Source organism: Tribolium castaneum, chromosome 3, assembly GCF_031307605.1.
Source record: "Tribolium castaneum strain GA2 chromosome 3, icTriCast1.1, whole genome shotgun sequence".
Classification (NCBI taxonomy): Eukaryota; Metazoa; Arthropoda; class Insecta; order Coleoptera; family Tenebrionidae; genus Tribolium; species Tribolium castaneum.
In genome coordinates, this window is record NC_087396.1 from 11,581,482 (window position 1) to 11,807,912 (window position 226,431).

At 38.3% G+C, this 226,431-nt stretch overlaps 16 protein-coding genes, 2 long non-coding RNA genes and 10 other non-coding genes across 75 annotated transcripts; 17 read left to right on the forward strand and 11 right to left on the reverse strand.

Moving 5' to 3' along the window:
* The first annotated feature begins 1,643 nt into the window (after positions 1 to 1,643).
* Positions 1,644 to 3,501, forward strand: mRpL9 (mitochondrial ribosomal protein L9). 2 transcript variants are annotated; one of them, XR_001575222.2, is made up of 5 exons: positions 1,644 to 1,823; positions 1,868 to 2,191; positions 2,244 to 2,508; positions 2,555 to 2,953; positions 3,050 to 3,254. XR_001575222.2 is itself a non-coding variant. In XM_969835.4 (4 exons), exons 1-4 carry the CDS (start codon positions 1,734 to 1,736, stop codon positions 3,209 to 3,211), a joined length of 777 nt encoding a protein of 258 aa, XP_974928.2. In that variant the 5' UTR covers positions 1,645 to 1,733; the 3' UTR covers positions 3,212 to 3,501. The 2 variants fall into 2 exon arrangements, 1 of the variants encoding a protein (XP_974928.2); XM_969835.4 differs by lacking the exon at positions 2,555 to 2,953 and having other exon boundaries at positions 1,645 to 1,823; positions 2,244 to 2,444; positions 3,050 to 3,501.
* Positions 3,196 to 4,581, reverse strand: LOC663812 (uncharacterized protein). Its single transcript, XM_969847.3, has 4 exons — positions 4,239 to 4,581; positions 4,029 to 4,193; positions 3,506 to 3,967; positions 3,196 to 3,453 (listed from the first exon to the last, which is right to left on the reverse strand). The coding sequence occupies exons 1-4, from the start codon at positions 4,416 to 4,418 to the stop codon at positions 3,229 to 3,231; spliced, it is 1,032 nt and encodes a 343-aa protein (XP_974940.1). The 5' UTR covers positions 4,419 to 4,581; the 3' UTR covers positions 3,196 to 3,228.
* A 1,744-nt stretch (positions 4,582 to 6,325) lies between these two features.
* Positions 6,326 to 36,158, forward strand: Ppn (Papilin). 2 transcript variants are annotated; one of them, XM_008198194.3, is made up of 30 exons: positions 6,326 to 6,465; positions 22,592 to 22,649; positions 25,231 to 25,467; positions 26,533 to 26,612; positions 26,663 to 26,813; positions 26,862 to 27,239; positions 27,294 to 27,429; positions 27,479 to 27,816; positions 27,866 to 28,051; positions 28,098 to 28,274; positions 28,336 to 28,666; positions 28,713 to 28,951; positions 29,006 to 31,109; positions 31,157 to 31,513; positions 31,564 to 31,740; positions 31,791 to 31,970; positions 32,052 to 32,222; positions 32,294 to 32,683; positions 32,731 to 32,937; positions 32,981 to 33,178; positions 33,223 to 33,420; positions 33,481 to 33,669; positions 33,802 to 34,029; positions 34,077 to 34,283; positions 34,332 to 34,465; positions 34,512 to 34,662; positions 34,758 to 35,234; positions 35,338 to 35,493; positions 35,540 to 35,653; positions 35,701 to 36,158. In XM_008198194.3, exons 1-30 carry the CDS (start codon positions 6,437 to 6,439, stop codon positions 35,895 to 35,897), a joined length of 8,175 nt encoding a protein of 2,724 aa, XP_008196416.2. In that variant the 5' UTR covers positions 6,326 to 6,436; the 3' UTR covers positions 35,898 to 36,158. The 2 variants fall into 2 exon arrangements, with proteins under 2 accessions (XP_008196416.2, XP_064211622.1); XM_064355552.1 differs by lacking the exon at positions 32,052 to 32,222.
* A 223-nt stretch (positions 36,159 to 36,381) lies between these two features.
* Positions 36,382 to 61,178, reverse strand: Atpalpha (Na pump alpha subunit). 11 transcript variants are annotated; one of them, XM_008198197.3, is made up of 10 exons: positions 61,040 to 61,178; positions 47,204 to 47,284; positions 46,254 to 46,382; positions 45,957 to 46,203; positions 43,215 to 44,930; positions 41,802 to 42,103; positions 39,705 to 39,799; positions 37,840 to 38,014; positions 37,553 to 37,785; positions 36,382 to 37,503 (listed from the first exon to the last, which is right to left on the reverse strand). In XM_008198197.3, exons 1-10 carry the CDS (start codon positions 61,067 to 61,069, stop codon positions 37,383 to 37,385), a joined length of 3,129 nt encoding a protein of 1,042 aa, XP_008196419.1. In that variant the 5' UTR covers positions 61,070 to 61,178; the 3' UTR covers positions 36,382 to 37,382. The 11 variants fall into 11 exon arrangements, with proteins under 11 accessions (XP_008196419.1, XP_008196418.1, XP_008196417.1 ...); XM_008198196.3 differs by lacking the exon at positions 39,705 to 39,799 and adding an exon at positions 40,252 to 40,346; XM_008198195.3 differs by lacking the exon at positions 39,705 to 39,799 and adding an exon at positions 41,057 to 41,151.
* Positions 60,398 to 61,989, forward strand: LOC107398247 (uncharacterized). The gene is made up of 4 exons (XR_001575147.2): positions 60,398 to 60,552; positions 60,644 to 60,924; positions 60,987 to 61,167; positions 61,222 to 61,989. It is a non-coding gene; the product is annotated as an uncharacterized LOC107398247 (long non-coding RNA).
* chb (chromosome bows) lies at positions 61,387 to 72,871 on the reverse strand. Of its 7 annotated transcripts, none has more exons than XM_015981672.2 (21): positions 72,705 to 72,871; positions 71,977 to 72,178; positions 70,038 to 70,315; positions 69,730 to 69,983; positions 69,553 to 69,672; positions 69,384 to 69,425; positions 68,100 to 68,260; positions 67,813 to 68,049; positions 67,503 to 67,759; positions 67,261 to 67,451; positions 66,232 to 66,336; positions 66,019 to 66,144; positions 65,807 to 65,827; positions 65,641 to 65,727; positions 65,311 to 65,591; positions 65,132 to 65,263; positions 64,960 to 65,022; positions 63,251 to 64,470; positions 63,024 to 63,201; positions 62,707 to 62,910; positions 61,387 to 62,656 (listed from the first exon to the last, which is right to left on the reverse strand). In XM_015981672.2, the coding sequence occupies exons 2-21, from the start codon at positions 72,166 to 72,168 to the stop codon at positions 62,450 to 62,452; spliced, it is 4,356 nt and encodes a 1,451-aa protein (XP_015837158.1). In that variant the 5' UTR covers positions 72,169 to 72,178; positions 72,705 to 72,871; the 3' UTR covers positions 61,387 to 62,449. The 7 variants fall into 7 exon arrangements, with proteins under 7 accessions (XP_015837158.1, XP_064211623.1, XP_015837160.1 ...); XM_064355553.1 differs by lacking the exon at positions 72,705 to 72,871 and adding an exon at positions 72,270 to 72,286; XM_015981674.2 differs by lacking the exon at positions 69,384 to 69,425.
* Positions 72,872 to 72,924: 53 nt separating this feature from the next.
* Positions 72,925 to 73,924, reverse strand: Prosbeta7 (Proteasome beta7 subunit). The gene is made up of 3 exons (XM_969898.5): positions 73,718 to 73,924; positions 73,460 to 73,666; positions 72,925 to 73,411 (listed from the first exon to the last, which is right to left on the reverse strand). Exons 1-3 carry the CDS (start codon positions 73,831 to 73,833, stop codon positions 72,970 to 72,972), a joined length of 765 nt encoding a protein of 254 aa, XP_974991.1. The 5' UTR covers positions 73,834 to 73,924; the 3' UTR covers positions 72,925 to 72,969.
* A 234-nt stretch (positions 73,925 to 74,158) lies between these two features.
* Positions 74,159 to 75,184, forward strand: LOC103313861 (uncharacterized). The gene is made up of 3 exons (XR_010333389.1): positions 74,159 to 74,427; positions 74,631 to 74,804; positions 74,854 to 75,184. It is a non-coding gene; the product is annotated as an uncharacterized LOC103313861 (transcript).
* TRNAK-CUU (transfer RNA lysine (anticodon CUU)) lies at positions 74,471 to 74,543 on the reverse strand. The gene has a single exon. It is a non-coding gene; the product is annotated as a tRNA-Lys (tRNA).
* A 663-nt stretch (positions 75,185 to 75,847) lies between the features above and the next one.
* On the forward strand, positions 75,848 to 80,158 carry cyr (cypher). The gene is made up of 5 exons (XM_008198209.3): positions 75,848 to 76,024; positions 76,991 to 77,228; positions 77,276 to 77,958; positions 78,007 to 78,133; positions 79,605 to 80,158. Exons 2-5 carry the CDS (start codon positions 77,000 to 77,002, stop codon positions 79,898 to 79,900), a joined length of 1,335 nt encoding a protein of 444 aa, XP_008196431.2. The 5' UTR covers positions 75,848 to 76,024; positions 76,991 to 76,999; the 3' UTR covers positions 79,901 to 80,158.
* Positions 80,159 to 81,489: 1,331 nt separating this feature from the next.
* Positions 81,490 to 81,562, forward strand: TRNAR-CCU (transfer RNA arginine (anticodon CCU)). Its single transcript has one exon. It is a non-coding gene; the product is annotated as a tRNA-Arg (tRNA).
* A 1,828-nt stretch (positions 81,563 to 83,390) lies between these two features.
* Positions 83,391 to 83,462, forward strand: TRNAD-GUC (transfer RNA aspartic acid (anticodon GUC)). The gene has a single exon. It is a non-coding gene; the product is annotated as a tRNA-Asp (tRNA).
* Positions 83,463 to 89,370: 5,908 nt separating this feature from the next.
* TRNAD-GUC (transfer RNA aspartic acid (anticodon GUC)) lies at positions 89,371 to 89,442 on the reverse strand. The gene has a single exon. It is a non-coding gene; the product is annotated as a tRNA-Asp (tRNA).
* A 1,087-nt stretch (positions 89,443 to 90,529) lies between these two features.
* LOC663901 (uncharacterized protein) lies at positions 90,530 to 99,005 on the forward strand. The gene is made up of 12 exons (XM_008198210.3): positions 90,530 to 90,885; positions 94,223 to 94,271; positions 94,321 to 94,488; positions 94,827 to 94,983; positions 95,130 to 95,213; positions 97,128 to 97,261; positions 97,396 to 97,532; positions 97,663 to 97,817; positions 97,864 to 97,942; positions 97,997 to 98,159; positions 98,209 to 98,395; positions 98,444 to 99,005. Exons 1-12 carry the CDS (start codon positions 90,869 to 90,871, stop codon positions 98,635 to 98,637), a joined length of 1,524 nt encoding a protein of 507 aa, XP_008196432.2. The 5' UTR covers positions 90,530 to 90,868; the 3' UTR covers positions 98,638 to 99,005.
* On the reverse strand, positions 92,799 to 93,009 carry LOC135265783 (small nucleolar RNA U3). Its single transcript, XR_010333643.1, has one exon. It is a non-coding gene; the product is annotated as a small nucleolar RNA U3 (small nucleolar RNA).
* On the forward strand, positions 93,549 to 93,620 carry TRNAT-UGU (transfer RNA threonine (anticodon UGU)). Its single transcript has one exon. It is a non-coding gene; the product is annotated as a tRNA-Thr (tRNA).
* TRNAK-UUU (transfer RNA lysine (anticodon UUU)) lies at positions 97,286 to 97,358 on the forward strand. Its single transcript has one exon. It is a non-coding gene; the product is annotated as a tRNA-Lys (tRNA).
* Positions 99,006 to 99,034: 29 nt separating the features above from the next.
* Vps28 (Vacuolar protein sorting 28) lies at positions 99,035 to 99,984 on the forward strand. Its single transcript, XM_969938.4, has 4 exons — positions 99,035 to 99,148; positions 99,200 to 99,456; positions 99,506 to 99,607; positions 99,656 to 99,984. Exons 1-4 carry the CDS (start codon positions 99,133 to 99,135, stop codon positions 99,923 to 99,925), a joined length of 645 nt encoding a protein of 214 aa, XP_975031.1. The 5' UTR covers positions 99,035 to 99,132; the 3' UTR covers positions 99,926 to 99,984.
* Nse1 (Non-SMC element 1) lies at positions 99,916 to 100,861 on the reverse strand. The gene is made up of 3 exons (XM_969949.4): positions 100,727 to 100,861; positions 100,225 to 100,679; positions 99,916 to 100,167 (listed from the first exon to the last, which is right to left on the reverse strand). Exons 1-3 carry the CDS (start codon positions 100,833 to 100,835, stop codon positions 100,012 to 100,014), a joined length of 720 nt encoding a protein of 239 aa, XP_975042.1. The 5' UTR covers positions 100,836 to 100,861; the 3' UTR covers positions 99,916 to 100,011.
* A 442-nt stretch (positions 100,862 to 101,303) lies between these two features.
* On the forward strand, positions 101,304 to 112,587 carry l(1)G0196 (lethal (1) G0196). Of its 18 annotated transcripts, none has more exons than XM_015981909.2 (22): positions 101,311 to 101,443; positions 101,954 to 102,103; positions 102,174 to 102,371; positions 102,419 to 102,650; positions 102,699 to 102,853; positions 102,996 to 103,115; positions 104,916 to 105,106; positions 105,157 to 105,438; positions 105,486 to 105,760; positions 105,870 to 106,010; positions 106,539 to 106,773; positions 106,827 to 107,035; positions 107,082 to 107,560; positions 107,611 to 107,856; positions 107,906 to 108,108; positions 108,166 to 108,332; positions 108,523 to 108,564; positions 109,382 to 110,401; positions 110,462 to 110,698; positions 110,895 to 111,012; positions 111,250 to 111,404; positions 111,451 to 112,587. In XM_015981909.2, the coding sequence occupies exons 2-22, from the start codon at positions 101,978 to 101,980 to the stop codon at positions 112,521 to 112,523; spliced, it is 5,904 nt and encodes a 1,967-aa protein (XP_015837395.2). In that variant the 5' UTR covers positions 101,311 to 101,443; positions 101,954 to 101,977; the 3' UTR covers positions 112,524 to 112,587. The 18 variants fall into 18 exon arrangements, with proteins under 18 accessions (XP_064211954.1, XP_064211955.1, XP_015837395.2 ...); XM_064355875.1 differs by lacking the exon at positions 101,311 to 101,443 and adding an exon at positions 101,745 to 101,894; XM_064355884.1 differs by lacking the exon at positions 101,954 to 102,103 and having other exon boundaries at positions 101,304 to 101,443.
* A 1,808-nt stretch (positions 112,588 to 114,395) lies between these two features.
* spdo (sanpodo) lies at positions 114,396 to 116,229 on the forward strand. The gene is made up of 2 exons (XM_969976.4): positions 114,396 to 115,826; positions 115,874 to 116,229. The coding sequence occupies exons 1-2, from the start codon at positions 114,851 to 114,853 to the stop codon at positions 116,104 to 116,106; spliced, it is 1,209 nt and encodes a 402-aa protein (XP_975069.2). The 5' UTR covers positions 114,396 to 114,850; the 3' UTR covers positions 116,107 to 116,229.
* A 1,972-nt stretch (positions 116,230 to 118,201) lies between these two features.
* LOC663962 (uncharacterized) lies at positions 118,202 to 121,998 on the forward strand. 3 transcript variants are annotated; one of them, XM_008198224.3, is made up of 2 exons: positions 118,202 to 118,328; positions 120,816 to 121,998. In XM_008198224.3, exon 2 carries the CDS (start codon positions 120,870 to 120,872, stop codon positions 121,752 to 121,754), a length of 885 nt encoding a protein of 294 aa, XP_008196446.2. In that variant the 5' UTR covers positions 118,202 to 118,328; positions 120,816 to 120,869; the 3' UTR covers positions 121,755 to 121,998. The 3 variants fall into 3 exon arrangements, with proteins under 3 accessions (XP_008196446.2, XP_976468.2, XP_008196447.2); XM_971375.4 differs by having other exon boundaries at positions 118,259 to 118,414; XM_008198225.3 differs by lacking the exon at positions 118,202 to 118,328 and adding an exon at positions 118,530 to 118,606.
* A 1,563-nt stretch (positions 121,999 to 123,561) lies between these two features.
* On the reverse strand, positions 123,562 to 125,366 carry Cdk4 (Cyclin-dependent kinase 4). Of its 5 annotated transcripts, none has more exons than XM_008198228.3 (6): positions 125,207 to 125,332; positions 124,906 to 124,957; positions 124,737 to 124,801; positions 124,053 to 124,686; positions 123,866 to 124,004; positions 123,562 to 123,802 (listed from the first exon to the last, which is right to left on the reverse strand). In XM_008198228.3, the coding sequence occupies exons 3-6, from the start codon at positions 124,783 to 124,785 to the stop codon at positions 123,719 to 123,721; spliced, it is 906 nt and encodes a 301-aa protein (XP_008196450.1). In that variant the 5' UTR covers positions 124,786 to 124,801; positions 124,906 to 124,957; positions 125,207 to 125,332; the 3' UTR covers positions 123,562 to 123,718. The 5 variants fall into 5 exon arrangements, with proteins under 5 accessions (XP_008196450.1, XP_008196449.1, XP_008196448.1 ...); XM_008198227.3 differs by having other exon boundaries at positions 124,906 to 124,960; positions 125,207 to 125,325; XM_008198226.3 differs by lacking the exon at positions 125,207 to 125,332 and adding an exon at positions 125,039 to 125,198.
* A 3,171-nt stretch (positions 125,367 to 128,537) lies between these two features.
* pwn (pawn) lies at positions 128,538 to 135,873 on the forward strand. 4 transcript variants are annotated; one of them, XM_008197493.3, is made up of 9 exons: positions 128,542 to 129,013; positions 130,305 to 131,831; positions 133,336 to 133,560; positions 133,634 to 134,172; positions 134,225 to 134,712; positions 134,757 to 134,882; positions 134,935 to 135,115; positions 135,167 to 135,445; positions 135,497 to 135,873. In XM_008197493.3, the coding sequence occupies exons 1-9, from the start codon at positions 128,947 to 128,949 to the stop codon at positions 135,611 to 135,613; spliced, it is 3,549 nt and encodes a 1,182-aa protein (XP_008195715.1). In that variant the 5' UTR covers positions 128,542 to 128,946; the 3' UTR covers positions 135,614 to 135,873. The 4 variants fall into 4 exon arrangements, with proteins under 4 accessions (XP_064211512.1, XP_064211511.1, XP_008195715.1 ...); XM_964105.4 differs by having other exon boundaries at positions 128,543 to 129,013; positions 133,607 to 134,172; XM_064355442.1 differs by having other exon boundaries at positions 128,538 to 129,013; positions 134,935 to 135,445.
* A 469-nt stretch (positions 135,874 to 136,342) lies between these two features.
* LOC103313654 (uncharacterized) lies at positions 136,343 to 137,948 on the forward strand. The gene is made up of 8 exons (XM_008197495.3): positions 136,343 to 136,460; positions 136,507 to 136,659; positions 136,711 to 136,831; positions 136,878 to 137,047; positions 137,094 to 137,288; positions 137,335 to 137,479; positions 137,528 to 137,703; positions 137,751 to 137,948. Exons 1-8 carry the CDS (start codon positions 136,352 to 136,354, stop codon positions 137,867 to 137,869), a joined length of 1,188 nt encoding a protein of 395 aa, XP_008195717.1. The 5' UTR covers positions 136,343 to 136,351; the 3' UTR covers positions 137,870 to 137,948.
* A 1,027-nt stretch (positions 137,949 to 138,975) lies between these two features.
* Positions 138,976 to 193,891, reverse strand: LOC107398327 (uncharacterized). Of its 4 annotated transcripts, none has more exons than XR_010333633.1 (5): positions 179,371 to 179,507; positions 178,620 to 179,319; positions 174,330 to 174,370; positions 161,435 to 161,684; positions 138,976 to 139,564 (listed from the first exon to the last, which is right to left on the reverse strand). It is a non-coding gene; the product is annotated as an uncharacterized LOC107398327 (long non-coding RNA). The 4 variants fall into 4 exon arrangements; XR_010333634.1 differs by having other exon boundaries at positions 178,620 to 179,306; positions 179,371 to 179,385; XR_001575216.2 differs by having other exon boundaries at positions 179,365 to 179,379.
* Positions 168,157 to 168,235, reverse strand: Mir184 (microRNA mir-184). Its single transcript, NR_036296.1, has one exon. It is a non-coding gene; the product is annotated as a microRNA mir-184 (primary transcript).
* On the forward strand, positions 180,657 to 180,729 carry TRNAK-CUU (transfer RNA lysine (anticodon CUU)). The gene has a single exon. It is a non-coding gene; the product is annotated as a tRNA-Lys (tRNA).
* Positions 193,892 to 226,431: the final 32,540 nt, after the last annotated feature.

The window sequence follows — 226,431 nt, forward strand, 5'->3', positions numbered from 1 at the left end:
TAAAGATTGTAAATAGATTTTATTGAAAGATTCTTTCATGCCGAAAATAAATAATTTCAAAGATTATTATAAAAATTTGCTAAAATTAATATATTTTTTTTAATTACAAAAGTGACTACATATTCATTCTTTATTTCTTTCTTTTTTGTCATAAAGCAGACCCATCATTAATTAGACATTAGCTTAACGGAAATTGGCTTAGTTTGAAAAAATTTACTTTGCAAAAACAGCATTTGGAGCATGTTATTAAAATACTCTAGTTCAAATCTGAATTTGGACAAAAAAATAATCGTGAAATAATAGGACCACTGATCTAAAAATTCGTAATAATCACTTTGAGATTCCATAGTTGGAAGCCTCATTTGCTGGTGTCGCGAGTCTGATTTGAGTGTGTATATTTAACAGTTACTCAAACGCATTTGCATTTTACAATAGATTTCTTGTTGTCCGGTAATGACAGCTTAGAAAATGTTATCTATTGAACATCTGGTAGTCGAGGACCAAAAACTTCCAAGAATTAGTTAGAGCCAACCGAGGGCTTTCATATCGAAGCTCTGGGAACGGATGGTGAAGAATGGCATGTCCGTGATTCACCCCGAGCCGAAATAAATGGCATATTTGAAGTCCGGCCGGCATTGCTAGAAATAGCAGCCGCCGCCAAGGCATACACTAGCACTCGAACAAATTTCCATGTTAATGAGTGTCGGACGGTGTTGGAGCACCGGGCACACTAATTACTGCATAAATATGCGTCGCATCGATTGTATAAAGTTTAAATTTTAATTTAGTCGGCTCGCTTTGTGTTCGACTGAAATATGCCTCTCTACTGAGAGCTAGTTATACTGAATATTGTTGAGCAGCGCATTAAGGCCCGTATGTCTCGGTCTGTATCTTAGTGCATCCGACCAAATAGAGCCGCCAAATGAGCAGCACCAGACCCATCGACGTGCCCCATCTGGCCGCCTCTTCCCATTACTGCGTTATTGTATTCTCTGCCAATAAATAATATTCTTTATATGACGCGGGATGTGGAGTTCTGAGGAATGCTCGGGCTATATACCTCCGTTTTAAATCTACATTTTCGGCTTTCAATTATTCGAGGGATTTGGGATTTCTAATTAAGTCCATCTGTTTCTTAATTGCGACGTGCTTGTCGGTTTTATTTTTTCCCTTCTTCGCTCGAAATAATTCATCTTTGGCTCTAATGGACCTGCGGTCGTAAATGAGATCGCGGTTTAGCACAGGGCTTGAGGTCATTCCAGGCATTTTTTCAGCCATCGCTGAGAATTCCAAATGTGGTCGACTCCTGCTGGGCACATTCTCAAACGACGCCTCCAATTTTTATTATTGGTGCTTACAAATTCCGAACCGTCTTTGAATATTTTCACCTTGAATCATAAGCCGTCGCGCGGCCATAACTTACCAAATGCCGAACTCCACCAACCACTTTGCAGCAAATAAGTTTAATATTTTAGGCAATTTATGTGCAGTAAACTAGTAAGTGAGCATTTATGGCCTCAAAACGCACATTTTTTAAAAACTACCGCCAAATATTGTTGTTCGTCGTAATGACGCAAGCGGCAGCACGGTCCAGTAACCTTTTTAGGTTACCACAGTTACAGAAATCTGTAACCGTGATTGCTCCACTGGCTTCAGTTTCGCCAATATAACAAAATAAAAGCTCCAGTTTTTATAGGTTATCCTTAATTATAAAATTTGATTATTGTAAAGACATGTGGAAGGCTTTAATGAAACTTGGACCGCCTTTGGCAAAAAGTGATGTTTTGTTGTCGAGCGAACACCTCTTGCACCAACAATTGAGGGTGATTTTAGTTTAGTTTTTGCCCAATTTAACCTCAATTTCTAGACAACTTTTGTGGTAAAACGCCGCATAAAGCCCTTTCTGGCTAAACAAGGAGAGCCGCCAAAAAAACTAAAAACCAGACATTACCTCTATGATCTTGTCAAGAATACTAATGTTGAAAAAAAGTCAGATATAGAAGTCATTTTAACTTCTTTTGTGGAGGATTTGGGAAATATGGGTGATAAAGTAACGGTTCGGCCAAATTATGCTTACTATCACCTTCTATTGCCTGGTCTGGCTGTTTACGCAACGCCCGAAAATGAGGCTAAATATAAAAACACAGAAACTACGAACGTGAGACATTTCAGTTCTCCACGAGCTTTGCATGTAAGCTTTCACTGTGTAGCTTTTCGGCAAAATATCAAGGCTGTTATTTTAGGTCATCAAAGCATTATCCAGAATATCTTTGTCCATCATTATGAATAAAGATTCACCTTGGACTCTTCAGCCTTGGCATGTTAAAACTTCATTTAGAAAATGCGGTTTTATTGTACCAGAGTATGCAATAACAATGCCGAAGCGGGAAATCAAAGGACCTAATTTGGATCTTGAAGGGAAAGAATTTTATATAATCGTCACTGTAAGGGAGTTTTAATAGTAGTTTTTTCGAAATCGTTCAAAAAGTCTACATAGCGTGCACGCTTGTAATGTTGGTTGCATAGAACTTCAAATTTTAATGCGTTTTTTCAGAAAAATTGATATCGGACGTAATAACCTGACCACTAAATCTTTTTTTTCATTGGTGCAGTTATTCCAAAAATTCATATAAAATTATTTGTGAAGAAGGCACAAGCTGTGCCTGTAAAATGCTGTCAACAAGCGGTAACGAGTTGCGTTAGAAATAGAAAATACAACACAACAATCCAATTTTATCGCTTGGCGGTAAAGAGGAAAAAATAAAAATAAAACTTATCTTTATGGCAGTTTGTATCAAGATAATAAAAAATAAAACAAAATCAATACAATATGTCAATATTACAAAGTATTTAACATATTGTAGATGAAAACAAGCACTTACCTTTATGGCTACCTTCTGCTACAGTTGAAAAATTAAAAATAAAATAAATTAATTAATAAAACAAAAACCAAGTATGTTACAAATAATTTGATACAAAACACTTTAGCGAAATTTTTACTTCGTTATAAAATCTTCGACTTATGTTGTAATACACTGATCTGTTACAGGTAAATAAGATGGAAACGGTCAAAGTCAGATGCCAAATCCGCCACTGGAGTACCGACATAACTAACAGATTACCATACAATGAGGAATTTTGGAAGAAGCCTACCGAATTATTATTTGCTGACGATGAATTAGCAAAAGTAGAAACTACAAAAATCGATTAACTTTATTTAGAATAAAATTACAATTTCTTGTTTTTATCAGAAACTGTGTATTTGTCATATGTCTTTGTTGGATCATAAGGTTCCCACCTACTAGCAGGAAAGATATGTTTGTTTCTCTCATACCAACTTCTCAGCAGAACCTTCCCAGCGTGTGACTCTTCCTTTTCAATTGAAGCGTCACTTACCAATCTGACGTCATCGTGGACATCAAACTGGAAAAGTGGCCCACTTTTGCCACGTGCCTACAATAGTCTTTGTAAATTTTTTCTTAATAAATCGTTTAAAATGAATTACTTTTGTTACAATAAAATCGTAGAAGGTGTAATGATGAGGTAGGATTAAGTCTTCTTTCACATACATGAGCTGATCGGCCATTACCGTTTTCAGCTCAGAAAATTCGCGCCGCAATAATTCTAAAACCTTTTGCAAGAACTGGTAAATTGAGTTACCCTTCTTCACTCTGACCGTTCTTCTGTGCCCTGAGCCGTCCCAGTAACTAAACGTGATATCAATTTCCTCCTCTTTGAGTTTTTGTTGCTGTTCCGCCCATTTTTGTCTTAACTCTTCTCTCAATCTGTTTTCTTCCTCTTCACGTTCCCGGTCTGGCAGAAAGCTGGTGTCAACGTTTGGATCCTTTTTGATCTTTTTTGTAATTTTCGGAGCATCCTCAGCTTCTCTCTTCCAGGGCTTGTTATCAACTTCCTCACTTTCGTCATCACATTCTTCCTCGTCCAAGTTGAATGAAAGTGCTTGAATCTACAACAGTAACTGCCTCACTTTATTTTTCGTCTGTTCGAATAATCAAATCCAGACGTACCTGTTTCTTCTGCTTGTTTTTCTCAGCAAGTTTCGCTTCAAGTTGTCTTTGCTTCTCGCGTTCTTTTTCGGCTTGTTTTTGGGCCAGTTTTTTTTCGCGCTCTTTTACTATGTTCTCCTGCTTGGCTTTCATCTCATCCAGAGTGACCAAGCCGATTGTTGAGCTCTAAAAATTGGTTTCAAAAATCTCGTTTTTTGAAAACTTGAGTACCTTTAATTGTTGTTCCACTGCATCGTAATGAGTGGCGAATTTATTTTCAATGTTATTTAATTTCAAATCTTCTTCTATTCGTTTCTTGCGAAGCTCTAAGTCTTGCATTTCCTTCTCGCGTTTCTTCATTAGTTGCATGGCTCTACCAGCTTCGCTGGCAGCCCCCTTGTAGTGTGCCATTTGGAAAAGTGCCAAAAAAACTGCTTATACAAGAAATAAACGATGTGCCAAACTATTATTCCTCAATTTGTACGATTTTTCCACAAAAACAGCAATTGAAAGCTTCTAGAAAAACAGCAAAACCACTAACCATCTTACACAACTGTCAAACAAAGCAATAGACCTACTGTGCATGAATTATTTTTCCTAAACGGTTAAATATACAGTGGACCAAGCTTAATAACTGACGTACAACTTACAACAGAACAGTTGAACAACTTTAATAAAAACTATGTAACCATCAATACAGTTCCATATTATGTGTAACATAAATAACTTATCAAAGCTGCGTTCATATAAAGTTTTTAAAAAAATTCTTTCACTTAAAATGTTAAAATATACACGTTAAAATGGCAAAACTAGCAGTTTTACTAGTTATTGAGTTATTGCTTCTTTTTTAAAAGCCCGTTTATAAAAATCTCTGTTAAAATTTAACTCTCGTTAAAAGTTAACAACGTTAATGGATCAATTAATTTGCTTCAATTTGGTGACGTGATTAATTAATCACGTATTTAACTGCAAATTATATTAATGACGCTTACATAAACCGACCCTAAATGATCTGATTTTAAAAACTGTTTAGAATAGTATTTTAAATTACATAAGAATCTACTTGTTTCAATGTATTATGCAAGTTAATGCAAATTAAAAACATAAAGAGTCGGATAATTTAATCCACAATTAAGTGTCTGATTAACTGATTACATGACCAATTGAACCAAGCAGTATCAGATGCCTTCAACGACGAAATCAACTTTAAACAGCGCAGTAAATTTTAATTGAACTTTCTATAAACCGCCCTTAAATCTTTATAAATAATTTCAAGTAAAAATAATAAATGCTAGAAACAAATCTTAAACGCTACGAATAGCAAACGGCCAATAAAAATAATAAATGTTACATATTCTAAGTTCTAAAAAATTCTTAGTTATTTAACTAAGAAATCATGTGTTTCCTGCAAAAACTATATAAAAACCCATCTCGTTAAAGACCTAAAATGACATAGTGATGTATCATTTTCCTATAGAAAAATTAAAAAACTATTCTATGCTAAGAGGCGGTTCTTTATTTCAAAGCAATTATTTCTTATATTTAATAAATCAAAGAAGGTACTGTATATCGGGTTGCCAACAGCGTCCACATTTCTATTTTCCTCCATCATTGAATTCAATCAAAGAATATTTTTTAAGAATCATGAATGAAACTTGAACCGATTCTGAAAGCGAAGCTTTCCTAAAACCGGATAGCATAATTAATGATAAAACTATTTTTAATTGTTACTGTTGGCGCATCTGACAAAGATAAAACCTACCACTACATATCCGGTGTAGTACGTTTCGAATTAGTCCGTGTTCTAAATAAAAGAATGTAAAGTATTCATGAAATAGGGAAATCAAAAGCAGATTAATTTTACACGAGGTAACGTAGGAGTGGGAAGCTACAATGATAGGAGCTTCCTCTAAACCACTTCCGCTTATCCTCTGTCCCAACTCTTTCTATGAAAAAAATTTCGCAATATTTTTTCTTCGTAAAAATAAATTATTGTAAAAGCTCGTCGGAATTTTACTTTCTTTCCACAAACTATGGAAAAAAATCTTCCTTTAAGCCGCTTGGGCCGTGTTTGTTTACCCCCATAATCTCCTTTTGTTATAAAAACACCTCTCAGCAGCAAGGTGCTAATAGCCGAAGCTTGTCAAAAGTCCTCGAGCTTTGAGCTTGATGATGTTTGCTGATAAGAGCCGATGTTTTGGCCGGCGTGAGAGTGAGGAAGAAATTTGAAGATGCCGACTCTGAAGGGCTCCTTCGTAGTTGCTTTGAACAGAGGGTATAAATAGAGGTTCCAGTACTAGACGGTCCATTCCATCGTGTTGTACTGCGAAAGCGGTACCTCCAAGACGCGTCGCGATCATCTCGCGCCACTTGTGTGTGTTTCAAGTGCAAGATCAAGCTTTCGGAACATTGCCACCAAAAAATAAAGGATGCGTTTGCTCCACAGGCGGCACATTATGTGAGTACTTGCAAAAACAAATTAATCAGTTGTCAGGCTCCCAATGTCTTCATTTAAATATTCATTGCCTTTTCAATTAATTTTGCGAAATGAAATGGGAATTTTTTTATTGGATTTTTAAACATTGAATTACACAAAAAACATGGAGCTAAAACTGATGATTCATTTTACTTTAATTAATTAATTATATACCCACTGAAACAAAAAATCCAGTGGTGAAGCCTCTAATTATAATTTCGGTCATAATTAATTACTGGCATTCGATAATGCGATAATTACATGCCAATGGTTGTTTGGATTAACGAAAATAAAACGTTAGACATTGTAAACAAACAACTTTTAAACGCCTATTCGGCAGAAAACGCAAAAAATTATTTAGAACGAAAGTAGGAATTCCAAAAATAAGTGGGCCCTTATTACCACTTTTTATTATTTTTGAGACACGCTTCATAAAAACTCTTCCTCCGAAGACTTAAGGCATTTCATTTCTTTGAACATGGTAATAAAACGAAGATAAAAATGTTAATGAAGAAAACAATTCATGTGACTAAATAACCTTTATGAAAAATAAAAATCAATAGAAACGCCTGGAAAGCTCTTTATGTGGCCAAAGTCTTGTTCCCAAAATATTTCAATCCAATCTAATGTGAATTATGAACTAAGTGTTTATAACAGGATGACGTGAAGGTCTAACTGTGTTTAATATTATTTGACCATTTATTTTACTTTGATCTACAGTACTGGGAAATCGCTAATAGTTATCTGTTTCATATCAAGTCCATTTATTTAAAATTTCGCATTATAATTACACAGGATCGAAAATGAAAGAAGGATACGGACTGACCTCACTATCCCAATTCCTCAAAATTGACTAATTAACAGTACCGCAGTAAATGTCACTAAGAGTAAATATTGACCAAAATGCAAGATGAAGCAATTTTGAGATCTTTGAGCTTACAGGGAAAGGAAAGACGTAAAAATTGCTCTATTGTCTTGACGTTATCCTTGTAGAAAAAGGACAAAAATCCCCCGAAACTTTCTTTGAAAAAAAGACACGGCGTTAGTTGTAATTACATAAAACAACACTGATGCAACGCTTCTTAGACTTACCACTTTTTGTTTATTTATTCCATTATTGATAATTAGATCATTCCAAATAATTTGCTGCTCTAGTTTATTTACAGGATTAGTCAATCTGAGTATAAATAAACAAAAAGTTTTAAATATTATTTAATAGGAAAATAACGCATCGCTACTTATTAGAGACAGGATATATTTAAGTCATCAAGCGTTTCGGTGGTATTTTATTTCGTGTTTTTGCATGACACTGGCTAGAAATTATTGACTATTATCGTAATTATAATAATTTGAATAAATTCAGCCGTTAGACGTATTCCATCCGAAATTCGTACCGACATTTCCAAATTTCAACATCTTGTTATTCGAAAATTTGAACACGCAAACGATTGACTTTCAGTCGACGAAACCGATTTTTAATATTTATCTCGGATGTAATTACACGACACGACATAATGGCTTTGTGTGTGCGTTATAATATTAATAATAATAATAATAATAATTGCATAATGGTAGCTAGGTGTTAATGTTAAGTGAGATTAACTTTATAAACGACTCGATCATTCGATTTGCAGCAAGTTTTGCATTGTAAATGCTTCCTCGGGACAGGTCCGACGAATAATTGCATAAGATAAATGTGTAATTACAAATTTGATATTCAGAGCCATTAGCTCGGCCTGATTAAAGCAGGGTTGTTAAAACTTATTGGCAAATATTGGCCTAGCCAAGGCCAGTTCCTGCGGTCCGAAACGGTGCGTTTGCGAATTGTATATGCACCAAGCCGGATGATTGATGGTGGTCGTGGTTAGCATTTTTGTTGGCCAAATATTCATTTGCATGCCGTGCAGTGGTTCAACAAACTTCTAATGCAGGCGGTTTACGACCATTTGAGTCGATTCGCTAAGAATAGAGGAACGTGTCTTTCCTGCAACTGAACTGTGTCCGAATTTATCCAGCCAGGCCCTACCGTGGCCTTGGATGTCTGCACCACCATGCAAAAAATCGAGTAACACGACACCATCCGGTGGGGTTCCCCGAACTAGGCGATTCAATGGGGTTAAGACTCTTTGTGCGAGCTTAATTAATCTCCCATGCGGAATTTTTCGGTTTTTGCCAACAATAAAATTATTGCAATTACCAGTGCTGGGCTTGCCCGGGATGGCGGCGTTTAATTGGTTTGCTTTATGGCTAATAAAAGTTTTAGTGCATTTCTTGTCTAGATTTTTGGGACGAGACGCATGTTGATTTTGTTCCATGTATGGTTACCTTGAAGTTGTCGATTCAGTTGGCTTAAAATATTGACACACCTTCGATTTGCGCGAACAAATAGCGTAATAAATAGCGCTTATCAAGATCAAGGTCTAGATAGCCCACAGTGTTTGGTCCAAGTGGAGCAATGCACCTGTACGCTACGGTAGCGACCTTTAATGTTTACGCAAAGCAAACAATTAGATAATGCAATGGCAACGGTAAACCGGCCTTAAGGAGGCTCGTGCCTCCGCGGTGCTAAATAATTCCTGTGTGCCTGGGGATTAGACCCTTCAAGGGACGGCAGAGTGACAGGAGGGATGGGTAGAGGGTTCAAAGGTGTGGCGTTGAGATGTAAAAGAGTCATTAAGGATCTCCGAGCCGCGCTGTAAAATTCACTTAAACATGCCATTGTCTACGCATTACTATCGGGTAATAAGAGGTGATTTGATATGACAGGATAATAATTTATTGTGGTGGATGCGAGGAAAATTGCTCGGCTGGAGAGGTAGACAGCGCGGCTCTGAGCCGTCCTACGAGTCGATAAAATGCACGACGATGACACTTGCAGTGTTTACAAGCCGAATGCTAATAACCTCGACATTATTACGTTCCTAGTCGGACACCAAACCTAACAGTAAAACCTAGCACCAAATGGATATTTCGTAATAGAGACACATTTCTCGCCACGAGGAAAAGCGAAAGCAATGAAAAGTTAGTCAATTTCGAGGTGGCTTATCAAAATTTAAGCAAAATTAAAAATTGAGGGAATTAATTTCCTGTGAGAATTCCTCGACAACGAGTCTGGCTTTTGTAAAATGTTCGAGGAATTTTCAATTTAGCGATTTTTGCAAAACGAGACGTTAACTTGCGAAATTGCTCAGTTGCTTCCGGGTTTGTAACAATTTTTGAAGTGTTTTTTTTGTAAGTAAATTACGAAAGTGGAGTCGAATAAAGTTATGTTAAGTTGAATAGTTTATGATTTACGAGTGGATTTATATACGGATGCAGCGCATTTAAATTGAATTACTACCCAAATGTAAAACAGTGACCGGTCTCTCTGGTCAGCCCATTTTGGGCAATAAATCAGTATCATAATTCTAAACGATATCCTTAAGTTCAGTCTTAACTTCTTAACAAAAAATATTGTATTGTCGAAAAAAAACACATGAATATGAAAACGTTTCATTTTTTTTCTTTATGTGCGAGAGGGATTACTAGGTAAGGTAATTAATCGCCATAACACTTCAGCATACAGGATGACCCAGGGGTGCGTAATCGGTCTATAACTTTTTTATTATTTGAAATATTGCCAAAGCCGCTTTCATTATACGATAGATCGACTTAAAGACAACAAACTAATTTTTTTTATTGTACACAAGATGTTGACTCACAGGGTGGTGAACAAAAGATATATTTTTTATATGGAACACTCTAGATATTTTTGCATAATTAGATTAGACAAAAAAATAATGTTACTTTATATAAACTATTATATAACTCTTTTCGTATCGGAATTATTAAACTTTTCGATATCAAAAAAAATTTTTTTAAATCACTGCGAAGTCGTCTATGAATATTTTCCGACAAATTTGCAACAGAAAATACCCTGTAGTTTTACCACTATTTGACTTTTACTTGAAACACGCAGATAATGTACAGGCTGTGTCAAAACACAAAAAGTTCATTAACTCATTTTTTCAAATATAACACCATGTATTTCTTTACATACATCGATAGCATTTTTTGTATAGCAAATTTGAAAAATTTCTTAAAGTTTTTTTATTCTTTAACACTGTCAAAATTTTCTGTTTTTCTCCTGTGTAAGAAAGTCTTGACAACTGTTTGGCATTTCAATACGAAACGTCAGACTATTTTTAACAAATTTAAAGCAATTTTAAACCTTGTTGAGTCTAATTCGAAGAATAAATATGATAATAATAATAATAATAATAATAATAGGCCTTTATTTAAAGATAAAAGATAAAAAAAATAAAATATAAATATAAATAAATAAATATACAAACTCTGCGGGGGCGAAGTTTAGTCGCAGACTATTAAACTCAACCCCCCAAAAAAAGAAATATAAGAAATATAAAAAACATTATACAATAAGAAAAATAAAACAAGTAATATAAATAACTTCAGAAAGGTACAAATAAAGGTAAAATGTTGTATTGAACTCGTTTTCGTGTAAATCGGTTCATTTATTTCACCTCGTGGATGATAAACCACTCATTATCACTCGACGTTTAAAAATTCACTTTTTTTGTTTTATTATTAATTCTTGATGATAAAATAAGTTATTAAACTTTAAAACTTTTTTGGTTTGGAAATCACAAACCTGAACTGTCAACAATTTTTTATTAAAAAGGCTTGACTTTATTTTTCCGTGGCGAATTTAATATCTTTACTAAATGAGCCATGAGCGCAATTTGGGCAATTTTTCCGCTGATAATTAAATGGAAATACAAATTGCTTATTTATGAGGTCCTCAGCGAGTTAAATTATGCAACATTGAATTAAGTCCTTTTTGTTCCTTTTCCCGTGTATGCACCAGCTTTCTGCATATGCTGCAATAAAAGCACCGAAACCTGTCTCGGGCGTCTATCCTGCAAGCTCGTTTATTACGTTGATTAGACCCTGTGCTATCCGTTGACAGGGCAAACGATTGTCGAGATCGCAACTTAATTTAATCTTCCGGAACCTATTTGTCCGATGCCTACAATTTGGCATTCTTGCCTCGTTAATAAGCGCAGTTGCAGGAATTATGTGCAGTTTCTGGTACATAATTTTCGGATTATTATGTTCGTTTAAAGATTACCATCTTACACGACGGCATCGTAAAGAAATTGCAGCATACTTGTTTAAGTCGCTAACAAGACGAGTAAAGTACTTGAAAGCTTTGGTTGTACACAAAAATAAACGTTAGTGGTTTCTTGACTGATGGGGAACATGGAGCGTTTTTTCGGTAAGAAAAAATAAACAGTTGTATTTTTGAAACGGTGACCGACAAAGAAAGGGCCAGAGGCTGCTTGTTAGTGGCTACCACGGGAGGGAGCAACAATAGAGAAGACCGATACAGACGAGATATGTGCTGAACGCTTCTTCAGATTTGTCTAAGGCGGTAAAAAATGGGAGAGACTACAACTTGCAGATGGCCAGGAATTTTAATGGTTTTCAGAACCCAGAAAGGGTTGTTGACTGCGGACGGCCGAGATTCCGACCAAATTCAGAGCATTGTAATTAATATATCGTTTTCGCTCGCCCTAGGCCCCAAAATGACAATGACTCGAAAAAGCCCAGATTCGAACGCTATTGTCCAAAATAAAATAAATTTTGAAAACTCTCAAGGTCCCCTGCTTATTGGCAAGCGAGTAATTGGAGGTGTAAGTAACCTGTCTATAACGTATGCACGATGACTGCCCTGTAATTTGTACTCTCCGCTTATTGTTCTGTCAGTTTATTTATCATTTCTTTTACTCTCTTTAAGCATCTTCATCATTTTCACGGACATTAATGAACTAAAAATTAATAAGACAATAACTAACGGACTTTGAGCAACAGGTGCACCCCGCGGCTATTTCGTGAAAGTAATTAAAATTATTGTTTAACTCTCGGAAAATATATTCCAGGTGAATGACTCGCACTAGCGAAAAAATCTGCTCCAAGCAGAATCGCAATCTCGAGTCATCTCACTTTCCGAAGAGGTCCTCCAGCTAGACCTTTATTTGGCCACTTGCCGACACATTAAACTGCACTTTTTGGCGTGATTTTTCGCTTTGATGCGCGAGATGATGACATACATCCCGATAATAGGCGGAATGGGGCCCCGGGCCGTAAATATTTAGACAGGGGTGTAATTTCCATGCGTTTTTACGTAAATCATTTATGGCCCCAAGACTGTTTATCGCAAATAAACACCACGGAATTTATTTTAAATTATTTGCGATAAATTTTTATGTTCGAAATGATGCATTTGAAACATATTTAAAAAGAAACCGAAGTGTCAACGTGACCTAGTGATGCATTCTTACGCAAAACGTTTAAATAAACAGCAATTACTAAACTGTTTTAATTTTCGGTGATGGCATGGCAGTAAATTTTTATAAGTAGGTAATAATGTGTGAAAAAATACAACAAATAGATAAAAAATAGTAAATAATCATTTGGGTAACAAACAAGCATCAGAAGGTTTAAAATTTTCTCCCACAAATAGTGGAAAAAGCTGTATTTTATTATTAATGTATCTATTGTTACTTCACTCTAATAAACTAAAGCTTGAAGCTACATAAATACAGTTAAACTTAACTAAACGGGTCTTTGGAATATAGTCAGTTTTGAGAAAAATTCAAAATTCTATTTCAGTTTGACAATTTTTTTTTTAATTATTTTTACGAACAAAATAAAAGCAACAAATTTCGACAAATGACGAATTCAAAGAGTCCATAGATGAAGAACTCGAGTAAGTGATTCCTTAGAACAAAAAAGGGACAAACATTAAACATTTGTCCAGAAATATTTGTCCTAGAGCTAATACAACCTTGTTTAAAAGAACTTACTTCAAGGGTTCCTTTACCAAGCTTTTCAAGATTTAAAAAATTAATAAAAACTTGTTCCAAATCAAAATATGTGCAAGTGTCTCCTCTAATATATTCTTGAAGGGCATAATTTTTGAGATTGAAACTGAATTTTTGAAATCTTAACGATTTTGAAAAGTAGATAAAAAATACATTCGAAGATTATTTTGAGTTAAAGGAAACGTTTTTTCGGAGTTGTTCTTATTTTTTGAGGAAGGCTCATCATTATTCAGTCGCTGCGATCGACATGTTTGTTCTAGTGATTACCTCCATTCGGGCTAATGCCGGTAATTAATAAATTTCGTCGTGTCAGCACGTTTGGACTTGGAAAACCGTGTCTGGGCTCGGTTCAAATTTGTCATGTCATTTTAACGGCAGGATTCAATTAAGACTGTTAGCATTTCCCGTGCGGTGCATCTCGAAAAGATGACCCAGATCGCAGCTTTAGCATTGACCTTAGAAAACGTGCATAATCTCGTACCGCATTTACCATATAAACGCGGAATGAATGAGCTTGGCTACTTTCACATATGTACGATACACCCGACACGAATACGTAATATCATCTTCTGGTGCGATTACTGAATGAAGTGTGACCGTGACCCCCAACCCAGAAAAAACCATCACTCCCTAATTGCAGCTCTCCGTCTTATCGATGGGTTTAATTAGTAATAAAACCAGGCATTCCCTTCGACCATCAAACCAAAAATATCGTAATTAATCCCTGCGTTTTGGTACAATGTAATTACATGGGAGACAGCCGCGTCTCGGGGTACGCAGGCAGTAATTAACAGTAATGGATTGAATTGCCCATAAAAAATCGTTTTGATAAAGCGCGTTCCTAGGCAAATAACCCAAGACAAAGAGCGCTCAAGTTGGCATCCCTGCCTTATAAGGAAGCCAGAACTCCCAGCAAATAACAACAATGTGTTAACCTTCACTTTCGACTGAAGAATCTCTCCAGACACCTGACGCGAGATTAAAATTCCTCCAACCCCGTCCCAGGATAACAATGACAATAGGATTAGCTCTGATAAATGCGTGCCTAGATTAATCGATTTACGTAATTGTGTGGAAGAGCTAGTCATCCAGGACCCTAAATAACGTTATTATGGGCCCTTCATCGAGAGGCCCACGTCACGATAATTGCATCAAAATTGATACTTTCGGTCGTGGACTCTCGATGGGTGGCAAAAACGCGGTTAGATAGCCATCTTGAGACATCTTGAAACTAGCACGATGCAGAAAAGCCGCCAGCTGGGTGCACACATGGTTTCCGGATTTTTACAACTTTGTCCCACGAAGTTTTATTTGTGGAGACTCCCATGTGTTTTACCGGGTTTCTGTGTCTGTGTGTCTTCGGACCCTTGGGAATGACGCGCCGACAGAAAAGGGGTCTAGCATAAACAACCTCCGCAAATCCTAAACCAATTAATTCCACAAGGAGGGTCTACGTGATTGAGTTTAAACTCGGGGCCGATGGTTTAACTCTCTTATCAAGTTTAACACTTATTTACAAATCCCTTCCTAGCTGATATTTTTAAATCATTCAATACGCCATGTGATTGGAGTGAATTAAGCTCTCGAAATGCTCTAAATAAAATGCTATCACTGTATACTTCCTTTTTTATTTTCTAAACCGAAGTGAAAATTATTCAAAACTAAGAATTAGTGTGTGCCGCTGACAATATCAGAATTAAATAGAATTTTTTCCGATTTTTTTACATACTTTTTTGTCACTATAATTTTTACAAAACAAGATCCCAAGAAAGCTGCATACGATTTTACAATTTTTTCTTCAAAAAAATTCCTGTATCCGCTATTGTGCGGGAAAATATTTGTTCATGGATTAATTAATAGTTATTAATAATACGAGAGCGAAAACACAAGCTTAATGCTCAAGGGCTGTCGTTATGCAACGAGCTTATGCGAGTTGCATACCTAGACACCAAATAACTTTAAGCGTTCTCGTGTGAGTGTTTTTCAAAAAAAAATTTCTTTCTATGAGAAGCGTGTTTTAAAATAGTGTTTATAATCTAGGATTCAGATATTAAAAAGAAGGCTTAAATGTTACCAACAGAAGACAAGTTAAAAGTACCTGTAGAAAGTGTATTACGACTTTGTCCCCAAAAAAAAGCGCAGAAAACAAACATGTAACAGCACTTGTTTTTAAATAAATACATAAGCACATAATTAAATAATACAATGCGTTTTTGTATGCGTTTAAGCGTTCGCCTGATGAAGATACAATAAAGGTATCGAAACGTCGCGACGAAATAATAGGTTTTTTCCCGTGTTCTATCTTTGACGAAACAAACGAAATATATTTTCAAGGACAAACAATACAAAATGGAGAATTTGAAAAAAAAAACTTTTCTTTATTGGACAAAACTTTTTATACTATATTTGACGCACATTTGGAAACCGCAAATGGCGCAAAACGCTACATAGTGGAATTTTATTATTGGAAGCGGTCGTAAATTTGCCGTAAATATTGTTGGTAATAAAGCTCTAAATGATAGTTACGCCACATCCCGGAGGAAGTTGCAGAACTTCGACCGGAATTTTTCCAGTCCCCATCACATGCAAAGCCCTGGATCTTCTTTCACCGCAAAAACTCTGACAAATCGTGAGAGCTCCCCGTTGCATAACATGCAACTCGCTGAAGAAAAGTGAAATTTTTCCCGTCCTGAAGTGTTGCTATTTGAAGAGCCGGGAGCGTCTCTGCTTGAATATTTCATGACACTCAAATATTTCATTTTATCTCGTTACGTGATAAATTGCATCGGGCGATTCTACGTGACTCCTTCCTCACTTTGGAGGAATTCAACATTGCCGGGCTATTTCGGTTGAAGGAGGTGTTGATAACGAAAACCAACACCCAAACAACTTAATAGTTGGGCTCTTAACTGCGATTATGTTATTTATACAAGCGTCCATTAGCCCCTAGGTTCGAAATTCGATAGTTGCGGTAATTAATCGGTGGAGAGGTCTAGGGCGAGGTGTAGACGAGACCAAGGATCGGTGGGCTTGATGTGTGGTCCGGCCATCAAGGCTGACTCCACCTAGACATCGTTGGGCCACCACAAGCCACGGATGACTGCTTCGCGGTAATAATCAGCCGAAGTTGCACCGTGACTGACCGTTTTCACAATGTCTAAATTAGAAGAGACTGCCAGAAAAAAACCGACTCAGACCGGCCACAGGCGATTGTTATTAACACCTTTTTCTGCGACGAGGTGGACGAGCTTTTAATAAGCTCGACGAGGAAAAAATCTAATTTTGTTTTATACACCGGCAAAAATTAGATAAGAAAATAAATATCCGTCTGGGTTTACGTCTTAGATTAATTTTGGATTTTTATAAACAAATTTTATTTCGGAGCGATGTGGCGTCTAAACAACCTGTTGGAGGCAGGTTTATTTTATTGTTAACTTTCATTTTTTCGTTTATTGCGGCCGTATAGCCGGCTTAAATAAACAAGCAACTTAAACTTCAAATAAAATGGTTTATAGCCGACGTCATTTTTTGAAACTCAAGAAGATGATCATAGATTTTTATCAATGTTTTCAAACAAAGCACTTAATTTTTGACAAAACCTTAATCTTGAAAGAAAAACACTCAGTACATTAGACTAGGATGTTCTTCCAGGAACCAAAAACACTAACTTCTCACAAAATTAAAATTGAGACTTAAAATTATTTTGTAATTTATGTTTATTGCTTATCGATTTGTTATTAACTAGGAAATTGCGTTTCTAATAATAAATGAAATCCATTTAACTCAAAAATTACACTCACGAACAGACTAATATTTCTATTTTTAATTTCTTCTAATTACCGAGCGAAGGCTGAAATGATTTTCTCAAAAAAAACTGGTTACTCAAAAAATGCATGCTACTCGTAGTTGCTCATTACTAGTACTACTGTACTAGGGGTACATTTTATTAAAAAATAAAATTATTTCTACCTTTAATAGAACAATTTTCAAATCAGTCTCTTTTTGAGATCAGGCAAGCCTCTGCTGATGACTGAAGATTTGAGCTAAGAAATTAGAAATGAGATCTACGTATTTATCAGTAAATTTTAACTTTTTATAACGAAACCAGGTTTACAATTAAGAAAGTCAGCCTCACGAAGTAACAATAAACAGAGGATAAAAATGCGTATTCTAGAAGGAAAATGCATGATTAAATACACTTATCTCTATGACAAATGCCAGCTTTTTCTTGTCAGATTCCCAAGATAAAAGCTGGATCATCACTGTCAATTACAGCGTCCATTCCGAGTTTCCCAAGTAAATTTAATTTTATTGCACCCGATTTAAGTTTTCATTTCTGTCGGCACTTAAAGCTGCTGGAATTCAGTGCATCCTAAATGTGTAGCTCTCGTTGAAGTCGTAATCTCACACGACGTAAGTGATAATTTGCAATTTAAATGCTTTACTGGCAATTAAACCGATCGCGAACTCAATCAATAACGACTACAAACCAGAATTCTTGCTTGAAATGCGCAGACAAAGAGTCCCTTTTTGGAGAATAATGCCCACGACCTGTTCCAACAATAGTTCCTGACACTAATTAATAATTTGACGAGGCAATGAATTCGGTACAAATTTTTGCTCGTTAATGAGTGAATGAAGGATGGAACGAGCGGCAGAACAATAAAGTTTATTTACGATATGGAGGCCAGTCGATGTAATAAATCAAATGGCACAGTATTGAAGACAAATGTATTATCTGGGCTGTAAAACTGCACCACGCCAGGCCATCAAAAGCGTTTTCTCATCGTTGTACTACTAATTAATCGCGTGCTAACACGGAACAGATCCATAAAATAGTCCCATTTTATCACCACTGGACCCATTAAACCCCGAATTAAAAAGATCTTAGGCCGAGTACGGTCTAAACTTTCTCCAAGCCGTAAATCACGGCACTTTTATGACAATTGACGGCCGTGGAAAATCCTCCAAAGGCCGAGGACTGTTTGTTTTGTATAATCGATGGGAACACCCATCGCTCAAGCATTTGGACACCATGTTGGCACTGGAGGTGCTTTTCTCTAAGCCCAAGTGAGAAAATTATTCATCTTCCCAGACACTAGGCAGACTTATGGCCAGCGGCTAGAGGCCGCATTGCGTAACTCCATGACCATAAATCAAGGAGGAGCCCATTTGGTTAATCTCGTGGTTTCAGAGTACCCGTTTTTCGTCTCGTTAACCAAAGTACTTTCTTCCAATTAAGTGAAAATTTATAATGTCGTTTCGATTCTTATCAAGCTTGGTGTAATACGGTTTAACTGCTTTTTAAGAGGTGTCATAATTCTCTTCGCTCTTGCGGGACAAGTGAGCATCAATGGCGTTTCCAGTAACCCAGTCCGTGAGAATCGCTCCAAATAGGGCCAAGTCACTTTCCCGATCTGTCTTATAACACTGAACTGGTTTCTCAGCGCGTAGGAGGACTCTTGTAATTTCTGACACGGAAGAGTCTCTTACCCTTCCCGAAACGATTTTATGATGTAAACAACCAGAAATGAACTCATTCGGAACCATAGCGGCTTTGTAATGCCCCTTTGTCGACAAATGGTCCATTCAAGTGTTTACATTATAAAATCTTTCAGTTTCAGATGCCAATAAACGTCGAAAACGGGAATAAAAATCCATCACGTTAACTTTCTTTACGATTATCGCCCAGTGTGAAAATGGCAGTTATGCCGTGTAGGAAACAAAGGGCGTGAGACGCAATACCGCCTAATGGTTGCATTTGTCAAAAGAACTTGTTGAAAGACTGATAAAGACCAGACTTTTCTCGAACGCCAGACAAAGACTAAGATAAATTGGGAGGCGATTGAGATAATTATCTTGCGGCTTTAGGAAGATGCGGAACTAAAAACGTAATCACTCTTCGGAGGGAAACTCCCAAGGAATTTTAAACAAAATTCCACTTTGGGGGCCCATGTGCTTCTACGTCCAATGTCAATCAAGCACTATTGTTATTCTGATTGAGTGATTAGCATAAATATCCGGGACGCGTAAAAACATTTGCAAAAAATGAAAGAACTTAATAATTAGCTCATTATTGCCGATAGGATCGCGTGGTTTTTGGCCGCCACTTTAATTACAGCCACCCAAACCAGTTCGATTTTTCGGATGGAAAACAGATGGTTAATCACTGATATTGCAAATTTTTTGCCTTCAGCTGTTTCTAACTACCGATCATCTTGTAGTTTTATTAATCAAGTCTTTGGAAATTTATTCCCCCTGTATTTGCATTGTTGATTATGTTACAAAGACTTGCAGCCTTCCATCCGTCACTTTCATAGTTAATTGAACACCAGACATTATTATGACTGTAAAAAGATTATGCCACGCCCAATTCCATATAAATTAATAAAGCATTTAAAAATTAAAGCAAGTGCATCGCGTGATAAAATAACATGTTTTAGGAAGTTAACGAAGAAGCAAGCGACGTTCTGGTGAAAAAAATCAAAGATATGCTTTTAACTTATGGGGAATGTGACAGTACACTAGTTAAAAAAAGTAGTCGGGAGCGGTTACTATGATATTGATAAATGTCTTCACACTTAATTAGGGGAAAAAGTGTTCATTATTTTCCTGAAGCAATTTGAAATTGTCAACCGCTTGGGGTCGAGGATTCAAGGAGACCGAGAATTTCGCAGCTGAGATGCTTATACAAACCCAATATTGATTGTAGTCTCTAAGATAAACACAGTGTAACATTAACGGAAACGATTAGGAAAACAGAAAGTAGTAAAGGTCGAACAATAAAAAGCACAAGTGACAGTGCATGGTAAAGAAATGCCTGCGTCAAGACACGCTTGAACAATTACGTTTCGGACGTATAATTAGATGGCAACGTGCGTTCCCAGAAGCAGGACAATCTAATTTTTCCATCGAGTCTCGTTGAGCTCTAGCACGTAGCCTCGGCCGTAATCGATTTGACCAAGTGTTAAGCCCTATTCTCTCGATAAACCCGAGTAATTTAAACCTGTCATATTTCAACAAAACATACAAAACAAAGCCCCCATAAACAAGTCGGCAATATCAGATTATATGCCTTGCTCATCCATCACAATGGATAATAAATGTTTCACAGTCAGAGCCCTAGCCGGAATATTGAGGAGCGCAATCACGCAGATTATCAATGGAGCGATCCCATTGATTTTTCATTTTCCCACAGGCATTCCGAGATGCACCTGATTTGCATATTTGTCCGACTCTTTACGCGCTGTTAAAGTTAGAGCCTCGTAAACGCGGAGTCACTGCCCCCTCAAAACCCAAACTCTGGGTGAGTTCGCGAATATAGGTTAATCAGAGGCCATGGACATGCGGTTATCGATACCAACAGCCGCTGGGATATCTGCTCAAACTTCCTAGCCCCACGCAAACCCACGCTTTCCGCACCGATTCGGAACGGAGCTATACTTCTTACAATTACCAGCAAAATCCGGGCATGCGATCACCGCACCCGGATTTTGGCACAACTGTCCGAGCTTGAGACGCTAAGAGCGTACCTGCTCCACGGTAAAAAAAATATAAACAAAACTTACCTGTGGCATTTCGCTATCCGACTACCAGGACAGCAGAGGAACGAGGAGAAAGGCAAGGTGCGCTTTGCATACCTGGTGCGCGCGGATCGAGTTTCAGAAAGTGGTTTGCACCAACGTTTTTTCCTGGTGCTTTTAAAGCTTTGTTAGCAGTTGGGCTTTTTAGCCCCTGCTTGTTGTTATTGCTTTAGCCGACGATTGATCTCTCAAACTTCACAAATTGAGTGGTTCTTGCCGGTGATAAAATTTGTTTATTTACGAAGGAGCGCTCTTGTGGTGCAAACGGTGGCGTCCAGGTGAAAGCAAATGCGGTGTATCGCGTATTTGGTCGGTTTAGCACGAGGTTTTACCTCTTGCTATTCCTGGTCTCCTCAGCCGCGGACCCCAACGTTAAAAGCGAATTCTAACAGGTGTTAATTGACTTTTTGGCTCTTACGTAATTATTACAGAACCGTATTCACGTAACGCTGCGCGAGCGTTGACTCTCGAGCGTGAAAGTCTCGAGCTAAAAATTCGGAGAATACAAGACTGAATAGATATCATTGAGATTTCTTAAATTAATTTCCCATTAATCACCACTTGTGGCTTCTCAGAAGGGGGTACGAGATAAATCGAGCCTCACAAAGCCCATTTCACACATCTTTGAGCGTCTTTACGCAATCTATGAGTGGTAATTACGGCTAATTGCGTTGCTTGCACGATCTATTAGGGCTATAACGGGCGTTAGATTGCATTTAGCCGATGCGTGCACGTAATTTCGACACGCATTGACAACGGATACCCGGCTGTGTTATCAATATTTCGCACCGAAGCCGGATTCCCACACCTCGACTTGACCTATGCTAACGTAATAAAACGCGGTAGGTAAAATCCTGCGATCCCTCAATAGCAGGAGAACATCCTCGCAGGAAGGACGCAAATCCTGACGCATGCCGGCTATTATCGATCGGCGACTTTCCCTTTTTTCGTGAATTGCCACCAAATCGATCCTTAATCCGTGATTAAATCGCAAATGCTCCATTTTCCAGTCTTGGAAAAATAAGCAAAGCGGGGGGAATTAATTGAGAAGGGGGCAAAATAGGGCGTTGTCCTGGCTAAGGGAGTCCAGGATAACGGCGAAGTTCCCGAATTTGCGGTCACAAACCTCTGCTCTTCTCAACTCTCCTGTTCATCAGGAAGTAATAATAACCCGTGTGTCGACCCCGCACAAGGTTATCCGCAATTTTGGCCACTAACTTGGCTCCAGTTCGGTTATTAGCGCGATTTTTAATTCGGTAACTTGGTGGTCGGCTATGTTGACAATAATAAAGTTCCAGTATTGCTTTGAGATGAGAGGGGAGTGAAAAATGGACCGTTTTGTTCAACAAACTGAAAATATGTTTGTCTGTCAAAACTAATTACACCTGCCATTGTCCCCAATTAAAATTGTTGGTCTGAGGTGCCGACACGATCCCACTAAAATTTAAATTTCCGAGTGCGTGAGGTGCCTTAACTATTAATTATTCCCTCGGAGATAGAGACCATCGTTTATTTCAGTTTCCAACTTGTTAAGTTAACAGTCTCGATAATTAAATGTCTCATTAAATCACTGCATTATTGCCTTCAAAAGAGGATATCTAATGTTTTGTATGTGTAATCCCTTGGTTTTTGTTGCAGGTCGCCGCTGATCCTCTTCATATTTATCACATCCTTTAGCAACGCACTCAGCAGACATGTAAGCATGAATCAGCTTATCCTACCTGCCATCCAGACAAATCAGTTCCTTGAATCAACGGCTGGAAAAATTTAGGTCACTGTCCCGCGAATTTTATAAATAGACCTCTTTTAAACAAATGTTATTAAGTACAGAACCAGAAGCTGTTAAATAACTAAACAGAACCGAATTAAACAACCCATCAAACTTGTTTCAAATCGAACTTTTAAAATAGCTCCATTTAATCAAATCGCGGGAATATTTAATGGACTGGCACACATCATTACTACGGGACCATAATTGATGCTCCAGATGAGATAAATATTTACGTTACGGCACACGATTTCCCGAAAACGAGGCGTTATTGTTATTAATATCTGGCCGCTCATTTTACGACCCATCAGCTTTATTCGATAATTTGGGTGAATCGGTGACCCGCGACGATTTTGATTTATTGCGTGTAAGGACGTATAATTATCAGGGAAAACCAATCTTGATGCTCCCGTGTGGTCGTCTCGAAATTACGCCGATAAATAGATAATTGTACGGAAAATCTTCGAACGGCCAATAAATCGCGATGTGATTTATGCCTCGTGGTTTTCGCGCATTTTTCAAGTTATGGCATTAAAAGATAATAGTTTTCAATCGTAAATATGTAAGCAACGGCGTGAAATACGACTGTTTTATTATGTCCATTGAATACCTCGCGCCCATTACATTAGATAGGCTGGGTTCTCGAGGGATCATGTGGGTTTTAAGGTGTTCACTTGAACTCACCTCTATTACATTCTTCGACAGGGAAATGCGCCATTTCGCACCCAGGAGGTAACGAATAGGGAAATAATCGCACGCTCAATGAAACGCAGGATGAGCATTGTGACAAATTGCAAACGATAATTGCAAAAACTGGATAAAATAACACTTTCAATAGACCACATTTTTAAAGTGATGCACTAATAGTTGTGGCATTTGAATTCAGGAGAAAAATTCCCGTAATGTAAACTGACTATTGACGGGACTTTCTAGAGATTATGTAAGAGGAAGTTGTCTCCAATTAGTGAGCAAATTAATTGTCATGTTGGGCTTTCCTCGAAACGTCCGACAGATCTAGAATCAAGCTTATGTAAATTATCCCAAGTTGCGTATCATTGTACTCAGTTCCATAAGTAAATAAAAACAAGTCGTTTTTAATCTGAATACCAACTGGAATACTCCCTTGTCCCTTATCTTCCCTGCATCAAAATTCTTGTTTGCAATATTAAAGCAGAGTATTGTCAGTTTTAAATGCATAAAGAGCATAGCCTTCGGTGAAGTTGTGACTTATCAAGTTCAAACAAAACGAATAAAAGGATACAACGAAGCATCAACTTCGGTATCCACGGTCTCTGCGCCTAAAGCTCTTCTTGTCAAAGCTGTTGCAAGTTGTAATAAGTTTAAATTTAAACCAAATCACACGGAAAGGATCATATTTTTGTTTTCGCTTGTGAATGGTTAAGTATTTCAATTGTTAGTCTAGTCTAAAAATACATTCGCCGGTTGCTTGACGTTCTAAAACACAAAAAGAAATAGATCACCGGAGACGATATTTACTTTTCTCTGCTTGAATAACAAGGAATACAAGAGAAATATTTGTTCAATTCGGCTAAAATAAGACGCCCTTAATCGATGACAAATTACGTTTGCTCCACCTACGCGAGACGATAAAATATTTCAATAAGGAACTGACCCGAATCCTTGAACATTTTCTGTAACGAGATGCCTCACGAATGCTTGTAGGGTTCGGTTAACCGTTAGTAATAATTCTTTTTTCGAGTTACAAGATGATATTCAAATCATCTGACATGGCCCAAACCATTTTTAAATTAAAAAAACATTTACCGATAATGGAAGTAATTTTTTCATTTTTATATGCAACGAAGTGGTACACCTAGCACTGTCTGGAAAACGGGGAAGAAGCAATTTACATAAATAAGCAGTAGAGTGGAACACCAGCAAACAGACTCTTAATGTTTAAAATAAAATTCTTTCCCTAATATAATCAAGTCAAATAAAGAAAACACTATGAACACGTATTCTAAATACTTGAACACGAAAAGAAACAAATTTCCTATTTAAATGCCTGGAATTCTTTTCAATTTTTGGCCACGGGATCAATTAATACTTTGAAAATATTGAGCAGTTAAAGAAAAAAATCCACTTTTAATCAATTGATCGTATCTCAAGTGTCGCTCGTTCCCGAAATTGGGCTACCATTCCGATGATTGGCTCATTTGAATAGACCACAAGAAAGTGATCAATCAGGCAATTACAAGCCTGGTGCCCTTTTACAGTTACCAGCTCAAGTGCCGAGATATCGCGTCGAAAAAACGGTCTCTAATTATATCTGAGGGAAAATGGAATGCGGCTCCTCGCTTATAAGGACAATCGTCTAGTCCGCGTCTACTCCCGACTTTTGCCATTGATTATTTATAGCTTGTTTGACATTCCGATCAGTTCGAGTTATGGTCTGCTGAATTCCCATTGTTGCCGCAATAAAGCCATTATCCGCGATAATAGCAAGGCCCACCGCAATCAAGAAATTTCCAAGATTGCTTCTTTGCAGCGCATTCGGCACCACCGAGACAGGTTCAAACGGCAGCAAGGGGCCCACTTGTACTTAGCTGGTAGTTACGTCTTTGAAGGGGGCGAGAGGCCCGACATCGGTCCTTGGACCGACTGGTCCTCCCCGAGCCCGTGCTCCAGGTCGTGTGGCGGAGGCGTTTCCACCCAGACCAGGCAGTGCACACCGGGATACTCCTGCCAGGGGCCCTCTTCCAGACATTTCTCCTGCAACACGCAGGTAAGACATTGGCACAATTAAACTATTTTTAGGTGTTACATGGGCAGCCAACGACCGCGCTTAACAAACCGATTGAGAATTCGCAATGTTTCCAGACTGAATCACTTACACGTTAAACAAACTTGCGGGGAATTAATGATAGGCGGAAACGAATTCGGTTTTGAGTCATTTAAAAAATCATTTATTTTAAGATGTTATTCATGGATATTGTCGACGCTAACAAGAGGCTGTTAAGTCTTCCGTTCTGAAGCGGCGCATCAAAGAAAATATTTTAAGACATTTGCAGGGTGCCAGGAAGGTGGTATTTATCCGGTCGGATTGGACTGTGTCCCTACAATTAGTGTCGCTTTTTTAAATACAGGTTTCCTCAGATTTATTAAATTCCTTTGGAAATCCTACTTTTACTTTTATTTGTGCCTTTGGAATTGAAGCTCCCATTTTTTCCTTTTTAATTATGCAATAGGAACATCCTGCTCCGATCTTCCTTTATTCCATGCCCCGAGGAATTCGCGATAATTGTAACTAATGGCAGAAGAATTATTGCTGATTGTGTCTTCTCGCTTTCAATATGTTTTATTGCAGAGCGAGTCAATTGATTTTGCATTCAGCGATCAATAGATCAAAGATATCCAGCGTAAATCAATTACTCCGACAATTAGCAATGGTTCCAACGGCTATTACACGGTCAATAACTCACTTGACGTAGTGGACAGTTAGACAATGGACCCAATCATATGTCTAGTTATTCCAACCACGTGTCGGTGTCTCAAAAAAGAAATTCCTCGTCATGAGCACACCTAAGACCCTTTCATTAAAGCTGTCCAAGTTCAAGGCCGGTTGCATTATCTTGACGAATTATCATAATCAGTTGAGAATTTCAAAAAAGCTGAAAAATCTCCTCAATTTGCCCGCCCTCGACTTCCACGTGCTTTTCGATAAGGAGAGTCGTTACTCAGCGACTCCTGACGCAACAATTAATAACAGGACTACCTCCTTTTTGAAGATAAAATCACACCGCCCGGCTTTTAATCTTCTTATTAAGTTAAAACCGGCGATTATTTTCAGGATTGTCCGGATATTGGAGATTTCAGGGCGCAGCAATGCTCGGAATTCGATAGTGTCCCTTTTAATAGGGTACTTTACCAGTAGGTAAAATGATTAGAAGCGCAGGCAGGAAGCTAAAGCAGTTTTTTAGATGGATTCCGTACACGAAAGCGCCCAATCCGTGTGAACTCAACTGCATGCCCAGAGGTGAGAGGTTCTACTACAGACACAGGAACCAAGTCATCGATGGTACCAGATGCAACGACGAAACGCCCGATGTTTGCATCAACGGGAAATGCCAAGTAATTACAAAACTATTAGCAAAGTTTCAAACTAAAATAAATCTGTAGCCAGTGGGGTGCGACATGATGCTGGGCTCGGACGTTCGAGAGGACAAGTGTAGAGTCTGTGGGGGCGATGGGAACACTTGTAGAACAGTGAGCGATCGATTTGAAAATCAAGACCTTCAAGTGGGATACAACGACATTCTTTTAATACCAGCGGGAGCTACCAATATCTTGGTAGAAGAGGTCGCACCCTCGAATAATTATCTAGCAGTACGGAACACTTCAGGCCACTATTACTTGAACGGTAACTGGAGGATCGATTTTCCGAGGACCATGGAGTTTGCAGGGTGCAAATTCCACTACAATCGGGACCCGCAAGGGTTCTCGGCCCCCGATAAAATCACCTGCTTGGGGCCCATAGACGAAGCTCTCTTCATTGTCGTAAGTTCCAACTCACATCGTACCATAAGGTACCACCAAAGAAACATTTTGTAGATGTTGTTCCAAGACCACAACGTCGGGGTATTTTACGAATACAGCCTCCCAACTAACATTCAGCCAGGCTACGAGACCGAAACTTACGCTTGGACTTTCGACCAATTTACTCCCTGCACCCAAACGTGTGGCGGAGGTACTATTTCTCAAATAAAATTTCTCCCGATTTCTAATTTTTGTAACAGGCGTACAATACAGAAATGTGACTTGTGCCGGCCGCCGAACTTTAGAACCGGCAGATCGTACTCTGTGTGATGCGAACAACGAACCACCATCATCACAGAAGTGTGCGGAAGTACCGTGTGAGGCTCAGTGGGTACCATACCCTTGGGGTAACTGTTCGGCACCCTGTGGCGAGGGTGGTGTCCAAACTAGAGAAATCGCTTGCCAACAAATTATTTCAAACGGTTATCCTTCTTTGGTTGATGAGTCTGAATGTGCCCGACTTCCCAAACCACCGCAACAGCAAGAATGTAACAAAGGACGGGTTTGTGCCAAGTGGCATTTGGGACCTTGGAAGCCGGTAAGTTAACACAGAAAAACAATAACTATGGCTAAAAATCCGTGACTAGTGTGACCACTTGTGTGGTGACGGCAAAGAAACCCGGCAAGTCAAGTGCTATCGGAAGGACGGTTCAAATATTGAAATTATGGACGATTCCGAGTGCATCCCAGTCGAACCTAAACCCGAAACAGAACGAAAGTGCAATTTGAGACCTTGTGAAGGCGTCGACTGGATAACGTCAATGTGGAGCGGGGTAAGTTACCACTTTAGGATTTTGGTGGGTCTAAGGAACATTGTAGTGTGAAAAATGTGGATTGACCAACGAAACGCGCAAAGTCCAGTGCGCTACTGCCGCCGGTGTTGTATACCCGGACAACCTTTGCGACGCTGACCAAAAGCCGGAAACTGTGCGGCAGTGCAATGCCACGAAACCACCCACCTGCGAGTACAACTGGTACGCTTCGCAATGGAGTGAGGTGATTACAGTTTTATTTAAATAAATCTGTTGAAAACTTTTAATGGTAATGGTATTAGTAGTGTTCTGCTCAATGTGGACAAGGCGTCCAAACTCGTAGCCTATTCTGCGGCCTTGTTGGAGAAGACGGGAGTGTGAAGAAAGTGGAAAATGAAAAATGTGATCAAAACAAGACGTACGAATTGATTAGAAATTGCACTGGAGAGGTTGAGAAATGTGAAGGGGAGTGGTATAGCGGGCCGTGGACGCAGTGCTCCAAGCCATGTGGTGGTGGCCAAAGAACCAAGAAAGTTGTTTGTTTGAAGGATCTTCAAGTGGTTGATGTGTCCGCATGTGGGTCTGAGACAATTATTTTCAGCGAAGAGGATTGTAACACGCAGCCTTGTTCTGAAGGTTGTTTTCTTTTTTTACTGTCAAATGTTACTTTTGGTTGTTCTAGATACGATTTTGCCTACTGATGTTACTAAATCTATCGACGAGTCGTCTGAGCCAACGGAGGAGACTCCCGTAACAGAAGAAACGTCAATCACTGACGAAACTTCTATCACTGAAGAAGATAAGCCGACGACTCAGGACGATGAGTATGAAATAGTTCCGGATGACGAGTGTGAGGATGGTGTTTGGGTGGATGAAGAAGGCCGTCCGGAAGATTTGAAAGAAGGAGTCACTGAACCAATGGTATAATTATTACTTTCTGTCAGTTGGAACTAAGGTTTTAATACTTTTGCATAGGGTGAAGATAAATTAGGTTCAAGTACCGATTCAAGTGTGACCGGATGGTCGAAAGAAACTGATTTATCGGCGGATGATTTAATGTTAAGCGATGCTCCATCGTCACCTATCGGGAGTGAAGGTACCACTGTTTCTGGTTCAGGAGACGAAGAACTTACGAGCGAACCAAGTAGTTCTGGTGGTTCCACTATATCAATGGAAACTACCATGGAAGGTTCCGGTGATACAGGCTCACCAACATCACTATTTGAAACTGATACTCCTATTGAAACTGACAGTGGATCCAGCGATGAAACTGAAGCTACTACAGTTGATAGCACTGACAGTAGCAAAAGTACTGACGAAAGTACGGACTCTTCGGGAGTTACGGATTCTTCCGATGCTAGTTCAGATGTTACAACAGCTTCATCAGATCAAACGGGTGGTTCTTCCGACGCGCCTAAATCATCCGACATGACGACGGAATCGTCAGATTCGGCAACAAAATCGTCAGATATGACTAGTGAAATTTTCAGTAGTGACTCTTCGTCAGAAAGTACTGAAACTACTAACCCTACTCAGAGTACTGATCCTACGGATAGTACCATGAGTACTGATTCTCCTGACACTACAGACAGTACGGATTCTGCTTCAACTCAAAGCTCCGATTCAAGCGAATCCTCCCCGATTGACAGCACCTCAAGCGTTGACCTTTCATCAGTGACTGAAAGTGGTGCCACTACTGAAGGCGGCAGTTCGGAAGCAACAACTATTGGCTCGTCATTGTCTCCAGAACCAAGCGAAACCTTCCTTGGTGAATCAGATATTGGAGCTGACAAACCCACGACGAAGTCCAGTGATGCTAGTACTACAGAAAGCGGTGCCACTGATGTTACCGAAAGCGGAATGACAGATACGACAGTAGAATCAACTGAATCGTCAACTGAATCAGCGGGAAGCACGGAACCTTCTGGCATGTCGTCGGAATCAGGTGCTACTGAAACCACAACTGAATTCACCGGAAGCACAGAATCACCTGGAAGTACCGAATCGACAGAATATACAGAAACCACACCAACCGATTACGACATTTGGACTTCAACAACAGAAAGTGGCCCCACGGAAGAAACCAGCACCGATGTTTGGAGCACTACCCCCATAACCGACATATTCGAAACGCTAAAACCACGAATGTGCAAGAGAAAGAAGCAGAAAGACTGCAAAAAGACAATGTTCGGCTGTTGCTGGGACAAAATTACTCCAGCCGAAGGACCATTCGATAAAGGCTGCCCGACCCCGAAAACATGCAAGGAGTCTAAATTCGGTTGTTGCGAAGACGGTGTTTCACCCGCTCTGGGCCGGAAATTCAAAGGATGTCCTTCAACACACTGCAACGAAACCCTGTTTGGTTGTTGCCCCGATAAGAAAACGCCAGCTGAAGGGAACAATAAAGAAGGTTGTCCACCACCGCCCCCAGCCTGTCTCAAATCGAGATACGGATGCTGCGAGGACAACGTCACTGTAGCCAAAGGCCCCAAACACAAAGGTTGCAAAGAGGAAAAAGTTTCAACGACGACGGCAGCGCCAGGAACGAATTGCAACACGACTAAGTGGGGTTGCTGCCCAGATGGGGTACAACCCGCCCAAGGGGAACAATTCAAAGGGTGCAACATCACAAACTGCACTGAATCATACTTCAAGTGTTGTCCCGATGGTGTTACTCCCGCCCAAGGCCCGAATTACAAAGGTTGTAAGACACCATGTGCCGAGAAAGACTTCGGGTGTTGTCCTGACGGTGTTACACCGGCGCACGGACCTAGCGGTGAAGGGTGTTGTCTGGCAAGTCCGTTCGGTTGTTGTCCTGATAATATTTTACCAGCAAGGGGACCAAATCTGGAAGGGTGTGGGTGCCAATATTCCCCCTACAGGTGTTGTCCTGATAACGTCACTGCAGCTAGAGGCCACAACAATGAGGGTTGTGGATGCCAGTACACCGAACATGGGTGTTGTCCTGATGAGTACACCCCAGCAGCTGGCCCTGAGTACCAAGGCTGTCTGTGTCACACCTTCCAATTCGGATGTTGTCCCGATGGTGTCACTGTGGCCAAAGGACCGCACCAGCAAGGTATTTAAAAATACAGTCGAAAACACACATTTTTGTATTTTTGTCAGGCTGTGGCTGCAGAAATACAGAATTTGGATGCTGTTCAGACGACAGTACCCCGGCCCAAGGCCCCAACTACGCAGGCTGTGGGTGCGCTTCAAGCAAATACGGCTGTTGTCTCGACGGCACAACTGAAGCACTTGGGGACAACTACGAAGGTTGTCCCGAAATTCCCCAAAATCTTCAAGAAAGTTGTACCCAACCGAAGGAGCGCGGAACTTGTCGCAACTACACCGTCAAATGGTTCTTCGACATGGACTACGGTGGTTGTTCCCGATTCTGGTACGGTGGATGTGATGGTAATAACAACCGTTTCAAATCGAAAGAAGAATGTGACAATACTTGTGTCAAACCGGAAGGCATCGGTAACAAATCCCCACCACCCCATTTAAACGTTAAATTAGTTTTTTCGCAGATAGATGCAAACTTCCCAAAATACCGGGCCCGTGTGAGGGGTACTACCCTCAATGGTTCTACGATACGGAGAGGAAACACTGCGCTCAGTTTATCTATGGAGGTTGTTTGGGCAATAATAACAGATTTGAGACACGAGAAGAGTGCATTTCGCTTTGCGTGAAAGACGATAGTGTCGGTAAGAAAAAAATATACAAGAGGTGACAGCAGAATAATGTTGGGTTTTAGACGCTTGTGAGCAAGAAAAGGATGAAGGACCGTGCAAAGGCAACTATTTAAGATGGTACTATGACAAGAGCAGTAAAACCTGTCAACAGTTTATTTACGGGGGTTGTAAATCAAATAATAATAATTTCCCAACGGAAGAGGCCTGCAAACAGCAATGTACGCAACCTGGTCGTAAAAAAGGTAAGTACCAAGTGCTAACACTGTAGTTTGCATGTTCCTTTAATCGGCATGCCATGTAAATAATTACTAACTCGGTGTTAGATCACTGCTCTTTACCTAGAGCTCAGGGTAGTTGCACGGAAAGAATCCCTCGCTGGTACTACGACATGCCTGAAAAGAAATGCTTACCCTTTTATTATTCTGGCTGTGATGGTAATAACAATAACTTCAACAGTAGAGAAGCATGCGAAACTGACTGTCCGAAAGAAATCGGTGAGTAATGCACGACAACTAACAGGAATTCCTATCAAATGGTACAACTCTAATACAATTTTTCCACACAGAGAAAGACTTGTGCCAGTTAGCAGCTGATATCGGTACTTGTGGTAACTACACCGACCGTTGGTATTACGACACAAGAGAAAAGACTTGTCGCCAATTCTACTATGGTGGCTGTGGCGGAAACGGAAACAACTTTGAAACACAGCAACAGTGCGAACAAAGGTGTACCAAGAGACGTGCCCCTGAACCACCGAAAGTACCAGAAGGGCAGTTTACCACAGATATGTGCTTCCTACCCAGCGAGCCAGGCAACTGCCGCGAAGCACAGTTGCGGTACTTCTACGACAGAACCGACGGTGTGTGTAAGGGCTTCACCTACACTGGCTGTAATGGCAACAGAAATAATTTCGAGTCGGTTGATCAATGTTTGCAAAATTGCGGAAACGCTCAAGGTACGTTTGGAACATTGTTTAATTTTTTTCTGAATTTTGAGTCATAGATTTGTGTAAACTTCCACCGGTTGTTGGTCCTTGCAATTCCGAATACGAACAATTCTACTATAACGAGCGCACAGATTCGTGCCACCCCTTCAATTATGGGGGCTGTGAAGGCAACTACAACCGATTCCCGGATAAGGCATCGTGTGAACAAAGGTGCAAGCGGAGTCCCCCGAGCCCGCAATTCCCACAGACGCAAGCACCTCCTGGTGAGTACTACAATTCGTGAAACTCAACTAAAGCAAAGTTTAGTGCAACCGCCACCAAGCAGTGCCATGTGTTACGAACAACCCGATGCCGGAAACTGCACCGATAATCTCTCGGTCTTTTTCTTCAATACATCGTCTCAAACGTGTACTCCCTTCACCTACACTGGCTGTGGTGGTAATGCTAATCGCTTTAACAGTGAAGAGCAATGCGAGAGGCAATGTGGCAGATTCAGAGGACAAGGTATTTATTGCGATATTGTGTCTTTTTGGTTTAATTTTGCGAAGACGTTTGCACCATGCCGATGGACCGAGGCCCCTGCCGAGCGTACACCCCCAAGTACTACTACGACAGGGGTGTGGGTAGATGTGCCAGCTTCATTTACGGCGGCTGTGGCGGCAACGGTAACAGGTTTAGTTCGAGCGAAGAGTGCGAAAAGATTTGTGTGACCCACGAAGAGGACCGAAGCAATGTTACCAGTACTGGTAAGAACCTGACAAATGTTGCGCCCTTTGGGAGATGGTACAGTACTTGTTGTTCTTTAGCCGTCTGTGAATTGCCCGTGGATACGGGCTCCTGTCAAGATGGCTACCACAAACGTTGGTACTTCGATAATGCACGTGGGGAATGCATTGCCTTCATATTTAGTGGTTGCGGCGGAAATTTAAATAACTTTAAAACCTTCCAATCGTGTGTTACGTTCTGTAAAGATTATTTGACTGTTACTCAACCTCGTAAGTTGATTTGTGTTATTGTCACACTCTCAACACCACGCACACGCTGCCACGGACAATGCTGAGCTTTTTCATTCACTCTCTCATTGCCGACTTTTAATTACGACTTAACTAATTCATTTTTGTGTTCAGCGGTGGGCCCTCAAGACCATCCGTGCCAAGCACATTTTGACGAATGCGCAACTCTGCGGTGTCCTTACGGTATTGAAGCGTACGTGGACGATAATCAATGCAATCGGTGCCAATGCCAAAACCCATGTAGCACAGTCGATTGCCCCCCGAATTCTCAATGTGCCATCGATATCAACAGAAATAAGACTAGTAGCGAAGATCCCGACTTTATTGCGATCTGTCGGGAAAGTAAGAATAAAACATAATGCAAACGTAGTTGTAAATTGCGGTTTCAGTCAACAAAAATGGCCAATGTCCGATTTTGGGACACTATGAACAGAATAACTGCGAACAGGAATGTAGGAACGATGCCGATTGTCCTTTCCACCTGAAATGTTGCTCCACTGGTTGTGGTACTTCGTGCATCGAACCAACAGTACCAGCTGAATTGGTTACGCAACAGTACCAACCAGCTTACACAGAAGCACCAATTCAAAGTGACTGTGAGTAGGAGCAATTTTCAAATGTTATCTCCAAAACTATTTTTTAAGACTCTCCACCTAAAATCGATGTCCAAACGTACGAACCCGAAGTCCAGGGTCTTATTGGCGATCACGTAACGTTAAGATGTGCCGTTACTGGAAACCCAACCCCTAAAATATCCTGGAAGAAGGACGACCTCTTGGTAACTCAATTTCAATTTTTGTTTGAAGGAACTAATTTTTTTGCAGATTGACGGTACTCAAGCCAAATACAGGATTAAGTTGGACCAGTCGTTGCAAATCATAACTTTGCATAAGACCGACTCTGGTGTGTACTTGTGTACGGCCGATAACAGCATTGGTGAACCCATAACTAATAAAATAGTGTTGAACGTCGTGGGTAAGTACTATTTTGCCTGGTTGTAGTTTTCTTGTAGTTAACAACTCTAATACCGTGTGGTAGCATTTGTCTAATCTTTAACTAACTAAACTTAGACGGTCCCCCGCGCCCTGCTACTGTGCTGGAGCCTGAGAGTCAACCCAACGTTGTTGTGTCACTTAACGCCCCAGCCACCCTCAATTGTCTAGCCTTGGGCTATCCCTTCCCTGCTGTCACCTGGTGGAAAGACGACAGTCTTATCCCCCTAAAAACCAGCCAGTTTGAAGTACGCAAAGACTACTCTCTTCTTATCCATTCCGTAAAACTGTCAAACCTTGGGGTTTATACCTGTCAAGCTTATAACGGTGTTGGGAAAGCGGCCAGCTGGTCGGTTGCGGTCAAAGCGAGAGGTCCCTACCACAGTACCAATCCCAAAGACCAGAAATACTTGAAATATATTGTTAACCCGCCTGAACTGCCCACCACCTCAGCTCCCCCTGTCTATAGACCCACCTCTCCGCCGTACTTACCGCCAGCAAATAACGAAATCTTCCCCAACCGAGAGCCCGGCCCTGGACCTGCCACCTACTTCGGTAAAGTAGTTTGTAATTAACACTTAACTGTAGCATTAGTTTTGAGTGTCAATAACATTTTTCGATAAATTTACTACCAGTTAGTGAAACGTTTTGAATTTAGTGCCCGTGAGAGCAAATATTACGACCGACAACCAGCGATTCCCCGTAAATTCGGATATTGTAATTCCTTGCGATGTGGAAGGATATCCAACTCCGCAAGTGCAGTGGTACAAGGACGGTATCTCGTTAAGTCCATCCGAGCGAGTCCACATTTCAGGTTTGTCGAATCGTTTAAATTCATTTTATGCAATTTTTCTTTGTAGATAATAACAAATTGACGATTTTACGAGCAACTAAAGCAGACTCCGGGGTTTATCAATGCGAAGCGGCGAATTCCTATTCGAAAGCCAGCAGCAGTCTCACAATTCTCGTAGACGGTAACTTGACGTTATTTAATTTATACGATATTATTGTTTCTTTTTAGAAATGTTCATACATCCGAACTGCAAAGACAACCGCTTCTTCGCCAACTGCAACCTTATTGTTAAAGCGAAGTTCTGTTCGCACAAATATTACGCCAAGTTCTGCTGTCGATCGTGCACAGAGGCCGGCTTACTACCAGTGGACGGCCCACACCTACACGACGACAAGCAGTCAGCACTCAGTTACAACTTAGTATAAATTTTAAATTTATTGTAATTGCTAGTCTCATTATTTTGTTACGGAAGTATTTCAGTTGACTAACAAATTCTGGTATTAGAGGACGTGTATGCTTCTTGATTTTTGTACTTAATGTGTTTCCCGAACGCGTAAGCAATTGTAGATATATTTTTACAGTGTGTGCAATTTATTGATGTAACTCTTGTATGTATATAAAATTTACGTTAATATTTTTATAATTTTTTTAATGTAAAAATGTGTTCATTACATCGTAAAATTCAAGGCATTCGATTTATTTTGCGCGCTCGCCCGGCGCATCCACCAAAATTCGCGGCAGCAAGCAGGGTCCAAGAGCATATCGTAATTGATATAAAATGGCAGTGTGTCTCCACTACCAAACGATTTTGTTGCTAAAGACGTGCTTTAACGCCACGATCATTCAAAATAAAATTTTATCGACTCAAACCGCGTTACAAGGAGCAGAAAAGGAAGAGAAAAAAATGCGTTTGTAATGTAATACTATCATCCATTTTATTAAAACCCAAATTTATACAGCTTCGTTACATACTAAAACATGAATGTGAAAAGAACACAAGCAAAAATAATTAAGTGATCACTTAAAAATATTTACAATAATAAGATAACAATACCGTGGTCGGCTGGTCTCAGACCAACGCAGCGCGCATCAGAGAGTATAAGAAAATAGGGCTCTACAGAAGCAGACCTCCAGAAGTGTGTCTCCAACGTTGAACAACTAACCGCACGTAACGTAACAATGTTAGAAACAATATTATGGACTCGTGCTGCCTACACAGTGTAACTGCTACCCGCCCGTTACGTAAACTATATACACAACAAACGAAACGAATGTCAAACGTTTACAATCGTGATAGTAGTTGGTAGTCATGTGTATTGAGCACGACTGGTATGACACTTAACACGATATAACAACACAGTTACAATCTAGCTAACCTAAGTGTTGAAAGCCTAAATAATACTACCTCGTTCAAGACGTTCAGTGGCGGAGCCCCGAAGGCCGCGCAACAACCAACCGCCGTCCGTCAAGGCTCCGCCCCCACCCACTCGCACACAGTCCGACATCGGCTCTAAGGCAACTGTTTTCAACTTGGAATGTATGAAAACACTATTGCGTCTCTACTGCTGCTCTTGCAGACCAACCAACCAACCAATCCAACTGGCCCCGCTTGCAATCATCCTCGCTCTCGGTCTATCACCCATTCACTCGCCCTCGCACACGACCAAACTCTCGAATTACAAATGTACGGACTGCAGCGTAAGCATGCAGCAAATTTTACTAGAAATAGCAACAGGATTTGTTTGTACAACACAACGACCGATAAGGAACAACGCCGTCACGGCGGGTGAAACGGAGTCCTTCCAATCGAGTGTGGTGATTTTTTGTTTTGTTTTGTTTGTTGTTATTTGTGACCTGCGGCAGCAGACGCAGTGCCACCTGGTGGCAGTACGCAAAACGGTGTGATGCGCTTAATAGTAGGTCTCCTGTTCCAGCCAACCTCCTGGATTGCGACGCAAATAAAACCGACGGGTTTCGTCGTAAATGAAGATGGACAACATAAACGGAATTGCAGGCAACCACCACACAAACCTTAAAACAACCATCAAACCCTAATCGCAAAACAAAATGCAACACGTACTTGAGCGGGAACATGCGCAGACCCTTGTCCATCCCGGGAGTGTACGACAGGAAGGCTGCGAGTGCAGTTTCGAAAACCAAACCAAAGTTGAGCGCCCAGTTACGCATTCCCTGGTGGAGGATCGAATTGCGACGGGTCTTACAAATGATCAAATCGGCCCATTGGACAACCACGATGGACACGAAGAATGCAGTGTGGCAAGTGTATTCCAATGTCTTCCTGTCCCGATAAGTCTACACAAAGATAGTGATTTAAAGCGCGCCTGAAACACCAACGGGACGACTAACCCATTCCTGACCGTACGAATCTGTGAGATCATTGACAGCTTTCGAGTCCCATTGCTTTCGAATACCGAACAAGTCAGTCGGGCGGAAGCCGTTCTCAGCCATGATGACAAAGTACACGAAGAAACCAGCAGCTGCTTGAATCATACCAATCTGGCCGTATGCCATCGAAATCAACCTGCATACCATTTAGAAAGTCAGCAGTTGTTTGAAAGACGCAACCGCTTAGCTTGGTTGACTTTTTGGAATAAGAAAAATTAGTAACATAGACGTTTCCAAGAAGTCACGCAAGTCCCACATATACTTACGAAAGCACATCCCACGAATCATGCTGTTACATTTATAGCACAAGTACATTAAACCACATGCATTTTGTACAATTAAAATATTACCATCGTGAGTTACAACGCTTTTATATCATGTGGGCAAAATTGAGTAGCAAAGTGATTATTACTGACATGATAATAAAACGATGCATTATCATACTGTAAGCGTTACTTCTGCTTCATACTGGGGAAAAAGTGGATTAGTGGGAGGATCTTGTATGGTTCTTTGAATATAAGTAAAAGTCTTACTTACTTGGCACGTTTGACCGGCAAGAAATAAGTTTTATAATTAGATAATAAACAGATCAGAGAGAAAAGGAGGCAAAAAGAATGTTTAAAAGATTCACTCTTGTATAAATTGATGTCCACATAAGTTTGGTGTCGCGTCCGTGAATCGTTTAAATTTCCAAGTAAATAATAAATAAAGCGAAACGCCTTGTTCAGTGTATGAAAAAATTTAAAGTTTGTGCTAAAAATATCTGAACTATAATAAAGAATCAAGACTAGTCAGAGAATCAATTTCATAATCCAATAAAAACCAAAATTCGTTTTTACATAGAACCAAAATTAAAGCAACTACTCTACTCAAATCTATGAAAAAATCCATAGATCTATTCCAAAGAAGCATACCGAGGAAGGTATAAAAGGTAAAATTTTAGACAGGTGTGTGTTGCATGCATAAACTCGTTTCTTTCATTTGAAAACTACAAACTATCTTACTAAACTATTCTATTGGAAAACAGAAAAAGAACTATCAAAAATGTTGAAGGCAGAGAGTATATTGTGTGTTCAACACACCTAGAGCAAGAAAAAAAATGCTAATTGTGCTCTTGTCTAAAAATGCTCTTCTACGGGCATCACAAACTATACCTCGGCAAAAAACTCTCAAAATAGCTCAACTACGAGAAAATTCCGACCGGAACAAGCAAAGGCAACCGGGAAGTGAAGCCCTAGGGTTACCACGACTTCGCGACTTGGAATTCAGTGGCGTAACAACTTGTGCTTCAAGAGGTCCACGAGAAGTATTTTTGAAAATTATTGATTAAAAAATGTTTAAAAAACCTTACAAATTAAAACAGTTAAAGTAAATTTTTTTTTAGAAAAAATGGCTATTCTTTGCCTTATGCTCCAAATGGGGTTTCTAAAAATATTTTTGCAGCTAACGAATAATAGAGTAGAAAAAATGTATCAATTGTCTTTTAATCACTGTTTAAATAAAGATTATAATAAAGCTGCGAATGAATACTCCGGTTACGCCACTGCCACTCAAACTGCGGGCGAACACACGAGTTTTCTTTGAAAAAATCATTTTGTTTTTCCAAAAAAAGAGAGGCGAATTGTTTTCTGCCTGCAACCCTTAACGGTGCTACATTCCAGTAACTGGGTGTTTTGAAACGAGACACAGAGTGCCAGAACAGCGACTTCGGGACGAACTGTGAGACAGGCAAGTAAGAGTAATTAGGGACACTTAAAACCGCGCATCATGTGCCGAGGTTGTAGTTGTGGTGCGATAACCCGCGACGACACCGCTCAGCGACCCACCTGCGATTAACCAGGTTGTCCCTATAGGGGTCGCGCGGCTGACGTTTCATTATGTCGGACTCCGGGGCTTCGTAAGCCAGAGAAATAGCAGGCACCTATACAGTGGCCGGCGCAACACACAAAGTTAGTAGTGAGAAATCGAACATGCAAAAGTTGAGTTAGACCTGTCTAGATAATTGGTGTGTCAAAGAAGTTGCGGGCTGGGAGGAGGGACGAGGGCCTCAGCTGATAAGCGGGGTGCAGAATGAATGATGTGCTTCTCGAAATTAAATAACGACTTACCCCTCGTACGAACACTATGCACAAAAGCATCTCAACCAAACAACCAATCGTTTTTTTGTGTCAATCAAACGATTGCTTGCTTCGTAACATTGCGGCGAAGCAAAAAAGCGAAATAAACTCGAGTGAAGGATAAAAACACAAAGGGGAGGATTATAAGGGGAAGCAGAAGTTATCGCGTACGCATGGCATACGATACATCTCGTTCTGATCCAATCGACTCGTATTATAGGTATGAAGAGGAGAGAACACGTGACATTCCTATTACCTTTCGTTGACGAGTTTATCACTGAAAGGGTTTCTAGGACGGCGCTTCATTATATCAGACTCTGCCTCCTCGTATGCCAGGGATATGGCGGGGACCTGAGCTCGGCCAAACAAATACACGTCAAAACAAAACTTGGGACATGGAAGGAGAACAATGAACCGGGAGGGCACACTTACATGCCAGCACTGCTCCTTGACTTGCCTAACTCTATACGATATGCAGATGTGCCTCAACTAGACTCAACGTGCCCAGAAACGCCCACTGCGCCCACAAAATACGACAAGGCGTAGCAAACGCTTCTACTAACTCCACCGCATTACACTTTCCCAAAAATGAAAAAAGCCGGGAAAATGCAATCGGATTACTATGACGCGCACATCTGTTCCTCTCTAAGAGACTAGGGGTCGAGCAAGCTGTGCCAAGCAAGGCGACTACGCATTATGCGTGATACATGGAGAAGGGAAATGTGTGTTTGTGTTTTTTGTCCTCATTATAGCTATTATACAATAAACCCACAAAAATCAAATGATACAACCCCATGGACAAGACAAAAAGCTCAACCAGGACAATACTGTTTATCTTGTCGAATGTTAATCGAACCAATGTTATAGATTACTCTATGATTGTTAATGATACAATACTCCAAAAAACATGCAGTTACTTTATATCCCCTCAGGCATCAGTGCAACCCGTTATTAGTGTTAAAAATCCCCAAATATACTGCAAATATATACAGTTAGTCCAAAAAATCAATACAAAATAAACGACCACATTGTTAGAATAAAAAAAATGTAGAAAACAGCACCTATCATTGACAAGTTTATCATTCTGTGGGTCTCGGGGTGGTCTCTTCATAATATCAGATTCTGCTTCCTCGTACGCCAAAGATATGGCTGGAACCTATGTTTAATTGGGAAACAAAAAACAAATAAAACACAAATAATGGTATTGTGATAATAATGTCTTGGTCATTTGGATAAATAAAGGTTCAAAAAAACGATAATAAACAGGAATTTTCGGTGTGAAATGAAAGAAAAGAGATGTGTAAATAACGAAAAGTTATTCCCACATCGAACTTAATTAAATTTTTCATGAAGCTCAGGTGTGAAGAAAGCCCTACAGGACGAAATCACAACTGAAAAGACGTACCTGTCGCTTAAAACCGTGACCTTCCGCATAAAATCTACTGAAAGAACGTAACGTAGACTATCTACTTAATCAAACGTAAAATAGTGTCTTAAACCGAGCCTACCAGTGCAAATTTGAAATAACTCGAAAAGTAACTCTACATGCTTATAAAATTAATCTGCACTGTATTTATTTGTACCTTTCGTTAACTAATTTATCAGAGTACGGGTCACGTGGCCGTCGTTTCATAATGTCGGATTCGGCTTTTTCATAAGCGAGAGAAATGGCCGGCACCTTTTGATGAAACAACATTTTTATAACCGTACAACTGATGCCTTATCAATTCATACAAAATTTCTTTGTGATATTTATGGGGTCAAAAAACAGTAATCGTATCGTATGAACAATGGAATCGAACTCACCATGTCAGTTCCAAGATCGATGCACAGAATTGTTACGGTACCGAGAGGCAAAGGAATGTCGCACAAAATGAAAGCAAGGAAAGGCGAGATTTCGGGAATGTTTGAGGTCAAGGTGTAGGCAATAGATTTCTTCAAGTTATCGAAGATCAAACGGCCTTCCTCCACTCCTGTCACGATCGACGCGAAGTTATCGTCCAGCAGGATCATGTCGGCGGCTTGCTTGGACACATCCGAACCCGCGATACCCATGGCCACACCGATGTCCGCCTTCTTCAAAGCCGGCGAGTCGTTCACGCCGTCGCCTGCACACACACACAAAAAATTTACAGGGTTCTATTCTGTTACATTCTTCTATTATAATGGCGAAAGCCATCAAATATTTAATTCAGAAAAAACTGAAACAAAATTGATACTCTTTACATATCATTTCACATAAGCATAAGCATGAAAGTTAAGGATAAAATAAAACAGGTACTTTTGGTACTGTAGTGGACTCTTGAAAATAAAGTGGCTTTTGTTGTAATGAATGAAAAATAAATTTATACAAATACTAAACCAAGCATTGTTTGGTAAAACTATTTGTTTGTAAAACCTCAATAATAAGAGATGAAGTAAAATACATTTTAAAGAGTTTTTTAATTCTTTTTCTTGATATTTTTTATTAAGTACACTAGACTCCCGATTATCCGGAACGTTGTATTATCAGGAACATATCAGCTTACGAATTTCACCATTTTTTTCCGAATTTGACTGATTCTCTCAAGAAAATTAATCATAAAAACTTAATTGACTAAATTCTCATTCCTCCAATAAAACTTAAGAGTCAACTATCGAAAAACCTTGGACAAAAATCATTGATTTTCGTACACCGTCTGAAGATAATTCAAGGTAATCTCGGAAGAAAAATACAATGCTCAATAAACATATTTACCTCATTCTTTTTTCGTAAAGTGATAAAATTACATCATTTTTGAGTTAAAATTGTTTTCATAAGGAACAGCCTTATCCCACGTTATTCTGAATAATCAAGACTTTCTTGTTTGAAAATTTGGTAAAAAAAATTAAATTCTGTGGTAGTCTTTAACAAAAATCTATTGTAATGGTATTTATTTTAAGATTTAAGAAAACTAAGAAAATATCTAAATAAATTTTGCGGAGCTCTAACACGGAAAAATTCTGAAAGTTGAAAAAAGATCACGTTTCCAAATACTTTAATAATTAAATATGCATTCGTTTTTTCCGAAAGAAAAATACATATTATGTAGTTTAAGCAATAAACTTTGACACTAAACGTGTCACAGAATCCAGTAGCATTCAAAATTCTTTTATAATATAGGAAGTCAAACTTTATGACTCATTTGAGCCGCTCAAATTAACCCTAATCGATTTCTCGTAAAACAGTAATCCACCCACCTGTCACGGCGACAATAGCGCCCATCCGTTGGCACCCCTCGACGATGATCAACTTCTGTTGCGGCGAGGTTCTAGCGAATACAATTTCAGTGTGGTATCTCAAAATTTCGTCTAATTGATCGGAAGATAGGTCTCTGAGATCAGATCCGTGAACAACGGCAGCTTTGGCTTCCCTCGGGTTGACTTCCGAGACAGGAATATTCAACCGTTGAGCAATATCTTCAACCGTTTCGTTACCCTCCGAAATAATCCCAACCGACTTTGCAATAGCCTTGGCCGTAATCGGGTGATCTCCCGTCACCATAATGACCTTAATACCGGCACTTCTGCATTTAGCAACGGCGTCAGGCACTGCAGCTCTGGGAGGATCAATCATGGACATCAAGCCAACAAATCTCAAACCATCCAACGGGAAGTTGGGGTCATCGCAATTGAATTTGTACCCAATTGGGTACTTATCAGTGGGCAACATAAAATCGCAGAAGCCGAGCACACGCTCGCCCAAACCACCCAACTCCAAGTAGGCGTTATTGAAAGCTTCCTTCATTTCCTCATCCAGGACTTTCTCCTTGCCGCAGATGAAGATCGTGCTGCAGCGTTCGAGGATTCGTTCAGGAGCGCCCTTCATCACAAGGATATGGCGAGGATCGCTCGCGTCCTCGTTCTCGTGGATGGAAACTTGGTATTTGTTGGTCGAGTTGAAGGGAATTTCGCAAACTTTCTTGTTCTTGCGTCTGATGGACATCACGTCGCCCAGAGCCAGTTCCATGCATTTGAGGAGAGCGGCTTCAGAGGCGTCTCCGTTGACTTCGCGTTTAAGGATCGGGACGTCGTTCTGCCCCCCTTTGAACTCAGCCCGGTTGCAAAGTGTGGCAATGCGCGACAAAGCTTTGAATCCTGGACTTGTGCGGTCGTATTGGACTCCCGACTGGTCTTCAGTGGTGTCGGCTTCAATGATCTGATTGTCGAACCACATGTGTGCTACCGTCATCCGGTTTTGGGTCAAAGTTCCGGTCTTGTCCGAGCAGATCGTGCTTGTGGAGCCGAGGGTCTCTACGGCCTCGAGATTCTTCACGAGGCAGTTCTTGGAAGCCATCCTCTTAGCAGTGAGGGTGAGACACACGGTGACGGTGGCGAGGAGCCCCTCGGGCACGTTCGCCACGATAATACCGATGAGGAAAATAACAGCGTCGAGCCAGTGGTAGCCGAGGATGAAGGCGATTACGAAGAAGGTAACTCCGAGGAAAACAGCCACGCCAGTAATGAGGTGAATGAAATGATGGATTTCTTTGGCGATGGGCGTCTCGCCGGTGTCCAGACCGGAGGCGAGACCGGCGATGCGACCCATCACGGTATTGTCACCACAACTAATCACAACACCTTTGGCAGTGCCTTCGACGGCGTTGGTCGAGAAGAACGCCAAGTTTTTCGTTTCGAGAGGGTTCTCGTGAGTGAACTCCGGACTGCGGGACTGCGGTTCGGATTCGCCTGTCAAGGATGAGTTGTCTACTTTGAAGCCGCGAGATTCGATGATTCGGATATCGGCTGGGATTCTGTCACCGAATTTCACCTCGACCACGTCGCCCAGTACCAGGTCCTCCGCGCGGAGGGTCAGCTTTTCACCCTCGCGGATCACTGTAGCGAATTGGGGGACCATGTTTTTGAACGACTCCATAATCTTCGAACTCTTGCTTTCTTGATAATAAGAAAATATACCTAAAATGAAACGCAACAGATAAGAAAAAGCCCAAAAAAGCAACGCGAGAGTAATTACTTCCGGACTCTCTTATCAGAAAATTGGAGCCAAATGAGATAAAACATTTTTTAACAAATCGTTACATCAAGGCTTAATTGAATCAAAACGACGTATTTTAAACGCCGTAAAGTTTTCACTGCCGCTTTTATAGGAAAACTAGTCTTTTTATAGTTAGTCATTCACTTTAGAAACACTAAAATATAAAACTTTTACGATTCATATTGTACAAAAAGACACAAATAACTGCATAAAACAATTTGGAGAAAAATAAATCACTTGTTTGAATAAAGATCAACATTCAAAATACAGTTTTTCCTCGTCCAATAAACGTTGTGTAATAAAATGTTGACATATTCGTAAACAGTTTGACGGCACTACTGACCTACGACAGCGACGTCAGAATTTTGTTTCAAGAGTAATTAATATTATTGTTAATTTATATGAATAAATTATGATGATCTGAAGATAAATAGTGATAAAAATATTTATTCTACTTCGGTATTGAAGTCTGGTAATGCGTGGGTAATCGGAATTTAGAACAATGTCGTGTACACAAAAGTAGGAGTAAAAAACAGAAATCTAAAGTGGTTTTTCATTTATTTCCACATTGAAGCAATTCACCTAACGTATGGATTAGAAAAATAAATGGGAACAATTCTAGACCCAGCATAAATTCATAGTGTGTTTCATTCATTTTATACTAAAAAATTTTAAGTAAAAAATTCGATTTTTTTAAAATACAGCTACATGTAATTTATTTCGACAATACTCAAACAAAAATAGTACAAATTTCAACAAAATCTAAAGTCATAGGTTCAAGACAAGACATTTACAAAGAGAATCAATTCGTCGTGTCTTATAACAAAAAACGTTATTCTGGTTATTCTGATCTCTCCTTTAACGACTGTTTATTGCACAGTTAAATTTATTTATAAATTCAAGATTTTTGCGTCGAATAATCTAAAAGAATTTTTACGCGGACTGACCTGTAACGATAACAACGGCAGCTAAGACGATGCCAAGATAAAGATTATCATCGGCTGGTTCCTCCACGGTGCTAGCCTGAATAGAATAGGCTATGAAGCAGAGGATGGCGCCGATCCACAATAAGAGAGCGAAACCCCCGAAGAGATTTTTACAAAATTTCACCCATTCGGGGGTAGTCTTTGGGGGTGTGAGTGCATTGGGTCCGTCCCGTTCCAAATTCTCTTTCGCTTTCGCATGACTGAGGCCCTGGAAAATATTCACGTAAAAACTGAAATCGTCCGATAGCTCGAACGTACATTTTCTGGATGTGTCTGGAATCTCTGATATAATTCTTCTGGGGTGATTTTATGATAATCGATGTCCAATTCTTGTTTCAAATCATCTAAATCGTCCGCTTTCCTGACCTTCTTATTTTTCCTCCGTGACTATAACACAAAACAAAATTAGCAAGTGATCGACTCAGATCGATTGCGATTTCACCGGTTTAAACCCAAACCAGTCAACAATTAGGCAAGTAAATAAACCCTTGAAAGCCAATCATGCAAGCTAGCGATAATTGAAGGTGGTAACAACAATTTTACGTACTATCTTTAATAACTGGGTTCCAGTTATTTCTAGAAAGTTTGAGTCGAATCTACAACTAGCCAGTTGTGAGTGTACTTAAGAAATCAGATCCAAACCTTGACAACCTGGAGAAATTTGCTATCTTCTGTTTGGTTACTATTAAATTAATGTTATCAATTTTCTAGGGAGATAACGAAACCGTTACATGGCAGGAAATGGTATATAAACCTGTGGGCGGGAAGTCAATTTTTAAAATAAGCGCATTTGATAAAAGATAACACAAAATTATCGCTCGAAATAAAATGATACCTAATGATAAAATTTTATTGGGGCTATTTCTTGTTACTATACATACCCAAGTGCAATATTTGCAAGGTGCTGTTAGTGGTGTGTTAGCTTACAGTTTACGCATGTGAGAAAGAAACCAAAGAAAGCCGTTTTACTTATTTTTCCAAGATTACTTGTTCTTAAGTATTTAGATAAGTATTGACGTCAGTTTGTTATTGTCTTGCATGGGTGATAAAAACATCTAAAATTGATCTCAATCGATTACAAGTAAAGCGGCGTTGGATAAATAAATAATTAGAGAGGAGAAAAATAAAGACAGGAAAGTCCTTGACCCAACAACCTACTCAAATATGTGTGAAGAGACAGAAGACAAGTGTGTAATTTTTGAAAATACCTTTGGTCTACCATCAGCCGTTTTGTTGTCATCATAACTGGACGGAATAGTTGCCACCCGATACGAGTCAGAACGGCCGTGCTGAAAAATAACCACTACGGTCTAACACTCATTCCTACATACCAATCGGCCTCAGGACCAGGGCCACATATTTCATCTCGAAATATGTCACAACAAACACCGAAAAATTAATTGCATTGCTGTATCATGCAGATGGTGCCAGGATAATCGATTTTGCCAACTTATTGAATTCAGGTGTAAAATTTTCCATCCCAATTCGCGCGTGTACAAGGACGCAACAAAGGCCTCATGAACGAAATTGATGTCTGGTCTAATTGAATAAACGTTTCCTATTGCTTGAAGGAAGTGCCGAATAGCAGACTTTTCAAAAACAACACCTCAAGTGAATCATCGCCTACATTTTTTGGTTAATGAACTTGGTTACGTAACTTGTTTAAAATTCCACTACTAGACATAGTATTTCTCAAGGACTAGGTTATTGTCTTCGATTATGCGAAAAATAATAACTGATTACGGCTGACCTAGCTTCAACCCGAGCGTCTGCACGCAAACATTTTTCCGATTGAGTGTCAATTTTGAGAGAAAAATCCAAAAATCGCGATTCTGGGTCTATTTTCGGAACGAGTCTGCGCTTTCCGCCCCTGATGCATAATTGGGAATTTTTGGTAAATTTAGGACAGGAGAATGTAACAGATTTGCGAGGAAGCAAAGCTCCAAGCGGTCTAATTTATTTGTTTGAGTCGTTTAATCTTGAACTATTTCTAGTAGTTCTCTATTCCTGTAAATTTTCCACTGAAGCAATCACAAAGTTCCAAATAGATTTCATTGTAAAATATAATCAATACTGATAGTGATCTTGAGTGAATGTTAATTTGAAAAGCCTCATTTAATTTTTACAAGAGTTTATTGACGTACGTAATTCTAATAAATATTTACTCCGACAATCATTAAACATATTATCAATATCATTTATTAGAGATTGCTGTTACATAACAAATCTCTAAAAAGGGAATCGTTCCAATGCAAGGATCAACCACGAAAAATCCCTTTCCCCGGTAGGTCAGTCCCGATTATTCCCTTCGCTTTAACCGTCCTCGCCGGCCGAAAATTCAATAAGCCCTTAGCAAAACCTGTTCGCAAGCTTTGCCGGAAGAATCGATACCTCCGGAGTCACCCTTTGGGCCAAAAAGCGCGTTTTTTCGCGGAATTTGCCTCTGGACCTACCTCCCCCATGCTGATTGTGTGATAATATCCCGGGGAGTGGTGTTAAATACTGTACTTCATGTGATGTCGACCACTGCACACAAATCGCACTAGAAGCAGCGACGACGGGCGCGGACCCACTAAAAGTTGCCTGGCTGCGCTGCCGCGGCACGTATTGAGCCTTGACGTCATACTGCGGACTCGGCGCCGCGACGGCCGAGGGGGGCGTCGAAGGACAGGCCTTCCAGCCTCAAACCTTCCCCAAGTTACGACGGTGGAGCTTTTGGCGGAGGAGCCGCCGATGGGGTCCTGGAGTGGATGGGTCTAGGGGCACAGAGTGCATCATATACGTCATAGTTGACGTAATTTCGATGGGAAAAGGGTGGGAAAGGGGCGCGACCGCTGCGACGCCTATTTTTGTGCATGCGGCGCTAAATCGGGGCTGTTTCGGGACGATTTATCGAACGATAATTAGGGGAAATGCGGCGCCGAGGGGGCACTGATACGCGATACGAGATTTACCACATTACGCTGCTTAGGGCTTCGCGGGTTTGGAATTAATTAGGCGTGACACTTTGCCATACTCTTCATTGATTTGTTTTATTCGACTTTTTCTCCTCCACTGGAGGTAAATCCTGTATTTTATTTGTATGAACTCAATTATAGCTTTAGCTAGTCTTAAGATAAAATCTAATTAATTTTCCATCCCGATAAACAAAACGAGATATTTAAAGAACAAAGGGGATTTGATTCGTGCTTTTCAAAATAATATTTCAAAGTCCTCATAGTGTTGCCATGGAAATAGAAATATGCTTTGCTACTTATTATTGTCTCTTATTAAACTTTCATTTTGGATAAAGTTACTGATGAACAAATGGGAGAAGTTCCTGAGTTATAGTTTGTAACAAAAGTATTGAAACGTAATTAAAACTTTAACAACTCTGCAACTCTCCTGAGAACTGCGCTAAATCAAAAAATTCTTTCATTTATAACATTTTTGATCTATTACATTAATTATTTTAGGAGTATGTGATTATACGAAAAAGGAAAACCGATTGAAACAAACATGTTTCAAATTTAGATCCTGAATAAAACAATGAATAGAAATCACTCACTTTCAGAACTCAAAGGGTCGATAATAAAAATGTGCAGCCAAGAAAAAACATTTTCTAAATTTTAAATCGAACTTACTCAAATTCTTTCTATTACAAGCATGAAATGAAATACTCTGTATAGAGCAAATCTGCACTTTTGCAGTGCCTTTTGACTTATTTCGAATCATTGACGGTGTGCCCATATCGTTGACTCACCCTGTATTCGCAATAAATTAAAATTATCGTTATTTATTCAATTCCAGTAGCACCAGATTAGGTCACCTCAAGTCGTGTTTTATCTTTTTCTGCTTAATTTACGTCTGAAGTCCAGTCGGGAATCCAGGAGAAAAAAAGTCCTGGTCATAATACAATAACGTTCGCTGAGACTGGCTCAAGATGAGAAAACACGCACAGTAATAACCGTCGCACTAAACTTATGTTTATGTACAGTAGTTTGTTAACAATGTAGATAAACATCGAAAATTTCGATTGTGTGGAAACACCCTTTCCCTTGCCGGTTTACTGTTATTCTATGGGTCTAAAACTTGCAGATGTTGATTTCATTGTTGCTCCTGTTTCTAAATGCAAACAGCCGGTAACCACAACGTTCTAGACCACGAGTTATCAATTATTTATCACGGTACACTCATCAACAAAAGATAAGGATCTAATCGGAGAAATGAGGCAAAGTTGTACAATGTTGTAAAAATATGAAGACTGAGTTGGTATTCATAGTCAAACTGTTCCTAGAAAATTACTAACTACTGTTTGTTAACTCAATAAAAAAATTCCGAAAACCTACTGCAATATTGTATTAGGTACTTTACCTAGTATACAGTCGATTCGACTGTATAAGTATAACACCGATTTTTATTAATTAATTTTAACACACCGACATAGATATTTCCGAAAGACAAAATCAATTTTGTTACAGTATCAAATATTACCTCCTCCTGGTAAAATATTAATCATGCAGTAAGAAACGATGACACATTTACAACTGTCAAGGAAATATCCATCTTACTACACTTACCAGGAATGATAAATTATTAAATTATGTGGCTCCATTTCTCTTCAGAACGAAAAAACAAATCTAAAGAAAAATTATGTTCTGATTTTTTTAAAGAATCTGTAACGCGAAAATGAAATGAAAATGACTATAGCAAACGTTTTATTTAGTAAATGGAAACTTAACATGCTGATTACTATTCGTTATAACTTGTATGGTACAATAAATATTAGGTATTATGAAACCAGACAACTGTGAAATCAAAAAGTAATTACTTTTGTATCAGTGACGTATCTGTACAATACAAAAAATTCAATTGTAAAACAATAATGATAACACATTAAGTAATTTAAAAAGACTAAAAACTAAACGACCACCATGTTGATGGTAACAATTAGTTTGTGGTTACCACACTAACAACAATGTAGTAACCATCAATATGAATAATTAAATGACCACTGCAACAATAATATGGCCATTAACGTTTAACGATGTATCTATATTTTTAATCCGTAATCATGATCCGTAATAATATTCTGCAGTGTCGTATTATGTTACAATTACAGTCCAATCTAAAAATGAACTCTCTTTTCTCAGTTTTCTGAAAACAACTATAACTCTTTTTACTGTGAAAATAAACGGAAATTCGCATTACGCACTCGTAGTTAGGTGATAATGTGTTATGTATATGTAATTATAAACTGAGCATAATTCTCTCAATGACCATCCATGGTTCGCTCTAAAGTTCCATTTGTATCACAACACAAAAGATAAAATTTGCTGCAATACCTCGTTGTAAACATAATACAACTACCGTCTATGATATTGTACACTCCAGTTACATTATGCAATGAACTAAATTCGTTAATGAAATGCGTAATCGATCAATCAGCGATGCCATCATTCATTTAAATTCAAACCGCGTTAAATGGACTGGTAAAAAATGTGATTCCCGATTTGAGAGAAAATATCCATTTCTTTTCGTTAAAAAAATGAAATCGCTAAGACTTTCAATGAAACAAAAATAAACCATTGTGAAGTTCGTAGGTTATTTACTATATCCTGCAGCTTTGTTACGCCTACGCTAGATACTGCTACTGCAAAAAAGCAAAATAAAGCTACGGTAGACAGACACAACATTATAAGCTGCTTTATTTTCTTTCAATTCGCAAAACTGAGATCTAAGACACAAAAATTTTAATAATGTAACCATTTATTCCAGCTAGAACCTAAAATAACTAGTCTGTAAACATTTCACATTTACAGGCAAAAATAAATACATTTTTATAACATTTCGTGATTAAAATAGAACTTGTGGATGTGAGTTACCCACATTTAAAAGTTTTATCTGCCAAGAAATATCTCTCGGGATACGACGACGTCGTCGAAAACATTGCCAAATTATTACTACATGTTGTAAGACTGATATAAGCACTAACATTCATATAAAGTTTGATATAAAATTTTAACAATGACTGGAAGCATAATATAGACCGCATTTATGAAACTTACGTCTTATGAAAGATCGTAAAGTTGTTTTGGATATTACGATATCGTAGGACAAAAAATTTAGGAGTGAAATTGACAGCGAAGGATAAAACGAAAAAGCGATAAAAGAAATATGTCCCATATAATGTCCAGCACGTCAGAAAAAAACATAAAAAAATTCATGTGTTACAATTTTTCTTCTCCGTCTCATGAAAGCTCCGAGTCAAAAATTTGATATTTTACGTTTCTGTTTATTTTATTCCAGCTAATTTACAATGTAAATGTTTGAATAAAAAGTCGGCAAGACTCCCTTATGCAATTATTGTCTCATCAAGATAAAAAAATTAATTAGAGCCAATATTCGAGAAGTTTGTTTTCTCAAACAAAGAAAGCTTTTTAATCGCCATTAGATTTTTATGCGAGAAAGCTCTCGCTTGGTTCTCACAAATAAAGCTATTCGTTAGTCAAAAATGGGAAAATAAAACCTTACGACCACTTCAGCCTGTTTTTGATGAATCTAGAATCCTGTTGTCAACACTGGTCCTAAAAACAACCTCATCTTTCACTCACTGTGAAAATAAAATATAGTGACCTCAAATATTTGATAATTAAAATTGACAAGTTCATCACTCAATATTTAGGTTAATTTAGCAAGTTTCAGTTTGGCAAAGTTTCCTGCAATTCCTGAAACTTTATTACACGAAAACGAATCAACCACACACAAATAGAGACTTTTTCTAGCAGATTAATTTTATTGCGAACGTGAGTGCACTAGAGTTGAGTAGTTCTACAAATGAGAAAAAGTGTTAAATGGGCTCAATAAGCGTGTTTCAAGTCCAACTTCGAAATTACACGTGTTTAGGCAAGTCCCGAATTTTTAAATAAATTTAATTAAATTCAAGGGTAAGTTAAAATAGCTTGCATCCTGCACGCTACAAAAATAAACCGCCTAATCAATAAATTCACAGGACTTTGATGCTATGGCAGCAAAACTTGTTTATCACTTAGAAAAATCATGAATGAAACTATAGAAAACCGGTTACAAACTGGTTTTCTTACGATCACTTACTACAATGGATTGAATAAAATTGTCATTTCTATTGTGATTTAAGTGATCTAATCAGATCCGAAAATTGAGCCTTTCAATATATCATGCCAAGACAAATCCAATCGACGTCATGTTCAGTGACGAAACTTTCATTTAATTTTAGCACAGACAGCGATCTATATTCGTGCCAAAACGAACGCAAATTTGACGAAAACGTGACGTTCAAAAGTCGCTATAAACCAGGGGTGTGTGGCTCGCGCGTCAAATTTTCACTTCCAATTTACGGAAAAATTGGAACAGGGCCGTACTCAATTAGGGAGTGTGTAAAAAAATAATGCCCTGTTGGAAGTGTTCAGGGTTACATGAATTATTAGTGGCCTACACGGAGGAAATGGCGAATTATAGCAACCTACTGTGTGTCTTGCTGACTCACTACGATGGCGAGTGTGCCAGACGATTTTTTTTTGGCAATTTTGGAACACATCAAAGAAAATTCTCCTGATTGAAGGAGTTAAAACTTCGCACAGAGAAAATTATTGCTGCAATTAGGAAATGCCTTATATGCTTTGAAGAACGAATTTGATTAATTTTGAACAAGACTGCAACAAATTGAGTTAATTAAAGTTATGCAGGAGAATATGATGATAATGAACGTTTCCCGAAGCAGCCACTTAAAAACCGAGATAATTAAATTTCATATTACGCACAAAATTGCACATCGGTGCTCGGTTTATTTTAAAACCTCATAATCAAAATTTCCACAATTTACTCTTTCAAAATACAGAAATATTTACACTAGTATCTACGATCATTGATCACCTAGACAAATTAGATGTTTATTTTCGGATCTACAAAAATTTATATTATAGTTTGCCTAACAAAAAACACAAAAATCAACGAAATGATTTATTCTATTAGTGATAATAAATAGTTATTACCCTTTCGACAAAAGCACTGTGATAATCATCAGTAACAATTTAAATAAATTATTTATCACATCGACCCACATGACATACACTAAAATATTAAATTGGGTCACGTACGCAATAATTTTATGAATGTGTTAGGTCAATTTTTATCGCAAAAAATAAACAAACTTATTTTGTGTAATATCGCTTATAAATCGGGCAATTTTAAAGTGAAATTTACCCGTTTTCATGTCGTGAATAAATCACTTTTGGATAAAGATGGTTAGAGCGCAATCCAATTAAAAAAATTTGATTACTCGCGAAATGAATTTTGCATTCGATTACGAGAGAAAGGATATAATAGACTATAAAAATAATTTCGAAATCTGAAGAATCTCAATCATTAGACAATTTGCTCAACAATCCATTAAGATTGATTATGAACGATATATTGCGCTTAATTGTCTCATAAAAGAAAAATGTGTCTGTTTTAATAGACTAAAGCTTGAATCTGCAGTTATATTCAGCATGATCTTTTCATTTCGCTTTTATTTTTCGATCTTGCAGAAATACACAAGTTTTTATTTCAGAAATGCAGTAATTAAACACGCAATAAAAATTATACGTGCAATTACCTAACTACACGCTAGTAAGTTAAAAATAAACAATAAAGTAGTAAATTTAACACAAGTACATTAAAAAAAAACATTTTTTCAATTATAAATTATGTAAAATAAAATGTAAATAAAATATGAAGTAAAAATGGAAGTGATTTTAATAATAAATGTAAGAATTTGTCCAGTGGTCAGACAATGTCCAACTCTGCAAAGTTCTAAATAATTTAGCAACAAAGGCTGGATGTCCCCAGATTCCATCCAAACCGTCAGAGCTGATCCAAATAAGAAGAAATTTATGGAAATAGTCATCTTGAAAGTTTATGCGGAAACATAAAGCAAAATAACAGCAAGCGGTAATAGTTAAATAGACATCACGAACGAAAAGGTAAAACAAGTCGGTTCTTTTGCGCCACCTGATGTGCGTCTATTTGTGATAAAAATGTAAATAGCATGAAGCAAAATCGATTCGACTGACATGCGAAACTTTATTTTTTCAGTCTGAACACATTCAAGACCTTCCACCTGAAGCGCAGCTTTTGCACGCTTTTAGTTGGCAAATGACTATTCCCGAGTGTGTGCGTAGGAGCAGTTATTATTTATGAATCTGATACAAAATTATGACGGTTATTTTGGTCACTTGGTGGATTTGATACACGCCCCACGGTTAATCCCTTCGAGGCAAAAAATAAATAACTTTACATAATGAGTAAAATTATGTGCGTTCCATGCAAATTTCCTAAATTTCCCACCCACGACATTAATATGATTAAAAAAGCGACGGATATCCTGGACCGTCTGTTGAGACTCTTATTAAGCCTGCAATAGACTAGTAACCCAATCTTTGTGTTTGTATGTCACGTTAGCGTTGCATGACTGGAATGACAATTGATCAAAATGCATACAATTTTCATCGGAAAAGTGGGTTTTTCCCGAATAATATTTTACAGAAAATGCCTCAACGAAGAGCGGAAAACTAATATTTAATATCACTTTCTTCCACCTGTCTGTCTGAAGGAGATACGACGAAATATTGACGCAAGGATCGATACATGAGGTGATAAGAAAGCAAGAAAAATTGATCGAATGGAATGATGAATTTTATTTTTCGGAAACTTCCAAGTCATTAAATATTCGGGCAAATTTGCATAGTAGGAACAATTTAGAGGATACTTCCTATTCATACGATAATAAATAGCTTAATTAAGTCGAGAGCCACTATAATGGAGCACATAATTTTCAATTAGTTTGTCGGTTTCCTCGCATGCCATTTATACTGGAGAGGTCAGTCAAAAGATCTAATTAACACTATAAAACTGCTCAATCAGAACTTGACCCGCCTTCGGCAATTCAATGTTTCAATAAGTTTTTATCGCAAACGAAACACAAGTTTCGCCGATTCCGAGCTTTTCAATTAAAAAAGTTATGAATTCAAAACGTTTCGTTGTCGCAAATAATAATCCGACCACCTGAACCTACAATTCCCGATAAAGGGATACTTTTAATTAAAACATGGAATACTGCGGTTGCTTTGTTAACGCATTAGGGCTGTAGGTAATGAAACTTCAACATAACTGTGACTTTGCGGGAACAAAGCCGAACTCATTTGGCACAATAGCAAGCAAGGAGAGGAATGCTCTGTTCCAGCACTGCTTTATCCGCCTCCCCGTTCCAGAAAAATCCCAATTAAACACTCCACCCTTGAACCGGCTCGGTAAACAACTCGATAATCAACCGCCACGACAACATCCCAATCCGAAAAATTCCCTTTTTTAATAATTCCTGCGCCGCTCGCATTCGTCCCAATATCAGGATTTCTCGGTTTAGCTTCGGAAATTTCTCTTCATCCTGCTGTTGCGAAGGAGAACAGAATCTGGTGACCTCGTTCTTGGTGCCGATCAATAGCAACGACCACCCCCAGGACATGCATAGACTCGCCTGCCACCGGATCCACCCGTCGGCTCCAGGCTCCGGGTCACCGTTCGCCCTCTCTCTCGCACCCGAAATCTGCCAAGCCCTTAGCGCACACGTCAGCCGTTTCGCCGAGGGTCGGAAGGGCTGAACGGCCTTGCCCCAGCGTCTTGTTATTTGATATAGCGGTTTTTATTAAAATTTTGCGATTTTTTGCGAAATCCGTGCGAAATTCCAGGCCCGGGTGCCCTCCAAACCTAAATTATTCGTTAGGAGGGTGTGGAGCGATCCTCCCGAAAGATGTTTCTGATTAAAGTCTTTTATTACCCCTGGCTTCAGTACGACATTTGAAATTTATGACGAGGGATAATCGCGAAAGTGCAAATGTCACAGTTCAATTTGCAAGATTTAATGTTTAATTCAATTTTTGTTTTGGCTTCTCGCCATGTTTGATTTACGAAAACCATCGGTGTAAATTAATTTTTTCCCTTTTAGTGTAGTGGAAATAATGATGAGGTCACAACATGGTAAATTTATACACAATTATAAAACTACACAAAGGACTCGTTTACGAAATTGTGGACAGAATTTCAAATGAGACAAAAGCACAAAATAAAAGTCGTAAACCAGTTTTAATTAGCCATATTTTATTCAAAACAATATAAAAGTGACCTACGGTGGAATAATTGTTTTTTCCCCATAAACTTCAGAAATAATTAAACAGAAAAGTTTCTCGGGTGCTAATGAAAGCTCTACTGGTCTTGAAAGAAAAATAAAAACGAGCAAATCTCTTGCAATCCGGCTGAAAGGACAAACTCCGAATGCATTTCTTTTTACATCGCCGACCGATAATCCTTTCCAATGGTATTTATCGTAACAAGCTTTCAATATTTCATTTTGGTGGAGTCTATAAGCGAATAGTGAAAGCAGCAAAAAATTGTATAACCCTTAAACCGCGTTATCTAAATGCCTGCACATAAGTCAGAGTCCAAGCGTGAAATGGCCTCGGGTTGGCCCTTATAATGCCTCGCACCTTCGCGTTTAAAAGAAAATTTATGAAGCGTGCTTTAGACTTGTATAAAATTCAAAAGCGCGGATGATTACTGCTTAAATTAATTTTTAAGTAAGGATCTGTTCATTCCGACATGACAATCGCATCAAGTAGAAAGCTCCCGGGAGCTTTTTGATGCCAACCGGAAAATTGGATGACACACAGTACGTAAAAAACTGTCACCAGTCCGTTCACAACTAGTCACAGAATGGCAGCGCAGCAGTGGTAAAATTCCTTCATCATGACCTTAAATGGTAGTCGCTAGATTATCTAATCTTAATCCCATAAAAATGCCCAGGATATAGTTCATAACTGGGAAGTCATAAATCATCCTTTTATAGTTCTTAAATTGTGCTTTCGCGAAATGAGATCTTTGGCGCTTTCTGCACATTGGGAGGAAAATTGATGAAAAATCGCTCCATGAACAAAAGCAGCATTCATAAATTATTCAGATATAGATATCTGGCAAGCTTTGGCAATCAGTGGAAACTGCGTGAATTTGTTACCTCATCTTCGTAGTCGAGGTTGTTCCTTGAAGCCATTGGCACTTATCACCCAATCTTTCTGATAAAAAGGACGATCCTCGTGTCGCGATTTGTTCACTGCCACTGCTAAATGCAAAATTGCAAAGCGGATCTGTCGCAGGCTTGGCCCACACGGGGCACAACTAGAGATAATTACCTCAATTATCTCGCGACATTACATGCTATTATGCCATCAGTGGCTAGCAAAGACACTCGGGCCTTTGACAATTATTTTCGAAAAATCGAAAAAAGCTGAAATAATGTTTTTTCATCTACTTGAATAGAGCTGTTTAGCCCAAGGCCTCGCATTGAACGCGAGGGTCATTTTTGGTCTATTATTCGGCGGTCCAGTGACGCAATTCGCAATAAGGGCATTTCCGGTGTCGCCCCCTTAGTTACGTCACAAGTCACAAGGCTACACTATTCAACCGCTATCATGCACTTAATTCATTGAGTATAATGTGACTCATTTATTCGTTAGATATGTGTTAGTAGCACAATGGATTGAGATGTAGTTCTTTCGGTTTCCTCCACTGGCCTCCTGAAATTTTTATAGCGATGGTTCCCGGTTGCAGGAAGAGGCTGATTGAGATAGGTCTTGCTCGGATTTTTGAAGATTGCTCCGGTTCTAACTTGTTAATATTAAATTAGAAAATAAGCGCAGACATAATTGAATTTGTCTGAAGAACGAACGGATTGTTCTCATGTGTGCTAATATAATTTATTTCGCTTTTAAATTTGCCGGTTTTCCGTCTCGAATGACTAAAACCCGCCTGCCACCGGCTGAAATTAATGGAAAAATAATTGCAAGGCTGGGGAGAAATGTCGATAAAGGCTTTCGTGATGTGTAAGCGACCTTGTTTGGATCGATGTTACTACTCGCGACCCTTTCGGCAGTCTGCAAGACGCCGTGCCAGTTTGGAGCATTCGAATTGATTATTTTCATCAAATGCTTTCTTTTGTTTCGTATAAAAACACATCTTAGGGGATTGCACGAGAGTGCTCCATAAAATTCAATGCTTATTTCCTGTTTTAAAGAAACTCGAGAGACGTTTACAATATAATCGCTTTAGTGCCAATGTCGTATGTTGCACATTTGCAACAATGTAATAAAAAGCAAATAAAATCGGAGAACAAACAATACTTGGATTTACACAACTAATAATGTTAGACAGATAAAACAATATTTTTGTTGTTCAGTTCATACCGGTTAAAGGAATAGTGTGAAGATGGAAATAACAGGTGACACAGTAGCATGTTATGCAATAATGTAATACCTCGAAAACTAATTAACATATCAAACAATTTTTAGATGCATATTTTACCATAAATGAATAAGTACGATTTAAACACATTAAGATAAAAATATCCTTTAATCCTAAGACAATAATTCTTTTATAATTTGTTTAAGTCCAGGATCAGTAAGGTTTAAACACTTAACAAAACAGTAAGTGTGAAAATAAGCTCCTAATCCGCTCTAGGTAATATAACTAAGATTTATGCAATTTTATCACATGTAAGTTAAAAAATTTCCCTGAGAGCAGTAGAATTTTTGACTTGCAAAAAGAAAGAAAAGATAGTATTAGTAGCAAATAAGCATAATTTAAAGTAGACAAACTGTAGAAATAATGTTTATATCTTTGTATAAATCACTGATTTCCCTGCCACATTCTCAAAACCAAAAAATTATAGATATCAAGTTTGTGTCTTTACACCAATAGCAAACGTAAATTTGTTCCAAACACCTTTCCTTTGATCTTATAGTTTGCGAAGAGTTCGAGAGTTTCGAATATGTTCTACGTCTTCATTCACCAAATTCAAAGCTCCTCAAGTTTTCGACTATGGTTCAGAACGCTTACGAACTGTTTCAATTACTTTTTATACATCTAGGAGTACTTTATTTTTTCCTAGTCTCTTCTATTTTTAATTATACTTATTTGCCGCTCCCACCTATTCTTTCTTTACGTAACAGAAGTGCAACACAATACAAAGCACCAGTCAGCACCAAAGCAAAGTCTTCTTTAGACATCATTAGGCCTCTATAATTCAAAAGTACCTATTATTACACATAGCAAGCTTGGAGCTTTCTACTAGTACTACAATCTGTAGGATGACAACGTTCTAAATAGTACACGGTGATGGAAAGTGTTAGCTGGATCATAATTATGTAATTTCTAAGTAGAGATAGAACCGGTCTGAGGCCCAACTGTCCTTTTTTCAAACTTCACGCTGCTTATTCAAGGTCTGCACTATCTTGAATATGAATTTAAAAAAGAGCAAGTGGGACTGTCTCAAAATCAGCTGAATTAGATTTATACTGGAAATGTATAATTTTCCCGCGCTATGAAATGTAGGTCTTTCTTTTACAGTAGCTCATTGTGAGAAACAAAAAGGTATTAGCTCAGACATTCGTAATTTTAGCATAATTCATTGGCAAAAACATGGGACACAACCGCAACATCTGTGCAACAAAAATAAGTGAAGATTTTTTCTTTATAAAAGTAGTCGTTAGAGGAGTTGCCGGCTGCTCAATAAATGGATTAAATTGATATTAACAGCTTAATTTCAGCAGGAATCTGAAACCCGAGAAGAGCATTAGTCACGGGTGATAATTAATTCAACCAACGACACACCTCTCCTTAATTATATAAAAGGAATCGATTTTAATGCAAAATTCACTTAATTATTCCCTTGTTTAATCAGACGTTATGGTTTAATTCAAAATTTATAAGTAATTAGGGCATTACACCTGTTGTCATGTTGGCATCTCATGCAAATTGACAACAAAAACATTGAATAGGCGTGGCCTTGGCAACCAAAATAACAGCCGTACAGCCGTTATCTTATCAGGTAAGTTGATTTACAGCGTGCTCGTACAACAATGCAATTAGTTACGATTTCAACAATTACAGTCAAATTTAATGATTCACGGATAAAACACAGTAAAAAATTAAAATTCACTCACCTCTTCCTTCATCTCGCTCTTCAAAGCCATTACATTACAACAACCTGGCCGCACAATGTGGCAAACATTGAGAACAAAAAAACAGGTGTGCGGTTTTTTAAATACACGGTGGTGTAATCTCCTATTACGTAATTAGACCCCCTACTCAGCGTTTTTACTGTGACTAATAATCATTTTTCTAGAGAACTCCTATATTTACTTTGATTTTATTCACAATTTCGTCATTTAATGCAACATGGTTGGCGACATTGTTTAAAGGCTTTGCCCGCCAATCTTTGAATAAAAGATTACTTTCAAAGATTTTTCGGCGATTTTGGAGGACAGGATAGCAATGAAACAATAATAGGTTGAAATTAATCTTTAATCATAATGAAATGTACATCTGGGGTGGTTATTCCTCAAATAAAGTGGAAATAATAGTAAAGCATTTTACTTCCAAGTGATATACAGCGCTAGTCCTAAAATACAGTATTTACAGGCTACAAAGGGTTTGGTTTAAAAAAAGTTATAGCACATACAGTTAATATATTATTTGGCATATAAAATATCATTTCTTTAAGCTAACACTTGAAATTTCTATGTAAAAAACCTGCAGTATAACACTACTGAAATATTTGCGTCACGTTAAACCATAGTCAGATTAATTTTGCAGAAACAATTAAACAGCCAAAACTCTCAATAAAGGTCATAAAGTTAATAAACATCATTAATAACGTCTTATTTATAGAAGAAACATCAAAATTTAAATATATCCAGTTTCCATACTATCAAAACTTAAGTGACAACAATAATATTCAGATGAACTATGACTAGGGAAATATCATAACTTAATGTGCAATGACGATGTAAACAATTTATTTAATGACTCTACAGATAATCACAACACGAAAATTAAATGCAGACACAGTTTACATTACCTCCTGAAATAAAAAAATGAAACATTAAATAAATATCAATGAAGAAAAGGTAACAAAAACAACAGTCGACATTTATTTACAAGTAACAGGACTTACAACTACAACCTCCTTCGAGAACAAACTCAACTGCCGCATTTCGAAAAAATTGTTGTTTTTGTTTCACATCTCCCGCGTTGATTATGTAAATGGCACTTAAAATAACTTTAGTGCGTCTAAATTAATAAAAAGAAAAAATCAACAGTAACATTAGTAAAAGGGTTAGATAAAATTAACACGTAAAAAGCAATGAATGACTATATTTACGCTATTTACAAATCCAAGTTTCTCGTTTTTAGATCCTTAAGACATCACATTGTTTCTTGTAAAAATTCAAATCAGAACAAGAACTAGCCTACTTTCTTCTTTACGTCGAAATAATTAAGCTTAAATAACATGTGCTAGTAATAATACGAAAAATGTCTCTTTTGGAAGATTACTTGCAACTTTCCTCGGACTAGCTAGTTGCTGTGTTTTTCGGGCTCGTTGGTACCGACGTTGTATTTTGCCGAGACCTGCTAATGTACAACCGCAACAATTTCAGTTTACTTCCTGACAAGCACGAGATGTAAGGGTTCAGTCGCTCTTCTCCCACAGCTTTATACAACGCCACCATGCAGAAAATCGAACTTTTACGCACGGGACTTTCCGCATGATCCGTACCCTATACCCACAAAAATTAGGCAAAAGTTTGGTACAAACCTACTCACAAACCTTTATTAACCCTGGCATTATTTGCCCCAAATGTTCGTCGGTGACGTCTTCGGCATTTGCCTCTATCAGTTTGGTAAGCATTTTAATGGCCCCCAGTATTGGGGGGTATTCACTGGTTTGGATCCAAGACGCCAAGGTCATCACAGTCGTGTTGAAGGGACAGACCACCATTGCGGCGGCTGTCTGCTCGGCCGCTTTCAGCACCTAACAATTTATTGGTCACAAAACTAACTCGATTTTTACCGATCATTTTTCGCTATTTCAAGTTGTATTGATCATAGGAATACACAAACATTTTTTTACAAATAAACGCATACCTCTTTCTTTTCATCGCAATGGGCGGCTAAAACTTTCAATGTGAGCAATTCAACGAAACCAGACCAAGAATTTTTCATTTCTTTGCTTTCGAAAATAGCACGCAGAATTTCCAGTACTGTTATCCTGATGTTCATGTCTTTCTCATTCAAATTATCTATCAACAAACGTAGTAATTTCCTGCAAAAATTTTTTTTTACAAAAATTAACAAAGATAACACAAAATTACTTAAAATTCTGGATAACTGCATCAGTCTGGCCTTGCTTAATCATGTTAATAAGTTGAGATAGCAACAGCCTTTTCTCTTGAATCGGTGTTGGATGGTCAACGACACACTTCTCCAAAATATTTTTAATAATATCAGTGTCTTTCCATTCCCCTAAGCTTTTGTAACCGTTGTAATCACTATCAGAAATTCCATTAACTGACGTAAAGGGTGGTAAAGACCGCGGTCCAGACCTCGAATTAAAATTCGCCCTAATATTCAACTCTTCCATCCTCTCTTCCAAAATCCCGATTTCATTTTTAACGTCATTCCCTACCGACATTTGCGAAATACCCGAATCTTGTGATGTAGTGTCCCTATCCCTATCTAACTTCGAACTCAACGTTTCGTAGCTATAATTTTGTATTTCCGCTGTTGTTTTCCTCAAACTCCTGTAAATCTCCTCCTGGTCCAGGCCCTCCCGCAACGGGGGAGTCCCCGGCGACAGAGTTTTAGGGCTTGCGTTCACAGACGGACTTCCCGGCTCGCTCCCGGTCGAATTTTTGCGCATATGATTGTGCACTATATTCCTCGCAACATCCTGCTGCTCCTTCGGCAGCTCCGACAACATCATCGTCATCAGCGGCGTGTTACAGTTCCACATCGCCACGATGCAAATCTTTGCCGCATTCCTCAACTCCACCGACTTTGTGTCTTGAGTGAAAGCGATAATTTTTTGTAAAGCTTGGTTAGCTGGCGGCGCCCCGGTCAACTGACTCCCATCGGCCGAGTTACAAAGCGCTGTTAAAAACGTTAAAACCACAGTTTTGACTTTTGGGCCAGGGGTCTGGGTTGCATCGGCTAGGAATCTGTAAACGTTGGAGATGAGCAAGGGGATGGGAAAGTTCGCTCGAATGATATCCAAGGTCGCCATGAGTTTCGATTGGACGGAGTTGAGAGTTTCTGTTCCAATTTTGACGAAAACTCGCTGGAGGAGAACGTAGACCCAGCTGTGGAGCTCGTTTTTGTGCATCTTGATCACTTCGTGTAAGGTGTCGAGGAATACGCTGAGACCTTTCGTGTGCGAATCCATGAACATTTTGGTGAAGATTTCGGTGAGATGTTTGAGTTCGCCGGGGGTTAGCGGGACTTCGGTGCTGAGGTAGTGCTGCAAGGACAGCAAGCCGTCTTTGCGCTCCTGCCAGACAGTGCTGGCGCACAAAACTATGATCTCGTTGATGTCCTGCAAACGCTCAAAGTCACACAAGAGGCAAGGGCGAGGCATATCACTATTAAGAGACTATCAATCTCTTTGAAGGTGAAGAAATGAAAGTCAAATGTATGTGAATTGTCAAACGCAGCAGTGACTTTCAAATACCACTTTGAATAAATTTAAAAACTGTAGTCAATTCTGGAGTAAAACACAAACAATTCTATTTAATCATAATTAAAGTCCGGACTTGAGACTGTTATTACACTACTTTAACTTCCAAACTTTAATCATAATATACGTACATGATGCAAATTTAAAGTGTGAAATAGATAATAAAGCCAAAATTATTTGCCAAATAAATTCGAAGTGATGCAATATTTGTTCTACACTACTGGTGAAAAGGCAATTAATGACCCAAACCCCCAGCAAAGAAGCCTATCAAATAATAAAGAACACTACATGCATATTAACAAGTGTGAGCATGAGGTTAAAACTAATTTGAGTTCGTAAATTACTTACACGGCAGGGTTCCCATAATTCCCTGCTTGATAGTCTTTGTTGCGAACCGCTCCATGAGTATGACTGATAAAAAAATGACACCATTTTATCATAAGCCCAACATAAAAAAACATAATTTCCACAAAAATAAGCACAACAGATCAGGCAATTAGAACACCCGAAAGAAACTTACATCACTCGGTCGTCTGAAAGAATCGAAAGAGCGTTCGGAGCACACGCTCGACGTCTCCGATTCATCAGAATGATTGTCAATCGATCTCATAGACTTCCGGGGGCTCCTGTAATGATCAGTCGAGTCGTTTTGCTAAAAATCGCAATTAATCAAACAAAAAACAAGGCAAATTAACATACTAAAACATCAGCTAGAGCATTTTCGGCTTCACGACTCTGTTGCAATATTTTCTGGGCTAACACCGGCCTAGAGGCCGGGCTCAGAGGCGGCCTGTCACTACCCCGTCTAAACCTGCCCAAAGTTGAACGATTCGGACTCGTTTCACGCGAAGTGTCGCGTGAGCCGGTTGTAGACCGGGGAATCCCCGACGACAGTCTTCGAGGTCGGGGAGAATCATGTTCCGTGCTACGATTGTACAAATAGGCCAAGCGTGAACTCGGTGAACCGGATCTACTAGTCGCTGAAAAGTTTTAAATAATTTTGAGTTGCGATTAAATTACGAAAATTACGTTGTGACTGCGAATTCCTGTTCCTAGTTCGTCCCAAACGCTCCGGTGATTGTGTGGCTGCAGTCTCTGGGGTTTTTCTTGGCCGTGCTGTTGTGTAAAAATAGCTAATAAGTTATGGCACATACATTGATCAAGTTATTGTGTTAATAAATAAAATGTTAAGTACCTTGTTGCGCAACCTCTCCCTCTACAGGCATGGAAAAAAGCAACAAATTAAGTTAGCAAATGGACTAAACATTCCTAAAACTAAATTACGTTAAGACCTACTACATGGACCGCTATTTAAATTAGACGACAATGTTGTTGAAATTTTTATTATTGGTTATTTCAGGCGATAACATGAGAAAGCAAACTAATACCCTTCCAATAAGAACTTACGCAAACTGGCCGTTCCGGACGCTATTTTATTGCGAGCCATTGCGGCATATTGAGACCGCACTTTTGCTCGTTGCGCTGCTTGCAAATCGATTGCCGAATTGCTTCGAAAACCTTTACGACCAGAATCTGAAAACATCGCGAACGTCAAACCAGTGCGAAATAAAAACTGACAAAAAAGTGCAGACAAAATGAAACAAAACACCAAGGACATACTTTCTTTGGATAACACGGGTATACCACTACGTTGCCTGTAGCTGCGGGGCAAAGAAGGAGCCCTATGAAGGCCACTACCAGTACCAGAAAGGTTTTCTGTACTGCCTTGAGTATCCAAAAAGCAGCGAAAAAATTCAAACAATTTAATTCATACAACAAACATTAAAGAAAATTATCTACACTAAATTGAATGAATTACAACTACATATTCATGTTTTCATTTCCTAAATGGCTACTCTACACAGTTTTACAAGCACTAAAATTCATAATTGTTTTAGAACAACCAAGTTTATTGAAACTGTAACGATTATGTCGTTTGTAAAACAGCAAATAATTTCACCAATAAATAAATTAAAGTTTAATTTTCTTGTTACCGATCTGGTTCCCAAATAAATTGCACCATAATCACACGTTATTCAATATTTAATTCACCAAAATTGCTAAATTAAATGTCAAAATTGATTTATATTCCTGCTCTTTTGGTATACATGAAAAGTAGTCTAAATGAGCATAGCCATTCGAGGCAAAACCACATTTTTAGTCTTAATTAGGCAAAAATTCACGCTTCAATATTTAAACGAACCAAAATTTTTAATTTCAATTGAATTATTGCACAGATGCGGTAAAACAGAGTAAAAACTATTTCTGATTATAAACATTTAATGTAATTATAGTTATTTATTTGACGTAATAAGAGCTGTCTGTGTAAGAATGTAATTTATTAAAACGGTATAATCAAGACAACCGTAATTGTGTTCTTGCTACTTAACTATTCGTTTAAATGAAAATAAATTTTTGTTTGTTGATTGAAATGGAAACAAAAAAACGGTCTTTTTCCTATTCGTCGGCACATTCGTAACACCTATTTTTAGATATCGATTTGGAGTAATTTCTCACCCTACCGAAATAATATAAATTTATGAGCAAAAAACCAACACAGCAATCCCATATCCACCTACACTTCAATCAACCTTTCCATTGTTTGTTCAGAGACAAAAATGTCTAATAATCTTTTTTCAAATAACCCACCTGTTGCACTATACGGCGTTGCAACGCTGCGTCCATAAACCCTCGGCGTCTTGAATCCACTAGCCAGATTATTATTAGAAGAGCTAGCTGACATTCCATCTCCTTGTAACGCTCTCCTATAACTGGGTTCTAGTGACTGTACAAGCGCTTCCGCTTGGTCCGGAAAATGCTCGCGAAATCCTCGAAAAGCCCTAAAATGTGCATAATAGTCCCAAAGCTGAGTTTGAGTCCACAAGACTCACTTTCGAGATGAGACCCTGGCTTCGGGATCAGCATCGGCGATTCCCTTCTTAACGGCCTCCTGCAGCGCAGCCACGTGCTTTTCCAGCGAATGCGTCGGCCAATTGTTCAAAATGTAGTCTAAAAACTCGCAGCAGTACCTGCGAATATCTTTGCTTTTCGACGTGGCTGCGTGCGTTGTAATTATGGGAATGAGTCGCGGACTGTGAATGTTCTGGATAATAAACCTCAAAGTAACAATTCCCGATGTAGACATAATCTACAAAAGCAACACGCTGCGGAACTGCTCCACACACAAACCGACCTATTTACCTTTGCCGAATTCTGGATTAAGTTAATTAAGGGTAACAAAAGCATTTCGGCGGTTCGATCGAATTTACTTCCTAAAATCTGCGCCAAATATGCGATCGTGATGCAACCTTCTCGCACGACTTGCGATCTTAGATCTTTAATTATTGCCTGAAGAGGAATATCGAGTTGCTTAAGGCCCTGATGGAATTCTTCGAAATTCATCGCATCGGCTAGTATCAACGATCGGATTTTTTTCAGCTGGAAAATGCTGCTTGTCTCTATGTTTTATCTAGCGGAAATGAACTTACAGCGTCGACTCGTTTGTTCCATTCCTTGCTTGGATCAGATATCGTGTCATAGATATTTTTCATGTGATCGGATACTTCGCGAGGTGAAAAAATTCGGACGGGTGGCACGTCCTCGAACGATTTCGTGAAAGTTTCCTCGTCCACGCTGCCGGCTGAGCCAGCTAAAAATTTCGGCGTGAACACTATACGACTTTCGTGACCGAACAAAAGCGTGAACAATTTTTTCCCAACTTTTGAAAGCCGTAGAATCCAGAACAAAAAGCCTTCATTTATTTAAAAAAAATCTCATAATTAGGAAACCCGCGTGGTGGTTTTATTTTATACATCGGTCGATAACTTCTAAATTATCCGGAATTTTCCGGTTTTCTAGGCGGATTAGAGCACCCCGGAGGAGGCGATTTAAAAGAAACTCCACAGAAATTATCGGTTTTTCAAACACGGTTCCAAAAACTATCAGTGCTGCTGTTTATGTTTATATAAACTATTTGTCTTCAAAAATAATCAATTTTAGAGTACTTTATCATTACATGAAACGTACAGATTCATAATTTATACAAGTATTTTGTTCGCATCAATAAAAGATTAATTCCAAATCCAATCTTTTCTCCGATAATACACAATTAATCAATAAATCAAAAACGACAAAACAATACGAGCTTGTCCGATTGTAAACTGTAGTTTCGTGTGAGTTAATAAATGGTTCCTCACTGAAACGCACTCCCACAAGAACGTAAAATTTTTAGAATGACATTTTATGCAGCATTGCGTGTCTGTACTATTGATCACAGAAAAAATTAAAATGATAAAAGCAAATCTGGAATGAACAAATAATTAAAATTTTTACGTTTTTATAAATAAATCTCGACGGAAATTCAAAACTTTTAACAGTTATTTGTCACGGCTAGCTGAACCGTTTCTATGATCACACGGTATCATTCGAAATACCAAAGTCTTGACATAAGCTTTGAAAAAATCATAGGAGAGGTCGTCTGAAGTTCGTCTGTTGTGTTGACAATAATGGAAAAATTCTAATTTGCATTTGCCCTTGTTTTCCAATTTTTTAATTGTTTATTAGTCGGGACAGGAGAACTTTGAAAAAGTCATCGAATACCCACGCACCAATCGATTTAATAATTAGCTCTAAATACGTTATCTTGTATCGGCGGTTTCTACGCACTTCCTATTTTTTACAAATTGCAATTCACGCTTTTGTTACAAATATTTGCATAGTGAAAACAATTAATTAGCGATGATGTCAATGGTGTAAAAATAAATAAGACTTACATGAAAAAGGCAGTTTTCTCAGGGAACCCACTCTGCTTAAAACTGTTCATGCAAGAGAAATTAATGATGAAATAAAAAGAAACAAAAGATTAAATAAAATTAAATCAGTTAAATGATAGAAAGATGACACAAAAATAAAAAATATTGATTATTTGGTGGGAAATCTCACCAGCGTTCGCGCTGCTGGCCGTCGTGAGCGTCCTGGGCTTGGCAGCACTTCCTAGATTCGCCTTCTTCACTGGAACCACCGGTTTCTGCATCGCTGCCCTGTCTATTTCATCTGTACAATCTGCGAAGTTACGAGAATTAATCCTCGACAATCCCTCCTAATTATAGAAATACTGACAATCATTCCTAGTCGCCGTCAGGAGCAATTCCCCACTATCTTTCACTTCGTCAAACCTTGCAGACAATGCCTGCCATTTAGCCGGAGGGACAATATTGCGTCTTTGCAAGTCCACCCTTAGTTTCTCGCCGACGTGTTTATACAAATCGACCAACGTATTAAACGCTGTATCCCTCACAGACGACGTTGGGTCCGACAAGAGTTTCACGATGTCGGGGATGAAGCGACTTATCGTCAACGATTGGGCACCGTGTCTGTTAAAATAAATAAATTACGCTCGAGGAAAAACCAATGGGGCGCGAAATTACTCGTTGAGCGTGTTGAGGAGACACCGTAGGACTTCTTCCCTGATTTTGGCGTTTTTGTGCGTGAATCCCGGAGTGAGTTTTTCGAGGAGCGTTTGCGGAGAAAGAACGTTACGTTCTAACAGTTTCAGGATTAATAGTTGGGCTTTTTCGCGAACTGTGTCTTTAGCGTCGCCCAGTCTATCTATCACGTTTGGTAATACTGTTTGTAGGTATGGTCTGAAATCAGTCCCCAGCCGATCTATCAGATATGTCATAACTTCGATGCCATTGCTGGAGACCTGCGAAAAGGATCAAGTTTTGCGTCACACGACGAACAATCGGCGAATTCGGTCTATATTTAGAAAATTGTCCAACACACCCAAATTGAAACAATAAGGTATTATCAATTAAACCTTCTTACATCAGTAGTTTACATAACGAGAGACTCAAACAATAATCATAGACAACTACTGCTTGGATCGCCTCTGACGGTTGCACCTTATGATCTATAAATACTTATTCTATTTACGTTGAAGAGACACTCTGAGATTTAAAAACTCAGTGCATTTATCCCTGGCCAGAGGTGGCAACAAGACCAACAAGTGATTCTGCACAGTGCACACGAAACCAAAATATAAGGCTATTAAATGCGAGAAAAGTGGATGGTATTAATAACATCACATTTTCTCAAACGGTTTAATTAAAGACCTCGACCTCGGCATCGGGTTAATTGATTTTTTTCTAATTAAAATTCAATCGTGGCAGCGCAAAATTTTAATCACACAAACTGTGTACAAAATGTCTCAAAATGTTTACAACAGAATGACGTAAACAATGTGGGCTTGCATAATATTATGATAGAGACATATTCAGGTTTTCTGTGAAAATAATGGTCCCATTCATAAAAAAAATACCAAGTTCTGTTAATTCAAGAGCAACGACCCCAAAGAGGATATGTTTTTTCAAAAAACACGTTACTTGATGCATAGAAGAGACCCAACTGGCATAATATTACCACTTTTTAGAGCAACTAACTTTTTCAAGAGTACGTGCGAAATAATTTGAGATCAGTAAAGTGTGTTACAACTTCCTCATCTTTTAAAAACCATTTTCATATAAGCATCTAGTAAGTACTTATTGAAACAAAAAATACAGGAACAGATTAAACATTTGCCTGCCCCCAAAAAAGAGTAACATTTTATAATCTCTTTATTCTCTTTATTTTTTAAAAATATCACAGGTCCGCGATGTTTGTATTTTCCTAACTTCATCAGACGGATCTAATGCACTTCTTTGGACGCTGGAGTCGGAAAAATATAAATAGTAACAATTCCACTCAATAGTTTTTCAGACACTATGTTTTATTATTTTCTTTATTTTTCCTGTTGGGAAATATAGGTAACTCATTAGTCATTACGTGATATAGAAAAACCCATTTGTCCCAAAAACAAATCCAAAATAAAATTCGTAAACCTGTGTAATAACAAAATAATACAAAACATTTTTTATCATAAAAAATCAAAACGAAGTCTATTAATTAGAAATTTCGATAGACTTCAACAGAATCGGCAATAGTTTACAATTACATGACGTCAAATAAAAACAAATGTCTTTTAATGGCCCTTCAACGAGAGAACCTAAATACATTACTTATTTAGCTATTTGTTATAAGATGAAGACAAATATGAAAACTAAAATTGCGTTTAAGATTTCATGACTTTCCCATTTCACTGTAACATAAAGACATAGAAATTTACCTTTCATTTGTGATAAAATAACGTTTAAAATGCGTGAATTAAAAATGCTAACGGTTCTCCTTTTGAAGCAGATCTGCAGTGATGAGAAGAATCTAGCTTTGAAAAAGCAAGCCTAGCTTTTTAGAAATTCAAATTAGTTGTGTGATTGGATTCACTTTTCGCTGGATATTTAGCAGCCCCTTGGACAAAGCACTGACACTAACCTTGTAATTGCTGCTTTGCATCCAAGGTATCAGGCCATCGATGAGCAAGCCAATGTCCTGGCAATAAACGGAGTTCGAGGGCTCCGCCAAGAAGGCCAAAAGATCGGTCCCAACCTGCAGACGAAACCTCGTGTCTGCTTTGGACAAATGCGGGATGAACCCGTCCAAGTCTTTTGGCAGCGAATATGCCATTGTGGCTGTCCTGGAAAAAAGGCCGGCATGTTTTCAAACAATTCGTTTGCGCAAATGAATTGATAAACAAATGTTGTTTTAAATTGTAAAAGTGATGTCACCTGATATGGTTATAAAAGTAATAACTTGTTTGACACACTACACGACATGATGCCGTAATAATTCTCGATTTACAGTTAAATCAAAGTGTTGATGTTAAAAATAGCAAAGGAAAAGTGTGACCCAATCGTCACATGGTTGTTAATTAAATAATAGGGCTATTTACAAAGAGGTAATTTAAAAAACTATACAAATAATGCAATGTCAAATTCAAGTCTTCATATAAGGATGGTGTCCTTCGCGAATAAATCAAAATGCGTTAAAATAGCAGCGAGCAAGTCAAGATGAAAAGTTCTTCGCGTGAGACACAATAACACACAGCATAAAGCGTCCAACAAGCGCTCATCTGCGAAGAAAACAGAAATAAGCTCCTTATTTGTGTGCAAACCGTTGAAAGAGGTTGTGCGTAGGTCGAGTCCGATCTTTCAGCCACTTACTTATCAAGTGTTGTATAATTTCATGGAAAAAACGCCTCTGATGATACACTACCACAATAAACAGTACTTTCGACACTAATCCACTAATAAACTAATTTTGGGGGCTTTCTCACGCCGCCATATTCATTTCCACAACATGACAGATTTGACAACAACCGTCAGACAGAATTTTACCGGCTTTTCGGCCGCCGCGCCATCTAGCAACAACGCTTCAAAAGACTCAAATTTCATTCCTTTATTTTCAATTACAAAATACAAAAAATAATTAATAAATCATATGCGCCAAGCTCCAATTTTGGTTCACGCTGACGAGGTCCTCGACAACGGCACCGTCGGCTTCATCGATCGTTGCAATTTGATATTTGGGATAACTCCTGGCGTCCCTGTAATACAAAACTTCCATGCACTTTTCCACAAGAGCCCTAGCCTCGGCTTTGCTAGGGGTGGGATTTTTTTCTAGCGCTTCTCTCAGAAGGGGCACAGCTATGTATGCTCCGTAACCAGAACAAACGATTTTATCTGTGTAAGCGGTTCCTAATTTATCGACAGTTCCAAGGAAGGGCTCCCCGTCTTGAAGGCCCCCAACAACAAAATTGTTCCAGAAAGGGTCGAATTTGCTCCTGCGGTTGTACATAATTCTGGTCAACCAGCAGTAAAGAGATTTTGGTTTCAGCTTGAAACCATCATCCAAACAATCTTCATCAATGCTGTAAACAATTGTTTAGTCATAAATAAAAAAACACTGCGTAAAGTACATTTTTTGCTCGATTATGTCCTTGACGTATTGAAAATCGGCATAATCGCCACCTGCCCCCAAAATAATATTATCGTTAACTTTCATGATTCTTGGACAATTTCTGTATCTTGCCAAAGACCCATAAGAGCCAAGAAGGTCGCCTGCAATTATAACACCCTTGTTGTATTGCATGGCCACTATTGAAGTCGCAGTGGTGACCGGAGCCCTAAACACATAAATGTTGATAGTCATGCCAAGAAAGACAGGTTGAACTTACTGTGAATGTTGTCTAAAGTCACTAGGGGCCGTCTTAGGGCCTGGAAAATTATACAGACCACCAGGAGTTGGGCCATTGTGCCAGAACGGGGGTGGATTTCCAGCCGCATCAAACATTTTTATTCTTATTGTTTGAAACTCTACAATAAACCGAATGACTTTTACAATTGAAAATTGACAGCAAAATGACAGAACGAGAACGCTTTTCTGAATAGTAATAAAACCAAAGTTCCTGAAGAGGATCAAGCGATCAAGGCAGAACCGTAATTAAAAAAATTGCCCCAATTATGAAAAACATTTTTTTTTAGAAAAAATCCAAGCCATGAATTTTCATATAATAGAAGAGCGGTTGTCTCAACTAATAACTGGTTCTCCGCTCAGTCACGTTGACTTATTTTCATTTAATTTGCCAAATCACCAATTACTCCTCTGTTGAGATAAGCATATAACCCTCCAGTGTTGCCACTCTGCGACATGCAACTTCATTTTGTAAATATTTTGCTGCTCCCGGCACTTCTCCACATTTGTGACAGTATTTGACGTTAAAAAGTGTGTCTGTGATAAAGAAAAAAATCAGAACTTATTTTTGTACAAAAATGTCTCTATTACGTTTCACATTTTCGTTTGTGTACTCGTTGGTCGGAGTGTCCGGGTTTGGGGCTTTTATCATCCTTAACAATTATGCAGCTGCCATATTAGCCATTATCACAGGTAAAATTTTTTCGTAATGAAGCATAAAAGAAAAAAAAAAGTACGCCCAACGTGGGGCTCGAACCCACGACCCTGAGATTAAGAGTCTCATGCTCTACCGACTGAGCTAGCCGGGCTGTTGATAACAAATTTTCGGTTATTTTACATAACTAACATACCAACATTGCTTACATTTTTTTACTATCTTTGTTGTTTTATTTCAGGTTTTATTAGTATTATTACAAGCCATATACATTTCCTGGACTTTAAAAACAAATTACCAGACTGGTACACGCCACAACAATTGCGTCAAATGAGTTCCTTTGGTATTTATTGTTTTGCAATCAGTACCTCGGCGTTGGTTTACTTTTCTGTTATTGAGATAATGCAAAAAAGGCGTAAGATACTTAAATTATAAAAAATGAATACTTTTATGGATTTTTTTAGCAATTATGCCAATCGAAGACAGTGCTGTAATTCCAATGATTTGGTGCTTAATTACATTAAAAAGTGGATTGATTTTGGCGTACTTTGGGAGGTATTACAGTCGTCAGAACGATCACATATCCATAACTGAAGAACCTGCCACACAACCAAATGAAGAGGCCGAAGAAATTACACCGTAACAAGATATTTTATTATAGATATGTCCTAATGCTCAAATATTTCAAATTCTGTTACAGTGCTGTGTTATTTTTATATTTAATTAGATATTAAGGATGTGTTTTTATAAAAATAATTAAAAAATAATAAAATAAACGACTTCGAATAGATCGAATATGTCTTTGATTGCCCCCCTCCCCCTAACTTAGGTTCTGCGAGAATTTACATTTACGCCGACTTTTGAAGCTTAATTTACTAATTTATTAATTTACAATAAGTGTTCTCTACTTTCTTATTTTTTTGCAAAGACACACTTATTGCGTCCTAACTGAGTAAAAAATTATGTCTTTTGGCCTTTTTCTATAGTGTTTAAACACAAAATAATCAAGACATCACTAAATTAGTGAAAAATATATTAGTTCTCTATAATTCAAGCGTTTTGGGATGTTTTCATGGACGTTGCTCAGCCAAAATTCGGAAACGCAATTATTTTCTCAACAACAAAAAAATACTCCGAATTGAGTCGAAAATGGTGTTCTTTTGACAAAAAATTACTAAACTACCTATGTTGAAATTACAATATTTTTTATTTTTTTTTACCGCTTTAGCACCAGAAACGCGGTTATTTTGTGGGAGTTCGTATTCAATTTTTATTCAAAATTCGCTGCTTTTTGTTCAAAATAAAAATAGTACTGTGGTTTTATAAAAAAAATGAACTTTTGAGTTTTGTGCATCCGCACTGTCCCCCTTTTGCTAATCGTTTGAAAACCACTTCCGGTGCTTCTGCAGCAGCTCTTGGGCGCACAGACCCATGCAGATTCAGGCTACAGTACCATTACGCCACTGCAAAGTCCCGTAAAAACTGTATTTGTCAGGTAACGCTACGTACGTTCGCTCACCTGGCTCACAGTTTAATCCCAACACGGTTTAAGAATCGCAACACTAAACGAAAATGCACGATATTCCTAAATACACAAGTGTCCAGTGAGAAAACTTCGAATTTTTGGACCCACAGGTAAATTGACATTTTTTATTTAATGATTTTGCAAACTTTACGCTTGGTAGATGCGCATCTTCAGAGATCGCGATTTTAGTCTTCGGTAGTTGCCTTGAGATACAACAAGAGTGATTTACTTTGAAAACATCGCATTGATATTATTATTATTAGTGGTAATTGTCATCGGGGCTTTGCCCATAACTCGAATGTTTGGATTCGAAGCGCTATTAGTAACGCATGAACGATGAGCAAATTATTATCGACTGCAGGAGACGGCAAATGCAATGATTTCTTCCTAATTAGGCTTTTAGTATTCGGTGGCTACTGAAAGGTGAAGCGATTTATCTGCGATGTGTACCTTAACGCTCGTTAATCAGAACAAATTCTTTAATTAAAATGAAAATAAAATCAACTTTCTTCATTGTTCGGCGGCAATTACGAGGCGCGCATCGCACACCATTTGTCACTTCTCGCGTAGCTCTTTTCACTTTTTGTTATCAATTCTAGAGATTCTTTTGTATGCAAATTTCTCAAAAATCTTGTTTCGGATGCTGCGTTTCTTACATAAACGCTTGGCGAACGTAACGTTAGAATATGCAGTGAGTGAAGATAGCGGTACTATTGAGAGGAACTATTTGGTTGTATCAGTACTGAGGTCATTATAGCAAGGTCAACCACTTCTAGGATGGACATAATTTGATTTTTAACCAATTTGTCTGGGTCACTATGTAAGCGCATCGTTGGATGAAACCCAGCACCATAACGGTTATTCCAATTCCATCTAAATTTTTGTAACAGTGGAGCCTTCGCATACGAAATAAACCAATTATCCCGTTCAGCTTTAACCGTTCACTGCACCGGAGAGAAAACGTTAATTTCTACTAAACATGAAATTAACGTGTGAATCTTAAACAATGATAAACGATAATTATCATAATACAGTTCAAAGAAATTCTGAAAGATGACTATCGCGTTTTCTTCCAGATCAGTTGAATGATGACACCGCTCCGGTTATGTGCTATCTACTGCCTCTTTTCGATTTCTTCCACCAGCTCAGCGTTTCCTCCAAGTCTGAGGTACCCAATACCCATTTCAGTTAACAAAATCACCGCCGCTAATTTAACCTGCGATGTGCGAAGTTTCAACGCCACTGTTACCCTCCAGCACCCGTTCAAAGGACTTGTTTTTGCCAAAGATTTTTCGCACGAATGCAATGCTCTCGGTAAGTAGCCAACAGATTCGGTCCAAACCTACCTCCAATTTTAACAGGAACTTTATCAAACTCTGTCACAATAAACCTCCCAACTGCCGGTTGTGGGATTAGACTGAGTTCCCGAGCGAACGAAAAAGGGGAGAAAGAACTGGTCTACAGTGTGGTCCTGGTGGCCCAACAAGACCGCCATTTGCGCCAAATAGCCGACCAGGAAAAGCACCTCGAGTGTGTGGTCAAAGACGACGCGTTCCTCATCGAAAGCCAACCCGTGGTTGACGTCCTCAAGAACGATTTGCTCGAACGAAGAGGCAAAAACCAGCGAAGTGGTCGCATGAAGAAAGACCAGGATCTAGAAGACGAGATTCGCGAAACTTTTAGCGTTGCCCGTGCTTGGATGGAAATCACTCCGGAAGGAGACGAAGCAAATGGTGGTACTTTGAAAGTCGGCGAAGCGGCAGTTTTGACCATCAAGTCGACGCTTCCTGAGGGAATCGGCTGGAAGGTGGTTGAGTGTTCCGCCCATGATGGTCTCGGTGACTCCTCGCAAAAACTGCTAGACGATTATGGGTGTCCCACGGATGAGCTCCTGTTCCCAGTTTTTCGAATGGGTCCAGTGCAAGTCATCTCAGTCATGAAACACCAAGAAGCGGTCTCGAGGTTCGCAGCGTTCAAGTTTCCGGACAGAGACCGACTCCATTTGTCGTGTTATCTGGAATTGTGCCGTGGGACTTGTCCGGAGGTTGCTTTGAGTCGGTTCTTGGCGTTTCATTGAACGAATTGGTTTCAGGTCGATTGCTCCGACAAGAATTCAACTGATGGCGAGGTTTTAGACCGGCTGAAAGTCTTCAATAGTGTGGAGGTGCTAGCACCGGCTATTGATGACTTGAGGAAGAGCGAGAGGTTGCAGCTCAGCGGTGAGTTTTTGGGAACTGTGATTGATGTACATATCTGTTTCTTTTGCTCTGTATATAAGGTTGTATATAAATATATTGTTATGCACGCTCGCTCTTTTCTTTTTCTCTCCTGGCACACTTCCTCTTCTTTGTAGCGACTATTGGTTTTTTGATTGATGATCGGAATTAAAATGAAATTAAAAAGCAATTTGTCGAAGCAAACAGAAATCGATTCTGGTAGCTGGCTAATTAAAAGGCGCCCCTTTGAGGTCCTGATTGCCGATTTGAATACCACGGCGAATTTAATCTGCCTTTTGCCGTCTCAGCCGCCGTGGGAAAGCAACAATTTTACGATTTATAAGTCCGTCTGGGCCTAGTATTATTTATGAAGAGCAATAGTATGATGCATCGTTTGTTTTAGTTTATTATCAGCGGGGTGCCAATTTGTTGATTAAATTTGCTTTTGTGGCAGTCCGATTTGTTCGATAGAGAGCTAAAGCCGCATTCACACCGACAGGGATCTGGTTTTGAGCAACAATAAATCAAACAGCGGAGACTAAACGTGTAATTTAACAATTTCACCGATAACGCAAATAAAACACACAAAGTGAGTTATTACTCCGGGATTCAATATTTACCATTCAGACTGTCATCAGTTATCTCCGTTTTTATTTATTTAAGAGTCGCATCGTTAAAAAATGCCTCATATACAATAAATACCGCGCAGAAATTTAAAAGCCGGTTATTAAACGCAAGCGAAAAATCGCACTTTTGATTTATCTCCCCGGTTTACTTGCAGTAATGGCCAATTTACAGGCCAATCTGTATTTTATGCCGAGTCCGTTTCATCACAAAAGTAATTAGTGGATACAGCAGATAATTGTAGCGTACGCCTACCGCGATTTATTATCAAATAGAGCCGATATAAAGTGTTGGGGCGTATGATGAAATATAACTCAAGGTTTTTTAATTTTTTCTTGATATCAAGCGACATTTCGCACAATAAGGCCCATCTATCCTTGTACTTTCTGACGCCTGTTACAAATGGCACCCCGTAAACATCTAATATACCGTCATTATTATGCACAGTATGTTTATTTTTCAAGTCGCGGTGGTCTGGCGGTGCGGGCACTGGAGCGCAAAATTTTCTGATGGCTCCGAGCGACGGCCGATGGAGCAAAAAGCACAAAGATTTTGATTAATGAAGATTCACAGCAATAGTGTGCGAACAAGAATAACTTCATAACTGCTGGGAATGAAGATGCGCCTCAAATTAAATTAAAATGGAGATTTTACACCCAATTCGATCCGCTGGCATAAGGCGGGATCTACTTATTCATGGATGTTGCGCAAATGAGCTTTACTTCACACAAACCACTTTCCATCAGAGGCTTGCACAACGTATTTTTCTTTCGGCATCCTTTGTAGTTTTTTTCTTATCTTCACTTTCCACCTCAACGTGCCTCCTGAACTAAGACATGTTATTTTTCAGAACCCACAACATCCCCTTTTTCTAGCCTTCCAGGCGATCGGACGTTCTGCGTCTCTCCAGACAAAGTCGCCATCACGTTTTGTATCTTAGGTGTCATATTCCTGTGTGCTGTTGTCGTCGCAGCTTGTGCTCTGCTCAGAAGTCGCAAAAACGGCGACGAAAGTCCGTTCTATCCGAGAAGTCTGTTTTCGAGCAGCACAAGCGGATCGGCCTACGGCAGTAAGCTACTTCTGCATGAGAGCCCATGTATGGGACAGTCTCCTTCGAGAAGGATGCCTTATGGGCGGATATTATAACACAACTTTGTAAATAAATGTTTTTGGGGCGGTTCATGGTGGGTTTGGGGCTTCGTTTTGTCTGGGCACTCAGCCGTTCTAAAACTGGAACGCGAATTCGGACGAAGTACTTCTATTTTTAAACAGTATTACATGAATAATTACTCGCTGGAAGGTTTAATGTCTTTATTGTCGAAAATTATTAATCCGCGAGTAGTCAAATTATGTTTAATTATAATTGTTGTGATACGTCGAAAATAAAATAAACTATGTTTTAATTCGGTATGTTTTATTTTAACAGTCTGCACTGCTTACGCGCAAGAAAAATATGGCGACTTCTAATTATTCTAATATTCTAATATTCTAATTCTGTCACTAGCTTTATTTATCTATAAAGTTTTTGTACTAACTGATCCTCTTCTTCCTTGCGTATCGAACCCGAATTATTATAGAAATTTTGACTTTTTTTGGTGGTTAGGCACCTGGACTGTCCAGGCAATTTGGACGCATGATTTATGACGAAATAGTATATGTATATGTAATGTAATATGTAAATATTGATTTACTCTTAAAATTCTTTTCGCTGTTTTCGTAAACTAAAATTTTGATTAAATAACTAAATGTGACTAATGACATGGTCCTTTTCTACAAGACATTGAAGCATCCATCTATCTACGTCGCAGTTTTGTTTAAAAGGCGTTAAGAATCTTCACTATTGTTCTTAATTATGTATCTACGAATTTATAAACAATGGTATTGATGATGCCTTGAAAACATTGATTTCCGAAATGTTTCTTGTTAAAAATGTAATAAAGGATGCATTCAAAGGTCGCTGTAAAACTAAGGGCAAATTAATTAAATCTGTCGTTTGAAAGACTAATTTTTAATGATTTCTAAACTTTTGATTCAAAATTTAATGCTCTTTCTTCCTAAGTTCAAAATTTGGATGAAAGAGTTAGTGAAAAAGGATGTTTATTTTTTGGAAAACGGTTTTCGGCGAAGGACACAAACAGGTAGGTATATTTCGTAATAGTACCTTCACTGGCTATAAATTTTTTGCAGTTTGTATGAAATGAGCTCATACTGAATTGTTTTTAACCCTTTGTGATTTCAAAATTGGCATTTTTTTTTCAATTCCTTCGTCACATGTGGTGCAATTAGACACCTTTATTTAATTGCTTTCTTTCTCATTCATGATTATTTTGCATTTTCGTCACTTTCTTGCTAAAACTCGAAAATGTTAAGCAAACCTGTACGTGTTACACATTGCGTTTAAATTTCGACAGTGGTCTTTTTATGCCTTCTGCTTTCACACGTTTCGTCTTCACATATAGAAAAATCATTACTGGTACGGAATTTGTTCCTGTGTCTGCCTTTTTGTCTCTAAATTTTTCTTTAGTGAAATTTTTTTCAAAATAAATGAAAAACCAGAACTGCATTTTTCTTTAATTAAAATTACTACGAGTGAATTTACTTGTGGTGTCAGAACATCCCGTTAAAAGTACCACTTTTTACACATGGTCAAACAGTTAAAAATTCGATTTTTTTTATTTTTGGGTTGTTAAAATCGTTATTGATTAAGTACAGTTTGAAGCTGTCGCTTTGTCGTAGCCCCTGTGGCCTAATGGATAAGGCATCGGCCTCCTAAGCCGGGGATTGTGGGTTCGAGTCCCACCAGGGGTACTTACTTTTTTTCGTTTTTCTTGTGTTCGGCATTAATCTGCGGTTACATAGTGATTACAGGCAATAAACGTCAAAAGTATTTGTCATAATTTTTGATAAAATCAATCATCTCGCACATAAATCTTGATGAAGGTATCATGTATGGTTGTTCACTAAAAATGTGTAAAATATTGTCTTATCCCTGGCGATTTAACATCATTATACTTAATTAAACGACTATAATCGAGCTTTAATGTTTAGAAATAAGCAAAGTGATTTAATAAAAAGCTGTAATCACTGTTGTTACGGTAACTCTGGTTGTGTTTACAAAGCTGTGAACAAATTGCCATCATTCTAAAGCGATTTGTCCTCAAGCTATACGGCTTTTATCATGCAATTTGCTTTATGGGATTTCATTATGTCGCTTTCACGGCGAAAAAATCGATGAAAGCATTATCGTTCGTGAGCTTCAAGCTTGAGACACAATACGCATTTGCATCGGTTGCATCTAAAACAGTTACTTATTGACGTAATAAATCGATTTTTTTGGATTTAAATAACTTTATAATGGCTAGTCAAACCATAGTGTGATACCGTTTTATAACCGCACACGTTTTCTGTTTTTTGGCATGAAAACGCTAAATAGGTCCAGTTCCCATAAAATACGGCAGTGATAGCCATTAGGGCGGCACGTGCAATTTTTTAAGATGAAAAATTGCCGTCGAGGGCTTGCCACCGATGGCAATTAGAGATACGCCTCATAAATGCCAGATATGTTACAAAAATTGCTCCATATTGTTAAACGGACTATTGCCGCGCTTGCCGAGGCGGAATGGGCCCAGGACCGTACTCGAATTTTATCCAAAAAACACTAATCCGAGATTTTAACTAAATATTCGTCAGTTACACGTAATGATAGTCCTTGTGTGTCGCCCAGTTCAACTTGAATAATGTCCGAGTTACTGTAACTAAAATCACCCAAGTCCGGCTCTGGCGGAGCCGCAGCTCCACTTTTTCAAAATTTTTACAAAGACAGTCTGCCATTAGAAACAACCCACGCGGTGCATTTTTCAAGTGCGAAACTAATCGGGGCACATCTACAGTGTGTGCAATTAAAGAAGCCGATGTAAGACTAGGCGTGTCATTCATGTTTATCTGACAAAGGAGAAATTGAAGGTCCAACTAGGTGCAACAATGGGGCGGAAAAAGCGTCACGAGTTTGCCTTGGGTCATCCACTCCACTTCTCATTGGATTAATTGACTCCTGACTACTGGAACTGAGTATTTCGCTCGGGAATTAATCGGTTTGTGGTGCTATAAAGTGACAAGCCGAGATATAACTGATGAGGACGCAACCAGTCTGCTACTTCCTGCATTAATGTGGACAGTAATACCGGACTCATAACCATAATTCTGCTCACGGTGCCATTAATCAGCCTAAACGACTAAGAGTTCTAACGATGCGGCTTCATTTTTTTAATTTAGCCAGGGTTACAGATTTGTATTTCCCGTCCAGCTGTTTAAATATTTGACTTCGATAGTTCGGTATAAAATTACATTCGGGCGACACTGCAATCGAGCGATGTTGACATAAGAATATATTAGAAGTGTGAAATGTAGAAGCAGACATGGTTGACTGCATTTTGGTCTTTGTCAGGCTGTTACGAATGGCTGGTCCTTTTGCGATTTCTCATCACTTTGGATCATGTTAGAAAAAGGAGGATTATAAAATCCAATAAAGAATTTAATCATTTCTGGAGAGAAATCGCTAACAAGCGTGACCGTCAATATTTGCACTGTCTGCATTTTTTAAGGACCGTCTTAAGGACAAAGCAGGACAATTTCCAAGTCCTCGGTAGTATAGTGGTCAGTATCCCCGCCTGTCACGCGGGAGACCGGGGTTCGATTCCCCGCCGGGGAGAATCTTTTTTTTCCACAATAGTTGAGAAAATAAATGAAATGAAGAGACCTGCAATAATTTCCAAGAATCGCGATAGAAGAAGCACTAATTTAAACGATACGGAACCACATTCACGACCTAACAGAATCTCACTCGAGTGAAGGATTTTCTAAAATATTTCACACGGATATTGTCAAAAAGATAAACGACTGGAAGAAATGGCTTTTGAGCAAAAAATCCAAATTTCTAATTATTAATAATTTATTGCGCTCGCAATATCAGATTTTTGTTCAGTCAACTGGAGAAATGGGAAAGTTCACGTGCGTGGAGGTCCATCACGTTTTATCCCCCAAGCACCGTTTAATTGAATGCTATCCTTCACCATCCAACGCCCTGATACCTTTACTTAGTCACTTTGCACTTGAATGATTGCTCATGCAGCATCGTAATGGCAGGATGTGGTCTCGAAATTAAAGATGCTCCGCTTCATTTATCAAGGAGAAAAATTCGGCAAGATATGACGAAGGCGACCTTCCCTCGAGGCAATCGAACCCTCACCTTTGTTTTACGAGGATGGAACCAATCGCTTTGTTGTGTTCCGCCCAGAAAAGCTTGCCTAATGAGCGAAAATCAAAACACTGCCAAAACCATCAGCCAGAAAAGTTTCGTATTTTTTTTATAGTGCTTCGAGTGGGCTGGTTGCGGGGCCCTTTGGTCGAGTAACGCTACGGTTTTGTGACCTATTTACGGTACTTGTGCACATTTGCTCTTCCGCCAACGTCTGGACACGAACAGTTCTAATCAGAATGACCGTTGAATTTTTACAGGATCGCCATCAGACTAATAACAGGCTCGTTCCGCATGCGATTCCGGGATACATCTCGCTCTAACGGTGAAATGAATTCAACCAGAACTGCAAACATCCACGAAATTGGCACTTTGTCCCATTAAAACATTGATTTTATGCTTTAAACTTCCTGAAGACGCCCGGTCTGATCCCTTATAATTGAAAGATTTTCATCGTCTGTTGAGAGCCTGTCATTTATCCGGCTCCGATTAAATTCCCCAACCCGAACTTGCAATTGGTAGCCAATTTTAATGGAGAAATTCCAACGGCAAACTCTTGACAGCGCGAAATGTTTTTAAGCAAATTGGAACCGTAAGATTTTTCGCGCCCGAACAAACGTTATTAATTCTGACAAGGGTTTTGTTGGTATCCACTGCACAGTTATCCTTATTTGTGTTAAATTTTCGTGATTGCCTGAGACCTCGGCCAAGACCGATTTTGTTCAAAGTTGAAGTGAACTATTTCTAACATTGCTTCCACAGGAATTCGCACAAAAAGCGAAACATTATTGTGCATTAAACATTATTTATTGCCGCATTCGCTCATTTTGAATGCTTTTAGGTTTCCCTTTTCATCGTTTGATCCGTACTGTTATAAACGAATCTGAATAGACAGGTTCAAAAGCGTCCATTATGCCCGATTTCAGTTTCGTTTAAAGAGAGTAACGAATTTTGCTTAAATGCCTGTTTAACTTGTTATTCACACGGAAAGAATGACGGAACTTTAACGTTATTTTTTATTCAGTGAAAACGTATTAGGCCCCCCTATACAACGTTAAATAACCTGTCAATAAAATTCGTTAACGAGCTTTTAAGATTGAAAAATCGCAAGTTTGTTATTTACGCCAACAATATCAAACAGTTATTTTTTATGAACACTCCAGTCCCAACGCCAAAAAACGCCAGTTTTTATTTTAGGCGCTCAAAAAAATACAGGTTTAACATTTTAAAAAATATGTTAACATTAACATTCATATTTTTGTTGATTAAGTGTTTTCGTTAATTTAGGTAAAACTGTAGTCCCCTTCAAAAAATATAATCTGTTTCACACACAAAAAAATAATAATGAGACTTGAATCTAAAATAAACACACATCTTACAATACCGTTAGTGAGTTGGTATTCTCGAATGAAAAAATAGAGTTTCTTGTAAGCTCACTAATTTTTAAATAATGAGGAAGTACTACGGTGTGTGACTGCCACAATAACAATCCAAACCACGTTTGGATTAGCCTTACGTTTGGATAATAATCTGATTTATTTCCAAGTGCGGTGAGCAAATTATGTCGTCATTTTAAACACATGTTCCGTCAACAACTGCGAAAGCACAATCAAATTCGTTTTTTGTACTTTCTAACAAGACTTGAGCATAAAAAGCAATAACGATGGAAGCTGTCAATCATGTTACAGTGCTGTTAATTTTCCTGAATCCAATCGAAGCCGTAAAATTTTTGGCCCTCGGTAACTCAAAAATCTCATTAAATGTGAAAGTGGCGTTATGTGATTACCGGGTTTACAGTTAAGCCGGCTTTTGTGGCTTAATTAAATAATTTCGTCCTTCTTCATAAAATGCGTCTTGTCACAATGATAATAAAAGTGAACTGTAGTCTCATTGTGGCAGGAAATTAAAAATCCGGTAAACTATTTGAACATGCAAATTACGTGTGGACAAGACAGTTAGTTATTCACCGCGAGGATTTTCTTGTTTCTGCACGTTTATGGTAACTGTATGGACGTATTGAATGGCCCACACTTTATTCCTCCAACACATGTTCTGGCTTTGTGATTATTCAATCATCCCTCGAGGTTTGATTTTGTCTTATTACGCGTCCAAAGACTCCAAACACGTTGCCATAACGGGTGTTCACATAGTATGAATGCCAAAATGCGACAAAATCTCGGAGCGTAAACCGTGAACTTCCCATCGATTGATCGATCGGTCTGCCGACTTCCGATTACGTAACAATGAAGATGTCATTTCCAGGTGGCATCACATTTCAAAAGTGCAAGTATTTGGCAAAAATGCGCAAAGTGGCGCAAAAACGAGACGAGCGGCTGCATCCGCATTGTCGGCGCTGAAAGGCGAGATTGGCCATTACTGAAAAGCGCCACAAAAGGCATTTATCCCTCAATAACGCGAAATTACGAAACGTTTATAAAGGACGCTTCGCACGTATAACGCAACAATAACAAACATCTGCCTCTTCGAGTTATTCGTGCAAATCACTTTAACGGTGGTCCGTGGCGAAGAATTATTATTTTTCAATAACCTCTTTCTCAATATGATAGATAACTGTAACAAAAGTCTTGCACAATGTGACGACTGCTTCCGCCAGGAATATCGCGTCGCCGAAAAAAATCGCTTAATTTATACGCGACGCGATGCGTAACATTGCGTTAACGCGAACGCATCGCGTTCGCTTATAAACTTTCAGCGAGGATCATTACGAAGATCTCAAGATTGCATCGGCTATGACATGAAGTGTGTTAAGGTCAGGTGTTGCAAAAAGGAAATGATGCTTGCTAGCCACAACCAAGACGAAAACCACTAATACACATTGTTTTTTATAGAAAACAAACGAGTTGACGAAATGCATACCACTAATTAGACAATTTATTAATTAGGCGCAGCTCTAGCTAATTTTACGGAATGGAAACACCGCGGTAATGAGTTTTTCAAAATACCTGAAAATATACAAAATATTTTTACCAAGAATTAAAAAAAATCCTGTCAACCAAATCAATCATTTGACTAAAGAGTTCACTTGAATTAAAATCAATCTCCACTGACTGTAATTGCCGGTAATTGGATTACCAATTCAGATTGAAATTTACTGGAATTGTATCAAGGTTAAGAGTAATTTCTCAAGTACTTGATTGTATAATCCCTTCAATGGAAGCACTCTTGCGCTACGAAGAAGAATAAAAATTTACAATTACAAAATTCGGCGTTATCGTTTATCCTAAAATTTACATTTTCCACTAAACGTAAAATTAATTCTGAATTAAACAGACTCTTATTCTTATTACGCATTATTGAATGATACTTTCTTAACAACTTCTTTAGGAAAAAAAAAGAAAAAGAGAATTATTGAAACATTTTTATCCAATTAGATATTTATATTTATACACTTATTTATTGCTCTACGATTATTTTTAAAAAACGTAATGTTAAAAGCTCGTTCGTAGTTTAACAACGTACATAAAATTCATAATTGCTTAAAAGAGATCTAAAGTACGAACGAGTGTTAAACCACAGACAGTGTATTTTCATCACTCATCAGTCATCAGGGAGGGTTTTAAGTTTTTTTTTGTTTTGTTCATTGGGTCCTGAAATTTATACAGGATTTAAATAAATTAAAAGACTTTAATTGTAATATAGTTATTATAATATGAGTGCGAAAACACATGTTTACTGTTCGAGGACTGTCGTTATGCAACGAACGTATGCGAGAACTTTAAGCGTTTTCGCATAGTTTTTTTTTGTTAAAACAGTTTAATTTAAAACACGTTGCTATGGGAATTCGGATTCAGATATCAAAAAAAGAAAACTTAAAATGTTACCAACAAATAATAATAATAATAATAATAATAATAATAATAATAATAATAGTAATAATAATAATGATGATGTCATAATTTTTTAAAATTATTTTCAAAGTAAAGCACAGTGAAATCTCCCTTAATAGACACGTCTGAATAACGGACATCTCTTTACAACTGACGTTAGAAAAGCATTAAAAAATAAAATGTAAAAAAACTTTCTACAACGGACTTTCTGAAGAGCGGACGCGGACAAAAAAATCCCAATTACGACAATATCAGAAAAAATTACTTCCAACAATGAACAGACCGAAAGAGTGGTTGTGCAAAGAAAAAACATTTGTACATATAGAAATGGATGAAAAATTCTATACCGAAAATTCAGAATCGATATCGATAAGTGTATGGAAAAATCTTTAGAAAAAATGATATTAAGACGATAGTGATAAAGGGGAAAAGTGCCTTAACACCAAAGAAATAAGCTTAGGATGTCTGAATATTTTAAACCTGTTCAAAAAAGTAGCTGAGTTATTGTTTAATTACATTCGGTGCTTATGTATTATTTCGTCAGATTTTTATTTTTATTTTTTTGAAACCAAGTATTCGTACTACTGTTTTTTTTTACAATTTAATTTGCAAATCGGCCTGCAGAAGTATTTTGTAGAGTAGAAATTCGTACATTTAAACGTTTCATCTCTAATTTGAAAATTTTTTGCTGACGCACGTCGACAGTAAAGAAAATTTTATTTGTTCAGACTTTCCTTAACTAAGGAGAAATATGTAATATTCCACTTGAGCAACAATTTCCAGCAAATTCCGTGACAAACGAGGTAAAATTATGGGCATGGTAGAAATAAAGAGTGTTTTCGTTACTTCAATACTCTGTAATTTTGGCAATAAAATCAGCGTCCGGCTCCGTCCACTCAGAATAATCTCATTTGTCAGCTTTTTTAAAACTTCATTCTCATGGTCATTAGTGCGGTCACAGTCAGTCCAACAAGAAAATGATTCACATTTCACACCTGATTATCCGGACGATCTCGTCCAATGACCGTCGTACCATAAAACAAAGGGCAAATTTAAATTGAAGCGGATTTGACGACAATGTGTCGTTTCACTGGTCCAGGTAACGAATGAAGCGTGCTTTGTATATTCTCACGCTGCGTGGGAATACAATTGTCATTACATCTTCTTTAGCACCCTCGCAATTTTTTTATTATTGTTTTAAATGAAATAAAGCGCAACGAAGAACAAAAAATACTCTAATAACCACTTACGGAACGACTGGCCATAAATAAATACAGCCACTGAATTAAAGTTACTGGTGGGTATAAAACCTTTTAGAGGGTAATATAGTTTATACGAGTATGCCGGTTTAAGGTATAATTACAGTGAAAAAATCTACACACAGCACCAGTTAAAAAACGGTAATGATGGTGAAATTGGAATGGAAATTTTTGGTTTCGCAGCGTATCCTACAATTTTGCTAGTTAAGCCCTTTGAAATAATACATTGCGAAGTCGTAAACGCGAAAAAAAGATCTCCCCGGCGGGGAATCGAACCCCGGTCTCCCGCGTGACAGGCGGGGATACTGACCACTATACTACCGAGGACTTGCTCAAGCTCCACGATTTTCGAAAATTGGCTCCAAAATCGCTTCAAAACTGTTCATTTAATCAATTATTATGTTAAATATTCCTCCAAAAAGTGTGTAAATACAAAACGGTACTTGTTGGTTGTAATTTCCGACTATCTAATTCAGCAGCTTGTATTTTTTCTGATCGAAATCAACTTCTGCAACTCATTCCCCAAAAACACAAAAGATTATTTAACCACTAAACTGATCGAATTTGAGATGCTGCCGTCCGAAAACAAAAACTTTGCCTCGACTTAAATTGATCAACACTGCAGTGTCATTTAATTCATTTTGACGCTTATCGAAACGTGAATAAAATGTGCAACATGTAATTACGTTTGAAAAAATGATGTTTCAACGATCCGTTTGCTCTGAATCTCGCGAAATTAGCCGGAATTGGCTTTTTGCCGCATTTGCCAGTGATTGCAAATTATTGTTTTTTGCTATTTACTTTAAGCGCTTGTTAGTGCTTTTGATTCTTTTTAATCGTTTTGTTCACAGGTAGCTGAAGAAAATTTGAATCAGTTTTCTGCTTGTCTATTATTCTTAAATGGTTCCGTGAAAACGGTGGGAAATAACGGTTTTTTAATTTAGCCGAAGAGGCAATTGGAAATTAAATAATACTCATTTTTCATTGAAGATAACAAATCGTATTCTTCAGAATTCTTTAGCAAAATGAAGCATGAAATAGTTTCTGAATTTTGCGTTGAAACAAACGTAGATCTCATTTCAGGGCAACAAAAACGCGTCGCGGAGCACAACAGAAGTTTTCTTTCGGTTAAATTTTTCTAATTATTTTTAAATCAAAGTTGTTAAGAGTAGCATTTTTGCAAGTTAAGGATCTAGACATTCCAATCTAATAGTTTGTATCGGTGGAGTACGGCATGGAGAATTGCAAAGATCGCAGGATAAATTCCTGCTAACGCTCAGATCTCATCACCAGGCACAATATATCGAAAAGTGCTGGCTCGTCCTAGCGAAGGTAGTGTCTAGGCCACGAAAGAAACCGAAAAAATAGCAAAAGCTGAAGACGTCTTGTGGAAGGGGTAGAATATGTATCTCAGTGCAATTTAGAAATTCACTACAACTGTTGAAGATTTCGCGCAAGAACTACTCTATAACAGTTTCTTTACGATAGTTGAGTACCCAACATCACGGCGCTTCCTCGTCATCTCCACCATCGGTGTCAGTTTCTTCAGCAAGTGTCGTGCGTAGAATAATTGCGCGAAAAAATGTGGAAGATCCGCGAAATTAAATTTTGAAAACTTATCGGAACTTGATCTCGGTTAAATTACATGTTGTGTATTAGTGGCGAAAGAGGATACTGCAAGAGGAAGCTTTAAAAACATTTTGTAATTCGCAACCAATGTCTTGCTGATTCAACTAATTCAAAATAAAACGCCATGGATTTTGTTACGAGGTGAGGGCTTAATTAGATTTACTTTCGTTTCATTACTTATTCAGATTTATGCGGACGAAATCAAAAAGTGTAGCACGAGGAAAGTGAAAATTTATAATTGTACTCATCACAATTTTGTAAATTAAATCATCAGAGATTTACAATCGGAAAAGTGGGTACACATTCACGGTGTATGTTTTGCTCCGGTCATTTTCAATTAGAATCACTGCAGGTAATTCCTCACAACTTGTCTTATTAGTAAACGGCTTTCACTGCGTGACTATAACGCCATTATTCAGATTATTTTCATTATTTTAAATTACGACAAAAACAAACTTGGTGTTCTTTGTTATATTACAACCTCAACTCAAAACTTCCCTAATTCTCAAATTTCTTTCTATCACAAATTCTTTTGTTGCAAATTTAAAGGGCCGTCTAATGTTATTTTTAATGTAATACAGTTTGCTAAAGATGTGGAAACCATTTGTGAGAAAAGTTTTAAATTAACAGACCGTTAAAATTTGTAAAGTTTTAATTTAAACAAAAGAAATAACATTCTTTAAACTAGATTAGTTTCCATGTTACTATTTCTAAAATGACTACAATAATATTAATTATCATAATTCGTAATTTATTTAAACTCAAGTGGTAATGAGTATTATTAAATTAGGACATATTTTTTATGAAAACACGTATTCAGATTTGGGTTCTACGATTAATATTAATTGAATTGTTAAAAGCATTAATTATTAGGTAATTGCAACAAGCTAAAACCTAGTAAAAATCTAAAATATTATAAAGGAATAAATAAATCCTCATGTTGTAAAGGATTACAGAAAATCCCCTTAAGACAGTTATTTTACTTGATAAAAATAGATTGTAATTTCATTTAATTTCTTACTGTGTTGAACATGAAAAGGTGAACACACTGTCATTGTTTATTTGCATATTTACGTACAGTTTAATATGAAAATAATATGTTAACACTTTGTACAGTTTTGTAGTAAAACCGCAAAAAATAAAATTTTTTTGTTACTTATCCAACTTTTGCTCTGATTTTTCCCAACATCTCAACACATTTTTTTAATAGAAAATGTATTATAATAAATATTAAAATGGTTAAAAAAATTATAAAACGAACACATCAATAGACATTAAAAGATAATTTAAAAAAGCGCTTCACGCATCGAGTAGATTTTTGTAGTAGTATAAAGTATTGAAATCTAATTATGTCTGCGGGAAAAATATTCCAGACAAATTTATAATGACTTGAAATGATCGGTCCTAATGCAAAATAAATTATAGGACATCGTGATTTTATTATGAATACAAATATCGGCATTGCAAAAATGTATACCCAACATGACTAAGTACTTTATAAATCGAGCCGTAACATTGTCAGTTGAATCGGATTCATTCATATTTTATGGTGCGTATGCTTGACTTAACTATGTTCTCATTATATCACCGAGGCGTGGTTTAATTTTTTTTTAATTAATTTGGACATGGTGGTGAAATACATTCTTCAATTTTCGTTAAAATCGAAGTTTAAATTAATCCACTGTAAGTAATTAATCCACTGTAAATATCGTAGCATTCAATTTGATAAATCAAGCTTTATGAGATAGAGCGTATTTTAACCACGAACACGAATTTAGCTTGCAAAAACCAGACAATTTTCCATAAAATGTTATGCTATAATACTCCTTCAGAAATTACAAACTCATGTAAGTAGCTTATTTTGAAATTTAGGAAAGGGTACGAAAAATTTGAAAAAAAGTCTCAGAGGCGAGTATGGATTTATACTCCATTGCGTGTATAATAAAAATTATAACAAATATTGTATAAATTTGTATAGTATAGTATATAAACAAGAAAAAGGAACATAAAGCGGGGGTGTTGGGAATAAATAAGCATTAAATTGATTAAAAACAACCACTCAGACTGTCCTGCATCCATGACATAAGCAAAAAGCTCATGCGAACGATCATCGATGACTTGAGCCAGGTTTTACAACCTGAAACAAATCTGCCTCACGCTCAGGATACAGGACTGTCCCTCATCATCGTGGTTGCGTCAACTCTACGTTTGAGTGTAGAGTATGTGAAGATATACTACAGAAATGATCCTGTGAAGTATGATCTTGATTTTTCCAACGAAACCAATCGTTGTTGTGTAGCACAGAACCAGAAACGTTCGGTAGTAACAACTAAGGACGACATCTACTAGGGGTTATCACAACGAACTAAACATTATGAATTCATGATGAATTTTTACTAATTTAAATTAAACCAATTGCAATCAGTATATGGATCTAATTAATTATCTATTATTAAAAATACAAAATCGTAAAATTATGTCTAAGTACTTTGAATATCCTAACACAACTTCAAAAAAATGTTAATTAGGAATATAACATTTATTAAATTAAAAACTTGAATTAAAAAATTAAATTAAATTAGTAGATAGCAACTCATTAGTTACCATTCATGTGCTTTTGCATAATTTTGGACTTTTAACAAAAACCGTCTTTTCAATTGGCAAAATTTGTTTCTGACAAAGTCAAAAATTAATTTGCTTCGTAATTAAATTGCAATTATACGATTTTATACCTGAATCACGTGTAAAAATGAAAATAGAATGGCCTTCGCTTATATTCGACTGAGTTTACGAATTTAAACGAAGCCTCTTTAGCTCAGTGGCAGAGCACTGGTCTTGTAAACCAGGGGTCGTGAGTTCAATCCTCACAGGAGGCAAATGGTTCAAACAAACACTTTTTTTGTTAAATCATTGTGGAATTTATTCCATTTTACGAAGAATTTGAAAGATGGTCTCTGTGTGAAACGATCTAGAAAACTCAATTAACAATGACCCTGGAGATGTGTACGATTTTGTGCAATCCATTTCCAAGGACTGTCTAAAGAAACTAAATTACAAAATGTTGGAAGCGAGAGTGAATCTGCCGTGATGGATAGTTAATTCGTGTCGCAATGAATTAATTAAGCACTAAACGAAACCCCATCCCGACAGCTTGATAGCATCAGTCTAAATAAATAAGTCGCGAATAATTTCTCACTCGAGTGCCCACCCTTGGGTCAATAGGTTCCAAAACGGTGCTTTCAAGGCCATAACCGCGCAAATATTTCGCGTTATCCTAGCACAGTGCTGCATTTTTTGCGAGAAAAACTGCGTATTCTGGTGTAAGATCACCGCATGGAACTGGAAGCCGTTAAAGGCTTGACTGTTACACCTCCAAGTCCCATTAACACCAGCAAAAACGTAATTGTCTCGTTTAACGTGGCTATGTTACCGAAAATTACTGTTACGAGATCCTTTGATACAGTTTCACTTTTGCTAGGTGGCGACCCCTTCTCGTCTTAGGCGTAGGGCTGGCGCTTTTCCACACAGTAAGTCAATCAATCGTTTATTACGGTACGAAAATGGGGCGATTTTCAGTGTCAATGCGACGAAACCACCGAAGTAGAGTATAGTGTTAGCAGTAGTACTAGCGTCGAACAAGCGAAAAACAGCACGGACGGCTTTCCGGAGCCCGCGGCTCTGGTGGACCAAAACGCCAACCACACCAGAGAGGCCCTCACGCGCGATGCCAGCGACCACGAATCCGTAAGTCTCCACTTTTTAAAATTCAAAGATGTATCCGATCCGTCAGAGATGAAACATCGCCATTATCTCTCATAATAGCCTTTCGCAATGTCAATTGAGTACATAGGTTTCGATGTAAGGCCCGAGATTTTCATTGTGCTCCGGAGGAAAGTGATGAAGAAACCACCTCGGCTGGTACAAAACCGAAGCACTTCTCGAAACCCAGCATGCGTGTCGCATATGTAAATCGGCCGGCTTTGCTCTATTTCAGTAATAATCCTTTAAGCCTTTCTGTGTCAGTCATGATCCTCCAAATCGGGGTTTGTGGGATTCCATGCCACTGTCGTTTCAATTTCTAGGTGGTGTTCATTGGCGACACCGCCGGATACGTCCCGATCCCCAATTTGCGCACCCGGGACTTCCCCTCGGCGCCCGACGACGTGGATTGGCACCATCCGGTCGAAAGCTGGGACAGGGAGTATCGGCGTTTCCGGTTCAACACCACGCGGGTCCAACGTAAGTTTTCGCCAATATTTGATCTCGATACCGAAAGTGTTTCCTGTGTGAAGTTTACGCAAGCTGTTCCGGTCAGCTTGGCGGGAAAGTGACCGTCAGCGATTGTGCGATAGGACGCCTCGTCCTACTTTAGCTATTTTTTGCAGATATCGAAGCCGAATGCCAGGACGACTACATGAAGATCAGGATAGGGTTCAATGGGACCTTCACGGGGCTGGTCTACTCCGCAGGTAGGAATTTAATCAAACAGCCTTGGCACTCGGAATGATTCATTTGTTAAAAGTTGTACAGTTCGTCGAACCGAATCAATCACAGATACGTTTGTAGTAAATAACGACACAAAAACGGCATTTCTGAGAAGACAAATTCGTATTTCGTGCAAACATGTTTGCCAAAAAGGTTGATTGGAAGTTTTAATAAAAAATCGAGAAGAAAATAATTCTCATAAATACTCGAGTAGATATAAATAAAGAATTAAATAAAAAATTAAATGAAACGGTATTTTTTTGTAATTTTGTAATTCATAGGTGTAACTAGCTTATATTTCAGGTAGAAAGTAATAGATTCTAATTTGTTAACTACTGATTTTTTTATATCAATAAACATCTAGTTGTCAGTAGTCCTCTGTTTAGTTTAAAATGACCAAGTATGTAATTTAAAGACGCTGTTCAATGGTAGCAAGTTTTAGTGCGTGTGCATTTTATGCGAAACAAAATAAAAAATTTCATTTAATTGAAAATAAAGACAAAACTACAAAAAATTGTACACTTCAAGTGACAAATGAGTTATAGTAAAAACAATGCCGAAAATTATAATAAAAAATAAAAGAACTCCTAAATAATTACTAATTAAAGCAAAATGTTTTATACTTTAATCTCCAAGACATACCTGACCTATTTATTATTAATGCCTTTTTATTAATTATCATTTTATATATATTTCCGTTTTTGGTTATTAGAAAAGTTCTTTCTTTAGTTCTAAATGTGATAAAGCAGAAAGAGATTTGTATTTAATCAGTTGAGTTCGAAATAATGTTTTAATTTAACCGCACAATCTTCGCCGTAATGAAATTAAAACAACGTAATTCCATTTATTTTTCTCAAATACTCTGTTTTTACTTGGATTTCCAAACTCTCGAGATGAGGGAAATGTTAACTCAACTAAATATTTAAATTTTATGAAAAATTGTTTTTATAAAAAGCGGTACAGATTTTTTTGATTAATTTTTAACGCCTTTAGACGACGTACTTCTACTTATTTTACAGTACTTTTTTCATGCCATTATTTGAACGTTATTAAGTTTCAAACGATCATACACTCATAAATTTTCCTTAGTTTTTCTTTAGATATTATTAGGATTTTTGATATTTTGTTATCGGAGATGAAATGTGAAAAAACCTAATTATTAATAACATATCTATTAATAATACTTAATAAGACGAATAGTATTTGTTGTAATCGCGCGTATTTCATTTAAACCATTTATTTATTACTTTGACTTGTATTAAGAATCAAACTCGGAATCAAATAAAGGAAGATAGCCGTTCTAGTGCTTTTTAATTTTTTCTAGACAACTTAAAACTTGCTATTTCGCTATTTGATTTATCGACACTTTGGATATCAATCAGATACAGTAGAGCTTGAAGAAAAAACGCTGTTACAATTAATTAGAGTGCAACCTTCATCCACGGCTGTCGCCGCATTTGTAATTTTTGCATTTTGTGAAAAAGCGAACCAAACTGTAAATATGCCCGTCAAATTCTTGATTTTATGCGAGCATTGAGGCATTCCCACGATAAATCAAACGATCGAATAGCCTTGCGGTTTTCTGTAGCAGGTTGGCAACCTTAAAATTAATTATGTACAAGAAACGGTACCCAAATTAAGAGATTAGACAATTCGTTGTAGCTCCACAATTCACCGCTTATCTAATTACATGTCTTTTTGACAACAGCTTGGTGAAAAAGTGGCGAAAACACGGATTCTGATCACCGCACTTGGCGTGTAATGCGACTTTTTGCGAAACGCTAAATAATTTAGAGCACTGTTATTTGGATTAGACTTGCATTTCGCACCAAAAGATGTGTTACGAAAAAAGAAAAAAGTAGATAAATTGTTATTTTTATCGATTGTTTGATTTCTAGGCTACGCTTACGACCCCGATTGCATGTACATAAACGGCACAGGCCGGGATTATTACGAATTTTACATTCAATTGAACCGTTGCGGCACTTTGGGGAAAAACACGCATAATGAAGATAATCGGAAGACTCCTACGGTGAGTGAGCCTCACTTATCACAAGCCCGGGTAGCTCAGTCGGTAGAGCATTGGACTTTTAATCCAAGGGTCCAGGGTTCAAGTCCCTGCTCGGGCGGCCAACTTTTTTTGCTTCAATTCAATTTTTTTTTCAGAAAAATTTCATGTGGAACACCGTGACGGTGCAATACAACCCGCTGATCGAGGAAGAATACGACGAACACTTCAAAGTGACGTGCGAATACGGCTACGATTTTTGGAAGACAGTTACATTTCCGTTCCTAGATGTTGAGTAAGCACGTTTCAAATGTGAATTTAATAGTGTCGTTTAGAAAAAAGCTAACAATAATATTTTGAGTAAATTTGGACCGTTATCTGCAATGTCACACGATTTTTATCGCGTTTTATTACAACTTTTGCAGAGTGGCGACTGGAAATCCGGTGGTGTTCACTCTCACACCTCCGGAATGCTACATGGAAATCCGGTACGGTTACGGAACCGGCGGTAATAGAGTCACCGGACCGGTCCGGGTGGGCGATCCTTTGACCCTCATCATCTACATGCGGAGCAAATACGGTGAGATTCCCAAAAAGTTTCACAACAATCTGACGCATTTTTCCAGACGGGTTTGATATCGTGGTAAACGACTGCTTCGCACATAACGGGGGCCACAAGAAAATCCAACTCATCGACGAGTACGGGTATGTGATAACCGCACGCTCCAATAAGTCGTGTCTCAATCGGAATATTTACAGATGTCCGGTCGACGATAAGCTGATTTCGCGATTTCGGGGCTCGTGGTCAGAGACCGGAGTTTACGAAACGCAGGTTTTCGCTTACATGAAGACGTTCCGGTTTACCGGATCCCCGGCGCTTTACATCGAATGTGACGTCAGAATGTGCCACGGAAGGTGTCCGGTAGGCGCTAATTTTTACGAAAATTCGTTTTACTTTGCCAATATTTTAGAGCCAACCGTGCCACTGGCGAAACGTGAAAAACGTCAGGAAACGTTCGGTGGACTCGAGCCCCCAGACCACCACTTTGCCCGCAAACATCGCCCCCTTGTCGGAAAATGTGAACCTGTTCCAGTCTTTGCGGGTGCTACAGGAGAGCGAATCGGAAGAAAACCGAAACGTCACGCTGACTCGTTACGGTATTTCCCCCGATTTTCCATAATTTAATTTTGATTAATTTTTTCCAGAAGTGGACCCGAATAGTGTTTGTTTGAAAACCGGCTGGTTCTCCGCACTCCTAGCACTGGGCGGCGGCGCGATGTGTCTCCTGGGGGGCGCCCTTTTAGCCACTTGCACCCGAATGAGAAGAGTTGCCATAGATAAAGTATTAGCAGGTTCCCAGTTTAACGGTTACATGAACCACAAGGGCAGTATTAATTAAATCAAATAGACTAATTAACAGTGCAATTATTAAAAAAGCTTTATTTTTATAACGCATTTACGAACAGTGAGTGATTATGAAACGTATTATTAAATTAAGTAACTAATTAATAAAAACACTCATTAATTTATTTTACCTAAGGATTAGCAAACAAGCACTAGAATAATGTATGTTAGTGAAGTTTCTCTTAGTTTTAGCAAAAATAAATACACATCCATGGAGGATTAGTTTAAAAAATGCGTAAACTTCTTCTTCTGCATGTGTATTATTAAGTGTGCGTTACATCGCCAGACATGTATCGAACACTTCCAAACTGTACATAAACACTTAGTTTTAGTCCGCAATAAACTTTTGGAAATTTTGAACAATTTATTTCTCCCGCCTCGCATCCCTCTCTCTTATTCTACGGTCAAATGTCAAACAAACGTCAAAGTGACAACCATTGTTCTGTAATCAATAAAAATAGTTTAAGAAAACACAAATAATCAATAAAGAATGTCGGTTAATCCAGGTTGGTTCAATTAAAAATAGTTCTTTGCGTTGTTACGTTTGCCAATTGCAGAAAATCGTCCAGAATTGTACGAGGAAGTCAAATTGTACCACAATGCTCGTGAAAGAGAGAAATACGATAATCTAGCTGATTTGTTCGCTGTGATTAACACATTACAGCAATTAGAGAAAGCCTATATACGAGATTGTGTAACTCCGAAGGAATATACAGGGGCCTGTAGCAAACTGCTGGTGCAATACAAGGCAGCGTTCAGACAAGTCAAAGGAGATGAGTTTCCCACGGTTGATGCTTTTGTTCGCAAATATCGAGTACGTCCCCTTTTTTAATAAGTTAATTGAACTAATGGGCAAGTTGTAGTTGGATTGTCCCGCTGCGTTAGAAAGGATAAAGGAGGATAGGCCTATTACTATCAAAGATGATAAGGGTAACACAAGTAAATGCATTGCTGATATTGTTTCTGTAAGTTTTTGCCAGTTATTGTCTTTCTGTTCTAATGACGAATTTTAGTTGTTTATAACCATCATGGATAAGTTGAGATTAGACATAAAAGCCATGGATGACTTGCATCCAGAATTGAGAGATTTGGTGGACACTATGAACAGATTGAGTATCATACCGTCTGACTTTGAAGGGAAACAAAAGGTGACAGAGTGGCTTAACACATTGAACAACATGCAAGCGTCGGACGAATTATCAGATTCGCAAATACGGCAATTACTTTTTGATCTGGAGAGCTCTTATGCCGCTTTTAATAAGCTTTTACACAATTCATCATAATTTTTTATTTGAATGTTAAAACACATTTTTATAATAAAATACGCTTATGATACAACTTATCACGACTCTTAATCATTTCTCCTAGCCTATCCTGCACCTTCTTCAGAATCTACATCCATACTAGTGTTAGTGTTTGCTCCTTCCCAGTCGGTTCTACAAGAGGGGCACCTATGCTGGTTTTGGAGATATTTTTGGATGCAAAATGTATGGAATGTGTTGAAACACGACTGGCAACTTTCGCCCTGAAAGTTGACACGTTCAATAATTGAAAAAATAAACTACTTTTCATTAAAACTGACCCTAAAAACCAGCTCTGAACACAGGCTGCAAGTACAGTTTTCTGTATTAGTCCTCAAGTACGTTGTGAATTCTAAAATAGTCCTAGCGCCGAGATACACAAACTGCTCCACTTTTACGAAATATCCCCCTCTAATCCATTTCATTAACGCCTTTTCCCCATTTTCGCGAGTCAAAGTTCCCACCAAAGTTGAGGTTATATTGATACAGCGAGGATACGGCAATTCGTGGTTGTCTGAGGTGATAATTTCTTGCATTATCGCGTGGAAATATTCCAATTCCACCGGTGAAAATCCTATCTGTTGTTTACTCAACTCGTCATTTTTTGTATTCAGCCAGACGAAAACACTGTCACCTGTTACCTCACAGACCGAAGTCGCTATTTTAAAATACTGCAGGTTTATTGCTCTGTTGATCTCAATGATCAACGATTTTAAATGAACTAACTGGTTTTGATCTAAAATCACAAAAATGGGCATACTGACGATATAAAAAATATATTACCGGGGCTAAGCTCGCCAAAAAACTTTAAAGCCTTATCTACGGTTACTAAACCGTTAGTCAACATAAACTGTATAAAATATCGATGTCTTTCGCTCAGGGGGTGGGCCATTTCGCAAAATTTGAAAATTTCCAGACACAAACACAACCTCACTTGTCAGGATCCAAAAGGGCGCCAAAACGCCAAATATGCAATAATGTTAAACATTCAGTCCAATGTTTAGTGAAAATTAACCAATTTATTAAAAACGAATCTTATAGCTGGTAATTTTGAAATAACAATTATTTGTTAGATTTTTCCAAAATTTTGACCGCTGTCAATTCTCAATTGTCAAACGTCTGTCATCGAGTTGTCAAATGCTGTGTTTTGGAAGTTCTATGAATATCCTTTTTGATGAATAATTTCGTGACGATGATGGGTTCAGCTTAAAAAACGTTTATTTTGAGAACATTTACGTAACTGATTGGTGATTTCGGCGCAAATATCGCATAAGGCAGTATCTAGGCCAATCAATACTTCTTGACCTGCCCAAAGCATTGAACAAACCGGTGAGGAAGCCCTTGCAGAAGCAAAAGGCATTGCAAATTCGTGAATGGCCGTCCAGTCCCAGCCAAACTCCGAAGGAATGTTTGAGTTAAACCATGTCTTACACTGAACTGGAGCATGGTTATCAAGGTCTTCGCAAAGCGGCAAGACCCACTCAGTTCTACGTTGGCTCGGTGAGTTCATGCGAATTTTCCAACCAAGCGTTGCTAGGATTGGTACAACCGCACAATTTTTATTTAGTCGTTTCTTTGGTTTCCATGAATTGCGAGCAAATTAAGACGTTCGGGGAGCAGATTATTCCTTCTGTTCTTATTGAGGATGTCGACAGCCCACTGCTTACAACCTCTTTTTGGGTATTATTTTGCATGCACTGGCTTAACACCACCTCGCTTGCTACTAAGCCTGGCCTAACACCGCTTTTTGTGTAAATATTTGTCTCACTCTTTTGATCCTTATCAAATAATTACGATTTAATTGAGCGTGAAATGTGGCCGGCACTTCTTATCGCGATTACGGTGATTGCGTTCGTTGAGCAGATAAATATTTGTTGCAAAACAATTTCGCCCAATTTATTAGTTTGATCTAACCTTGGATGGATGTTTGCTAAATTAATTTCAGCACCACGTACTAGTTAACACTCACTTAGTCTGATAACGTTGTAATGGGACCTTTGTGGTTTGTAGAATAGTTAATGGCTTTTAAATGTGATGAGTAAAAAAATGGAGTGGACTTGGTTAAAAGATTGGTGGCGTTTGAAGCGATGGAGAAAAAGTAAAACAAACAGTGAAGACAGTGTTTGCTTTTGCGACGAATGTTTACAAGAAGCCGAAAACGTAATCGCTGAATTAACACCAAAAAATTTCACACAAACTTTGGACATAGCGCTAAATTCGTTATTTCTAGGGGGACCTAGAGCTATGCGATCCGAGCGATCCGTCCCTAAGCCCCCAGGAACTGGACGATGGGGGCAAGGTGGTCATAGTGGGGGTGTGTGCCATGGCCAAAAAGTCGCAAAGCAAACCGATGAAGGAAATTTTGACGCGTTTACAAGAATTTGAATACATTAAAGTGACTGTGTTCCCCGAAGAAATTATTTTACAAGTACGACTATTCCCTTATCTCCTTGATTGCTACAAGTCGGTTTTTAGAAACCTGTGGAAGAGTGGCCCGTTTGTGATTGTTTGATATCGTTCCATTCCAAAGGTTTTCCGTTAGAAAAAGCCATCCAATATGCCCAATTACATAATCCTTACGTCATTAATAACTTGCACATGCAATACGATATTCAAGATCGGCGCAAGGTTTACGCGATTTTGCAAAATGAAGGTATCGAAATCCCGCGTTATGCCGTTTTGGATAGGGATAGTTCTGATCCAAAACGTAAGTTCTTCTGCGATGCGGGATTGTTTTGGGGCACAGTTATTTTAGATCATGAATTAGTAGAGTCCGAGGACCATGTCGAAGTGAATGGAGTCGTCTTCAACAAGCCCTTCGTGGAGAAGCCCGTCTCGGCCGAAGACCACAACATTTACATTTATTACCCTACGTCTGCTGGCGGCGGCAGCCAGAGATTATTCCGCAAGGTAGTTATTCAGTTCTTTTATTTACTACATTTGGCATTTTTTTCACGTTGTTTTGTCTCGTAGGTGTTGTGTGTTTTTTGTTTGATGTATTTTCCAGATTAAGTGTAGCAGGTGTGCGCAAATAACTCGTAATTAATTTAAGCGTTTGTATTATTCCCAGATCGGCAGCAGGAGTAGCGTTTATTCACCGGAATCCAGGGTACGCAAGACTGGTAGTTTTATTTATGAAGACTTCATGCCGACGGACGGCACTGATGTTAAAGTGAGTTCTATTGCGTTGTGGTCTAGTCGCATTAACAAGCCGAAAACTCCCGATGTAACAGAGAGAAATTTTCGGAACACTTGTGTGACTTTGTTAAAAAAAACAGGAAATCTGCACTGGCCTAGAGTGAAAAGCGCTTATTAGAGATGACAGTAGTGAGGCTTTAAATGTTTTCTTTTAAACGAAATGGAGTGGAAAAGGGTTATTTTGTGTTACTAACTGAGACGACAAGTACTGTATATTGTCTAATGTTCTGCATTTCCCTAGGAAATAAAAGTAAAAGTCGTAACTACCAATTTCCGAACTAACCACTTACGGTCTAGACACCAACTAATTCGCCCTTTATCACTTCCATTTGTCCGTTTTATTTTTAATAAATGAGTAATGGGTTTATTTCATTACGTGATTAAAAAAACATGAGCAATCGCGTCTGATTATTTTTAATCAGCTTAACAAACGACTAAATTAGTTTTCTATTAAGAACAATACGGAAAAATATGTCGAAACTACGGATAACTAAAAAATTAGGAAGTGGGACGGCTACAAATAAAATGTGCCCTTTTTCTTTCCTAGCGCGTCTACATTTTAAATGCAATATAACGAAATGAAAAAAAATTATTGAACTGAAATAACAGTGAGCACAAAACAAGTCCACCAATTACTGGGGCTCACAATTTTGCGTTTAATCCTTAACCGCCTTCAGAGGATAGATACGCAATTTTCAAATAAAATAATTATGATAGTCTAAAAAAATACCCAGCCTGCATTATTTGTGTCTAAAAATAACAAGTTTGACTGGTTCTGTTGAACTATGAGTGGTTTAAAATGCATTATTTTCACCTAGAATTAATTTTTTTGCAACTCATTCGCTAAAAAACGTGGATTACGACCGATTCCGGGCTCTAAGAAGAGCTAAATCGTTTGGGAATTACTTCATTTTGTCCGAAAACGCCTTTTTTTCTATTTTTGCAACAAACCAAAGTTCTTCCACAAATATGGGTCGTAAATCTTTAATGTGGGAATAAATAAGGTGATTACGTAAATTCTCAGTCGCTTTGGCTCGATTTTAGGGGCGGGATCGTAAAAAACAGATTTTTTAACAAAACGTAGCACAAAATCGTAATTTTGAATCAAAATAATGCCATTTCCACGTTTCCAGTATCATTTGTAAAAGAGAGATCATCGAAAATCAACCTATTTAAACGAAATTTGTTCTGGACATTCTGGATTAAAATGCTATGATTATGATCAGCGGTATTGCTTTACATAATGTAATTCAAAAGTCAGACAGTAGTCTTTTACATTTTTGCAGGGGCTTGCAATGTATTTACCGAGACTTGAGCCGCTTGATATTTTTCAAAACGTTACGAAAACAGCACAGTATGCATAAATGTATTAGGAACAAAGATGCAGAGAAAACAAATTTGATTTAAAAAATGGTTTCTGATTGAATTGCTTTTTCGGTGTGCACTTATTTAAGGTGCAAAACCGTCTACAGAGTTTTTTTGGAGAAAATTTAATTAATATTTTTTTTGAATATAAAACGGCTTGGAGGCAAGAACTAATTTTTTGGGACGAAAAATTGAGCGATATTGAATCTTGTTCTGCCCCTAGTTTTAGTCCTCCGTAGTCGAAACAATCCACTATTTTTCAAAAGAAATGTATTTTTGCGCGGGATAATGTAAGTAATTAACAGCAGCCAGATTTATTTTTAATAAAAAGTAATACTGAACGGCCGCTTGACTCATTACTTTTTATTGAAAATACCTCCTGCTTTTTCTTACTCCCCCATTTGTGAAGGTCTACACCGTGGGCCCTGACTATGCCCACGCCGAAGCGCGCAAATCGCCGGCCCTCGACGGCAAAGTCGAACGGGACCGCGAAGGCAAAGAAATCCGCTATCCAGTGATACTGAGCAACGCCGAAAAACTAATTTCTAGAAAAGTATGTCTAGCTTTTAAGCAAGCCGTTTGTGGTTTCGATCTTTTGAGGTAAACGTCTCCCTCGCCGTTACCACAACCCTCCAAATTTCATTTTCCAGAGCCAACGGCAAATCCTTCGTCTGTGATGTGAACGGTTTCAGTTTCGTCAAAAACTCAAACAAGTATTACGACGACTGTGCCAAAATTTTGGGAAACATGATTCTGCGAGAGCTTGCCCCCACTCTACATATCCCGTGGTCGGTGCCCTTTCAGCTGGACGACCCACCTATTGTCCCCACGACTTTCGGAAAAATGATGGAGCTGCGCTGTGTGGTAGCTGTGATAAGGCATGGCGATCGGACGCCTAAACAAAAAATGAAAGTCGAAGTCAGGCATCCAAAGTAATGAGACAAACACACGGTTCGTTTGATTAACAGTTCAATTAAAGGTTTTTCGAGATTTTTGAAAAATACGATGGGTATAAGCACGGCCATGTTAAGCTCAAGCGCCCTAAACAGCTGCAAGAAATTCTGGATACGGCTAGGTCATTACTTGCCGAAATTCAGCAACACGAAGCTGACCCCGAAATCGAAGAAAAACAGGGGAAATTGGAACAGTTGAAGGGTGTCCTGGAAATGTACGGTCACTTTTCCGGGATTAATCGAAAAGTCCAAATGAAGTACCAGCCGAAGGGACGCCCCAGGGGCTCCAGTTCTGACGATGGTAAAAAATTGCTTGTTAAATTAGTGTGCGTAAAATCAGAATTTTCGTCCTAAAATTACTATTTTTGTAGTTGCTTATTGTGTTTCTGGTCATATTTTTGTTTTCTCAGTAGATAAACCAGCCGAACCGTCGTTGGTGTTGATCCTGAAGTGGGGTGGTGAGCTCACTCCTGCCGGCAGGATCCAGGCTGAGGAGTTAGGGAGGATTTTCCGATGCATGTATCCGGGGGGACAAGGTAGACATTTAGCCGGTTCGTATACAGCTTCTTATTAACACCTAATTAGTTTTTAGCACAGAGCACTTTGATTTGCGTTTATTATTGATTTCATTCGTTTAGTTTTTATTTGCGAAGTCGTTTCTTGTTTCTCGACGTCATTAGGTTAGTCTAAGTGTAGACAATACACCGCACCGTCTGTGTTGTTCTTGTGACAAATATCCAACTTTATTACTGTTGTACCGTCCGATTTTACAGATTTTATATTTTAAGAGGTAGGGTAAGTTCGTGTGTACTTGTTTTTGTTTTGGTAAACGCTTAATTAATTTTTAATACGGAAACTGAGGGACTTGAACACAAATTACAAATATTTAAAGATTAGAAAATGAATTGATTATTCTTTCGGAAATTAACTTATACAAGTCCCTCATTCACAATTCATCTTTCATAAAATATTCCAAGACATACGAAATAGGGTAAATCATGCGTCACACCAAAACATTCGTTATGACAATGTTCCTCCCACTTTACGTAAGCTCGTGTCCTAAAAACGGCTTTATTTAGGTGAATATGCGGGGGCCCAAGGCTTGGGTTTGCTCCGTTTACACTCGACGTTCCGTCACGACTTAAAAATCTACGCTTCTGACGAAGGTCGCGTGCAAATGACTGCCGCAGCCTTCGCTAAAGGCCTGCTAGCCCTGGAGGGAGAACTGACTCCGATTTTAGTACAAATGGTCAAGAGTGCAAACACTAACGGTTTATTAGACAATGACTGTGATAGCAGTAAATATCAAAACATGTAAGTTGTTTCAAATCGTAAAAATAAAACATCTGAGAGGGAAATATCTACAGGTGCAAAGCACGCCTCCATGAGTTAATGCAACTCGATCGGGACTTTACCCCCGAAGATCGGGAAAAAATCAATCCTTGCAATTCCTCAAGCATTGCCGATGCTTTAGATTTCGTCAAAAACCCGGTCAAGTGTTGCAAACACGTCCACGAGTTGATTAAATCACTCATGGAGATAGTTCAAGTGAAAAAAGAGGATGCCAAAACGAAAGGTTGGGCCCTTCATTATTTTCAGCAGTGGTTAATTGTTGTTCGTAGACGCGATTTTGTATCACGGTGAGACGTGGGAACTTATGGGGCGTCGTTGGGGCAAAATCGAGAAGGATTTTTACACGAAAAATAAAATTTTCGATATTAGCAAAATCCCCGACATTTACGACTGCATCAAATACGACCTGCAACACAACGCGCACTCGTTACAATTCGAACACGCTGAAGAATTGTACACTTATGCCAAATACTTGGCCGATATTGTCATACCTCAAGAATACGGCCTAACAGCGCAGGAAAAATTGACAATTGGCCAGGGGATTTGCACCCCACTTTTGAAGAAAATCCGCGCTGATCTCCAACGCAATATTGAGGAATTGGGCGAGGAGACCGTCAATCGACTCAACCCGAGGTACTCCCACGGAGTGTCAAGTCCCGGGAGACACGTCCGGACCCGACTGTACTTCACCAGTGAAAGCCACGTTCACTCACTAATTACGGTCTTACGCCACGGCGGATTATTAGATGTAATTGTAGAAAAAACTAAGTATTGTGTTTTTAATCGTACGTTTTGAAGATTAAACGTGACGAGCAGTGGCGGCGTGCTATGGAATACGTATCAATGGTCTCCGAATTAAATTACATGTCTCAGGTTGTTGTCATGTTGTACGAAGACCCAACGAAAGATCCGTGTAGTGAGGAACGATTCCACGTCGAGTTGCACTTTAGTCCCGGAGTGAACTGTTGCGTCCAGAAAAATTTACCTCCGGGGCCTGGTTTTCGGCCGCATTCGCGGAACGAATCGGCGGCGAGTAAAAATGCAGTATGCATTTATACTAGTTTTTGAATTATTCCTAAGTGGTGTGTCGCAGAGTTCGGATACTTCGGCCACTGCCACTCCTGATGATTCCAAGGGCCAGTGCTCAGCGCGTATTGAGGAGGAAGAAGAACGGATCGAGGAAGAAAAGCCTGAGATTGTCGAAACTCCAAGTGCTACGGAGCTGTCGCCGGAAACGTCCCCGGACAAGACGTACTACCGTCAGTACGGCAAGTCCAGCGATCCCATCCCGATAGGGTAATTGAGCAAAAAATAAAACAGTGTAGTGGTTATTAAACGTTTTTGATTGAGTAGAAGTTCTCACACGGTAAGCGGTCATGAGGCAATGCACCTAGCCCAGCGTTTGAACGAGGAATTGGCCCAACAGAGCAGCCGGAGCTACGGCATGAACCGCGCCATAAGTCCGGAGCCCGAAGCCAGATCAAAGAGCTACGACCACAAAAGTCCGCAGAAAGGGAAAGGTGAGACGCGAGTGAACCAGTTGTGTTGCTTCCCAGGTTAACCGGGCGCTGAGCAGATTAAATTACGCCATTTTCATTGTGCTTTGGGGTTGTGACGTAATTTAATTTGAGGATCGGATGCACCACGTTGGTGCCTTGTTTAGAATTAATCGCATGTCGGTCTTAACACGCTACTAATTTGTTTGGGCAGCTGAGAAACTGCATCAGAGTCTGGACGCTGTTAACAGCAAAGGTACGCAATAAGTGTATACGGCTAGCTCCCACCTCACCGACTCCTCCAAGTTTTAGTTCCGATAATATTTTGTTAAAATTTTCAGGATTATTCCAAACACACACGTGTTTAATTAGCGACTACATCAAACTTGATTTTGTTTCCGTGTCTTTTTGCCACCACATCTCTGCTTTTTCTGTTTTTTGGAACGGCGTAGGATTGTTCGGTAGAAAGAGCACGCATCTGTACCGACACGTAAAGATATTGTACCTTGAGCACTTTACCGAACATTCTGCTTGTTGCTGGATGTGTCCGAAATTTCGTCACTAGGACTTGAAGTCGAAAGTGTCGAAATTTCGGCTTGCCTTAGCATGAGCAAAGTCAAGTTGATGTGATAACTGAACTCATCTGTCTGGTAGAACCGTGCGACTGGTGTTTCCCATGTGACCGGAAGTACATCTCACTCTTAACATTTTGACTAAATGGCATAGAGTCTGGTGCACTTCCGAATGCTCCCTTTATCGGCTCCTTGTTTTTCTAATAAGCCATGCCGGAATTGTTGGATCATTTCATGCTCGCTTCGCTCTCTTTTCGCTGCTGCATGTCTCTTTCTAACGGTATTGTAATTTTGGTTTGCGTGATTTGTGTAACTAAAAACAAGAGACTCGGTGCTTGCCACCGAATCTCTTGTTAATTGTAATGTTGGTGGTAGAAATTTACTGACTTGAATCTTTTTTCTCTTCCAAACCCTACGCTTCGCTTCCTTTGTTTGGTTTAACGGTGATTCATTCAAACACATTTAACTCTTGCGATTGTTTGCTTCGTTTAATTCGAACAGAGTCACCCCATAACGATACAGACTCGTCTATAACACCCACAAATGTCCCTGTTACGCCCCCCATTGAGATTCCTGTGCGTACCGTCGACCCAAACACACCACTTGACTCTTGTCCCTACTCGTTCAAACCGATCTCGCAAGACAAGTCCGAACTTAGCCCAATTTCGGGGTCGTTTGAGGCCGATTATCGAAGCGACTTGGACTCACCACTGACGCTTAAATCCCCAGACGGGACCCCAAAATCGCGGCCCGAGAGCGCCACCAACGAACTACCTTTAACCGAATTGAACTTAGCTCTCTTCACTTCGGAGCAGGAGACCTTAAATCTGTGTAAAATGAGCACTAATGAGCTGCCTCTTTCCGATATTAAGTTGAGTAAACAGAACACAGTCGAAAGTCAGGTGGACGACGTTTCGCTTGAAGTAAACTGGGAAAGCGATTTGAAGGACGATGACGCGGGTCAGCAGGCCAATATCAAAAGTTTCACGCAAGAAAAGCGTCACCGGTCGTTTTCCGACCCTAACATCCTCGACGGCGAAAAGCTGTTCCTCTTGGAAAAGTACAGTGAGAGTCTGAACTACGACGGTACGTCCAGGAGTCCCTCCTGTTTGACTCCTGGCGAGCCTCCCCGTATCCCGTTCAGTTTCTACCCCCAGCACGCGCCCCCTTGTTCGCTATGTTGTACGCCTTTCACCCGTTCCCCGTCGCACCTGTTGTCGTTCTTCTCTTCGCCCCCTCGCGCCTCTCGCTCACTCTCTAACCCCAGTCCCGGCGTGTCTGTGAACCACCCGTGCATGTCCGATACAGAGTGCAACAACGCAACAGTCAGACGCCACCGTCACAGTATTGCCGGACAGATGAGCTATTACAAGATGCTAGGGTTCGGTTGCGGAGGACCTCTAGGTTTCAAGAAGCTGGCGACGGGAAGCGGAAACTCCCTGTTCTCGACGGCGGTGATCTCCGGAAGCAACAGCGCCCCCAATTTGAGAGACATGATCCCGAGCACGGCGAGCGCGTCTGGTGAGTGTCGCGATGCGAAAAATCACATTGCCACTTTTGTTCACGGGAGATTTCATACAGCTCTTGAAGGTATCGGGGGAGTGCCCCCTATTCGCCCCTTGGAGACGCTCCACAATGCTCTCTCGTTGAAGCAAATCGACACGTTTCTGGAGCATATGACGGCGGCGCCGCTCTTTAGGACGCCGTCGTCCACGCCACCCAAGTACCCCTCCACACCCCTGCCCACGCCCACAAATGGGGGGCCCACAGCGGTGGCCAACTCGGCGCAGCCTTTAAAACTGCAATCGCCAAGCAATAGTAAGTTTTTTTTTTCAATGACAATTCTTTTCGCCTTCGAAGAGGCTTAAAAGCTCAAAACGCTTGGTTCCATACTTTTGCCGAACTCTGTTTTATTTACAGTTTCCCCGTACCTTTTTTTCTTACAGTGTGCATATTTTTTATCAATACTTGGGAGGTCAATTCTCCAGGTTTTTACGCTTAGATTTGTTTGTAGGTGTGGGGTGGAGCGGGCCGCCCAGTTTTGTCTCAAGCAGCGGTCCGTCCTCGCCTGGAGCCTCCGAAAATTCCAAGGAGAGTAGCGAAATGTCGTCCAGTATCATCAGCAGTGATGGGTACTTAGCCAAATTCAATAAATAAATAAATAGCAAAATTCTGAAACTTCTTTTTATTTTATTTATTTCTCCATTCCTCAGTCTTGTTGTGCATGGGCGTTTCTATTTGTCAAGATTTATGTCCTCAGGTATTGTACTGTGTGTAGACCTGTTTGTTTGAGTGTTCTTCACTTTTTCTGCTTGATTTCTTTTTTCTTGCACTTCCAGTCATGCCACTGATTGGATTTTCTTATTTAGGATAAATGTGGACAATTTTACTAAAATCTTCCCAACGGCTCCTGGTCTGGACCAGGATCTGGGAAACGTTGGGATCTTGCTAGACCTCGACCGGGAGATTTCCGGATCGATGGAATTCTCAGAATATTACTCCCAACTCCACAGACCTCCACAAGGTAACTATTTGTTGTAATTTTACCACCATTACGTGAGTCCTTGTAGGGGACAGTGGGGACGTGACTCCAGTTTCTGGCGGCTCGGAGGTTGAATTTAACACAAACGATGCCACTGCGGGATCAACGGCAGACTGCGACGTTACAGTTACAGAAGACATAGATTCCTGTTTCTTAGGAGATGACGATGTTATTGATAATAAAAATCCTGTGCCCTCCGGTATGATAACGAGTATGACAGAAAATAATTTATTATGCCAAGGCATCACAACTCCAAAAGTGATATCGCCGCTGAACGCCAACGTTAGCATTTACACAAATGTGCTCCATCCGTCGAATTCAGACAGTTTTACTCTAAAACACATCGAAAATTCCGAGCGAATACAAACGTCCACCAACCGAATATTCAATGACTTTGACAGAGGCAAAGATTTGAAAAACTTGACCAAAAAATCAAACATCTACGACAAAGATATTCCCAGTTCAAGCAAAAACATATCGGCTTTAGGTTCGGATAAGTGGTGCACAAGCAAAGAAAAATTCCTCGATAGTATCACCACAAAGCCCGACACTCCCGAGAAAAAACCTGAACAAAAACCAAACCCTGGCACCGTTCTTGTGAAAGAACACTACATAGAGCCTCCACGAATGACCCGAGTTTCGAGGAGTTTCCACGGAAAATCTCCTACTAGTAACAGTTATCTCGATATATCTAACGCTATCCCTCGCCGGGCGAGCGAAGGGGTGCCCCTGACCAGCCGAAACCTAAATCTCCAGCCTGAAACCTTGAAGCAAGACGTCCAAAATTCCACTAGACGGAAAAGCAACATCGAGAAAATCAAAGCGACTCGTCCACAATTTATCACACAGCTATCCCAACCTTGTGGGAGCACGCTGCAGTCTCCCAGTGTAGCTTTAAGGAAAACCTCTCTGACTGACGTAAGTGCGAGTAAAAAGAGGTTTACAACGACTCTGGTTGATGAAGCCGAACATGCCGCCTCGGTGGGAATCAGTGTGAGGCCGCGCCTTGTGAACGAGCCCCAGACTGAAGATGAGGACAGTGCGTCCAATAAAAATCTTTATTTTAGGAGTTTCAGTAGTGATAAAAATGATAATAAATAAGGGTTATATATCTTGGGGTTGTTATTGAACTGAAGGTATTGTTCCAATAAAGTTTTTTAACGTTTGCTCGTCTTTATTTATTTTACCCGACAAGGCCTAACGCAAATTTCAATCTTCCACTGTGGCATTATCTAGATAAAATAGGCTAACCCTAGATGTGGGTAGTGTGAAACACACAAAGAAAAACACCCTTATTTGAGCTTTTATCAGTCGTAAACACATACAGTGAGTCACCATTTAATGTATTTGCACTATGTGACGTCTAGTGTTACGTCCATTTGTGCATAGGGGATTACCCCTGCTAATAGTGCGGATTAATTTTATTACATACAAAATGGATGGGTTTTTTAACGGTGCGCGATGTTATTACGGAAAACGATAATTATGCTTACTAATGTAATAACTACAATTTGTTGCAAAAGATTCACGATTACAACTTAACAAATTAGAGATAATTACAATTTGTTCAATCTAATGAGTGGTCATAAAATTATGTCCATTGATTTATGGATACTTGTCCGATCGGCGACAAGGAGAATATTTTAAAGACTTTCCCTTTTTTGCTAATCCGTAATCAGCAGCAGACAGTTTAGTCTTTTACCGGAAATCCCACACAAATTTGTGCGGATCTTCGTATCGCAAACGGAGAACAGTTATAAAAATAGCACATTTTAGTTTCTTCATTAAAATGAGAACTAATATTAATAAGAACTACAAATTCAAACACTGGAACGGAATTGATGTTTGACAAATTAAAAAAACAAGGCATTTCCGAAAGTGTGTCGACGTTTTCAGGACAACTTACAAAGATGTAAAAAAAATTTTTCTAAAACGTCCTGGGGACAACCTTAACTTTCTTCAAAGCTTGAGTTTGCGTTCAAATTAATTCTCACGCAGACGAAACGTTTTCGTGTCTGTTTTTAGAAGCTAGATAAACATTGTAATCAGAAGGTCCGACGTAAATATAGCCCACTATTTTACCAACTATCAATACCTACGTAATGGTTTTATTTTATACCGCTTTAGGACCCTTTTTTGTGTTGGCAGAAGGTGAAACAACTATAAAGAATTATGTATTCTCAAGTTTGTAAGCGGAAATCTCGGCGGAAATTGGTATTTTCGGATGAAAAAAATCTTGACGTCACTTCCAGCGAAATTGGGAACTTAATTAATTTTACCCATTTTCCAAACTAATCTCTGGCTAAATTTAGCATCCATTTTGCATAAACAGCGAATCATAATTTATCTTAAGCACCAATCATAAAACTAATTGAAGCATTGCTCAAATACTTGTCGATATATTAAAGCACGTGAAAACAAGTTTGCAACTTATTATTTATTTTATGAATAAAGTGTCGCTTGGCATGCACTTTCAGTGATATCCGAGTTGAAAAAGCGAGTTGCATCACTTTAATTTTCTCTTTACATCCACGCACTTAAGACTTTTCTTTTTTCCTCGTTAATTGTCATGCATTTCAGAATCCCGAAGTAATGTGATATTAAACATTATGTATAATGACCCTTGAGAATATGCAAGACATCCGTTGAACGGTACGTTGGGCTTCATGTGGAATATATAATTAAATAGAATACACTCAACCAGTTATTTGTTGACATTTGAGAACACTTGGGATTTGTGCCATGTATCATGAATAAACCGGCAAAACGGAAATAGTGAATTCAAATTTCATTTCCGATGCAAGATAAGCGCGCACCAGCGAGAAAAAATGAACCCGTCTAGTCCTCTAATCTTCCACATTGACTGTTCTATTGGTTTGGCTTCCTTCGACTTATCATAACTAAACAGTTTGATTGTGGAATGTATATACAGATGTACGATCAAAATATCAACAAAGAAAACGGCGCACAATTCCACAAAATGGGTTTGTGTGGCGGAGCGTGCCGTCAGTGGCGTAACAACATTTCTCAACTTTTATCAAATTAAACCGCTCCAAAACTCCTCGTTTTTCTTTCACCACCGGTGACTTTATGCGGAAAAATGTCGGTACCGTAAGACTTTTCTCCACCGTGTACTTATCGCGTTTATGACCCAAATAAACCAAATACGATTCATCATTAAAAAATCATTTAGTCCGAAAAGACGTGATCGTCTTATTAAATGTATGCCCTTGGGAGGGCTTGAAACCGGCGGCACGCCCATGGAATTCACCCCACATGACGCGAGGCATATGCAGCTGTTTGATAAGTACGTCCCCCATGCTGCCGTTACGCTGCAAGCTCTTTAACAACCACCAGGCGACCAGTCATCACCGGGCCGTGCCCCAAACGACTACAAATGACGGTTGCGAGCGCATTTCGACTTTAAAATGGCCACGCGAACCCTTCCGAAAAACTTCTACTCGAACCCGGCCTTCAGCCAACAAAGTGAATTTTACAACGGAAAACCGCTCTCCCAAATCGTCCAAAACGTGCGCCAGTCGCCCGTCGGGGCGCAAACCCAGCCCCAGTACCGCGAAAACGAAGAATACTACGATGAAGAATTCTACGAAGAAATGATCGTCGACGATGCTGGAATCATCAAGCAGAAGAAAGTCCTAGTCGTATCCTCGCCCACCAAGGACCAAAAGTCCCGGTACGAGTACATCCCCATGCAGGAGCAAAACCGCTACATCATCTGCCAAAAACAACCGCCGCAAGTGCACTACGCCGAAGAGTTCGTCCAAGGCAGGCCCAACCACCGCTACGAGTACATCCCGGAGGAGTCCCCGCCAAAATCCGTTACCCGGAACCGTTACGAATACATCCAGTTCGAACCGCCAAGTCCCCGGAAACCCTCCAACCCCATCGCGACCCAAAAGCTCCACGAGCTCCTCTCAACCCCCAAAAAGCCCCCCGTAATGTCCCCCCAAGCCCACCGAAGAGTCCCTCCATCCCCCCAGCGGGACCCCTTCATAACGCCGCGCAAAAGCCAAACCCGCCAAAAACTAAACTACGCCCTCGACACGCGCCAAGCGCAGGACAAGCGCCACACGGCCATCGTGGCCCCCATGTGCTCCAGCCCCATCCAGAGCGTCTACAGCGAGACCACGTTCTCCAAAACCGACTCTTGGATGAACTTAGGGCCGAGGAAACCGACCCAAGTGACGCTGGCCGTGGCCGCGGTGATGATGATGCTCTGCGGGGGGGTCACCTCGGGGCTGTGCTTCTACATGGTGTCCATCATGGGCCGGCTGTATTTCCTGGATTTCGGGATTGTGGCAGGGTTCACTTGTCTGGTGTTGGGGTTTTTGGGGTTCCGGACGCGGAATTGTTACTGGCTGCCCAACCGGAATTACATTTCCGGTAAGTCGGCTTTTGGTTTGTTATTTTTTGTAATGGGATTGTTGCAGGGTATATCGTTTTGAGTGTGTTTAGTCTTCTGATGTGTGCCGGGCTTCTGGTGCTGCTTGTGCTGCAGCCCAAGCCCGGCACGCCTCTCGCGGATATGACTTCCGGTGCCGTTTGCGGGATTTCCGTTTTGTCTCTAGTGTTGGCATCTGCAGGAGTCATGACGAGTTATTGTTGCAAATATCCGCCACCTGACAACAGGGTGGAGCACAGCGTCCCAGGATTCACGGTTTAAAACCACTTATTTATTTTATAGTAATATAATTATTATGGTTTATATTATTTAATGACTGGAAATTGTAAATATTATTTATTGTAGGTATTGATTGTTTTTATCTAATAAACGGTTTTATAACAATGTAAGTGGCTTTATTTATTGGACCGTTCGATACGCGGCGAAATTGTCAAGCTTTATAGCTTTGTGCCAAATTCCGATCAAGTAATTTAACTTTTTCGTAAGTGAGCTGAAATTAATGGACTTTTTTAGTTACTTTCATTTAACAGTAAATACGATTTTTGTACGTCTTTATATATCAAATCCGAACAAGTTATTCAGCAATTAGAAATTTTAATGTCTTTGTAAGCTTCATGACAGGAGCATTTATTAGTGAATGTCGGACACGCTAGCACAAAAAATTCTTAATTTATTTCACCTCGGCAAGAAGAGTAAAGACACATTTTCAAAACGTTAAATTACATTTTAATTAAAATTAAAACAAACAATTATTAAATTTATTTAGTAGAAAGTGTGCGCACTTTCAAGGTGTGGGAGTGCATTAACGAAAGTGTAAATGTATTCATAACTAATTTACGCTAACAGCACAGCACAAAACAAAAACTGCATTGTACGCTGTCCTCAAACCTAACTAGTTCAAGATTTTTCAAAAATAAAACTCGTGCTGGTCTACATTTGGAAGAAAATAAATATCACGTCTTGGGGCGTAAAATTTGTGGTCATCCACACATGCATCTGTTGAACGTTTAAAAGCACCTGCCACAAAATGCTAATCATTTGGGTTAAAATTTATGTTTGGTCAAATTGCAGTTTCTTCCAGGAAGAAGGTATTTCACGTGGGACAGACTTCGTGACGTCTTGATGAACTTTAACGCTAGGTAAACAATGAACTTAAATTAATAACAGTGCATTCCGCGAGTTGATTATGCGTATTTATGTAATTTTCATAAGAGAATATACTGTATGAATAATTAAGGCGCTTTTAATTTATTCAATGTCAAAGCAACAACGCAGTAAAAAAGGGAAAACCGGGAAAGTAACGCATCATTAATTCATAAGGCTAAATTGGCATCGCGTCAAATTACCTTTCCCTTCGCTGTGCGTGTAACGGTTGTCCTAAGCTCAGGTATTCGTTACACTGGCGCCCGTTTTTGTGCTTTTAGAAGAAAATAAACAAAATAAAAATGAGCGAGAATTGCAAGAATGCGGTCCTAGGCCTTTTGTAATATTCTTGGAAACTGACACCAACCACCCCATTTTATGAGTCTTACAAAATATTTACATAGATTTTCAAAAAAATTAGGTAATAAACGTATAATTAGTTCAATGAATTAAAATTTGTGAATATTTATAATTTCTTGCTACTTCCCTGTTGTCAAAGACTAATAAAACTGACTCGCTCTATTAATATCGATATTGAAAAGGAAGCGAAGAAGTCTTTACGAGCTAATAAAGTCGGGCTTAGATGATTTTATTTTGGATACGAGGATTGAAATGGAAGGTAATTGCAGCAACCGATTTCCTCGGTTGATAAGAGCACAGAAGTTGCGCTGGGAGCAAACCGTTACGGTCCATCGCGCAGAAAATAAAGCAAAAATATCTAAACCGCAAATGCAAAATTGCAAAAACAAAAGATGTTTCCCATTATTCTTTGCACTTCAACTTAATGCCACTCTTGATGCTGGCATAAAACGTGCCACACGTGCAATATGCATGTGAACTGACAATTTATTTCGTCTATTTACATAAATATGTGACGAGGTAAACTTGCAGTAGACATTGTGTGTATGTATTAACATTACATCTCATGTCGATCTCAAGATAGGGAATTTATAAACGATTTCAAGGCTGCTAACCAGAATGTGATATGACCCACATACTGCAACTTGCACTTAATTGCAAGTGATTTTTGTCCTTTGCCGATTAATTGATCATTATCTCTGTTACACTTTTTGGTTTCTCTGAGCGTATTATTTCATCAAATTGACGAGCGGATCGAAAGTTTAGAAGAAAGTGACCGCGAAAAGTATCAATAGCCCAAGCCTTTTCGCTGTCATTTTTTTCCACTATCTTTATGACTAAATAATCAATCTTTGGCCTAAAATGATAGTCACTTGGTAATGGTAATGGTAAAAGAGGGAAGTGGCAACGTCGAAGTGCAACAGCTGGCAAGAGTGAGCACCGCACGGCGTTTCGTCAGTTTGAACTGAATGGTTTGAATTGTAAGTAGCCCAGGTGCGATAAATTGTTATTAAATTTTTTATAAAAGTATTGTGATGGTGTAGTGTATTTTTGGATTCTTAAAAAGGTAACGATCTATTCTGTTCACAAAAAAATCGCCGTGTATTTACAAAAAAAATCAATCGGACTTTGTTGGTTTTGCTATTATTTTTTACGCAATGTTTTACTGCGCAATGTAATAATAATTCAATAAAAATGTACGTGATGTTGTGATGCATGTGCACCTGTTGAGTTTTCGTGGTGATGTTTTTTCCCAAAGGTTCGAAATGTTTGCTTGTGCAAAACTGATTTATGTTTATTGTTATAAAAAATACCATAATTGGGTAATTTATTATACAAGAAAATTTCCTTGTTCATTTTCAAGGATTTTTTAGTTTGTTGTGGTTCACACGCGAGCTGTTTGAAAAAAGCGGTGACATTTCAGATGTGATTAGCCTAGTCAGAATGCAGCTTTTGTATAATAATTAACTAATTATGCCCACTATGCAGTTAAAAAACTTGAATGGCTAAAATACTTATGCAAAATATCCCATTTCAAATTTCTTCACTTATTCCCGGAATGACAACAAAAAATTCTAACTGGAGCAGTTCACATTTAGGAAAATTTTTCTCACAGTTCACGACAACGATATGATATATTAAAATGGCTCTTTACAATTCGTTTCAGTCTGTTACCCACGATACAGTACAATTTCAAAGTCTTTTGACTCTCCTAACAATTATAACGTCCAACAGTGAAAACTTAAAACAGGCATAATACACAGCTAAAAAATGATTCAGGTGTGTAATACTTTGTCAAATTTCGATAAAAGTGAAAAAGCTAATGTTATCAAATCATATCACTTCGCTGACATTCCCAACGTAAATATCACAGGATGGCATTCCAACGATGAGTACAAAGACGCTTTAGAGCATTATGGTAATCTTTTCCCATTCCGCTTCATCTAATAACTATCAAACGGTTTCTTGCAAATATTTTTCCTTCTGCTTTTACTGTTTTAAGAACTGCAGTGGAATTATTTAATAATAACGCCCTCGATAACGCCCAATCACAAATTCATAATAATTAACGTGCATTTTACATAATCGACATAATACTGAATTTGTGTTGTAATAATCCGGCTTAAAGAATTGCAAAGTGAATCAGAATATTAATAAGGGGAACACTTGTTAAAATAGCCCCCCAGCATAGATAGCAACCCTCCAACTCACCCTTTTTCTATTGTTGCATCCAAAGGGATTCAAAGCTGAATTTACCCACTGTCGGTTTATTGTCCGTCTGATGGTCACGTATGTACAAAAATGAAAATTTATTATCCATTACTCAATCAAAATATGTATTTCTGAATTGTGAATAATTGCCAAAAAATATTTTTGCAACATAATTTTTTCTTTACTATATTTTTTGTCTTTGTTTGAGATCATTTACATCAGTTTTTTTTGCAAGGATAATTTTGTAAAAAATGGGTGCTTTCATCTTGAGTTCCCAAGATAATACCAGTAGGAATCTAGTACGAAATCTTACTGCTCGGTATTCATTTTGATAAAATTTATACCCACACGTATACCATTTCCGCCCACTAATTGGAAAGTAACAATACACACCATCGTCAACATAAATATGCATAATTATTCCGAGTTATAAAAGTATTAACCTACTAATAAAACTTTTGTTGCTGCTTACACCTTGATGAATCTTTTACAAACAAATCGAAGCCATTGACCCAAACACCGAAAAGTTGTTTGCAAAAAACGAAATCACTCGGCAAATAATCGGAATAAAATTGTGCAACTCATAAAATAAATTTTATTTATTTTTGTCGTTTGTTTAGTAAGATAGATACAAGTTTCGATTCGTCCCCAATTACATAAGCGATGCAAAACTTTCGAATAAAATTTGCATATTATTCATTAATTTGGTGATTATTGTAAACTCGTTTTGGTTTAAAAACGCACACAATAAATTATTTGTCGAGTATTCCACACAGCAAGGTCGTGTTTGTTTTTATCACAAAAAGACACTATAGTGAATGAAAATGCGCGAAAAGTCGACAATCGTTTCACTGAACTGATAAGTATTCGTTATAAATGTTAAGTCGCTGAATTGCCTACGTTCCAAAGATAAAACTTCCGGATGCGAGGGAACAAGAAGCGTTGAATCAGACTTGCGCAAGGCAATTAAACTGCACTTAATTCAATAAAATCTGGAGGATACAAAAGAGAGACTTTCCTTCATTATATCTTCACGCTATGACTTAATTGCGGTACTGTTACGTAAACGTGATGTTTTCACATTTATTCAAATTGGACTTCCCATTTAAACGCGCTGTTAAACTGGATGTAATGGAATATTTCTTCTAATTTTATGTCATTTTCACATGAATACACTTGACAATAACACTCGTGTTATTCATTGTTTGGCAACAAAGCGGTTTTGTGCATCACTTTCTAAAGCCGTTCTGTTCCAGCTCTTCCAAACGATCCAAGATGTGATAATGTTCTAACAAGAAAGTCCGGTGAAAATGGAGAATATTTACAAAATCAAGATTCGTTCCAATCCAAATCCTCGCGATTTGTATCCTTCGGAACGCAGATACTCATCCTCGATCGTCCTTGGCTTGAGCATAATGTTTCTTGCTTTGGGAATAACCTCGTCTTTGATGGGAACTCTGGTCGTGAAAAAAATGACAACAAATCACACCCAGGTTTTTTTCCCCGACAATCACACGGCCAGCAACAAGACTGAGGAATTTCTCGAAGAACAGCGTTTAATAAAACGAATCGAGGAAGATTTCTTCCCATTTATAAAACCAGAAGGTCACACTATCAACATCCCTGCGATCATTTCCGCCGGCTCCTTCGTCATGTCCTTGGGCCACTTCCTGGCAGGATTCGCTGGGATTCTCGCGTGGAAGCAATGGTACATCGATAACAACATCACGTGGTTCTTCCTATCGTCGTGTTTTTCCACACTGACTTCAGCAATCTCGTTCCTTTTGATCAGTTTGGCCGTTTTGGATACGAGAGACATCCTCCTCCATAAAACGTCCCCAATTAGTTTAGGTCTGACAGCGAATATTTTCATAACGTCCCTTCTAGGGGTGATTTGGTCGATTGTTGCGACAAATGTGGCTTTCAAGGGTATGAAGAATAATTACCCCGATGATTTAGTGTTATCAAAGAGTGGGAAGGGGCGGGTTGAAGTAAATACGGTGAGGAAGGGTAATAAAATTGCGAAAGTTGTGCCGCCTGATATTTTGGATCATTTTCCCAAAACCGGCAAACTGGCGAAGTTTTTCCCGAAAAGTGAGAGCAATGGGAACTTGCCCAAAGCGGAAAGCAATAAGGAGTATGAGGAAAGGGTCAAGCGATTTTTATCGGGAGAGTCGCAAAATTGCAAGGACTGATAATTTTATAGCGTTGACGAAGGGTTTAAATAACAGCGACTTTTGTAATATTTGCTTAGCTTTAAACGATGTACAATTTTTATTACTGTTATGACTACTGTTTACTTAATTTTGTGTTGTGATTAACTCTTATTATAGTAGTTATTATAGAAACTTATTTATTTCTGAAACAATCCAATATTTTGGATACTTACGCTAGGATGTTTAGGATTACAATAAATCGTAAATAAAGGTTTTGTAATAACGCTTACTTTTTTATTTTTTATGTTTGAAAAAAAATGACCGTCTAAGGTAAGTTGAAATATTACCAAATTAACCGAAGTTCGTCTATTGATTATTATGTTCTTTTGGAGGCCAAAATAGTAAACAAAGTAAAAAATATATAAAAAAAAATATTCATGTACCAGGGTTTTCCAACAAAATAAAGACACAATACTACCTTAAAATATAAAAACCAAAAGACTTAAAGCTCGAAAACAAGTGCAAAACGTCTCCACAAATAATAATGCAGTTACCAGAGAACAAAAAAACCTAACAAAATGCAAAAAAATTGGAAATACAATTGATTTTCTTCAATTTTCACCGAATTTTTTTTTGTGTGAAAAACCGCCTTGTCTTTTAAAATCAAAGCTCAAAATTAGAAAAAACTTTCCAAAATTCAAAGGCCTGGAAAAAAAATTAGGCTATGAAGTTATTAAAAAGCCATTAAGAAAAAAAAAACAAAAATAACACCATTTTCAACCTGATGGCGAAATTTTGGGTCTGATTCTGATGAAATTCCTTGAAAGAATTGTTTTTTGGAGGAAAAAAAGGAAACAAAAGAGGAAAGAATAGACAAATACAAGAATGACACTATCATTTTAACAATTTTTTGAACTTTTCGACATATTTTTCCCGACATTTCTGAGAGAAAAATGTGAACCACAGTCATAGACCGTTCTGACAAATAGTTTTCTGCAAAAATTTGTAAAACCGCTACACGAAACAACTTGAAAAAAACCTTCGATTATAAAAATATTTTGGGAAAATTACCGACCTAAGAAAATATTGTCAGTAAACTATTTTTCTGACTCATAAGTTCTTTTAATAAGCTCCTTTTTCTGTAAAAATCAAAAAGATCGTTACAATAAAAGTAGTCTCAAAGTGCGTTAATGTGTGAAGTGTTTCGTTTCAATAAGTTAATTTTCAGCGATTCCTCACATAAAAACGAGCCTAATAGTGTGAGAATAGTTTTATTTTAAATTGACTGAGAGTCATTTTGTTTAAAAACATGGGTTTTTAAAGTTGAGTATGATTTAATTAATTATAGGGATAACAGTCAAGGTGCAGTTTACTTTGTTTTTACTTTTTTTATTAGTACCAGTTTTATTAGAGGCTTCTTCAGGGCAATAAATAATCAGCAAACCTTTCGCACACAAACAACTTGGAGGAAAACCATTTTATTTAGTTTTTATAGATTCCTCGCTTAAAAAAGACCTAATTCTTCTGGGAATAATAAATAAATTGAATGGATTTCAAGTAAAAGGTCTCGAAAAATTATAAAGGCTCAACTCAAATAAATTTTGCGATAAAAATTGTTAGATAATAACTGATGTTATTATAACTGTGTCGCAAAAATACGAATTTTAAGATTTTAAAACTTTCTTAGGCCGTGTTGTAGGCAACCCACAATGTGAACTTGTACAGCGTGTTACCGCCTCGCCAAGCTTATTTCTTATATCTTTGTTGCCCTAATTGTTAAAATAAAATGATGAAATCGAAGGATAAGTTACGCCTTAAAGGATGGAAATCATGTTAAAATAAAAAGTTCTGTAAAACTATTTTATTTTTCAAGAATGCTAGCTTAAAGTTATCAAAAATATGAACAACTTTTATGATATGTAAAATTGTATTCAAGAATAATTCGTTGTTCCAAAAAAAATGGAATGATCGGCGTCTTTTTGTGTAACACATATTTCACAGTTTTATATCGGTTCCTCAGTGAAATACACATGATTGAGGGCATCTAAGGTACTCATTCGTTTTTTAGGATCAAAAGTAAGCATTTTCTGTAACATTTGGCCATAAAATAGAAACATAAAAAACATATAAACAAAATAACAATAACTTACCGTAAGCAAGTCATGTGCGCTGTCACCCAAATTCTGGATGATTTCTTTAAAATCGATCCTCTCGGTGTTATCAAAAGAATCCCAATTGATGGAGAGGCTGTTATCAGGCCACTCGTGCTGCGGCGGCTTCCCCAAAATTCTGAATAATTTAGTGAAGCATTTTTACAAAAATATTAGACGCACAAACCTCAAAATTTTGCTCAACTGATCGCTCTCAGAACTGCCATAAAACAGCGGTTTTAGACTAAAAAGCTCCGCTATGATGCATCCGATGGACCACACGTCCACAGGCGTCGCATACGGCACTCCTAACAATACTTCAGGCGCTCTGTACCACAACGTAACAACAACAGAGGTCAACCTCATTTCAAAATCGTAGGTCTTGGCCAAGCCAAAATCCGCAATCTTGATGTGGCCCTCGTTGGTCACCAACAAGTTTTGCGGCTTTAAGTCCCTATGAACTATCCTATTACTGTGCAAGAAGTCAACACCTCTGAGAATTTCCTGAGACATGTTACGGATTTGTACGGAGGAGAAGCCACCACGTTTGGCGTACTTTTCCATGTAGAGGGCGAGATCCTGGTCCACGTGTTCGAACACTAAATACATTAACAATTCGCGCTCGGTCTGGATGCCATGGCAGACGTCCAGGAGCTGGACAATGTTGGGGTGCTCGTGTGAGTTGAGCTGCTTGAGGACCCCGATTTCCCGGAGGGTGTTCATGGGGACCCCATCGTCGTTCAGAGGCACGCTGATTTTTTTCAAGGCTACGATCTTGCCGGTGGTTTTGTGCTTGCCTTTGTAGACGATCCCGTAAGCACCTTGAAAGCGAATTAGCAAAAGTTTGGTTAGGTCTGAGTTTGGGGCAAACCTCGGCCTATACTGTCCATTTCATCGTAAAGGGTCTTTTCTGGAGGCATCCTTCTTGACTCATCACTGGAACAATCGGCCGAAATTAGTCAAGAGCGTGGGTGGAGGGGTTATGCGTGTTTCAAGGCAAAGGTGTCTTTGTGTTGGGATTACACGTGGGGCCCACTTACGTAGTTTTGGACAAGTTGCAATTTTTTAATTGGTTAGGAAGGTTTAGAATTTCTGCTGAAACATTTAAAATTTAAATGGACAGCTCCCACACACTTGCCATTTATGTTTTAAGGGCATTGAACGGGTATTTACGGTGCATGAAATGAGCGACTTTGGGTTTTAACTGAGATTGTGAATGATACTTGGCGAAAATTGCAGAGAAGTTATGGCAGAGGTAGGTTTCCGGCCTCAAACACTACACTACTGACAATAATTGCAAAGTACTGTAAAACGTAAACAATTGTAAGTTTAGGAACGTACAGAATTTTTATCACAACACAACGAACCACAACTGTTGCTACTTTTGTTAGTTAAGTTTCTGTTTACTCGAGGGTGACGGTTCAAAAGCCATTGGACGGCTAAAGGCCGTCACACACACGCCGTAACGCAAGGAAGATATGGCGGCAGCGCAGCGCAACAACTCCTTCGTGTCCTTGTTTTATTACAATTTCACTATTCTCTTGAAAGGAAATGAAATAAGTTCCATTTTAAAGGCACTGACAACTTAAAGAACAACTTTATCTTATTTAAATAATCTTAATAATCAAATAATCCCGTTTGTGTCCGCTCTTTAATGGTGATGGGCAGTTATCCAGTCACGATTTCTAATTTTTGAAGCAAATATCTTTATTATTTCTTAACGCAAGAAATTCTAATCTACTGATTGTATAAAATAGGGAAAATAAATTACAAATCCTTTAAACAAAAAATAAAAAATGAGATCATTCGGAAAGCTTTATGGGTTTTTAGCAATCGAGTAAAAGCACTAAAACAATTAACTGTGATAATAGCGACTACACTTTGTGTCCATTCTTCGCCAGCGTTTATCTAGCTTTTTTACGACGCATTTAATTTTTTAATATTTAAATGAACTATGAACAAATTCATACACTCTAGCATTACGTGTAAAAATACTAAATGAGTATCAAATTTTCTAACAGAACAACATTAAACACTGACGAGTAGGTAGTTATTTAATTTCCGGAGCTGTATTTTTGATATTCAATAAAATAGATATATGTTCTGAGGTCGTCTGTAGAGTAGTACTTTTCAGAAGCTATTTTTTGTCACGAAGTGTCCATGTGTAACGTCAGTTACATAATATCTCACACTGCTTATAAGAATAAGTTATTATTCTCTCACTCACGAGTACATGGTTAAAAAGCTAATAATTTCCACTGTAATGTGTATGCTCAGCTTCCGTTGTCTGACCATAAATTCCGATGCTCGTATCTGTTTGTAAATGCTTTTTTAATTAAATAGTTGCTTTTGGTCAATAGGAAATACCTATTTTGATAACGTGCTGGAAAATACAATTTCCAGCAAGAGCAATTTGTTTGTTTGAGCGCAAATGGTTTTCCAAATAATTTAGATAAAATATGTCAAAAGAAATATAAATAAAATCAAATTTACATTTGATACAGTAAATAATAACACCTAACAAATTTCCATATATATTATTGCAAAAAAAAAATACGGCGGTGTGGGAAATATTTGTTTGAATACGCCGAAGATAACGGGGAAATAGCTATCTAAAAGATATGACTAAAAAAATATTATGCAACGGTTGTTGGCGATTTTGGCTTTTCGTGGTGCAAGAAATTGGACTTTTGCATTATTTTTGCTAACACAAAATGGCAATGGCAATGATTTGATCTGATTTTGTTAAATATTACTCATAATTAATCTATTATTCATATATTATTGATAAAAATCCGGGAGTCCGGTTTGCTCTTACGGCTTGCGTGAACGTGGCCTAAGGCCGGCAAAACAAGACACATGTTCGTCGCTGCCATGTTTAAAGTTGGACATCTTGAATCTTGCATAAAATGTCTAGCTCTGGAAAGGTCGAATTAAGATGTTCGACTGTAAAAGAAACGGTGATTGCCGGCTGCGTTTCAACTTATTGTGTATTCTGTTTAGAGGCTTAAATTTTCTAAATGAAAAGAAAACGAAATGTTTTTAAGTTTCTTAAATTTATTATAGTTTATTTATATTTTTGTCAATTATTTTTTATAGCTTTAAAAGTATCCAGTAACGAATGATGCCTAAGAAGAATTGTGTCAATATTTTCTAAATTTAATCGAGTATTTTGTATTTGTCAAAAATAAAAAACCGTAGTATTAAAAGTTTAATAATACTTCCTCGAAGTAATAAGTTAATAACAATAAACTATCAGTAATTGGCATGCTTGTATGATATATGGAGTACAATAGGTACGGCGAATGGAAGTGTCTTCCATCTTGTAATTATGTAAATGAATTAGCGAAAATTGAAAATATTGTCTGAGACACGTAAATAAAGAAATTTTATCCATTCAAAATTCTTCAATTCGTTTTTTATTCACTTGTGCATGTGACATACCACAAATAGCTATTAATTTAACATTTGATAAATAATGTAGGTGTTGATAATTCCCTTCAAATGAAAAAAATATTAAATACAGTTAGTTTATTATAGTACCAATTATGGGTCTGCTAGGCAATAAAAAACCTTGTTTAATTTATAACACAAATATTACTGTAACAGGACTATAAGTTATTAAAGTACAGCAAAATGAAATAAACTTTAAAAGTGCGATTTGTGTTTTATTCATGCTGTAACTGTTCCCAATATTGATTTACACCGCTTATTGTCGCTTGAAAATGATTTAACTCAGTCTTGAGACAGATGTGTTCTCTATTGTTTCGTGTGTTATACACAAAAGGAGCAATTTTATTCCGGTAAAAACCGTAATCCATCGAGTTAACAATTATTACCGTCGTTATCCATTCTACAAAACGTTAATTTTCGGTCTAAGTTACATAATAAAGGGAGATTTTACGGTTTGAAATATTCACCAGAGTTTATTTTCTTTCCTTTAATCTAATAAAAAATAAAACTAAAACGATGCAATAAGCGCAATTTTGCTGCAATACAAAAATGCAATAAAACTCGCTCGAGGGGCAAAAGTATTGGTTTCATTGAATTTCTTTTGCTTAACTTTTAATATGTAAATACACCAGTCGTAAAAGGAATGCTGACAGATCCAAGCAAAATTATTGAAGCAATCATTTTTTGAAAAGCTGGCGTTTTATCTTCATGAATCTTTCCTAAATTATTTTTAATGAATGAAACCGGTGCTTAACATACTTCTTTATTGTTTAATTATTTTAATTGGTATACAATCCAAAACAAAATAAACTTTCTCCATGTGTCATTTTATTTGCAGAAAGTCTGCGCAAAACTTATCCGATATTAGCATCCTGCAATACAGAGCCTCCGGAACGCGGACGTCACGCTTTCAAGAAATAAAACAATAACAACGTCTGCATGTCACTTTGGAGCAATTGATTATTAAATAAGCTTCACTTGGAATAAAGACAGCAATTTTGGAAAGCCGCGTCCCCCAACACCTGCTTGGTTCATACGTAATTAGTTATTGTTGAACTTAATTCCTGCTGGCACGCGTTGCACATACCAACAAAAATTGATGTTTTTCCATCAGTCATCGACTTATTCACCTTCCCCGGTTCTTTCGGGCCCCACCTGTCGTAAAACCGAGCCACATACCTCCTGAACAAGGTAGGAACACACTCAAGTGTTCTTCACCAACGCGTCCCGTTATTTCACCAGTCTTCTGAAGAAACGTTGTGCATCGTCATCAAACGCTGTTGCGAAATAATTCCACGGGAAATAGGCTCAATGGGGCGCTTGGGCCAAAAGTGACCCATCAAAGGGTGAAAACAGTGCCTTATCGGGAAAAGAAAGTTGGTGCTTTGATGAGTGTTATGGTGGTTTTGAACAATTACATCTCCGGATGACCTAAATAGCCGTTTCTGACAAACACGACCGTGTCTCACGGCCGGTTTCATTGTTGTTCCTTAAGACACCATTAACATAACGTGTGTGTTCGTTCGGTCACCGGAGATGACCCCCGGAGTGAGTTATCGCGCTTTCTGCTGCGGGGGCTGCTGATTAGACCGGCTAAATGTGGTGTGATGTGATTGAACTGTGACAAAATGGCTACACCTAGGTCTGCACTGAAGCATGGGCTTTTCCTCTTCCTGGCTTTCATCTTCGTTGAAGGTAGAGACGGAACTTCCAGCTCAGGACGATGTGTCATCCTTGTGAAAGCGTGTGGGCTTCCCTACCGAAATTTCGCCACTGCCTAAATAAAATTTTATGTATCCGGTTCATAGGGGTACTCATTACATGCAAGTAACGAATGAGAATGATCGGTGAAAGCGCAATAAAGGAGAAATATCGGCCTTAATCCCGAACAATGGACATAAAAAATTCCACTTCGGTTCCACATTAAATTAAAACATAACCGAAAACACGTGTCATGATCGCTTTCTTTATTTCCTTTTCTCTTATAACGCTCCATTAATTGCACGGGAGAGACGAGGGTCTGTTGGTGATTTATTTACCGCCTATTATATTGCGTGAGGAGCTCTAATTGAAGTAAATCCTGCTCTGACCGCTTCATTGTCCCCCTAGATTAAGAAAACAGAAATATGTCGTCCCACACACATTATTTTGAAGAAATTTCGGACGCAGCGATCGTGACTCGGCTCCTTCACCCAATTAAATGCCCCAAATCTCAAAGGCACAATAATTATTCGGTAATTTAATTCTCCGTTAATTCAGTGTGACCACAAATATGTGAAGCCTCCCACTTTTTTAAATTCCTGTCGATCGTGATTATCCGTGGCGTTTTGAGGAGCAAATATTAATTTAGAAAGACGCTGGAGCGGAAAATGAATGCAGGAAACATCAATACATGCCTAAAAATAATAACTTCATGCAAAAACAAAAAGGTACTTGAACTCGAGAAATAATGAATCTGAATTGAAAAGAACTACAATTCGATACGCGGTTGCGAAAAAATGAAACTGATCAAATTGCTTCAACCGGATTTGTTTCTAGTCTTTTGTACAAGTTCAAGCTCAAATTTAATATTGCGTAACAGAATTGATGAACCGCATGATCATCTTGACCTCTAACGGTTACGCATATGAAATTCCTTCACATTGGTCGATTTTATCAAAACAGTACATTCCTCGGAGGAATTAATTAGAAAATAATGATTTTTAGTGACCGCAAGTGCACCGCGTGTTAATGAGAGCATAAACAATAATTCTTTCCCTCGTTATGGTCTCCACCATTTGTTTTAATTTGATTGAGCTGCAATTAAAGGAACTACTAATTGACATATTAGCGCAGAATTTCAATTCAATTTTAGTAAAAATAACAATTCAGCGCGTGTAAAACGAAAGACACGCCTTAGGTCATTAATAACGGTATTAACGGTACAATAAAAATACGTAAGAGCAGTAAGAAACAGACATTTAATTACAGTTAATTGATTTTCCAGGAGTGGACGATTACTCCAACTCGTTCATCTCCCCGAACTCCGCTCGAGACTCACACTCAAAAATTGAGGAAATTAAATCGGGCGCTCGCACTTCCGCCCCTGATATCATTTTGGTCACTTCATCGACGATATCTTCGCACTCGCACAAATTCAAGCGGTCGCCCGACCCTATCTTGTCACGTACGGACGTTGACAGCTTCCTCACGTACAAAAACGTGGGGGAGTCCCTGGACAACAACGACGTGGAGTTGTCCGGCCGCGTCCTCAACATAAATCCCTCCAAGACCGACCACCAGCAGGCCCGCAGCGAGGTGGAGCAGACCGTCCTCTCGGGGGAAGGCCCGGGGGCTCCTCAAGGCCGGTCCTTGAAGGAGCCCCAGGAGATCTCGCCGACTGCCACGGCCCCGGCGACTACTGCTACCGCCCTCCCGAAAGGACGGCAAGCCAACCCTGACATCCAGGACATCATCACCGGAATCGTGAAGCTGCTCAACGGCAATGTCAACGTGCAGGCAAACACGGCTCCGGTAATGGGGCGGCCTCTGCGGCCGCTGTCAACACGGATAAATAACAGGGGCCCTCCGAGGATTACGGACGTGCCCGCTTTGCCGCCCGATTTCGACATCCCCGCGCCGCCGCTGCCGCCGCCGCCGCTTGGCCAAAAACCGCCGCCAGTCACTTCGACAAGAATTCCCACGCCTTATCCTTTTGATATCCCGCCGCATAATACTTCGCCGGTTAAAAGGCCGGGGCTTTATAGGCCCGTTACGATTCCGCCCTGGAACCGGAGAAAACCGCCAAGTCGGAGACCCATTCCGCCGTACAAGCCTATGCCGCCGATTAACTCCGACACTATCAGTTTGACGACTGAAAAACCCATTCAGGACATTTTAACGCTGGATTTGGGCTCGCAGCTGCAGCCCACCGAAGAGGAACTTAATTACGACGGTTATGAGGAAAATAAAAGCAATCAGACTTTTACTAACTCGAATGAAAGTAGTGCGGTGCAATCTAACGATAAGGAAATCACCGACTTTGAAAAGAATAAAGAGAAAAGCACGTCAAAGATGAACAAACATGCGGCTTCAACTACGAAAACCACGACAACTGTTAAATCACAAACTACAACCCCTACTTCGACTTCGACCTCAACGGCTGCTTCAACAACCGAAGACCAAATATCTTCAACGTCCACCTCAACTTCCACCTTGTCGTCAACACTATCCAGCATTTCTCCAACTAGTACAGCAACTATAGAACCAACGAGTGTTCTTTCTAGTACCAGTACTCAAACTACGAGTTTAGCCTTGTCAACAAATATCACAAATAGCACAATGTCTTTCATTAAAAGTGAAGTGACCCCAGTGTTAGAATCCTCAATTCAAGAAGTTCTACAAACTCTGAAGGACGATTTGTTGACTTCTACCACTCTAGCAAGCACACCAACCGAACAGTTGCCCAAAATTTCGTCCTCCAAACCTGATAAAACCGTAACAGAAGCTAGCTTGCAAACTAATTTAGCATCAGGTATTTATTATCTCTTTGAGCTAACGAAAAAAAGATTATTACTGAAAGTAACTGATGTGAGTTATCAAATTTACGGGGTAGGTAAATCGATCGCCGTCAATAGAATCACTTTTTTGAGGTACATTAAATTGTTAAGGATCTTCTCCGGGCTTCAAAACTTTAAAAATAAATAAAAAAGTTGTGTTGAATTTCGCAATGTTAATGAGCCAACCAAATTTATTTTCTCAGAAAAAAATATGTACTGGTCCATCAAACAGGACTCACTTTTACCTTCACATGTTTATTTTTTTTTAATTAATTATTATTGTCAGGAGTTAGCGTCAATATTATCTTGAACCACTAAAATTATCACCAAAATTATTATTATTATATCTTTAACTACCTAATTATAAACACCCTTGAAAAAATCAGATGCATAAAAAAATTAAACTGTTTTCACTGATTTTTGTGTGATTACTTAGTCATTTTTGATGACAGCGAAAAATACGTTACGCAGGCTCATAGTGACAGAAAACGTTACAAGAAACGCAAATTTGCTTTTACAAATATTGTTATAGAAAATTAAGAGCTTTTTTAAAAAAAATAGGAGAAAAATAAGTTTATGAATACGTAGTTTGTTAAAAAGAGTTCAACCAGAGCTGAGACCCAACACTCGGCCACCGGAGTCCAGGCAGAAGAGACAGTAAAATTGGAAAAAAATACATTTTTTAAATGTAATATTGTATCAGAAAAACAGAATGAAGTAAAGACAACCAAAAGATGAACTGAATTACGAGTCCATTGTAGTTTTGTAAATGTTCTGATACTTTCGTAAGAACTGTATCACTTTCCCTTTTTTGTGTTTATAATAATGGCGAGTCTTTTTGCTCTAAATTTGTCAGCAGTATTAGTTATAAGACAAATTTTTTTATTGCACAGATATCAAATTTATTATGACCTATAATATTTCACTATTTTACGGCTTCACTACACAAAATGTAGGATTTTATTATGAAAATAAAGGTCTCCAAAATTTTATTCTTCAATAAGTCTTTTTTTTTCAAAAAAAGTTGTAGAAAAATCCGATCTTAATCAAATTTACCATAGTGGTAGATCTTGACCTCTGCACTATACCCCTAATATTATGCTTTAGACTTTTATGGTTACTGAGCTACGAGTACTATGATCTTCGTACTATCAGGCCTTCGACAGAGATCAATATTTTTGAAATAAAAAATTCATCTTATTTTGACCAAACTTTACAGTACTTTACAGTAGGTGTAAAATGGTAGACTTCAGCATCCTTATGTGCAATATTTGTTAGAATCTATTGACTTCTGAGTTTCTAATCATTATTTTGCGGCTCCGAAACTATGTTTTGTGGAGAAGACATTTTTTTTTGTTTGACCCCAAAAAATTTCGATCGTTAGTGGGTAGAACATTTGGCATTTTGTTTTTGTTAGATATTTTAAGTACCATAAAAAAGTCCAACAGAATATTGAAAATGCCTAATTTTCTTTCTTAGCTTCGGATAATAAAACATCCAGCCAAGGTTTTCCCTATTACCCCTACCGCCCGCGCCCGGGCATAGTCCTCGACGACACTGAATACAAGCCCGGGACCCACCGCCAGCCCATCCTGACCCGTCCACCCATCGGCCAGCTGGGCGACATCTTCGACATAACCGTCTCCGCCATCCAAGGCCCTGGCGGCTCGACTTCCGACCAAGGCAAACCCTACATCATCTCAGGTAACTCCCTCCCTGCTTCAGCCACACTTTACCACCTCCGTTATAGTCGACTTAGAAAACGTGCATCATTTAGGCCAGGGCGGTGATGTCATCACCAGCCCCGTGGGCGACGAGGGCTTCGTTTCCATCGACGGCAAACGCACCTACTTGAACCTCTTCGGCGACGGAAGTGTGTCGCTAACTTCGGCAGCCCCCGTCATCAAGCCCAGCGCACCGCCCAGCAACCAAGTCACCGGAACGGGCTATGCCGTGGTCGACGAAAAACCCAAACCCAACCTGGGACAAGTGAAACCGACCCAGAGGAGGCCCGTTTTTGGCCGACCACGACCTAGCCAGCCACCTGTGCGCATTGATACGTGCATAGTGGGTGATGACTCGACCTGTGATGGGTCCCAACACGAGGTGTGCAAAACGGAGGCTGGGGTCAGCGCCTGTCATTGTCGGCCAGGACATGCCAGGCGGAAGCACCGAGAGCCGTGCAGGAAAATCGTCTCGGTGCTTCTGTCTCTGAGAGTTGACCGCTTGTACGAAAGGAGAATTGTTTGGGCCAACGAACTGGCCGATAAGTCCAGCACGAGTTATCAACAACTGGCCTACGAGGCCGAAAGAGCTGTTAGTGCAATTTCAACCTTTGTTTTTTTTGTTCATTTGAATATTTTTACAGTTGGATTCCGCCATGTCGATGACGCCTTTCAGCGACGAGTTTCTGGGTGCTAAAGTGAACAGTATCTATCGAGGTGAAAGGTCAGCAGGTCAGCCTGGAGTCTTTGTCAACTTGACTCTCCAACTCGACGAAAACGCCGAAACTGCCAGATCTTCAGTCCGGGGAGACATCCAAAAACACTTATTAGGAGTCATCCAACGGAGAAGTAACAATGTTGGTAACAGCGCATTATGGGTTGATAGTCCTCCAGGTTCCATCTCCAATTTGCAAGACTTGGACGAGTGTTCCTCACCCGAACTGCACGACTGTCACGCTTTGGCCAAATGCATCAACATTTTTGGGGGCTTTAGATGCGAATGTGGTGACGGGTACCGAGACATTTGGGCCGACAACAAGCACAGAGCTGGGAGACACTGTGAGCAGTGCTCTGCCCAACACTGTAACAACAGAGGGGAGTGTAAATACCAAAACGGACTAGAAGTTTGCATGTAAGTTACGTGTATTTGCGACAATTTTTGCAATAAAAATTTAGATGTTCCGGCAACTACTACGGGAACCAGTGCGAGCTGGACGGCGAGGTTCTTGGAGTGGCGATCGGGGCCAGTGTAGCAGCCGTGATCATAATCGGGCTGACTCTCGTCTGTTTGGTCATGTGGAGGTATTGATTTTCCTCATCAAACATTCATTTCGACTTTATTGTGAAATTTCAGCCGTCGTTGGAGCCGCGAGCAGAAAGCGGCCGTTGGCAGCCCCGTGTTCGGCTACATGGCCACTGCGAGTAACACAGTCAAGGCTCCGGTCGTGGGAGCGCCTCCGTATCAACTGACCCTAGAAGATAGACTGAGATGGGCTCAAATCGCCGATGTTATGGCCCAAGCCAATCATTACGCTGTATGTTTTCATTCAGATGATAAAAGCAAGGCAAATATTTGTTTATTGCAGCCGGAACCGGTAACTGGACCAACAAGACCGTCAAGTGCCATGTTTGGTTATCCTAATTTAAGCGGTACTCTTCCGCATGGTTCAATGCATGGAACTCTACCACCTGTGCCTCTGCCACGGCTTAATTTGCAAGCGCAAATGGCAAGTCGAGCTGCCAGTGTTCATGGGATGCGGCCGTTGGACAATTCCAGTTCGAGTGAAGAGGAAGACAAAGCGGACTTGCTAGGGCGGAACTTCCAAGTGCCGAGGCCCAAAAGCAGGAGCAATGCATCGATTGCTGTAAGATTTGGCTAAAGTAAAATAGTGCGAGTGACAATGTTTGTGTTCCAGAATCAAAGTGGTATTTATTATGACGTAGACTACGACCAGAATGAGATATACAAACAGTCCGGGGGAATCCCCTTGAGTACCTACAGCATGGGGCGCCCTCCCTATTACAGGAATTAAACGTTGTTTTGTAAATATTTAACATAAAACACTAAAAACAGATATTTATGGAATGAATAAAAGACTATGGATAGTATTATTTTAGTAGAATATTTTACATTGTTATAATTTGTATTTTACTGTCAGTAAGCGAATAAAAGGCAATTAATTAGCGGGTAGTTGTTATGTATCCAACTGTGTAATTTCTTGTAAATATCAAAATCGATTGAGTTTGGCCGTTTTGTATTTTGTGTAATTAATAAAAAGCTCCAAACAAACAATTCTTTGATTTACTTTCCACATTCTTCTAACTGTTTTCCGGCGTGCAGGAGGAGCCGATGAATATCCATCAGCAACTAATTGAGCTGTTTAGAAACGAATTAATTTACATGATAAACTCTCGTTTCGCAATGTGTTTCCGCGAAGCCCTTAAAATATTGCCCGAGAAGTTGGAGCTTTCCGCTTCGATTTTGCAAATATGGTTAAAGTTAAATTGGCGTCCGTGTGAATAAATAAAAATTTAATTTACCGATCGTGCGGAAGACACAGGCGCACGTACTGCACCAGAAACTTATTATTTGTTCAGGTTTTACATGAATTTTAATAGAGAATTTCATGCGTACTGAAAAAATATTTGTTCACCCATTAAAATGTCCGTTACACAAACTTTCAGTAATAAGTTAACATGATGAGTGGAGATGCATATAAAGGGCTCTCGGAATGGCGCACTCATTAGAATAAAGTTGAAAACCAAGTGCGATGGCCGGACTTGCTTTAGTCGTTTTTCTTCTGGTGAGGAGTGCAAATTGTGCTTTCTTCGACTTGACGGATGTTGACGATCCTTTATCGCTGCTCTGGCATACCAAGGGTGAGTTTATTTTAATTAACTCCACCGTGGATGAAAAGTCTTGCAGATTCGATTACTCCACCCAAAAGCTCATGCAGTGTCATTCTGGACGATGGCACATCCATAACGGGGACTTGCAAGCACAAAGCTCAGTGTTTGTTATCGGGAGGACAGGTTCATTTTAATGGACAGTGCGGATTTTTTACAACCTGTTGCACTCGTATTTATATTAATACAAGTTGAGTCAAAGCGTAATTAATTTTCTTTCCAGAAAAAACGGACTGTTCGCGTAAAACTCGATCAAAAGTGTCCCATTTTACCAACCCTGACAGCATAGTCACAGAGTGTGAATATGTAGTAGAGGCCGAAAATGACAATATTTGTCAAATGAGGTAGTTCCGTGCCTTTGCAACTTATTAAAAACTTTACAATTTTTAGGATAGATTTTGAAACCTTCCAACTATCCCCTTCAGAAAGGCGCCCCCTTCCACCCATCAACCCAACCAACCAAGTCTATCACAGAATTTGTCGTGCAGACTTCTTGACCATTACCCCCAAAACTTACTACACATCTGAATATTTCTGCGGCAATAATGACAACCAACATGGTACCAAATTCAATTAACTCGCCAAACGTTTCACTTTTTTTTCTAGTTTACGTACATTTAAACAAACAGAGACAAGTAACCCTGCACATGCACTTGGCAAACAGAAATCTTACGCAAGACCCTAACGTTATACCCAACCCCCGTTGGAAAATCAAGATAACTCAACTGGAGTGCCCAGGCCTTTCAAATTTTTTCACCAAGCATAAGAACTTCAACGCCCAAACTGATTTTAAACTATTGGGTGTGTACCCCGATTGTAATCCATCAAAATAAAGCGAAAATTTCAGCCCCGGAAGGTGCAACTCAGTATTTTATGGCCCAAAGTGGTCGAATTAGATCTTTCGGGTTCGATGGTGCCACCCAAAGTGAATATATCAGCGGTCTTAATTACTCCATCGCCTTTAAAATCAATCCACGAGTTAATTGTATTAGGTACAAGCTTCTTGTAGTATTTTTTTGTGGTAAAATTGAGTTTTGTAGGTTTACCACGAATTACATAACTTTGCGGCAAAGTCTCGAAACTGCTGATCCTGGATTTTGTATAGACTATTTATTTATTCCAGAACTAGTGACTGAAACGACTGATGTTACTAATTACGACTCGAAAGTATGTTCCAGGCTTGTAACAGTTCCGCAAACTCCGCAAATTTTTTACTGTATGTTGTAATTTGTGATTTTGGAATGTTTTAATCACAGTTTTTAGCTCATGGACCTGGGCCGTTCCTTATTCATTTTGTGTCACAAACTTCGTTCACGGAAGCTCCTCTTCTGAATTTAGTACATGCTTTTGATATCAACTATGAAATAACTTCTTGTAATTGAGTATTAATCACGTGAATAACTAGCTGTAAGATTGTGTCTCTTCGATAACTGTTAATTAAAATAAATTATTTTTAAATAATCATGTCTCTCATTCTAATTTCTTGCTTCAATGTCATGTTACTTGAGATATAAACTGAGCCGTTTTTACGAAAAGTTGTCAAAGTAATTTGTGGCGGTTTCTCTATTTTAAATTTTGAAAGCTTGTCCCTAGGGCGGTGGTGGAAATGATTAAAAAATGAAGGTCGGTATACACAGTGCATTTATTGGCGGCGCCGTCTCCGACCTAATATCGTAGAATAAGCAATCTAAAGGGCTCCGGTCACATTTGTTCTTCTTATTATGCTTACATAGCCATCCAATACCTAGGAATACATTTGGGTGGATCGATAGGTTTACACGCGAGGCTGGGACGATGCCGAACACGTGTTATGTTTGTATATTAGAGTCGGAACGACTTATTTTTATGGTCGCAATTTTATTATTTCATACAGTCCTCCTATCCACTGCAAACAGTCCGTGCAATCGGAATCATTATTAGTTTTCGTCCCTCCTGTTAGTCTAAGACAGTTCTAACAGATTTAAGAATCGATCTGCGGCCGCGCCAAAGAGCATTGTTTGGATGTTGAATCGAGGGGCACTGGTGACAGGGCAGGATATTAAAAAAAAGACGGAACGAGAGACACAATCGAGATCTGGGCGTCGATAAATATGCTCCCAGGAAGGCCCTATTCTGATGTGTGGAAAATGCCACGTTATGAAATTTTGCGCGTGGATAGTGCTCGACAAAAAGCGCTTCATTTCGTAATTAAATTCCGAATGAATCCGAATTTACATTTTTTGTTGTTTACCGTAGTTTTGTGGCATTTACGTGTATTTCTTTGTGTACCGAGAGATATTGAAATTAATTAAAATTGCGCTTGGAGTAAAAAGAATTAATGGCATTCAGCTGCTTTGCTTTGTGATGGCATTTTATATTTTCCACGAGAAGTGCGTCATCATTTCCTAGTTTCACGCTCAATGCGCCAACTCTACGTGGATATCCAGCTTTTGTATTTCCAAGATTAAAGAAAATCCTTCATTTTTGTTGGGGGAAGAAAAGAAACAAGTTCACGCACATGTTTTATTGCCAGATGGTTTACAAATTCGGATGGGGTCTCCCGAACCTTGGTGGCGCAAATTGGTGGTAAACCCCGCGTTTCCATTTTCTAATTAGAGGAACAATGCGAGACTACACCGCTAAACAAAACGATAACTGTAGTCCGCTCACAATATGCCTGATATTATAATTATCAACGATAGCTGAAGGGTTGCGAAGAGAGCGGGGCACTTTCCAACTATATATCCCAAGACAATGGACTCCGTGATTAAGGAAATCCAATGCATCCTTCTCCTTCTACCAGCAGTCGGTTTTCTTTTGTGTCAGACAGGAGCGTAACCTTGATGGTGTCTTTTATCGTCCTCGATGCTGTGCTGGCGTGATGTATCTCTCATCCGTCTGTCTATTTCTATCAGCCATCCCGCAATACAGTCCTCAACTCAACTGTGTAATTCAATAATTGAAAGATAATAAACAGCTCGAGGCGTCAGTTTCAAGAAGTGAACCATACAGAGGGCGGATAGTTCGATTGAGTTAGTTTGATGGCTGGGTTAATCCCCGAGTGCTAATCTGCTCCGTCCATCAAGATGCAATCAACCCTGGAACAAAAGGATTATTTAGCACACCCACAAAGTGCATTAAAACGGAGCGCTAAACACTACTTCAAGGCTTTTTCCCAAAAAGCGGAAGCGTGGGAGTCGCCAAAGACGTCCTAATCTAATATGATCGGAACAAATTGAATAAGCGACATTGATACTCGAGCACACGACCAAATTTCAAATTTAGAAAAGAAATTTCAAGATGAGGGCTGATTATTCTATTTTCTACCACATACAAACCCGCACAAAAATGTTATTCAACTTCGCAATTCATCTCCGTGAATGTAAACGAATAATTTTCATGTCTTTGTAACTTAAAAAGTGCTCCGGAAGTTCGTAACTACATTATAAAATCAGTTCAACAAACGCAACGCCTCGTGAAAAGTTTAATCGGAACTCGCGCACACAAATCTGCATATGATAGCTCTATCTTTCATTTTCTTGCTAATAGTCTCGAATTCTACGACAAGGGCAATTTGAAAAGCATGTCGTTTAGAAGAAAATGCTGTCTTGGGAACTTCAGAGGGAACAATAAACGAAGAAAGTGATTGAGTTAGAGTTTTAAAATACATACGCCTAAGGGCACCGAAGATTCTGTTACAGAGTATCTTTTATCACGGTATCTGCATTATTCGCAATTTCAGCTACTCGTTCGACGAGTTAACATGGTTTTCAAACGCTTTAAGTCTTCCAGAATTTTTGTTTTCTTTTCACAATCAGTGGAATATCATGCATGATTTAAAGAGTTTCGTTGTTGTTTCGTCAAGGTGTAAAAATTGTAAACATTCGCTCTGATGAAGGTAGCAAATGATTTTCTTAGAACTAATCGAGTTCAGTTTAAACTGTGCAAACCGCCTTATCCCATTTTCTTACTTTTTTCCTATTTCTAAGTTGTTCCATAAAGGAACAACTAATCAAGTTGAGAAAGATCTGGAGAGTATTTCAAATTTAAAAAGTTTTAAGAAAGTCCGGTCCCAGTTAAAAAAAAAACATCATTATCTAGCCTTTACTTCGTAATAGTCTGATAGTAGTAATGAGACTAGTTCTTTCTTCTTCGATGAATAAATGTTGATCGGGTTCAGGCAGGTAGTACTCAAACCAATAACTTTGAGCTGCTCAGTCTTCAGGTTTGAAATTTATTGGAATTAGAAAGGGACAAGTATGTAATTGAATTAGTATTATTTATAATAAGCTTGTTTTAGGGGAGTCTGAAAATTTTGGTGGGCGCTACTTCATGTGGAGCTTTCAGATAAGGGTAAATAATGTAGAGAAGCATGTAGATAACGATGACAGAGTCGCCATTCATTTTTGTCCGATTTTCGCTCGAACTCATTGTTTTGTTGTCCTTTAATCATTCCAAATTAGCAAAGTTTTTAAACGATCCTTAAATTTTAATCAAATGAAGTCGAAAATGGCACTAAATGCCACTACCTCTGTTTTTCTTTCCAACATCATTAGATTGTACAAATTGACCTCCGCTTGTTAGCTAAGAAAAAAAGCCCTTAACCCGACTCATGCAAACATCACGTCCATCAACCCCTTTTGAAAAATATGACTGTCCTATTTTGAATCCGCCAGAGTCTGGTTATAAATAAGCCTGGATTTATCTCCATCATCCAATAAAAAGACCACCGCTCGTGGCAAAACCAGAATTCCATCGGAATTTAACCTCCCGAGAAAGGTAAGTTAAAAATTGCGAGGAAGAGTAATTTGTGTCGAATGACCCTCACTGGAGGGTGGTGTATCGTAGAAAGCATCGTCCACGTAGCCTCGTGCTGTCCCACTATCGACTGGAAACCGTCTACGTGTTGTCATAGTAACCAGCTTCACTCAGGTTCAAGTACAGTCTGGTGCAAAGGCGCCCCAATCACCCGAACCGTGTCAGGGCTGTATGTGCAACTTGTAGAGCGTCGCGACGCCTCAACACAACCTCAAAACGGCGCTTGCAACACTCCTCAAACGCTGCAACTCTCCCGAGACGGGACATTCGCATCCGGTTTAGGGGAGTCCGCCATCTACTAGCAACATTACTATTATCATTACCACTTCAAGTCCCTCAAAGAAAGCTCAGGACACGTGATAGCGTCACCAGTGACGAAATATATTGACTATTGATTGGCGGAGCTTGGACGCTGAATAATTTCGCCGAGCTTTTAGCTTTGATTCATTTCCGAAAGTTTTCTCGTTATTTTCGGACACGAGCTTAACCGGTGACTTTACTACGGCTTCCTTCAGAACTATTAACAGATTATTAGCAGTTTCATATCGAACTTTAGAAGATGCGTCCGGAATTTATCACCACCCGGAGTCTTCGCGCCAATTACGTCCAATTGGTTTTTTAAGCCGGGCGTTGGTAAACGTGCTTCCAATTATGGACGAGAACGATTACACTCCTTCGAAAAATCCTCGAGAAATTGAAATTCCAACCCACATCAAATTTATTTCCCGGGAAGATGCCCTTAGTGCTAATTATGTCGGAAATAGTCGGATAATTATTTATCAACTCTTCTGCTGGTTCGTTATTTCAAACTTAAAAGAAGCTCTAATATGTTAAATTATGGTTTCGGCAAATAAGTGCTCCTTAGACATTCATTTAATTAGAATTTACAGCAAGAGCCGTTGAAAAAATTTGATACAGTGCCGAGCCACTAATGAGTTTTAAAAGCCCTGAAGGCACATCATGTATATCCGTTGTGTATTTGAAATCCAAAGTGTTAACGTTCCTGATACCAAACAGAAAGTGTACATGCAAATCTTCTACTAAATACACATCAGTAACGCAGTGCCGAAAATATAATCGGCGCAATTTTTGAAATTAAAAGAGTATTATTTCCTGTGACAATGCACAGTTCCCCTTTTGAAAATGAGGGGAGCAGCTCCTGAAGAAAATTTAACAGACGTGAGGAAAATACCGTTGGGGACTTATGGCGTTTCAAGTGGTTTTAAAAAACGTGCTGCGTGTAAAGAGTAGTAAAAAATGTGCAAATGACAAAACTAGAACCTTATCAAAAACAATTCTTGTGAAACAGTCGGACTTTTGGAGCATATAAAGTATTGCTGGATGAAATATACAACTTCTATCTTACCGAACATTGATTTATGTTATTGTAAATTAAATTAAAAATTATGCCAGGAAGTTCTTTTTGTTTTTCATTGGCTTCGCATTGAATGCTGTTCTTTATCGAAGGAAATTTTATTTAGTTTTAATTACCTGATATCAAAGCAATTTTAATCTTTCAAAACATCTCACAAAGATGCCACCTATGGCTTCGGTGGTTCTGAATTCAAGTGCCTACTTCATTCGGTTTGCTGCCACGTATCGCAAACTTAGGCGATATTTTGCTCGAAATGTGGGTAATATTTAATATTGTTATTAAATATCAACTATTACAAACGGATGTTTCTGTACGCGTTTGTTTATAAAAATATTGAAGACTGTTCTTCAAAAAAAGTTTTCTATTAAATTTAATTTAACAACAAAATATTAGAGTGGGTTGCTTAATATGGAATATATGGGCAAATAACTACTTTTAGATATCGAAGTACCAAATGAGCAAGAAACTATGGAACTAAAACGAATGTAGGTACATAAAAATATACTAGAATAATCAATAAAATTTTAAACTTAATTTTGTTTAAAGAACACGTTTACAAAACTGTTTGATCACCTCTGCTATCGCGCTGAAGACAAACACTGCGTATTTGTTTTAAACATTCCAAAGTATCTGCATAGTTTACAGGAACCAAAAAATTAGTATAGTCTGCATCATACTCCTTATCCCATTGTGGCTCACACTCCCTACATCATATTCGGACAACCCTTTTTATTTTAAGCAGATACATCTTGTATATTAAAATAGATAAAAAAATATTTTATTGTCTCGATGAGGAACTTATTATTTATCCAATTTTTTGAAGGTAGGTAAACGAAATAATAAGTGCATACTTAAATTTTGAAAAAAAACTATTTTTTGTAAAAATCGTAAACCTCTATCTCCCGAATATTTAGTCGAAGAATAAATTGAAAATTGAATAGCAAGTTATTTATCTTAAAAAATACAATTTACGGATATCTAAAAAAAAGTTATTTCGCTTTATATATAGAATAAAATCCATCCTATTGATCAAAAACTTTGAAGAACTTTTCGTGGTGTTATTTTAAATATGAGAAATAAATTAAAAGTGGTTTGGGTCCATGTTTAAAAAGTGAATTGAAGTCTGGCATTTGGCCGCAATCGGACACTGCGCCGTATAGGGTTCAGAGGTGGCATTTGTATGTTGAATTAGCGGATCGATCGCAATAAAGACAACAGCCGGCAACATTCAAATATTTGCCCGTATTTGGGGTGTGGGGCCTGGAATCGGAAGAGTAAAACATGCAGTGCAGCCGACACACATTGATTGAACGCGTTGTAATCAGGATAACGAACGGCAATATCCGTCCAACAAATCGAATCTAAACATGACATTGTTGGTCCGTCGAATGAACGAACGAAAAGAAAGTAAGCCGACGATAATCCCCGCTATTGGTAATTTTTCCCCCATCTCGGGGTAGTGATATCAAGTGAAATTTGCTAAAACGTGTCTAAAATATCGATTTTTGCAAACAGCGACTAGCTTTGGGCCAGGCGTTAGCATTTCTTCTCGGGATCTTAACGCGATTATCCCGAGATCAGGTGCGATCGAAAAGCAATCGACTGCGACACAGTTGCTCGGGCTTTGATCTTCGAGGTTTATGAGATAACCTTCGAGTTATTTAGAAATAGGGCGAACGGAGGACCACTTTGCAAGTAAACAAGTTACGTGTTGTATACAGCAACAACAACAGCCCCGACACTCAATCGGATTATTCAAATCCATTTATCTGGGGAAGCGCGGAAACTTGTTGACCGGACGAGCGTGAAAAGCCAAAGTTGCACGATAAATACTAACTCTGGATAGGCAGTTCCGCTTTGTCCGAAACGAATTGAACTGTTAATTTATTCAATAATTCACGCAATTAATGTGTACTACACTAGCGCTCAGATACGCGACCTTTGACTCCTAACTATTCCGAACGCGAACTCTGGCTCATTCTCTTCACTTAAGCCCAATTGATTATTGTCTCCGCAACTCCGCAGACTTTCTCATCTCTCAAACCACACACACGTCATTCATCAACTCTCCTTGCCTCATAAACTGACACTAACACCGACAATAAGACGCTCCACAATGCCGTCAGCTCAGCTGGATAAAGATATTCCCGGATATTCCGCCAATTTCATTCGTTCAAACACCAAAGTTCTGATTACCTCCAAATGCGAAAAATCAGCTTCAAGCTTTAATTATTTGCGGACGAGCTCCCGGATTAGACGTGCAGTCTCTTACGGTAATTGACGTTTAACAGATGGTGCAGATAATATTATCGAGTTCCAAAATTATACAAAGTAACCGAGCGTCAAGACAAATTTAATAAAAGGAAATTTGGAACATGGAGCTGCAATAAAATCGCTCACTCGCCCCTTCATGTTTAGAATGAATTTTGGTTGAAACGTTTTATTTAAAATAAATCGAAGGCAAGATCGAAAACAGAAATTCGGATGTGAAATATTTGAACAAGATTGATGACACGGATTTACATATCGACTTGTAAACAAAGTCGGGGAGGAAGGATGCGGGAAGAGGACACGATGCCAGGAAAAAATTACAAGGCAAAATGTGAGGCAGAAACGTTTTAGGCTCCAAAATGTTGAGACCTGTTTTACCACAATCCAATAACTACACGAGTAATAATGAGCCTGAATTTTTTTTGAAGCTAGTAAAATAAATGGTTTCAATTAATCAAACAGTAATCGTATTTTCAGTTTTGACAAATTTAAATCATATTGACATTACGGCAGTTTTAGAATTTCATTTAGTCAAACGTAAATAAATTGTATTAAAATATCTGCAAAAGACGCTCAGTACCTGGGGCCCGGTGGCCCAGTGGTATAAGCGCCACTTTCGACGGGGGAGGTCGGGTGTTCGAACCCGGATCAGGGTAACAATTTTTCTATGAAAAATAAATCAGAAAAGGTAAGTGAAACAACACGCAAACAAAAATGAGAGATTGAGAGAACAAATAGACGTATAAACGTAAAGTGCAACATAGAACTGACAGAAATAAGAAAATAATGCGGCAAAAGGTAAAAGTACTGTAGTGAGACCGTGATTGATGATGGTTGATCGATGTTTAAATGATTTACAACTTATTTTAATTGATTTATTTAATTAATCTTGAATTTTACTTTTGTTTTCTTTTTTCGAAATGGTTTGGCTCGTCTAGTTAATTGATACGCTACATGATCATTTCACTTACCTACGTTGTGTTGTTTTGATGTACGAAGTCACTCTTATAATGATATCGTAATTTGATCTTAATTCTTATCAGAAAGGGTTCCGGATTTATCCGTAACGCAAGTCCGGATTCAAAGTAGTGTCAAAACGCATGGGAGAAGAAATTTAAACCACAAGTTTCCTCCAAAGTTATTTATTACAAGAATAATGAATATTCCGTTGGATGGATTACAATAATCAATGGTTATGAAAGTTTGATCAAATTTGGCCAATTGTTATTTGTTTTTGTATAGTAATGTCGTCAAAACATATCTCAGAGTCGTAACCACAATTCGTTTGAAATTCCAAGTAAATAGTTTCGAAGTTGCTGAGTGATACGAAAAAGTTTTATTGATATGATATGACGTTAATATTTAACATGAATTAATTTAATTCGATAATGTCCAAATAAATTAACCTACGTTTCAGATGATATTGTTCGAACTCATAGGATCTAGGCAATTGACAACGCGTTTCTAAATTACTTGTACCAAAGGCGGATTATAACATGCTCGCGGAATCTTTGATACGTGCATCGCATTGAATTTTGCGCCCTAGTGCCGAAATTCCGTCTCCGGTAAAAGTCAGGTGATCAACACCTAGAATGAATTTCGAATAAAACCCGGACATACAAGCTTTTACAAATCAATCTGAATAAATGTAGAAGTAATTTCTCTCTAAAGTTTTCCGTCCACGAGCTTTGACAAAGACTTGTGCAGAACTTTGCCATGTCGCGATATCAGTTTATTACAGATAATCACGGATGATTATGTCTGCTCGATCGTCCGTAGTAGCCTGCAAGTACGTGGAAGTACTTGCCGTTGGGACGGGAATTACAACGTCCATTCTAAGTACAACGGGCGGAAACTACGACCTGCCACCGCGTCTTAGACCTTGTTAAAGTTGGGGAAGAGCGTCCCCGGGGACTACGACTCTTCCCATGAAGATGGCCAACTCACGAGCCTGTAATTTCTGATCTGGACGCAAAAGAGAAACACTCTTTTGCTTTATCGCCTAACGCGTTGCGGAAGAGAAATCGTTCTACTCTAAACCTATCCTTAACTAGCAACAAATCCTTCTATTTCGTAATATTTTGGTGTATGCAACCTTAAATTATCTGTGTACAACAGTTTGAATAGCACCGTGGGTTTTGGATTTAGACTTTTGTTGTAGTTGAATATTTGTTTGATGCCGTTTCACTCAAATTTGTCGTAACAGATTTAGAAGTTAGAAGCAAAGAATATAAAGAACTTTTAATATTGTAATTTAAAGGTGGGATGGTTGAATTGAAAAATATGAAATTGTTTGTTGCGAGTTATTTTAAGTTGAAAATGATTTATTTAAAATTTATATAGCTGACGTAAGACGAAGCACAAGAATTTAAATAATTACTGGTCTTTTCGGCATTTCCGATGCTTAATAACTTGGTGGTTACGAGAGAATTTATGAAATGAATGATAATGATCACTATTTCGAAATGACTTAAATGATTTAATATTATAATATTAAATGAATAAAAAATTAATTAATCCTTTTGAGGGCCTACCTAGAAATTTTAATCCTCCTAACGCAGGGGGTTAGCTGCTTCCCAGGTGTTGTAGTTCGCAGCACTACCTAATCGAACGAACACTAAACTTGTCTCGTTTTTAACTTACTCACTAATCACTAACGCTATCACTTAATTCAAGAATTTAAATTAATTTAATTTAAAATTACGCTTAAATGCACTTAGTACAATTTAGACGCACTAAAAGGTAAACGAAGATGTTTTTTAAATTTATAAAAATTTAAAAGGGCAACACGACAATCGACTACCTCGAAAGACCGTCAAAAATCGAATCCCTCCTAAAGTCAAGGGCTCATCTTGCGTAAGCTACACTAACTCGCTTACCCCACTACCCTTGTTAAGTAGTTTCCACATATGCGAAATTTTGCAAATTTGACTCTTATGATGTCTTGGCATTTGATCAAACCTTGTTTAACTTTCTAAATATTATTATTAATTAACAGCTGGGGTGTTTTCCGATTAACAATTTCATTATAATTAAACATTAAATTTGGTAATCGTCGATCTGAACTGAATACAATACAAGAACGCTATGGAATTTCCCCAAATATCCTGAAAGAGAAATTAAACTCCAAAATTGGTTGTTGTCAGGTCTGAAGTTGTTTTTGGGAACACAATGAAATGAATTTTGTGTAACAACAAATTTTGTTTGTTTAAATAACACAGAAAATATAAGGAAGAACCCCGTGAGGAAACTGTAATTTTGGTCGTACTACCCCTTGTTAGATGTCGCCCCCAGTACTACACCGGTACTATTTTAACATTTCCGCGTTTTTCTCCAATTTCCTTAGGGATTTTCCTGTCTACTTTCCTCTTAGGATTATGTTAGTAACGGGCAGCAATCGTGTCATGCAATTTTTTTGCTTACAATAATTTAATTAAATAGAATGATTTATACATCCGAATTTCGACGGCTGCGCCTTAAATATTAGGGTTAAATTTTACATCAAAATGTTCAGAAAAATTTCGCGTGTTTTTCTAAACTACTGGTTTCGTGATCTGATGTTGATTTAACAAAGAAAACGTTAATTTCGCTGCAATTTCTTATAAGGAATGCACATGTGTGCTTGTAATTTGATATTCTTTTAAAAAGCTCTGTTCTGTAACGAATTTGTCAACACCCCCTATTCAAGCGGCACTTGACCAACGTCGTTTTGGCTATACTAATCTAGTTAACAGACATGAATTTCAATCGACCAATTCGTTCTTGAAGTTTTGCAACAATTTGTTAACAATTACGCCGAATAAAATAAATTATTCAATTTTATTTGATGACTGGAGTACACTGCATAAAGACTCAACTTTTTGGTACGAAACGTTACGGGAATTTTTGAATAAGATGAAATTTTGATTCTTTCTCGAGTTGTTTACTGATCATCAACGTGCCTTAAATTGGCTCATAAATTCCTTTCTTTTTGAAACGTGACTAGTTAATTTCTAAACAAAATTTTGGATTTAATTTTAGGTTTATCAATAAATTTTGGCTATTTTAAACGAAAGTAAATTAATTATGCTTTTGTGAGAAAATCATTGGATTAGCTGGGCGACTGTGGTGCAGAGCCAGGCCGTCGCCAACCCCCATATCTTTGCATATCCACTTGTTAAAACACATGGCCTTTCGACCACCCAATTTGGCGATTTATAACGTTTTTAACAGTTCTTGGAAAGTTTCGTGGGAACGATAATTTTCTAAACATTTTAATGCTAACAAAGGAATAAATAAGTTAAATTAAAATTTGTTGCAACTTTTGAATTGAAGTTGAATTAATATTGTCAAAGAACTAAACGTTTAAACTGACTCCGAATATTTTGCGCTGGTTAATAAAAAAAAATTTTAAATACCGCGATCATCACATTCGCCCCCTGTCTTGCGTTGCTTCGTAGATGCAGCGTAAGACACCGCGTGTAGGTTTGCTGTCCTCTGGTTGGTGGTCGGAATGGTGGAATCACCAGATGGTGGATGCGCCCATAATGTCAGAAACGCTCGAATTGGTAGATACGCCTCGAGATTGGCCCTCATGAACTTCTTGCGGTTTTATTTTAGTCGTCTCGTCGGTGGTAGAATTTCAAATTTGTCATGTTGTATACACCTTTAATTTCGTTCGTCACTGGGTCGGCGATTTGGTATGTGTTTGGATGAGGCTTGGCGATTATTTTGTACGGACCACTGTACAAAGGCATGAACTTGGCGAATTGGTGGGTTCTGGTATCGGAAGTCACTTTGTTCTTCAGTAGGACCCAATCTTCAATTTCCAGTACGGTAACTTCACCCTTTTGGTTTTTCTGCCGTAAGTTCGCATGATGTCTCAAGTATTCGCGAGCCTTTTCATGAATTTCTTCTCTCGTGAGTGGCGGACGTACAGGCAGTAAACCCGATGTGACTGCATCTAGTGGGTTTGGTGGTGTTCTGCCGTACAGGATTTCATATGGAGAAAATCCGGTACTGATGTGTGGCACGTAGTTCAAACAATCTTCGATGTTGCTCAAATGGTTGACCCAACTGGTGTGGTTTTCTTTACAATACGCTCGGAAAATTCTCCCCAGCTCCCGCATTACGCGCTCGCTAGGGTTCGATTCTGGGTGACGAATCGACGAGAGCGTTGGTTGAATGTCGGCAGCTCTCAAACTATTCTGCCAAGTGTTCGAAATAAATTGTGTCCCGTGGTCGCTTAACACACATTTGGGTTTGATGTACCCAGAGAAATCCTCTATGAGACGTTTGGCAGCGATTTTGGCGGTGGCTTTTCTCAGTGGGTAAAGTTTGAGAAACTTGCTGAAGACGTCAATGACCACAAATACATAGGACGCCCCCAATCGTCCTGTTGGTAAAGGCCCATAGAAATCGACGCAAACTAGGTCTCCAATGTGGTCGTAAAGGATTGGCGTTAATGGACCCTGATGTGGACGGTTGGAACTTTTTGTCTTCTGACAAAGGTCACAACTTCGTAGACGTTTCTTAATTGTACGATACATGTTCGGCCAGTAGTACTCGCGCTTCATGGAATTGTACACTTTGGTTGCCCCGAAATGGCCCAGGAGTTGGTGATGGTAATCCACGAGCTTAATTACCAAACTCTCAGGTATGGCCAGGCAAACGTCGTTTGAATTTTGAGATCTGTGAACTAACACATTATTTGTGAAATTATATTGGGACCAAACCCGTTGAGTTCTCGCATCTGGAGCAGCTGCACCGGATTGTTTGTTGGCAATTATTTGACTCAAAACAGGATCATCTGATTGGTGTTGTTTGAGATCGGACATCAGTTGGAGAATTTCAGGTGTGTTGTTGACTTCAAACATTGCAACTATTGGTTGTTCACGTGGATATTCATAACTGGCTTCACCGTCGGACGGGTATCGTGACAGGATGTCGGCAATTACATTATCCTTTCCTTTTACCAACTCGATTTCGTAGTCGTACTGTCCTAGTATCAAAGTCCATCGAGTTAGGCGTTCACTGAGCAAACGACAACGGCTCAGAAATTTCAAAGCTTGGTGGTCGGTTCGGATGATGATTTTTGTGACTTGGATGTAGATTCGAAATTTGTGTAAGGCAAAAATGACGCCGAGTAATTCCTTTTCTGTAGTCGTGTAGTTGAGTTCGGGTCCTTTCAAAGAGCGACTTGCAAAAGCGATCACACCTCGCGAACCGTCTTCCTGAATTTGATACAATTCCGCCCCCAATCCGTAACCAGAACTGTCAGTTTGGACGTAGAATATTTTATTCAGGTCGGGGTAACGTAACAACACAGCTTCGAGGAACAGATCTTTCACACGATCGAAAGCTTCTTGTTCATTTCGTCCCCATCTCCATTTTTCACCCTTTCGAAGTAGTTTGTTTAAGTCTTGTGTGGCTGCACTGTATCGAGCACAAAATTTTCGATAAAAATTACAAAGTCCCAGGAAGGCTCGAACGTGTTTAGTTTTCTGGGGAACCGGAAAATTTCGGATGGCGCTGATTTTTTCCGGGTCGGCTTTGATACCGTTGATTGTGAGAATGTGCCCCAGAAATTTCACTTCCTTTTGTATGAAATTGGATTTTTCGAGATTTATCGTCATTCTAGCTTGCTTCAATTTTTCGAAAACTTGTCGGAGATGTTCTAAATGTTCGTTTAGCGTTTCGGAAGCCACTAACAAATCGTCGATATAATTCACGACGAATTCGCGAACTTCTGTTCCTAACACTACGTCCATTGCACGACTGAATGAACCCACAGCAGTTTTTAACCCGAAAGGTAGGACTTGGTATGTGTAACTGCGACCGTTGTACAGAAAGGCGGTGTACTGTCTACTTTCTGGCGAAAGTGGGATTTGCCAGTACGACGATCTCAAATCAATGGTGGACATGTAGCGAATTCCGTGAAATCGACGTAATAATTCGTCAGCAGCGGGTGGTGACTCACAATCGGCGATCATTTTGGAATTGATCATTCGGGCGTCGAGGCAAATTCTCACCGTTCCATCTTTCTTTTTCACTACCGTCATGGGACTTGCGTAAGGTGACGCCTCACGTTTTATTACCCCCAAGTCTAACATTTCCTGAATTGTGGCGTCGACGGCAGGACGTAGAGCAAAAGGTACTGGGTACGGTCGTTTCAAGAAGGGAGTCTTGTCGTGTAGTTTTATTTCGTGAGTGTATTTGTGTGTTAGCCCTGGACGCGAACTAAAGATACATCTGTACTCTTGCAGCAGGTGTATTAATTTCCGTTTCTCGGCCTCAGGAATTTTTAATGGGTCCACCTTGGCTTGTAGGGCACTGGGTGACTCTAAGTGTTGCTTTTTGTTACAAGTCGTGATCGGCGCCGAATGATTGACTTCGATGTGACCAACAAGATCTTCCACATAATCCTCCGGTTCCGGTGGTATCTCCGTGGTTTTTCTAAACGGAAAACTGTGGTGCTTCTCCCCGTTTCTCAAAAGGATTTCGTTGTTATCGAAATCGATGACCGCGCGTTGTTCATTTAGCCAGTCTGCTCCCAAAATGGTTGGCTTGATTAAATTTTTAACGACAAGCGCCACGACGGGGTAGAGATGTTCGTCGATTTTGATTTCCAGGTAACACTGAATAACAACCTGGCAACTTCGCTGGCCGATGGCTCCACGAAGATGGATTGAGGTAACCGGTAATGTGGGCGGTTTGTTTCCGGTCTCGATCAACTTGGACCAAACTTCTTCGGAAATACAGCTGACTTCACTTCCGGTGTCCAAAAGCGCGGTGACTGATTGTTGTTGAGAGATTTGGATCTTAATCTCCGGCACGACCCTTTGTATGTTGTTGTTACCTGCGGCAGCGGATTTAATTATAGAAAAAACATTTAACTTAACCTGGGATGCTCGCGGTCGAGCATCGTTTTCCCCTTCTGTTGACTGTGACGAAGTTGAACGTTTACGTTTCTCTCCCGTCCTCAATTGTTGGTTCCTGCTGTCGCTTTGTGGGCCGTGCTGCTGGCCGGAGTACTTTAGGCCCCGTCCTGTACTCCGCCCCCGTTTCCCGAATTCTTGGAGTTTCGTGATGTTTCACCCTGCGCTCTCGAACTTGTGTTGTTGCGGTTGTCGTTGGGGTTGTTTTTGCGCCAGTGATTGTTGCTGTTGTTTCCGTTGTTATTGTGCCAACGGTTGTTGCTGGTGCTGGGTTGGTTGTTGCGCCATTGTTGTTCGTCACTTGAGCGTTTTGGGAAACCATTTCCACGATTTGCAGGAGCCGCAGGACGAGTTACTTCGTGGCGGTCAATGTTTGGCCGCGGGCGCTTTGGCTCGTTACGCCGCTGGTGGTCTGTTGCGCGGGGTCGTTCCCTGGGAGCGATGTTGGTTTTCTCTCCCGGATTTTGTCCCGGAATTTCTTGAGCTGCCAGGAATTCGGCGGCATCCGTGGTGGTACAGATTTTCTCTAATACCCACAACGACTGTATTCTTTCGGGGAAGTGACGCAGTAATTCATCCAGCAACACTTCCTCCGATAAAGGTGTTGTTAACATGTTCGCCATGTCGACGTAATAAGCAAAATGCGACAGCATCGTGCCCCTGGTTTCGTCATAGCGGCCTGTAGCGATTTGAAATCTGATGTCCCGTTGACGCTTGGCCGACCAGTAGGTCCGGAGAAAGTCCCGTCGAAAGTCCTCGTAACCACGCCACTTCTTCTGGAATATTCCCGTCCAATGTTTGGCATTGCCTTTCAAGCAATCCATGGCGACTCCCAAAAGACGCTGCGAGTCGAGCCCGAAAAAACGTCCATATTCTTCAATGGCTCGTAAGAATTTCACCGGATTTTGCCTTTTCAGGCCTTCGAAAGATGGTCGTTCAGGAGCTGGGAGTGGGCGATCCAGCAAGCTCCGGAGTACTCCGGAAATTGCGGCCACATTGTCTGTTGTGATTGGCATAGGTGGTGAGGCCATCACTGCTCCCGAAGTCGCTGATGTGGTCGAACTTCCCGGCTCTTGCACAAGAGGGCTCGCAAGAGGGGCTGGTTCCGGAGCTACCGGAATTTCCGGGTCGGGTTCTGGCGAAGTCGTCCCGTCGCTAGGTAGTGGAGTGACTTGCCAACCATCGACATCAGCGGCGGCGCTGGTACTTGGACGTACCTGAAGGATGGCTTGCGGTCTTTGAACCGCTGTCGACGTCGATGGCGCCGCGAAGTTTGGCACATTCCTTGGTTGTTGGGAGTTTAACCAACGAACGAACCACGTCGGCATTTCTTGCGGTGGGGCTCCGGCGTTTCCGGTGTTCCTGTTGTTTTCCATGTCGACAACCTTCAATCTCGGGTATCGAACGATCAAATAAATTGGAGTCCTAGAAATTTTAATAACACAGCAGTATCTTATTTACGGCAATTTTCCCCTCGGAAATGACACTTTATGACTTTGAATCCTGGTCACGGCACCAATAAAAATGTAGTGAGACCGTGATTGATGATGGTTGATCGATGTTTAAATGATTTACAACTTATTTTAATTGATTTATTTAATTAATCTTGAATTTTACTTTTGTTTTCTTTTTTCGAAATGGTTTGGCTCGTCTAGTTAATTGATACGCTACATGATCATTTCACTTACCTACGTTGTGTTGTTTTGATGTACGAAGTCACTCTTATAATGATATCGTAATTTGATCTTAATTCTTATCAGAAAGGGTTCCGGATTTATCCGTAACGCAAGTCCGGATTCAAAGTAGTGTCAAAACGCATGGGAGAAGAAATTTAAACCACAAGTTTCCTCCAAAGTTATTTATTACAAGAATAATGAATATTCCGTTGGATGGATTACAATAATCAATGGTTATGAAAGTTTGATCAAATTTGGCCAATTGTTATTTGTTTTTGTATAGTAATGTCGTCAAAACATATCTCAGAGTCGTAACCACAATTCGTTTGAAATTCCAAGTAAATAGTTTCGAAGTTGCTGAGTGATACGAAAAAGTTTTATTGATATGATATGACGTTAATATTTAACATGAATTAATTTAATTCGATAATGTCCAAATAAATTAACCTACGTTTCAGATGATATTGTTCGAACTCATAGGATCTAGGCAATTGACAACGCGTTTCTAAATTACTTGTACCAAAGGCGGATTATAACATGCTCGCGGAATCTTTGATACGTGCATCGCATTGAATTTTGCGCCCTAGTGCCGAAATTCCGTCTCCGGTAAAAGTCAGGTGATCAACACCTAGAATGAATTTCGAATAAAACCCGGACATACAAGCTTTTACAAATCAATCTGAATAAATGTAGAAGTAATTTCTCTCTAAAGTTTTCCGTCCACGAGCTTTGACAAAGACTTGTGCAGAACTTTGCCATGTCGCGATATCAGTTTATTACAGATAATCACGGATGATTATGTCTGCTCGATCGTCCGTAGTAGCCTGCAAGTACGTGGAAGTACTTGCCGTTGGGACGGGAATTACAACGTCCATTCTAAGTACAACGGGCGGAAACTACGACCTGCCACCGCGTCTTAGACCTTGTTAAAGTTGGGGAAGAGCGTCCCCGGGGACTACGACTCTTCCCATGAAGATGGCCAACTCACGAGCCTGTAATTTCTGATCTGGACGCAAAAGAGAAACACTCTTTTGCTTTATCGCCTAACGCGTTGCGGAAGAGAAATCGTTCTACTCTAAACCTATCCTTAACTAGCAACAAATCCTTCTATTTCGTAATATTTTGGTGTATGCAACCTTAAATTATCTGTGTACAACAGTTTGAATAGCACCGTGGGTTTTGGATTTAGACTTTTGTTGTAGTTGAATATTTGTTTGATGCCGTTTCACTCAAATTTGTCGTAACAGATTTAGAAGTTAGAAGCAAAGAATATAAAGAACTTTTAATATTGTAATTTAAAGGTGGGATGGTTGAATTGAAAAATATGAAATTGTTTGTTGCGAGTTATTTTAAGTTGAAAATGATTTATTTAAAATTTATATAGCTGACGTAAGACGAAGCACAAGAATTTAAATAATTACTGGTCTTTTCGGCATTTCCGATGCTTAATAACTTGGTGGTTACGAGAGAATTTATGAAATGAATGATAATGATCACTATTTCGAAATGACTTAAATGATTTAATATTATAATATTAAATGAATAAAAAATTAATTAATCCTTTTGAGGGCCTACCTAGAAATTTTAATCCTCCTAACGCAGGGGGTTAGCTGCTTCCCAGGTGTTGTAGTTCGCAGCACTACCTAATCGAACGAACACTAAACTTGTCTCGTTTTTAACTTACTCACTAATCACTAACGCTATCACTTAATTCAAGAATTTAAATTAATTTAATTTAAAATTACGCTTAAATGCACTTAGTACAATTTAGACGCACTAAAAGGTAAACGAAGATGTTTTTTAAATTTATAAAAATTTAAAAGGGCAACACGACAATCGACTACCTCGAAAGACCGTCAAAAATCGAATCCCTCCTAAAGTCAAGGGCTCATCTTGCGTAAGCTACACTAACTCGCTTACCCCACTACCCTTGTTAAGTAGTTTCCACATATGCGAAATTTTGCAAATTTGACTCTTATGATGTCTTGGCATTTGATCAAACCTTGTTTAACTTTCTAAATATTATTATTAATTAACAGCTGGGGTGTTTTCCGATTAACAATTTCATTATAATTAAACATTAAATTTGGTAATCGTCGATCTGAACTGAATACAATACAAGAACGCTATGGAATTTCCCCAAATATCCTGAAAGAGAAATTAAACTCCAAAATTGGTTGTTGTCAGGTCTGAAGTTGTTTTTGGGAACACAATGAAATGAATTTTGTGTAACAACAAATTTTGTTTGTTTAAATAACACAGAAAATATAAGGAAGAACCCCGTGAGGAAACTGTAATTTTGGTCGTACTACCCCTTGTTAGATGTCGCCCCCAGTACTACACCGGTACTATTTTAACATTTCCGCGTTTTTCTCCAATTTCCTTAGGGATTTTCCTGTCTACTTTCCTCTTAGGATTATGTTAGTAACGGGCAGCAATCGTGTCATGCAATTTTTTTGCTTACAATAATTTAATTAAATAGAATGATTTATACATCCGAATTTCGACGGCTGCGCCTTAAATATTAGGGTTAAATTTTACATCAAAATGTTCAGAAAAATTTCGCGTGTTTTTCTAAACTACTGGTTTCGTGATCTGATGTTGATTTAACAAAGAAAACGTTAATTTCGCTGCAATTTCTTATAAGGAATGCACATGTGTGCTTGTAATTTGATATTCTTTTAAAAAGCTCTGTTCTGTAACGAATTTGTCAACACCCCCTATTCAAGCGGCACTTGACCAACGTCGTTTTGGCTATACTAATCTAGTTAACAGACATGAATTTCAATCGACCAATTCGTTCTTGAAGTTTTGCAACAATTTGTTAACAATTACGCCGAATAAAATAAATTATTCAATTTTATTTGATGACTGGAGTACACTGCATAAAGACTCAACTTTTTGGTACGAAACGTTACGGGAATTTTTGAATAAGATGAAATTTTGATTCTTTCTCGAGTTGTTTACTGATCATCAACGTGCCTTAAATTGGCTCATAAATTCCTTTCTTTTTGAAACGTGACTAGTTAATTTCTAAACAAAATTTTGGATTTAATTTTAGGTTTATCAATAAATTTTGGCTATTTTAAACGAAAGTAAATTAATTATGCTTTTGTGAGAAAATCATTGGATTAGCTGGGCGACTGTGGTGCAGAGCCAGGCCGTCGCCAACCCCCATATCTTTGCATATCCACTTGTTAAAACACATGGCCTTTCGACCACCCAATTTGGCGATTTATAACGTTTTTAACAGTTCTTGGAAAGTTTCGTGGGAACGATAATTTTCTAAACATTTTAATGCTAACAAAGGAATAAATAAGTTAAATTAAAATTTGTTGCAACTTTTGAATTGAAGTTGAATTAATATTGTCAAAGAACTAAACGTTTAAACTGACTCCGAATATTTTGCGCTGGTTAATAAAAAAAAATTTTAAATACCGCGATCATCACAGTACGTAAAGGCGCTAAATTGTAAACGTAAGAGCACATCCTAATAAAAGGAAATAAATACATTTTGTTTTGAGAGAAAAAGAGATAAACTAAGTGTGAAACATAACTTCAAACTGTAGCGTTGAATCCTTAGATGACTTATTTCTTAAATTATAAAAAATAAACGAAAATATTTAATTTATCTCTAAAAATTTCTGGTTAACTGAGTTTGTTTATAAAGTCCCGAAAAACACTGTTAATAAAAATCATGGCCACTGCAAATCCAGTAGGATTTGCGCACGTCCACTATGACTAGAAAATACACAAATTTGGTGATTTTTGGAGAAATTATGTCCATTTTCGGTCAAAAACGTGCTGAAAGTCACAAAAAAGGTAAATACAATTTTAAAATTGTAGAATCAACTTATACGCCCGGTATCTTTTGATGAAATCTGGTGAAAAATTAGAGAATTAAATTGAAAAAAAGTGGAAGAAAATATTTTCTCGAGCTAATTCGCCGACTTTTGAACTGAATGTATTTGCGTTTTAGGTGAATTATTGCAATTATATAGTTTGTAATGTTGATTTATTTAAAAAGTTTGTGTAAAAATATCTGTAAAAGACGGTCAGTACCTAGGGTCCGGTGGCCCAGTGGTATAAGCGCCACTTACGACGGGGGAGGTCGGGTGTTCGAACCCGGATCAGGGTAACAATTTTTCTATGAAAAAAAAAATGTAGAAAAGGTAAGTGAAACAACACGTAAACAAAAATAAGAAAATAATGCGGCAAAAGGTAAAAGTATGTAAATGCGCCAAATTGTAAACGTAAGAGCACATTCTAATCAAGGTACAAAATACTTTTTGACTTGAGAGAAAAAAAGATGAACGTAAAGTGAAGTACTGTGTGGTCACTATGTTTAATGTAATAAAGAAAGTATGTTTCTATCTATGAAATGTAATGTTGCTTGCTTCAAAAATTTTTTCATTCTCATTATTATTCGTGGGCCACTCTGTATAAATACAAAGCGTCTCTTTTTAACCAAATGATTCTTCAGGAGTCTGTCGCTTGAATTAGAGACAAGCAGCCGGGGGCGCCTAGCTGGGAAACAAACATGTTTGTAACTTCGCTGGAGCAAGTGCATTAACATCCAAATTAAATTTCGCCTCAAATAGCACCGTCAATAAGTTTAAAAGACCCAAGTAATTCTTAGTCACTTTAGCTGATTCTGTGGACTCGACGAAAGAATCGTTGTTGAAGATCTGGAGGCATTTGTAGTAAGTTGGTAATTGCCCCATTCAAGTGCAGAATTCGTCTCATCAGAATCGCAGAAAGGGAGTTTCGATCTCGAGATAAGTAGCTAAAGCTGTTCCACATGCAAACGCAAATCCCCTGCGATCTGAACGAATTACGGCTTCCAGCGTCCGCCAATGACGGCGGATAATCTTGTAACGTCTTGTAATTTCGGCGGAAAAATCTGTACTCGTCGATAAACATTTTTCCGTGCCGTTGGCCGACGGAGGGGCTTCCGCTCCCCGGCAATGTCGGCCTTCGTTAGCTTTAGAACACACGCGAAAACAATCAGCTAACAACAGATAATTCCCGTGGGATTAATCGGCGAGTGCTCCCAACGACCGCATTACCAGTAAAAATGGCCCTCAGCCTTAACTAGCCAGGGGACGGCCCTTAAACGCCCCATTTGGTCGCGCAAACGTCTCAACCGGCGGCCTGCAGTCGATAATTCGTTTCCAGTTTTCGCACGAAACAGCAAAAAATTTTAAAGGAAACGACGCGGACGTCTTTGCGGCGAAATAAATCATACTGTTGGGGTCTTTTTTCACGATCGGCTCTGCACCAGACTGTGGCACACGCTCGATTTCAGCTGGAACGGCTTCAATTTTTGGAAACCGGCTAACCGTGAGCGAGCAACGGGAAACCAATCGAGGGAAGAACTTCGTTTTATTTGGAAAAGTGTGAGATACAGAGAACAATACGCAATTACCGACGCTATGTCAGCATGTCAGATGCAAGATAACAGCGAATTTGTGCACCTAATAGCACTTTTTAGACGCACATTAAACCGACTTGCCCATTAAACAATAAAAACGACACTCTCCTGCCTCATTAGCTTGCATTCTCGTCCCGCAAGGACAACATCTAAACAAATAATATTATTAAGAGCGAAATAATCGACTTTCCCACCCCTTTGTCGAAAAATAAGTAATTTACTACATTTTGAAGCCCGGTTCTATGTTTATAAAATTAAAGTTTATGGGCTTTTCTGAATCAAATAAATAGTAAAATGGTACTAAATTGCAACAGAACGAAATATTAGCGAAGCTGGTGCATGGTAATGTCGCGTTTTGTTTTAGTTAAAAATTTAACAAATCGTGTTTGGGGCCAATTTGGGGCGGTTATAATCCTCGTAACAGGAATTTTATAACTTGGTAGTAAAATAAATCACATCCATTGCAGTCCTTTTTCACAAGCGGCTGCGGCACATGCTCGATTTCAGACGGAGCAACTTCAATTTTTAGCAACCATCTAAGCGTGATCTAGCGAAACCGATCAAGAGCCGGCGTTTTTATTCCCTGCTAAGTGGCGATATCCAGAAGCCAAAAATTACGTCGGGTCGGTAATGAAATGTGAACGCAGATTCATCATTTCTTCCGAGTTCGTTTGGCGGGCCACTGCTTCCCCGATTCAATTTCCCAACATCTGCGCTTTATTGATATTAATTTTATGTGTTCGTCGGGCTTGCATCGGTAGCTTTTTACCCACATTTATTATTTACTTTGCTGTTTATTCCAAACTTGGTCGACTTGTTTTGCTCTAAATAAGTAATCACTTTCTAAAAGCTTTCGCCAAAAACGCCATCTTGGTATGTGGCGAGACTGCATTATTTAATCTGAGTTTTAAACTGAACACTGGGTTACACTTATCACCGACGCCTATTGTTATGGCTTACCCCACTGGTGTACCTCGTAATTGGATCAACTTCTTTGTTAACTCCAAGTTGAGAACGCAACTTCCAAGACTTGCAATTTATCAGCATTACACCAGGCGTTGTCTTAATTATTATTCAAAATCGCGGACAATAAATTAAATAAAAGTGCAAGCGCAACTTTCAAGAGCTGTACAAAAAGCACCTTTGTGGCAGATTGTGCTCTTTAGTCCATTTTATGAATGAATATGCACAGTAAAATCTCACGGATCGACACTACGTTACGGTTATGGCTCCGGATTCCGGCGGCAATTGCTTCCCAAGACAGCACCAGTAGTAAAATTTCCATTGCGAGACCGGGAGATTTAGTTGGTGGCCGTAGATCAAGGCCTTAAAGCGCGGCGGCGAAATGAAGCGAAAGGGCCGTTGCTCTTTCCCTCTGTCGATACCAGGTGACACTTTGTCAATTCGCGAATGCATCTTATAAATACGGCCAGTCGATGGGAACTGATTACGTTCCAAATGAAGCAAGCGGTACTCACCATGGGATAATGTCAAGATCACAGTTCACATGGCTGGAACATTCGGGCGAAATCTGGGCGTCGAGACGCGTCAACTCAAGAACTTCCGTTACAAGTTGTTAGATCTTGTCTTTCCCGTTCTAATTCGTGAGGTGGAAGAAGACGAGGTGCGCTCTCCCCTTGCCAGATTGTAATCGTCCTGGTCCTGCATAATAAAATATCGCCAGTACGATTTTTCCCCCATTAGGGATTCTTGTATCAGCTCCAAGACCTGCAATGGAATTTGATAGTTTAATTACATGCAAGGAGCACGTTTTTTGCTCGATTTATCTCGAGATTTAATTGATCCAAGAACAGCCGAAGACGCTTATTGGATTCATTCCACATCTCTCATTCCGCTCAGACCATAATTAATTATTAAGGAACGGAAGACAAGTCTAAAATTCCTTGAAAAAATTTCATTTCAAATTAAATATTTTTGAAACTGAACCGTCTCACAAAATAAATTTACTACGTAATGGGATATCTTTCGCCCTGTCCCTTTAATATTGCGTCTCGAAGCACCCCCCAGCCGGGATTAAATTAAATGATCAATCTTCTCTTGCCTCTGCATAAAGTCCGGCGGCTAAGTGGGCTATTCAAAAGATTGGATAAATAGGTCAGTTTTTCAGCGTCCGCTTCCGGGTTTGGGCAAACGTAATCCAGCATCAACAAGTGCTTTTTAAACAATTTCTTCGAAAATAAAAAGAAACGTAATTGCGATTTTTATCTCGGAAGATGGGGTATCGCGTTTCTGAACGTTGCGATAAATTGTGTGGATTGTAGTGTATGCTGAGTGAGCCCTAGCCCCAACCGCTGGGGTTGGCAGGGTAGTCTCTCTCATACATATTTTCGTACGTGCCTCCGAAGCCGAAAGGAACAAATTGTGAGTATGTTCGTGCACGTGAATGTTAAACACGTATTAATTCAAGCGATAAGGTCTCTGATGACTTTCTGTAATGACAGTTTTTGTTGGCGATGAGATGTAAGCTTTACGGGATCCGGGCCCAAGATTGCATCGATAATTGTCTCGCTGCTAATGAGGTTTACGTTCTGCACCTATTGAATTAATGCGTTCCACCTTATCGTCATATTGACTGTAATTTAAATTACACAGCTTTTTCCTAATTATTGGAACAAGTCGGATAAATTGAGGTGCTGGAAAAACGACAAAAACGGCGGAGCGAGATGAGATGCGTGTCTCGCGTTAATTCCGTCGAATTACTCAGATACCGAGGAAAGGCTGTTAATTGTGCACAAATGAAATTCCCTTCAATTACCCCGAAATTAAACTATGTCATGATTAGTAACAACTGCACTTTGGATGAGTGGATTTCCTAATTTCTCTTAACGGGTTTCTTTAATCAAACTACCAAATAAGGGTAAATAGACAGCAGCTGACGAATGCGAATTTTATTTAGCTTCGACACATTAAGCCTCCAGTCTTCTGTGCCAGCGACAAGAACACAAAAGCAGCGTATAAATAGTGTGTTCACACAAGAGAATTGTTCAAATCTAATTATTTTTTTTATTTTACTTATTCTCATCATAAATGGTGAAAAAACAAAACCTTCAAGACTTGAAGGTATGGAGATTGTGGTATAGATTCTAATCGTATATTAGACCACTAAATATTCTTTGGGCATCATATATAGAAATATTGACTGAAAGTAGAAATTACAATCAACAAACTGTATTTTTTATTTATTATTGTTTAAAATTACATATTATCAGAAAGGAGAAAAATAAAAACAAGAGTACTTCAATATTTATTGAGATTAATTATAGCAGTCTACGTTAATAAAATTAAGTTTTTGTGGAAATAACTAGGGTGCCATTAAAAAAAACATTTGTGGTACGTAGGTACCATTTTATCTTTCACAATTTTGTTTAGTTTTGCATTTTTTGTGCACCCCGTATGCACACACATATTCGAAGATACAGATGCAACAGGGCTTTTGGGATTAGATTAAGCTCGTGTTGAGGATTTGCAAATATTATTTTGTGATATAATTTGCCGCTGGGAATCGTATGTCTGAATTAGGTGTAACGACGTTATTGCACCTAAATCAAAACTTGTCAGCATTATAAAGTTCATAAAAGTTAATTTTCAAAAGTTTAAGTATGTCCGTATTCAACTTTACTATTTCATAAATCACCAGAATGACTGAAATAAACAGGGAAAAAAGTCCACAGTGTGTGTACATTTCACATCACCATTTGGTGCCGTTTGTTTGAAACAAATTCCGTTTAATAAATGAAATTTGAGATGATTTTAACTTTTTTAATATGTAATATAATATAAAATCATCTTTGATGTTATTTCGTCTTTTTCATTTAACTTTGTATCGGAGTATTGGAAAATCGCAGGCCCATTATTATTAATTTTATTTAAGGAAGTATTGGCAAATAGATATGGAATGGATGAGCGCAATTTATTTAACTCAGTGAAGATAATGTCAGAGCAAAATAAATGCCGGGGCTGTATACCCTTTATTGATACAGAGTAAATCCAATAAGACGCGACAGTTATTGCTCCGCCACCATGGCACAAAAAGTCTAGTTAGAAAATGAGGAAAGAAAAGAGCGCCGAACAGAGGCAACAATTAAGCCCCAACTCAATCGTTAATTGAAACAGAGCCTCAAACGGTGTGTAAAAATACTGATCCGGAACTGAATTAATCACGGATTTAGTATTAGCAATTGGCAATCATTAGAACGGTTGCGGTAATTCCCCCACGGGATGATTTCGATATCGTATGTTGTTTATCGGTAAAGTGGGTGGCTACATTATCGACCGCGTTACTCGACCGCGAACGTTAATTAACGCGACCGCAACGCGTCACCGCTCGTTGCAAGGAAATGCATTGGCACGTCATAAAATTAGTGCACACCACTAACTACACCGATGAGAAAAATTAATTGCGACAGTTTCCATTGCTAAGGATAAAGCAGTGGCCTCTCACAAAGATCCAAGCAAGCACACCGACGCCGCATAACCGAAAAAAACGCGCCTCAAAAGCGTCGAGCTTTCTGTGGGTTGTAATTTGAAAAGAATGTTTTAATTAAATTTTTTGTGACAGAAGTACTTAGTACACCTGAAATACTAAATGCTCGGGGCTAAAAGCAATCCTCGGGTTATTGTGTTCAAGGTAAATAACTCTCATGTGTGGTTTGCAAACCCGACAATATTTGCGGCCTGTAATTAATTAGAAAAATTAGGTTTACTTCAAAAGAAATTAAGCTGAGGATGTTGGAGGTCACGCACATGTGGAAATACGGCTCTTTGCTTGCTAAAGGGAACGGTTAAATGTGGCAGGTGTGAACTTGGAGTAGCTTTTTGTGCGGAATTGCTTTATGTTTAATTAGCGACAAAGTTCAGCTTTTCAAAAGCTAAGGCAAGTTTAACGTCAATTTAATATGCACATGCCGCCGAAAAATCAAATAACAAAGTTTCTAAAAAACGAAATAAATGGTGGAGGTATTTTTGCGGAAAAAAGCTCTCTAGGTACAGTACAATTTTTATTAAAATAAGCGTTTACAATTAGCTACCATCACTGACTGCCTATTACAAGAATGATTTTTCTAGGAACTGTAGAGTGATAGGCGAATATAACTTGAAGGATTAAGGTCGTAAAACGCTCAAAGTCAACAAGAGGGGAGTTTATTTTTGGTTAGTGTACCTCACTCTATAGATATATCTGGCTTAGTTTGTCTGGAGCAATTTAAAGTTGGGCGCGAGGCGTAATTTATTTAAAAAACGGTGGCATAAAAATGGCAAAAGGGCTCTACGGCCCGGCGGATTCGTATTCCGGTAAGCGGCATCTGTCGCCGGAGCCATAACTAACTCTTAATTAACACCATGGGGCACTTTTATATCAATCCAGCGAGCAGCCAGGCCGCCGCGAATATGATTAATTAAAGCCGGGTTATGAGAATTAATTGAATATCGGCGTTAGAAGGGATGCATCGCTTCGCTGAACGGACTTTAATTAATATCCGGTGTCAGACATAACATTTTTCGGAAATCCGCTAGACGCGAGCATTCGAAAATGAAACCTTCAACTCTTTCCCTGTTGTGATTGATGTTTGTCGGAATAATAAAAAGCCTTCCATCTCGAAGTTTGCGGTTATTCGAATGCCATCATATAGGTTAAAATATTCAATTTGGAACGCATCAAAGTTTGGACGATTCGAAACTGTTCCAGTTAACGACACTCCGGCCTCTCTTCAACTTTGTTTCGGAAAGTTTGGCTAAGACCGTTGTCAGGATGCAAGAGCCACTTTGAATATTACATCAACTGGTCTTATCGCAGACGAACAGACTTCTTTCATCAATCACACTCCGAATCTTAGACAGACGCACAAGAAGGCCATTTCGCAGACTTGTCTCAATTTAATTGCGCGAATATCGAGCGGAATTTTCGGCGGATCGCATCCAATCGAGGTGCTCAAATTGGCGTCTACTATTTTCCGGTTAGGGCTAATCGATTTAACATTAATCAATTAGTAGCCTGCCACAGCAGCCGCGCTCTAATCAATAATTTGCGCAAAGTGTACAACGTGCAGCGATTATGGTATTTTGAGATGGAATGCACATCGTTCCCACATCAAAGGTGGTTGAGCCGAAATACGCCCTCCCGCTTTGCTTTTCTCCTCCTATTATCTCCGCTTTTCGTGGCATTATTTCAGGACAGAAATTCAACTCCAACTATGCCACTCAGGATTAAAACGGAATAAAGCCCCGACTTGGGCGACGAGAACAAAGTGAAACTAAGTCGGCATCCGCACTTTTCGAACTAACGTGTGTCTGCGACGCATTCGGCAAGAAAAACTGATTTGAAATCCTGCCAAATTCAACAAGCAAAAAGACTCTGAGGCGGCCTTGTGTTACCTTCAATGAGTCGCGTTCCTTAATTAACGTTCTGATATTATGCCGAGAAGAGACGAGCAAAACGTGAGACGACAAAAATGTCCTGAACGTGAGTGTGTGTTCAGAAACTATGTTCGGGGAATGTTAGTGGAGAAAAATATCCAAAAAAGACGCTGAGATAATGAACCGGCATAAAGCTTCGGAAAACGACCTGAATTTCGGGATAAACAGCGGCAACTATCATAAAAATTTGATGAAAGAGACAAATTTCAACTCGTACACATGGAAAACGGGATGAAATGGAAGCAAAAGACCTCAATAGAGTTTATATTCAATTGTGGGAGCAGAACGAAACAAACGCACATGAGATTTTTTAATAGATCATAGCTACATTTCTGGCATATGTTGAGGTGTAAAATAAAAAACTATTTGATTTGTTCATCATTTATTTTCAAAGACGGTAAAACAAATATTTCCTCCCAAGATTTCTAATTTTCTCACTCGAGTCGCAAAGTAGTTTACAAAGGATTCAATTGGTTCTTTTACGGCCGCTTAAAGGTATTTTAAAAATAGGAAGTTAACTCAGACATACAGTAAAGCTCGATAACGTGAACAAGTTCACACAATGCAAGTTGAATAAAATCAATGAAAATTTCAAGTGTTTCTGAAACTTCCAGGCACTTTTGAAATAATAATAAATGTCTCGACTAAAAGAAAGTGAGACATGTTTCCTTATTTTATACTTTCATAATGTTATACAAGTTATTACTCGAGAAAAAAATGATTTGTTCACAGCACCTCGATAGCAACTCACAAACTAAGGTAAAATGGTATTTGGTTTAATTAAATAAGATTAAACTAAAAAACTGTTAAATTTTTCATTTATAATTTACATAAATAACAGAAAGTTCAAAATTTGACATTCCATAAATATGTAAATGGAGTGTGTAGCATCATTGTGAAATTCAAATTTATTGTAAACAAAACTCTACTATATTTAATATCAACGCATCATGTGATAAACTACTGTTTAGTAAATGTAAATCGATGGCTTTACCCCCACGGTATTTTAAAATGAGGATCAATTAAAAAAATTCGAGACAAAATTTCCGTTGTGAATTATCAGAAATGGTCGAAACTACATATTTGTTACAAATATTACAATTTTCGTAAACCAACAAGCCCCGCCAGAAACATTTATCTGCTACTTCAAATATTGGCCTATTTTCCAAATATTTCCGGCTAGTTATTTGCATTGAATTTCAGCGGTAAATAAAGTCGGGTTTGTAATCAAAGTGCGAAGCAAATGTAGCGCCGGTTCCCCGATTTCCAGTGAAATTTACTCCCGTTAGCTTAAAAATACAAAACCTTTTCCTTAATGCTCTCCTTAAAGTTAATTGACTGTGCATTTCATGAAAAACCTCTAAACCGATACTCCGTCTTAACACAGCTCGCAATTTTATCGTCAGTGCGATTTGAGGGTGTTCCAGGCGCCAGAAAGCCGTGTTTCGGAATTAATAGATAATGTAAAGCAGTCTTTATCTTTCATTAGACGGTTTTTATTAAACTTCGGCAGAGAAAATGAACTCGATCCAGGATATTCAAGCCGATGTTCCACTCCGTTTCCATATTCAACAATACGATTCCGGAATGATCCGAAGACGCTAACGTGTGATTTGTGGTCGCGCCAACGCAACTCTGCATCCGATGTTGTCGTGGTTTCTTTACCAAATCGAATTTATCCTTTAGCGTGTGACAGAGTGTGAAGATCAGTCGGGGGTTTAAATATGTTCATGCGATTTCAGGACTGGCAGCTACGAAGATGTTCGGTTTCCCACAAGCCCTTATCAGTTCTCCGTCCAGTTGTTAAAATACACCGGGCGAGAGAATGACAAGGGACTGGAAGAAAACGTTCTCTTTTACCCATTACGCCAGACCTGCCGGCACAAAACGAAACGAACGCCAAGCCAATACAATAAAACATTCAGCATTTTAAAACCAAGAACTTTGTCTTCATTTCTTCAACACAAATATCCATTTTCCAGTTCACCCCCTTAGGTACTGTCACGATCAAAAAGAATGACACCCTTTAAACCGCAGCCACAATTTTTTTTAATTTTTTAAAAACTAACCAGTTTGTTAAAACTTATGACCTAAAAGATTTTATTCGGACTTTTGCTATCCGGTCCCGCTGGTAGGGGTGTCATTTTTTTTGATGGTGACAGTAAGTCCATATGTACTTATGGATTCACATTTAATCGATTCGTTTGTTGGCGATAGTCGTGAAGAATAATTTTTGCTGCGTGTGGCTCATTTAGCACAGTGAGTGTCTTAATAGTTTTCGATTAAGTTTCATTAGTTTACCCGTCTCAATTCTGGCACATAATTCATACGAGCCGGTTCGGAATTATGGGGGCTGTAAGTGTCGCATAAATAGGAGGAACAATCGTATCAGAGCTGGAGAACATCCGGGCAGAGGTGGCAGACGCCGGCAGCGGAGCGTCGCCGACGTCGCCATGATGGAATTAGCGGTCGGAAGAAAGATGGCGACACTTGGAGCGTCTCGCTTGGCATCGGTGTTCGCGAATTAACGCGAGTTAGTTAAGTGCGAAATAAAGCTCGCAGGGGGAATGATTCATTAAGAAGTTGGTGGCCCTGCTGTTAGAAATGTTTCAGCGCTAATATCGGGGTAATATGAATGCTATCGTTTCAAGCCGACGGTTTAATACACTTAGTCCGGCACTGGATTTAATGGCAGCGCGTTATTTGCTTTTTGAATTCTGGCTCAAAATAACTGCTGGGCAGATGAGTAAGAATCGGTTTGGGGGCATGTGGGTTATAATGGCAGTTGGATGTCTAGTTAGATCGATGCGAGTTTGGAGTTGGATGGCGACATCCTGTGCAAGAACAATTGCAAGAAGTCGACTATTTTGTTATAGTTAGCGCCGCGTTAATTAACCGAAAAATAAACTCGTTTGCCGCCACGTTAATTAACGTTAATCATCCGCTCGAGTTTATTAAAATATTTCGAATGAATCTTTGCTTCTAGTTGAAAAGACTTTTGTTTAAATCTCATTAAATAGGTATTTGGGGCCTGCAAAATAATTAAGCAGTCTTGAAAGAAATTCCGTTCTCTCTGTCCACCAAGAAATTCATAAAGTTTATACACCCAAATACATCGGCAGTTTTCTTCAAGTTGCTCAACTTACAACGGGCGAAGTTTATGCAAGGCTGAGCGTGATTAAATTTAACTGGAGGAGACGACGGCGGAATTCGAAATTGGTCCGAGACAACTAAATCAAACTGTACCATATCTGACCCTGTCATTATGAATATTAGAGGAGATAGTATTGTGGAGAAGACGTCCAGACGGCCCTGGAATTATGTGCGACCGATTTGACACCACGTAACAAATTGAATATGCAATGAGAGTCCTCGAATTAACATAAATGCATAGGGATTAACACTAACGGGATATTTATAAACACTGTTGCTGTCACTCCAATAACTACTCTGCGGGGCTTTCGGCCCAAGTTTTCGGAGACTTGACCGATCCGAACTTCAGAGCCACCCCACTTGGCCTCGCTCCTGTCGTTACGCCGTCAAAAACGGATTTGTTTGCAATTAATTTTTTAATACCGGCTTAAATTTTTAACGAGCAATTAAAATTTTGATTTACATAATTACCTCCACCCTTAATCCCCATTATCAGCGCCAGCGACATTCCTGTAATTCAGCGGCGTTTGTTGAAACGCTTCCACAAAACCCGCAAATTTGGTATTCCGAAATGTTTGATTTTATCTGACGCTTGACTTCTGAGGCGGATAAGACGAGCTGAAGTGGAGAAATTTAAATCATTTCTCGGCAATTGTATTCAGCTTTGTCGAATTTAACTCGGAGCACATGTGGATGTGTATTTTGACGGATTTTTACCTCGTAAAAAACGCATTCTCGAGGAAATTTTATGGCACATAAATTCCTCCATCGTTATTATTTCCAAAAAGATAATTTGTGTACAATGTAATGCGAACATTGGGAATTTGACGTGCTTAGGAAGGTTCACCGAACCCTCTATTACGTTTTATTAGAGCGTGAAACACGGTTTTTCATCCCCCTTTCGCTCACCTGGACACTTGCTGGCCCGAATCACGCCAAATGTAAACAAATTGGGAATGCGGCCGCAACAATTTCCAGTCAAAGCTGGAATATTTCATCAAAATAAACGTCCTTTGCCATTATGGCGATATGATAAAATTCAAAATTTGGGGGAGCTTGGCTTGGTCGCATTATGGGGCGATATATCTGAAGCTGCTCCAGGCGATGCTCCAAGCTGACGAGATTAGATACACGAATCACTGACATCATAACAAAAAGAATGGAAACACATACAAGCACAATAAAAATGACGGTTTTCCGCCCAGATCTACCCCAAAAACGAAAATAAAGCGTAAGCATTCGCTTGGTTTTAAAATTGTTTTTCGAGGAAAAATCATCCGATTACAAGTGGTTCGAAAAGTAAAATGTTCGCATTTCATAATAAATTTAACAGCTATGAAGCGGGCAATTTGCACCCTTTGTTTTCCCAAGAGGACAAAACTAGTTGCCAATTACGAAAATAGCGAATTTTCGATGTTTGTTTATGAAACAATAGTTATACGTTTCAAATTTACAATAAATAAATATAGTTGATTTTGATTAATTCCAATTTATTTATTGCAAAATTAATCGCATGTGCAAAATTGCGGTTTCAAAAACAGTCATACATATTCTACGTTACTCGGCGAAATCTACGCAACATTGGTCAAATAACTTTACAAACTAAATTAAATAATACTCAGCGAGCACTTGCAATTTATTAGGTTGTAGAGTTGCGAATAAACACTAAACATACCGTAAAAACAATTTGTTGAGACATCACGTGCAGAATGTCACTAAAGCACAAAGTGCCAGGAATTCAGCGACATATTTGTTGTTCGTCGAAACGACGTTATTATAACACCATCATATTCCGTTGTCATTGTACCAGTAGTGTGAACACCGTAATTTAGAATTATTGTTGTATTTTATAGTTTGGAACCGCAATACACAATTTAATTAAATGTTTCATCAAATAAAAGTCATCAGTGCAAATGGATGTCGCTCAAAACGCGCTTCTGAGGCAAATCGGAAAATCCTGTGCAATTAAAACAACAATTAATGTAACGCTAACCCAGCACAAGTGGAACAATTTCCACCAAAACGTTAAAACATTTCTCAAAGTGATTATTTCACAAAAAAATGCGCGTATGAGTCGGTGCAAAGTTGAACGAAAGGCAATATGGACGTCTGTGAACCCCCTAATCCCGCCGCCGGGCGAAAAGCGCCCTAAGTGTTAGCCCACACTGGAGCATTTCCAGATCGTGCTGCCATGCAAATTGGGTTTGTTTCGTCAAAAGAAGTTGTCGGACACAGCGCATCTTCCCTGTGTAAGTGAATTGCCATAATAAAGTCAGAGCACCATTACAAGAGCCATTAGATCAAAGAGCGCGAAAAAAGGCCGCGACCGACGCCGTTAAAAAGATGCCATCGCACGATCACATTTCCGTTTACTTATCAATAATTACACCGCCAACTAACCCCTCCGAGGCCAAAAATGACACTGACTGCTGGAATGGGCAACACAATAGCGGCCCTGTGACCCCGAGACGGGGGCAACAAAATAATATAGGGGTCACAAAAATCCCGGGGTCAAGCTAATAGAATATTGATGTTTCCTCGATCGGTGCGACCCTATAGGTGACGTCTGCATGATGCATATTCAGCAGTCACATCCACCGGTACTACAACCATCGACTAATTTTAAAATAGAACATAATGAATAAAACAGGGGACACACGATTTTAATTTTAAATCGGCCCCGATGTTGGTATTTACCCAAAGACGAAAATAGAGCAAAAACATAAATCGCTCGATTTGGGATTTGGGCATAAACTACAGATGAGACTAAAATGTTACTACATCATAGTCGTAAATTACCTCGTTTCGCATTTGTTATGTATACGTAGTAAAACAAAAAGTACCAGTTACAAAAATCCATAAGGCCACCTGCTTGAGTTTATTATTTGTAATAATGCGTAATATGAATTTTAAGCAGCATTTTTTACTACTGTGGTGTTCATTATGTATAAATTCCTCTCGGAATATTTTCAAGATTTATCAGCACATCTAATGGATGGCAGGAAGCGTCTTCAAAGTTCTCTCGTTTTAGCAAGCGTGTTCTTAAATTTTGCTCCATTGACGAGATTTTAAAACTCCACCGCCTAAGTGGATGTCAAAAAAACACCAACGTTGTTACGAAAAGTATGATATGATTTACTTATGCCCTTATGGCACGGCACATCTTTTAGATTAGACAAGTTGTCAGAAATTTGATTATTATAGGTATAAATTTTTATTTGATAAGTTGTTTGTTAAAATTTTGAAAAATACAAAGTCACAATTCCTTATTTTCTGCATTTATTTTAGTTTTTTTTATCTACGTCGAGACGTCAATAAATAAAGCAATTTTTCAACGCAAAAATTCCAAAATTCTTTTAAATTAGGAGAATCAAACCGGAACACGAAACCTCAAAATTATCAATATTTGTTTTAATGATTCAAACAATTGCTTACACAACTTTGTTTAGCAATTTCGTCATTCTTAGGAAATGATGTTTAGTTGAGATAAATTTTGAGTTAATTATTTTGTTTCGAATGCATTTACCAGTCATTGGTTCTGGTCCTTTACTTTATTCATGCCTCTATTAGGTAACGGTTACAAAACAATAAAACTAAAGACTCTCGTTAATTTCCAAAGCAAAAGATGGAGTTTGTTCGTTTTGATTTTGATTTCCATTTTGTCAAATAACGAGGAGCAATCTTTCCAACATGGTGCACAAAAAGTATTTTTCATTTGTTGAAAGCAGTCACGTGAATGCTTTAAAACCAGTCATGTGCCGAACTCCACAATATTATAATTGAATTTCCAGGAATATGCCCAGCATGTAACAAGAAGTCATAAATAGTCCCAGTGGAATTTATGGCAGGGTTTAATAGTAACAATTTGATTACATCGCGCCCATAAAATCTAATCGAGTCTTGGTGATTGTAAGTGTTTTGTGCGCGAATGGCCGAAAATAAATGATACAAGTGAGTAACCAGGTTCCGGCGTCTACTTAAAAATAGATCGTCTATTTCTCAATGAAATTTCTCTCGGATGCAAATGGCCTACAACCCCCGGCCGAGACCGGTAACGGCAATATTTAAAATTTAACAGTCCGCCGGTTCTTCCACTCCCGAAGCCAATTCTCTAAATGGAATACGAAGAGCTACACGTGTAAAAGATTGAATAGGTAATTCGCTAAGCGAAAATAAGAAAGACAGTGATGTATGTAGCTCGAAGGTCGAACCGATCCCTTCGAAATCGCATCTTTACCTCCCCAGCACCTCGCACGTGATGCCGACAAAGTCGCAAACTCACTCAGTCAAAACAATGTCACAATCGACGTCGTTGGCAAAATTAGAAATACGCGCACGGCGTCCTCACAACGCGATCACACACAAGACACTGTTGTGGCTCGGCAGCAGCTGCGAAAGAAATCAGTGCGTTATCGCAGCCTTGCGGACACACTTTGAGGAACATCTGGCACGGAGTCCTTCATTGTTCCGTGCGAGCAGGGCCGGACGGCCATTGAAAGCAAGGGCTGTTTTATAAATATGCACGGGCATGCTCTTGTTCGATTTCTTTCTACACGTGCGAAACGGAATTTTTCACGACGGGAAATCGACGAGGGTTTTGGTGGGAAACTGAGCACATGGACCGCTGAGTTGATGATTAGTTGAATGAGCTACATCCGCATCAGGGGCCCACTGAATTTATTTCGGGCCATTTTTTAAGACACATCGCACCGATTTAACCGCGATCAGCGAGATTATTCGGGACGAGAGATTATAGCCCATATTTTGCACACGAAAAAATCTACTTGCCATTTAATCAAACGTCCTTTGTGGCGGAAACCGACGCCAATCTGCAACAAAAAGAGAAAATTAGGTGGCGAAAACAAATCTGGGGCAAATTCACAAGATTCGGGGGGTCGCACTTCCCGGAAATTACTCTAAATTGACTAATTTTTTTCTTGATTTAATTTGCCTCAAGTGCAGCAGCTGCTAATTGAACAAATCAGGGCTTTTCAATAGACCAAGGCTGCCGGAGAACGCTGGGAATTCGAATTTCTTCGCAATCGCTTCTATTTTATTTACTCAACTGTCATGTCTTTGCCCCTCTTCACTGTCGGTATTTGCGTCCAGCGAGGTGTTCCCCACTGATAAATTTTACATAAAACCAATATTTTAAAGGCACAGCAATTCCGGGAAAGCGATAAGAATCGTTTCCTAATATCGTCTATTATACACAAGGCATTATATTATAAACAATGATACGAATTGTTCCCTATTTCAAGAACTATTAATTTATACCAAAATTTCTACATTTGACTTATTATTTGATTTCCGTAAGATGCACGTCAGTTATTGTGAGAGGCAATCCGCTTATTTATGGTCCAATTGTTTATTACTACATTGTTCGATATTATACTTTTGTTTTTCCCCCTCTTTACATGAGGAACAAAGAATTAGATGTTGAGACAATTCAAATTTTTATCAGAGAAACATTAAGAAAATAGTATTTGAGGCTCTGAAAGTCGTCCTCTATGACTGTGTTAGAGTAGAAAGACTAAGTAAAATTTAAATCAATTTTCTCTTGACCTGACCTGACTTGACCGTTTATTGAAAAATTGATCTGCTTGGTTTTGTAACCGCTTTTTCACTCTAAAAAACCATGAAAATATAAAAATCTCTTCAATACAGGAATTATTCCCAAGAAGATTTATTTTGTGTTCGCATATTTTTTGTAGAAATTTTTCATTTCTCGTAAGGAAGTATCACTTTTAGTAACAACATGTGTACTTATTTTTAAGAACGCATTAGTGAAAAGCATGTCACATGTTTTTCGTTTCGCACCTTTTGCAGTTTGAAACTGTCGAGTTGTCCTAATACAAAAAACAAAGTCTAGGACACTCCAGATCACTACTCGAGCATCCAAGTTAGCACTGTCTCTCTTTTGGTACCGGAGCAGTTTTTGTATTGTCCACTCAAGTGAAATTAAGTTGACGAACTCTACAAAAAACTTTACTCTTAAGCTGCGAGGGAAGTAAAAACTTTGCGTTTTTGGCGTAAAGTGGGGATTATGTGGTGAATTTTGCGATTTCCCCTCATATATTTTTCTAATTTGTTGTTTAATCCCGCAGCATTTAGGTAGGGTGGAGTTAATGTGTTTTAATCAGCTTAAAGAAGCAAATGCGTTTTGATGAATGAAAGACGGCTTGGTACAGCTGACAATAGAAATTTGTGGCTTATCAGGGAGCGAAGTGCAAGTTGTGGGATAGAAGGCGCCATTACACGAATGCCATTATCAAGTGATGTGAGTCATCGCTTAATGAGAGATGACCCCTCTTATCAGAAGAACCGCATTCCAACCTCGATGGCTGTACAATCGAGAGTCCTAACGTAACCATCCCTAGGACACCTGAAGCGCTCGTAATCGGTGCAAGCGAGGCACATCGTTAATTTTTCTTTCACACGTCCTCGGGCCTTGCATTATTATTTGAATACTGCCTCCGGCGCGCTCCCGCTCCGGATCTATCCTGACACCGTGTCAGTGTGTGTTCATGAACTCCTCGGGAGTCGCCCCCGACGAATATCACAGCACATTACTCCACTTCAAATAACAAAACCCAAGTTTTTCTCAACACACAAAGACCTCGATCGAGGTCAAGGGTTCATCCAGATATCGACATAATCATCGGTATTGTTCACGGAAGAATAGATCGAGTGATACTCCAAGGGCCAGTCGCCCTTCGCTCACTTGGCCCTTGGTTTGAACATGCTAATGAATTATCCTACGGTCCGGTCCTCCCTACGCGATGAACAAACACCCTAATGAACGCCGGAGTTTACACGACGGAATCGCAATGAGCACGCCTTCCTTTTCACAATTTCACACATGCCGCTTGCCTAAATCCTGGAAGTTTTAATTATTTGCAGCGCCTCGACGCACTCCGATGCCCGCTCTCCCAAGAAACCCAACGGTTAGTTAGACGCAAAATACGACACAACAATCCTATCCACCGCTTTGTAACCGATTTTTCGCGTTCTTCGCAGCGCTAATGGCGTCACTCGTGTTGCCGTTAGCCAAATGGAGGGAAAAATGCTCAGCAGGTGGAAAATCGCGCGAATATGTCGGCGAGTAATTGAATGGAGAGCATGTTGATCAGGGCATAAACGTCGGTCTAACTCCAACAACTCTGATCCCGCTGGAGAATTATGCAAATCCGGCTAATCGCGATCGCGCTTTGGCTTTGTGTCTTCTTGGAAGAGGGTGTTTGCGATTAATAACGACCTAACAATATCTAAATACATTGCGAGAACCTCACAATCAAACGCATTCCAGGCGGAATTTATTAATTAGAGCACAGGCAGGAGCATCAGAACGGTGCTGGATCTCTCCTCTGCTCAGAACTATGCAGTCCTCTGTACATACCGACAACAATGTAATTGTTTCCTTTATTAGAATGAGTTAGCGGGCAAATTTGCAACTACCGCTAGCAGGCATACCAGCGGTCCTTGAATTTGCCTGAGGTTAACCCCCGATCTGGGGCGACCCCAGATAACAATCGATTTTAAATCTCTATTCGGTTTTGAGAAATTATGTTACGAGTGAAATAAATAAATTCCAAGAACATCCCTATAATGGATTTCTCGGTTTCTGTTGCATTTCGACGAATTTAACATTATTGTTGCCACTGTTTCGGCATGAAATTCGAATGAGGCATTGAAACAGACAGCTCCAGATGTACATAAAATTTCGAGGAAGCATAAATGCGTTATAAATAAGTCTGCAAAGGAAGCGAAAGTGATCAGCGGGATGGGTCAGCAAATGCTTTATATTCTAATCGTTTTTCCCCGCGTGGGTGTGCGAAACGAACTCAATAAAAAATCAACGCAAGTGGAAGGATAAGTTGAAAATTGGTTTATCGCTAATTCCGATAATGCCAACTTCGTAAAAATTGCACGTGTTTTTTTTTGATGCGTGCGAGACTTGTAATTACAAATTCCAATTTTAATATTGAATTGGATGAGTTTCAATCAATCGAATTTACTTTTTATGCCGTAATGTCGCTTAAAATTGCATGAGCATTGATTCCCAGATGTTTTAAATCTGCAATGACTGAAAAAACACCGACAGATCAAGTTGTGTTGTACATTTGTTCGATGAATCTCGAAACTTTGGAAACTGAAGTTCGAGCTTGCAAACTTAGAATCTAGATATTTTTAAATTCTGAATTTCTTTCGGTGAAACTTTTCGTGATATTAATATCGGGCAAGAAATGTAATAGCGACAGGTTTGCAAACACCGCTGCGAAAACTTTCAACTTCCCTATTGGTTCCGACAAGGATATAATACTCGGATGAGTTGAAAATTGGTGAAAATTTCGAACACTCCACTCTTGCATAATGACGACAAACATGTGGCTGTTGAAGCAAATGCTACATTTTTTCGGTCTAAAAATACAAATGCTGAGTGATGTCTCAAGTAACTTATTGATTTTTTTAATCTGGTGGGAGAGTCGTTTCACTAACCGACCTCAAATTTATCTCAACCGTTTCCTCTCGCGTTTCCGACTGATAACAGCATGCTTTCGTTATCAATCAATTGTTTATCGACGTTATCTGCGGTTTCTTCCCTTCACCCTCTCGGCCGGAAACGTTGGCGTCATTACAAGCGGGCAAAATTTTAATTAAGCGAACAGGTCCGGATGCTGCTCGTTTGTACCAGGAAGAAAGGAAAAAACGGCCACCCAGTGACGTCAGAGCGAGTTTATGAGAGACACAACACGCATCTTAATTGCTCCAGTCGGAATATTTCTCAAACACTTGTCACACATTCCAACAAGTGTTTATGTTTTAGCATAGGGCGTTTTTTCCTCCAACGGATTTGACGGACGCAGCAGCTGCATGCAGAGCCGTGCAAGATCCAAAATCGTAAATTAAACGCTAACGGATGTTTACTTTTGATAACGGAAATAGAAGAAGCGCTTGATCGCTACCTGGACCCCCGTATTCGCGTTACTGTTTATCAGAGGACACTCTATTGGGCAAATAGCTCCGCATGTGTAATAATAAACAGTGGAAGGTTTCGGGTCATAAAAGGCGACTCACCCGATAATCGGTGGTGATTTGCGATGCACTCAATCACTTCCGAGGAAATTTGAGTGTTTGCATTTTAGTAGCACCGCACTGTGCACGTTTTGGGCGAACTCATAGCGGCGAATAGAGAACCCAACGCTGGTGTTAATCTGCGCGGGAACGGGAACGACGACGCTCAACGACTGGGGGAACTGGGGACGGAGTTGGTCCATATTGTTAGGGATTCTGAGGAAAATATCCCCACTATCTTTGTAAATTAATGTAACTCAATTCCACACGTTTGCCACAATAACGATATTATGATCACTGTCGGAATTAATGGGATATGTAACATTTTGAAGACTTGTGGAGATCCCCATTGTCTCGTGGGATGACGTGATGAAATAAAACGAAATTAGTTCATTTCGGAATATTTGCTACCAGCTTACATCCACATATTCGGGTTTATTATGGAGGTTTGAATGTTTGATCTCGAAAACAGATGGCGAAGTGACTCATAAAGCTCAGCGGTGATAGTTTTTCACACATTCACTATTTGAAACAATGTTTGGGGGAAATTATAACTCCTGATTGTGTGGTGCTTGCAGATAAGACAGATGTCTTGCCGTAAACGCAATAAATCTAAAAGCGGTTTTCCATTGTTGAGATTATTTCCAATTCCAATTGAAATCAATATTTGAGCAAAAGCAAATAAAGTTTCTATCTCAGAAGTCTGAAATTATTCAGATGATGCAATTATAAATAAAGGTTGACTCACAATCACAGTTAATGTTTTCAAATGTGACAGCCGCTATTCCGGGTTGTTAATCGAATGATAAGGAGCCAAACGCATAAAAAATCGCAGTTTGTGTCACAACTGTTGCGAAAATTTAAACATCCGTGTATATCAAGAGAAGTGACAAAGGATTCCAAACAATAATGATAACGCTGGTCATCCCACGCGAGATAGTGTTGTAAAACCATTAACAAGACCTAACTCAACCAGCTTTAAATACGTTTTACTACAGCTATTGACCGTAAAGAATTTTTGATAACCCTGGAAACATGTAAATATTAGATGATCGCCGAGTGCTTTTCCACAGTAAGAAAGCTATTACGAGAAATTTGCTCTTTTTATCGATTATGAAGGATTGTGAATTGGATTTGAAGTGTCCTTGTCTGAAAATGCGGCCACAAACACCACACCCTTGCCAAGCCTATTGCCTATCTACAGGTCCGCACTGTTCAATATGTCTGCATTCCTTCAGGTTTAGTCCTGAAAATGGACAGACGGGGCACTTTATTTTCAATCACCTCCCTGATCTCCACCGACGCTTTTTTAGAAGACATAGATTTTGGCTTTTTATATCAAGTTTTGTGCAAGTCAAAGTACACACTAATTTAAGAAATGTTAGTAAACTTTGGGAGCAAAACGTTTTTTGCCAAGATATCATTCATTTGACTTTGTCTGAAGAATTTTAATCATTCGTGCAAAAAGGAGAAACGCTGAGATAATTTTATATTGGTGTCATTATTTATATTTTTTTATTAATGACCCTAAGCAAATGATGTAAATTAGTAAACTTCCACATTTTTTGTTTAGAATACTTTGTTATTTTTAATAATGTCTTTGATTTGGCACAATTGCAACAATTTTTGAGAGATTGCCAAACCTTTAATGAACACAAATATTTTATACACACTTATTAAAGAATTACGCTAGACCGGGTGATCAGCTTTGAATCGGAACACCCAAACAAAACCTGATTATCCTTGCTTTTAAATATTTCTGTTATTTTTAATATTTTATTATGTTTGTTGTTCGTGTTGGAAACTATGCGCACGGTATAAAAATCACAGTGTTATGACGTCGGATCAAATAATTTGAGTAACTATTTTTGTCTCAATATCTGTAACTTTGTCATTTCAAATTCCGATGTACGCTTTAAACTTGACATGTTTGCGTATGTTTTTTAACATGTTTATGAAAGACAAATAAACATTAATTCCAGAAATAAATAAAAATAGATTCTGATGCGAAGTAGCAAATGTTAGGCTCCTCCACCAGAAGCCCGGCTAGCTCAGTCGGTAGAGCATGAGACTCTTAATCTCAGGGTCGTGGGTTCGAGCCCCACGTTGGGCGCTCTTTTTTTTTCTTCCCGTATTGTATTACGGCGATATTCGCACTTGGCAAGTGTTCTCGTTGTTCCGGAAATATTGTTCGGTGGGCACTTAAACGATCGGAAGCTGTGTCAAGGTGAGACAGGTGGAGGAAAGAGAGGAGACCCTTTAATTCGCGTTTGCGGTCTCTCTTCTTCGCCGCCTCCACGTTGGCGGCGGCAAAATCAATGTTATAGTTGCGTTAATGCCCCGGGGCCATTTAAGATTGCCGTTGTGGTAGTGCGGCTGTATAGACACACAGGATATGGCGACACACCGGAAGAGTCCCTGGAACACTGCAGGTTGTTATTGGATTTGTACAGACCCTAGTATCGGAGATTGCTTTCCCCGTCGCCCTATCTGATTGCATTAGATTGGCGGGTGTTTTTTTTCTATTTATTGGCTACATTTACAGAGATGAGCATTTTTTACACTCCGGCAGGGGAGCAACTGACAGGTTAGACACCATTCACATTCCTGCCACGACCATTACTGGGATTATGTTATCACATTTTTCAAATTGTCGCTTTATTTACCACAGATCGGTGGCGGGCTCATCCCCCACTGACGCGTGTCACTAATCAAAATAACAGTAAGATATGTAAATATAATTTTCTAATTCTGTTGTGATTAAAAAATGCATAAAGCAGTAAAAGCAATCAGAGCCCGGTGAAATGTTGGTAAAAATAGTGTTGCAGGGATTCGCCTTTATGTCCGCAGGTTTGAAATAACACTCCACCACTTGAATTTTATTCAGGCCGGATCTGTCGTCGTTGATGTTATTCAGAATGCAGAATGTCGGTATTGCGCTCTCCGTATTATCTGACTATTGTTTTAAATATCAAAGCGCTTTTGCATCAAGCCTCGCCTTTGTCTATGCGACTTATGTCGTTTATAGCCAAGTTGCCGCACATTTTTAGTGCCAGTAGGGAAATTCTTCATTTTACTAATGCAGCCAATGGGCGAGTAAAAAACGCGCCAGTCTCGTTTTAATGCACCCTTGCTTTTTACAAAAGCTTGATACTGGATGCAGACGTATTTGAAACGTAGAAACGAAGCCACTTTCCGGAAACACGTGATTTCGGAGGAAATTAAGATAATGTCGCTGGTGCCACGGAAAGCGGAAAACACAAATATTAATAAAGATGTCTGGGAAGAAAACTCTCAAAAGCGACACAAAGCAATTATTTTTGTAACGACGTGCTTGAAAAAGTGCGTCAATTTTTGGAACAAAATATTCGAATTTTTAATTTAGGAAAACCGATTTTGTTGGACAACAGAACAGATAAAATTCATTTCAAACGGAAGCTCATAAATGTATAATTAATTAATCTGCCCAATATTTGTTCGATCCCTCCTGTGAAAAACTCGAATTTTATCTTTTTCTGCTTCATTTGGTTGCAACGTTTCAATTATATTGAAATTTATTTCAAATGAAATATAGTAGAACTAATTTTGTGAAGCTGTTCGCTCCAAACACGTGATCCGCCATGATACAATAAATTAATGAACAGTAGTAAAATATAAAATGATTGTTATTTAAAGCTCCATTTAAAACTGACATGGGTGAATTAGATTTGGTTTTTTTAGCAACGTTAATACATAAATATTCTATTCACTCGTTTTCTCCATTGTGTCCTATCATCGCCAATAATTAAACAAATAATCTAGTTTCGAATACTAGTCACACACAATCGATACTTATTTATCCGGGTACTAAAAAGCATCACTGCACGACTCGCAATAATGTAGTCACTTTATTCGAAATGTAATAAGATCCAACATTTAGTTGGAATTTTTATTTACTCATCTTTCCAGCGCTTCCCTTTGAAAAACTTCATTTAAATTGTATTGCATCAGTTTATTAGCTGAGAAATCCGTTTCATTACGCACTGTCGGGAAACATTTATCAGATTAATGTTTGAATTTAAAATTAGGTAAACTACCCCGACGAAATTGTGTTGCATAATCCAATATACCTACCCACAAACGTTACAATAAAAGTGCTGAGAGGAAATTTTAACCAACTCAAGTAATTATGAGTTTGTCAAAATGAAAACGCCATAATGGGCGGCAGCTGCAAAATTAACCCAATTTTGCGTATGTTTTTCAACATTTGGAGGCCAGTGACGAACTTTACAAGCTCGTTGCTTATAGGAAGTCTTATCTAATTTATTTTTATTTAGAAACAATTTCCGGTGGCATCATCAATTGCGGCTGAGTGTCTGAATTTTAAGATTCATGTCGAGTGTGACCCTCGGGATGGGCTGTCGTGTATAATGGTGTATTGTGCAAGTCATGGCGTACCTTCGCCGATCACGCACACGCCGTCCTTTCCATTCATCAGAGGGACACATCCTGATGGATACCGTGAGTCATGGTCGGGACCCAGCGGCCGGTGGCATGGCAACGCCCGGCGTCATGTGTTGCCGAAAAAAATTAGCTCAATTCCCGAATCGAAGCCGATAAATTCATAAAAAGAAGCACTCGCGTTTTATCGAAACCGCCGCGATCGCGCCGGAATTGCTATGAAGTCGATGCGGAGTCTCCGAAACATTCTATTTAGAGAGCGAATTTGGCGAAAATGGTATTAGATTATATGAAATAAAGGGAGAAAGAGGACGGCTTAACCCGCTTATCAAATATGTTGTGCTTCCTGGCGAGATGCAATAAAGCCCTCCTTCGGCCTTCTCTGATTATTGATTGAGGAGGCGAAAGGGCCAGCCAAGTCCATTTCTTGGACGTCTGGCAAGAGAGCTTTATTCAATTACGCATCAATCAGAATTAGAGGGATTAGTGTAGAGATAAACTGGACTAAGTGTACTCTCGTTTAAGTCCTGCTAACCAGGTTAATTGTCGGCGAGCATTGCCTTTACGTCTCGACGTACTAATGGACATTAGCTGTTGGATGGTCTTGCCTTGACGTTCCTTCCAGCCAAACATTACTAACCAAATGAAATTGAAACTAGAGCGGGAACCGCAAAAATGCAGCTCGGGGCTAAAAGCATTACAATTCCCTCGTTTGCACCCAATAAACGCCGCAGTTGTGTTTCCACGATATTAATTTATTAAGCGGATGCCTCCAATCATTGTAAATATTTTACTAATATTTAATCTGCATTGTAATAATTTCATAATAATGAACATCGACAGTTTTATTGCTTTTCACAGCATAAATTCTATTTTATAACGTCATTTATGCTATTTTGTTTGAATAAACCGAACGAAAATTGAAAAATAAACTTCAAATTAAATAACACAATTTCCATTTTCAAATCGTTTTTATCAGACTGCTATTTCTGTGATCTAGGGCAACCTCTCCAACTCATTTTACCGCAGATGCAAAAATTCTAATTTAATTATGAGCCATAAAAGCGCGTTAACAAAACTAAAGGATTCGTTCACCGATAAAATATAAATATTTTGCCACAAAAACAGTCCAATGAATACAACATGATAAAAATTTTATCATCTCCGACTACATGCACATCAAAAGTTTGAACAAACTCCAACTTGCTTTTATTTTACGCTGAGACAAGGGATAACCGACCACAATTTTTTATTATTAGATTTCTGGATCATTTTTGAGTTTTGCGACAAAAGTTTGTCTATGTCGCAGCCATTTGACGAAATCTGCTAATTCATGTATCCAGACATTTCATGAAACGACAGATTTTGGCTCCGACATATAAAAATGAGACAATAAATAATAATAATAATAACAACAACACGAATTTATTTCTTTAATAATTTCAAAATTATTGTGCCAGTAACCACTCAAATCGGTTTAAAACAAACTTTACAGTAAGTTTTCAATACTGTACAGACTATACTAGCAAGAGTAAGCAAGTAAGAACAATCAGTAATTGACCAATAAACTAATTGTTTGTTGTAACTTCTATCATCAACAGTATAGTATATTTTTTAAAATATGCCTTCTCTCCATTTACTAAAATAAAGTGGATCGCAATTGTCGCAAAAATACATTATTCTTGTAGGAACTGGTGTGACTTCTAACAACGAAGCAAAAATATTTTCTAATTGAATTTACGAGTATGTTTTTCACTTTTGTTACGCTTTAATTTACTTTCTTGGCGTCTTTCTTAATAGACTGTAACGTTCTGTAAATAAACGGGATTTTTGTCTTTATTTTGTTCTTGTCGCGATGAATCAACATTTCTTAGAAGCTACTAAGTACAAAGATTGTATTTACCCAGAAACATTTTGCCGTAAGAAATTAATTTATGATTAAGACAATATAACTGCGTACAGATAAAAAATATTGTTTACATAAAATTAGAAAAAAGACGTTATTTATTGGCTTTCCCGGCGCCTCCGCCACTGTGTGAGGCTCATTAGTGTCAGGTTCGAATTGGTGGAGGAACCAGTTCGTGACGCAATCAATTAGAGCCACGTGACTTCGCATCCTCTTCTATTATTCATAATAGGCATTAGCAAATGAGTCTAAGGGCGGCATCTGCACAACGACAACGACTGCTATTAAACACAGCGATATGTATCTCTAAATCGGCGCTTAATTACGCCATCAATATCGCCCTTGTGGGCGCTGGAACAAAAACGCGATTGTTTGTCGTGAGAGGGCGCCCGCTGCAGGACCGGCTCTCAAACTTTCTTATCGGCTCGCGATAATATGACGGTATGGAGAAGTGACGTGGAAGAGGAAAGTCGCTCCAAATCCGACGGCAAGCGTCGAGTTTTAACGTGCTTCCGTTTCTACATGCATTTTATACTTCGTTCCCTTTTATCTACTTAACTCTCCGCACCACTTATAATTCTCCCTCCGACGTCGGCGCGCCATCAGCCTCTTTTTCATCGGGTACATGACGCGAATATCGCCGACTTCAATTCCTGCACGATGAATAAATACTTAAAAATTGCGACTCGGAATTAATGCGCGGCCTGATTCGCCTCCAAAGAGGAAACGCTACGTTATAATTAAAAAATGCATTAATATTTTAATTGGGATGTGACGCACCTTTTATACGCGCTATTTTCAGCAAAATTGCGTTTTTTCAAATTTTAAATGGGGTGACCCTAACGCTATTATTATACCGTGCGCGTGCTTTTCGTCACATAGACAAGCTATCGCTAAAGAGCCACATCCTGAGGGGTGAATTGTGGTGCCATGGACTAGAAAATGACAAGTGGGCTCGTAAACGTCGACGTAACTGCTTGTATTTCGCTACAATGTGCGTTACGTTAGATGCAACAAGTTTAAATTCTTGCGGAATTGGTACCTAGTCACAGCTCTCGCGAGCACTAAAACGAGACCTCAAATATCCAATTTCTGCAACTTACTTTTATTAAGAGCGTGTCTTCACCGTAAACTCGAAACAAATACGATTTTCTGCAAGGTTTACGTCTCAAAAGGCCAAATTTACAAAACCATTATTCAAATTTAACTTAATAACTTCGGCAAAGTACGACTCATTTAAACATTCATCTTGGAATAACATACCTGCTAAAAAGCGAATATAATTTACAACAAGTTGGAGTTATTTCGAGAGTGTATAACGCAGAATTGAAAACGGCGAACGAACACAAACATAAACACTCGCTGCTAGTTTCCGCCAACTGCCACAACGGCCCTTCTTTTTGCAAAAAGATAAACATTTTTTACTCTCGGCAGACCATTAATTAGTTTGGCGTGCTTTACAATTATTATTCTTGCAGCTTTATTAGCATTCATTTAATAAGGTACATCAGTGGCGCAAGTAATGATTTTTTGACATAGTTTTGGGCGAGAGTTTGTGCGGTTGAAATTGGGGCGCAAATTTTCGCTTGATCGAGCATCGAAGTTGTTTTATTTCGAGTGGAATCGATTGCCCCTTTTGAAATGATCAATTCGAGTGCGGGGCGAGAAAGGGTTTTTGTCTTTCATCGCCGGGATCGTCGATAATTGTGGGCATTACGCGCGTTTGTCGTAATAAATTGCATGTGGGCGAGCTGAGCTTAACACCTGGAATTGTGACACTCCCTCATATTTGGTACTTTCGCCGGTCACGCGCCGCCTGTGACCTGTAATTACTCCGGCAAACGTTTTAGTAAACTCCGGTTCGGCTTTTGAGTAGCGACGTGCCTATAAATTGAATTAAAATCAAATTTGACGTGAGTCTATTTTAAGAAGGAAGTGCGAGTTAATTTCGCCGAAATCGGGCCAAGTTGACATAACCCGATTTTGATGCACAACACATGTCGCGGGGGGTAAGATATTACGTTTCGTTTTCAGGTCATCATATATATGAGAGCGCGGCCATATCTCATTTTTACGGTCCATGCAGGAAATGTTGGCAAGATTAATGTCATTCCGGAGCGCCGTACCCCCTTAAAAATGTAACGCGCCGTACTATATCGGGTAATATTTCATAATTCGGCTTTTAAAATTCCAAATGTCACTTAATGACCTATCCATTAATGGAAATGGACCGAAGGTAGCGAGCGCTTTTATCTGCAACTTCAATCTGCTCCATTATAAATTTGGCAAGTTCTGCGAGCTTCGACAACTTCCCAAATTGCATTTTTATGAGCTTTTTGCATATTTAGGCCACACTTTAACGTCTAGTTTAGAATTTTCGGACTGCGTACGCCAGCGATACGGCTGCGTTACGCCGCTCCGGCCGCCCGCCGCCGGGGGCCGGCCGCCCCCGGGTGGGATCACTGCAGTGTTGTTAAAAGCATTTTCACGTTGCGAAAGATGTGGTTGCCTTTTCCTAACCCTCACTCACATTTCTCTTCGAAATAATTCCTGAAACACCTGCAAGGACCCCATGAAAAATATTTTTATTACGGGCCCTCTATCTGGTTACGTGATCAGTTTCCAAAGCCTTGCCTGACGCTAAATTAATTAAAAGCGGTCTTAAAGCGACTCGTGCTTTGTTACTGTGTTATTGTTTGCATATTTATAATGGCGCGTTTGTCTATTTATTACATTGTACTTAATTAAATTGTTGAATCCTGAACCGAGCTTCGATTCGATTTTATTACAGCAGCCGTACTCCCATTCCGACCCAATTTATAATTTAAATTCGTTTTATTCTCAATGACGCTTAATTATCATTACACCGCAAACCTCCCGACGAAACGTCGATACGAAGCAGTTGCACTTCCTTGTATACCAAATTTATTAGAAGAAAAAATTGCTGCGAGTGGATTTATGTGAAAGAGGCGTAAGCACACGCCCGAGGCGTCAGATTTATCAAAAGCTTTTCAGAATTATGAAATTCTGAATACTGAGACATCAATCTATTCTTCTTCTGGATCTCATAAAGGAATTTTTCACCACATAACAATTTTATTATGTTTCGGGGGAAACTTTTCATTACAGCTTTTCTTATTTTATAAATCCTGTTGGTCCTTTCTTACCGACTTTGACCCTTATCATCTTACTATCATTTTTGATTCGTCTCTCGGAAAAAATAACCGACAATGTTTAAGATACTCCATAGCCACTTCATGATTTCGCCTAATTAGGAAGGTTTTATTAGCTGTAAAAAATTGGGATAGTGTACCGGGTTATCTCATCCCATTAAGCTGCCTCCTTAATGAATTGTTTAACGAGCTTTCACACTGGATCCCCAACATGTTAAAACGTAGAAATCAATACAGGTAATTTCATATTTATTTTTAATGGCTAATCCAAACTCTCAATTTAATAACGATTAATTTGAAATGAAAAATTTTAATTAATTTCGGTATGATGCATAATTGAAATTGAATTCAAATAAAATGAATATAACCTTCATTGCGCAAAATAAGTTAAATTTCGTCTAAATTCGTGGCGTAATAATGCAGTTCCTAGATGTATGGACTTGAATGCATGTAAATCATTTCGGAACTAAATTATTGCGGCAGGAACAACAAGGATCGCAGGACTGCAGGAGGGTTGTTCATATTCCCTAATCCAGGGTAAATCCTTTCGGTGATCGCGGCAAAACATGGACAAAAAATTGCCTGCATTTTCCATAAAGCGATTCGGAGAAGACGAGATCCGTAATAAAGTGCTTCGCCATTCCTGGCGCAAAATTCACTTCAAACAGACGTCGTCATCGCACCTAACGAACCCTGAACGTGTGCTTTTTGTTCCTGGCGCGCGATATGTGCGAAAAGATAAATTTTAATTAGTGGTGATTTTCGACGTGTCCGGAAAGCCTTGCCAGAATCAATCGCGATAAGGTGTCTGGAAGAGTGCACCGGGGATCATAACGAGTCCAGGAGGGCGGCTGTCTCCCTCCGTAATCCCGAAAATTGAAAATTCCCCATTCCTCGTCCGGTAAAGTCGACATTCCCGGCGAGCTTAGCGCGCAGCTTAATAACGAGCGACATGCAGTTAAATGTCATTTGTTTAATGTTACGCCGTACGCTGATATTAATACAATGTGACATTTAATTTATGACAACATAAAATCATAAAGAGAGGCGTTTCAGCGAACGCTCGTTGCGATTTATGGCGAGCCGACCCGGATCTGTATGCAGTATCGCGACGAGAGTCCTTCCGGACTCTATCTGATCCTGTGGCCAGGTGATAATCACTTTAATGAGGGCTTTCATAAATTTCCAACGTTACACGTTTACACCTTGGAGCGCTGGCCATTCCGGAGTGTCACAACGGTGTACATTGCGACTGCAGACCTAAACTAAAATCTTTTTTTCTATGAATAAATAACTATTTTGTAAATCTTTCAGTTGTCTGTTGTTTTTAATAATAATGACCGTTAACCGCGACCGTTTATTACAGATAATCACAATTTGGTAATTATTTGACTAACATAATGACTTTCATTATCGCACTAAGTGCGGTGGTAATTTTATTAGTCCACGAGCGCCATAATTGCTTTAATAGTGCCATAGCTAGAGACCTTATGCGTTATATACAATCAAATTATTTTGTCGCACGGTCGATTTATCTCAAAATTGAAGCAAATTATTGATTTTGGAGCTAATATAGATGGATTTATGTTGTAAATAAGATTTTAATCTCCGTTTAAGTCATTTTTGTTTGCTTCTTCCGATCTTATTTGTCTTTTATTCCCAATACATTATTGATTTAACTGATGCAGGGTAAGTTGTGTGTCGCCTGTAAGATTATCTCCATGTAATCTGCGCTACAATTAATCAAAGCCCTGTCACTAATTTTCTTATTTTTGTTCATCTATCTGGCAAACTGTAGTAAAATTTAGTTAATTGTCTTGAGCAATATGAGCGCTTGGTTTTATGCGCGCTATAACACTAACTATAAGCAATAGTAAAAACTTTTCATTATTAGACAAGTGTGAAGATCTAGGAACGGAGCTCAGCTATGGGAGTTTTTAAAGCTGTTTATATAATTATGAGCGTTCTACAAAGTTTATTATTCGCAATAATTCTTTTATTGCTGAGGCAGATTCTTAAATGAATATAGAAGAGAAAATTAATTTTTATTGGAGGTTTTCTTGTTTGCTATGAAAGCAGAATTAGAAACAATGGTAACAACGGAGTTTTGATTAATTAAGACACTTGTTCTAAAACAACAATACTTATATAAAAGGGAGTGTTCAAGGAACAGGAAAACAGATTGAACTTTGACAATACAATTGAGCTGCAACCACAAAGCTGCATTATGTTTTTGAACTTGAGCGGCTTACTCAAGCAAAAGATGGGATTTATACAATAACGCGAAAATTTTAATGATAAATTGATAAGCAAGGCTTTGCTCTGTGGCGTGTTTTATAACTAAATCTGACAAAGGCAGGACTCAGCCAAGATCGATAAAAATAAAATAAACCATTCGGTTACTGAAATATGAAAAACACAATTCGCTGGGTTCGAACGGTATTTATTTAAAGGGCTCTTAATCTGCTTAAGTTTTGTGTAAACTGACTAAAACTGGGCGCATAGAGCGCGCCAGTGTGTAAATTTTGATCAAATCCAGCTCCGCCACCCCTTCGTAAGTCCTAAGTTGATAGGCAAAATAGACGAAAGGGATAGTTAAAGTCACTTCGACAAGGTTGGATTAAGGGGATTCAGCCTTCCCCAATTTGGTTAATTTGGTTTTCATTCAATTTTGCGGAGTTGGTTATTCTTGCCTCAAGTGCATTTTAATTTCTATCGTCGCATTTAGTAATCGGTGAATCCCCGGACGGTTCGAAGCGACACTCTTTGATTAATTTTTGCAAACATCTTCGCCAGACAGGTACTCTGGGACGGCTTATTTACCGTGAAGTATGACGGTTTACCGGCAACTTGCGGAAGTTGGGAGGATGACAAATTACTGGAGATACGGTATGACAGGGACAATTTGCGGAATAACCCTGTACGGGGTGAATACATGAATGATAGAGTCGGTGATGCAGGTTTCTGCGACCGCGGGATTACCGTTGAGCCGGCACATGTTGGAAATCCTCCAAAGAAGGCCCCCATCTGGCGCATTATCTTCTGTTTATCCATCATCGCCGCCGCCGCCGCCACCTTCTACCAGATGAACTTTATTAAGTGACCTTTCGGGGAAAAATGCCGACTATGGAAATGTCAAAGGACCGACATTTATTAATGCCCCGCGAATGAGGTGAATACACCTCTATTTTTCTTTTTTACACCACGCGCCAAAACGTTATTTACAAACAAACAATATTTTCAAAGTCGGTATATCAAAGTCAAAAGTTTACGCGTTTGAGAAATTGCGACTAACACATTTTCTCTTTTGTGCCACCTTATTTGTAATTCTGGACGAATATTCCTTTTTCTTTGGATGCTCTCTGCCTCGGATCTATTTTTCGACGCATCAAGGCGTCTTCCCGACATAAAAGACACATGTAACTGACCGCCAATTATTTTGAAGCCAGATTGGACTTTATTTCGCCACTCTAATCGTTTTTGCACAACGATCCTATTTATTGTGCCATTCTCCGGAAAATGGGGAAACAACTATTCAACTCGGATATAATAAGACAGAGAAGTTAGAAGCGAACACTGACAAACAATGTTTTCCCTTTAGGATAAAAGACAACCCAATTAGTAAAATGCTACATCTGACCTCTAATTATCTCGGTTAAAAATCGTGTTAAAATCTAAATAAGTTCGTACAACTCCGTCAATGAAATGTATCAACGAAGTTTAAGCCAAGTTAAATCACGATTAATTGCTTTGAGTACATAACAAGACAGGAGTTACCATAGAAGCGAAACAAAGTTTAAATTTATAGAAAAGCGGTAAACTTACTTGTGAAGAATTAATTACAATCCTGATTGTGTAAAGAACAACTAAAGTTGTTACCGAACATAGCTTGGCTTAGTATTTGGAATTAATTATTCTTTTGCACGGTGTTTTCGGCTTGAAATTCTGAATTGTTATTATAATTTTCCAGCCTTAAAAAACACTTAATAAAAAAATACGCAAAACTTTTACATATAATTATATTAGGCATTAAGTACATCATCGGAGAGATGAAGTATTTATATAAGAGATGAAGTTAATTTATATAAACCACCTTTTTTAATAAAAAAAGTATAAAGAAGAACTTTAAAGAAAATATTATTAGATGTCAAAGAGTTGCAGATGGATCAATAAATACCCTCCTATCGAACATAAAGCAGACGTAACATTTAAATTTTATTTGCTTTCGATCAATGCAAAAGGAAATCATCTGCAGCGTTTAAACTACTAGACTTTTTGTAATTTGTGGCGTACAAGCTCGCATTTTCGCGGATAGTGATAAATCAAGAGCAAACAAAATGATATTATAAAAGTGCTTTTTACATTTTACGGTTCAGCATGCAAGACAAAGTTGTAAATTAAAATATAATAAAGCACCTGAGGTCGGGGTTCCCCGTTTAGTATTTTATCTCATTTAGCTCCGACTCGACGTGCGAAAATAAGAAACAAAATTTTATTTTAGTTTTTAGATTTAATCTTCTTTAGTGAAACTGGAAGTTAATGGTTATTTATGACTCTGTTTCTTTTTGCTTGGCAACACATAGTTACATCCGAGATGCCGTTGTGCAAAAGAAAAATGCGAACCCTTTGACTCTCTTTAGAAAAAACCATCCGATCGGAAAAATCTGTGAAAACTCCATTTAACCCGATCCGCTTCCGTCTCTAAAGCTGGTAATTAGATTAATTAAATTTGCTTGAGGAAGTAATTTGGATACAATTTCCTAATTAATCGGGCAAGTATCTTGACACCTTTTCCACCTCTTGAAAATCGTCTTCTTTTATAAATCCGATATTCGCGTCAGGTAATTCGAATAAAAGTGAGAAAAGGAATATAAATAGCGGACTCACAATGGGTGTACCATTAACAGTGTATATGCGGCGAAATAAATCTCATCCGCGGCACTAAAGACCTTTCGGTTTCAGGGGGTGATCTTTAAAGTTCACGTTGTGTTGGTGATTTTTAATTCAGGGGATGGCGCTGTAAATCCAGCCGAGATAAGCGGTTCAAACCAATTTACAAAATAGAAATGTAAATTAATTACGGTGTAATCAGAAAGCGCCAGAGAGGGCAAAAGGGCGAAAACGCACCGCAGACGCGTTAATGTTTATGTTAACCAACATATGCCCGCGCGGGTGGCAACAGAAACATCCCCCGTATTCATATCTTCGATACGAGCCATAAATATAAAATGTTGTTTTTACGAGACCGCGCCGTGATATTATGTGTTTTATTAAGGGCGCTTTATTGACCTTTATTGACCCTTTTTGGGTCCGTCGAGGGCGGTTTTTGTCGCCCCGAACTAATTACTATCTGCATATCAAAGAGGCAAGAACCAAACGGGACTCTATTAAGGTGTTTCGCCACTTGGGCCCTTGAGGGCGGATTTTTTCGAATTTTCGGCCTACTTTCCAAATAGATGGCGCAGCGGGGCTTAAGGCCCTTTTGGCGCTGCAAATGGATTTATGCGTGCACTATTTATCCGATTGCCGATTAGACTAGAAAGAGACTCACCCCTGGCGCAGACTCGTCTCGCCTTCAGCCAGCTGACACCTGAAAACGCACCGCTGAAAGCGCCTGAGCTTTAGTCAAACTACCCGAGCAACAAAGCATCGCGCTGCGACAAATCACAAAGGCTTTTTGGAAAAAATGAGTGCCGTTTAGGCCGAGCCGACTGCGACACACCAGACGCGACAAGCTTCCGCGAAGTGGTGCGCGTCAATCCACCCTCACTTTATATACCGGGTAGGGGGGATGGATGCTGCGCGTTACCAAGCAACCTCGGATCATAATCATATCATACTCCGCCACCCCCCGGCGGGGGGCTAGGGGAAGGTGCCGGCTGGGGGTGGAATTGCTCTTTTACAACCTCTCTAGTGTGATCGACGACTGGCCGATATTGATAATAAACGGTAACTAAGGCCGTTTTTGGAGCGCATTGTCGCATAATTGATAATAAACGCGGATCGCGATGGACCGCTCATTCATTTCGGGCTTTTTTCAGAGGGGATTATTGTGTCAAAGTTTCACTTTGTTAAAAATTTAAGTTCGAGGTGCCATTAAAAGTTCGACGCCGTCATTATTTCCGAGTTTGATTGAAATGAGGATGTTTAGATCGAGCTTGTTCCGGCCTTAATAAACTAATTTTCTAAAGAGCTTATTAATTCGAAATTATCTTGAAACGAAGAAAAAAAGAAAAATTTCAAATCCTTTCGGACCGTAATCCTCGGGGGAAATCTTTGAATTTTAGATGCAGGTAACTTCATGAAATTGTTTTGTTCCAAATGGACAAACAAAATTAAAGTAAACAACCCACAGTTGTATCGATCGTAATTAATCGACTGATAAACCTCCAATCCTTCAACAAAGCTTAACCCTCGTTGCATTTTTTAGACGTAAGGTTATTAGGCATTTGCATTTGAATGGAAACTACTGAAGGAATGAATAAGTTCGGTAGGTCTTGGCACACACACCACAAGTATGCGCATATGTAACTAGGCATTGTAAATTTAACTTTATAATATAATTTATACTGTGAAACAAATTCTAAACAACCTCCCGGAAAGTAAAACTATACAGATAGGTGTCAACGGATTTAAGATCCAAGAGCCAAGCTGACACGGATAAATATCCAAAGCTTCTGAAATTTAGATCTCTAGTTTGTGACATAATTTATGGCATTGCTGGCCTTACATAAATAATTATGCCAAAAAAAAAAGAAAATGGGGCAGAGGTGAATACGTGATCGTACGAGACAAGATTACACGAAGCGGAAAATAAAGGGGCAGTTTCGTGAAAAGCCAGGCTAGCAGACACTACGTTGTAAAGATATAATAGGGCTTCAGGACGAGAAGAAAATAGTTAACATCTCAAAAGTGTTGTTGTCACGACCATAAAATTACTGTTTACACGCCGCCAAATTAATTAATTATATTATTACAACAGAGTAAGAACCGCACACAAATACAGTTACACTTCTCAATTATGCAGCTAATTCCATTACTCATGCATGATTTACCCTGAAATTTAATCAGTATTCAGTGAATCAGAGTTCGATCCGAGTTTTAGTTATACGTGCCGCTATGATTCCATCTTTTATTCCACTCATCCGTGAATGCTTAAATTTCGGCTCTCGGAAAAATAACAAATTGTGACGACTGACAAGTGCAAAATGACTATAAACAATCAATCAAAGTTTCAATTTGGTGACGATTTGCTGAACAAACACGGGATAAATGAAGTTTATTCACCTTTCAATCACCATCAAAACGCATCGCTTGTTAGAAGTAAAACCATAGTTCACTGCCGGATGGAATGGGTGATCGTGACGTCATTATCAAGTGTTAATTATACACCCGCAGCTTAAAGGGCATTAGCAAGCTTCAGGTGATGCTGTGCTGTGGCGAATTCGGTATGAAGGCGCTGCGCCCTTATCACACCATCGCAACTTATCAGAGCAAAAAGTCCAAATCCTTGTTTACTTCATGAAACAATTTTTTATTTTGTTAAACTGTTTCGAATAGAGTGGGCCTAATGATATCAGGGAAAAGTTGTAAAAGTGTTATCTTACTGTGCCATATTTCGTTTTGTCCTGCGTGGGGAGGGGCGACCGAGGGGCGTTTTAATGTTTTCATCGTTCCACAACACGTCGTCCTTATTCAAAAAACGGCGTCGCGAGCAAAGGGTTTGGTATCTAGTCCATCAAGAGTTACTAAATAAAAGCTTAGCGAATCCGGTGGACGCGGCGTTAAACAGGTATCTATGCGTCGATGGTGAGCAAAGTTCCGGCTGCAGCTGAAACGATGCGATATCTAACAAAACACCGTTCTGATAACGAGCCGAAACAACGCGCGCCAACATTCCATTAACCGAAGCAGAGCCATATCGGCACCTGAATTATGCCAACGAAGGCATTCGCCGGACTACATTACTAACGATCCCGGATCACCCGGACCGCACCGGACTTTTAACGGCGACTGTGTGCACGCATCACGCATTTTTCCCAACTCACATGCGAGCAATCACAATATATTGCGTAAATTATTCCTAACTCTAACTATTTAAGACGGGAGGGGAGGATCCCCACCACGCGCCCCTCCCGGACCGGAAACCCGGAATCGGACAACCGCCAGAACGGCCGCTACACCGGAACACGGCGCACGGGATTTTTCCACACAAGGCGCGACACCGAATTAATCAACGACTCTTAAATATAAATTAAACAAGGGCGGCTAAGCGAGCGCTCCTTGGGTATTTGTATTGATGGAAGAATGATCATTTATCAAGCCGCGGTTTAGAATTCTCGTAAATAAAACATCCCGATTGCTCCGAGTTTAAATTAATTGTTCAAATTTCTGCCTAAAAAAACAATCATGGGTTATCACCACTGAATTTTTCTTGCATATCTGGTGCAAAAGTTTGGGTGGTTTTGCTCTTTGCAGAGTTGTAATTAATAGGTTTGTGGGCCCAGGCCGGGCGGGATGGCGCAACTTTGAAATATTTCAGCGGTGAAACGTCAACAGTGTGATCGACTGACCGTAGATTACATGAACAAACAACTCATTTACGGCCAAACTAAATTTCAGCATGTCAGCGATATTTTTCACGCGCTTTTAAAAAATTACACGCACGCTTCTATTTTTTAAACTACCCCATTATAAAATACGATTGTTATTACGTTCGAGCTGAATTTATTGCAATATTTCGCGAATGCGGGCGGAATTAGACGGCTATGTTAAGCGAAATAACAATGGGATGTGAGGGCGAAATTAAAATACCAGCGATGGTACAATGGTCATTACGAGGCTGTTGTTACGTTCGGTGATAAAAGTGTGTTTCCCAATATCATTTCGTAGCAACATCACAATAAATTTTATTTGTGATATGTATTTTGATATGGCGTCATGTGAGCAACGTTGAAATATGACGTTTTAATGTTTCTGCAGGATAGATTATGATTGAAACGGCAGGAAATGACGGCGAGGGAAGTGAGTGGTCGACGAGAGCAGCCGCATTATCGAAAACCAGCACAGGAGCTGGGTGTTCGAATTATGCAATAATTCCGATTTAACTCTTGCGAATAATTCGGTAGATAAATCAGTCAATTTGAAAGAATACTTTATGGTAGTCAAATTTACCGTCGATGTAAATATTAACTTTGGAACAAAAAAGTTTATAACTTTTTCCATTACTGATAAATTCATTCATGTATCTGGATGCTGCGAACTTTTTTGGCATACATGGGCGAAATAAAACCAATTTATCGACGATTTGGTGAAACCGCGTATGTGTAAAATTCTATTTTTGAACTATAAACGAAAATGGGATAAATTTTACGGTACGCGTGTTCGCAAAATCGTGTCAATTAAACGTAATTGTGTTTGCCGCTAACCTGGAAAATGACAATAACATAAAATCGGAAAATATTTAATAAAATTTGATAAATCAGGAACGCGACAAAACGCTGCTCTATCACGCATCTCCCGTTTCTTAATGGGTACACACGAAAGGAGATTTTTGCAATCAGCCGCCACACACTCAACACATGTACATGTATGGCCACTTTGCACGAAACCAATTTTTAAACCTCGCTTTGCACACAAAACGGCACTTTGCGTTACCTAAAACAAACCTAGCTTGATCTCTCAGTAACAAAGCTGCACATACTTGCGTGCATTTTTTCCAAGTACCTGCACAAAGCTTTCAACATCCGACATTGAAACAAATGTAAATACTTGATGAGGCGCATATTACAAGGTTGTACAGTTTCATTTCGGCGTGTTTTCGGAACATATCCGTTTTAATCCCTTTTCATCGGCTTACATACAGTTCATGCACTCACTACACCGGCTCAAATATACCGGTGCTCAGCTATTTCATTGTTATCTATCGTAAAACTCGTAATATTAGTCAAGTAGAGGTGCTGGGATTTACAAAAGCTTACTTGTCAGCGTAACTTGCTCATAGTTCCAAGATGCCACGCTATTGAAAAATATTTGACAATCACAGATTAAATATTGGAGATTTTTGTGAAATCTGGTAATGACGGTAGTTGAAACAGACTGGAAAACTGAAACCTTTTAAATCTGTTTTAGATTTTTTTATAGTACTTAATTATAATTGTAATTTTTACAACACTGCCTGCCTGCACAAAAAGGCACTGATCGACGATTATTACCGCTTGCAGCCTGAAAGGCAGCAAAGTGATAAAACCCGTTACATATAGCCAATTTGCACCTATCGCGGCCGCGTAATGAGTAAATTCAGATGCTTCAGCACTTTTCGCTGCACAAAAACCGGAAAATTCGCCTAGAAATCGTTCTATTTATGGCTTTCGTCGGTGGTTCACCTAAATGATAATTAAAATCAGCTTCATCGGAGGGTTGTTCTCCAGTAATGGCTGACTGTGTTTGCGGATTTTCGCAAACATAATATACATGTAGCACGCGTGGCGCGAACTACCACCGACTCCGGAATGCGTCTGGAATGTCCGATAATCCGCGCCGCTGACCCAGCTTACGTCATCAGCATTCCTGCGAGTTTCTGCATGCATTATATGTCCAGGCCACGGTCCTCAACTTCGAAAAAGCCCCGTAACGGGCCTAGAGCAAAAAGGCGGACTGGTCGAATTCGTTTAAGCCACTTTTCATGTCTTTATTACCTTCCGAGATGGAAATAAAAACGCTGGCCTTTCTTATAATCAACTTACTTCAAGCTAAGTTAGGTCAAACTTTTTCAATTATTAAATAGTGGTATTACTTTAATTATAACTGGAATAAAAGTCAAAAGTTATATACTATAATATAAAAAAATATAATATATATATATATAATATATATTATATATATTGCATAAGTGATGACAAATTCCAAAACAAAGCGATTTTTGTTTTTTTTTGGCCTTCATTTGGCGCATTATTGATTATTATATATTATTATATAACTATAGATAAGGTATATATTTTATATTTTAGGTAACAATATTTATTTAGAAACTAACTGGGGACGACAAATAGAATTTGTTTGTCTTTCTGGAGCTTTAAAAGAAATACTTTGTAATAACTTTTCTTTTTGAAGACATAATTTTGTTTTTTTTTATTTTTTTTTTTAGATCAGTCAGGTCAGAGCTATTGAAAATTTCAAGAAGAACTTATTGCAGTTTAACTTATAATAATTATAAAGAAACTGTAACTGTGTAGCGTCATCGGCAAGGGTGTGAGTTGACCTGATAATGGCATCTAGTGGCCACTCGCGATTTATACGCCATCTGGCGTTGATACAGCCCGCCCGATGTATTCGACCGCACACCATCTATCCGCAATTTTCGCACTTTACGTGAACACCACCACCTCTCACTATCCCTGCTGAAGCAAGCGCTAAATCTAAAAATCGAAACGGGCTGACGTGACACAACCCGGAAACCGCCGCCGAATACGCCTCCTCAATTATTATGTTATTCTGCTTAAGTATATATAATAATTGGTTTTGATTTATCGCCAACTCCGGAAATACTTAAAAAGGTTTTATGTTTTGAATAAAATTCTCTTGTCATAAATAATGTCGGGTCGTTTAAATAAAACTTCCGAGTTGTTCGTGTTGCGTTCATGCACTTTGAGGCAGGTACAGCTGTCTTCAAATCGACTTTCCTTTTGTTGAGAATTTTTATCTGATTTGCTTATCTCGGAGAATGGTCGAAATGCTGTTTTTGTGGGGGAAAACTGAAATATAAAAATGTGTATCGTTTCGCGGACGTGGATGCAATCGGTCGTGTAATCAGAGCAGGCGGTGCAGTCGGATAATTTGATAAAACACGATGATTTATGTAAGGCGCATTCAGGCGGGTCTTGTTCGATTCCTCGACGAATGTCACCAGCCAGTTACAATCGTTTCAAATTCCTCCGATTTAATATCGGACGACAGCAGCTCTTGTTCTTGCCAAGAATGGAAAGATTGATTCCGTTGATTTTTAACGGAAATGCATTCTTGCCGATATTACGCCAGCAATGACCGAAAAATAACGAGCAAAAATAAGCACGACTCGGAGATGAAGCGATTGGATGAAAGGGTGAAAGTTGACTTGTAACGAGTGATAAATTACGGGAGTTATAGATTTGGGGGTGTTTGTCCGCTGTTCGGGCGTCCCACACTGTTCCAACGTGGCAAAGTGTGAAATGGCCATTATTTATTTAAACGCTATTAACTCGCAGGTAGATATCATAATGAAGTTGTTAATATTTTATGCAGTTATGAGTTATGGTGTTCTACTTGCGCACTTTGACCTAACTCGGCTTGTGAATCACGCTCACTATCGTAGGGCTGGCGAAATTAAATTAGATTTAAGAAAAAATAAACAAACAAGTAAATAACTGTGTTTGGTAAAATGCCTTGAGAAAGCGGTCAAGCGGTGTATTAATTAACTAGCGATTGTGTTCACGAACTTGATAAATTTTCCAATGTTAGCTGCTTTTTTGGTATTGATTTCTCATAAACAAATTCACAGATCAGTTGTGTTGCAGCCGCGAACACGCTCTTTATCTCCGATTTGCATCTAAATTAATTTAGTGTTTAACTGTGTAGACCGCCAGTCTCGTTACAACGTTCAAGAAACGGTAAAGTGGGCCAAAATTTATTTTCCATTGATTAAACCAAACTGTCAATAATAAATACTTAATAAAAGGAGAAACATAGCGCCTTAAAATTTGTTACTTTCAATCCCGGTTTTTCAATTAAAACTCTCCGAGGGCTGTGTTTGTTTGTGGCTTATTAAGTAATTTAAAAAAATCTCCTATAAATTTTAATTCAAATTTATTAACACTGAGTGAGATATCAACTTTTTCTAAAATATATTTTACGTTTTGTAATACCACAAATTTTCTTGCTTCGTTTTTAATTTGACCCTAAACTTGCTACATCAAGTCTAAATTCGCACCCCGACATTTAGTTATATTAAGAATTTTAAATAAATTTTAATTAGAAGGGGAAAGCTTGTAATTAGGAATTAACCCCTGACAATATCGTCAATAATGTTTGCACCGTAATGGAACTATAAATTTAGGGGTCGGTTCAAACACAATATCTGAGAGAAAAACAGGGATTTGGATGAACTTTTTTCGCTGTTCCTTTTTTAAATTTTTCGCCGTTTATTCATTTAGCGATTAACTGCACCGGTATACCTTAAAATATAAGCTTTACTTAAGTAAGTCAATTAAAAAATCGTAAATTGGAGTTAAAAATTGTCTAAAATTTGATTTGAACTAAAGCGTACCGCGGGTGGAGGAAACTAATAAATCGAAAAAGGTGATCTAATTGTTGCAGTTCAGTGTAAAAAAAAACACAAATGCAGTTTATTCCTGACTTCATTTTGATGTGTCTGTTGGGAAAGATTGGCTCGTCAATAGCCAATCGCAAACACCTTTTAATCATGTTGAAATTTTTTGCGCCACAGATAAAGAAACGGAGATAATTTTTATATTTTTATTGGTCAAAACATGCATTAGAGGAACCAATGAGACGCTAAACCAGCTTTATGGGACTGGCCCTTCCCACAAAACGAGAATTTCGTCTTGAATGTGAAAAAATGGCTTATACTGATTGATTCCACTTTTTTGCGGAAGACGTTTCAGTTGAATGATATTTGGACTTTTTAAACAAATCTCAAATATTTTTGAAAGAAATTAGGCACCTTCCAAATATTTTATATTCGTAATCTTTGTGGTAAAATTTTTTTTTCAATTGTCATTTATTTCAGGAAGTACCTTAAATAAATTCTAATTAATGTTTAAAAAAAATTAAGTGTTGAAGAAGAGATAATAAAATCTTGGAACGTTGCCGGAAAATTTGTAATTGTTTTTTTTTAATTGCAAACCAAACGCAGACGAGTGAAATGTCTGTATTTTGTGCCCGAAGGGGTGTTTATTAGGTATGTAAGGTATTCAAATAAATTTTTATTAAATGGAGAACAATAGTAATTCATCAGTAACCATTGTACATTCTTGAAGTGAAAATATTTCATATAATATTCATATACTAAGCTTTTTTTTTGGTAAACAACTTCTATAAAATATTTTATACTACCTTCAGTGTTCTTATTGAGTGCGATATGTAAGTTGTCAAAATTGGTGGATGCGCCGGGAGAAAATTTAAATCACAAAAATAAATTAAAAAATTAGTATTTCAGACTTGTATTTAATGCAGCAACTAATAAAAATTATCTCACGTACATAGACGTACGCAGACGATGAAATGTTTGTATTTTGTGCCAGAAAGGGTGTTTACTAGGTATGTACAAGTGATACAAGTGTAAATAAATTTTTATTAAATGGAAAATAATAGTAAGTCATTAGTAACTATTGTACTTTCTTGAAGTGAAAATATTTCCTATAATATTCGTATACTAAGATTTTTTCGGTAAACAACTGCTATAAAATATTTTATACTACCTTCAGTGTTCTCATTGAGTGCGATATGCAAAATTGTTAAAATTGGTGGATGCGCCGGTAAAAAAATTAAACCACAAAAATAAATTTAAAAATTAGTATTACAGACTCGGATTTAATGCAGCAACTAATAAAACTTATCTCACGTATATAGACGGACGCAAACGATGAAATGGTATTTTGTGCCAGAAAGGGTGTTTACTAGATATATATAAGTGTAACGTATTCAAATAAATTGTTATTAAATGGAGAACAACAGTAAGTCATCAGTAACCATTGTACATTCTTGAAGTGAAAATATTTCCTATAATATTCGTATACTAAGCTTTTTTTCGTAAACAACTGCTATAAAATATTTTGTACTACCTTCAGTGTTCTTATTGAGTGCGATATGTGAATTGTTAAAATTGGGGGATGCGCCGGGAGAAAATTTAAACCACAAAAATAAATTAAAAAATTAGTATTACAGACTCGGATATAATGCAGCAATTAATAAAAATTATTTCACGTACATAGACGTACGCAGACGATTTGTATTTTGTGCCAGAAAAGATGTTTACTAGGTATGTACAAGTGTAACGTATTCAAATAAATTTTTATTAAATGGAGAACAATAGTAAGTCATCAGTAACCACTGTACATTCTTGAAGTGAAAATATTTCCTATAATATTCGTATACTAAGCTTTTTTTCGTAAACAATTGCTATAAAATATTTTGTACTACCTTCAGTGTTCTTATTGAGTGCCATATGTAAATTGGTAAAATTGGTGGATGCGCCGGAAGAAAATACAGACTCGGATTTAATGCAGCAACTTATAAAAAATTATCTCACGTACACAGTTTGTTTTTCTTACATTGTTCATTGTTTCCTTCTATTTCTTTTTTTACGCAAATCGCGTATCGTAATGACCTCGACGAAACCAAAGTAGAAAATATTAATAAAAGGTTTTGGTACAACGAACTTCAAGAGAAGAAAATGCAATACTTTTAAATTAAAAGTAGAGATATATTATTGCAGTATTACGTAAACAATTCGTTTTGTTATGAAATCAAATGTAGGTATGTATGTAATTGGCATACCTGAAGAATTAAGTAAACGTTTTAAAAAATATTCACATGTAGGTAATGGTATCGAGAATTTCGTCAATAACATTTCGAAGATAATAGAATAATATTTCGTGTCCGTTTTGGAAATAAAAGCTGGCGTAGTCTTCGGTATCATTACCCGAACCATCCGCATCGGATTACGCGGCGATCCTCAAAAAATATAACCACCTGGGGGATGCAAGTCAGCCTCCAAGTATCGTTTTTCTCGTCCCCTTTCGTCCCAAAAAAGCCCGGATCCGGTTCGAGAGCGCGGTTTACCGGACTCATTGGTCGACGTGTGTGCCCCAAGACCCTCCTCCGGCGGAAGTCCGATTCCTCCACGTGGCCGACGATCACGTGGTGCACCTCCTACCAGCATTGGCTGTCACATGGCCAATACTCGATATCTCCGGGTCCGCCCCGACACCTGTCGGCGTCTTTTTGTTTTTCCACGACACGCTTCTTACCTACACGCTGGCCGCCATCTTCTTAAAGGGTTGAATTAAACATTGGCCGGCGCGGCCCGCGGTTGGTCAATAAGATAAAGCCGTAAAAAGTGCCGGAAATTTCCGGACAGGTTTAATTATGGACGACAAAACAGTGCCGGAGCAATTTTGCAACGGTTTTGTTCGGTTCCGGACGATCTGATGGAATACCAAATGAGCTTTTTAATAAAACGAATTTATGACGGACGATCAATTTCGAAACACGAGCTCTTAATGGTCGAGTGAAAAAAATTAAAGGGCTCGAGAGGCGACACGAGATAAATGGACTTTGACATTGTCTTTACGATGCTCTAATTATTATATGCAACAAGTGTTTATGGCCAATATTTTACGGCGATTGCGTTTGAGGTTAAAGCGTGAAACTAAAGCTGGGAGATTTCCAACTTCTCGGTTAGCCTCCAGAAAGTATTTTCAAAATTATTGCTGCTACAGGTTGACTAATGCAGTATTTGTTCACTGCACGAGCTTCTGCATAAAGATTCGATTCTACAGTATGACAAATACACTTTCATTCATGAGAATTATTCATAAATAATAAAATAAAATAAATCGTTCAAAACATCCCTAATAAAAAAAAACTTTATTTAAATAGTTACTCTGAAATAAGTCAATGGTTTTCGAGCTTTTTTTTTCAAATCTCGAAAAAGTAGACATACGTTCGATCGGTTTTATTTGCGGTGAAACCAAAAGATTTTGAACAAAATTTTTACAAAACCTGCACAGTGACTTACGTCCGCGTCACAAAATATATTTTTTTAATTTTTTTACCCGGAGGAAAATTTTTAACCAATGTATGTAACAAGATTTTGTATTTAAAAACCCTGATACACCGAATGTCTTCGAGGAACCCCAAAAATTTTTGAAAAGTTTGAAGCAACGAATGGAAAAAAGCTTCTTCTCTCTCAGTTTTTTTTATTTAAAGCTATATGTTTCGTATACTGATTATGTGGCCATCTTCAGTTGCAAATCGCAATTTATAGCTGAAGCCTGAAGATGTCGTATAATTACTGGCCGAAAGATGTGTTTTAAATAAAAAAATTACAGTAATTACTAATTACATAAATATATCTCATTTAAAATGGATTATGATTCTCCAAAAAATAAAATTATTGAGGAATATACCTTCTGCCAAACTGGGTATTTGGTTGAAACAGCTATACAGTAGTTTTTCACATATTTTGAGTGTTCCGAGCATTTGATTTGAAATAATTCAGATTTCTGTGAGAGTCGAGAAATTATTCGGAACTTCCCGGAATCGTTTGTTGTAGGACAATACTTATACTGCGTGTACAAAAATAGGGCATAAGCTTTTTTGACTCAATTTTAAAATTGTTGTGGAGCTTTCTCAATTTAAAGACCACAATTTTAAAAATTAAAAATTCAACCAGATTGTTGTAGGACACTTATTTTACTGCGTGTATAAAGAAATAGGGCATAAGCTATTTTAACTCAATTTTAAAGGTGTTGTGGTGCTTTTTCAATTTAAAGACTTAATTTCGCTTTCTGTAAATCGACCCTAATTTATTTAATAAAAACACACGTATCACGGAGTTGTTGATATTTAATTTTTGGAAAACTAGTTTCGAGTAATTAGGTACCTTTCTTCAGTTCCTACGTGAAATGTTTTTAAACAATACATGAATTATTTACTTTTTACATTAAAATTATTACAGAAATAAAAAAATTATTACAAATATTGACAACAGACGGTAGTAAGTATTTATGTTATGCCGATATTTTGCAGCGTTAACAAATGTGTTGTTAGATTTTAGACAAAAAGCAAAGTAAACATTAAACCTAATTTACTGCTTCTCCAAGCCAAACTTTTAAGCTTGCTGTGTTAACTTAATTTTTTGGACTTTTGTGCATAGTTCGGAGCAGCCATAAATTCCGATAACATCCCAAGTATTAAATTGTTGGTTTTAAAGTGTTTACCAAGTCATTACTTTTCCCGGCGCGTTAAAACGCGTCTTGCATGCCTCGCAGTCGCGCAAGATGTATGAAATAAGTAACTTATTAAGAATTAAACCAAGAAGAATGATGAGTTCGGGTGTATCAATTAAAGGGAACGGGAACAAGGTAAGTCCTGTAAGCTACACGGCGAGACCATGTAAGATAGTCATATCCGGAAAGTGGGCCATTAATAATCCGGGCCGGGAAACCGGAGCGGTCCGGGCAATCAGCGGAGTGCGCCATACATCTCCTCAGGTGTTCCTCCATGCCCAAATACAGATACTTAACTCATACAAATCTCTATAAATTAACAACGCACGGGATTTCAAAGCAACTTAACACAACTTACTTCGTCGTCGGCTCTGAACAAGTTCATTACAACCGACTTAAGGAATGTGCATGGTATAAAGTTAACCTTATTGGAAAGTTTGTTTTGCGCTGGTCGATGGACTATTTACAATCTCAAAACTAATTGCTGAAACAGACACTGGAATTGTGGCGGAAGTGTACAAGGGGCTTTGGAATTCTTGCCACAACAACTCATTCAACTTCCTCTACCAATAACAAAACCTTACCAACGCGTTAACACAAGACAATGAATAGTACAGAAGTTTTGTTTTTATTTTCCAGTAACAATTTAAATTTTAATGCCTCATCCAATAATTGCAAAGTCCAGCAACCCGCATTTCAATATTGTAGTTTTGTTTTTTAGCCAACCAACCGAAAACACAATTCGAGGCTAACAAACGCATGGGTTGTTGGCATATTATTAACTTCAAAGCGTCGATTATAACACTGCACACAGGAAAATTCAAATAATGGTTTGGAACAACTATTCGTTGACTTGTTGGAATTAAACTCTGTAATTGCTGACTGCGGAAGGAAAAGTTGCTTGCGCTGACTTTTAATCCTTTCTTCGGTGGTGGTTCAATTAAAGTCCGGTTGTCGATGGCAGCCGTAAGATAATTTTTTCATGGCCACAATTGGCCTGAAGCCAGGTTTGAGCCGGTATCGGGCCTCGTGTCGGCCACACTCGCGCTCTGCCCCTGATATTTCGATTTATGTTACATGGACGAGGTCCATATTAAAAATCATTGTACCGAAAGCAAGATAAAGTGTTTCTCAATTTTGCGCTGAAATCTGAAAATTCTGGGACTAATGACCCGTGAAACTAGCAAAGCAGAGTGCTGAAAGACCGTCTGCAACCGAGAGCACACTACATTCAACGTTTCAACCCTCTGACTGGAATTCTTTATGGCGGTATCAAGGTTGACAATTAAATAGAGGAACCGTGTACGGATATTGCCTCAATTGCCGAAATAAACACAAAAAAGGCCGCAAATTTCAGGCCGCAACTACTGAAGCACAATTTTAATAATTGATTAACAAAGGCCGCATTGTCGCGCAAAAATAATTGTAAGTCCACGTTTTGAGTATAATTGGTGTCTTGAGTGTGTTTGTTGCCGACAGATTCTTAATTATCTCCTCCCGGAGTTAATTGCGTTTGCCATTTGCATATTAATGCAATTCTTTGACACTTTAACAACTGTCTGTTGTGAAATTCGGCGCGATGTCCGGACTTTTCCGGAGATTTGTAGCAGATGCACTTTTAAATATTGCAGACATTGCAGATGGAGGAGTCCGCATGAATTGTGGTGTGCCGGGCAGCAGTTAGTGTCCGGGGTCGTCCTGTTGCCTGAATATTTAACGTGTACGCCGCCCTATCGGCGGTCAAACTCCGTTATAGGCCCTCGGGGACCCCACACCACACTCTTCCACCTGAAATTCCGCACACTGTCAACCAGAATGGAAACGCATCGGATACTTCTCGGGAATTACTGACCGACTGTGCCGTATTTTTGAGCCGGGTGCTAATAACTCACCCCAAAAGTAAGAAAAAGTACTGGATATTCTCCAAGAAAGCAAAATCGCATTGGGAGTAGTGATCCGCTTGTATGATTTAATTTTAAAAAAATGACTGAGAAATTATTAGGTGTATTTTTGTACATAAGCGCACTCGAATACTATTCAACAACCTCTTCTTCAGTTAAATATTTCGTTTAATAATATTGTCACTAAAATTGTACTTATTTCATTGATTAAATTGAAGCAATCACATTAAATTATTGAATGAATCAAAAAAATCAAAGTGATTGGTTTCTCATTGTTATTTTAATGGCCGACCTCAAATGGACCAATCATTCCAAATCAATCCAAAATTTGAATGAATGATAAATTCGAAAGTGATTGGGGTTGCTACATGGTAATGATGGCCGACCTTAGGCGGACCAATCACAATGCGGCACATTTTACAATAGTTCTTACGTGCTTTACGTTAATTCATTAATAGATAAGTCTCTCTTTGTCGCATCGCACATCTTCAGTTTTTCTTTGACATTTTACCTTTCTATACTTTAGGCAATGTTGAACGAGCTGCTAGCTAATACATTACAAACGACTAAGAAGACAGAAATAAGAAGTACTGACTCAAAACTCCTATAAATGCCAAATACATGATCACGGATTCATGAATGAACCCATTTAACAGCCATTGCGCTTGCGCGCAGTCTGTCATATTTGATAATTGACATTTCGAAAATAATTTTTGAAAATCCAAGAAAAACGATTAAAAGTAAGCAGAAAATTTACTCAAGTGAGTGAAAAATACGCAAGGGGTCTATGCGGCACGTTACTGTTGAAGAAACTGGTGTTTTTTTTGCAAAGTGTTACTGGTGCCCGCTGCCCGCACGCTGACGGTGTGCGGTCCGCTGGACGGTTTAAATACCTTTTCCCAAACTTTCTAAGTTGTAGGAGTGGAGTGGTAAATTGTAAAGTGTTATTTAAGGCTTAGTCTCTTAAGCAATTTTTTAATTTAAATAAAACCACCAACCTAAAAATCGTTACGTGCTTAAAAATTTCTAGTCTCAATAAACCTAAAAAAACCATGGTCCTTGCAAATCCGATAGAACTTGCGTACGTCTATTAGTTTATGTGCTATTTTACTGCGGACTGTTTATAAAAGAGTGTAGGATTTCGGATGGTTTTGGAATTTGAATTTGCTGCATTTAATTATTTTATTTTTATGATTTTTTTTAAAAGTACCAATTTTTATCTACTTAGGTAACCAGTAAAACCAAATTTTTCATACACTAATACTGTTCATTTTTTCTGGAAAGAAGCATGCAAACTTTTAATACCTACTTCGATCCTACATTCATTTATAGACAGATTGTATTTACTATTTACTATTTTATACTATTACGATTTTTATATGGTAGTTTGTGCATTCAAAAAGCGCGAGGTCGCCAAAAATATCATAATTTACAATATTTTCGTTTAAGAAAAAAGTTTTAATTTGAACTTTTGAAATGTTATGCAACTAAAGTAACAAACGTGCATACTGGAGATTATTTCACTGATACTGAAAAGTACTATACTTTAAAGACTTCTTTAGCTTTCGTATTAAAATTGATCTTCGTTAGTTCCTCAATTCTTTCGTCAAATCTCTTGCAACCAGATACCTTTGTTTAATTGATTTCTGCCTCAGCGATGATTATTGCATTCTCGGTACTTTCTTTATAACGACGGACTTTTGGCTTTACTGATGCTTTCACACTTTTCGTCTCCACATTTAGAGAAATTGTTATCGGTACATAATTTGTTACTATTTTTGTGTTTTCGTCACCAAATGTTTGTTTATATATTTATGATTTCTACTGGCGTTTAATTAAATTTTTTCCAAAATAAAATCCAAAACCGGATTTTTTATAAAAAAAAATGAGTTTACTATGACGAACAACTTTAACAAGCGTAAATATAATGTGTGATAACTCGAACTTATAATTTTCTTAGTCAAGATCCGTGGTCGTACGTGCTACGTACGGCACTAGTTTTGTTCAAATATTCAAATATCTTTGTTGGCTTTTACGGTGCCACTTGGGCCAGTAACTCCTAGGATTTGGCGCATGTATGTCCTCTTACGCGTGTCTATTTCTTGGGGAAAATGAGCGTAATAAAATGGGCTCATATATGTCTGGTTTGGGATTCCGGTTGACGTTTCCGTGGCCCCATCGTAAATACAGACACCTAGATCCGGCCGGTGCGCGAAAGGTTGTTTCGTTATCCTGATGCTCCCTCGAGGTAGAGTATTGTTGTAAAAGGATTTCACGTCTGATTGAATTCGCAAGGATCAAGGTGTTCGCCGTAAATATGTCATGTGCTCCTCCACCTACATCGAAAATCTATACCCATTTGCGACAAATTCGCATTAAATTTTACCAAGTCGCGCATAAAAGACGCGATCTCCAACTTTTATTTTATGAACGGAGCGGAATTCATTCAAATTTCCTTAGGTGGATCGATGTGGGGAGCTTTATGACTGTGGTGTGTTTATACTTCATTTGGGTTTGGAGATATCAAAGAACTGAAATTGAAATCGGGTTTGTAAGATGTCAGCGGGATGAGAGTTGTGACAACTTGGAGGAGAATTATTTGGTTTAATTTGAACTAAAGAGCGATAGTTTGGTAGACGGGAGTTCAAGCGCTAGTTTCTGTCTGCAGGGCTTTGCATGTAGGTAGCTGCACGGCAGCGAAATGGAAAATAAATTCAATCTGCGAGTGTTTTACTTGAGTGTTTTTCATAACAAAAATAAGAGAAAAAGTGTGATTTATATCTCGAAATTAAATTTACGTAGAATCGAATTCCGGTAATGTAATATTTAGTGTATGGTGCATTAACTTATAATTGCATTCTCCAAAGTATTGGAATACTTTAATGTTCGAATTTATAATTAAGCGTAAAATGGTGGCGGTCTGATTTAATTTTTGCTCGGGTCTTAGGCTGCGTGTTTTGGCTAGATAATGAAGGGAATATAAAACAGGTGTTTGTATAGGTGTGAGTGTAATAATGTCCGTGCTCGTGGCCCAAACAAGTCGGTTAACGCATATTTAAACATTACGACGTCAATTAACGGCGCTAGACAATTGGCTGACAGGCCCGTAAAGTTCCCCCACCAGCGTGCCCATAAAAATGTTTATGAGTTCAAAATTAGCACCAGCTTGCGATAAATTAATACAACAGATTTAATTAATACGAAGCCGAGCCGGGCGAGCTTTATCGCCTTCAAGTCTAATGTGTGACAAGCCGGCAAGCTCCGCAGCTCCGGTTCTTACTTGTGTTTGAGCTTTAATAAAGTTACAGTACATGTGGCGCTAGCACTTTGATTATGAGTAGTTTGTAGGAAAACTTTATTTTATCGACATAACTAACTCCACAGGTCTGTTCTCTGCATTTATCGCATTTAACACGCTTGTGAGAACGCTTATTACAAGACTTTGTTGATCGCGAGTGCTAAACGAATTATGACACTTGCTTTCTTGAACGCGCCAAATTGCCGAATAAACTTTAACGTCATATTTGATTTTGAAATTTAACTAAAATGAATGTTTTATTTATTTGTTCGGTCTTATTTTGTCGTGACCAATGTGCATAATTAAACGATACGGTGACAGTTTGGCCGTCACGTTTGATACGTGGAGCGATATAATATTTCATAAAAAAGGAAAGGCAGTTTGTAATTCTGTTTATCTCGGAAAGCCGGTCGGTGTACACTGCATTAAAAATGGGGGACGTGCCAAAAATTAATTGCCATTCAAAATAATTAATGTTTATTTGCACGAGCCTGCATCCGGACGAATATGTGCGCAACGATTTAAAAGCATACTCGATATGGTCATTAAAACGACCGTCTAGGGTATATACAGGAAAAAAACGCGTCAAATATATGAAAATTTATGTGGTTCTGTTCATAATTGGAACTTATTCGCGATTAAGCGAATAAAATGTGCACACAAGCTAGCACAACGTTTAATTAAGAAGCGTTCAAATGGCATTTCTAGAACAATAATGAACTATTTTGAAAAGATGATTGTAAAGTGTATGATTTATTATTATCACAGTAATTTATTAAAGTACTGGTACTGCAATCCTAAGTAGAAAAAAATGCATTAAAACTTTAGAAAATAAACATTGTAAACGTTTACAATTACCACATCATGATCGATTTACAAAACTTTTAACTGCAATCAAAATTTATTTCGCGATCAATTTGACGCAATAGACCCAGTTCGATTCAGTATAACCTTGACAATGATTTGATTCAAACTTTAAAAAATTTTGCTTTTTTGAAAACTGTAATTTCTTTTTTAATAAAATTTACATCGTCACCACTGTGGTGGAAGAAAGTATATATTTTTTTCAGTTGGCTTAAAAACGGTAAGTTAAATCTAACAACAAAACAAACAAACAACAACAACAAAAGACCAACAAATAATATGGTTGTAACAAAGAAAAAATAAATAAAATTAAAAATTAGGTTGCACAAAACAAAACATTAATTTTTATGGCTAGCTGACATATTTTTATCACCAATCGAGAATCGAGAGCTGATGGTACGAGGTTTTTAATTAATCTGTGTGATAACCTAAAAAGCAAATGTTTCAAGTTAACAATCAAAAATTTTCCGTATAACTAGACGGCTCTAAATTTTTGTCTCACTAGAAAAACTAAATTTATTATTCTTTTAAATACTGGGTGTATCAGAACTTACTTCCCAGAAAGCTGTTAGTGATAACAGCAATGTATTTCTAGTATCGTGTTTTGTTTTCCTAGTCTCCTAATCTTCCAAACACAAAGAGTTAAAACTATAAAAAATGACAAAATACTTAGGTAGAGGCATAAAAATACTTGTAAGTTTACAAAAAATAAAATTACAAGCGTGCTAGCATATAACAATTTAGAATAGCTTGCATTTGTATTGTGCAAAAATGGTGGATGCGCCGGAATTTTTTTTATAAAATAAAACTTTTTGTGTTTTAAACCTATTTATTATTTTTTTGACTGCAAAACCTTTGAACTACAACAATTACAAGCTAGAAATGTATTACACTTTCAGTGAATTATTAAAATTTTATAATAATCGTTCAACGTTTACTTTTTATTTTTATGGGGTATTGGTTTAAAAATTACAAAAATAATCAAACTAAATTTATTATTCTCTTAAATACAGGACATATCAGAACTCACTCCCTAGAAAGGTGCTGGTGATAACAGCAATGTATTTCTCGCAACGCGTTTTGTTTTCTTAGTTTCCTAATCTTCCAAATGCAAAGAGTTAGAACTATAAAAAATGACAAAACATGTAGGTAGAGGCATAAAAATACTCGTAAGATTACAAAAAAAACCTACATGCGTGCTATCATATAACAATTTAGAATAGCAAGCATTTGTATTGTGCAAAAATGGTGGATGCGCCGGGTTTTTTTTTATATAAAATAAAACTTTTTGTGTTTTAAACGTATTTATTATTTAAAAAAGTGTTAAATTAGCATGACGGGTATTTTTTCGACTGCAAGGCCTTTGAACTACAATAATTACAAGCTAAAAATGTATTACACTTTCAGTGAATTATTAAAATTTTAGTATAATCGATCAACGTTTATTTTTTATTTTTATAGGGTATTGGTTTAAAAATTATAAAAATAATCAAACCAAATTTATTATCTTTTTAAATACAGAACATATCAGAACTCACTCTTTAGAAAGGTGCTGGTGATAACAGCAATGTATTTCTAGCAACGTGTTTTGTTTTCCTAGTCTCCTAATCTTCCAAATGCAAAGAGTTAGAACTACAAAAAATGACAAAACATGTAGGTCGAGGCATAAATATACTTGTAAGTTTACAATAAAAAAACAATAAGCGTGCTATAATATAACAATTTAGAAACAATTGTGTGTGCAAAAATGGTGGATGCGCCGGGATATCAAATTTTATAAAATGAAACTTTTTGTGTTTAGAACTTATTTATTATTAAAAATGTGTACAACTGACATGGCGAATATTTTTTCGACGGCAAAACCTCTGAACTGTAAAAATTACAAGCTATAAAATTTATTACATTTTGAGTAAATTATTAAAATTTTATAATAATCGACCAACGTTTTGTAAAAATTTACAAAAGGCGGCCTAACAATTTTTTTCCGCCGTTTTGAGAGTAGTAATAACTAATAATTAATAGTTTTTACTAGACAAACAATATGTACCATTCCATATTATATGATGGTGGCAGTTTGAAATTTAATTAATGATATTATTATTATTGGAGTGTTTTTTTACTTTTTAGTTTATGAACCTATAAAAGACTTTTAAGGTTTTTTTTTGTGTAAAAAACAGTTCTGTACTCTAACAGAGGGCCAGAGGGCTCCATTAATTCATGTGGAAAAATTACTGTGTGAAAGATGAACGACTGAATGGTCCCCAGGTGTAGTTTACAAACAAAATTAAAATAGGAGTAGTTTGTTAAAAGAGCTATTGATGAAGCGCTATGAGAAAACCTCCACTTTCTGCCAAAAGTGAAAAGTACCCGAGATTTTCCGCCACGTAAAGTGGCAACGATGTATCATTTAGATCCTCGCCGTTCTTTGTCGGAAGGAATCCAAACCACTTTATGGGCATGTAGGCACAGTAGAACAACACATTTCCCTGAAATATTCTGTATTAGTTTAAAGTGGCTACAGTGAGATGGATGGCGTAATATCTGCATTGAATATTCGGGCTGCAGGAAGCACCGTCGAGGCGATGAAAAGCCCCAGCAAGGAGATAGGGCGACGAACAGGGAACCGGAACTGAGGTATAGCTGACGCCTCCGCCGCCACCGCTGACGTGTTTATTGTGGCCCGATCAGATAGGCCTCCGTGTTGTTCGTTGACACGTGCAGAATGGCCGACATCCCCTGCTAACCTGTTACGCTCCACCACTAGGTCTTCCATACTGATACACATCTGACACACCACAACAACGCCCGCTCTTCCCTTCTTATTTATGTGGCACATTAGGACTCGAAACCGCTACTGTTTTTATGCAACTGAAAGTTTGTGAAAGCAATAAATTTTTATCGCATATTTGGCGGTTTTTGTAATTCGCGGAAGACGCGTAGAGAGGCCATAACACTAAATTAGCGTGATGTGATTGTGTATGTTATCGCCGTGCGACACGGCTGCAGACAGCACCACATTATGTGAGGATGTCGTGCCCGAGCAACGTACCATCGTTCCTTGCAGCTTTCTGCAAGCTCGCGATATTGCCTCATAATAAAATTAGATTAGATTAACAGTGTGGGAGCCCTTGCGTACGTCCCTCCCGCTGCCACCTGCCGACCTTCTTCTCATCAGCACCAACCCCAACCCACTTTCAAATTGTGTGATAAATAATGGCCGATACGACACTGCAACGATTCCCGACACGACACTAACAATAATCTAAGCGGGATGAATTATTAGATCGCTTTAGCTCGCAAAAGGCGAAATCGCTTTAATTTTGGCGAAGCGGCGTGCTTGTCTCAAGGAACAACTATTTGTAACAAGTATTATACTCTACTTGTACTCGTAAACACTGCCGGCCAAGGTGGCAAAATAAAAATCAGCCAGCTTATCGAACCAGGTGTGATATTTGAACAAACAACGACAGGAGTGATCAGAAAAAGCGAACTAGAAAAGAGTGTATATCCAGGTTTATAAGTAGGATAAAGGAACAAGGTATCGTCCTGGCACCGGCCTGAGGTTAAAAATGAGCCCGATTAAGGCCTCGGGGGTAAACTTACATTCTCACATACACATATATCTATCTTCACCCCCCATGACGGCGACCAGCCGTTTATCGCTCCGTGAAAAACAACCAATCTATGCAACGCTTTTTGACAGATTTTGAAGAAATCCGGAATTCACCTTATCTAAAGTTTAAGTTAAGTCGTTTTTGCGTTGTAGTAGTTATAGTTAGTTTTTTAATGAGTTGTCACTGCACAATAATTTTGATGTGTATACTCCTAGTTAATCCCTTGTAAGAGTACTCATACAATTAACTACAAGCACTGAGACATTTGTTTCTAGTAATGAGCTGAAATCGTCACTTACCTATCTCAATAAAAAATGGCAAAACATGAAGGAAGAGGCTTAAAATTGTTTACAATAAAAAAATAATTGTGCTATAATATAACAATTTAAAAAAAGACAGCAATCGCATTGTGTAAAAATGGTGGATGCGCCGGGAAAACTAAAATTTATGAAATAAAAACGTTTTGTGTTGAAAATTTATTTATTATTTCAAAATGTTTAAAAATAGTATAGCAGCTATCTTTTCAACTGCAAAACCTTTAAATTGCTAGAACATTATATTTCACATTCAGTAAATTGTTAAAATTTTGTGATAATCGATTTAATGAGGTATCGGTTTGAGAATTATAAAAATGTGGGTTCGTCTTTTTAACTAAAATGACATGACGGCAGGCTTAATTTAAAAGTCGTCTTGACAGAGCAAGAAATGATGAATTCTTCAAAACAGTTTCCGAAGTTAAGGGATCTATTGTGGTTACTTTGGTGTTGAATTATGAAGTTCAGGGTAGAACAAATAAACTATTCAAGTTTTTTAAAGCGTGTGTTTTTGTGACTTTTAAGTTGTTTAATGAGTGAAATTGATTTGGCAACCTAAAGTGGTCAAAACTATACTTGTAAGGTCTTTTTTGTGATCATTATTTATTGCACATAGGACTACGAACTTAGATAATTATTATGAGATAAATTTTATATACGTATTTAATTTCACAAATAATGAATATAAAAACTATGTTGGCAAAAATGTTGGATGCGCTGGGATAAATAAATGTGTTTGTTTTTGTGTAATCTTAGAAAAATTTAAACTACAATTATTATTTTAAAATGTACGAGTATAACATTGTTATATAATTATATAATCTACTTACTAATTTTAAACTATTAAAAGCTGATGCTAATGAGATGTAACTATTTATCCCCACGTATTAATTTAAAACTGATTCAAAAATGTATAATTTAGTATTTATTTAAGGAAACAATTTAATATGTGGTCCAGATATTGCCAATCGCTTAATCCATTATGAGGATACCGCTTGAATACATCATTTGAAATAATCTTTTTGTCATCAATTTAGGATTAAACTACACGTTTTGAATGTGTTGTATGTGCGCGAGAGTTTTACAGTATCTTTGTATACGGGTTTCCAGTTAAATTTGGCAACAAAAACATTTGTCATAATGGAAAATTTTATTCAACAAAAAAATTCATAACTCAAAAACTAAAAGTCGTAGAGCAATGAGGTTTGTTCCATTGAATTCAGGGACTCATTTTCTGTATTATACGAACTTTTCATGAGATTTAAAAATTTGATTTTTTTGCTAAAATTCCCTGAGTAATAAATACACTTACCTTCAAGAAAGTGAAAAAATTATTTTTTTTTTAAATTCGTTCTATTATACTTTTTCGTATTTATATATGCCTTTACAACTTTCTAGAGTTGTTAAAAGTCCAAAAAAAGTCCATATGTTCGATTTTTTGATGTTTGATTCTTTCAATTTTCGTCGCAATTTTTGTCGATTTTGGGTACCCGGAACATTTGTTGAGCAATAGCTCCGGAACTATCAGAGATAACCCCATAAGGTGTATTATCGTTGGAAAGCTCTTTGAACTATCTATTTTTTTCAAAAAAATTATTGTTTTCCGACTAATAGTTTTTGAGCAAATAGCAGATAAATGCAAAAATTGGTAAAATTTTAAAAAATTCATAACTAAAAAACTATTGGGAATTTGGCAATTTTTTCGATGCCAATCGATTCCCCGGATCATTTTGCATAGGTCGGGATCAAAACAGTTCTACTTTTTCGAATAGTTTAGTCGTAATTGGAAAAACAAAAAAAATTAAAAAAAAGTTAACACCCCCCCCTACAAAATGGTCAATTTCAAAAGTGTTTCAGAATCGAATAAAACTTATTCTGTCTTATAGATTTTGATGTGCTCTTTACGATGGAAAAAAAGTTTTCTCCTTGCTCTTTTAGTTTGGCCGTAATCGGCGATTGAAAATTGAATATTTTTTTGCGAGATATCGCCTTGAGTCCTATGCCATTTTGTAGAGTTTTTTATTCCGGTTGACCTCGATTTTTCCGTTTCTCGATATCTCTAATAGTTTCGCCGTAATTGGCGGTTGAAAATTGAAAAAAAGTGAAAATGGAAACTTTTTTTTGCGTTTTTCTCGGAAACTGTAAGATTTAGAGCAACGAACAAAAAACCATCTGATAGCGCTTAATTTTCTCTATTTTTTCGATTAAACCCGTAGCCGCTCCGGGCAACGGTTCCGGCTACAGAGGCGATCAAAGTTTTTCACTAAAAAAATTCATTAAAAAAAAACTAAAAGTCGTAGAGCATTGCGGTTTGTTCGATTGAATTCTACGGCTCATTTTACATATTATATCAATTTTTCACAAGAATTAAAAATTTAAAATTTTTTGCCTAAATTTAGGGTAGCCATTTGTCATAGTGGAAAATTTTATCCAACAAAAAAATTCATAACTCAAAAACTAAAAGCCGTAGAGCAATGCGGTTTGTTCCATTGAATTTAGCGACTTATTTTCTGTATTATACGAACTTTTCATGAGATTTAAAAATTTGATTTTTTTGGTAAAATTCCCTGAGTAATAAATACACTCACCTTCAAGAAAGTGAAAAAATTATTTTTTTTTAAAATTAGATGTATCATATTTTTTCGTATTTATATATGCCTTTACAACTTTCTAGAGTTGTTAAAAGTCCAAAGAAAGTCCATATGTTCGATTTTGTGATGTTTGATTCTTTCAATTTTTGTGGCAATTTTTGTCGATTTTGGGTACCCGGAACATTTGTTGAGCAATAGCTCCGAAACTATCAGAGATAACCCTATAAGGTGTATTATCGTTGGAAAGCTCTTTGAACTATCTATTTTTTAAAAAAAAAATTATTGTTCTCCGACTAATAGTTTTTGAGCAAATAGCAGATAAATGCAAAAATTGGTAAAATTTTAAAAAATTCATAACTAAAAAACTATTGGGAATTTGGCAATTTTTTCGATGCCAATCGATTCCCCGGATCATTTTGCATAGGTCAGGATCAAAACAGTTCTACTTTTTCGAATATTTTAGTCGTAATTGGAAAAACAAAAAAAATTAAAAAAAAGTTAACACCCCCCCCTACAAAATGGTCAATTTCAAAAGTGTTTTAGAATCGAATAAAACTTATTCTATCTTATAGATTTTGATGTGCTCTTTACGATGGAAAAAAAAGTTTTCTCCTTGCTCTTTTAGTTTGGCCGTAATCGGCGATTGAAAATTGAAATTTTTTTGCGAGATATCGCCTTGAGTCCTATGCCATTTTGTAGAGTTTTTTATTCCGGTTGTCTTCGATTTTTCCGTTTCTCGGTATCTCTAATAGTTTCGCCGTAATTGGCGGTTGAAAATTGAAAAAAAGTGAAAATGGAAACTTTTTTTGCGTTTTTCTCGGAAACTGTAAGACTTAGAGCAACGAACAAAAAACCATCTGATAGCGCTTAATTTCCTCTATTTTTTCGATCAAACCCGTAACCGCTCCGGGCAACGGTTCCGGCTACAGAGGCGATCAAAGTTTTTCACTAAAAAAATTCATTAAAAAAAAACTAAAAGTCGTAGAGCATTGCGGTTTGTTCGATTGAATTCTACGGCTCATTTTACATATTATATCAATTTTTCACAAAAATTAAAAATTTAAAATTTTTTGCCTAAATTTAGGGTAGCCATTTGTCATAGTGGAAAATTTTATCCAACAAAAAAATTCATAACTCAAAAACTAAAAGTCGTAGAGCAATGCGGTTTGTTCCATTGAATTCAGCGGCCCATTTTCTGTATTATACGAACTTTTCATAAGATTTAAAAATTTGATTTTTTTTTGCTAAAATTTCCTGAGAATTAACACTTACCTTCAAGAAAGTGAAAAAAATTTTTTTTTTTTAAATTCGTTCTATCATACTTTTTCGTATTTATATATGCCTTTACAAGTTTCTAGAGTTGTTAAAAGTCCAAAAAAAGTCCATATGTTCGATTTTTTGATGTTTGATTCTTTCAATTTTCGTCGTAATTTTTGTCGATTTTGGGTACCCGGAACATTTGTTGAGCAATAGCTCCGGAACTATCAGAAATAACCCCATAAGGTGTATTATCGTTGGAAAGCCCTTTGAATTATCTATTTTTTTCAAAAAAAATTATTGTTCTCCGACTAATAGTTTTTGAGCAAATAGCAGATAAATGCAAAAATTGGTAAAATTTTAAAAAATTCATAATTAAAAAACTATTCGGAATTTGGCAATTTTTTCGATGCCAATAGATTTCCCGGATCATTTATCATAGGTCAGGATCAAAACAGTTCTACTTTTTCGAATAGTTTAGTCGTAATTTGAAAAACAAAAAAAATTAAAAAAAAGTTAACACCCCCCCCCTGCAAAATGGTCAATTTTAAAAGTGTCTCAGAATCGAATAAAACTTATCCTATCTTATAGATTTTGATGTGCTCTTTACGAGGGAAAAAAAAGTTTTCTCTTTGCTCTTTTAGTTTGGCCGTAATCGGCGATTGAAAATTTAAATTTTTTTTGCGAGATATTGCCTTGAGTCCTATGCCATTTTGTAGAGTTCTTTATTCCGGTTGCCCTCGATTTTTCCGTTTCTCGATATCTCTGATAGTTTCGCCGTAATTGGCGGTTGAAAATTGAAAAAAAGTGAAAATAGAAACATTTTCTTGCGTTTTTCTCGGAAACTGTAAGACTTAGAGCAACGAACAAAAAACCATCTGATAGCGCTTAATTTTCTTTATTTTTTCGATTAAACTTGGAGCCGCTCCGGGCAACAGTTCCGGCTACAGAGGCGATCAAAGTTCTTCACTAAAAAAATTCATTAAAAAAAAACTAAAAGTCGTAGAGCATTGCGGTTTGTTCCATTGAATTCAGCGGCTCATTTTCTGTATTATACGAACTTTTCATGAAATTTAAAAATTTGATTTTTTTGCTAAAATAGTAATAAATAACTTACCTTCAAGAAAGTGAAAAAATTATTTTTTTTTAAATTCGTTCTTTCATACTTTTTCGTATTTATATATGCCTTTACAACTTTCTAGAGTTGTTAAAAGTCTAAAACAAATCCATATGTTCGATTTTTTGATGTTTGATTCTTTCAATTTTTGTCGCAATTTTTGTCGATTTTGGGTACCCGGAACATTTGTTGAGCAATAGCTCCGGAACTATCAGAGATAACCCCATAAGGTGTATTATCGTTGAAAAGCTCTTTGAATTATCTAATTTTTTCAAAAAATAATTATTGTTCTCCGACTAATAGTTTTTGAGCAAATTGCAGATAAATGCAAAAATTGGTAAAATTTTAAAAAATTCATAACTAAAAAACTATTGGGAACTTGGGAATTTTTTCAATGCCAATCGATTTCCCGGATTATTTTGCATAGGTGAGGATTAAAACAGTTTTGCTTTTTCAAACAGTTTAGTCGTAATTGAGAAAATAAAAAAAATTAAAAAAAGTTAGTACCCCCCTCCTACAAAATGATCAATTTTAAAAGTGTCTCAGAATCAAATAAAACTGATCTTATCTTATACGTTTCGATGTGCTCTTTACGATGGAAAAAACCGTTTTCTCCTAGCCCTTTTAGTTTGGCCGTAAACCACAATTACTCTTATGACGCTTTCTCAGCACATGGAGATAACTATTTTATAAGTGAACATTAATTGACCTGTTAATTCTTTCGTTAACTTTGCGCAATTACTGCTTTAAGTTTGAATTTTATTGCGAAAAAATCTGTTTGTGCAAGAAAAATAATTTCAACTTTTGCAACGTAGCAGGAAGAATGTTTCGAGTTCGCCCCAGACCGAAGCCGGGTGCATTATTTATGATAAGATGGTCCGGACGCCGATGTCGCACGGCACTCGTATAAAACAATTTGCCATGCTCATTTTTATCAATAATACAGTCCCTTGTTTCTTGCTGGTGCTGGTGGTGTTTCGTTCATCTTGCGTTTCTCGGATGGATTTGCAGGGATGCCAACCGCCGGTCCGGCTAAAACGCTGTCTGCATTTCAACTATCTTATAAATATCGCATATGCAACGTGACTCTACCTTGATATGTTGCCGTTGCGCGCCCAGAGACCGGAAACTTGATGATTGTCTCGAACAACAGCCTCAAAAAACTAATAGCTGACTTGCCGATTCTGAAATTGAGGCGGAAACAGACAATGTAATCATGAGAGCGCAGGCTTGCATTGAATATTAATTGCACCGCGGGGGAAAGACGAAACAAAACATTGCATTCATATTAATGTAACGGTTTATTTTTTACTCAGAATTTTGCACATAGAAATTTCTGATTTAGCCCTTTGATCCCTTTAACCAGACATTTCGTTTAAAAGAAAAAGCACGCGCATAAACATTCTATTTTAGCTCGACGGTGACTTGCTTTGATGTATTAAGAATCACTTAATATAGATGTAATTAAAACATTAAAGAACACGGCCACTAGAGTAGTTAAATTGCCACAACATTGTTGAGCCGAGCTTCATCCTGGCACGTTCATTATAATTGGAATATGGAACAGTGGGGCCGTATCCTGTTTACTAATAAAAGTTGTTTTCATCCAACTAACAAAGATGAGCTTTAGAGTGCGAGAGTTATGAAGATAGTATCTTCAAGCCGGATATGCGAAAATGACAGAAACAAACACAGCTTGGTTTCAAATAGTGCCGTTTCGTTTGTTAAATCGTTGCTAATTTCGTCTTTTCCAGAAAACTATGGCCAAATAAGCAAAAATAAAGCCGGTGCAATTTTGGAATTGCTCTCCAAACTGGCGCATTTTTTCACTTTGCGGCTCTCTCCACGTTTGAGAATGTTAAAATAATTACAAAGCCACTAACATTTTATTTTCCGTGGCTGAACGAGCTCAACTATGTTCATCTATCTACGTATGCAGCGTTCTCTTTTGGCCATTTGTTCGTTTATTTTTATTACCCGCACAGAAGCATTTCTCTGCTATTATTAAAACGCAGTTCCCACAAATGAGCAAATTAACTTATCGGTCGACCAAAACTACCGTAAGAAATAACTATACAGCTCAATTATAATTACGCTAGCGACCGCTGACTACTTAAATTAATGAGAATACTTCTCCCCCGAGTAAATCTGTGTTATATCTGGATTGTTCCCGTTGTATTTTTGTTGATTGCCGCTGGATGGAACCGTCTAATAAAAGTCAAAGCATAAAAGGAGTCCAATTATGCCACTGGGTAGCTCATTTCAGGCTAAACAATGGACATCCAGCTCTAGTGGTTTCTGGCAGTGACTGGTCACATAATATTTCTTTCATGCCTTGAATCGATTGCACGAAATGCCATCAACCATAATATCAATTAGTAAGCAGATGCAAAATACTAATACTGTCAGCACAAATTTCATAAAAATAAACGCTAATTGAAGGTTTTTCCTCATCACGTTTTATCTAATCTTGCACAAAATTGGTGAGATGATGAAATAATAAATGCTTGCGAATTTTTAATGAACTTTGAGGAAGTACACCAAGAAAATGAAACAGGGAGTTTTTCACATTTATTATACAAGAACTCACTATAAATTTTACCATAATCTTTTGAAGCTAACGGGGGGTGGATTATTTTATTTGTACTAATTTTTCTGCATTAAAATGTTTCGTAATTTTAAAAAATGTACAGGGCGGTTTAAGTTTACCAAACTTTTAGAATCGAATAACAAGTGAAATATTGCGTTTTTTCAATCATACTAACATAAGAAAGGAGCCAAAAAAATTGTGAAATATTTTTTATAAGATATATATTTCATCTGATTGATTGTTACATTAAAAGTTTAATTAAATGGATTTTACGAGAATACACCATTTTGTATTCACTTTCTAGTGTTACTGGAATTTCTGTAAAACATTAAAACAGGATAACTGTTATTGCGTAATTTTTATATTTAAAAACAGAACAAAATGATAAAATTGGTGGATGCGCCAGGCAAAAGTATAAATATTTTCCAAACAAATAGTTAACAGATTTTGTCAGTACACAGGCACAACAATAATAAAAGGAGTTTAAGACCAGAGAGCTGTAATGGAAAACGTTTTTAAATAAGCCATTTAAATAAGCTACATAATTCGCAAGAAAATTCTGGAAACGAAAAAAATGCTTTTTTTTGAACATTTTGAGACTGTAGTAGACGTTTGGAAGTAATATTGTTTTTTTATTTAATAAAATATTTTATATTACTTACCATGTTCTAATTGTGTACGATATTTACATTGTTAAAATTGGTGGATGCGCCGGGAGAAAATTTAACTCACAAAAATAAATTAAAAAATTAGTATTACAAATTCGGATTTAATGCAACAACTAATAAAAAATAATCTCACGTACATAGTTTGTTTTTTTACATTATTTCATTGTTTTATTCTCTTTCTTTTTTACTTTCTCTGAAAAGTAGCTAATAATTACCATCTTGTATTATAATACGTGATGGTAAGTTTCAAGTGTGTCCGGTTGTTAACCTTTTTTTTTCACACTAGTTACGTAATGTGGTAAGTTTTTAAGTTCGTAGAGCCAGATTGTGTTGTCAGCAATTTGTAAATAGTCTCGAATGATTTTTCGTTTTTGTGGGAAGACATCCAATTTGCGTTACCCGCAAGTCGATGGTGGAGGAAAGCTGGTAGTTTACGTGCAGACCCCTGAGCCCTATCGCGCTACAGGTACTAAAATATTGATGCCGTATGTTATATATGCAACATCGGTACGGGTTATAAAACTGGCTGCTATTGGCCATATCTTAGCATTACGCCCCAGCCGCAAGTCTCTTCGCCGCACGGCACGCGCTTCATCCATCCACCGGGAAAAACAATTTCTTCCCTGGCTATCCCATCTCTCTAACCTTGCCCTTTGTAACCTAACCCAACAAAATGCATTATCTAATGGAAAACGCAGCACAGCCCACAATATATTGAGTTACTTAATTAATAATAGACGGTACCATTAATACCATTATTTTAGAATTTGTACGAGCAATAACATAAATTTATAAAATTTAGTTCGAATGCGTGTCAGGAGACGACTGTGTGTGAAGTGTGCAGTTATTGGATGCCGCCCGGTAGCGGCAGGTTCTGTAAGTTAAGAGGGTGGCGTAATTAAATATCGCTTAATTTAGATCAATTTATGTACCCCAATTGTTTCGGAAACCGAAGGAAAGGACCATTTAAAGGCGGATAATCGCCGTGGAGGAAGAGGGGTGTGTATTTATGCACCTGTCCGAAGAAATGCACCTCTTCATTAAAACCAGCACGCGATACCGGTTTAATTAATATTTCCCCCCTCACAGGCTCGTTATTTATTGCACTCCAATAAATAACTTGTAATTCGATTACACTGAACAAAATTAATAAAATTCAATTTGGTGACGTCTAAACTTTAAATGTTTTGTGTACCGCAAGTTCCCGCAAACTACAGATACCTTATCCCTTTGGTACGGAAAATAATAGGGTCGGTAACAAGTTTTGCGTCAAATTCGTAATTAAAGCTTCAGTTTTGCAGCAGCCGTAAGCGTCAACATTATCATATTTAGGTCACTTTCTAAAGTTACTAACCCTTTAGCGCCCAGGATTTAAACACGCCAAAAATTTGGAAAATTGATTAGCATATGATGTGTACTCGTATATAGTGTTCTGCCCAGCTAAGACAGTTTAATAACTTTATCGAGTTAGTACAATTCAGAGGAGGCCGTATTTGGACTGCTATATGAATGATTTTTAAATCTTACGACAGCATTGACAAAAAACATAATTCATATCTATTTTTAAGAGTTGTATTGGCAGTGCTAAGCTGGGTGCCACCAGTCATCACAGTAATCTAGTGTGTGATCTCTCAACAGCGTCAAGTCGTTTATTAACAAAGCCCAGGAAAATTATCAAAATTAAGAGAAAATTGTTTGAACAGATGATTTTGATAAGTTAAACAAACAAAAACAAACAACAAAAATAGAAAGAAAAAAAGTAGTATATAGTATATAACACTCCTTCGTCGTGCTCTAAAACCATTCGTGCCACGATAGAACGTCTTATGAAACTCATATAATAATATACTATTTATAATATTATATTAAAATTATTATATTACTATATTATATTACTATTATATTAAAATAATACGATGGCGAGTTAGTACTATTTAGAGGAGGCCGTATTTGGACTGCTATATGAAAGATTTTTAAATCTTAAGACAGCATTGACACAAAATATAATTCAAATCTATTTGTAAAAGTTGTATTGGCAGTGCTGGGCTGGCTGTCATCAGTCATCACCGTAATC

What these genes read in the sequence shown, in the direction of transcription:
- LOC663962 (XM_008198224.3), top strand. Translation starts at nt 120,870, where the DNA reads ATGGAGAATATTTACAAAATCAAGATTCGTTCCAATCCAAATCCTCGC.
- spdo (XM_969976.4), top strand. Translation starts at nt 114,851, where the DNA reads ATGGCCACGCGAACCCTTCCGAAAAACTTCTACTCGAACCCGGCCTTC. An exon ending in CAACCGGAATTACATTTCCG is followed by an intron (nt 115,827 to 115,873) that starts GTAAGTCGGCTT and finishes GGATTGTTGCAG; the next exon opens with GGTATATCGTTTTGAGTGTG.
- LOC663901 (XM_008198210.3), top strand. An exon ending in ATGCCAGCGACCACGAATCC is followed by an intron (nt 94,489 to 94,826) that starts GTAAGTCTCCAC and finishes TTCAATTTCTAG; the next exon opens with GTGGTGTTCATTGGCGACAC. An exon ending in CAACTCATCGACGAGTACGG is followed by an intron (nt 97,943 to 97,996) that starts GTATGTGATAAC and finishes GAATATTTACAG; the next exon opens with ATGTCCGGTCGACGATAAGC.
- Ppn (XM_008198194.3), top strand. Translation starts at nt 6,437, where the DNA reads ATGCGTTTGCTCCACAGGCGGCACATTAT. An exon ending in GCAACGCACTCAGCAGACAT is followed by an intron (nt 22,650 to 25,230) that starts GTAAGCATGAAT and finishes GCTTCTTTGCAG; the next exon opens with CGCATTCGGCACCACCGAGA. An exon ending in ACGCTTCGCAATGGAGTGAG is followed by an intron (nt 28,275 to 28,335) that starts GTGATTACAGTT and finishes TGGTATTAGTAG; the next exon opens with TGTTCTGCTCAATGTGGACA.
- Cdk4 (XM_008198230.3), bottom strand. An exon ending in TGCAACTTGTCCAAAACTAC is followed by an intron (nt 124,802 to 124,905) that starts GTAAGTGGGCCC and finishes CGATTGTTCCAG; the next exon opens with TGATGAGTCAAGAAGGATGC. An exon ending in GCGCACATGACTTGCTTACG is followed by an intron (nt 123,803 to 123,865) that starts GTAAGTTATTGT and finishes CAAATGTTACAG; the next exon opens with AAAATGCTTACTTTTGATCC.
- cyr (XM_008198209.3), top strand. Translation starts at nt 77,000, where the DNA reads ATGATGACACCGCTCCGGTTATGTGCTATCTACTGCCTCTTTTCGATT. An exon ending in GCACGAATGCAATGCTCTCG is followed by an intron (nt 77,229 to 77,275) that starts GTAAGTAGCCAA and finishes CAATTTTAACAG; the next exon opens with GAACTTTATCAAACTCTGTC. An exon ending in GCCGTGGGACTTGTCCGGAG is followed by an intron (nt 77,959 to 78,006) that starts GTTGCTTTGAGT and finishes AATTGGTTTCAG; the next exon opens with GTCGATTGCTCCGACAAGAA.
- LOC663812 (XM_969847.3), bottom strand. Translation starts at nt 4,418, where the DNA reads ATGGCACACTACAAGGGGGCTGCCAGCGAAGCTGGTAGAGCCATGCAA. An exon ending in AAAACAAGCAGAAGAAACAG is followed by an intron (nt 3,968 to 4,028) that starts GTACGTCTGGAT and finishes TTACTGTTGTAG; the next exon opens with ATTCAAGCACTTTCATTCAA. An exon ending in ACGATTTTATTGTAACAAAA is followed by an intron (nt 3,454 to 3,505) that starts GTAATTCATTTT and finishes AGACTATTGTAG; the next exon opens with GCACGTGGCAAAAGTGGGCC.
- pwn (XM_064355441.1), top strand. Translation starts at nt 128,947, where the DNA reads ATGGCTACACCTAGGTCTGCACTGAAGCATGGGCTTTTCCTCTTCCTG. An exon ending in GGCTTTCATCTTCGTTGAAG is followed by an intron (nt 129,014 to 130,304) that starts GTAGAGACGGAA and finishes TTGATTTTCCAG; the next exon opens with GAGTGGACGATTACTCCAAC. An exon ending in CCTACGAGGCCGAAAGAGCT is followed by an intron (nt 134,173 to 134,224) that starts GTTAGTGCAATT and finishes ATATTTTTACAG; the next exon opens with TTGGATTCCGCCATGTCGAT.
- Vps28 (XM_969938.4), top strand. An exon ending in CTTTTGTTCGCAAATATCGA is followed by an intron (nt 99,457 to 99,505) that starts GTACGTCCCCTT and finishes GGCAAGTTGTAG; the next exon opens with TTGGATTGTCCCGCTGCGTT. An exon ending in GCATTGCTGATATTGTTTCT is followed by an intron (nt 99,608 to 99,655) that starts GTAAGTTTTTGC and finishes GACGAATTTTAG; the next exon opens with TTGTTTATAACCATCATGGA.
- mRpL9 (XM_969835.4), top strand. Translation starts at nt 1,734, where the DNA reads ATGTGGAAGGCTTTAATGAAACTTGGACCGCCTTTGGCAAAAAGTGAT. An exon ending in GTTCTCCACGAGCTTTGCAT is followed by an intron (nt 2,192 to 2,243) that starts GTAAGCTTTCAC and finishes CTGTTATTTTAG; the next exon opens with GTCATCAAAGCATTATCCAG. An exon ending in AATTTTATATAATCGTCACT is followed by an intron (nt 2,445 to 3,049) that starts GTAAGGGAGTTT and finishes GATCTGTTACAG; the next exon opens with GTAAATAAGATGGAAACGGT.
- Atpalpha (XM_008198197.3), bottom strand. Translation starts at nt 61,069, where the DNA reads ATGGCTTTGAAGAGCGAGATGAAGGAAGAG. An exon ending in AGAGCGAGATGAAGGAAGAG is followed by an intron (nt 47,285 to 61,039) that starts GTGAGTGAATTT and finishes GTTATTTTTCAG; the next exon opens with CACGGCCGTTCTGACTCGTA. An exon ending in TGCCGTTGTTATCGTTACAG is followed by an intron (nt 44,931 to 45,956) that starts GTCAGTCCGCGT and finishes GTTTCATTTTAG; the next exon opens with GTATATTTTCTTATTATCAA.
- chb (XM_015981672.2), bottom strand. Translation starts at nt 72,168, where the DNA reads ATGGCATATTCGCTGCCAAAAGACTTGGACGGGTTCATCCCGCATTTG. An exon ending in CTCCTCAACACGCTCAACGA is followed by an intron (nt 69,984 to 70,037) that starts GTAATTTCGCGC and finishes TTATTTTAACAG; the next exon opens with ACACGGTGCCCAATCGTTGA. An exon ending in GCCAGGGTCTCATCTCGAAA is followed by an intron (nt 67,452 to 67,502) that starts GTGAGTCTTGTG and finishes TGCACATTTTAG; the next exon opens with GGCTTTTCGAGGATTTCGCG.
- LOC103313654 (XM_008197495.3), top strand. Translation starts at nt 136,352, where the DNA reads ATGGCCGGACTTGCTTTAGTCGTTTTTCTTCTGGTGAGGAGTGCAAAT. An exon ending in GCTGCTCTGGCATACCAAGG is followed by an intron (nt 136,461 to 136,506) that starts GTGAGTTTATTT and finishes AAAGTCTTGCAG; the next exon opens with ATTCGATTACTCCACCCAAA. An exon ending in AACTCCGCAAATTTTTTACT is followed by an intron (nt 137,704 to 137,750) that starts GTATGTTGTAAT and finishes CACAGTTTTTAG; the next exon opens with CTCATGGACCTGGGCCGTTC.
- Nse1 (XM_969949.4), bottom strand. Translation starts at nt 100,835, where the DNA reads ATGGCCCACCCCCTGAGCGAAAGACATCGATATTTTATACAGTTTATG. An exon ending in TTTTGGCGAGCTTAGCCCCG is followed by an intron (nt 100,680 to 100,726) that starts GTAATATATTTT and finishes TTGTGATTTTAG; the next exon opens with ATCAAAACCAGTTAGTTCAT. An exon ending in GTTCAGAGCTGGTTTTTAGG is followed by an intron (nt 100,168 to 100,224) that starts GTCAGTTTTAAT and finishes GTCAACTTTCAG; the next exon opens with GGCGAAAGTTGCCAGTCGTG.
- Prosbeta7 (XM_969898.5), bottom strand. Translation starts at nt 73,833, where the DNA reads ATGTTTGATGCGGCTGGAAATCCACCCCCGTTCTGGCACAATGGCCCA. An exon ending in GACTTTAGACAACATTCACA is followed by an intron (nt 73,667 to 73,717) that starts GTAAGTTCAACC and finishes TTATGTGTTTAG; the next exon opens with GGCTCCGGTCACCACTGCGA. An exon ending in GACATAATCGAGCAAAAAAT is followed by an intron (nt 73,412 to 73,459) that starts GTACTTTACGCA and finishes AATTGTTTACAG; the next exon opens with CATTGATGAAGATTGTTTGG.